Below are 270,701 nucleotides of genomic sequence, written 5' to 3'. Positions count from 1 at the left end.
GTGAATTTTTATTTTTTTTTAAAATATATCTCACTGAGGCTGTATTTATAAAAAAAAATTAATACTTAATGTTGAAAAATATTATTAAAATTTAAAATAAATGTTTTCAATTTGAATATATCTAAAATTGTAATTTATTCCTGTGATGGCAAAGCTGAATTTTCAGCAGCCAATACTCCAGTCTTCCTCTGGTGCTCTAGAAACATTTTTTTTTTTTGTTTTACTCTTAATATTCAAAACAGCTATGCTGCTTAATATTTTTATATCAACCAAGATATTTTATTCATGATTCCCTTGTTAACAGAAAGTGCAAAAGAACAGCATTTATTTGAATATCAATATTTGCCAAGCCCTTAAAAAAAAAAGAAAAAAAAAAAGAAAAAAAAAAGAAAAGAAGAACATAATTTACAGACATTGCCTGTAATAGCAAAAAATAACTGGTAAACGTACGGGTTATAATTCAAGCTCGAACTGGTGTTATTCTGAAATATTATATAATTCTGTATATTTAAATGATTGATTAATAATGTATTTTGATCATATTCCATGATATTACCATGGTAAATGTATAAACAACCAAGGTATTAGCATGAAAAAACTTAGTATAACCATATTACACATTCAGAAATATTTTTTTTGTATGGAAAGTGTCCAGACAACCATATCACTGCAATATTTCTGGTTAGCATAACCGTAGTTCTTGTATGTTTACTTTGCAAATGCAAAATTACTTCTGCACTATATTATTATAAAACTATATCTTGCTAATGGACTCTGTGGCTGTATTTTTGTATGTCTAAATAATGTGTCTGAATGGCCTCAGGCTGTTGGTGTGATCGATATTTCAGAAAGCAGAACGGATCACCACACAGACTCCAGTATTCTGGAGGACTGCCAATAGAGCTGCATTAACAGAGCAGCCCACAAACACACACACACACACACGCACACAACCGTAACCCACTAACCTGCCCTCCCCCCACACACCACAACACACACACATGTCCTACACCCACTTGACAGCACAAACATGCTCACAAACACACTCGTACACACAATCTGAAGCAATTCACACACACACACACACACACATGAATGTAATGCACTCACAGCAACGCCCACACATACACAGTCAAACACTAAACATATATTTGCACTTACAAGCCCTCCTAGTTCTCACTTATTAGTTTAAAGCATTGTTAGTAAGTTGATTGCAACAATCTATGTTAAAAATAGATGTTTACATTTTACAAAGCAAATGTGGGTGGTGCTTGACTGTGCAGACGTTGTAAGCAGTTGCTAAATGGTTTCTTACTATTCTTTAATCAAGAAAAAAAAATTGTCAACTGCTTACACAAAAAATATTTACTTCTCACACAATTTCTGAGACCTGACACTCAAACACCAGAACCAAACAGCAATTCTGCAAAACCATACAATAATTATCGGTCTTTGACTCAATTTTCAATGTCATTAAACATTTTTTCGCACACAGTTCTCTATGTTATGCACAAAAATCTAACAGGAATTACAGTTTTTTTTTTTTATGATCGCTATGAAATTTTTTTTCAGTACTTCTAACAATTTTCCTACACTTCTTAACGGACCAACACACCTACAACATACAACTGACAAAAATCACAAAATCACACATTGCAAACTAAACTCCAACACTAATTTTCAAATTACAATAGTACACTAACACAATACACTACAACTACCAAAACATGTCTCAAAATCAAATGATTATTTCAAACACTAACACATGTTCTCTTCCAACACAAACATTTAATCAGTGATAGCACAATATCATAAAACACTAACATCAAATGGAATTACAGAAACCGCATTATTTTAGGTGTCAGGTCTGACCTTACACAATAGACAGTATATTGCATTGATCAGATTGGGTTTTACACTACAGTTCCTTTTTCTTTTTGGGTTTAGTAAATGCATGTATTTTGTTTACTTTGCTGCAGAAATTCAATGCAAAGATTGAATGACCCATCTCAGAGTAGCTTTATAGAATGAACGATTTATGAAAGAAAACAAAAAAAATATGTACAATATAGCTACAGTATCATATATGTGAAAATACAAAATATACAAACAGAAAAAGCCAAAAGTAATCTAATCTGCCTGGTCTTCTGCATTTGGCCATATTCACGCCAACAATTCATGTCATGTCTGGCTCAAAATGAGCCAAAAACCAGGTTTCATCATCAGAACTCGAAAACGTGGACTGATGGCATGCAAAGTAAGTTACTAATGCAGAATTTAGAAGTGTCTATTGTAAATGAGAATTGTATTTTAGTTAGATATGACTGTAAGTTTTTTGTGAGCTAAATATGATGTAAATAGACCATCTGTTTGAGCTTTTTTATGAATACTTAAATGTTGGCGTCTAGTTGGCGATAGCTACATAATAATTCTAATGAGCTCAAATCCATTTCAGCTGTATCCTAGTACACAAACAGCCAAACAGACGGGGAAAAATAAATTAAATATGTAACTATACATAACTATACTCACATAGGCTAATGCAAATTTATGACATATCTCTCTGTATGTCTTACTGTATTCATTATACTTTACATCTGCAGCTGTGGGAGCCATAAACAGATCAGGTCAGTTGGTTGCTCGTAGCTGTCAATCATTCAGCAGGTATGCAGTCCTTTCTATTCATTATTCCACATAATACAGTCTAGTTATTTTCCCCTCTACACAGAATGCCACATATGTGGTAGGCTAACCCTGTGAATAACAGTAACTGTCCTGCCAGGCAACCAGGTCAGCATGTGTGCGTATAGTATATTTGAAGACAGGAAGTGTGGTTTCTAATGGATAATGGACTGACAGGACGCATCATTAGCCACAGTACTACAGTGTCTGACAGGAGTTACACTTACGTTGTATACCCATTAGTTCTGACTGTCACATCTGTCTCACTGTCTGCCTGTCACCCTCTCTTTCTCTCAGGTTGTCTGTGTGTCTCTCGTCCGTACACTTTCCGACTGCTCTTGAGGATGCGCTGTCTGTCTGTCTCTCTCTCACTCACTCACACAGCTGCTGTTCTTCTCCTGGCTGGATGAGTGTCAGTAATCATTACCGGTGTCAGTCTGTGCCCTCAACCGCTTCCACAGAAACCATAGAAACCAGCTCTGTTCCTAATTACTGTCACAGTGCCAGGAACACACGCAGTCATGATATACCGACAGGATCTCTCAAATAACATTTGCATTCAGAAAAAGGGGTTTCCGGTAAAGTTTACCATCTGCAATGATTATCAGAATAATTGTTCCCATTCATACTGTACTTGCCGCCTCCAAATTTTTAGATGAATACATTTTTAATGCAAATACCCCCACAAATATCTTTCAGTCCTTGACTAAAATTCAAGGCTGCTTGTCTAAAATGCTCTGGCAGAAGTCAAACATATACTTGTATGAATTCCTGTTGTTTTAAATCAGCGAATCTGTCATCTACACCCTTTCAAAAAGGTGTTTTTCAATCTATAATACAAAATGTCAAAGCTGCTCTTCCATACAATGAAAATCCACTGTCCGAACACATAAACAGAAATCTCTCACACACCCTAAATTAGTGGCATGAGATAAAATGTAGAGAAGAAAAATATTGCATGCTACCACATCTTGCAAACACATCCAATATTCATTATTCGGTCATCCAACCTTCATCAGACATTCAAAAAAAGTTGTATTTATACAACAGCATATACAGTTTATCACTGTTTATGCTATCCATATACAAAGACATTTGTCAATGTTCATGCTGTTGAATAAATCCTAACTCTGTTAGCATTTATTTTGAATTAGCTGGATGTGCACATTTTGTTTTGAATGCCCGACAACCTTTAGATGACCAGATGACTGTTTTTTCCATGGTAGGATGAATCCTTTTTCTTCTTTCCTATGTTTATTAAATAGACCTGTATATTACCGTAGCTTTGAATTTGAACTCAACCTAATATGAATGATTCAGAATGGTTCAGTTTAGTAGTTAAAAGGTGTTTTTGTCCTTTGGTCTTGTCTTATCTTGCCATTTCACACTTCAAAAATACTTGCATTAGTCATGACGCCCCTGCCCATTAATACTGCTATAAGAAGAACTTAAGAATGCTTTCTAGTATCAGCCTCATATGGCATGCAAACAGACTGCCAATGCATCATTCGCTGACCATATGATGCATATACTGTAGCAAACAAAGAGGGCAAACACTGGCTGAATAGTCAGTTGTCAGAACTAATCTGATTGGCTGACTGAAATGCAGTTTCTTGGATTCAAATCTGTTTTTATCACTACATCATTTACAAAGTCATGGTTGACTTACAAGGTACAAGGTTGATAAAATTAGCACTTCCAAGCAAGAACTAATCGCTGGATTTGACAAAATTTGTGAAAATAGAATGATATACAAGAGATCTTCAAGCTTGAACATGCCTTTATAATTAGCTTTGTTCTCAGATGTCCAACTGTGGCTGCACAACACTTTATGCCAATAGTCAAAAGTCTGGTTCTGGGAGATTAAATGTTTTCTAACACAGATACTTCTAGCCGGTTCACAAAGAATGCGTTTTTCCATTCCACTGGATTACTTTGCCATTTTCCTTTGTATCTTTTTTCATGTGAACAGACCCAGTTTATAAAAAAAAAAACAATACTGTACAATGACTGCTTTGTGTACAGTATAAGAAACAAAAACATTTGCCTAAGTAATTCTCAAGTATACAGTGACAATCTCATTATAACGAAACCGAGCATCCTCCACTACACCTCCTCTTTACAGAATGTGAAAGGACGTTTGTTTTAAAACTTGGGTCAGTTAGTCAATGAACTCAATGGATTGGGATCATGGTGACTTTATAACAAACTGATAAATTGCCTCTAGAGCCAATGAGAGACAGGTATTGATAACCAATAAGCATTGTCTTTCAATCCCCAGAGTTGTTATCAATAAACATATCTATTAATTTACCCCATCCTATGCATGACTCAAGGATATAAATAATGCAGGCTAAGCCAGTCGGTGCCACAGAGTTGTCAGAGAGACATATCTGATCCATGACTAGGTCATGCAGAATGTTGGGAATTAAGTTCATGAACATGGATAATATACCGGCATCGGTTTCCATAATCAATAGAGATATATGCTCTTTGTGTTGTATGGCTGCTTGTCTTGCATACAACAATTCCAGTAGGATCGAAGTAGGATTCAGTATATTTTGTATCAAAATATGTCATTAAAATTATTAATTTAACAAAATTATTATTTTGATGTAAAGCTTATTGAATCCAACATTAATTCAATAAAATGAATAATTTAATTTAATCATTTTAATGGCATGCTTTGATGTAGAATATATTGACTCCAACATTTAATTTTATGTCATACAATTGTGCTTTGTGTGATGCAAGTAGTTTACATTTTACATGCAATACAATATAAATATTTTATATTTATTCTATGATCTATCAGTTCATAGAGCAAATGTGCTGCGCATCTGATCACATTTTCGGCTTACATTTTGTTAAAAAAATAAGTAGGAGCACAGCTTAATATACATTCAGAGGTCCCAAAATACCTAACTTCAGCCCTGCGTGTGGGAACAAGAGCTGTGACATCATCATCACACTCCCCTCTTGCAGTGCAAGGTCTTTAAAGACATGACTGTCCATCCCACACACACCCAGAGAACCATGGAGGAGGGCAGGGGCGAGTCACAACCTCTTTGCATTTAAAATTTACACCAAAATTCAACTACACCCACCATATGAGTGGATATAAGTGCCTGTGGGACTTCATGTGCATAAGACTGCGAGGCAGAGGGAGAGAGACAGACAGATAGACATCAAAAAGAGTGAGAGAGGGAGAGTGGGTTCTCAAACTGAGTCCCGGCCCTCCCTGCTTTACTGAGAGCAAAAAAAGACAGACAAGTCATCCCTCCATTGTGAGCGAGTGGTGCTCTGCTCCCTTCAATGAACACTTGATATTTGAATATGTGAAGTTAAGCACATAGATAACAATGTCATACTCCTACATGAACATGTGGGCATCTATTCAAAAGGTAGACTGCTTCTCTGTGTTTGAGAGAGAGATGGTCATATAAGTGAATAAATGGCTTCTCAAACAAGAGAATGTAACCACATATTTAAGATTGGGGGCGGCACATTTAAATCTGAAGAAATGCAAAGTGACTCATGTGTGTTCTTCCCATTCATTTTCTTCATAGGGATTTTAAAATACACTCTTTACTTTTTTATTTGATTACACATTTTCAATGCTGTTATTCATTTATTATGCTGTATATATTGCCATGCCATTTTTATTAGTTTTTATTTTTTTGATTTTTATGTAACTTTGTTTTTATTTCAGTTTAAGCAGTTGTAGTACTTAAGTTTAAATGTATATTAACTTAAGTTAAATTACGTTTTTAAGATTTATTTGATTTAGCTTTACTTTTAATGAAAATTGCTATGGAAACCAAACAAAATTAGCATTTTTTAGTAACAAATAATGTATTACTTTGCACAACGAGTAAATCATTTGCATTTGTAGAATGCCATTAGTAAAAATAGTAGTAATCTCATTGAAATATCTCAGCATAAACACAACCATCTACTGTACGCTTCTTTTCTTTGGATACCCTTCAGCATCACAACTCTGCAACTCGAGTATCATTGAGAATTGCCATCGGTAAATCATGGTCATTGATGCAAGTAAATTGTAATTATGATATTTCTGACTCCACTTGAAGGGAAACTAGGGGGAACACATGCCTTCAGTGTCTATGGTGGTATGGTCCTTGCTCTCACACACACTGTGCTAGTTGGTCCGGGTGTCGAGTGGATTTGAATGTAGCTGGGTTGAGAGTGATTATACTGTCAGATAAAACCTTGAGGTGAGCATTGAGTGATTAATATCTCTATTCTGAGATGATGTGGTAGGTGAGGAAGAAAACAGAGTGTATGCTTGTGTGTGTTTGTACAGCTGAAGGGAAAATATTAGCACACCTCATTAACGTCAGTCTTTTTCATTCCCTGATTGCTAACCATAAAAACATCTAATCATATCCCTAAACACCTGATCTTATTAAATGAATAAAATATGCATACAGTACATCATACAGTTGCGTGTACTGATCTGACTTTATTTCTCAAAATGCAAGTTATAAAGTTTATATCTCACAATTTTGACTTTGTAACTTGCAACTTGCAATTGCATGTTATAAAGTCAGAATCGCAAAATATGAGCTCGCAATTCTGAGATAAAAAGTGGCAGTTACCTTGTTTTATTTTTAATTCAGCGGCGGAAACAGGCTTCCGTACTTACAAATATATTTATCAACTTATTGGTATAGGCCAGAATTGTTTTTACAGTTTAGATATTAAGAAAATGTTATTCCAAATAGTAAAAAAAAAAAAGTTTATTAAACCATCTTAATGTGAAGGAAATTTATTTGTGGATTTTTCAGAAGTACTGGATTTTACCTGTATTTCTGGTTTAAGGTTAATATTAATATATGTAAACTTAATGGAGAATGAATGGAGTCTTTTTTTATGCCAGGACATCTGTTTTCTACGGATTTTGGTCTTTTGGCCTTTTCAGCCATGACATGAAAATAATGATCAGTTTATAGATATTGGGCATCCCTAATATGCTGAAAAATGTTTGTCAGTCTCATGTATGCACCTGTAAACCTTTATGTAGATGACACAACTCCCTGTAGAGATGCTATTTATCAAACGCATAGAAATACTGTGTGAGAACTGCTACGTCTCATTTTTGTCCTAAGCATTTATGTTCCTCAGACACAATCAGAGGATATACAATCACCCAGTTCTTTTCTTTTTTCTGAACTGTGAGATATACACTGATCTCAGGTCTTTCAAGAGGGTTCATTAATAATGCTCTTTTTTGTGTGCATTCAATAGCTTTCTACATACATTACTCAGAAAAAAGGTAAACGGACTAGGCCATTGTGAGAATGTGGGTCAGATATTTGATCATCGGCGGTGTCTGGCACTCAATTCTTCTCACGGTTCTTCAGGGTGTCATCATCAGATAGAGTTGTACCTGTCTGTTGTCCTCACCAGATCATATGAAAAAGCAGCTTCATTCAGATGTGACTCTTAAATCAAATGATGACAGTTGTTTGCTTTAACAGATCTGGATATTTTGTCATTTAAAAAGGTGTATTTTTTCCTCGGAATAGTAGTCAAATGTTTCTATCCAAAGCATATTACATTACACTTATTACAGAAACAGACGTGTTGGAGGAACTTGGGGTTTAGTGTCTTACTCAAGGTCACAATATAGTTCAATACAACTATAGTCTCTCTGGTATGACGGATGGGAATATTTCTCATTCATCACGTCAGTTCTAAAAATGTCAGCTGTGAATAATGACCAGACTCCAGACATTTCTAAAATCCTGACCCCACCTGCAAGTCACCCTCAGCCTTAGGGCAGAGCACGCACGCACACACACACACACACACACACACACACACACACACACACACACACACACACACACACACACACACACACACACACCATACATCCAAAAACCCTACATCTGCCTTTTCCTGCCCTCCTTCTTCCTGAGAGTGTAAGAGTCAGTCTAATAACCCTCAATCATAAATCAGTTTCCACTTGGCCACGAATGCCTCATCTATGGTGACTGACAGCTGCAGCAGAGGTGCAGATTTGAATCATTCTTTCAGATGGCAGCATGGCCACCATCTGTAAGCGATGACGTCTAAATGATCAGCTGCCTTTAAGTGATAAGCAGAGGCTAGCAGGATCAGTATGACTGGCTGGGATACTTGGCACAATGACTAGTCCCACAATCATCTACAGCAGCTATGCTATTTATTTATTTTTAATCGTCAATATTTTCTGACAGATATTACTGAAATTTGTCTTGAAAAATCACTTCCCTCTGTGAAAACGCTAGTTTCTGTACCTACTGTAGATAAAGCTATTCGCTGTAGATATCCATTAGAATTCCCATTCATGTCGATGGAAGTTGCAGTCTTAGATGCTACCCTGGTTTTCTTTATGGGCACCCAGTTTCCTTTTACTTTTTTTTTTTAAAGGTCCTGTTCTTCGTGATCCCATGTTTTAAACTTTAGGTAATGTTTTATGTAATGTTGTTGTTAGAGTATAAATAATATCTAAAATTCTAAAGCTCAAAGTTCAATGCCAAGCGATATATTTTATTTAACAGAATTCACCTACAAAAACTGTTTCTGTAACTTATTACACAAAGGGCAATGCTGTTTAGCTTTGTTAACTAGATGTTAGGGATGTGCAAAAAAATCGAATGCGATTTTCATGCGCATCTCGTCAGTAAAAAACGCTCCTGTGATTATAAGTACATCTCCAGCACATGTTCCTGCCCACTTGCTTCTCAAAACTAGTCCAATACTAGCCCAATCGCGTTTCCAGCAGGGAAAGCTGGTGTCGAATAACAACACAGGAACCGCTGGCCCAATCAGAACTCGTTACGTATTTTTGAAGGAGGGACTTTATAGAACAAGGAAGTCATCAGCCCGTTTTTATGACAGTGAAAACAGAGGTATACAGATAGGTGAATTGTGTGAAAAAAACAGTTTTTTTTAACACTTTTTACTGTTTTTTTTTTTTCCACATGAAACATGAACACGTTATATTGCACACTGTAAACACAATCAAAGCTTCAAAAAAGCACGAAAAACGGGACCTTTAAACCAATAACCTTGTGGGCAGATTGACAAAAGTCAATTGGAAAAATAAAAACAAATACTCTTTTGGGTAAATGACCCAGTTTATTGTATGCATATGATTAAAGGGGTCATCGGAGGCTACATGCACTTTTACAAGTTGTTCGCACTGAAATGTGTCTTGGCAGTCTGTGTGCACAACCACCCTATAATGATAAAAATCCACCCAGTGTTTTCTTTTAATCTACTAACATCTTTACCCCTTTCTCGAATCGAGCCGATCTCAGATGACTGTCTTTGTGAAGTCAGACAGAAAGGCCACTCCCACAATAGTTTCATTGATATTTTTTTTTCAGCAAAGACTTGATTGTTGTCTTTTAATGAGTGGTGTAATTTGTTAAATGGCAGCCAGTAAAATAAGAGTGTCCAGAAAAAAGACATTTCTTTGCGTAATTATTCACATACATACCTAATGTTCTCTTCTTACCTCTCAGTATTGCGAGGTAAAATCAACAGATGTTGTTGTTTATCTGTCTTTAAATAAGTTGTTAAATGGCAGCCAGTAAAATAAGAGTGTCTAGAAAAAAGAAATTTATTCATTTGCGTAATCATACCTGATGTTGTCGTCTTGATTCTCGGAATTGCACGGAAAAAGCAGCAGATGCAGTTGTTGATTGCCATTCTATTAATTGGTCAAAGTACTACACAACCCACCCACTCCTGTTATTTAGGACTACTCATGACGCAGCGGCTGGTTTCTCATGAGAGAAAAAGCATGAATCACAGTGACATTGATTCATTGCAATCAACCAAAAGCTAAGATTAATTATCAGGAACGGCAACACAGGACTGTTCTAATTGGATCAGAAAGCCTAGTCACCTTTTGCCCATTCACACGCACATATCACTCCATTAGCTGCTAGTGTAACCATCATGTCTGTCACACCTGGAAATAGAGACTCTATCTTGCTGTCTCCATACACATGCAGTATGACAGAAAGTGATTTAATAGCAGTTATGCGCTTCTCTTCAGTTCAGCTGACAGTCTGATGACTGGAGACAGCATAGCTCGGCTTCGTTTACCTTTTCACGCCTCTATCTGTCACACTACACTGTACAATCACATTCAACTCATATTAGAATACTATTGAATTCTTGGATCCCAGCAGTGCACTGTCACAGTCATTGTCTTTCTTCTCCTCGAGGCTAATGGCTTGGACTATGTCCTTCACAAATGAAGGCGTGGTCAGCTGTCAACAATTCAGGCTTCAGATGTGTTTCTATGTGCCTGCCGTTGGGAACTGGCATCTTGCCCGTTTGATTCTTGGGTGAGGCACCGCTGAGGGATTTACTGTTCCCATCACAACATTGTGGGTGTCAGTATTCGTGCCCTTTCACTGAGTTCTGTAATCTTAAGCATTGCAAACAAAAGCAGGTTATAATACCTACGAGAAAGCATCTTTTATGAAATAGGATTAGGAAGACTACACATTTGCTTTATACATGAAAAAATGTGGTACTGTATTCTATGGAGCCCCTAAAGCATCATGTTCATGGTTAAAAAAAAAAAAAAAAAAATTTAATGGGAGGAAAAATTACATTTAGCTATTCTCTCAAAGAAATTTTCTGTTCACTTACAAAACTTTTTGGTGGAAATAGTATGAGGAAAAACAATATTTTGGTGCAACTGCAAATGAATGCAAAGATTCTCAGGGGAATGTGAGAGAAAACTCAGGGGAACACAATTATTTTTAAAATAGAGAACGCACTTGTTTTGCTAACAAACAAAAAAAAGTTTGGGAGTGCAATACATTTGCAAGACAATACAAATGTTTGTATGGGAATGCAATGTTTCTTGGGGAAATTTAATCATTTTGCAAAAGACTGCACATGTTTTGTGAACGAATGTAAGCTTTCTTGGAAAAAAAGATTAAAAAGGTATGTGTTTTTCCTCGCATTTCACACCATTTTCTATTAGGGGCACCGTAGTATTCATGACCACAAGTAATGCATGTACTACCTTTAATAATACATTTAAGAAATTAACTTTAATAGTAAAAGTACTTATTTTTTAAGTATATAACACTTCACTTTTGTATGTATTTAAGTAATTTGATGACAGATACATTGCAAGTATTGTAAATTGCAATTGCTTGATGAATGTTGATGTACTGGAGCATATGTCATAATTATCCATGACAGGGCACAATAAAGTTTTATTTCTCAAGATCTCCATTTTAGAAAATTAAAAATACTGCTGGTGAAGAAAAATCAATCAGTCTCAGTGGAATCCAGTTGAGCTTGTTTTTTGTAGCAGATAAATTAAAGGAATACGGGTTTTGCTACAGAGCAGCGGTGGGTTTGCTCTGCCCTGAAGCTCACAGGTGCGGTCCTCAAAAAAGTAACATTCAGATACGTGATGGATTGCTTCCCTCACTTGTGATTCTTGTGTAAATACAATTATGCCTTATTAAAAAGCCAAGACACGCACCTTTACTTAGTGTAGCTTATATATGTCCTTGCATGTTACTAGTGTATGTTGGGATTCTTGTCTGCATAAAAAACTAACTTTAAAACGCCAAATTTGCTTGCAATTAAGCATTTACACACACAAACACACACAGACATTGATATACACATACATGTGAATAAATAAATAAACCATTTTAAATTATTGTATGTTTGGATGTTAGCTTTTAGTAGTTTCACAGGTCAGCCAGTTCTAACACTCCTCTAAATCCAGCTAAGTTTAAGGTTTAAAGTCTTGCAGCTCTTTAAAATACATGCAAAAATGCATTGATTTGGAGTGTTTGGGTCAGAGGGACACATACACTCCCCTCCAACACATACACTCATATACAAACACAAGCTGAGTGGGATCTTGTAGTCACAAGGTTGTCATATTCAGAATTCCAGCTCTCTAAACACAAATGCGCTCTCATCTCCACTGTTGCCACCTCATTGCCTGGAAACCAAGTTATTAAAGTAAACAGTTACTCCAGGTTTGGGCATTATTACATCATTCAACTTCTTCATACTTGAATATCAAAGAGACAACACTTACGTCAACACATAAAGTGTCACATTTCTGCAACTTCATTCAGAGATCTTGGATGAAATTATGGAATTTATGCCATTTTCTATCTCTGTCTCTGGTTCTTTCTCATTTTTCAGATCAGATAAGTGTTGAGACGGGTTTTTATGACTGCCGTTAAAAACTTCAGTCCACATGATTAAGGTTAAGTGCGTAATTTCCACAGCAACATAAATACAGGTCCACACTCTTCCCATCTGCCATTGGTTGTTCAGACAGATAGTCCCGCCCTCAAACTCACGGCATTGGTTGAGCTGTTCAAACAAACAAGCAATGTTTTGACAGAGATACAACATTTATACTTTTATTTGCTCAATCAGCTTAAAATAAAATAGAAGATATTATTTTTAAAAGTGTAGTTTCAACAATAAATTTCAAAGCCTAATGTGTTTTTTTTTTTGTTTGTTTTTTAATAGTGCTGTCTGCACATTGTGTCATGCCTAAGATCATGAAATTATATAGAAAAAGCATTATACACAACACCTATAAGCATATTTCTATCTCTTATTTTCACTTTATACTCTGCTCAGTTTCTCAGTAGACTATTCAACAAACAAACAATGATACCAGCATTCTGTAATCTATAGTTTCCCTGGAAACAAACTCTAGTAGTGAGATTCCCTTCAGGCAGGTGCTTTGCACTTCATTAGAGTGTTCCAAACTGGCGGCTGTTCTGTGATCTGTTTTATTACCCCGCGTTATAAGAATTGACAGGTTAACAGCGCAGTACAAGATCATTTGCATGTTCTGAAAAGAAAATTGTTCTAAGCAGTAACATATTTCTCAATAAAGCATGAAGAAGACTTACCTTACCAAATGCCTGTTTGTTTACAGAAACAATAAGCTTACTTTTTGGAGTAAGTAGTCCACATAAATTTTTGCGTCTGAAAATATGATTGTTTATTTAATGCACAATCTATTACACAGTATATGTACTATAATAATTTATATAATTTATGAAAGTATTTTCTTTTTTCCCACATGGATTCAGTGTTTGAATCCAGGTGCATAAAGCTTTTCGGAAGTGATCTGAGGTTGCAAACACTGCTAAAGTTGCTACAGGTAATTAATGAGTTAAGGGTCTGAATACTTAGATCAATCAGATTTGAATTCTTATTTCTCATTTTAATAAATTTGCAATGTTATGCACAAGTTTCAACAGATGTTTTTCGTCAAGTTCTGTATGAATTTGAATTGCTTGCGTCACTTACATCAGCAAAAGTCTATTATTCTTACAGTTAAATTTAGACTATGTACTGTGCTATGTTTCTTTGCCTTTAAAAGTCCCATATTGTACACTTTTTTGGAACTTTATATTAGGGGTGCTAAGAACAGGTCGATTTTGGCCTGTCTAATTAATATTCAATTGCCTCTCTTCTTATTGGCCTGTTGTTTTCTGAGTGATGCATGGCCAGGCCAACCACAGGTAACTAGGTTCATCTGACGTCATCTGGAGGCAGCAAAACAAAGGGGAAACTGGAGGTGGCCCACTCAAACCAGAATCGCCGTAATACAGCCTCAAATTAGAATCTGATCGCATATGTGCTGCCACTGCCAGACAACCAATGACAGCTGTGGTTAAACGCGATAAAACCAGCGGACTGGACAGAAACAATCGTCAAAAATGCTTGTGTTTGCAGTGCACACTTATTGAAAAGTTTCAATAAAGTATAGTCTTTTGTTGTTATGGATGAGTCTAAAGATTTTTTAACCATAGTGTAAAGCCTGACATATGAAAAAAGTTCAATATTGAATCTTTAGACAAGTATGCATTTTTGTTGAATGTCAGTCTTGATACATCAGCCTTGTATGGTTCATATAGTATAATATTGGAGAATATGAAGCTTATACTTATACACAAAAAATATTACATTTGGTGCAGTTGCTGAGATTTATATGAAAAATGTATGTGAAATTCGGATATCATGTAATAATGTAAATCAATGAGATCTATAAAACCAAACAGCAGACTGTTTTTCAAAAATGCATATACAGTAAATCAGTTGTAATCCTATATCTCCCAATAAAATGACTTAGTAAAATCATATTTAAATGCTTAGTTTTATGACCAAAGCTCTGTTGTTGTAGTAAAATTTTGTATGGATAATCCAGTGGTGTAAAAAGTATTGGCATTCAATACTCAAGTAGAAGTATAGATATTAGGGTTTAAAAAGACTTTTGTAGAAGTTGAAGTATCAACTCAAGCTTTTTACTCAAGTAAAAGTGTAAAAGTACTGGTTTAAAAAACTACTTAAAGTATAAAAGTAAAAGTAATGTAAGGGAAAAAAATGCCAATAAAAACAAAAGCTTGGGCCGTGCAACAGGGGCCTATTGTGCACTACCCCACCTCCTCAAAAAAACATTTTTCTAAAGGCCATAATGAATATAATGTTATATTAAAATGTTCATGTTGAAATATTTGGGATGCACTAGGCTACCTGTTTCAGCCGCATATATGCCCATTGAAAATGAACGCATTTTAGTACAATGCAAATACATTAAAGAACTAGAGATATGATGACTAGTTGCCAATAAGTATTGTTATGGTGCAAAAAGTCAAATTTCAGAGGCATGTCATCAATAACCTTTAATGGAATGTAAATGTACATCCAAGCTTAGCTGCAGGAATCAGCGAGGACAATGGACAAGAACATTGGTGCAGGCTAAGAAACAATTACTCTTGTGTGGTTGTCTATATACAATAAACATTATAGTGCTGTCAAAATTAATGATTAATCCAAGTGTTTAATCAAAAACTAAAAATTAAAAATAACTCATAATCCTGATACCTTCTTGATTGATAGCTTCCTGTATTCAGTACATACGTCTGCTATGTCCAGTGTTCGGGGGTAACTAGTTACAAAGTTGGTAAAGCCTAGTTATAACAACATTGTCAATCGCGTCATCAATCACAAACGATAATTTCTAAAAAACATCTCGCTACCGAACTACCTACAGCAGCTTAATTTGTGGATTAAGAGGATGAAGAGAAAGCACCCATTTGGCAAATGAGCCAGTGAGAAATAATAACTTTTAAGTAGGGTCCAGTGCCTTTCAATACTTTTAAAACGGTACCGGGGCCTAAACGGTGCCTGAACCGACACTTTAAAAAAAGAACCCCCCAAAAAACTATGGATAACTTTAAAGAACATTTCAAAATTTGAAATAAATCCATAGCTTTCACCTTGGATGCTCTCATTTCCCAAGTTGTGCTTCCCTTAATTTAAGGCTAATAAATGTATTTCACAATCTGGGTCATTATTTAATACAAAACCACACATAATATTTCTACTGTATCTCTGTCACTCACTCTGATATTTAGTTAAGATGAGTGCTGTCTGTCACTGTCTTTAATCAGTTCTGTGAATTAGCTACTGTATGCTCATTCTTTATAAAGTAGCAACAATGTCGTTGTGCAAAAGTCTTATGGAAAAGAAAAAATAGTATTTTCATTCCAAAAAAAGGGTTTCAGTTATGTATATCTTTTGCTGTAGTGTGTCCGTAGGAAATATCAGTTTGCCATTAATTTTAATAATAATCTAGTGCAATTTTGAATGCACAAGCAGTTTGACAACGGCAAAATGAATGTTTGGAAATGTAAACTGATATTTTCTACTGACACACTATAGCAAAATATATAAATAGCCGAACACCATTCTTTTAAGTGAAAATACTAACGTGCCTAAGACTTTTTCACAGTAGCTAGTGTATGTATAAAGTATGTATGATTAAATTAAGTATATTTAAATAAGTGTAATTAAAGTATGTGTTCGTTCATATGTGTTAAGGGCTAGATTTTCGCTGGAGGAAACGGCTGTTTACAACGAAAACTTTACAGTGGATGAGAAAGCGACTGCTCCCTCGTGAACTTTTGTAAACTGTATTTATGACAAAAAACTGCACAGATACAGATATTCTAACAATCTATCGATAAACACACACCTTATGTCCTCTGTCTCTGTTTGAGCTCTCGCTGCTCCGCCGCGATCTGCGGATTGAAGAGCGCGCTGAAAGACGGGAGGAGACCGGTCTGAAGCCGGTTTCATATGAAATGTAAGCGGACTGACTCTGAGGCGATCGGATACCGGTTCCATACCCAACCCTACTTTTAAAAAACATATTTTTTGATAAACGAACCCAAAACTGGCTATGTCCTTGCTGGAGTGTGATGTGATATGTGTCACGTGCAGGTGTGATCGATCGCGTACAGACCAATAGGGTGTTGGAATGGTATTTGTTTATACTTCTCATCCAACCACAATCAAATTCACTCCATCCGGGTGGCGCGATTTATCTGGGTAAGTTTTTTTTTTTTTTTTTTTTTTATGATGACAAACTGGAATGAAAACAAGCCGAAATGAAATAACAGTAACGAATCTATTTTTAAAATGTAAGGAGTAGAAAGTACAGATACTTGCCTGAAAATGTAAGGAGTAGAAGTAAAAAGTCGGCTGAAAAATAATTAATCAAGTAAAGTATAGATACCCAAAATTTCTACTTAAGTACAGTAACGAAGTATTTGTACTTCGTTACTTGACACCTCTGGGATAATCAAATAAGCCCAAGTTGCTTCAGTCCAGGAAATGCTTTGAAATATTACCAACAATGAACAGTGTTCTTAAGCAGTGGCGGCTCCTGCCAATTCTCTCAGGGGGGAAAATGTTTTCATGATTAATGAGGATATGTCACCCATTCAACTGACGAATTAACAGCTAGTTGAAGATGTAAAGGTAACTGAACTATTATAGTATTCATTAAAAATAAACTGACTCTAACAATCAATCTTTTGCTCTCCTTATGTTTCTATATGCGTAATAACACAATTCAGCATCAAATGAAGCCTGAAGCCAGGATATGAATTTCCAAAAACATTATACTTCAAAATCAGTTTAATAAAAAATAAATATTCAAAAAAGTTTTTAAATATTATTGGATGTCACTGCTCCTACCAATCCTTGCACAAGTTAAGGTTACGCATGATGATGAAAGCACGTTAGTGCGAGCCCTCCCTGAACTCATAGAGATTGCATTGCAGTGCCTGCAGTTAGAAAAAAATGATCTTTGAATGGAAGTCAATGAGACAGCAGTCAGGACGATTCTCAGTTGGACAGAAATCCCCAAAAAAGGGGCAGCTACACAAAACATGACTCGACACTGATTGGACTATTTAGAGGCAGCACAAACAGTCTAGAATAGTGAAAGCCAGCGTAACACTGGTTGAATGTGAAAGAAAAAAAATCCCATCGCCCAGTCGCCCTAATGGAGAAACCGCCTCTGTTCTTAAGTTTACTTTGTTCAAATCAGTAAGATTTCACAGCAGAAAGACGTGTACTATGACCTAAAGGTGGACAGTTTTTCAATTAAAGTATAAAAGGTATTTACCCTCTAAAAACCGTATTAACTATCAATCAGATAACAGAAACTAGTAGATTGTACAGTAAATATTTAATTACGCTGATGATTTAAAAGCCTTGCAGTTGAAATTTTGTGTATCAAATATACAATAATATTTTTAGCAACTGACTTAAAAGAAAAAAAGAAAAGAAAAGTAAAGAAACTGTGTTAATGGAGGTGTCGAGGCAGACAGCTCCTCCTGTGGTGAGTAGTAACAGCTTGCTCTCCACTCGGCTGCGTTAAACAGCTAATTAAAGACTGAGGCATAATGAATGTGAATCCATGCAAGTCCCAGAGGAGCTCGCCAGCCACAGCACCGATGAAAGAGGGCAAAGGTCAAACTACACCCACAGGCACAACAGGGATATGCAACGCTGATCTACATTTGCCTGCCGTGAAGCAGCATGTAAAACTACGACTAAACAATTACACAGATATCAATGCAGTGGTATACAATCTGATTCATTTATATATATATATATATATATATATATATATATATATATATATATATATATATATATATATATATATATATATATATATATATATATATATTTAATTTATATATATATTATATGAATATACACAGTACCGTCGCTCCCTATACACAGAGTGCGTAGGGCACCAATTCCCGGGGAGTCGGGGGCACCATCCCAATTACTTAAAAAATTAACCATGGTTTTACCATAGTAAAACTGCTTAATTTAATTTTTTGTTTTTTAATTTCTGAATGCTTGAGACTATAAAATCAATCAGCCAACTGTATTAATACAATTATAGCCATAGGTAACTCTAATTTATAAATAATACAACTTAATTAAAATTTATATTTTTTTTTAATTTAAATTTAAATTTAAAAATACTATTCTGCTTAGGGCACCCATTTGGCCAGCAGAAGAGGCCTAATGATCTGTTTCGCTGTGTTAGCAAGACGACTGCATCCTGTTAATTTTTCTAAGAACACCTGATGTTTTAGTCCAAATACTCTCTAACTCTCATTCATAGAGTATGTACACAAGTGTAAAGGAAAATAAAGAAAAGCAGATGGCATTAGTAGTAAACAAGGATTCTCTCAACACAGACTTGCAGTATTTTAGAATGACTGGATCATGTGACAATGAAAACTTGATTAATGGCTGTTATTTAAGATTGCAATACTGTTTTACAATATGACTGTTTTAACTATATTTTGGATTAAATAAATGCCTCCTTGGTGAAAGACTTTCATTAGGCCTGTTAGGTAACTGGTCATCCAGGAAACCAAGTAAGTTGGAAATATGTATTTTGAATTGAGATAAGTTGTGGGTTAACACTTACTGAGAATGACAATTCATATAACCAATATGAATTATATACATAACTACACCAAAGGTATGAGCATAATACAAATCAGCACACATCATCAACAGACACATGCTTCTTCCATAGTCTACTCTGCAATCTACATATTTACATTTTACTTCATTCACATACAGTAGGGACTCTGAAAAATACTCCACCAGACATTTCAGTTGGAAACAGGTTCTATGGCCTGAGTTTGTTTTTCTCCTTCCTCTTCTCTAGTTGGCCAAGATGTTGTGACAAAGATAGTTAATCATCTGTTCTTTTGGAAACTGTCAAAGCCACATCATTTTAAAAACACTCAAATGTTCCCACAGTAATTATGGAAATATTCCTTCAAAGCTACCTTAAAACTGAGGTCATTTTTGACAGCGACATCAAAAAAAAATGTGGTGCTACACACTCTTTCCTCAGGCTGGAAAATGAACATGTTTTTTCCTCTTTTAGCTTTGCATTCCAAGCTGCGACATGATCTGTCCTGCCTACCTGGATGGAGATGAAAAGTTTATGTGTGTGTTGTCTGTACACTTGTGAATAGCGTATATTGTGCCAACATGGGTATAAACTTCACTTCAGTCAGTGGGCAAAAATCAATCTGATTCATAGATTAATGATTTGGTTCATGAACTAGAAGTATTAAAAAGTAGCAAAATAAATCAAAATAAACCATACACTGCTACTAGATATTGTCCCAAAATATTGCTCCACAGAAGAACAGAACTCATGATTTTGGAATTACTTGTATGAAATTTCTTTGACTTTTAAATACATTTTCACTCCCAACTTTGATGCTTGGTCAGGACCCCTTAGCATCACTTTCTGACACTGGGTACTCCTTTTCTTTTCATTGCTTTAAATAATAAACTTTTGGCTTCAATGTGTAGACTAGAAAGGTGTGATTTTTCAGTTTAAACAGTTACATTACATTATTTACACATTTGTAAGCAAGTAACCCAACCCCTGCCACTAAACCTACCATTTTCCACCAAAACATATGATGTTTTATTAACAAGGTTTTGGAAGGAGCGCATCAGATGCTTAGCCTAATTAACACCGGTCGAGCGCACTCAAGTTAATCAACACCATGGAATAAATACAACTGACTTATCTCTATCCAATAATGGTTTATCAGCATTCCTACCCCATCTCATTACTTCGAGTTCATTTTACACTTATACTGGGAGAGGGGGGGGATGGGGGTACTCTAGGTTTGGGCCATTCCCGAGCTCAGAGACCTCAGGACTTCAGAAGACTTTGCTTTTTTTTTTTTTTTTTTTTTTTTTTTTTTTTTTTTAGTTTTTGCTATAAATACCTGTGACTGTACTTTTATTGGCCTGTACGTGTTTTATATTGTTCAGAAGTGGGTAGGTTTAGGGTAGGGGTGGCATTATGTGCTCCATTGAAAGTATACAATTATATATAATTATTTCTACTTTTACAGCTGCATGCAAACCATTAAATTAAGGCAAACAGCTGCAAGCAATGGAGTACCCTACATGTAAAAAACTGACAATAAAGAGGTACCCTTTGCTTTAAAAAAGACACTTTAGGGGTACCTTGAGTGTCAAAAAGCGTTGCCAAGGGATCCTGACTAATAATAAATAAAATAATAAAATAAACAAGTTCAACACGTTTTCATTGCTTTTCATTTTTATCTTATTTGCTTTTTAACAAAGATTTGTTTAGCACTATCAATAGCAAACAAATCCTCAATGCTCTGTAAACTTGTTAGCAGATTCCGGTGAACAAGTAGCATAGGGCATCGCCCTCGGTCATGGTCTGTCTGTCAGGCCTGGTGCTAAACTGGCATTCTGCCATGTAAGATAGAGAGATGGAATCAGATGGGTCTCAGAATAGGCGTGTTAGTTAAACTTCATTCTCTGCTCTGAAAACAGGGCTTGAATCTCTGGGACAGATGGAGCAGCTTGGTGCCCCATCAAAATGCCTATGGTCATGCCAGGGGGATTGTGGTTGCAGTCTATGCCCCCTCCATGAACAAGCTGGCATCTGTGAGGATCTCTTATGATTCGATCCTCACCGGCCCTTCCTGGGCCCCAGGGATGCCTCCTATCCCTTCCAGTGCCAGTTAGAGCCTTCTGACCCGCCTGTAGCCCCAGGCGAACCTCCTGTGAGCAAGCCAGACGTGGCAAGGGACCTGGGCCAGCTCCAGAGAGAATAATGGTGATCTGCCAAGCTGATCTGTCCTTTAAAGAACTGCTAGGCTGGACAGACTGCATTTGTACCATAGACTGTATAAAAACATGTATGTAGTGTCCGTGACGTCACCCGTAGACTCCTGAAGAGTGTTTTTGAAGCCTAAAGTTTTCAGAGTGGGCCGTTGCCAATTTGGGTGGCGCATCACCGCTTGACACTCCTGGGCAATCGAAAATGGGCAAAAAGGCGGGAGCTGGTTGCTGAAGCCACGCCTACCTAGCGCGACAGCGGTGACATCAGCGGCAATCCACTTGTCACTCAAGTGGCCACGCCCTTAATTATGCAGAACTTTAAGGCTTAATATAATTTAAACAGATGAGTTATAAAAAAAATCCACACTCCTCACAGTTGTCATTAAGGGCAAAATTAGCTATATAGACCAAAAAAAATTTTGCATCAGGCTGTAAACATGTTTTTTACTGCTGTGAAGTTGGGTATTTTAACATGGGGAGTCTATGGGACTGACTCCCTTTTGCAGCCAGCCTTAAGTGGCCGGTCGATGAATTACAGTTTTAGTCACTTACTTGTTGGCTTCTCGAGGAGAGCGGGAGGTTGGGGCTCGGTTTGTCCTGACTGCAGGCTGTATCTTGTGACACTTTTTGGTTGGACTTTGAAAAGAACAAATCATCTAAGAACATTCTTTTTATTTGCAAAAAAGGAAAATTCATTTATATAATAAATAAAAATTAATTTATATAATAAATAAAAATTCCTTTATATAATCATAATAATAATAATAGATAACAATATAGATTATATATAAAGGAATTTCACTAGTTAGAAGGATCACATCTCTGTAATCCTGGCAAACAACTATAACCCCAACTAATAACTAAAATCTTATTTATAGTCCTCATAAGAGCTTATTTAAGCCTGATCCTACTTAAATATTCAATATTCAATTTTTGTTGATTCAGTGTCTGAACTCAGAAGTGTGACTTAGGGACGAGTGACACCAGCTTGTTTTCTTTTTAAAAATGCTGTTTGTTAATTCGGCCCTGTAAGGAGGGAGGCATGACAACAAAGTGAGGATCCAAATGCAAGGCTTTAATAAAAACATAGTAGAACAGGTGTGGTCAACAACAGCAAACAAAAATTGCTGTGGCAAGGAAAAAGAGTAATCCAGATAATCAGACAATGGTCAGGGCAGGCAGCAAAACAATCATAAGCGAGAAAACAGTCCAGGGATCAAAACATGAAGGCAAGGAAACAGAGAAACTAGAAACCTCAGAGGAGCTACACAACATTTAATCACCAGCAAAATCAGAGCATGTGTGCGCTACTTTTAAAGCCTTTCTAATGTGAGACAGCTGTGAACTGATGATGAGATCTGATGAAAGACAGGTGATTGCAATTGATGATGTGTCTAGGCAGAGGATTATGGGAAATGGAGTCCAGAGGGAGTGGTAAACGGTACAGGATGGGGTGCCCTATAGCAGAGCTCATGAGCACTCTAGCTAGAGATCATGACAATGCCACCCACTGTTCTTAAGGAAAACCGAAATCAAGCAAAAATTATTCTAGCTGACTTCCATAGCCATGACCCATGAAAAGGTATCATTTTATACGAATGACAGGAGATGGCTTTCAAACAACTTTGACTGAAAGAACAAGAAACCTTGAGATGGCACCCCAGCCATCTGTCCTCCGTGCCTCTGCTCTAAACCTTATTTTCCCATTGTTCTTTTACAAAAGACATAAATGAACATGGTGACAAGTCATAGACACATCATTCTCATTTTTGCTATCTGTCCATCTCAGATGAAGGCAACCACCTACCCAGAGCTAAATGGATGAGGGGAAAAAATGAGAGCCATCTGTGGTGCCACATAGTGCAGAGATGATTGCTGTGAACGAGTCTCTCTCCAGCACCAGAGGTTCCATCTTGGCAGAAAGAAAATACCACTAGTTTCAGCTCTTAGACAAGACAAAAGATAGTTTGCATTCATATCTTGCTTTGTAGAAAGTCGGTTTTAGTGCACAAAATTCACAAATAAGAAACACCTATGTTATCATACAAAATGTAATGGATTAGAAAAAAATGTCCTAGAGTACTCTACAGTCATTGGACGGCACTTAGGAAGTCTGTCTGCATGATATATCTGTCTGACAGTTGGTGCAAAAGGACCTGAAAGCGAACTGCAACATTTATCGCCTGTTAGAACAGACAGCATGTATTTAGCATTCATTTCATTACAGTTACGAGATACAGCCGCCCATTCTTCTTTGAATCGATTAGTTATTGTGCTCTCATGAATTATGACAGTGTAGAAGGACTGAACGCATAATCAATTGACATGCTAATTACGGTAATTGTGCGTTTTTCACAAGACTGACAGGTTCCTCCCTGAGGAGTTTCTTTTTTAAAGGGATAGTCCACCCAAAAATGAAAACCGTGGAATGTAAAAGAAGGTATTTTGAAGAGTATTGGTAATATACTCTTATTGAATTTTTGCTGATATCTGATATGACGGTCATTTTCAACTCATTTTGGCCTATAGCTGAGGCCTTGTTTTTAACAAGAACTTAATTGTTTGAATTAAATAAACAATAATACAGTTATATAATTACAGTACGATGAAGATTTGAAAATAACTATAAATAAACTATATATAAATCACGGCATAAATTTTTTTTCAGAAAGATGCAGTGGTAACCTTAACATTGTATTTTATGGTTTAACATTTGTAAATGGTCTAAAGCAAAAGAGTTGTAAATATTCTGAAAATCTTTTAGAGCTCATAATTTGTTTAAAAAATATATCATATTACATATTAAGGAATAAATCAGTATATATACAATTATTTAATTTGAGTGTCACGTTTGCTATTTTCTTTTTCTTTTTTTATGTAGCTCCTGAGCTTTAAACATACTTGTGATTTTATGGCATCAATTACTACTCTATTTAATCAGAAACATTCGGCTTTGTATTTTGCTTTTTTTTTTCTTCTAAGAAGTAGGCCAGCAGTGCCCCCTATCATGCAATTAAAACTCCTTACAGAGTGGGCTTTAGGACCCCGGGGAGGCTACCGCTGATGCCAAAGCATGTGCTGTTTACTCTATACATACTCTATCATACACCAAGCATCATGCAGAATGTGCATTCTCAGTTTAAATGCAGCGATCCAAAACAGTGAATCCAATCACCATTCAAGCAAAGCTTTGCTTCAAGAATGAGCAACAATGCTGAGTGGTCGAATTGCTAGCACACCCTGAGCATATGTGAGTTAATGTATTCCTCTTATCGCAAGACATATCGGCATAATTTTTCATATGGGGCCAATGCCGATATTTATATTTAAAGCCATTATAGCCCGATTCCGATATTTGTCCGATAATATTGTGCATCCCTATTTGAATCCAAACAATTTCGGCTCCCGTTGACTTGAAAAATACAATGGAATACAATTTGAGTAAAACTGCTTAGTTTTACAAAATTCTTCAAAATTCCTTCAAATTAAAAAGTGATTTGTTGTCGTGAAGGAGCTTATTAAACAACAGAACAAAAACCAAAAAGTGTTTTTTTTTTCACAAGACTGAAAGTTACCTTTCCAAAAAGTTAAGATACATTTTTTTGTTACCAACATTATTCAAAATATGTTTTGTGTTCAGCAGAAGAAATAAGTGGGGGTGGTTAAGTGATGACAGAACTTTAATTTTTGTGTGAACTATCCCTTTAAAAATGAGTTGTCGTGGTGAAGGAGCTTCTTAAACCACAGACCAAAAACCAAGAGAGTTGGAGAGGGATTTCAACCTTGTTACTGATACGCTGAGAGTCGCGATGATGAAGAAAAGTGTGTATATGTGTGAATCTGTGTCTTGAGGGTCCACTTTGGCTTTTTATAAAGCTAGTGCCTCTAAGCCCAGTCTCCAAATACACAGTGCAGTGTTTGAACCCGTCACACATCAAACGGTGGCCAGATCTTCTGATCTGCTTCTAGTTAGTGACTCCTGAAGTGTACTCAGCCCTGAGAAATGGCAGCCATTCAGAATGGTCCTTGTCTTATCAAGGGGAATTATCATGAAGAGGGAGAAGAAAAGAGCTGAAAATGGATCCATCTCTCTGTCTTTCTTTTTCTTTCCATCTGCTTAGTAGTAGAAGGAGAGTCCCTCATGAGAAACAGACAGAGCGAGAGAAACAGAGCGAGAGAGGGAGAACAGGCCATTATTATTGACTAGAATTGTAGCAGTGGTAAACAACATGCACATGTCAGAACGTAATTGCCAGAAGCTGCAGATACATCAGAGAAAAGGAAGCAAACCCACTAAAGAAGGGAATCGGTGGCTGCAATTAAAGAGGGATGAGAATTACTGTGAGATACAGAGCCTTTTACTTTACCTCCAACAGACTAGGGACATCAATTTAATGTGTTGATTTAGTGTTACATCAACAGTTAATCGTGATATATATCTTGCATATTCTGTTAAAATACAAAGTGAATTGTGAATAGCCATCAATGGAGACAGATGCTTTGCAGAACAAGATGGCGTAGTTACAACATCTACCAGCAGGGGCTAAAGGGGTCATGTTAACCCCATTGTTACCTAAACTTTGACCCCTTGGTGCCCCTAAAGAACACATTCGACAGCATTTGCCTCACTGCTGCTCCCATCAGCTTCGGAGCTTCCATGGCATTTACCATTTCTGAAACAAGTCTCTTATGCTCACCAAAATGGCATTTATTTGACATCAATCATATCATATTCTATTCAAAAATATTCTATTCAAAATTCAAAGCTGAATTTTCTTCAATATCACATGTTCCTTCAGAAATCATTCTAATATGCTGATTTAGTGTTCAATACATATTTCTTAATATGATCAATGTTGAAAACAGTAGTGCTGCTAAACATTTTTGTGGAAATTGTGATACTTTCTGAAATTTTTGATAGAAAGTAACTTCAAAAGAACTGAATTTATTTGAAATCTATTTGAAATCTATTAAAATATCTTTTTCACTTTTCATCAGTTTAATGTGTCTTTTAACTCCAAACTATTGAACTGTAGTGTATGTGACCTGTGTGAAACATAACATGTTGTTTACATTTTAAACATATTTTTAGAGATACTTTGATTTCCTTGAAGTTTAAAACTTTTTAAAGTAAAATCTTTTTTTTTTTTTTTTTATAAATTAACTTTGCAGTGCAGTTTTAATCACTAACAAAACACCTGTACAGACACCAGACACCTGCATACAACCACATAAACACACACACAGTGTGGTGCCACAGCAGGAGGCTGTATAGTGATGATTTGAAGAGCGTGTGCGTGTGAGAATCAGAAAATTAACTCTCATCAAAGCACACTCTGAGGAAACCAACCACAACAAGAAGAGTGACAAGCCTTCGGGCATGCATGTATTAAAACGGTGCGCCAAGGACTACTGTGGCAGTTGAATAAAATTTATTTGTGTGCGTGTGTAAACATGTATTTATTTGTACTATGTGCCAAGGACTGACTTTCCTTTTGTAACTCTCTAAAATAGGAAAGATGAAAGGCCTTTATTTCACTTTCTTAAGCTGCCACGAAATGCATGAACAGAAATTAATCTAATAAACCGAGAGCCAATTCAATTTATTTTGTATTCACAAAACACATTTTAACCCTATATTTAACTATATTTGACTAGGGACAGAAAAAGTTTTTGGAAATTTACCAGAAATTGTCCACATCTTTGCAACCCTATTTTTTTGGGTAAAGCAAATATGGTAAAGCAAAGACTACACTAACCCAACTAATATGTAAAAAATTAAGATATTTTAAAAAGGAATAAATCTTCACAGTTCTTGGATTCTTAAAAAAAGTGCAAAATTTAAAAAACAAATCCATAGTAAGAAAAAATAAGCATATGATTACATCACTTTAAGAGTTCCCTTGCATTCTGGCTTCCAAAGTTGTTTCACTTAAGTTTTTCTTTTTTTTACTTTAACATAGTATAATGTAATAATTTAGAAGATTTAAAAACAAAACTTAAAGATGTGCCACAGAGGGTTAAACATAGCCATTAAAACATGTCTGAATAAATTATGCTCACTCTCATTTTATTAGATTCTGTCCGTTCAGAAATTCCTTGGGAAATATTCTAATATTCCTGCTGAATATTACCTAAAATTACCATTTTATAATAACTTTCTTTATATATATGATAAACCTTTCTATCACAGCCCATTTAACAGATCATAAATGTAGCATATTTAAAAAAATACCACTGTATGTGTGTGTGTGTGTGATTTAAAATTTAAATGAAAACATGTTTTATATCCACTATTAGAAAATCCTGCCAGTAGAGGGTTAACTACTGACAATATTCTAAAGCATAAAGGGCGTCATGAGAAAAGGTTAAACAGGAAGCGAGCTGTGCTACATCTGGCATCTGCATCATTTACAGAGCTCCATTTTGCTCCAGACCCCCACGGCCACTGGTTTGCTAGGAGCCCTGGGCTCCAACTGTTAACTGCATCCCTTCACAGGGACCTGTGTATTATTTACACACACTTCTCTCACACATACACACACTCATCTTGGGAGATGACTTGCATTTAGGCTCCATATTCCCACAAGCTCACTTGTAATTAATTAGCTGGCGCCCCCTTCCCAACTTCCTGTCACTTCTCCCATCCTGGTTTCCTGGCTGAGGACAGAGGAGTCTCCTGGGTTACAGCTAGAGTAATCAGCCTCAGTGGGACCACAACGCGTCTCAATCTACTGCACTGTGGAGTGGCACAAAAGAGAAGGTGTGTTTCTGTTTGTGTGTGTGTGCAATGAGAGAATGAGAGAAGCCACCCAATTGGGAATCGTATCCACTGGGACTAATTCACTTTGTTATTCATTAACCTCATCCTGTTACCGTGTGGAGGAAGTCTGGGGACAACAGCAACTTTCAAAGGCGATGTCAAAGGAGTGCTGACTACAAATCCCAGGGTGCCCTGGGAGATGATCCAAGTCTTCCATTAAAGTAAGAGGCAGGTCTTGATCAGGTTATCAGATTAAAGCGAGCCAGCCAGAGGGTTGAAAGACATACAAAAGACAAAAGCGTCTTACTTTGCTTTGATTTATAGGCAAGCAGCCCCAGTCTGGTCTCTTTTGCATGCAAAGCGCAGCAGCTTTGGGTGAACATGGACTGATTTCTGCTGATTAAGCAAATGTGCCTCCATTCTCATTTAGTATTCGGGACAAGGGCGGAGACTAGGACTCACGCAGTCATGTCAAGGATAGGACAACTCTTTCTACTCTCAGAACAGCTAATGTTTTAAAGGTAAAAGTAAGAAATGTGCCACTTATTCTAAAAGTTTTAGAAAGAGGGGTTTCCTTGCTCTTTTGAAACGGAAATGAACATTGCAGACATATTCAGTGGTTATATATATATATGGACATATTCAGTGGTTCTCAAATATGGGTTACATGTCTGTCTGCAATAACAGATATTAAACAATACCCAAAACACATAATACTGTAAAAAAAACGGACAGAAAATGAATAGACTTTTTAAATGGAGATGTTGTTGAGATTACAGGCTGTGCATCCAATCAAACTCTACATTAACTTTTGAGTTAAAGGAATTGTCATTTATTTTTAGTGGAATAAACTATTTTGGTCCAATGTAAATGTAGCACTGTAAAATGTAGGCCCTCAAGCAAAACCATTTGACAACCACCAATTTGACATTCACAAGGCAAAAATCTCCAGGCTACCAGTTGAAAGAATACTGTAGTTCACACACACACACACACTATATATATATATATATATATATATATATATATATATATATATATATATATATATATATATATATATATATATATATATATATATGTGTATGTATGTATGTATGTATGTATATATATATATATATATATATATATATATATATATATATATATATATATATATATATAATTTGCAAGTGATGGGTGTAAGAAAGCCATAAAGAAGTAGAAGTAGAATTAGCAAAAAATGTGTTAAATGTCCTGGTAATATATAGACTCAATTACTGAAAATCAGTGCAATACAGTAATTCCTGCATTGTTCTTATTTATTTCTTAACCATAAAATGTATCTAAAAATATATCAGGGGTGTAAATATTGGTAAGCATTATCTCAAAGAGCTTATATTACACCTGAATGAGTAGCTATCCAGACTTAACAGCTCCAGCTTCACATAATGAAGTTATGTAAATGAGTTTCACAATACTAGACACAGTATGCAGATTCATAAGAAACATCGTGTTGATGTTTCATGTTTTCCACATGACGGAAAGCTCCTTGAGAATGAGATGCTTTGTGGAATCTCGGTCTCCATGACAACAGCAGCAGACAAACAGGAGGCTGAACGTGACATTCTAATTCATAAAGACTTGACAGCTGTCACTGTGAAAGAACTGCTTTGAGAATCCAAAGATGTTGACATTTAGAGACAGTGAACATGGAAATAGTGCTTGACTTAATGATAGGCCTCTCGCATGTAGCTGTCATGTGGAAATTGTATAGGCCGGTGTTATACAAGACTGTGGGAAAATGTCTCCTTCTCTTCATGTGGTACAGCACAGAGCCAAAAAATCAGCGCAATTAATCTGCTATGTGAGACCATGTTTGGGAAATCATTAAACAATCGACGTCTGCCTCAGATTAAAGCTAACATGTCGGTCTGATATTTCTCAGAAACCGTCCAAAAACATGTTCCGCCGTGCCTTTTAAAACATCCACAGACAAAACATGGTGGAGCGTTTAGCCACAGAGCAGTCATTTCTGCTTCTTATAATTCAATTTCCTGTTGAACTTTGCTTTACCTACACGGGTTGTGGCACATCGGCGGCCATTTGTAAGGAAACGGAGGCCTCGCTCTCTCTTTCAGACCCTCGTTTTCTCCCTGTATGGCCTAGTTTGATTTTGTCCAGATGCTGCTTAAACACAGGGAGTCTCTGTTCTCAGAGGAAACAGGGATAGCACACCTCCATCCCACCCCACCCGTCTCCAAAAAGCTTTCTGCTGTGACACAAGGCTGGTTAAACTCCACCTTAGAATCCAGAGCACTGCCAGACATGGCACAAAAACGCTCATTAAAATCCAGCATTCTCAAACACTCAGTCCTGTTTAAATACTGTATTCGGGTTTCCACAGACCTACACTGCAACTGAGCTGTTGTAAAGATCCTTCAACAAGAACATATTGCGTAACCCAGCTTAACCAAGGATATTATATATTAATATTATATTATATTGTGTATGTAACATTATATTTTAATCTTATAATTTCAATATGTGTGTGTTATAATGAACAATGTTTTAAATAATAATAATTTTGTAATTAAATATTTATGAAAATATATTATAGTATAGTATAAATGTTATAATCATAAAATAAATACAATTCTGATATATATGTCAGTGTAATTAAAACTATTTATATTTTTAAATCAATTTATCAGAAATTATAATGACGATACATTAATTATCATTTTAAAATGATAATCATATTTGAATAATTTGCAATAATTAACAAATTATATATAACATATATATATATATATATATATATATATATATATATATATATATATATATATATATATATATATATATATATATATATATATATATATTCAAACATTGTTTGAACACTATTTTCATACTTTATATGGTACCAAAGGTCTTTTCTTATTTCCCTGAACATAATTTTTTCTCTGTCAGTGTGACACATCTGACAGTGCGTAGTGATGGAAATCTACAGTAGTGTGAATCTGAATCATTTGACGGCCATGTGCGTTAGTCATCCTTCTGATCAAAACTGAGCAAACCTCTGAGGATTTTCATTTGTTTGTTGGCCTTGACTGCTCAACACTACATGTGAATGTTGTTTTGTGTGCAAAACCTCCTGTGTGGGCCAAGAAATATCTACTAGTGGAGATGTGGAGGGTCGACGGAGAGGGGTGGTGATAATTTGTATGTTTGTGTCTCTCTGTCTCTGATTTCCAAGCTTCTCCTCACTCGGAGAGACAGGCCCAGCAGGGAAGCAAAGAGCACAATTTCCCCCCATGCTGTAATTCCAGCTTTGGGTCCACTATGTATCATTACTGAGAGCTGCATGTAGTTATTTGTGTCCTGTGGCCGGATGTGTTTTGAGGGGGGCAGGAGGAGGAGAGACTGGAGCCCGATGAAGAGCTCTAGAGCTCAAGTGCAGCTCTCAGGCATCTGGGGCTCCTGCTGAACACGGACGTCACCGTGGATTAATGTAACTGGAGCTATGGGATGACACTGGATGATGGAACGGAAAGCATGGGACAGGCAGAGAGAGGGAGGAGGGAAAAATGAAGCGATGGAGAAAAGTGTGGAGAGAGCACTGGGGATTGACACGAGAAAAAGGCAATAGAGAAATGAATGAAAAGCTAGAGTATACTACAAAATGTACAAGGATATCTGAGACATATATGTTAGAATAAACAGAGCAGAGAGAAAGGTCGAGATCCATGCATACAAAGCAAGACAGTTAACCTCTTAGTTTGACTTTCAAGGTTCTTTGATCAACTGTTACTCTGGGAATAAATGATTCTATAAAATGCGTTAAAATGCTAAAATGACTGAATGGAGTTTTCAGCTTTCTGTGCAGCTGATGGATTGGTGAAACTTTTCCAAATATTTCCATAACATTTACAGTGATAGAACCTCTATATATTACGTGTATTAGTTATTTTAAACATGCATATGTTGTACTTATGTTAAATAGCTGAACAGATAATACTGAAATAAAATCTTGACTTACTGTTAGTCATGCACTGTAAAAAGTTGTAAATTAAACAAGAAAATATATCAATTTAATGTAGTGTGATTTCTTTGTAAATTTACTTGCAATTTCTGAGCAAAAAAATTGTTTCTACATAATCTTTTTTTCGGTGTGGGAGAGAGAAAGATGGAGAGAGAGGACAGCAATGCATCCTGTTTCTGGAATGAGAATGTAAACAGTTTCATCCATCCAGACCATGTTATGTCTGCTCTACATCTGGCCAGTGCTGCTTTCATACCTTACCTAAAAGCTAACAATGTTCATCCCACAACACCAAAAGAGAAGAGCAACAATCAGTCAAACCACTCCACATCTTATTTCAATCGTATGTCATTTACACAGGCTTCTCTTTTAACCTAAATATTCCATCCCATACTTTTGGCTATTTTATATAGTATGTGCTCCTACTATGCATCTGTTTGCATATCAGCTTGGCAGACCGCTACCAGCCTTCACCTAACAATGAAAATTCTTAATTATTTATTCATAATAGTATGATTTATTTACTACTTTATTTACTGAAATTGAGATTTATACATCAGATGAAAGTTGAATAAATAAGCTGTCCATTGATGTTCGGGTTGTTAAGATCAGACAAAATTTGGCCGAGATACAACTATTTGAAAATCTGAGGGTACAAAAAAAAAAATAATAATAAATAAAAAAATGAGAAAATCACCTTTAGGTTGTTAAGATCAGACAAAATTTGGCCGAGATACAACTATTTGAAAATCTGAGGGTACAAAAAAAATAATAATAATAAATAAAAAAATGAGAAAATCACCTTTCAATGCATATTACTAAAGAAAAAAATATATTTTGATATATTAACATTAGGAAATGTACAAAATATCTTCATGGAACACATGTTGTTAAAATCCTAATGATTTTTGGCATGAAAGAAAAATCAATAATTTTGACTGTGGATTTCTCCAAATATACCTGTGCTACTAATGACTGGTTTTGTGTTCCAGGGTCACATATGTGTTTTTCAACACTGATGAGAAAAAGAGCAAATCAATAATTAAGCACCAATAATAACTGCTAATAATCAAGCATCAAAGTAATATCAGCTTTGCCATTACAGGAATACATTACATTTCAATAATTCAATTACAATTCTTTAATTATGAATTACTATTTAATTAAAATCAAACAATTTAACAAGAATTGAATTGTAGTGTGTTATATACACTTTTAGTAAGAAATATCTGGCACATCAATTATTTCATAAAAACATAGATGTCTGTTCACCTTACTTTGGTGCGACACAAGACAGTGAGTGCGTAATTCAATCTACTAGTTCATCCAAGAGCACATGAACTCATCCTTGGACGGATCTACAGCCAGAGAAAGAATTTGGAACACTTAATATATCACTTTATGAGCCAGAGGGGTGGGATTCAGCAGAAATCCCAAAATCCAAAGGAACAGCTGATGGTCTTCCAAAAATGACGCCTTTCTTTGGTATTTCAGCATGGAAGTGCAGATGCATCATAACCAGTGTATACTGGATGTTTTACCCATGAGTCAGCAGTTTTTACACACAGACCCTGCAGGTGCACCTCCACATTGAGTTACATTGGGTTCAGGAGTGACACTCCTCCATTCCATTCTTTCTGTCCTACGTGAGACTGACTTAATGTTACAGCATGAAGGAGTATCAAAACAAACAGAGCAGACAGATGGCCAGTCCTCCAACATTTTAAGCATGCCTTACAGAGGATTTAGGCCGCCAACTTATTCCTACATTACTCTTACAACCAAACAGATAAACTTTAGAGAAAGACGGCCATAGTGTGAGTATTTTCACTAAAAGACCTAAATAGTTTGGTTAGTTGGAGGAGCTGAAGTTGTGTAATGGCACTGAATAGTGTTCGAAATAGGGCCTGGAATTATTATTATTATTATTATTATTTTTTATCTGCTTACTGCTTTTAATAACAATAAACAATTAAATAAATTTCAACATTTAATAAATGAAATTTCGACATAAAAATAAACATACAGTAGAATGGCTTCTGCATCTTAGAACTTTGTTTTATTAGGCTATATATTATATATATATCTACAATTGCAATCGTATAAAATATACACTTTTATAATTTAATTATAAAATTTAATTCAGTAATAACAATTGTGATTTATGATTTATTGTGATATTAAAATGATTATAATTGAATTATATTTTTTGATGAGGTTTTGTGTGTGTGTGTGTGTGTGTGTGTGTATGTATATATATATATATATATATATATATATATATATATATGAAATCCTAATAATTTCTTTCACTTAACATTTATGAAAAGTATGTATATTTTGTCACTACCTCTGTTGAATATGATCTCTTGAAACTACATTTTAGACTTACAGTAGTTAACTTTACAATGTTCCACACACACAGTTCCAGTAATACTTTACAGAGGAATGTGAATATTATGTTTCTACTGTTAAAACTCATAACATGAAACTGTCAACTTTACAGCTCTCAACCTCATAAACTCAACTGTACTCAACAGTGTCAGCACTATATCCTTTACCATAAAAACTTAACAATGATTCACAATACAGTATAACTTCACACTGCTTTTCAGAAGAAATGATCAGAAATCTGTTCAGGAAACGAATCCTCTGCCAAAATCCACTAATAGGCTTGCAAGACCTTTAGTGTTATGTTGACGGTGGACAGATATTCCAAAACGGTGCATTATAGGTATAAGAATATGGCAGAATTGATCAAAAACAGTGTACAGATGGAGCTGTGAACAGCACGGTGGCCTCCATCACACACGCTCACACACACGTCCAGCATAGTGATTCACCTCTTGTCCTCCTACTGACAGTGTGTGGGCCTGTCTGAGTCAGACACCAGCCGCATGGCAACCGCACCATGGCAACCGTCTGCCTCCAAACAGATCCACCAGCTGCGAGAGAAAGAGAGAGAGAGAGAGAGAGAGGCTATGCTCGGGAATAGCCATGCTGCTTCTACCATTTATACACTATATATTATTTATACTGTGCACTGTATGCAAATTACAACCTATAGTGCATTTGCCAACATTTGTATACAAAATAGCACACTGTACAGGGTATCCCACAATGCAACGTGTTCAACTTGACCTCTCATTTCTAGCATGTTAAAAGTACCACGAGAAATATCTACCATTTTTAACGCTTTCTTGATTTGATTGTTTGATCAGACTACCAAACGTTAATATATTTTCAGAACAAAAATAAAATACAAATAATAATCATTATAAACATAACATAAAGCAGTTATGCAATATAGTAAGCTACTGTAGTAAATTACTATGGTCTGGTTACATTACGCAGGCAATATACAGTATGTCCTATACAGTAAACAGGACCATGTAGGGACAAAGAAAAATGAACACATATTCGACACATATTTCAAATTTCCTATTGGGTTTCATTATTCCATTGATGCATGATGAAAATGGAATGATTCACATTATCAGACAAAATAACAAACCTCCCTCAAGAAGGAGTGGGTGAATGATAAGGTATTGGCTTTGGCCGTTCTTCTTTTAAATTCAATGCTTTGTTTCTGAATCACTGACATGGAACAGTTGTTTATGTTGCGCAAAACTGTATGGTCTAAAGAGTTTTGGAAACGGCAAAAAGGAAAAAATGTGTTTCACTCAGCGTAATGGAAATCGTAAGTCCCATTCTTCAGAATTGCAAAACTGTAACTGGAGAGAATGAAAGAGAACTGTGTGTGTAAGTGTTCATTCACTGTGAGTGAATCATGCTTTAAATACTGTTGTGGTTTAGGTCTGATCATTAATGATCGCAAATACTCAGGAACTGAGGAATTACAGATCAGTATCTACTCTGAAGAACATTGCAACACCCATAAAATTTACTGTTGCAACCAGAGTTTCTGCCAAAATCGTAAATCAATAGAGCATCTCCTTCAATAACTTGAAGAGCTCTCGCAATTTTTCTGTCTATATTTTATGATGTTAATAGCTAAAATCAAGTTACCACAGTCTAGTGTTTAAAAAAAAATTAGACAAACTGCCCAGAATAGAACTGTCCAAATGGTTTAAATAACAAAAAAGTTTTGTAAATTATAAACACATTTAGATAAACATACACTACATTTCAAAAGTTTGTGTTTTTTTTTTTTTTTTTTTTGATAGAATTCTTACATTTAAAGTAATATAACTGATCACATCTGATTACTTTCAGATTACTTTTCTAAATGTCTAATGTTTTCAACTGTTAACCTTACAATGGTAATCAAAACAGATTAATATCAGACTTTCAAAATCTTTCAGCATTTGAATTAAGTTTATAATAATTACATTTTAAAACACAGCCAGATTACAGTTACATTTATTTTGTAATTAAATGACATGATGTTACATGCAACTATTTACTCCCCAACACTGTTGATCTAAGTATTTATATATGGTATGGCTAATGACATAGCTGTTCTTCATTTTCTTCTCTTAGCTGCATGTGTGGGTCTTGAGGTACTGTTTTCAAGAGGCCATGCGGTCTAGATTTCATTAAAGCTTATCAGATGGCTCTTTTATGGCTCTGTCTCAACCCCAGCCTGCTTTGTGACTCAGGGTTAATTCAGTAGGTACACAGAATGCACTGTGATAAACCTCCTCAAGATGCCAGCCGCTCTGTCTGCTGCTCAAACACACAAACTTTGAGTCAGCATGAATCATCTTACACACACACACATACAGTAACCCTTGACAAACGCCACCTGTTCAATGGCATATCTGGTCTAGCAGAGTAACCTACAATCCAGCAATCAGGATGTTTGTGTCTGTGTGACTCACAGGTTCAAGGTCCGCGAAACACTGCAGTGATTTCATCGTACCAATGGTCAATCCCTCCAAGAGGAGCTGTGGAAACATCAGTATCATATTCCTTGTTTGATTTATTGGGTTTAATATGGTCACGGTCTCCCTCAGTTTAGTGTAAATCTAAATTCATATCCTCCAAGAATGTGTTGCTAAAACCAGCCCCTGCCAGACACCAGGCCACAGAGCGGGAGGTTAATCAGACTGTCTCTGGAAGGAGAATATAAGCCTCCCCGCTGGAGAAAGAAGGTCATAGCAACCCTAAAGTAGTCAGGTGGCTCAACTATCCCCACCAGCTTAGTCAATGCATTCTTCCACTGTTTACCAGGTTGACTTTATCTCCACCATCTAAACGATGACCTAAATGAGCTTGAATGCGCTTAAACTATTAGCCCCGACCAGCTAGAATGTATTTAAACCCAGCTACCATTCAAGAATGGATTTTTACAGAAGGTAATTAATTACCAAGTGCTTACTAGACGATTTTTTTTTATTTTTAGTGATTATTCAATTGACAAAAACATGGCAGCTGTTGCTGAGGCCTATAAAGAATACTTACTGTATAATGGAAATACACGTTGTAAGATTACACTTCAGCGCAGTGTTTCAAATGACATGAAAATGTATTATAGTTTAAATGTTATTAAATGCAGTTAGTACCTTTTGACCCCTTTTTCTATCTTTATGTCTATTCATAATTATTTCTATTATCTTAGAAATATGTTTCAAATGTATTGTCAAATTTACTGACAAGCATTTATGGTAACCTAAAATATTCTTTAATCGAATTTTAATGGAAACATGTTTGTCATATATTGGTATGTCATAGAAACATATTTGTAATGGCATATTTCTAATGATAATGATTACAATTCAGTACATTTAAATATATAAATATATAAATACTTTAACTGTAATATCAAGTAACATGCTACAGTGTAAACTATAATCAAAAATCGTATGTGCTGTAGTATGCTACTACACTTCTTTAAAGCATAACAAAGTTGTTAAAATATAATGATCTAAAATTTTTAATTTGACATTATAAAAGTGCAATTTTTTAAAAGTGTGTTTAAATCTTAGTGTTAAAATGAAAGTTTACTCTCTTTAAGTACACTTAATATTTTATCTGCAAGTACAGTTTTTTAAGCGTACTTGTAAGAATTCGAGTACAATTTAAGTGCACATTCACACTTTTTCACAAGGAAACACTTCTAATGCTAAAGCTATAAAACAAGAAGTGTGTTATTTCTGTTCAAGTTTAAGTGTACTTTTTAGTAGCTTTGCATGTCGCTAACTACTTGAAAAAAAGGGCAGCTGCACTAGTTTGTAACAGTTTCAAACGAAAAATAATTTAATCAACAATTAAAGGCATAGTACACCTTTAGCTGCTTTTCCCATTGACTTCCACTGTATAGAAAAAAAACACTATGCAAGATGCGCTGAGGACCAACTGAAGGTGAACTATCTCTTTACACAACACACTTTAATTTATAATACCAACCCACTGAATAGACTAGTTGATGACAAGTACAAATAAGGCCAGATCAAATCATTAATTTGATTATTAAACTATTAACCAACCACAGATCAGACTTCTCAGTGATCTTGTTTTTCACAGAGCAGATTTGTTTGTTTGCTGCAGTGAGGTTAAGTTTATTGCACGTTGGGAGTTAATGGATATGACTACACTATCTGCCTTGAGTTCAAGAGAGTGAGGCCATGAAGACGTGCAGCGATTGTTTGTGTGAGTGTGCTGTACGTACGAGTCAGTTAACATTGTGCTGGCTGTAGGCAGTTTTTGAGTGAGGTCAGCGCTGGTCTTATGTGGGTAATTAACTTCAGTTCGGCCAGCCATTGTTTCGGCTTGGCTCTTTTTCATGTGGTTGCGAAATACACTTTGTGTGCATTTGCGGTGTGTGTATGTGTGACGCTGAGGTCTAAATAAACACTGAGATTTGCTCTCCACTGCCACAGGGTGAGACTCCCTGCCCTGTCTTAATGCACTTTTACCGTCTCTCACAATGTCAGTCTGGTTCAGACATTAACACACATAATGCACTGTACTGACAGCACACATAAACCATACTGTAGTGTACACTCACTGTGAATATGAATTACCATATAATTTATGGTGACAGTTTATACTATATTAAAGAAAATACATTCTTTCAGAGTAAAGCAGAAAATGTTTTAAAATACCACCTTCAATTAATGTAAAAAATAATTTTAATTTAATAATTTCAGGGACATCAGGTTTTTATTCATCTATTTATTAAGACTGACTGTGATCATTTATAAAATCTATTTAAACATCTGTAATATTTTTAAATTAACAAATTAGTTAAATAAAATTAAAATATAAATCAATTGAAAACCATTGAAAACCACTCAATTGTAAATTCAACAGTTACCTGAAAGAAAAATCTTGTTCCTTAAAAAAAAGTTACATTTAAATAGTAAATAACATGTGTTAACTACAATATTTTTCATCTCAGTGGATGATTTTTAAAATTTCTGCACATCCTTTTTATTTGATTGGCTAAGTCTGTCTATGTTGCATGGCAACAATGAGGCTTTGGCTTCTTTTACATTTATTCATTTAGCTGACACTTTTATCCAGAGCAACTTACAATTGCTATACAGTATATGTCAGAGGTCACACACCTCTGGAGCAGCTAGGGGTTAAGTGTCTTGCTCAGGAAAACATTGGTGACTCACAGTGGATTCAAAACTGGGTCTCTCACACCAAAGGCATGTGTCTTATCCACTGCGCCAGCACCACCCACTTTTGCACCACTTATTTTGGAACTATTTTCGTAGTTACAAACTAAATCAGCCAAATTTAGTATTGAAATTTAGTCACATTGAACATCTTTAGAATATAGTGTTATAAAAAGAATTTGATTGCATTCTCTTGACTATTCCATCGTGTACTTTTGCTCATTAATTGCTTTATTAAAGTAATAAGAATGTGATTGTTTACTATTACAACCATGTAAATGTAGTGATAAATGTGCTTAAATTGCCATGAAAAATTAAAAAGCTTTTAAACCTAAAACAGGCATTATTTTCCTAATGCAAAATATAATGTATGACTTGTTCCTATTAATTCTGCAACAAAATGAAATATGACATTACTCTGCAAGATTTGTCATAATAGCAATTTGGGAATACAGTAAAACAGGAGAGAGGTGAGATACCAGTAGTGCAGTTGAGCCAGGCTTCAGAGGATCAGCCCATCTACCCAAAGCTGCACTGCAACTCTGACACTGAAGCTGTTTGCATATGCAGCGGCTCCCCAGCCTCTGTCGCCCACTTCAAAGTGCTATTTATGCAGGGAAAAAAACGCTTGAATCTTTCTGTCCTACCCTCTTCCCTGGGGGTAATGTTTTTTTGAAACACATGCCTTTTTTGTTGAAGAAAAAAACAGTGCATTTCACCCTCCCACGTCTCTCTCTCTCTCTCTCTCTCTCTCTCATCCGCAGCTGGGTTCTCTGAGTTTTCGGCCCCTCCTCCTCCCTTGAGTGGTGGAACGCAGTCCAACAGTGTAAGCACAGCTCTGAAACAATTGAACATCTGTTTGGAGTCGGGCCCAAGAACAGCCTTCCTGTTGTGCTGCACCAGTCGAACGCTTAACCCTTCCTTACCCACCTTTGCTCTGCACCCCTCTGGTCCGATTACATCTTCTTTCACCTTCTCATCTCCTCCCTTTACCCACCACAAGACACTGTACACTATTTTCTGAACTCCTTTCCTCGCCACGTTCATCCATCTCTTCATTTTATTCTGTTACTTTCACCTTTCCAAGACCTCCTGCTCTCTCTTCTTGACTTTTCTTGATTTGACTTCCTCTCTCCTCCCTACTCTTCCTGCCTTCATCTTTTGCATCCTCTGCTCTCTCTAGTATCTGTAGAGTCAAGTTCAGAGCCAAGCACAGCTGAAGCCTGCTGTGTGCAGACCAGTATGTGTAAGCTGACACCACCTAACTACAATGCTCTTACCCAACACACACACATATGCACACGCACGGGTCATCAGATTATTTAATGTAAAATAATTTGGAGCAGAACCAATATCAGATATGTTCCAAGAAGAACGTCACTTCACACACACACAAACACACTTACTGCACACATGTTTGCTTAGCTATCTAAATTATGACATATCATAGACTTGCACGTTTTTACAGGAAATTCTTTATAAGTACTAACTTTTATGCAAACTCTAACCTTGTAAAGGGAGGTTTTGTCATATTTAGCTAACTTCTTGAGACACATTTGACCCCACAGTATAAATATAAACCATAACACACATACAAATATGCATTTAAAGGGAGATAGATTTTTAAAAAAGTGCTGCATATTAACCATAAAGCAATGAAAACATCATAATATGATTGTAAGTTATTTTTTTTTAATTGCACATACTTAATGCAGTAATGTATGTGAAGTCTTTTACACTCCAGATCTCCACTGCTGTGTGAGTCTTTGTGTGTTTGTGTGTGTGTGTGTGTGTGTGGCTAAAGTGTAATTCAACACACGTAGGTAAATTAGTTCAAGTTCACAGTTGTTGAAGAGAGAGAGAGAATGAAGGAGAGACGATAGGGTGCAGGATTATTTGCCTAAAGCACTGACCCTATTAACCAGGACAACAAACACCTACACAAGCACATACAAACAAGGGATTAAGGTAGAAAGTTTGAAGTGTTGTAAAGGTTGATCTTTGACCCTGACTGGAGCTTTTTCCTTCACAAAATTTACTTTTAAGAGTTTTTAGATGAGAAAGTAGTTGTTAAGACTTCAAATATGTGGTTTATTAATAAAGATAATGGGCCCTATTTTAACTATCTAAACGCAAAATGTAAAGCGCACGGCGCATGTGCACTCAGGGCGTGTCCAAATCCACTTTTGCTATTTTAACAAAGGAAAAACGGTTGGTGCGCCCAGGCGCATGGTCTAAACGGGTTGTCCCTATTCTCTTAATGAGTAGCTAATGGGTGTTTTTTTGGGCGTAACATACAATAAACCAATCAGAGTCTCATCTTCCATTCCCTTTAAGGCCAGTTGCGCTCGTGCCATGATGGATTTGCTATTTACACGGCAGAAAATTTGAACATTCGAAAATTTGCTTCAGTGTTTTTGGAAATGGGAGCTCAAGGGCTTCAGCAGACGTTAGGGCTCATGAACCTGCCGAAAGCAACCTTACTGGGCCAGATCTTTTGGAATTTGCCACTGGCTCTGATGTCTCTATTTGGTTGTTAAGTGATGACGTAAGAAGCGCTGTTTCCGGGTCCAAGCCTCAACTCGCTTCACTTGAGAATACGACCTCAGCAGCCGTTTATGAACACTGTTTATTCATATTAATCATTTAAGCTAAACGCTTTCAAACTTACGGTAGGCTATACACTACAGTTTCCGTGCTCACAGCGTCCCAAACACAAATAATTTTTATATATATTTTTTATATTTATATTTTGATTGTCTGGCTATCTGGGACTTCAGTATGGAGTTAAAGGTTAAGATTATAACTTTTTCGCTAGTATTCTATCACATTGTGACTTTATATTAGCACCTTTTGTTGTTTTCTCGTGGTAACTGATAGAGCGCTTGGACATGGAAGCTTCTACGTGACGTCAGACTTAACAAGCGAATATTAAACATTCAATCATTCAGCTGACATACAAACTAATGTTTTCTTGTGAATATGAGAGTGAGCTGAAGAATTAACAATTAGCTTAACATCACTATCTATATATCAATATCTTTTTCCTTTGGTTGTAAGCTCTTGAGATTTAAATAAGCTATGATGCAATAGTCATGTGACTACTCATAACCTAAACAGTAGCCCTGCGCTACAATTATGCTAGCATAAATGCCTTTCATATCTTCATTCTTAGCAAGGCAGAGAAGGATGGATAAGAAGAAGGAATGTGGCATGTTTAGGAAGGAGTGTCATGGGAGAACCCACTCAGACAGTGTAGGGAGAGGCCATCCTGCTCACACACATACACACGCGTGCAAACACATACACATGCGTGCACACACACACCTTTGTTGTAAGCTGTAAGAGCACAGCTCGACTATACTGAGTTAAGGTTGCTGTGTCTGTGAGTTTGGAATGTTAACTCAATCCAGATGAGAGGAGAACACACTACAGCCGGTCTCAATCTCTCTATCTGTCCTTCCCTCCTGCTCTTTCTGCCACACACCTCATTCTTTTTGGGTTTGGAGGCCAGCCCTGATCTGCTCAGCGAATAGCAGCACCTGGTGGAGAGGTTGTGAGACTCATACATACATGTGACCTACATAAACACACACACAATGACACACAACTTTAGTTAATAATGTAATAATAGCTGAAGTGCAGAGTTCTTATTCCAGGACTACTCAGAGCTGGGTTTCTCTCACCAGAGAGTCAAGCATGTGAAGAGCAGAAAATGGAAAGCCTGAGTGGAGCTACAGCCATTACAGTAATTACAGTAATGTCATTACAGATCACTATGACAGAGGAAAACATTTAAAACATATATTATTCAAAAACCAGTGTTGTTTTGGTGAATGAAATATATCTAAAAATATGTAAAAATCGTGATTTTAAATGTTGCCTTGGCAACTAAATAAAACAAAGTGAAGTACTAATATTACTAAAACTAAAACTTAAGTAAAAAATCAATGAAAGCTATAAATAAAAATAGAAAAAAAATGAATGGAATATTCATTGCACATATCAAAATTTATTTTAAAATTGTAATAAAAATTATGACTAAAGCAAAAAAAAAAAAATTTAAACATTAAGTGAACATTTAATTTGATCAATGTCCCCCATTTATTCTGACTAAAATGGTGTACAGGTTTAGCTGATAAAACAAACAAATAAAAACTGATTAATCTGGTTTTAATTGAAAAGATGATTTTTTTTAATAATTTCTTAAATTTTTACAAATTCATTTAAACACAAACGTTTTAAACACCTGAAATCTTAAAGTAGCATTAGTTTATTTTATTACTGTAATATAATCGTATGAATTTGTGCTTAGGTTTTTCATTATGTTGTGAATAAATCTGGGTAATACACACAAAGCATGGTACTAGCAATGTCAAGATTATGTGTTTTGTCTGCATTGGCAAAAAAAAAAAAGCAATGTAAAAAGATTTGCATAAAAGCGTCTGCCAGATGCATTAATTTATGTTTATGTATAGGATGCGTTTGGGTGATTAGCTTACTAGCAAAGCAATTCAGTTTACTGTTGTTTATTCATTGCTTAAAATGAGCACCAATGACATATAACACAAACACTGTGCAACACTGTGCATTTTCTAAACTAAGATATGTATAATACTTTATTTGATGATTTGGCATTCCCAGCCCATTAAATCAGTTATATGGCGTGTTTCAGAGCAAAACAGAAAATGCAGTGGGGAATATAATGTACAGTAGGGCGGCGCTTGATTATATCCACGTGGAATTGATTGGATTGTTAAAGTTATATGGATTGTTTTGATGGAAGACTTTGGAATAACACGCACTGATGAATCATGCACATTAAGATCAGGAACCTGTGTTGGGAAAGCAAACAGGGTCAATTGTGATTTCATGTTGACTGAAAGTGTCACCCGGAGCACTGGCCGTTCTTAGCAGCACGCTGGAAAACAACACACTTGCTCCAGTTTTGTTTTTATTCTTCAGGCGTGAACATGAGGCTATGTTTCTGAAGACTAACAGCATCTTCATTCTGAGAACAGAGTCCATAGTCCTCTGCAGTACAAGGCGATCTACCTCTAACCCACATCTCCTCAACTGTAGTGGGTTTGTTTTGCATGGCAAATTCTTGCAGGGGTTTTCTAGGAAATATTTCTCTATCCCCCCCTCCGTCTCTAAGGTTGAACAGAGGGAGCGTCTTAATGCAGGGGGGTGTCAGCGGCCTGTGTGCGCGCCAGCATTGGCCCAAAGTTGGCTCTGCAGTGGACCCACAGGGTTTGGGAAGCAGTGTTCCACATTAACATATCCCAACAGAACACAGCCCTGATTAAAAACACATTTCTGACAGAACACCTCCCAGAAGGAGTGTAGGAAAGAAAGAGAGACAGAGAGCAAAAGAAAGAGAGGCAGTTTATTAAAACTAGAACAGTATATCACAGTAAAAAAGACCCTCCAGAACAGGTGAAAAAACCCCAGAAATTTTCTTTTAAGGTGTTGACACAATTATGAGATTATAGTCACTGACATACACCCCCCCCCCCCTAAAAGATTTAAATAAAACACACATTCACCGATAGATCCTGTTAAGTTAAAGTGTGTAACTTCTCCACCACTTATCTGCCAAAATTAATTGTAAATTGTTCCCAAACAGTTTTATGTTGTTCAAACTTATAGCCCCGCCCCAAATCACATCATTGGTTGATATGCCACGCCTCTAAAAAAAAACATAGAAATGTTTTGAAGCCTGTGAATGAGTTTGCTCTTTCAGCAGACTAAAGAGCTTTAATTTATGTTTTAAGTAATGACAAGCTTTTGCCTATGGCTAAAATGAGAGGATAATGACACGACAAAAAGGTCAATAAAAGATAATATGTGACTATATCAACATCCAATATCATTGACCATTAAAGACGAGATTAAAATGTGTTTAGACTAAGAATAAATTATTAATGGCTGTAAAATTAACATTAAAATTAAGTTACATTTGAATTCACCCCCTAGAGTATATGTTGATTAGGTAAGATTTTTTATGAGGTTTCATGCACTTAACCAGTCTATTTGATCAGAAGTAAAAAATATGAAATAATATTATTAAAGATTAAAAGAACTGTTTTCTCTTTTAATATCTTTTAAAATATAAATAATTCCTGTGATGGCAAAGCTGAATATCAGCCATTATTCTAGTCTTTAGTGTCACATGAATCTTCAGAAATCATTATAATCTAGGTATTTGTTGCTCAAGAAACATTTCTTATTATTATCAATGTTGATAACAGTTGTGCTGCTTAATTTATTTCAGGTAACCAATGAACAATTATTTACTTAGTTTTTCAGAAATCTTTGAAAAATAACATTGAGAGCAACAGAGAAACAGAGAGAATGCGAGTATAAAATTAATTTGTATAGAAGTCTGTATAATTTAGTCTCACAAAAAAAGTTCTTAGACTTTCTGACTTTGCTATTTTAGAAAATATTACACACTTGTACATACTTGGAATTGTGTTGAAGGGTACAGCAAAGTGGTAGTTCATTTGAGCTGCGTTCCAGCGACCTCAGTAAAAACTGTGCTGCTGTGTCGAAACATCTGTGGTGAAACGGTTGTTAGAAGGATTGAAACTATGGTGAAATGCACTGGGCCACAGCAGCAATAAAGACCTGAACCCAGTGACCACAGGCAAGGTTCATTAGTTCCAATCTGTTCGATTAGACACACACACACACATACACACACACACACACACACACACGTTTGTTTTTGTGAAAAGTGGGGACATCCTATAGGCGTAATGGTTACTGTACAAACCGTATATTCTATGGCCCTACACCAACCCTACACCTAACCCTCACAGGAAACTTTGTGCATTTTTACTTTCTCAAAAAAACTCATTCTGTATGATTTATAAGCATTTTGAAAAATGGGCGCATGGAATATGTCCTCACAAGTCACCCTCTCCTTGTAATACCTGTGTCATTATACATAGTTGTGTCCTGATAGGTCACAAAAAAATGCCCACACACACACACACACTACTGGACCTGAATTAGGTAGAGTGAAGAGCAGCACTACCATAAAGCTATAACATATGTGGCTTGCAGAACAATGCAGTGTTTTGTTTGTTTATCTGTTCCGTATAACGTTGTATTGTGTTAGACTTATTTGTGTTAGTATTGGGAAATCCCTCTCAGAGGAGGCCTACAGGCTTGTAGCTCTCCTCATGGAGCTAAACATGCTGCATGGAACTGATTTGAGCCATATTACTCTCAGTATTAACCCTGACACAGAAATGAAACATAAAACCTAAGGGGGTCTGTTTAAAGCACGCCATCTGTCATTCGCATGGAGAGTTGTTCTTCTGCCTGTACATATATACATACAGACACTCCCACCTCCAGGTTTACTATCACATGCTGTAAATCACATCGACTTGACCTGCATTTGCATTCACACAACAGTAAAGATTTGCGTGTCTCCTGAAACACAAGTAAACTGCACAAGATATTCACTAAACATTGAGTAAGATAAAACTAGTGTGATTGAAGGCAAGAATAGTGCAACGTGTTTCACATTATGCTCTGCATCACAGTATTGGGTGGTTTTTGCAGAAGGTGTAAAGGCAGAAGTCTGTAAGAAAGACACTAAAAGTCAAAATTGTTTCCTAAATGCTCCAGGTCATGGTCAGGAAATGATCCAATTCGGCATTATGGAGGAGCATAAAACCGTTGTTTGGCAGAAAGACGTCCACTGCACTCAACGACAAATGGCCATAAGTTAATCCTGCTCTTATTGGTAATCAGATACTGGGCCTGTGCACCAAAACCATAAATTTGCTTCTAAATGTAATTTAAAAGTGTGTTATGAGAAATGAAGTCATCACGCTGTAGTGTTCGGACCCAGTGTGGGTGTTGTTCTAGAAATACAACACGAATTATATCCTCTGGCGTCCCTCGGAGGGAAGTGCCCTGACCTGTATGAGCCCAGGACGAAATAGGTGTAGATTCATGCTGGAAAACTCTACAAACTGGACATTTCTGTATTTGGGTGTTTGATAGGCATTTTGGGATGAGAGGACATCAAACACATTTCACACTCACTAGATTATTGAATTTGTCTGCCAACAATGTCCAGCAGATATATTTCTCTAAACGAACAACTGTCATTTCTGTTAAAAATTAAATTACAAGCATTTATGAAAAGGGCTCCTTAATTTGTCTTTCTAGTATCATAACTAGTATTTTATATACACAATGAAATATATTCACTTTTTTGTCTAATTTGACAATGATTTTTCATATCACGTCTCATATTTTCTTCATATCAGGTATCATTTAGTTTCGGTTCAATATTAAACACTTTGGGGAAAACATAATCAATATTGAAATTGTTTTATGACAGTTTATTTAGATTCTAAAAGCTTAACAATATGACAGTTTTTACTGTATCTTTACTGTATTTTTGATCAAATAATTGCACCCTTAGTGAGCATAAGAGACTTTCAAAAACATTTACAAAATCTCACAACCCTAAACTTTTGTATGGTAGTGTATATCTTGTGATGAATTTACTTTTTTTTTTTAAATAAAGATTTTGAGACAAGGGTAAAACAATTTATACATAAAAGGCATTTGAAATGTGGAGAAATAATTGTTAAAGGCACTGTAAAACGTTTCCAAAACCATTTTTAATGTGCCCTTCATATAACTAAAGAAAAAAAGTTGAAATCCGTTAACTTTAATAGAAATCAACCCTTGGGACATAAAAGCACTTTTAGAAGAAGAAACACCCATTTAAGTATAATTAAATACATGACCCAACCAAACGTATGCCCTGGCAGAACATCCTATCCCAACTGTTCATAGCATTTGTGAAAAGCAGCAGGATTGTAGAACAAGGTCATGAACATCATATCACTGTAATATTTTCACCTCGTGAGAAACCCTGTCAAGTGAGATTGTGAGAGGAACACATGCTGAACGTCTGCTTGAATCAGTGTTTGCTCAGTCTTTCGCTCTGTCCGTTAAGCTTCGGTAATGACTACACCTTGAGTGCAGAACAGATCTATTATAGATGGTCCTCACTGGCTCCTTCCAGAGATCCAGGCAAACTGCCTCCATATGCGCTTTTTCCATACGCCGCTGCTGCTCTGGAATTCTGTTTATGTACACTGTCAAACTTCTCACTGTGTGAGAACAAAAGAAGCAAAAGCAATTATGTGTTGGGCGAAAGGCCGGAGCGAGCAAAAACGAGTGAAGAAACCAGAAAAGCAGGAGAGGAACGATGTGAAGATTAACCCCACGGATTGTCTCAGGAGCAGCGGTTTGCATCCCCCAGCCAATGTCCCCCATATTCCCTATGATTTCCCATCAGCGCAGCCATTCACACGGGAAGCCAACATCCTGTGCCTCCGTGCTGGAAAACTTGACAGTTAACTAATGTTCTGCGGCCGCCTTCCTCCCCAAACCCACAAGCAACAGTCCTGCCCCAGGCGACTCCGGGGTCCTGAGAAGGCAGGAAACTGGTTTAATCCCATTCTGTGTGAACCAACGAGAACTGAATCGTGCCCTGCGGCTACAGAGACTTGTCTGTTTGGGTAAGAGATGGAAAAACAATCAGAATCGCAGTGAAGTCTGAGAGCGCAGCTAAGACCGTGCTTGCAGTGTCAACACTCCTACTTGTGTTAGCGTGCATTAGCATAGCACTATTGACACGTGTATACGGAAGGCTGGTTTGTGTCAAAATAATGCAATCAGTGCCTATTTGTTGAGTTTTAACACTTTGGCAAAGCAAAGCACACAAAAGACACAAGAATCAATGAACTGTGAGGCTGAGAACAAGATCAAGATGGAGGCCAAAGGTGTGATGGAGCCAGACATACTGTACGGCCTTTGTGAGACTATACAGGATATTGACTCTTGCTAAAGCTGATGGGACGGACAGTTTGAGTGTGTGTCTAACGGATGGTGTCCCTGCTAAATAAACTCTTGTATGCACTATATATATACCACCCTCAAAGCTGCCAGGAGCCCACACACTTTACGCTAGGCTGACTGTGTCCTCTAATTACACTGCTATTCTCACTAAGAAAATATTTACATCTAGGAAACAAACACTTCACAGAGCAGAACCCAATCACAACTCTTCCTTCACGCTGACAGACTAAATATCGCCAAGATGCATTTGCACAACATAAACACATGTACGGTATATGCCTATGAAAACAGTCATATGCAGAGTTAGGAGAAAAAAAGCCAAGGGGTAAATACAGGGTTGCCAGACTCTTTATTGTGTGGATCAACTTATTATGATCAAGAAACACCTACTTAGACAGTAAGAGCCAACGTGAGCAACCATAGTAAATGTGGCAGGTAATTTTGAAATCAGATGTTACACTGAGAAAGAAAGTTTAATATACAGCTGTGCTCAAGTATATAATCTGATTAACCTGCTGTCAAGAGTCTCAAACAACACTCTTGAATATCTTTCATTTCTTGCCAAAATTGCAACTTGCAACTTTGGCAAAATTTCTTTTGTAGTTGCCAAGAAGCTGTATTGTGTACTTTGCTATCAAGCAGTCTGACGCTTTGCAAAAATGACGTGAAATTTGAATGAAACTGATTAATTTTTTTATTTTATATAACCATTCAAACCCTACCATTCCAAAAAAAGGAATCATTTTTATAAATTACTTTTTAAAATATAATAACATCAAAAACAAATTCCACAATATTACTGAATAAATATATGTAAAAGAAGCCTTATTTATCCATGGTTCCTGCAGGTTTTATGAAGGCAAATGTAATTTTATTTTTTAATTTAATTATTTTTTATTTTCTTAATTTGCAAGAAATGCAAGCTTTCATGCTTGTATCTCGTATATTCCACTTTATGTCTGTGAAATATTCAGTTATCTGTATGGAGCACAATTACAGCTGAAAAGTCAACAAATCTTCTAGTTCCTTCTCAGTTTTCCATAGAACGGATAGCTTCTCAATAATTTATATCAGCTTTGTTGCAGAAAAACTACAATTTGTGGTCCAATTCATGCATGACATTGCATCTGATTTTGAGTGAAGATTACAGCACTGGGGGATTTTAATTCGATTTGAACCTGAAATGAAACTAAGTGAACAAGGCAAGATAATAAAAAACATTTGTTGCTATACCAAAACATGCCCAATTGTCACCATGTTGTCACTTTATTTTCTAAAACAAAGCTGTGCATAACTGTACATAAACATTTTCACATACATATTTAAAATATATTCAAATGTATGCAAAAAATATAGATAATATAGGCCTAGATAATATTTACATACATATATCTTCAATAAGTTTTACTTACTTAAACAAAATACATTTATATTTGCATTTATCCAAAATGCATTTTAAGATTAAAAATGTGTTTTCTTGCTTCTTGAAGTTCGTCTTGTAATATATTTTGGCATTTGAATGCATAAATGAAATATATTTCCAATTGGAGGAATAGTACTGTTTACAACATGTTTTTATTTAGCATATGTCTGAAACATATTTGCGAATGAAATATACACTTATAAACCATAAGCAATCATAAATGGCTGCTCATTTGACCTCGTTCCTGTCACCCTGTCATGTCCACTGACACCAAACTGACATGACAAGACTATGCGGCCAAACACAACTTCCTGTAACTCACTAACTGTACTGTAATAACCTGGTCTGGCAGATCTGGAACAAGAGGCTTTGAAAGTAGAGTGGAACGGCAGATGGAGGACTAAACAATACCAGCCCAATCTTTTAATAAATCTGCAACAGGTGGCTGCACATGGTTTACATCACTGCAGCACTCAACGGTGATGCGACAGACCTTACACTGGCCGGCAGTGGAGGATTATGGGTTTAAAACAAGAGGGAAAAAATGTCTTCTTTCAGGTGAACGAATGATGAAGTTTCTATGACCAAAAAAGTACATCTGTTTCCCAGCAGAGCTGTCCACAACTTTATCAATGTAAAAAATAGCCTGTATTACTTTAAGGAAAGTGTTCAAAGCGAGAACGCACACACATGGACGCTGTTATGGCAACACTACCTTCACTGTGTTTAGACTACAACGCCAAGGCAATGAGGTCATGACTATGATGTAATCTAAAGGAAAAAGTGTGTGTGTGGAGAGAGAGAGAGAGAGAGAGAGAGAGAGAGAGAGAGCCGAGAGCCACAATGAAATAATGCCGGCCAGATGCTATAGCTAAGAAACATGATATGACAGAAAAGACAGAAACTGTAGAGCAGAATTGACTATTGTGTGTGTGTCTCTAGAGCCCAAATCAACACACCAATCTATCAACAAGACTGAGGTTAAAACAGGCCCGAGATGTTTTCGAAACTAGGCTATGAAGACGTTGTCATTTAAATTTAAATGCTGCCAATCTCATTTACAGTTGAGGCACATGCATAAAAAATACAACAGCATTTTATAAGGAAGTTCCTTCAGAGATTAAGAAAGCACAAATGGCAATTTCTTATAATTGCAGCACTATATGTTCATGCAACACATTTTGGGTAAACCTGAAACTACTGGTTTAAAGTGGTTTCCTGATTTGAATAAAATAAAATTTGTCAATTGTATCTACATTTTAAATTACACATGTGACATGAATCTCCCTGCAGCAACATGGGGTTAAAGGAGTAGTTTAAACAAAATCAAATATTCGTTTTTGCTGTTATCATTGTTCCAAACCTGTGGGGTCTGATGGTGTTTTTTATCTCACAATTCTGAGACAAACTATGAGATATAAACTTAGCAAGACATAAAGTTAACATCTTACAATTCTGAAATGTTTGTCCACAATGGATATCAAGTAATTCTGCCTTTATATCTCTCAAATCTAATTTAATCTCTTGAAATTTTGACTTAGAAATTAAGACATTTAAGTAAGAAATTGATTGTATTTTTCTTAACCTGTGGAAGAAACAGGCTTCCATATATCATGTTATGTCTGAATTACTTTCTTCTGTAGAAAATGTTTCTTGTTTTTGTCTTTACACTGAAAGTCAATAACTAATTTTGTACTTAAAGCACTTTAACTGTGTGGAAGTAGTGCTGATGTCCAACTAAAGATATACTGAAGTATATTTCACTGTGCAAAATAACTACTGCAAGTATACCTCAGGCACACTTTAAATATCTTGTATTATTCAAAGATCATATAATCCTCATCAATAGTGGATATATTTAGCTTAATATTAAGAAATGTGCATTGTGCACAAGTAGCACTCCAAATAAAGTTCAATTATAATTTTTAAATGAGTAAGTCTCAAGCGATATGTCAGTAAATATAGAGATTCAAACTACTCAGTACGAAATAAATGCATTTGTAGTATATTAGTTTTAAAGGTGCACTCAGTATTTTTTCCCTCGTTAAAATGTTTTAAGTGTAAATAAATAAATAGAACTTTTGAAAAAAATGTGTTTAAACTGGTGTTCACTCTCATAAGATGGAGACTCCAGTCAAAGCTGTTTTATTTGACATGGAACAGATCGCCTCATGGGGGCACTTTACTCAGTTTATCTCGATAACTACCCTGTTACTGGACACTTTTGCTTGTAGAATAAATTAATCATGGCTGACTGCGAACTGTACATTTCTACTATGGCACGATAACTGAAAACCTTTCTGCTTCGCATCCAATCAGCAAGGTGCCAGCATACATTGAAGACAAATGCCAGATAGGCTAACAAAACAGAAAAAAAATACTTTAACCAGAAATATTATTATTTAAAGGACTAGTTTACTCTAAAATAAAAATTCTGTCATCATTTATGCACCCTCATGTCATTTCAAACATATGCATTTCTTTTTTATGCATACTTTGAGAGTGAACGGTCCCTTTAAGAAGATATTTACAGACACTGTTATCCAAAGCGACTTATATTGCACTCAGTTTATTTATTTATTTATATACTTTAACTTCCAAAACTGTTCAGGCATCAGCTTGACTATATGACTGATACTAAATAACTTGGTCTGTTTTTATTTGAAGAGCTTTGAGCTAAAATAGTAGAAAAAAGTAGGAAAGTTACTTTTTGGAGATGCAGGAATGAGGAAAATGGGAAGAGAAAAATTGAAACACTTAGGAGGTAAAAAAGCAAATAAGGTTTTAACAAGCTTTCTTCAACTGTAAATCATCTGCAGGTTGGAGACTTGTGTCTTCCCATTGCATCTTTAAACTAATATTGAACAATAGAAAGAAAGGAGACAAGCAAAAGAGGAATGGGATGAACAAAATTAGCAGTAGATGGTATTCAAGCACGTGTATGGAAGAACATTTAATGAAAAGCTTTAACACGTAAAAAAGAATTGGCATGAAAAACATTAGTTAATCAACACATGAAATTCCCAGTATATTCCTCTATTTTGAAAACTCATTATTGGCTCTGTTCAAACCACATTTGCAAACACAGCGGATAAAATAAGAGGCTTTTTAAAACAATATCGAGACCACATCCTTCCACAAGCACTTTCCCACTGCAGCTCTGAAAACTGTGTCAAATTGGCATATCACTCCTGTCATGTACTGGTCCACTTCGGCCCACTTAAGCAGAGTCGGAACTCAATTACCCCAGTGAATGAGAAGAACACAGGAGGGTTGATCATTCTTAACCAAATTAAAGTGATTGAATTTAAATGCAGCGGAGTGCTGCACGTACACGAGGACTGTTTGTCTCTCATGGTTAGATTCCCATAATCTACCTCACATCTGGCCAATATTAGTCATCAAATCATATCTTTCATCACTCTAAGATCTGCCCATACTGGCTGTGGTGCTCATGTTCTCAGCTATACTGTTCATTAACAGATGTTCAATACTGTATGAAAGGAAACATCACTGGAAACACACAGTTACTGTATTTATTGGTTGATTGACTTGATTATTTTTGTTTTTATTTTTCCTTTGTTCGATATGGTGAGAAGATGCACAGGAAGACTAGATGACTAAGGCAAAATTCAGAATAGCATACTGGCATACTAATCTTACTATTAATGCCACATTAAATAGCATATTTGCATACTCATTTTTACTATTTCTGCACTATTTGAAAAAGCATATGCTACTCTTACTCTTTATGCTTTATGAAAATGCCATACTACCATGCTTCTCTTAGTATTTTTTCTTCTATATAAGAATAGCATACTAGCATACTAACCTGACTATTTCCAACACATTGTAATATAGCATACTTGAATACTAATCTACTATTTCTGCCATGTTGGAATAGCGTACTAAGTATGCTGATCTTACTACTATTTCTGTCATATCTGAATAGCATACTGTTCTTAATATTTCGGTCATCAAAAAATAGCATACTACTCTTCTGCCGTTTCTGTATAGTATTCTGCTCTCACTATTTCTGCCAAATCAGAAAGCTTACTACTCATACTATTTGTGCGATATTAAAAATATATAGCATACTACTCATAATATTTCTACCATACAACAAGATCACACCATGCTTCTCTTGCAAATTTTTCTATGTAGTAATAGCATAATAGCAGGCTAGTCTTATTGTATCTACTATAGAATAGCATCCTTATCTTACTATTTATGCCAAGTCGAAATAGCATACTAATCACAACATTTCTGCAATTTAGGAATAGCATGCTAGCATACTACACATATATTTTTGTCATATGGAATAATCAGAAAGAGTAGATGGTGAGGTTAGATTAATTTAGACACCCAGGAAAACTAAAATAAATAAATGTAAAAAAAGCAAGGGAAAAAAGAAACAGGAAAAGAAAGAGGAAGGTTAGAATGGCATGTAACTGGGCTCTCTCTGAAACTCTGAGCTGGATCCCATTGTGGCGTGTGGGGTAATGTGACCCAGTTGACCCTGCAGAGCTACACCAATGATCAATAATAAATGAATGTAATTTTATCAAACAATGACAGCACATACAGAGCTTCCTTTGCTCTATTGTGAGCCTGAATGTCCATTTACACAGCTCCTTATAGACCACATCAGTGCCAAGCAGGTGTATTCTTTGTGCGCACACACAGACAAACCGACTTTCCCCTCTTTCATCTCTCTTGCTGCCCTTGAATGCAGAGGTAAGGCCTATTAATCCTGTTATGCAAATGAAAGCGATAAATTCCTCAGTTTTCCATGCATACAATTCCAAGCCTCCCCTGATCTCCCCCTTCTATTCAATTAACACAAGTCTGGGTGGGGGTCCGTGGGGGTAGTGCCAATGTTTCAGTTCGGTTTTAGTGGCAAAGCACCGGCCATGACAGATTGGTACATTCCCCCCAGTGCACACAAACTCACACAGTACCAACCATTTTTCTTCTTGCCGAGGATTTTGGACCACACACCAGAAAAATGTATAGACACCTATGCAAATACAAATACATTCACCCCATGAACTCTCACTAAGAAATCAAAATAATGGAAGAACTACCTCATCTGCATACCACAACCATCATTGTAAATGTACATGTGAACTTTTGCAGTGTACTGTAACTCAAGAGTTAAAAGCGCTTGTGCTGACACAAGATTTTCAAAAAAATGATTTATTTCAAAAAATGATTTTCATACATTTTTTTTATATATATATTTTTCAATCAAGATACAATTACATAAGAAGCAAAGTAAAAAAAAAATTCTGAAAAATGTAAAGCTTTTAACTGAATAAATTTTACACTAGGGTAAAAAAAAATCAAATGTGCTCTTCTTTTTTAATTTGAACAATAAAAGGAAATAATAAAATAAAAAATAAAGTAAACAATTACAAAGATTTTTCTTCAGACAAGACAGGTGATGAATGAACAAATGCATATGTGGAAGGGTGGCTGTGGGTCCTCTCACAGCCTCATTCTGCAGTACTGAACGAGGGTGTGTGCTGGATACCTAAGGTTTATATTCATATCTCTCATTTAATGTTCTAAAGCAAAGCCAAAACTTTATTGTACTAAAGCAAAGCCATGCACTCATCAGTCTGCCTAAAGCACTTCTGCTTTCATGTGGTTTGTGACTTCAGTGAGCCCCAGATAGCGATAGACAAAAAGAGAGAGGGTGAACGAAAGAATAAGTCTTCTTACTGAAGGAATGTAGTGTCTCTCTTCCCTCCGTGCTCTCTCTCTCTCTCTGCCTTGGCAAGACTCTAGCAGTGGCCCAGATGGTCGTCACAGTGATTCACACTGTCATGCTGTCTGTTGCTGGGCAGCAGAGTAGAGCCTAAGCCCATAGTGATGTTGGTGTGTTGGTGTATGTGTGTACACATTTCACATTCATTTTGTATTTGAAATACCAGTGTACAGGTGAAGTATTCCTTTAATAAGAAATATTTTAAAGGGCTGAATGTTGTATGTTCAGCAAACGTAAAAGCTTTCATTTTAATTTAGCTTCAGCTCTAACAAATACAACAATTTGAATAAAGACTAAATAGTTCTATAAATAAATAGTTCTCCCAAAAATGAAAATTCTGTTATTATTTACACATGCCCATCTCCAAAATGCACATGTCTTTTCTTCATGGTCTTTTGTGGAACACATATTTTCTATGTAATGAGAATGAACGTGGTCAGGGCTGCTGAGCTACAATATAACAAATAATTATCATAAAATCAACCACTGTTATTCACTGATGGACTGGCTGTTGTGAACGGACCAATGAGCTGAATTCAGTGAACCAATCATTCAGACAGGAACTGGATCAACTGATTCATTACAAAGATCTAATTCAAAACAACTATCGATTCTCCAATCAAACAATTACACTTCTTTCATAAACAAAACAAATTAAGGATAAATAATTTACACTCCAATTCAGTTTCAAGCTATTTTTACATTTTATTTACCATTTTGGCACTTAGCAGCCACAGAAATTATCCAGAAAGCCTATAGCAGCCTTGTGTTAACTCCAAAAACTGAAGAAGAAGAAAAAAAAATGTTGGCTATGTGTTGGATTTTGAGGGTTGATGAATGCCGTATGCGAGTGCTTTTGTGTTGTATAAAGTTGGCTGTGTGGGGGGTATTTTGAGATGTTGTTTTATTTGGGTTTTCTATGGGGCTTGTATTTTGGGTAGGCAGAGGCTATGTCCGGATTTTATAGTGATTTTCAATGGATTAGGCCTTTAGGGACCGATGTGATGGGCAGACTGCAATAAGGGTTTTAGGCCATTGTGTGTTGCGTAAATGGGTGCAGTGTGTGGGGTATGATGGGATTGCGTGTGGTACTGTGAGGCCTATGGCCCGGTGTCAGGCCTGCACTATCAAGCCGGGGGGCTGGAACCATGCCAAGTCATGACATCATCTCCTGCTCCACAGTGCTCAGGGCCGCAGACTCTGGAGCAATAAATCCTCCCCAGGCACTGGGCCGCGCACAGGCATGCAGGAGAATACGCCATTGTCTCACTCACACTCTCGCAACCACAGCTGCTGCAGTCAAATGTCTCGACTGCCTCCTTCAATGCAAAGTCCCATTTCTAAATGCTTATGGCATGTATAATTTTCCTCAATAAGCTGCATGATTGGAGCTATGAAGCTATGTCCATAGCCCAAATGGCATAGTTTTATATTTTGAGAAGTTTTATATTTCATTCAAATCCATCACTCAAAAAGTACACATTTTATGAAAATGTACTCATCCTTAGGCCATCCAAGATGCAGATGAGTTGGTTTGTTCATCTGAACAGATTTGGAGAAATTCAGCATTGCTTCACTTGCTCACCAACAGATCCTCTGCAGTAAATGGGTGCCATCAGTATGAGAGTCCAAACATCTGATAAAAACATCATAATAATCCACAAGTAATCCACACAATTCCAGTTCATCAACCGGTTCATCAACATCTTTTGATGCAAAAATCTGCACATTTATAAAAAACCTTTGGCAAAAATACCAATCCATAATATATAAAACGCTTCCTCTTTTGAAAAAGTCCACCCCCTGTTATGGTCTGTTTTCACTTGTAAACAGTATTTGATCTGTGCATATTTCTCTCCTTTATCAGACAAGACAGCTTTTTTTTTTCTGGAGGAAGCAATATTATGGATACAGGACTTTTAGTCAGAAGCAAATGTTTGAAGTTAAAAACTGATGGATTTGTTTACTACAAACACACAGCTTTTCATTTGATAAGACTTTAATTGATGGACTGGGAGTGGATTACTTCAATGTTTTTATCAATTTATCAACTTATCACATATTAGATGGCCTGAGGGTGAGTAAATATTTCCACAAATTTTCCTTTTTAGGGAGAATTATTCATTTAACTATGAGCCATGGTAAAAGTGATTGTAAATCCACAAATTGCAGTTTGACAGTAATATTCTGAGTCCCTTTTAACAAGGCCATACTTTAACAGTAGTACATAATGACTGAGGTCGTCAGGACTTCCTTTTCATCTTAAGGCATTTTCACCACAGTGCTAATAGGAGTTTTGATGACTTTAGCAGTTGAATTTTATAAACGCAATACCTCTTTGGTCCAATGTGTGTATGTGTATGCTTTTTACATTAACACATCATCAGTTTCCATGGTGATTGCACAAACAGTTTCCCTTGACCTGGACATTCCGAAGCAGTAATGTTAGCATGGAGAAGAGGCAGAGGTTCAGACCTTTCTTTACAAAACATCCCTTTCAATCCAACTTGTTGGAAAGCTCACTGCCTGTCCCTCGGGGCAGCCTACAAATTGTGTTACTTCTAAGTATATAGTTACAGTATACTGTAAATATGAACTTGTTGTGAAATTGTTCCAAAGAAACTGATGATACGGGCCAAGGAAATGGATTCAATTAAAAATGACATGTATCTTGTCCATGTTTGTTTGAACTGTAAAATACGCTAGTACATGATAAATTATGTCTTAGCAAGAATGATTGTAAATCTTCCACAGGACTTAAGCCAATAACCTGAGCTGTAAATGCAATGTGACAAATCATTCTTCTTTACCATCACAGGAATAAATCATATTCAAAAATAGAAAACAGTGATAGGTCTATCTGTTTTATATCATACTTTTTAGCCTATTAAATCATCCAGCATAATGACATTAATGTAAAATCCACATGAGGCTAAAAAAACAAAAACAAATGCCCACGCTCTATCCTTTTGAATTAATTTAACAAATGTTGTTCCCTTGGCCCGCTTTAAACTTGACATCTCCAGCACAGTTTGTGTAATATATTGAACTCTAATATGTTTAACCACAGCAAGTTCTAAGTAATGTCCTCTCTGTGCTTTGAGACATCTAAGGTGATATATTACTACATTTTTAATTTCAAACATGTGTCAGGTCAAACTGCAGGGTTAAACTCACACAAACATTACGCTGCTCCTACTGGTGTGGATGCATTAACAACACAGTGCTACAGTATGTGAGCAAACCTGACTGTAGCTGATTAGTAGGCCTGTAGATCTCATCCATCACAAATTCAGATGCACTGCTCACCTAAATTCTGTGCTACAGGCTTGTCCCGGTCTTCAGCCACTTCAGCTTGAATCATTTGGGATCACTAAAAAATAACCACTGAAACGTTCCTTGTCTCATAGTCAGCAGAACACTATAGTGCTGTTGTTTGCAAAGCTCACCACTGGGTGTTATTGCATGTGCATTTAAAATATAATACCGAGGCGTTAAGGCGAATAACACCCAGTGGAGAGCTGCCTCAATCAATAATGATCTAAACACAGCTACTGCTTGAGTTTGATAATAAAACATTTCTCAAGTCTCATTTGGAGCCGGAGCTAAAGAACAGTCCTTGTCTGTTCCACAGTGTGAATTTCCTACCCTAAGGGACAGTAATGTAAATAGAGACATTAAGCAAAACGGAAGGCCTAGTAATTCCATAGCATTAATATTACTGCACATTCTAGTTTTATAGTGTTATCCTGATGAATCAAATAACCAGCACATGTGCACTTCCTGAAAAACAAGCAGTGTAATAGTTTCACACATTTATAGCTGATATTATGATACTTCGAGTAATATGACCATATAAAACTGTCCTACTCTTTTGCACAATTCGCTCATTGTAAGTTTTAGCATGTGCGTGCTGTTTCACATCTGGCTCAAGTAGGTAATTTTGGAATTAGTTACACTAAAATATCCTTAAAAAGTAAAAACAACGCTAAAGCTATCTTAATGAGCAATGACTATCCAGTTAAATACTTGATAATTAATCAGAACCATAGTTTTCTGGCATAAAACAATAAGGGATTATGAAGTTTTTAACAAACAATCCCAATTAAAGTGGAATTATATTTGAGCTGTCAAACATAACTATAAATTTAACTTGAAAACTAGAATGCTTACATAATTTGATAAATTTATAATCAAAGACAGTGAATGAATGAACTGATTTATTCTTATAAATCAGCTTGTTCAGTTCTTGTAAACCATCTGAAATTACCAATGCTACATATGAGACAGAGAACCATTTAAAATGAAACATCATTTCAATATTAGATATTTAGGATGAAATTATTTAAAATGAAACGTCATTTCAATATGAGAGATTTAGTATGAAATGATTCTCCAGAAGGAATTGGAATTTCCCATGCTACATATGAGAAAGAATCATTTTAGAAAGAGTCAGTTAGCTAGATTGAATTTAACATTTGCATGCCGCCAACCAAATGGAGAGAGGAACAAATACAAAATTAAACAATACACTAGAATGAATCAGCTTTCCAATGCTAAATATCAGAAATCGATTCACTAGAATGTGAGAACTTAACTAACTTAACATTTTTAATTAACTTAGCAGTTTTTATGTTATCATCCAATAAAAATACGTTTTTGTCTTTTAAAAAAAATTATTTTTATTACAAAAAAATCATAATATTTGTAAAAATAAATACCTGCCCCCAACTTCAGTGTAGTCAGCAATGCTTTTGTTAGTAGCTTGAAGTGTAACTATTAAAGAACATCTTTACTTAAGCTTAACTGCTTTAGATTATGAGCAGCTTGTTCCTTATACACTTATTTGGACGGTTTTCTTAAAAAAAAAAAAAAAAAATCTTAACCCACAAACATTCACAAATCACCATGCATAACATTTGTATCTGTTTATGCTCTCCCAGAAACTGTTTTGTATCAGAAATCGCATGTAGCTCCCTAATTGCATCGCTGAAGGTCCATCTGCAAAGACTTGAAGCCCTGGCGCCACTGTTAGTCCTGTAACAGTTAAGCTAAAACTGCCTCGTACCTCCCCCACGATACCACCAGAGACTTGGTGTGCCCACAAAGCCCATCTGCATGTGAAACCACAGGCCCATGATCTTAACAAGGATACGCAGGGAAACAGGAGTCCATCCAATCCCTAAAGGCACAAGAGTGTCTTTTCTAAGATAAATACAGACGCTACTAGGGGCTTTTAACGTATCGCGAGAGACGCTGGGGGGCTGATGGGTCCAACCTGGGCTCTCAGAAAGCACACAGCCATTTTGAAGAACTACTCAAGCTTCATTCCTGTGAATGCCATCCGGGAGACGTATTGTTCATGTCCTCCGTCTGTCAGATCGCTCCATGTATGCCTTCTACAGCTGGAGAGCATATTTCATACTTCTGAGTGCAAGAGGAGAAATGCAGGAGGGAGAGACGGGGAAAAAATGCACACAAACAAAGAAGAAGAGGAATATACAACAAATCCCCCCACCCACCAGACCGAAGACCCATTCAGTGAATATACAATATGACGGGTAGCTCTGAAAGTCTGCTTCTCTGTCTCGCTAGGGCCCCTCAGGGGAGACTATCCCTCTCTTTTCTTCTTCTCTTCATCTCCACCAGGCTTAGGAAAGGCAGCAAGGAGAGGGGGAGAACGACAGGAGGCAATGGCTCGGAGAGCCTGAAGAAAGGAGAGGCCCACTGTAAACAGAATATGTAGATTCTTTTCAGGGCGACTGAAAGCGTGAATTGCTCCAAAGGCATGCAGAAGAAAGCATGGGGTGCCTGAACTGCAGGTAAAAGGTTCATACATGGTTGCTGCAGTAACGTCTTATGTAAGGCCTCCGTGAGGAACCTAAATCTGATTTACATGTGTGAGACAAGGAGAGAAACATCCTAGTCTTATATTGGTAAAGCCCTACATGTGGAATTGTGTATCTTTCATAGTTTAGTAGACTAAGAGGGATAGTTTGACCAGAAAAAGACTGCTTTACTCAACATCATGTTCCGATGTTCCATCCATGTTCCATGTTTCTCCGATGTAACACCAAATTAGATGTTTAGCAAAAGTTCTAAATCTACTTTCTCCTTCTCAGTGTAAGTGAAGTGACAGTCAGCAAAGTATGGTGACACATACTCAGAATTCATGCTCTGCATTTAACCCATCCAAAGTGCACACACACAGAGCAGTGAACACACACACAGTGAACACACACCCAGAGCAGTGGGCAGCCATTTTTGCTGCAGGCACCCAGGGGTACAATGCCTTGCTCAGGGGCACCGAAGTCATGGTATTGCCAGCTCAAGGTTCGAACCCATAACCCTAGGGTTAGGAGTCAAACTCTCTAACCACTAGGCCAAGACTTCCCCAGTGTAAATGAATGGTGACCTGGGGATGTCAGGGTCCAAAAAGGACACCATAGAAAGTAGTATACACAACTCAGGAGCTATATTCCAAGTTTTCTGGAGCCTTACAATAGCTTTATTGGTGGAAAATACTGGAACTGAGGAAGTTTTCCAATGAAAATCTTGCTTGACGGCTATGATCGCCATTTATTTTCATTGTATTTCAAGTGCAGCCCGGGTATCTCCTTTTGTGTTCAATGAAACAAAAGGTCATCCAGGTTTCAAAGACATGAGGGTGAGAAAATTATGAAAATGTTAATTTTTGGCGAACCATAGCTTTTATTTGAGTTACAAGTTACTACATTGGGACAACTTTCTTGAGGCATTGCTTCATAATTTTCTTTAGGATAAATAAAAACAGACAAGATTATCACACAGTTGTGGGCAAAGCAATTAGAATTAACAAATTAATAATTTGGTGTTGGTGGAATTTGAGTTCATAATGAAATCTGCATAAGACTTTTGATTTCAGACTTTACTGTGTGAGACAATGTTGATAAAATGTTGAGATACAGTGTGAGATATTAATGTTGAGACAAAGATTACCAGAGAATAGCAATCTGAGGAGCAAGCGGATTAAAGATAAAATTCACCCATCGTCATCATTTACTTACCCTTGTATTGCATGCTTGTGACTGACTGTCTTCTGTTGAATGTAACAACATTGAACCCCATAGCTTTGGCTGTATGCAGATAAAAACATGGATTTTTTTTTCCTTTTCTAATTTAAATTTCCTCTTTTGTGTTCCACAGAAAGTATGTCATAGAGTTTTTTTTTAAACAATGTGTGTACATGTAGAAAATATACATTATAGGTGAACCATACCTTTAAAACTTTGCTGAAGTAAGGCTATTTTCCTTTAAGGATCAACATAATATGTTTCCACATAGACATAAATCAGACAGTTGTGGTCATACAGTAACTGTATAGAACTTACAAAATAGCGTGGAAGGCATAGGCAAGATCTTTTGCTATTTGTAGAATGTGAAAAATGCTGAAATCTTTGAGAAAACGTTATAATGTGAGTCACTACTCACATTATTTCTGTAACTATGGGCCTGCCTTAGAATATCTGAAAAGCATGAGGTATAAAGCGAAGATCACTGAATACTTTCAACATTTACTCACCCTCGTTTCACTCTGAAACTGTATGACTTTCTTTCTTTTGTGGAACACAAAAGAAGATATTTTGAAAGACTTTCATTGTATGGACAGAAAAACGCTGAAACGTTTTTCAAAACTTCTTTTGTGTTCTACAGAAGAAAGAAAGTTTTTAACAACATGAGATTTTTGAGTAAGCTACGCTTTAAGAAAAATTCAGTTGCATTGGTGTCTAAGAGATACAACTGGGATTTCAGAATCAATGTGATCTCGTTTATGATTTTTCTGCCATAAGAGTATGGCAAGAAAGCAGACAAAAACTTCTCTGTTCATCTGGGATGTCCCAGCTGAGTGTCTATGACACCTGATGTGATGCCCCAGAATCAGTCACGGTGTCAAAGCCCATCCACCCCAGAGGAGCTCTGCAGAAACCCGATATTTATCATGTTTATGGACTGAGGAAAGAAACTTTTCCTCCACACATCTTTACTGCTCTCCAGACCCTACACCTGCCATCCACACACACACGCACACATCGCATAGTTCCTGCTACTTGTCAGCGGTGCAGAGAATCCCAGGAGATGAATTCATAGCTGTCTCGCTTTATGTCATACACGCACGCACATACACAACCTCTCACACATGGTGTCTCTGGAAAGTGTTAAGCCCTGGTAAAATCTCATATGTTATAATGTTTGACTTTAGATTGTACTTTAACCATTACATCACATTTGAAATATGTGAGTCTCTCTTTCCACCTTCCTGGTCTCCTCATCTCCGTCATTCCTTCCCAGCACACCTGTGTGCAAGTATTCCCCTAGCAGTCGATGGGAGCAAGCTTTTCCTTTCAGACGTTTTGAAGGAGGCCTTTTCTCCTGTGTCATTGTGAAAGTGCTTTCCTCTAGAGACGCCGGCAGGCAGGGGGTTTTGGGGCCAGATTTACACTGAAGCTATTGTGTGTTTACCTATTAAGCCAGTTTATGGGGGGTATATTGTTCTCTCTGATGGATTCCAGAAATGGGCATCGCCAGGAAAAACAAGGCACGACATAAAAACAGATTTATTAATGAGGACCATGCATACTTCCTCCCCTTAAGGAAACAATTTTACATCCCAAGAAAACATTGTGCACCTTTCAAGGTAATTAATGCTGCCTTAACGGTTACAACAGACGGAATATACAAACCTGACTTGTTGAACTTTTTCTTTGTGGAAACTACCCAGAGCATTTCTGGATATTTACAAATCTTGTCATTGACACTGTGGAACATTAGAAACAGTGTAATTGGATAAAGTGAATCATTGTATTGGAAATAAACATAGTCATCGCCATGTGATCTGAATGTAGCTCTGAGATATTTATTCGCGTTCTGGGCTTGGTTTTGTTCATCCCTTGAGCTTATCTAAAAGCTCATGTTGAAAAATAGCACTTATTCGTAGGGTAGATGATTTGAGAGTGCTCATCCAGTTCAATAAAGATCTTAATTGAAATGTTATACAATGAAACCCTTATATTTAAAGTTACTGTAACTGATTTATAAAACTAAATATGGACAGTTTAGGGTGATGTAGGTGGTTGCCAGTGCTTTTCCTTCAATGCTGATTCTTAAACTTGTATTAATTTGAAATACAAATAAATTAATATAATTGAAATATTTAAATCTTTAACTACACTGAAAAAAATGTTGTGAGATTTTATTTGAAACTTTGAAACTTTGAAAATTTGAAAATTGCTTGTACTTTTCACAAATAATTGCAAAAAATTGGCAAGCAAAATTTAATTTAAGATTAAAGAAATTCAAAAAATAATTTACTGTCTAGAAAAGGCTTCAAATTTTATAGGCCTTACAGGCAGATCTGCTTGAATCTATAAACTATTTACTTAATGTATAGTTCATATTTAATAATATTTTTAAAATATTTATAAAAACAACTATATATTTATATATTTTGTATGTGTGTATGAAGCAAATTATTAATTAGTAAATATATACAAGGGTGTAACTTTGGTTTGAGAAGTGGGGGGGACACAAAATGAGGAAAAATGGTTTCGATTTGAATCCCATTTCCTCCATTTAAATACAGATAGGGACTATGGTGATACAAAATCCAGGAAATAATTAAGTTGTTTATAATGATGAATTCTGCCAAAAAGAATAATAGGCTACAATGTATAAGAATAAGATGTCTTTATTTATTGTTGAATAGCCAAGACTTGAGAGAATAATTTTATAACGTCAAAAACTTTCACTAAAAATGTTCCCTGTCTCACCTATGAAATATGAAAATGTGCTAGCCTGTTTCTGACATGACATAATTACCTGACCCTTTACACAGCACCTGCAACTCTGGGCTACTTCTGCCTGTCTCACCCTCCCTGTCTTTAATCAGCTTCACCTCATCTGTTCTCTGATATGAAAGCATGGCATAAAAAAAAATAAACAAAAGTTAATCACAACTGAAACTATATTATAACAGTCAACTGATTCTGTTTCTCTCCCACCACACAAGTGAGCAGGTAAATAATATGAAACCACACCCATGTGATGATGTGACCATGTTAAAAAAAAAAAATTCTAAACAAATAACAACACGCAATTTGGCTCCTACAAGAAGAACATTTAATTTGATAATATTCAAACTGTATTCACTATTTATCATGTACACTTCCCTTTTATCACCAACAAATCAAAATCACCTGGCCTTTCATACAGCACATAACCTACCTGTAACGTTATGCTGCTACTGTTTTTCCTATCTCTCCCTCTCTGTTCTGAAGCAGCTCCGCCTCATCTGTGCTCTGATATGAAAACAACTGAGTTATGATCATATTGAGTCCACATAGCCAGAAAAGAGTCTCTGGATGTACATTTTAAAAACTGGGTGTGCCACATTCATTTTCAGATTAATGTGTAAAAAAAAACCCTGACTGCGTATCAATAACTTTACAGACTAGACTGGGCTGATGTGTAAAACTATACTCAGGCTCACCACATAACCAAAACACTAACTCAGGCTAGCTCGACATTAAGCCTTTTCTTTGAACAAGTAAATCAATTTTTACATATTAACTTCCATTTTAAATGAACAAATATTGTAAGTGAACAACAATAGCTCAAGTTTAGAAAAACATTTAGTAAGACTTATTTTATTTCAGCATCTGAGTATCGTTATAATGAGTTGAGTAGCCTATAACAGCAGCCAGAGTCTGCTTGTCATACATTGCTGACAGAAAACGCTGCTGTTTAAAGTGGACACAGAATGTTCTAGGCAACATTAAATGTTTAGGTTAGCTAGCTAGGTCTGAAGTTACCTAGCAACAGTGTAAGTTAACGTTAGCTCATCAACAGGTGTAGACCATAGACTGTAAAAAAATAAGTAGACCGACATTTTGATTACCCTGACCTGAGCTAATTTACTTAATCAACTAACTCACATCTCCTTTCTTTTTTTTCATCCTGTTGCTGGCGTTTCATGACCGACTGCGATACCGGCTGCTCAGTAGAACTTTCAGTGCGCTTACACTATTTAGAGTGTGCACGAGACGTCCCTTCCTGTACGTGGACATCGACACAGACATGCAGGAGGATGTCTGTTCTGCTCGGTCCTGCTCCTCCGTGACGATGACGGCGCGCGGTTAAAAAAAAAAACAAAAAAAAAAACATAACGAACTAATTTGAAAGTGGGGGGAACACGAACGGGATTTTGAAAAGTGGGGGGGGACATGTCCCCCCTGTCCCCATAGGAAATTACGCCCGTGAATATATAGTAAACGACTACAAATACTAATCAATTCCACTTGCTCCAAATTTTTACTGTGGGGTGTTAATTGTGTGCAAATTTTTATTAACAATTTATGCTGAAAATGATGAATGTTGCTAGCTGAAAAAAAGTTTATTTTTATTTTAAGTACAAATTCAGTTTGCTTACATGTTCAAGTCAAAAAATAAATTTGTCATATGACTCATATCTTTCCTTTATTGTCTATCTATGGTTTGACTCAACAGCTGAAAATATATCACTTCTCTTCTCTCTTCTCCTCAACAAACCACACAATTTGAATTATCATTCATGTCTGTAGCACAGCCTAATGTAAAAAAAAGGGACAGTTGGACATTCTGTTGTATTTGTTACAGTCAACGTCTGCTTTGAAAGCTTGTTGGTTGAACTGCAATGCTTTTACGAAGCTCTGGCTCTTTCTCAAAACTGGCTCTCTAACCAGACACACCACTAAGCTGAATACAATCAATAAAGTTGTCTTATTATCTCAGCAATTTTTAATACGTATAGATTGAGCTCTAGTGGGTTGCTTTCAGTAAATCATTACATAAATATGTTTAGCGATATTTGTTCCATATTGAGCTGCCTCCTGTTTATGGTCTGCTTATAAATCATTAAGTACTTGAGTGCTTTCCGTAATCCATTACATTTCATATCATCACTGACAATTAACGTAGCATGATCTCCTTCAGCTAATGCTCTTTTGGGTTGAATTCCCCAGCCGAGGAGGAGAGACTTCTGGGTACATATCCCAGACTCAGACACATACAGGTGGGCATCCGCTGAAAGGCTATTGAGCAGGTTTGCGGGCGGGTTTAGCGAGGTCGCAAAGCAACACTAATGAGGTATTTAAACCTCAGCTCTCCCACTGCGGCCAATCCTAATGAACACGGCCTCTAAGTCCATAAATTTGAACCCTTCAAAAGAGCTACAGCACGTTTAGCCCAAACGTCAATCACTGTACATACTCAGTATGAAGTCATCGCGATTGTATGAGTCTTTTCTCTCAATGACCCTTTTGTTTAGCAGAGAGGTTCCCTAAATTAATTGGCTCAATGATTAAGAGGTAGGCCTTGCACTCCATTGAGCAGAGACAAAAGTGGCATGGAGACGCCTATGCAAGGATCAGTCACAAGCTGACACTTGAATCAGGCAGACAAGAATGGGGGGCATGGACATAGCGGACTGTGTGCGGTCCGTATTGAGCCCTCCGCTCCGTCCGACACAAGTGTTGAGCGTAAGATTTACAGCTCTTAAAAACAATCTGATATTGATTTGTAAAAGTAACAGTATGTGAGTGCTTTTCACGCACAATGGACTGCTTCTCTTTTCAACCGGGAGAATTCATCAAGAACAGAGCAGAGACTAAAGACTCGACTGGCGTCCACTGTGCCTGTGCGGCGAAAAAGTTCAGCTGCACTTTGTTGTGAAAATGAATTTGAGGACACAATTCGATTTATTGTACAATGTCTGTCTTTTTTGGTCTGTCCGTCTGTCTTTTCACGTTCACCTGATATATTACTTGGAATTCCAATCCTACTTTTTACACTTTCTTTCCTGATGTTTTAAGTTGGCTGTTAGAATCTTTGAGATCAAATAAGCTCCGATTTTACATTATAGAGTCTTCAGGTCAGAATATTAAATTCTGGGTTCTTTAAAGCAGAGGTTTTTGAATGTTTAGATGCCTAAATATAATGATAACCTTGTGAGGGACCCACCATCTAAAATATCCTTGAAAATAAATTGATGTCTTTGTAAAACAAAATATTTATGTATATAGATTTTCTAGATTATATATATATATATATATATATATATATATATATATGGAAAAAATAATAGTAATAATATTTTTATGCAACAGTGTTGGATTAAGTTGATAATATTTCATACGATTTATATTTCAAATAGATGCTGTTCTTTATAACATTCTATTCATCAAAGAATACTGTAAAAAAAAAGTTTAAAAAAGAACAATAAATTATTTTTTGTTAACATTAATTATCAACATATAATAATAATATTAAAATATGTAGAAAAAAAATCTAGATTTTAGAATAATGAAGGATCATGTGGCATTGATGACTGGGGTAATGACTGCTGAAAATCCATTCATCAGAATTCATAGGAATAAACTATTAAAATAGAACATTTTAAATTGTAATATTATTTCATAACTACCATTTATTATTATTATTTGTTTAACATTTTCCTGCAGCCCCCATTTTGAAAACCTCTGCTTTAAAACTCTACTCTTATCTTCTAATTGTCAATTTCACTCCCTCCCTCAAAACTGCACAACTCTGGTCTGGAAAGCTAGAAATATAGAGAGCAAAAAGTCTCGCTAGAAGACTAAATATCCGCTCCCTTGTAACATCTGAAATTTGGGAACTGCAGCTAACTACGTAAACAAGGATAATTTTACTTAGCTAAATACACTTGTTTAGTTGCTTAGTTGGTCTTGGTTAACACAATTCTGCCAGCCCATGCTGTGTGAGTGTTGAGGGAGGAAAGATGTAGGAACACGTTGGTGCCTCTGTGTGCCCTACGGCTGATAAGTCTCTCAGTGATTAATTTGCTCTCCTTTTCCCATGAGCACTCTTAATTATGCACTGCTTTTCCAGTCTGGATGACACGCACTCCACACGCATCCTTTGATGTGAAACTCCAAAGTCTTTCTATGACACAACCCTTCTCAAGAAAATGACAGTTGAAGATAAAGAAAATACAAAACAAAACAACAAAAACATAAGCCAAAGCACTCACTACTGAAAGCAAAAAAAAAAGAAAAAGAAAATGGCAAAACCAGTCTTGTAAGATGGGAACTAAAAACACAGTATAAAAAAGTTCTGTTTTTTTTTTCTTTTTAGCATGGAATGTGATATTTAAAAATGTGTGGTTCACATACATCTTAAAATATTGCTTTTTCATTGGTTAAAGGAATGGTTCACCAAAAAAATTTAAATTTATTCACCCTAAGGCCATCCAAGATGTTTCTTCATCTGAGCAGATTTGGAGAATTTTAGTATTCCATCATTTGTTCACCAATGGATCCTCTGCAGTGAATGGGTGCCGTCAAAATGAGAGTCCAACCAGCCGATAAAAACATCACAATAATCCACAAGTAATCGACATCACCCCAGTCGAACAATTAATGTCTTGTGAAGCAAAAAGCTACATGCTTGTAATGAACTAATCCATAATTAAGATAATATGTATTTAACTCCATACAGTTGCTTTCACTAATTAAAACTCATCTCAGAAGAGAATTATGCACAGATAAACCATTGTTTACAAGCGAGAACAGTCCAAAAACATTCTAAACCGATATGTTGGTGGATTTTGATGTTAGAAGATGGGGTTTTTCACTGGAGGAAGCATTATTATAGATTATGGATTTGTATTTTCTCCAGAAGAGAGTTTAAAGTTTAAATGCCTTAGTAACATATTTGTTTCTCACAAACATGAACTATTTGCTTCATAAGACATTAACTGGAGTCGTGTTGTGGCCTGTGATGCTTTTATTAGCTGTTTTTAACCCTTACTTAAATCTGTTCCAATTAAGAAAAACTCATCTACATATTAGATGACCTGAGGGTGAATACATTTTCAAAACATTTTAATCTTTGGGTGAACTTATCCTTTAACTTCATGAGCTAAAGCAATATAGTATATATATAATATAAAGAATATTATGTAATTACATTACAAGCATTTACTTAGGAATTTCAAAAAAGCATTGGTCATATTAGTTATGATTACTGCATTTTGCTGTCTGCCTGAAGCTTATGTGAGATTATATATATAACAGCATTTTATTTATATAATGTCATTAAATAACGACAAATGGGGAACGATGATGAGCCTTAACTTTCATTTTTCTACCTCCACTTTAACCCATGTTAGAAACAGCAGATATGTTTAGATGCAAGCAAGTTATTTTTAGCCGCTGTGCTGACTCTAGTTTGCACATTATTCAGGGTGCAGATTGGAGGAGATGATAATGGTGCAATTTGTGTCAGCGGCTTTATTTGGAGCCATAAAGGGAACCAGTGGGCAGGGCGACTGCGTAGCGTGTTTATCAGAGAGGTGAGAGTAAAAGCTCAGCAAACTCAATCTCCCCAGCTGCCATTTTCTTCACCTGGGCAAATGACTGAATTGAGCTTGATTGCAGGTGGCTTATTAGAGCGTCAAGCACGCATGCAAGAGAAGATGCAGAGAAAATTACCTTTTACAGATACAATCATATAATATTTCGATCAAATAATATTTCGCCCACTTTGCCAAGAAAAATGCTAATGCAATTTCTCATCATCATATTACAAAACTTGTATGAGCCTCTTTCTTCTGTAAAACAAAAGGAGATTTTGCATGCAATTACAATGAAAGGTTTAAAACTGCAAAAAGAAAAAGATGCAAAAGCATCATAAAAGTATAATAAAGTATTCCACATCACTGAACTCATACAGTAGAGAAAAATAGGGAGTTCAATCATTGATTGACAAATTAATTAGAAAATCAAATGTTTATCACACTACCTTGTGAGTGAGACCACTAAGTGAGAGGAAGTTTGTGGAGTAATTAGAGGGATTACTGGTTGAAGTGTGTTTGAGTAATTGGTTATACTGCTCTCTGTAGACCTGCACACAAACAAGGACAAAGAAAAAAGAGAAAAAGAAGGGGAAAAAGAAAGAGAGGGATGTGTGCACAGTGTGGCCTTCACTTACACTACATGCAGATATTGTAGAGCATATACACCATACAATAAAAACAAAAAAGAAAGAGTATGAAAGAAAAAACAAAAGACAAACAAACAGGTACCCTACTCTACAGCCAAAATAATCTTGTGTTCAATTCAGAATTTAATAAGAAAACCTAAAAATCTCAAATTTTAACCGAGGTAGTGAAAAAGTAAGCAGAATTGTCATTCAGGTTTTAAATTAAGGAAATAGAATTCAAATGTCCAATGGAATTTTCTGATTTATTTTGGGACACTTGTGGTTATGGATCCATGAATATATTAATGAATGTCAGTATTTTTTACTTTTCTTAAATTACCAGTGGGCATTAGGCATTGTGTTGTATTGTACATCAAAATCAAAATATGAGAATCTTCTAAGAGAAATCTAATAAATGTAAATTAGTTTAGATAAATACATATTCTATTATCAGGGAATAAACATGCATATTTATGTTAAACTGATATACAATATTTACATTAGTTACTGTCAGTAAGATTGCACTCACAACTCAAATTCAAAGAAATTCAGATGTGTTTTGTCAATGTCTGTTTTACATTTAGATTTCTTTTGCTGTTGTGCAACCACATGAGCAACAAAAGACAGTCAAAAAGAACAATATGACCAACTAATTACTAATCTTTAGAGCTAGCCAGGAGCCTTAGGGTTTGGTAAGATAAACACAATGAAAGAAAAGTAGACATAAACTGTTAATGATTTTTCTCAGTATAAACACATATAGTATATATATATATATATATATATATATATATATATATATATATATATATATATATATATATATAATAATGGAAATGGAGCCACTGATAAGTGAAAAATAGCTCATTATTATGTCTTGAAAACTACTTTCAGCACATATTAACTGAAGTACAGAGACCTCTGACTACTCTGGATGGCTTTCGTTACTCAAAAGGACGGTGAAAGTAATGAGATTTGTTCAGAAAGCGAGAAAGGTCTTATTTTTTCCATCATGCAGCAGGTATTTTATTCTTGTGGACAATGATTATAAGCTAAAAATAGAATTTTCTTCTTTTTTAGTCAGCGTGCATTTTGTTAGGAAAGATCTGAGATTTGAGATCTTACTCGTGACACAAAAAATAACTTTGGAAACTAAAGAACATTTGGAGTTGAGTAAGAGCTTAGGGTCTCATTCAAAAGGTAAATATAAAGAAAGATGAAAGAAGGAATATGGCTGCTCTTTAGATTTGGTCACATTTAGCTCTGGATCAATTCCTGCTTAAGAACCGTGGTAAAGGCTGAACTTGAGAAGTTTAGCTGTGCCTGGAAGAAAAATGACAGTACGAGTCAGGAAGAAATCTGCTCAATGCTGCATGACATCCCAAAGGTCTGTGGCTTTGGCAGTACTTCTGTTCAAATATACTAAAGTGGGAGTGTCTTATGTATGGTTTATTGTTTCTTTCAATACACAGTGTTGTTAAACTATCCACAATACATCTACAATAAAATAAAATAAAAACATGCAATCTGGTTTTTTAATCTGAATAATATATTATATGTTACTTTATAATTTAAGCACTAAATCTCCAAATTACACATTTTGCTGCCAAAATGAATCTTTCTCCTCTGACGGCATTACAAAATAAATCATGCATGATCTTATATATACATATATACAACTTTTTTTAATTATAATATAATAATATGGTAGATTCAGCACGGCCAAATTTAGTTTTCCTTGACTTTTTAAAAGCAATAAATAAAAAGAAGTTAAATTCAAAGATATTCAACTCATCCTTTGAAAGATGTAAAAAAAAAGTTTTAAAAGACTTTAAAGGTTTGAAGCTTGAAGATTTATCTCTTGACAGATGCAAACAAATTGACAAAATGATAGAAAGAGCAATAAATGGATGGTAAGATCATAATAGATAGATATAAAGAATGCTAGAAAGATAAAACATGTCGATAGAAAGACTTCCTCGTTGGACACATACTTTCAAGCTGTGCATTAAAATCTAGAGGCAGATTAATAACTCATGAAGGGAAGCTGGTAAGCAGAGTTCCGAGGGCGATGACCGCGACCATCTGGCGGATTTATTTTATCAACCTGCGAATGAAACATTTTACAAGCTTTAAATTTACGTTATGCTGATTCATGTCGCGCCTCATTTACAACAAGGCCATTTGAGCGATGAATCAAACCTGAGCGCTGGCTGCTGTACTCATTCAGAAGAGATCCTCCAGCCAGCGCCAGGTAGAGAACAAGCACGGGCAGGTCAGCGTGATGGGCACAGTGTCTTAAATGGCAAGGGGAAAAAACATGGCCCATTAATTTTCATATTACATATCAGCTTTACTGGAAGTGCTTTTGTCCTTAGCGATAAAAGACTTGATATCAAAGATATGGCTTCTGTGTGGTCTCACTTTCTCAAACATGCACTCTTTTTTTTTCACTTTCTGTCTCCCTCTCTCTCCCTACAGATTAAATGCCATTAACACACAGCCAATTATGTTTGGAAAGTTGTGAACGAGTCTTCATGCACAGACCGGTATTTGCCCCAACGTGCCCGCCCATCCCCACCAGTTTATCTGAGCAACATGCAAGGGCTTATGTGTTTGTGCTGTGTCTAAGACACTTAACAACACTTTTTCCATTCACTCAAAAACACAAAAAATTATCTTGACGATGTAAAAAACACCTTGTCTAAATTTAACACAGTTGAGCTCAGAAAATCGTGCAATACTTTAACTCATTTTGACTGTCGAAAATTTTCCTTATAAATAAATAAATAGGTAAATGTTTAGAGAATGATACCAAGGTGTTTTAAATTCAGCATTTGAGGTTGACTGCAGGTGAGCATCGAGGGAAAGGAAAGGTGAAGGAGAAGATGTGAGTAGAAAGAGCTCTACAGATGAGATGGGGTGACCTTGATTTTCTTGGAAGGGGATCCTGTCCACACCCAGCTCATAAATTCAAGGCTGGGGCCCCCAGATAGTTTTGATGATCAATAAAACATAATTGAATTTCTTCATAGATTTGACTAAATGTGTTATAAAACCCAATGGAAACAGTAAATTTCGGGTTTAAATGCAAGTCACTGACACCTATAGTAAATAAATCTTCCAAAGTAGCGAACTTGTCACTCTTGATATTTTTGATTATTAAAAGTTGCTGAACCTAGATATTGATTTTCCTTCACGATACTTAAAGCTGCTATAAGCAATTTCACACAAAATTCTACAGATGATCTGAGAAATCTCTTGTGACGGCCATCACATATGCTCTGTGCCTGTCAATTACTTTGTGAGGACCAGCTTAAACCAGCTCAAACCAGCTCAAACCAGCAGCCATACTTCAAAACATATAACCAGCATATGCTTTTTTTTCAACAGGGGCAGTAGTCCATAAGGTAGAACATAGCACAAGCAAAAAAAAACTGTTCAGATGTATGTATACTTTGAATCCAATGCATATCACTTTGGATAAAAGCATCTGCCAAAAATGTTAATGTAGTGTGTCATAAATGGGAACAACATGACTGAAATTATTAATCAGTATTGTCTCTAATTTGTCCCTCTGTTTCTTCTTTTACCCTTCTCTGTACAGCACTTTGGTTCCACTTGTGTTATTGAAAGTGCTCTGTAAATAAAGTTTAAGTTGAGTTTTTTTCTAATAAATGGAGGACCAGGTAGAGAGGATGCAAGTGGCACTTTTTCATTCTGCTTACACTAATGTTATCAGTTGCAATCCCTTATAAATTAGGCTTTTCTCAGTTTACTGTGATCCGTATTTTCCCAGTTCTGATCTGCAATATCTGCAGTTTTTAATAATGTTACTGCATAAATTATTCAGTGAAAAAGTCAGAGAATGAAAAACTACTATTTCATGAAAAAGACTGATAAACTACTATTTTACTTCATGAACATAGAGTGACCATAAGTCTGGGTTTTAGCATTGGTTTCTGAATGTTGTATACATACTGAAGGAAATGAATTAAAAGTAGTTTTGACCATAGTATTCAGGTACTGTACATATTTAACCAATCATGATATGCGAGAAGGTAGGATCTACAGCCATGCAAAGACGCATACATTTAATGTATGAGGACTGTAGCGAGCATGTCAACAGGAAAACAAAGATTTTAAAGTTTTTAAATCTCAGCCAGGACAACATATGACCACCCATGAAAGCAATTTCCTGAAAAACACACAATTCACATAAATCTCCAGTCCATTACAGCTTGTCTGAATTAGCAACAATAAACAAGATAGGCGGAGCTTAAAAATAAAATGGTCAATTAACGGTCTTGTAAAGAAGAAGAATCTGGCAAAAGAACTGTTGCATAACGATTGCTTTTCCTTTCACTACAATCTTCTGATCCAATACATTAGGCTACATTGTTTTTACAAGAATGGTGCTTGTTGGCAGCAAGAAAGAGGAAAAGCAGCTCTGGAAATCACATCTGACAGAATTTGCTGACGGAACACAGTGATCAGAGACAGTAACAACGTCTGCGTGTGGCGGCATGCTTTGTGTGTGCTTGCATGCTTGAGCGTGGGTTGAGACGCACCTTAATGGAGCACCCCTGTGGGACAGACATCCTTCAGAAGTGGCAGCTGTCTGTGTGTCATTAAAAAAAATGTCAAGAGGAAATTAGCCTGAGGTCAACATCCTCCCCACGCACACACACTCATGGACCAATGACGCACTGTGATGGAGAGTTAACGAGGAAGCTTAGCATGAGTTTGACCTTCACTCTATGAACCTCCGGAGAAGAACTCTGATATGAGGCTTAGCAACCAAACACCTCTGCTTGACGAACGTCTGCATTTGAACACCACAGCAGCCCAGAGTCACCTTGGAGTAACGTATCTGAAGTCTAAAGGGTCAAAGTAGAATAATTTTACATTTTCCATGGTGCTATGTGGGCATACAGTGTATGATACAATAAAAAAAAAAAACTGAAAAAGTGATCTTTCTCTGTCATTTATAAACCCAAAATGTCAACAACAAAAAAACTCTGTATAAAATCACTTGGCAATAACTTTTTCATTTTTATTGAAACAGGAAGAGGTGGTAATTTACAATAAAGTTAAATCAGGTAAAATTAGTTAATGCATTTATTAGTTAACAGCATTTTTTTTTAATCTATAGGTTTAGGTTAGTCCATAAATATACTGTTGTTCATTTGTTAATCCATGTCTGTTCATAATACAGAAAGTAAGGTTTATTTATAAAACTTGAAATGTAAAAAAAAAAAAAGTAAGAAAAGTTGCTCATTGATAGTTCATGATTCCCAAAACTGAACAAATAGTAAAGCATTACCCCGGGGGTTTTGTCCCTTTTCATAGGCAATAGGCATTATATGTATATAAGCATTTCAGGGGGTGGGGGTGGGGGGCAATCTCATTCTAGAGAGCATTTGATTGGACAAAAAACTGTGCAGTGCAGGAGGAGTCATCGATATTTCTGGTCCATTTTCCTGGACAAAAGCAACTGTACATTTTAAATGCATATACTACCATTCTTAAAATGTACAACGTAACAAAAGCTTCCATTCAAAAGAAACTATGTCCTTTTGAATATTCTTCAATATAACGGTTTTCCACACTGCTAATAATTAGAAATGTTTCTTGAGCACCAAATCAGCATATTAGAATGATTTCTGTAAGATCATGAGACACTGAAGACTGGAGTAACGACTGCTGAAAAATCATCAAAAGTAATAATACTCTAAAATATATTAAACTTGCAAACTATTTTTTAAAATGTTTTTACTCATATAAGTGTAGCTTTTTTTCTTTAAATCCTTTCTGTCTGCCAAAGGTTAACGTTTAGGAGTGTGCTAGCATAGAAATGTCTTCAGTGCTAATAAATATTAAATAAAAGCCACAGGGAATAATCTGTTAAATTTCCTTGAACTGGCCTGCTTACGATTTGTGGGACACGAAACCTGTCCGATTACAGTAAGCACACGTGCTGATGGCAGCCTCACACTCAATTAAATGAGCGAGATTCCCTTCCGCTTGCTCTCCTGGAGACATAATTGCTATCTAACAGCCTAGACCTTGGCACTCAGCTCTAACAGAGAGGGTTTAATGGTGTTATTCAAGAAGAGAGCTGACATTCCTTCACACCTGGATTTTAAATTATCAAGACGATGGCAATGCCTCTCAAAGACTAGGAAAAATCACTGCATTTGTGTTTGCTCAAGTACCCTTACATCAAGACAGAATTAACATCATAAGATATATAGGATGTATCTTTTAAGAGTAAGTTCTAGAGTTTTATATGCTGATAATTCGATGTTGCAAATGTACATTACAGTGGTAATATCAGAGAAGATTCACAATGAACAGCAGGAACCTTTCTCAGAAACATTCTGCCAAGGTTCTCTCAAAGTTATAAACAAACGTTATTCCAGTAACATAAACAGGAAATGTGTTCAAAGTTATATGGTCATTATGTACTCAAAACATATTCTTTATACATATACTTTTTTTCTGAAATGTTTTCATTGGATTATAACATTTTTAAATGTTACTATTTGTTTCAGTATTTTTTAGAGAACATTGCCATAATGTTTGCAAAATTAAATGGAATGTTCCCTTAACATTTGCATAAAAAAAACAACTAAAAAAATAGATTCAGAATTAACTATACATTAGCTGAATTTTCTCAAAACACATTTGTGTTAGCTGGGTTAACTGTGAAGGATGTGTTCCAGTTTTGGCTGAGCTGGGCATACTAGGAGCATGAATTTTAAAAATATTAATATGAATATCAAATAATCTCATTTTTTGCCACAGGGAGAGATTATTCCCCTTAGTCTGGCATTAAATGCATCAAAATCTCAATCGAATTCATCCCCTGTGGCATTCTACAGCATTCAAGAAAACTCTAGAAGACCGAGTTCTAGAGCTTGCACCCGGGCGAGTGGGGTTGTTCCGGTTGGCAGAATGAGGGCTGCTCACCCGCTCCCCAGATGCCTGTCTCGCCCCCTTTGGAGGTTCAGAGGCGGCCTGAACTGCACCAGGAATTAACCACAGCCGGGGGGAGCTGGGCGTCTAGAGGACAAGCTTTCAAAGCTTCTCGCCATCAAAGAGGGAGCTAATTCATTCAAAACCACAGTGTGAAGAAGAGAAGAGAGAGAGGAATTGAGTTTGCATGGCAGGTTCAGTTTTACTGGCATTTTCAAATGCTGAATCCTAATGACTGTACGTGAGAATTGCTTGGACCCTTAGCCCAATGAAAAAGTGGTATGTTTAGGTAAAGATATTAGCAATCACTCTTAAAACAACATTTTTGAAACATTTCTAACAAAAAAACTGTAGGTATGATTCAATACAGTTTAAGGATATCTTGAGTCCATTTTAAAAGGCATATGCATGTTTCTCTGTGTGTTTGCTGTATTCAGAATTCCCTAAAAGTCTTGCAGAGTGTGATCTTCAGTCATTTAGCTTATGATGCCCAGTGTTTGAAAATCTATACTGTCAGTCACTGTAAAATAAGTAAATAAATACAACATCCTCTGCCAAGTTGCATTACAGTATTGGTACAGTAATATCCCTATATATTTGTTATACTATAGCAGTTTCTTAGTCCTCTGGCAAAATACTTTTTCTGCCTCTCCTAGACAGGCAACTCTTTTAGTTCTGCACATACACAGTACATGTAAGAAGTACGTGGCTACAGATCAATTCAATAGCTCCAAGTTTGAAGGTGTGTGCTACATTATTTACAGTACAAAGAATAGTTAAAGTTCTCTCATCTGAAGTACTGCTATGTAATAATAATGTGTAAGTATAGTGTAAAAACCCTGTAGCAGGCCAGCTTTCCTTATGGTCATTCCATGCACAAGAACATTTCATAAGGAACAAGTGACCTTTTACCTTGTCCCCTTCATTTTTCTTTTCTCCTCCTATTCCTCTTTGTCTCCCACTACCAGGATTCATTTTCCAAAACACATAATCACCTGTGCTCTTGTTCATATCATCCTGAGATCCTGACTGGTGTGTCATCAGTTCTGCTTAATGTTCTCCCATGGATAAATGTGTGCTATTTGTGTTTATTTTGTGATTCTTGAGGTAGTTTTATTGTGTGTTTGTGTTTTCTAAATGAGAATATGGTCGAAACCTGTGCAAAATGATGCCGTTCTTGAGTAAAGTTTTGCAGAAAACACAAATTGTAGAAGTTTTGAGAAATTTGTCTTTATTTTGAGATCTGTATGAATGGTTTGGAAAATTGTGCCAAATGAATCAGTTACAGTGTATTAGCAATCAATAAAAACTATGATATTATATATATCATATTATAATATTGGCAAAAATGACATATATTCAGCTCACAATATGCAATAAATCAAAAAATATAATTATTATTGCTGTAGTTTTTATTTTAAATAACTCATTTTGTCATGCTGGCCAGGGATACTCACATGAAATAGATAATGCTGGGAATGGAATTTTAATTTTATGTGAAACAATAAAGACTCCACATGGCGGTCACGTGACCTCACAATAATACATGATTTTCTTCCATCCTCCTTAAAATAAAATAGCCAGTTTATGTTTTTAATTCACATTACTGAAACATATCTTACCTTGTGGCAGACTAATCAATTACTCACCGTTTAAAAGGAGATTGCAATTGTACTTAATATAGATACTGGAAAGATGAGGTCAATATGAGCACAGAGCATTGTGGGATACAATGTCATAATGTGTCATACCCTGCACATTGCAAATGCATCTGGGTATTCTATGTGCAAAACAAATGTTGCACATTTTACATATTATATTTATAGTGCAGAAATAGTGGGAGAGGCAAGTTAGTATGCTACTCTGAACAAAGCCAGAATTCCGTCTTGTGCCTAAAGGGCAATGATGTTTAAATTATGAAAATGAAAGTTGCAGAATGCACGAGGCTGCGTACAAAAACACTCTTTTCATGGAGTGTGCGCTAACTGATTGAGTTTCACAGCCTCATAAAATCCATGCCTGTTAGAGTCAGCGGGGCGAGCGCAGGAAATACGGCTCTCCATTCAATCTCTTTCTCTCTTCCTCCCCCTCCAAAAGACCGTCATGCCACAGCCTCATGACATCCCTCAAACCTGCTTGAAAGGGGCTGCCCTGACAGGTTGCTGTGGAGAGGCCTGTCACAGCAAGGCTGGCTCTCAAAAACCCCAGATCATCGTCTCCCATGGGGAAAATCTTTCTCTCACTAACACACACACACACCTGTCAGGATCTCTTAACTGGTGTCTGGCTAACCTTGGGCAGCTGAAAAGGCTGAACAGCATTCTCTCTCTCTCTCTCTCTAGTAAGCCCTCTCTCATCCCTCCCTGCAGACCATCAATAATGCAGTGTGAATCCCTCCCTTATATGATTTATCAGAAGCAGGAGGGGATGAGGCTGCCCTTTCTGTATGTGAACATCTGCAGACATAAATATCCAACAGGGGGGCCCAGGTCAGACCCCAGCCGTGCTCCTGTGCCACGTCCCACTGAGCACGCAGAGAATACCTCAGTGTACAGCCATGGCATGCATTCCAAGCATCCGTTAGTCTGAGAGAGCGGGAGAGGAAATGTATGAAGAGAAGGCAGACAGTCACGGGCCTAATCATCAGTGTGAATGCTCTTCAGAAATGAACTTGTCACTTGGGTATCACTAACTCAAAGGTCTAGTGTGAGATCACATTCAATTAACAAGGGAGTAATGTCAACAGCATTTAATATTAAAAAAGTGAAATGTTTAGAAAGAGAAGAAAATACCTCAGTATTTCAATATACTGCAATAAAGACTTCTTGATGAGTCTTTAATTAGGAGTTTGAATAAAAATTTAATTTAAAAAAATCCTTGTAAAATGTATTTACTTGAGAAGCAATTCTGCAAAGGATACTCGGACTTCTTTTCATTTCTTGTTAATCAGATAATGATTTGGTTATAACTTATAATTAAAAAGTGAGAATTAAAGTCCAGTGCAGGCAAAATACTGTTGTATTTAACATACATTCTCTGAAAATCTTGCTTCAAGGAAACATTTTAAATGAAAACAATTACAAGAATACTTAAGAAGTGTACAATGATTTATCATCATTTTCATGTAAAATAATAACAGTAATTAATAATCTTAATCACCACTTTAAAATGCAAATTACAGAATTTGTATTTCTTGTTTAATCAACTATTTAGATTTATGTTTACACATATATATATATATATATATATATATATATATATATATATATATATATCCCTAAAAAATAATTAGTCAACATAAAAAAAACCTTTGACAAATGCTGGCTAAGTGAATAAACGATGTCAATAGTACCACAAATTTACATAAGCACATTCAAACACATCTAAGATGCAAAATCTATAAAGGATCCCAATGTGATAGAATGAATCATCACAGCCAGATAACAAATTCAATACTGTGATGAGATCCTCATCGTGACATTCTCATTGATGGAGTCTCTTTAAGTTTAGCTTATCATGGCATCAGTGTCTGGAGGTCATTAAGATCTTCCCACATCATTGACTCTGACAGCAGCTAAATGCTACAGTGAGTATTAATGGGACAAATACTGCAGCCAGCCAATCAGAAACAGCCAGTGAAGGCAAGAATAACTTCTACAACTACAATAGAAAGCAATAGTGACTTTGAAATATCAGATTAAGCCATGCAGCGACTGATGCTTGAACCACAGGTCAGATATTTCCCATTGCCTCCAGTTGCTCAGAGTTCTCCTTTATTCTGTATCACAGAGAGTGATTAAGAGAATCTAAGCGTCTGCCCCAAGTGAACAATTTAACTGCGAAAAATAACCAGATACAGTAGAAAGATAGATAAATAAATAAATTTCAAAGTCAAACACGTTTCACAGGATCAATGTGTAGATTGGGTTGGCATGTCCTCCGGGTGCCAGACTCAAAAGCTCGCTTGCTTTACTTCAAAGTAGTAAGTCATTTGAATTTCTAATCTCGATTCTATCAGCAAGCCTGAGGCTCAGCGACTGGCAAGAACCTGCGTATACAGGAAAACTAGGACAGTATCCGGGCAGCATGAGAGGGATTCACACCTAAAGCCCAATTAATAATTTTCATCATGACTTCAGGAGCCAAGCAGAAAATGGAGAGTCTGTGCAAGGATAATTGAGCATTTGTGACTCAGCCGGAAAGTTTGTAATACTGCGGAAAGCATTTTGCTGTAAGGCCACATAGATTTCTCAAATGATTCAGTCACATCCAACCCAAGATAAAGCAATGGGTTGTGAAGCAGTTAGAGAGAAATCGGTTTAAATGAGCAGGTGCGATGCAAAAAAAAGCTCAGTTGCACTGCAGGACGTCCTGCAATAAAAGATACACCTGTTCAGGTGACATTTAGCTCTGAAAATGTCAAACATAAATGTGTGCGCTTCTTAATTTCATGTATTATGCATCGCTTTAAAAAGTGTGATTTGTGAAGGAGAGTCACTATCATAAAACTTCAAATTTATCTCCATCTCTTTCAATGCATCACTGATGCAAAAATAAAATTGTGTAAATTAATTGCCTATTCTTTACTATTTAAATGTTTAGGGTCAGTATTAAGAAATTAATATGTTTGTTACGTTATAATGTTAAAGGATTTCTGTTCCAAATAAGCAATGTAGTTTTGAACTTTCTATTTATCAAAGACTCCTGAAAAAAAAAGGATAATGTTTTCCACAAAAACTTTTAATCAGCACAGCAATTCTCAACACTGGTAATAATAAGAAATGTTTTATGCACACCAAATCAGCATATTAAAATTATTTCTGAAGGATCATGTGACACTGAAGACTATGAAAATAATGGCTGTTGAAATTTCAGCTTTGCCATCACATGAATTAATTACATTTTAAAATAGATAACAGCAATACTATTTCACAATATTACTGTCTCTACTATACTTTAAATATAGTACATGTTTAATCTATTATATTATGAATGCAGCCCATGTGGCATTAAAACTAAAAAGACTAGCTTAAGACTAAAAAGAAACCCATCGACCCCAGGATTTTTAATGGTAAGAATGAAAAAGTAAACAATGAGTAAAAGTGAACAAAGTAAACAGTATGAAAAAGTAAAATTCTACCAAGCTATCTGTATCTGCTCTGCCTGTGCATGAGCTCCATTATGCAGTCAACACAAACTCTTGTATTGATTGACAGTAGAGGCCATTGTCACTCATGTGAGGCTGCACACCTGTGGAGCTTCAGCTCTTAAATCAATTCCTTCCTGTTCCCCATAGAGCAAGACACTTCACCCCAGAATATACGAGTCCCAGCCTGCTATCAATCAATACAGCTGGATCTGTCAATACTACGGTAAGAAACTTCCGCTCAGTGACACGGGAGTGACATTTTGGTGTTGGTAGGATTGAAATGAGCCACGCGGGTGAGGAGGAAAACACGCCCAATTTACCCACTTGACTTTATCAAGCAACAGTCTAAATCCACCTAATTATGAATTATATTTATTTTTAAAGGATGATTCTCGTTAACACTTTTTGCTTTTGAGTCATGTACTTAAAGAAAGTACAGTATGTCGCCATTATCCTTCATGTACATAGTACGCTATATAATACATCTGTGGCGGTACTTGAGAGACATCTAGTGGTCAAATAATATAAGGAGAACAAACAGCTGGATACTCGCACGAAACCGCCAGAAGAATAATCCACTCATTTATTCTAACAACGACTAAAACAAATGTACACTCATTTAATTATACTTTATGTGCATTTTAATGAAAGAACAGAGAATGCACTTTGCTGAAAGAAAGACTGGTTTAACTGGGTTGGAGCAGATCAAATGTGTCCATAATCCTCCTAAAACTCTCCGACAGACCAGCAAGAGAGACCGAGTTTTTATTTACTTTTTATTTAGCGTACTACGCTCAGGAAGTTGTTCATTCGTTTGTATGTTTATATTCAACATGGCACAGAATAAGGTAAAAGTATGGGCAAGCATAACATGACGTAATGTAATCAAAAGCTTTACTCAAGTGTTGCTTACGCAAAAAAAAAAAATAATAATAATAAATATATATATATATATATATATATATATATATATATATATATATATATATATTTTTTTTTTTTTTTTTTTTTTTTTAAATCTATATAACTGTTGCATCAGAGCAACTTTTCTTAAGTTCAGATTTCTAACTTTCACTTTCCTCCTGCATCAAAACAGGAGGAGGATCTGAAACTCGGCTTCTCTGGCAGCACAACAGTTTAAAGCTGTTGAGTGTCTTTGAACAGTTCAAAGTGATTTAGAATAGAAGAAACTCACCACTGACAAGTCTCACACAGTGTGTGAGCAACAAAACAAACGTTTTCTCAAGTTTCTTTTAAAGTCTTAACATTTATATGCAGATCCTGTTCTCGATTTTTAAATACTGAAGTTTTAACAATACTTTTTCAGTGGTTTTACTGACCTTGTGCAGTAAAACCTTCCCAAGAAACATGTCTTAAATGAATCCGAGAATAGCCAGTAACCTTATTACCTTAACAGTAGCTAGAATACTAATAAAAATGTGTAGGTAACACTTGTCAATTAGTTACCATTTTACAAAATTAACAATGAATTGATTTATAAATTAACATTAAGATGTAAAAATGCCATCAATTAGTTCACGACACCTGATAGATACATTAAAATTAATCAACTGAACCTTACTGTGAAGTGTTAGCGCTTTATAATTTCTCAGTTTGACAGTTCAGTATGGAGCAGTACACAGTGGAGGGATATTATGTTGTGTGTGCACTGCAGTGCTGAGACTGATAGGGTGAAGTTTAATATTCTTTATGACAACCTCAGTTATATGAAGAAAAAACTGGTCTACTCACAACTACAGAGTGAGTACATTAAGATAAGTTACAAAACCCCAAAATGTCCTCTTCAAAACCTCTTAACAGTCACTAGATTTAACTCTGAATGAAGTTCACAAATACTTCCTGAATCGGGAAAGGCACACAAAATTTCCAGCTTGAGTGATTAGTTGTCCCATTGCATGTCCATTGAAAAGAAATATCATTCATTTCTTCACATAGCATCAACAAAATAGGAGACACTTCCTGTCAGCCTTGTAGCTGTTCACAGTTTCTTAAGTCTTAGGAGAAGTGTATCCCAGCGGAGTTGAATGCATGAAGAAGCCTACCATGAAATACGGATGCAGAAAAGATACTTAACGAACACTCCTTTAAAAAAAAAAAACAATAAAAAGTATTTTTATGAAACAAAGTGCATCATACTTACACCATGAAATCATCTATATCCATGGAACGTGCCCTCTTGTCGCTAAACTTCGACTCTTGGAGGATGCTTTCTATTTTCTGAGCAATGTTGAAATCCTGTTGTATTTCCTGCAAAGCAATTGGGAAATGTATTTTACTGCAAGGATTTCTGCAGGCTTTAAGAGGGTAAATTTTTTAAACCAATTAAAGAATATTAAAGGAATAAATTAAGGGGAACAACATGTCAGCATGTTCTCTAAATGCAAACAATTTTTTTTTTACAAAACATATAGTGTAATGTACGAATAACAATTAGTCTACCTTTATAGCAGACTGCAAAATTGTTTCTTACTCAGAATTTTTTTATTGTTTTCCTGAGCAAACATCTAAATCTTAAATCAAGAACTAATATAACACATCTTGCTTTCTGAGAAATTGTTCAAAATAAAGGGAGTTAAAGATTAAAATAAGAAAAAATATCTGCAAGTGGGCTGAAAAAAAAAATCTACTTAATTCAAGGGGGGGGGGGGGGCAAAGTATTCATTCCTGATTGACATACTCTTAATTTTGTTCAATTTCTCAGAAAACAGACATCAACAATATACATTTCGCATCTCGATTAAATGAAACTAGTTTAAAGCTGTATTTGTACTTCACAACAAGACTAGATACTAATAATTTTTTGCAATGCATGTAACATCTAATGCCATGACTATGAATGTAGGACTTTCTGCCTAAATTTGTGGAAGGGTAAATTAAACTTCTTAAGCCATGAATATAATGGTGTCTCAAGTCAGGTATATTTAAACTGTAAAAGTCAAGCAGACTCACTATGTTATGCACAGAGCAATGGATTCTGTAGTTCTTCTCCAATAACTGTTCCACCGCAGCAGACCTAAATGTAATAAAACATTTTTTTTTTTTAAGTCATTTCCATATCATGACTGGCCAGCTTCTTAAATTGATTACTATTGATCGCTCAGCAAAACACCATTTAGGGATGTCTTACTTGAAGGCAGCACTGAGTGTTTTGTTCTTTCGGACAAATGCAATTCTGACAAGACCATCCCATTCCTATAAATGTGGAAAAACAAGACTATATTATTTTCAATAACTGCAAAGTCAGTATACACACTTTAAATAAGGACACTCACCTGGAAGTTGATAGGCGGTGGAGGATTTTTGGGCTCTATCCTCACCACGCTGGACTCTACTTTTGGAGGTGGTCTGAAATTATTCTTTCCCACCTTCATAAGCATAACATTTTAGTTTAAGATTTTACATGTGAATTATAATGAGACTGCATTAAATGAATCTGAACAGACACCAACCTTCATGAGGTGGTCCACACGGGCCAGGAGCTGTGTGTTGATGGACAGCCTGCAGTATAGCTTGTCTCCAGGTTTAGCCACCAACCGCATGGCAAATTCCCTCTGAAACATCAGCACAGCACACCTACGGACGAAATAAATACAAAACTCAACTCATCCTGATCTAACTTTCCATTATTATTAATGCAGCTGGTTTTAACTGGTTTAATAAAGTATAAAGGGTGGAAAATTAGCTGCTCTTACAAAGAAGACATCGGAATAAATTATAATGCTCAATATGATGGCACTATCTTTCAATTTAAAGAGTGAAACAGATGCTTGTTTATTCTATTCTACAATTCTTACCTAAAGAATGGCCTGTGAAGTAATAGCTTGAACACGAAAGGTGATGAGATCTAGAAAAAAAAAAAAAAAAACTCAATGTGAATACCGGTGATTTGTTAACACTTAACAATGACTATTTCATTAATAGTTAACTATTATACATTAACATGACAATTACTTGCAAAGTAAATTCAACAATTACAAATATGGTACATTATTAAAAATCATTATTAGTTAATGTATTAACTAACATTAACTATTAAATAGGACCTGGTGAAGTGTTACCAGTAACTCTGAAGACAGATCTACAGCAAAATGAGAAAAAAATCTCTGAACCAATACCTGATATGGCAAATTAGCCACGCAGACATCAAAAAAGGGGAGCTCTGTCTTGAGAACATCTCCTATGAGGATCTGAAGCTTGTTTTGCATTGGACTGCATTGAAAGCAGATGTTTCAGTCAAACGGTTGCGGAGATCTTGACAACAGTGGCAATGAATGTGTATGAAAAACACTCACGTGCACTGGACTCGTTTCTGAAGCTCAGCAACAAGCCTGGTGTCCAACTCGCATGCAACCACCTTTGAATGATAGTAAATGAAGTAATTATGTGAATAATAATAATAAAATATGAATAGCTACTGAAAATCCAGCAATAAACATGTAATGTAACATTTACCTTCTTGGCTTTCTCCAGAAGTTTGACAGTCATGTTACCAGTTCCAGGACCAACTTCCAGAACCACATCTGTGGGTCGTAATGCTGCCTAAGAAGACACTTTTGTGTTAAATCAACACACAGATTATGTTGTGCTGTTATAATGTGGTGACACATACACAAAACTGTTAATCCGCATTACTGACCTTCTCTATGATGCCGTTGACAACCAATGGATTTTTTAAAATATGCTGACCAATACCAGTATTAAACATAATTCCTGAAATAGATCAATGAGCATTTAATGTTTAAACATCATAATTAATGTCACAATAAACATTCTTTATGGTCCGAAAAACAGGCTTCGTTTTCCTAGTTAGCATACACAAAACATGAACGTAACCTACCTTGACTCTTCACCTCCTGGTGTTGTCGAGATTTTTTCTCAGCTTTAACCTTCGGCATTTTGATAAATCAGGTTTGAGATTCCAAATTGTGAAATTTAGTGTACAAATGTGCGAATACGTTACGTTTATCATAAACACGTGCAGCAAGGCAGCAACTGCTGGCTTTAGTTCCTTTGGTTTCTTTCAGCTCAGCTGATCGGATGGAACTCAGTCGACGGCCTCAAGCTCCCTCTAGCGTCGTGGAGGACGGAACCGGAAGTGACCTTGCAGTGCTGTTTTGCGGGTTCTTTTTCGCGGCAATCCGAACCTGATGCAAAGATTGAGAAGGGAAATGACAGCTGATTTCTTTATGTTAATATAGAAGGTAATACTTAATATTACTATATAAACTGTGTTAAAGATAAGTTTCTTATTTCGAGCTTCATCTTCCGCCGAATTTTTATTTATTTAACAATAGAAAGCAAAATAGGTTGCCAAGTTATTGTGTTTAGCGCTAGCTAAGTTCAGTGTTTTATTTCGCTGGACTCTAATATTTATCTTTGATACAATTGCGATTCATGAAAACTGCTGATCGGAACATGTAACGTTATTTATCCTCTTGCTTCTGTTCTTAAGTTACAGATTCTTCATATTTGAGCATCAGAAGACAATAACAATGGCATCGGTCACTGCAGAGGACATAAAGTGTGAACTGGACACTTTCAACATTGCCTTCAACAATGACACTGTGGATAAGAGTACATATCAAGTTTATTTTATGCTTTTTTGTTAATATAATACTATAGATACAAATTTAGTGAATGTATTAAATATAAAAAGAGAAAAATAATATATCAATTTGTGTGTGTAAGAGAAAGACCCTAGCTGTGAAAACCCACCTTTTTTGTGTGTGATTTACTGTTTTCTACATAAGCATCCTTCATTGAGTAAATAACATTCTGTGAAAATGTAATCATGATTTATTATTGACTAAGACCGTGTCAAAGTTTGAAATTCATACTGAAATTAATGGTTGAAATCAAAATTTGATGGTTGTTTTCTTATTCTAAGATATTGAGCCTGGGTTTCACAAAGAGGGTCTAACACACACACAATACAATTTATATATTTGGATTGCACTCTTACAATGGTCATATGCTATAATAATTGTCTCTTGTAGTGTTGGAGCAGTGTCTGTGTCACAGGCTTGATGGGGAAGAGATCGTATGTGAGTGGTTTGCTTTCAGCAACAGTAGAGACCTGCTGCCTCTCACTCTTGATAATCTGGACCAGTTTGAACATGAAGTTAGTATAAGTGTACAGAACGTGATAACTGCAACACAGATACTCTAAAATCTCCAGAGATGTCTTGATGAATAAAAAACCCTATGTTTCCCCGCTTCATTTGTGTACTGGTTTTGTACTCCTTACAGATACTGAACAAGAAGAAAAAGCCTAAAGGCTCATCAAAGGGGATCCAGTTTAACAAGACAAGAGACATTAACTCTATTCAGGATCTGTATCCTTATTGTTGAAACCTTCACTGGGTTAAATTTGATGCAATTTTTAGCATTTTCTTTTCACTATCAATTCTCTAAGTAATTTACTTAGCATAGTCACACAGAATCCGAGCAGAAGAGGAAGAGGAGAACTTGTTAGATTCCTATTCAACGCCTGCCAAAGTAAGAACAATTGGAGACAGATTAATATGGGAAACTTGATGTAGATGGGCAGATAGAAAATCTTGTATAGCTCAGCTCTTAAAAGTAACTTTCTATTTGATCTGCTTAAATGCTGTAATTTTCAGTATATTGAAATTTGCTTCCTTGGAAACTGGATTGATAAGAAAGCAGGAATGTAAGTGTATTCCTATCTCTGTGTGACTGCAGGGCTCTCAGAAGCGAGCGCTGACCACCCCAGAACATCCTCAGTCCAAGAGAGGTGTGGCCCGACTCGCCAGTCCCAGTCTATTGCTGTCACCTTCCAGCTTTTCATCAAGGTAATAAAATCATCAATCATGTATTCAGATTTGAATATATGAGGTCTCTGAGGAAAAATCACCAATGCAACAATAAACTGACCTTCCAGAAATTACATTAAAGACACTGTGTAAAATAATAAGCATGGTAACCTTTTAACTTCCAGATGATATAATCAATTTAATGTATAAATATAAAGTTGTGCTATGTGTTTGTGTAGTGCAACCCCTTCTCAAAAATATGGCATGCGTGGTGGGCGAGGAGAGGTGGTTTCGTCGTTTGGGACGGTGCAGGGTCCTCGCTGGACGGGTAAAGGACAGAGCGCAGTGAGGGTTGAGATGCTGGAAGGAGGAGAGAATTCACTCATCAGCAGCTACAAATACATGTTCCAGAGACTGAGAGACGTGCGGGATGGTGAGGCCATGCATTGTGTTGGATGTGGATTCTTCCAAAATTACTATAACAATTCTACCTGCATGGCGGGATGTAGATTTGTGTTTGTGTTGCATGAAACATAAAGATTGTCTTCTTGATATTTATATATGTTCTCTATGTTGTCTATAGTTTCGACCGAAAAGATTGAAGAACTCGGAGAGGAATTGCGAAGTCATTTTAACATAGAGGAATTCTCTCCAGTTTCGTTACCTGTTCAGGTACAGCACATACAATATCATGGACATTATAAAGAAAAGAGGCTAAATAACTATATTTTGAAGCGATCAAAATGAAAATATCTGTCTGTAAAAGTTGATTCTGCAGTCTGTGGGTATCTATTTTAACTAGATGTGATTAAATTTTTTCCCCCTCTCTCTCTCTTGTAGGATAGCATCACAGTGCTGGGGCAAGTGTGTTGTGACAGTAACGGGAAGCTCAATGCCCAGTCTGTGCTGCTGGAGGCTGGACAGGAGCAGGGGGGCAGACTGGTGCCTGTGAATCTGTCTGAGCTCAAAGAGTTCTCACTTTTTCCTGGACAGGTGAGATACACACCTACTATTTGATGCATATTTTTTCTTCTTTTTGTATTTATCTTATTACTAAGTAATATTTTTATATTACATATAATTTTCAGGAACCAGAATGATTAATAATTCGCTTTATTTTTAATTTGACAAACATTATGTATCAGGGGATGTATTTTCCCCCCATCTTTAATTATTCTCTATATTAGCAGCATTGTATATATCTCTTCTTGTAGGTTGTTGTGATGGAAGGCATGAATCCCTCTGGGGAGAAGTTTGTTGCTACCAAGCTATACGAGGTATCGCTCGCAATTGGCACTTTTTAAATGAAACCTGTCTGGGTTAAGTAAGAATTTGTTAAATTGTGAGTCATGATATTCATTCTGTCATTTGTTTCTCCACCAGGGTATTCCCCTGCCTTTTTACTGTCCTTCTGAAGTAAAGCAAGAAATGGATGAGGGTAAGATTAGTGAAAATGTATTAAAAAACTTCCCTGTTGAGATCAATGCTCATATTTAACCCTTCATGACACTAATTTTCAGTGTCTGACCCCGTGATGGTCATGATGGCATGTGGACCGTACACCCCCTCTGAAAGTCTGACCTATGACCCTCTGATTGACCTTATTACTATCATCAATAAAGATCGTCCTGACGTGTGCATTCTGGTAGGTATATCTATGTCTTTATCATAAGAGTATGACTTCTTTTAGGAACATTTTATTACAATTTATTTAAATCTGAAATTTTCCACTAGTAATTAACTATTTACTTGTCTTATAGTTTGGGCCTTTTGTTGATTCCAAACATGAGCAGATTGAGGTAAACCAGATTTTGTGTGTTTTTGAAATTCCTGTATTAACAGTTTTCATCATTGCCACAAATGTAACTATTTGATCTTCAACCATTTCAACAGAAAAACCAGGTAACCGAAACATTTGAAAACATCTTCAAGAGATGTGTTGACAGCATAGTAGAAGGAACCAAAGGGTGTGTATATAATTTACTTCTTTGCATCTTTAGGAAGTGCTAACAATGTACAGCTGTTTTCATTGCATGCATTCTTTTATTAAAGGTCGGGATGCAGGTTAGTGTTTGTGCCGTCTCAGAGGGATGTCCAACATCATTACATTTATCCTCAGCCACCCTTCAACCTGACCAACCTCAGCAAAGATGATTCAGCGGTGAGATGATTAGCTAAATGATTTGAATCTAATTGGCCGTCTTCTTTATCTTTGTGTGATTCAGGGCAAACTTAATTATATAAACATGGCTTTATTTAATGTCTCAATGCTTAAAAGGAATAATTAAACTGTTTCGGTCTACTCTTGTTGTTAAATATACATTTTCCACCCCTAGCGAGTGACCTTGGCTCCTGACCCCTGCACGCTTCTCATTGGTAATGTGACATTTGGCCTGACCTCTACAGACATTCTGTTTCATTTGGGAGCTGAAGAGATCAGCAGGTAATGCTAATGGACCAGCTAGTAATTATTTCACGAAAACAACCTAAAACTGACATGTGAATTTATTACTTCATTAATGTCCAGTGGAATGAGTGAGCACAAGCATCGATTTATGATATAATTGTGTTTTTTGCAGTGGCACGGGCACAGATCGTTTCTCGCGGATCATGAAACACATGTTGACTCAGAGAAGGTTAGTAAAGCATGTTAATTTCTCATCTTTAAAATGAATTGACCTTCGGTGTGATAAGTTGTAAAATGTGGTTTGTCTATGCTCTTCTCTGCTATTCCTGAGATTTCATTTCATTGTTTTTTTTAGTTACTATCCTCTGTATCCTCCTGTGGAGGAAGTCAACATGGATTATGACAAGTTTCAGCAATTCGGCCAAATGAACCTCACACCTGATATTCTTATCGTTCCTTCTGAACTACGGTATTTCATCAAGGTAAATCACACACGTTTTCAGATGCGTTGATACCATGTCAAATTGTTATTCATTATTATTTTAATTCTGACTGGAAAACTAATTTTGCATTATTTCTCAGGATGTGATTGGCTGTGTGTGTGTCAATCCTGGTCGGCTCACTAAAGGACAGGTGGGCGGGACTTACGGAAGGTTGCTCATTCAGCCAAACCCTGTGCTGGTGGAGGGGAAGAGGGTGAGCCCATGTATAGCAGGACAGGTGGTGAAAATATGATACAATTTACCTTTCCCACTGCTAAAACTTTATTAAATCAGTGTGTATTTTTTATATCTGTATTAAAACTTTTCGCATAAAGTGTCTGGAAAATAAAATACTTTTTGTTAAAGGCTGTTTTGTCCATTTGTCTAGTTACCATGTCATCAAAATCCAAAATTTTCTTGCACATTCTTGGTGTTATTGTGAACATTACATCAGTACATGTCTTTTCTGTATCATTGACTTTACTTAGACATCAGGCTAATGGATAATGTTCATCAAAAGCCAACTAACCATTCAGGTATTGGAATTGGCCTTTTTACTTGTTGAATAACCTGTTTTGCTCAAATGCATGGCATTACAGAAGTAAAACTGGTAATGAATGTGGTTATACATAAACATAAACCTTTATTACAGGATCAGTCTGAACTTTATTTTAAAAATTAAATGAATTTGTGAAATCAGTTAATCTATCTCACATTTAGAATGCTACTAAAACATTCTCAAATGAGCTGTTATAAAAAGCTTAAATATACATTACACTGAACATGGTAACAGTGAGCACATTTACAGGTAAAGTCTATACATCAACTGGAGAACTGTGTTCAAACAGGTCTTTAGTTGGGAATGTTTTCTAGTCCCATTGCAATGTCCCTTAATTTAGGATCATCCCTCCAGTTGACTTTACTGGCCAGTATAATTCCCTGAAAGCAAGATTTTTAAGGGGTTCAAAATACAGCGAGGTAAATTAAAATATGAAGATGTACAAAAGCAAACATTGAGAAGCCACATACCCGCAACACATTCTGTAAAATGGTGGTGACCTTCTGGTATTTCTGTAGCACTGCTTCTGCTCTTTCCTTGGCTCTCTGTTGAACTTCTCCTTGGTTCTCCTTCACCTGTTTCAACTCATTTATCTCCTGCATTTTCTTCTTAATTTGTCCTTTCAGGTCTAGGAAATCATGAATGAGTTTATTTTCTATGAAACTGCAAATTTGCAGCAGAAAATGCTTCATTAACCTCTTAACTGCCACTCACATTTTTTAACATAGACTTGAAAGTGTATGATCCAAACCTACTAGAGCTGAAACAACGAATCGATTTAATCGATTAAAATCGATTATTATAATAGTTGTCAACTAATTTAGTAATCGATTCATCGCTAAATAAATTTTATTTGCCATAAGCGGCTTATTTCGTGCATATTTCAAATCTGCGGTGACCAAAGTGTGGCAGTAATGAGCCACCGGAAGTTTTACTCAGCCAGTACAGCAGGTGAAGTAGCGAATAGCCAATAGCTGGCCTCGTTTTATGTCACGTGCTTCCCGAACAGCGTCTCTGCACCATTCAGCGGGAAGTGGGAGTACTTTACTTTGAGCCTTCAAAATGAAGAGTAACCTGTAAACTCTGCACTACTGAACTGTTTAAGGGGCCGTTCACATATCGTGTCTTTTGCGTGCTCAAGTTCGTTATTTCCTATTTAGGCGCGCAGTATGCACTCTCATAATGGAAGCTACTCGGTCGCGACACGCACGCGGTGCGATGCGCGTCCACACCGCATCCATTTATCCTTTGCTGAAATTTCCGGGTCTTCATGGAGAGGGCACGTCATGGAGAGAGCACGTCATGGTTGCTTAGCAAAGGCAGACGCCTCAGGGGCGCTTCTGCCCGAGCGCTTTGGAAAGAAGGAGAAAGCGGCGCGACTAGCGTTTTCCACGCGTTTTTAGGTGCGATATGTGAACGGCCCCTAAGAATTTTATTTGTGCAGATCCTCCAGTACAAGGTTGTTTGCAAATGTTTAGTCGTAAAAGCTGATAACATTGCTTTTTAACAGTTAACATTTAAAGCTTTACAAACATGTTATGTGATCAGTTTGTCGTTTACCAGTTCATAATTCAGACTTGCAGCCTAATTATGACTGAATGAGAGAGGTAAATGTTTGAGTATATTTAAAATGCACTTCTTTTCTAAGTATTCACTGCTCTTTTTCACACAGCAGGTTTTTTGTGTGTGTCCCAATTTTTTTTTTCTGGACAACCTTCTGATGGATTTTACTTTAAATTGTGAGTTCCATTCAGGTTTCATGCCATTGGCACTTTTTTTCGAAGGATTGTTTACAATTTCACAGCATAAGCTATAAAGCTTTTTCCCAGTAAATAATAAAATACAATGCACTGCAATTTTATTCTGTTTTATCCTTATACTTCGTGAAAATATGTTCTCAAAGATTCCTTAAGCTTTGTTTGGGATGTTAAACTACTTTAGGAGCTCTAAGGACTGCCTTGGTGAAAACAATATTTGAAATCTCCTTGTGTATTTTGCTAGAGTATGGGTCAGTGTTTTGATTGCAGAAGAGTTCGACAAAGGATTACTAACATAATAAAACAACTCCAGGTATATTTTTGATGAGGATATGACAATGCAAAATGGTTAAAATCTCTTAAAAATCTATGCTGAATGATAAAGACCCTTTATTAATAATTTACTTGGCGAAAAAATTGAAAAAACTAAAATATAAGTACATAAACCGATTAATCGATTAATCGTAAAAATAATCGACAGATTAATCGATTATCAAAATAATCGTTAGTTGCAGCCCTAAAACCTACATTTTTATAATTCATGACTGAAAACATTTTGTTACAGGATTTTGATGATACATGATTTTGACTTTAATGGTAATGCAATGTTTGATTTAAAAATGTTTCAAAGGATACGTTTTGAGATTAAGTTTTCAAGTGATATATAATTTCTGATGATTTCTAAATTGTGATAGAGATTTAATCTATTACTTTTCCTACATAATTTTTTTAACGATAAAGATTAGTAAAATCTCTATTACTCTAATATTAATCTCTATCTCTATTACTCTATATACCTTTCCAAGGAAAGTTTGTCATGATTAGATTACGATTTAATTGTAATATAGCGAAGTAAACAGAGGGTCCCACCGAGGTGTCGGCTGACAGTTAACAGGTTAAAAATAGTAAGTACCTAGTCTTTCCTTTTGGATATCTGTGATCTGGTCCTGAAGCTCTCGTGTTTCCTTTGAAAAAAAAGAAAAAAAGAACAGAATTAAGTATTATATGGCCATAAAATTGTTTGGAAATTGAATTATTCATAAAATGACTATGCTCTTTCTTAAACATAGCAGAGCAGGGAATGTCCCACCTTTAAAATTTTCATGGTCTTTTCACAGATCTCAGTGTTCTGACGGGTCAGTTCTTTAAGTGCCCTGTACAATGAGAAATATTAAAACAGTAACTGAATATCAGACTACATCAGTTGTATTTATATTAGGATTCACTCACTCAGCATCTGCATCATTCTGAATAATCTTTTCAGTGATGACGTTCCAAATCTGCATTCTAGACAAAAACAAAGAATCAATTTGGACTAGGGATGGGCATTCGATTAAATTTTCTTAGTCGATCGTCGGGAGAATTAACGATCGACTATCGATTAATCATTAATATTTTTATAATATAATTAATTATTTAATTTTTATAATAAAAAAATGCAATGAATACAAAAATACAGCGTGTTTTTCCTCGGTGAGACCTTTATTACAAGATCAACTTGTGGCAGACAGTTAAACTACGTTCAGGCAAACCGAACATATATCCGCGTGCATATGCAGTGCTCTAAAGCAGCGGAACCTGCAGCTGCTAGCAGGCGTTCTTAACCCTTTCGAGTCGATTAACGCATATATGCGTTTTGAGTCTGAATAAAGTGCTTCATTCTTTTTTCTGAGGAAATCCATTTCTCAAATCATCAACCACATCACATCTTTTTGGGGTGAATTATGTCTTAGTCCTCTCATCGCGAAGCAAACAGTAAAATAAAATAAAAACTTGAAGAACAGTCTCGCTGCCTTTTCTTCTGTGTGGGCGTATTCAAGCCGCGCGCTTCAGTTTGAATCTGATTAGCGCGTTCAGCGCGGGGGCGTGGTCACATTAAATATAATGAAGGAAGATATGAAAAACAGACATTGCGTTGTTTTCATATGGATTACTTTATCTCAGAATATTTGTTTAGCACTTGTTTAGTTTAAAAGTAGACATTCCAGGCTTTCTATAGATATCTCTCTCATGTCTCTTCGTTGAGTATTCACGGAGTTACGGTTCATTTTAATGAAATGTTTGTACATGACGATCAGCGGAGACAAAGACTGTAGACAGCGCACCTTGTTTGTTATCTTTATTTTATAAGTGCACAAAGGTTTTTTGTTATTATGTCTGTATCCAAAAAAAACTAGACCCTTTACAGATTCGATTGATGTATTGCTCTTATCTGTACGATTAAAACTGAGAGTGTAATTTATCAGGGGTTATCAGGAGAAAATGACTCAAAACGCATATATGCGTTAATCGACTCGAAAGGGTTAAAGCCTCATGAAAATTTGCCGGGATGCATAGGTACATCATTTGAGTCGTGGCCGTGTTGTACTTAAACACGGCATCGCAATGTTTGCAGTTAACTAGTTCGCTTTTTAAATCAAAATGGTCCCACGCCACACTTCGCCGTGACATCTTCATGATTATTCTTTGAAATCAAAACGGAAGATCACAGATAACCGAGTAGGGTGTCAAATATTGCCCCATGGTGGTAAAATATTTAATTGCTGCCACACAGTGAAATTCATTTAATTGCTTGAAGACTCGCACTACGCAACGCAACCTGCATTAGATTAAAAAAATGCTTTAGATTAATCGATAACAAATTAACAAGATCGAGGAAAATCTTAACGATCAATTATCGATCGTCGATTAATCATGCCCATCCCTAATTTGGACACAGCTGGACACTGGATTGCAAAATAATAATAATAATAAATAAAAAATTGTGATACCACAGCATCTTTACCTGTTCAATACCAGTGTTTTGTTGAAGTATGAGAGTCTTGCCTTCTCTATTTCACTTTCATACTTGGATCTATAGTTTTAAATATATGAACATCAGGTTATTTTGTAACATATTGTATATGTACAAACATACATATTCATAGACCCAAACACACTTACAGGTCTGCATCAGCTTCATATGACTCTTTATGTTTTCCTTAGAAACAAACACTATAATTAGCATTACGTTAATTATTTTGGTCAATATAAATGTAGTTTATTCAAGCATAAATGTAAGCTCACCCATGCTGACTTTAACATTCATTTCAAAACACTGATTTTCCATTATTTCTTTCATTCTTGGGAGAAAAAAAACAAGACATACAAGAAACAGACTGAGTATAGTTATACTTACATATTGTGTATATAGTGCTCCACGTATTGGTGCAAGAAGATAAAAATAATGCAATAATGGAAAATCACTTTAATAAGCGAGTGGGTGTCACCCCCTCAGAAGCTGCTGCTGTATCAGGCACACTGTTGTTTATTTCAGCTGGATCTGTATCTGAAGAGGGTTCATCGCGATTACTGAGACTCATCTTTGTATATCTGTGTAGAAATAAAAACACAACAAATCCTATTCAAATTTCGGTTGAAGGTTTTACAGAGCCTAGATATAAAGCGTATACAGATTTTATTTTAGATTTACGATACAAAATGGATAACTGATAACAACAGAGGGTTAAAGCATCAATAACGGCTGTCAAATTAGCTTTGAATATGTCCAATGTTCTCCCGCGACGTATAAACATTGAAATCATTTGATTTCCCAGTTGTTTACTTAAAAAACTACACCAACCAAGTATTTAAACAACTTTCCGTTTCACTTATCGTCACTTCTCGTTTCTTTCTGTCGCTGCTTTTGGTTACTAATATTACTTTATTAAAATTGTAAGGCAAAGCCTCTAAGCCGCGCGACTTCAAACTGGTCTTCTTCTTCTTCTTTTTGTTCAATGGCCGTTCACTCCTTAGGTGTATTACCGCCACCTACTGTATATCCTAGGCACATGGGTGATGAATCTTGCTAGAAGACCGGAAACGAACAATGAAATGAAAATGAATCTTCTACCTGTGTTTTATTAACGTCTATACATACCCCAACCCTAAACCTACCCCCTACAATAATTAAAAAAATATATATATTGTAGTTCAGTGTGACAAAAAATGACGCTGTATTGGTGTGCGCATGCCCAGTATCCCTCCCTGCTCTACAACTGAAGCTTGGCGTCATCTGACTGTCACGTGAGCACGGTGATCCACGAAACCCCGCCCACCTGCATCTAAGCATGAGCCGTCACAGGGCACCATCAGGAGTCAGAATAGTGTTTACTGTGTTTCGGAGGTCAGCATGGGAAAATAAGGTTATAATACAATACTAGATAGCGTCTTGTTGGTAAGACTGTAAGTTATGTTTGCTGTGCTTATTATGGAGCGTGGCTCTATATTCTAGATTTGAAATGTAACGTTATTTTAAAGACAGAACAGCTTGTGATGAATAGCATAGCTCGTCCTGCTAACACTCAGCGTGTTGCTTCTGTAATGTTTTATTGATGTTTGATATCAAAGCTCATTAATTAGATAAATTCACATGTACGTTACTTGTCCGTGAATTGACAGCCATTTCAAGTTCATTCCATATGATTCAGTAATGTGATCGCTTCTTTGCTGTAGACTCGCACTTTATCAGTAAAGGTAACGATTTTAGTTATTAAATGTTGTAGTTAACATTTAAGCATTAATGGTCCTTTAATTATAGTCCTTACATTACATGCCCTCGTCTGACTTCCCATCGCTGCTTTTTTGCGGCGTTGAGTTATAATACTACCGCGCCCTCTTCAGGTTGCTAATGCATTCACTGTGTGCTGTTGTCTGTGTCGTCTGAACCGGAAGCAGTGATTGGATGTCGTCATGGGAAGCAAAGTGAGTGGCAAGATGGCAGCTGCCAGTCGGGTCGTGCAGGTAAACACTCGCTTCTGCTTGTACACTGATTGTTTTGTGACATCTCGTTCATATGGGTGGGTTGTTGAAACGATGATCACTTATCTGCCAAGGATTTAGTAATTCTGATCTTGAGCGTTTTTACTTCACCAAAACGCATTGATTCCCCTAGTTTGACATATGCCCTTGTGGGCAAACCAAGTATCTCCTCTGTATATTTCTTTCCTGTAAACCCCAATGCCATCTCAAGAGCACATTAAGAATTGAGTACAGCCGAAGCATACATACAGAGTTTCTGGAGGTTAATTAAGACTTAAAGAGTTTGAATTCACTTTGCCAAAAATGTAAAGACTTAAAACATTTTATAAAAAGTCAGTCATGTCATTGAATGTTACATATATTCTGAAAAATATAAAAAGTATAAAGCATTATGTTTTGGTGTCTGAAAGATGCAAAATAGAGATATGAAGTCTTGTTTTCTGAAATGTGAACATAATGACACCGGTTTATGATTAAAACGAGAACAAATATCTATCATTGGGGTGTGAAAACACTTTTTCCTTTTATTTTTATTTTCTGAGCTCACTAGCAGATATTTGTTCTTTAATTTGAACAAATTCACTTCAAACAAGACTTTAGGGGTTGGGGAAAGGTCTCAAAAATCTTAAGGTCTTAAATAAAGGTTGGAAAGTCTGACATTTACCTTTTTAAAACCTTGTAGACAAGTCACTTGTGCACACCTGTTTTGTTTTACTACTCTCATTAGATTTATTCATTTGCAGGTTGTGCGACCTCATGCACCTTTAATTAAATTTCCAGATCGGAAGGGCATCCCTAGGCCAAACGGTCAGTAACAAGCCCATATGATGCTGTCATTGAATTTAGCTAGTCCATTATTTTGAGAGCTACATTAATTTTATTTGTTCAATACATTAGAAATTTTAGTCTCCAGAATGCAAAATAATAGAAAGTGCAGTAAAATTAAGACGACAACCAATAATTTTTTTTTTGTGTCATGATAGCAAACATTAAAGCTTGCTCACCACTTCTTTGTTGGTAACACATTTTCCGTGTGCTGTATTTCCAGTACAAGAGGCACTGAAGGTGCTTGCAGCCAGTCTCCCACCGATCTCCCCATCCGCACCTCCACCTACAGCATCAGTATCACCTCCACCCAGACCACCGGGACCTGTCAGCCGTCTGCCCGGCACCCCTGACAGCATAGATGTAGTTCGAGATCTCCCTCACAAATACCGCAGAAGAACCCTTGCGTTAGATGAAATGGAGTACATCCAGGTTATTGTTCACTTTAATTTGAAATGACAGTAAATAACATTTTGGGTTTTTGATTAAATATTCTGTTAAACTGTTCTGAAGCTAAACAGACAAAATTATGACAAGAGTAGTAAACTAAAATGGACATGAAACTGATCAAATCACTGATAATAGTTTTTTTTCTTTCTTTCAGCGTGGAGGGCCAGAGTGACTGTTGACTGGTCCGGTTCATTCAATCAGATTCTTTTGTCAAAATCAGTTGCCTGATATTTTTTTCAGTATAAGAGTTCATGATATGTTATACAGCAAACCAAACTGATTAAATTACAGATTTATTGTACATACATATTATTTGACAGCTGTAAAGCCTGTGCTTGGTTGTTCCATTATTTAGGTGCTCTGTATTTACATTAAAACGCGCACCTCTAATGACCATCATAAATGGAGTTTATGAATTTCCTCTTCCATTGCATTATTTGTTCTGGATTCAGAAAAAGGCACTAATCTGAGTGCCAGGATATTCTACCAGTCTAAACAAAATGGATCACTAGAAGTATTGTGAAACTGAACAATTAAAATATTTATACAATTTTGGAAAGCTTGTTCCAAGTTTTTTTTTGGCTTTATTTAGCCATAACCATCCGTTTTATATATATATATATATATATATATATATATATACTTGGCTGGGATGTCATGTTATTGTCAGTCAAATTACCACACATTTGTTTCCAGGGCTTTTATTTCTGGAGCTTTTTACACCAAGTAATAAAGTACAACAAAAATACAAAATAATGAGAAACCAAACAAAAAGCAATACAATTATATGTACATGTTTTATAAACATTAGAGAAATCTGAATAATTCTGTAATTACTTATGATTGTCTGTGTATATGGATATACATTTATAGGATTTGTTGGTTTTATTCACAAATTTGACCAGTCACCCCCTCTCACCCGCTGTGAAAACCTCTATTTAATAATTCCTTTAAAATTCTAAATTAAATATATAAAGCACAATCACACACCCAAATCCTCTGAGGACAATTCACTAAACTTCTCTCAATATTTTGAAACTGTAAAACGTTTAACTCTAAAGGTCAAAACAACCAGTACATTCTGTTATTTTAGTTTGTCTTTAAATCGAAACAATCTGCAAATATTTGGGGATAAATGTACTTCAGCAAAGCTGAAATTTACTGTATCATTTATAAAAAAGTACTAATACATAATAGTAGGAGCAGACACTTAAAAGTATGAAAATTAAAACTTTGTATATGAGCACCATGTACTACATTTGTTTGTTGAGCATGATAAAGTTCTCTGCTAGATGTAGATACTGAAAATATTTTGAACAAAAAAAAAAAAAACCTGACAGAGTAAAACACTTTGTAATGCTTTCTAACCCCCGTCAAGGAATAATGGCACCCATTTTGATCATCGTCTGTATTCGCAGCTCCAAACATGCTACTAACAAGTACTTCTCGATCTATTAACAATGTAGATGCACAAGACTTTCAACTCAACTTATAATTGCAACTGCAGTGCTTTCAATAGAAAATAGACTCTTCACATTACTAATAGCAGCCATTAAGTATCAGGAGTAAGAATCACGGTGAACAAATGAAACTCCTCAGTCTACTGAGCAAAGAGATGAACAAATGGGTTTAAATGGGAGTGTCCATAAATTATTTCCATTTCTACAATTTTTCATCTCTCTTTCAAACAAAATAAAAATCAGCATGCATCTTTTTGACGTCTCTTACTGCAGTAAACAAAACAAAGACCAAAATAAGCTATGAATATTGTAAGACTTAAAGAAGTACAACAACCTATACATATCTACATATTATTGCCATAAGACCATTTTTTCATCATTCTGCATTGCCCTAGTTAAAGTCAGGGCTTTTAGTATACAAATTAATTCCATGGTAAATTTCAAAATGCAAATAGCAGGAAGGACTCAAACTCTGAGGCAAGTATCGGTTTTGATACAGCGCGGCAAGCTGACTGCTTTTTGGCAATTATATGTCAAAAGGATCAACAAGAGTCCAATCTGCTTCATGCATACAATATACAACAATGGTAAAGAACTTAAGACAGTGAGCTTAACATAAAGAGTGATTAACAATTAGCTCAATTAATATTCAGGTGTTTTAAGTACCCATGGCAGCTACAAGATATACATAATGCATAGCTGAAAATAAAAATAACACTGGTTTAATCTGTACTAAAGCGCCTGCAGTTTAGAGCACTAGCAGAATAACCTGTGGTAGTAATGAGTAGCATTTAAATAGCTTCAGTAGCTCAAAGGGGAATCATAAACATCACTTTCCACAGTCTAATATTTACACACAACTAATGATAATACTGTCAAGTGCAGATGACTGCCTTATAGAGCCAATTTATAATATAATGATATTGAAGCTTACATTATTATTTGAGGGCCAAATATTGGGCAAAAAGAAAACTTGGGGACTAGAAAAACATTTTTTTTACAGTGCGCAGTTCAAGAAATATTCAATCGGTGTTCATTTCAGTCATGCTACTTAAGAATTAAGCAAAATATAAAAGGGGGGAAAATAGGAGAAAAAGCATCAGTCATCACTAATTTCAATTACAAAAGCCAGTTTCCTGATATATAAAATGCTACATTTCCCAAGGCTTAGTCTATCTCGGGTGGTGTAAACACTGAAAAAAAGTACCAGGTTTTTAAACAAACACACATACATGAAAAATCCTAAAACATCAACAACAAAAGATGCTGTTTCGGTGACAGCGACAACACTGTGAGACAGTAAAAGTTAAAGATGCAGGGGTTGGGATGAGTACAGTAAGAGACCACGGCTCTCTGCTCCAGCATTTAGGTTTAACTGTGTATCACCAAAGACAAAAAGGATATTAAATATCTGAAGACCAGAAAAATAAATGGCTATTTAAACTCTTGAGAAATCAAGATTTCTTAGCTCTGTACAATAAAGACATCACTGATGTCATATTACAAAAAAAAAAAAAAGACCAAAAAGTATATTCATATATAGGTTTTTTTTTTTTTTAATTGAAAAAAGAACTAATAGTCAGTGAGCGGATGAATGTGTGTCTGGATGGCAGAAGAGAGTCAGTCAGACTGAAGTGCAGTGTGATGGTGGTGTCGTGAATGTGAGCCGAGAAAACCATTGGTTTCGGTGTTAGCTATGCTGCTGAAGTCTGTGACAGACACCGCCATTGTGGCACCTGTAATGCGATGTGCGCGTCTGCCCTCAAAGTCCAGGTTAGTAACAGACACGTCGTTGATGAAGGACTCCGAAAGGCCCATCTTGAGCCTCTTGGAGGGCCGTTCGCAGTCTTTGGTGCTGCACACACTGATCTGGCCCAGGTCTGAGCGGTAGAAGCCAGAATCCAGCATGTTGAGGCAGCCGTCTCCATTTGTAGCATAGTTGAGCTGATCATCATGGTTCAGGGCTCCTCGGTGTAAACTCTCCAGAGGTGGGAAGTACGGGGAGTCTAAACAGCTTATGTCTCCTGGACCATTGCACACGGTTGCTACGCTGTTACTAATGGCTGCAAAAAACAAAAAGGAAGCAAGCAATTTTGAGATATGTTTGAGGAAAAACAGGGATGTATGATAAAGAAAATCTTGCTTATATTCATTAAAAGTGTTTCCTACCTAAATTATTTTTGGTAAATTAATGTTAACATTTTTATTAAAATTATGATGAAATTATGGGAGTTAAATGAAGCGATGCTCCATCAAACATTTGTTGAAAATTTACTTACCCTCAGGCCATGTAGATAAGCATTACATCATTTGCTTACCAATGGATAAATTTATCAATTAAATTTACGAATTTTAATTTTATGCATTAAGCAGACGCTTTTATCCAAAGCGACTTACAAGGCATTCAGTCTAACAATTTTCTCCTATCATGTGTTCCTTGGGATTCAAACCCCCAACCTTGCACTTGTTAACGCAATGCTCTACCACGTGAGCTAAAGGAACAATATGGATGCTGTCAGAACGAGAGTGCAGACGGATAATAAAAACATTACGATAATCCAACACTTCTTCCAGTTTCCTCTAGTCCTCTCATATCAAAATATAGGGATGCACGATCATGATTTTTCATGGCCGATTCTGATTTTTTTTACAAGCAAACTTTCCGATTCCGATTTCCGTTTTTTTTTTTTTATCTTTAAGCAACAAACAAGAAAGGAGGAGAGTGTGCATAAACAAGATTTTTATTTGGTATTTAAAAGGCCAAACTGGCCTTTGGCTGTTGAAAACAATAACCGTAACCATCTGAAATTAACGGCAGTAACTGCACAGTAGCCTACATTCAATACAAACATAGATGGTACAGACATCAGCATTTAGCCTTTTGTTTTTGAATTGGTTTGAAACTACATAGAACTGGCCTTAAATTAAAAGATTAACTGTCAAAATTAAAGGCAATAACTGCATAGTTCTACAGTTCAAACAACACAATCAACACACATTCAATAAGAGGTTTCTTAATCAGCATTCAATATTTTAGTTTTAAATTTGGTTATAAATTTAAAACAAGGTCTTTTCAAGTGAGACTAAATAAAAGTATGCTATATAAATATTATTCCAAAATGTTAAAATCAAATAATGTTGGTGCGAATAAAACAAAGATGCAAAGTGTTTCATTAATCCAATAAAAAAAATACATAAAAAAACATAAAGGTAATGATTCACATCTATATTATTTTACATGAGCCAATGAAAAATAAATAACTATTGTCTCAAGTAAAAAAAAAAAAAAATGTGAATCATTACCCTAAATTTTTTTAATTGAATGAATGAATGACTTTTTTTCAGTGTGATTTTAAAATCAAATTCAGTCGATATAATTTTAAGGTAAAATAAAAATAATCATCCTATACAGAACTGACGTTTACTTCTGGCTTTTCAAACATGCAAGTTCGACTTACAAAAAAAAAATCAGTACGGTTTAGTACGTTTCATTTCTCATCCAACCGCGAGAAGCTGAACATCCTTCATTGTCTTCGCTTGTGGAGGGCGCGAACAGGTACAGATACACTCGCGCAGCTTCAGTGAGCAGGAAAGGGACTCTTATTTTGTGCTGCCCGTGTTCTGCGCACAGATTTCGAAATACTTCCACACAAATTACGTGATAGCGAATGATTACAATGTAGTCTGTGCACGTTGGCCCACTTACGGAAAAATCGGCCGAAAAAAAGACGAAAAACCGGCCGATCGCGTATTTTAAGCAAAAACCGGCCGGTTCCGATTTCTGGCCGGTCAACCGGTGCATCCCTATCAAAATATACATAAATTATTTTATGCATAAATACATATTGTTTTGCATGAACGATTCCTTTAAAGGGATAGTTCCCCCCAAAATGAAAATTCTGTCATTAAATTACTCACCACATTGTCATTTTAAACCCGCAAGACCTCCGTTCATCTTCAGAACACAAATTAAGATATTTTTGATGCATTCTGACAGCTCTCTGACCCTCCCATAGACAGCAAAAGTAATTAAAACGATCAAGGTCCAGAAATGTAGCAAGGAGATCGTTAAAATAATACATGTAACATCTAGAGTTCAACTGTAATTTTACGAAGTTACTAGATTACTTTTTGTATTTGAAGAAAACAAAAATAATCACTTTTTTATTCAACAACTCGTCTCCTCTGCGTCAACCGTGCGTCATTTTGGAGAGTGCCCACTGAACAGCGAATGCGTTGTTTCCGTTCAAATCAAAGCATTAAAAAAAATCTGCGGGGTTTGGAACGACATGAGGCTAATTAATAATTTCATTTTTGGGTGAACTAACCCTTTAACTTTCTAAGAATCCATCTATATTCAAACCAAACATATTTCATGATTTTCAGGAAATTCATCTAAAGAACTGGGCTGTGTTTCCAAAAAGGAAATGCAGCCCTGGTTCATAAAAATCATTTCTTCATGAATCTAAGACTACCGTGGCAGCTGAGCTCACCTGTGAGGTCACTGGCAGTGATGGAGTTGAGCAGGCCGAGCTGTTGCTCTGCCGATGCCTCCATCCGTCCCCCAGCTCCTGCTGAGCACACCGATGACGAGCTGTCCACCGCCAGACCCTCCGCCTCGTCCACCAGCCTGTCCATCAGGTCTCTGCAGAGGAAGCCAGTACAGTTGAGCCCAACACTTTCATTTACATACAAGCACAAGGACTAATAATTACACATCTCAGTACTTACGTCACACCCGGGTAACAACTGTACTTCTTTTTGCCAAATCGGTTTTGTTGAGCAAAGTAATCAAAACGTTCAGACTTTTTCCATATATAATAAAAAGCCACACATTCAGCTACAGTCCGGGTCTGAACCTGCAAAGAAAAGTAAAAGCAATGAGAATAGACATTAAACCTAAAAGATAAAGGTGAAGTGTAAAAACGCAATGTTACTTGCCTTGTGTTTCTGAATAAGATGGAAGTTTTTCTCATAAATCTGCAGCGCATGTTCAAAATTTCTACATTCATCCTCTGACCATGGTGGGGATTCTTCTAATGAAACAAGAAACAAGAAGTGAACATTTATGCCATTACAGGTACAAAAGATTTCAAGCTGGTCATGTACTGAACAGCCTACCTTTCAAAGTCTTCACATTACTGTGGTGTCGCGTCAGTGCCTCACAGATGTCAAAATTACATTTCAAAAGCTCAAACAAGGCCTAGAAAGGGCAAAAAAAAAAGCAATTAAAACCATAGCAGCACCTCTCACATTGGCACAATATTTCCACATTAACTATATTAATTAAAGAAAGTATTTAGAGAGCACAGACCTGTTCGTTATCTCGTATGTGTTCAGGTGTGGGATTTTCTGTACTTTCGCCTGTAGACTGTGACAGCGCTTCTTTGAGGTAGTCTTTCACTTTACTCTCTGACAGCATGTCAGGACACCACAGCAGCTGATCTTCCTCCTCATACGCTTTAAACAACACGCATTAAAATGGTCATTTACAATTATTGCAATCATTTTAAAGTTAATTACAGATCATTTCAGTTAAAAAAACTCACCTTTTTCATCATCATTATAGTGGCTAAGCCCAACTGGAACTTCTGCTTGATACTGAGAGCCGACCATTATTTCCTGTGTTTTAGAGCAAAAACTATTAATAATTCACTTTTAATTAATTAAATGATTTAATTGAGTTAATCCTTTTATTTAGCAAGGATGCATTAAAATCAAAACTGACAAAAAAACATTCATAAGAAGCAAAAGATTTCTATTTCAAATAAATTCTGTGTCATTAAACAATGCTGAAATTTTTTTACCACTGTTTTCGATGCGACTGTATTCATTGGAGCTGGTAAACTATTAAAATGTTTTATAGAATTAATTACATGATGTGGCAATTAATTGATCTAATAAGTTGCACATCAAATGTCTGAAATGTCATGACCCAGACCCACATAGGTCTGGGGCGGGGCAAGTGCATCAAATGCATTCATAAAATTAATTGGGGAAGTCGTGGCCTAATGGTTAGAGGGTTGGACTCCCAATCGAAGGGCCGGACGGATTTGTGGGTGGGGGGGGGAGTGCATGAACAGCTCTCTCTCCACCTTCAATACCACGACTTAGGTGCCCTTGAGCAAGGCATCGAACCCCCAACTGCTCCCCGGGCGCCGCAGCATAAATGGCTGCCCACTGCTCCGGGTGTGTGCCCACAGTGTGTGTGTGTGTGTTCACTGCTCTGTGTGTGTGCATTTCGGATGGGTTAAATGCAGAGCACAAATTCTGAGAATGGGTCACCATACTTGGCTGAATGTCAATTCACACATCACACAAATTTGGCTGAGAAATTACTCCCAAAAGTCATTGTTGTGTAAAGCATCAAACATTACAAAAAGTAGCTTCAGTAAGAAATATTTTGTTTGATCAAATGTATTGAATCATTGGGCTTGTTCAACTTAAAACAGATCATCACCATCAGACCGATGGGTATGTGACATCAAAGTACAAGAGCTTAGAGAGCAGACGGCTACTTATGCTTTTGTTCACTCTTTTAGTACTTTGATGTTATACAACAGATCCGTGCAGCGCCGCTTCAAATCCAACGCACCTATGGCAAATGGTTCAGTGCGCCAAATGGTTCACCCAATTCTTTCAAAATGTGCATTATGTGTTGCTCGGGGAAGAACAGTTCTGCTTTGTCTTTATATTTTCATTGGCACGATTGAGCAAAACAGACAACACTGTGTCTTATAACACAAATATTAACTTCTTACTTTCTGAACTGTTGAATAAGATCACATTTGCATTCGTGTGATAATGTACTTAGACCATTGCGCGCGTGACTAGCGTAACTATCCTTAATAATTTAAATATAAGACAAACTCAAACAGGGGGCATTTTTGCTCCATATCTTGATTTTTTTTGTTGCCCTGCCTCATATTTGTCAACTGTCTGAAATGTCATGACCCAGACCCACATAGGTCTGGGGCGGGGCAAGTGCATCAAATGCATTCATAAAGATTTTTCACCCAAATTAATCTAATTAACATGTTAACTTACCAGCCCTAATTGAAAGAATAATGGGTCTCATTCACATAATATGCGTAGGCACAGATTTTTACGTGAAATGTGCGTACGCACGTTTTCACAAATAAATCATGATTCATCAAAAACTTTCGTACTAAAATTTATTCTAAATGTACGAAAAGATTCAAGAACAACTTATACCACACGTACGCAATAATCATGTACAACCGGGGCCTTATAAGCATGTGTTAAGAACCCTACATATAATTAGATGTTATTGATAAATTATAATTAGAGTTCTAATTTTTTTATATATATATATATATATATTTTTTTTTTTTTTTTAGAGGTCCAAACAACAATCACATGATCTATCCTTATATAAACGGTGATTAATGTGTCTCATCTTGTGTTTACAGGCATGGCACACTTGGTACTGCTTAAAGACATCGCGGCGCGTGCTCTAAGGAAAGGGCGCGTCTTTAGAGAGCGCACAGATATGTTCGCAGAGAGTGACGAATGGCTGTTCAGACGCTTTAGGTTGCCCAGAGAAGTCCTCATTGATTTATGCAATTCACTGGAACCACTCCTGAGCCACATCACCAACCGCTCTCACCCTATACCACCTTATCTCCAAGCTTGTGTTATAACCCATGCTTCTTTTTTTACCTGTGCCCGTTATGCCAGTGGATACACTTTTAAATAAATTTTTCCTGGCTTCCACCTCCGACAGCAAAACCTCACGTTCATTATCGTTAAAGTTATTTTTCTTTGTCTTTTGTTTCGGTGCCATAATTGTCTTTCTATGTACAAGTGCCTTGTTGTGGAAAGCCCTTATATGGAGCTGGTTTGGGCGTGAATTATGCTAATTACTAACCTCGTGCACGCGGGCGCTCATTTAGAAGACTCCAAATTCACTAACAGAAGAACGAGTTTAAGAACAAGCTCATGTGCATACGCACGTGTTGTGAATTAGGCGGAAAGTTCTCTTGAGAAGTTCAAATGTGCGTATGAGTAAGAAAATTGTACGCAATTATTAGTGAATGAGACCCAATGAGACTAACCTTTCTAGAATCTTCACTGCTCACACCATCCTCCTCCCCCTCCGATTCTTTATCACCATCATATATTGCGTTGGCTAGAAAAAGAAATAAAAAAATTCAGTAGTGATAGAGGAAACATTGACAGTTTAGTATTATATAAAGACATGTAAACTGTACTAGTAAAAGAGTGTAATGTTTCTCCTCACATCTGAGTGTTCTAGGGAAGAAGTCGGTGGCCTCGTGGGAGGTGACAGAAGGGGTCAGGTCATCAGCAGAGGACTGGGTCTCCTCCTCATAATCTCCTGACAAGAGATCTTTTGCTATCTCCTCCTGCAACAGAACACCATTAGTGATTTTATCGTATAATTTTTGTTGACAATTTCCCCTGGATCTGAAACAAAATCATGTCAATTACCTTATCCAGAGTCATGTCAGGCAGATCATCAGCTAGTTCAACAGAGGAACTGTCCATGCTAGATCCCGCCCCCATACTGGCTGACGCCTCATAACGATACATAGCTAACAACTCCTCGATTGGCATGTTCCCCTCCTATCCAAAAAAAAAAAAGAAATGTGTCACAACGCACAAATATTGCCCTTATTATCCGGAGGTTGCAACACGATGCATACAGTTTTTAATGAGGAAATAGTGGATTGTTATGAATATACATTACCCTCTCCAGGTCTGACAATTCCGCACTGAAATTCTTCTCTCCCTCCAAAAGCTCTTCCTCCTCCAAAGTTCTCTCATCGTCATACTCATGAATTAACATCTCAGCTGTTGGATCAAAGTCGTGATCCTCTGAGGACAATGAGCCAACTGGGGGAGGAAAATGAATTGACTGATTTTGAACGTTAAATAGAACATTATAGAAAATTTGTAAAAATGCCAAGCAACCAAAAAGATTATAATTACTTAATGGGTTAGACATTTTTTTTAAAGTATTTTTCTGAAAATTTTGGGTAAATATTGTGTACAATAAATGTTCGCTGCACACAAATATTTTGCACATTTTATTGTATCTAATTAAATTTTTTGTATATCCTTACATTATTCACTATTGGCTATTGAAAAAAAATATTGTTTGGTCAACTATTATTTTCAATACTACCAAGATGATGATAATGCGAATAATAATAATAATAACAATAACAATAATACACTTAAAAAAAGGAAAATGTGGCCTACCAGGGCTCGAACTCCCAAAGGAAGCCTGTACAGACAGACAAATAAAAAAAGGGGAGGGGGGGGGGGGGGTTATTACATTATGCAAAATACATTACAGTGCAATGATGAGCATTAGAAAACATAAAACAGAATGAATATTACATTTTATATCGTTTGCGCGCCAACATTAATAGTAAAACAACACGGCAGTAAATGTACATCAATGTAAATAGAAGCCTGTATCGCTTATAAATATTGTCCTCATAAAAATTAAAAACGTTTAACTACTTCTCAATGCATCAAAAAAACATTAATGACACAGACCAAACAGCCATCATCTCGATTCGACTGCTGTCATCCTCTCTATACACTGCAAAAACCCATCGACTCGCGCCATAAACAAACCTTTCCAGCAAATTAATATCCAACATGCATTATATTAAAACAGGATGAAGCCTAAAAAAATCAAATGCGTCATGTAAATGACAATTATATCGAGTAATGTATCAATTACAGGCGAATATATCTTGTTTGTTTGTTTTTTTTTCTTCCTGTGAGCTAACGGGGATGAGATTCAGAGGCCTTTCCGATCCTGATAGACCAATCTTCATTTAAACCCGGTTTACTACCATCGGTTTCACACAATTATTACTATGAACCCCGGCGTATATATACCAGGATCTATTTTTACGCATATATATCAACGAAAACAACAACTATCACAGTAAATCGTTAAAGAGATGGATTTAAAATCGAATACTTTTTCCAGCTATCCAGCTTACCTCCGCCATATTGGTGTCTTTGGCCTCATAGGTTGGCTGTGCTGCAGTACCCGGATATACACAGGGAGCCAATGAAAGACTCAGAACTACTGGAACACTTTTCGAACAGGTTTAAACTTTAAAATAAACCGGGTTTTAGATTTAGGCTGTTCATTGACCTCTTTATGGGTTATACTTGATAATTAGCTTTGAGATTTACATATGTATATTTATATACAAGTTTGTCATACACATTCGCTTTTTGCAAAACCTGTGTATAACGATGGGTATAAGGATTATGAATTATGAATAGGTATTATGATAAAATTAATTATAGCAAATATAATTTTGAACGCTCAAAATGTCCAGGTTTAAATGCTTAAATTTATTTATATATATATATATATATATATATATATATATATATATATATATATATATATATATATATAAACTTTTTTTCGTTTTGGAAACATTATAGGAAGTTAACGTTACTTTTGCATGTTCTCTCAAATTCAAATGTAAATGAAGTTGACATTTTAAAAACATTAAGGTAGACCGACTGAAACTTTTCATTAAAAATAAATAAATAAAAAAGTGCAATAACTTTTTTTTATGCCAAGGTTTTGTGAATATTTTAACACCACTTTGAAACTAACGTCATCGGAAGAATGTTTTGTTTTGCTTACTGGAGCTCTATACAATACAGAGGTTTCAAATAAGCTTTGCAGTAATAAACGGGAAAATAACAGTGTTGCAAAATACGTAAGTTATTTAACATTAAACTTCAGATGTAAAGCTCTACAGAGGACAATAGTCATTTTAGTCCAATAACTGTTTCAATGATGCAGTTCATCAGTTATGTAACAAACATACAATGATTCATTATTCGGCTCCAGTTATTTCAGTTCGATTACAGTGCAAAGTTAATTGATTATGAAACAAGTGCTTAGCAGCAATAAGCATAAGGCAACAGTATATCTTACATATCATATTTGTATGTACATAAGGCCTACTGACAATTATTATTAATAGATCTCTGATGACATCCATCTAAATAACAATTAACATTCCACAGTATATGATTGAACTGCTCATTGCCACATTGAATTATGCTCATGAATATGCTGTCCAGCAATGCCCTAGAAACAACAAGAAATATCCTATCAACCTCCTAGCAATGCCTACATCCCTTTAAAACTTCACTTTACTTTTACTTTACTTCAATTTACTTTCACGTTTATCGTTTATCAAGTTTGACTTAAAAACTATTTTTTGTTTCATTAAAGCTAAGACCATACAGTAACTTGAAAAAAATAAAAAAATAAATAAAAATAATATATATATATATATATATATATATATATATATATATATATATATATATATATATATATATATATATATATATATATTTCAGCTAGTTGCCATTGCATAAACAACACTACAGCAAGTAGGCAGCGAGCCTATATAAACCTTTAAATGTCCTGGTAGCATTATTCCACAGGGTGGCAGTAGTAGCCAACACTCTGCACATCTAGGCACTTATTCCATGTTTCATGTTATATTTGATATGTTCTACCAGAAGAGAATCAGTTCATGTATTTGTTTGTTTGACAGTTCACTCTTTTCCAGTATCTTAATAAAAGTATCTTATAAAAATATATATTTTTATAAAGGTTTGTCATATGTTTAAAAAGGCACAGCTTCTGTTTCTGAAAGGGGTCATATGATGCAATTAAAATTTTTCCTTTCTCTTTGGAATGTTACAAGCTCTTGGTGCATAAAGAAGATCTGTAAAGTTTCAAAGACTAAAGTCTCAAATCAAAAGAGATATTCTTCATAAAAGTTAAGACTCATCCACACACAGTTTATTCTAACATGCCCCCACATCGCTACCTCACTATGTGGGAAGATTTGCATAAAGCTGCCCAGATGTTAACGCAAAGAGAATGCATACCTTTAATTCTTGTTGTAGTATTGTAATGTCATTTATATGCTGTGTGTTTCACTGTGAAAGTGAAACTACTTTGTTTGGCCTTCCAAAAGAGGATGATATCTGCTTCATCATGGCTGGAGCTGATTTGTGCTGGTCGCTGAGGAAATACATCAACTTTGCACTGTGGATCACCCAATCGGCTTTCACTGTGGATGAAGCGGAGTCCAGCCCTATATATTCACATGTGTTTGCAGCAAGCTCCTTCGTAGAATCCGCCAGCTGCACTGTTCTCAAGCCGGCCGTGGCTCACTCTAAGCCTCCGGCCTTCGCTCACTCAAACCAACATGTGTGATGCTGTTTCATTGAGAAAGTGATCTACTTTGTTTGGCCTTAAAAAAGAGGACACCACTAGAAATTATGTTTATATCACTTTATAATGGGGTTTAATGTTTATGTCTCATCGCTCTGGCCAGACAGGGGATCACAATATGTTAAGGGGTGCAACATTTCACACGCTTGAGGTATTCAGCCAATCACAACACACTGGATAGCTGGCCAATCATAGCACACCCCACTTTTCAGAATGTTGAGATTTGTAAATATAGGTGTGTTTCAGAAAGCAGGGCGTAGAGGAGAATCAATAATGTACAGTATGTGGAAAATATTTTTTTTTTTTACCTTAAACCACATAAACACATTTCATTACACCAAATACACCAAATAATGTTCTTTTTAGCAGCATCATATGGCCCCTTTAAACCATTGTAGCACTGTGTTAAAATCACTGCTTTTATAATTCATTTCTGCCAGGTTGTCTGTTGATTACTCTGACCTCGGTTCACAGGAACTGACTTGATATGTTTTTCTGTTCTGCAATGACGTCAGTCCCAGACTGTACTAGTACAAGGTCATGCATATTTAATACAGATTTACTGTTTGGTTGAGCATGATATTGACTACTAAAATCACATTCTTATAATAGTCTGAATGAAACCATTATTGCATGTGAAGTAGTTTTGACCTGGTCTTTAATGAAATGAACCTAGTAAATTTATTCATCTTGAACGATTTCTGTTTCAAACCAGTCATAATTATACTATATGGTTTTTAGCTTTTTTTATTATTATTCAGTCAAATTGAAATGCAATGAGATTTTAAATGTTTTAATTTTTACAGTACATTTATGAACATTATTTAAAACATTCACTAGAGCAATTTATATACAGATTATCCTTATATACAGATTATACAGGTTAACCTTGGAACTTAAAATGACCAAATCATCTGTACCATGTATCTACATAAAACAACTGACAAGGATAGAAAAAAAGATACTCAAACCCCTTGCAGGGTATCTCAGCTTGAAATATAACAATGTGATTTTGCTTCAGACATGCTAAATATAAACCATGCCCTCCCTTATCCGTGAGAAACAGAAGGGCTTTATTTTAGCAACACGTTCTTCTCACCGGGGTTATACACTAATTGCTAGTTTTTGAGCACATTTCCTCTCTCATGATTTGTTTATATTGTGCACTGGCACATAAGCACCACTATAATTTTAAGCAGAAAATATAAACAAACTTTACCCTGTTGAAAAGACCAGCATTCATTTCATGTCAGTCTAGGCCACTTTATGAGGGTTAGTGGTGTTTTGGTCTAGCTGGTGGACCAACATGGCCAAGTTGTCTTCATTTGGTCAACCAATTTGGTTATGTTTTTGACATTCTGTAGCCATTGCTGAAGTCTACAGTAAGGATTCTTTGATGAACAGAAGAAAACATTTATTTGAAATTTTATCTTTCAATTCAATGTGAGTTGATGACTTAAACATGTATAAGCATTCAAAGTACACTGAGCTGGGTGTTGGTAACATTTCACACCATTGTCCTGGACTCTGTTCCTAGCGGAAGCTAGGAAGTCCTGCTGCAACGCTTCAAACTGACCTGATCTTTGACAGCATTGTCTCAGGACACCTTGTCCTGCTTTTGATGACCCCTGGAGCAGGAAAACGCAGAAAGTCCCCTGCCTAACTGAGGTTATCATCACACATGTCAAAGTGTCACATCTGTTTTGTCAGGCTCTTTGGCAAGGCTACACCAGCCCCTTTTTCTGTTAATGATTTATATAATTATTTTTTATATATGTTCCATTTTATATATAGAAATTGTGGTCTGGGGGCACAGACCAAAACGAAGGTGCACTTTAGCATTCACTGGCATGAATCTCAGTCAGATTATTTTTCATATGTTCTATTATTATTCTAAGCAATCAAACTTAGATTTTCAGATGGCAATAGATAAAATAGAGTACGTCATATAAACTGCAAGATCTACATGTAGGCTCAAGATCTTTATGTACAAATACTTAATAAATACTTTTTGCCCAACAAGAATTAGTTAGCATCTACATCATCCAGAGATCATGGTGGCAATGTAATCTAGTTCAATATGTTTTCAGTAATGCATATCCACTCCTGTGGTATAACATTAGCAGCAGGTGAAAGGAAGTGAGGTTTCAGTTGTACAGTTTTACTGCACTTTCTAGTGACAAGATGACGCAATGATGATTTGTAGTCCTAACACTCAGCGGACTGAGCTTAAAATAGGGTCTGCATCACAGCAAGAAAATATCAACAGATTGTCACTTGCTTCCTGTTTGACAGTTTCCCATCCCTTATCTTCCCAAAGCTGTCCAAATTCATTGTGTTGATAAATGCGACAGTGGCCCAGATATAGCTTTTGTGAGACCATTTTGCCCCTAGATAACGCTTACAAACAACATAAGTCCCATGCAACCCCTAAAATATCTCAATAACAACAAAAAAACACATTCCAGGTACAAAACAATATTTAATTTCAGATCAAAAATAGATAGATAGATAGATAGATAGATAGATAGATAGATAGATAGATAGATAGATAGACAGATAGACAGATAGATAGATAGATAGATAGATAGATAGATAGATAGATAGATAGATAGATAGATAGATAGATAGATAGATAGCTTTGTTCATGGTTTTGAGCTTCTTTTTTCCTTTTGCTATTTTGCATTGACGTCCTCCTTTGGACTTGTCACATGGGGGAACTTCCTCCAGGTTTCCGTTCCTCTGTTTCCAGGACCACTGAGGAAGGATGCCACACATATCCTCTGCAGATGCTTCCAGCTTCCTTTACTCCCTAATCCCAACTGAGAGTCGAGTGTGTGCATTTGTGCACAAATACGGAATAAAAGCAACACCCACTTCCTGTTATCAATGCAAAAACAAGACCTACAACACAAAAGCAGCCTTATGCATTTTCAAGATTTCAATTAGGCAAATGTGGTTATTCATTTGTAAAAGACTATTAACTGTATCCCTTCTCCATTTAGCATTACCCACATGTTCTTTTTAAAAGCCATGTGGTAATTCATGTAATTCAGTGATGTAGAGCTATTAAATCTTGATGTCAATTTGTAGCCCACCAAGTAGGATAATTCACCACGGCTTCCCCAGAATTGCTAATGGGTTTTTAGAATAGCATTTGGGTTTATTTATAATATAAGGTGTTCAGTTAATTTAGCATGATGAACATTCTGTTCTCTTTTTCAAAAGTTTTTGAATTATGCTCACCAACACAGCATTTCTTTGGTCAGGATACAGAAATATGATGAAACATTATTTAAAAGTATTACATTTTTTGATTATTTAATGCAACTATTTTCTATTTGAATATATTTTAAAATGTCATTTATTTAATTGATGGCAAAACTGAATTTTCTGCTGTCTTTAGTGTAACATAATCCTTCAGAAATCATTCTAATATGCTGATTGGGTGCTCAAAAATATGTGTTATTATTAGAATTCTAAACAGCTGTGCTGTTATTATATCTTTATGGAAACTATGATCCATTTTCCCCACATTAACCATTCTTTGATTAACAGGAAGTTAAAATGTATATCAATAATTCATGATGAAAATCTCTTAAAAACATTACACATCTCTTAAAACATTATAAACGGCAATTCTGATCAATTTAATGCATCCTTTGTGAATTAAAAAAAATCTACATTACACATTCACATCCTATAAAATTTGTCCTGGACCCTGTGAATTTATAATGAAGTAAAATTAGTTGAGACTTTGTGAAGAAGTTGAGGAAGAGTGAAAGACAGTTGAAGGTTACCGGGTTTCTCGTCTGATTCACGGGAACTTCAGAGAGAATGTGGGATGGTGAATCTCCCTGCTGTATCCACAGAGATCGGATCCCTCATAAAGACCAGGTTTGCAATGCTAGCCTGCGGTCTCCTGTGTCCACACTGCTTCTCTCAGCCAGTCCTTTATGAATCACACCACTGCAAGCTATAGCTGGGAAATTCAGACCTTGGTCAAATGTGATTACATGTGCACTGCCAGTGTAGGTGTAGGAATGCCTATTTGTACATGTTGTGCCAGTTTAAGTTATCTTAATATTGTGAGAGTCAGGATTGTATCCCCAGATATCTCAATCAAGGCAAGGTTAATTCAATGTAAGCCTTTTTAAACTCCAAACTTCTTTTGATATTTTGAAGAATCTGCCACTGAACAGAATTAGGTAGCTGCAGATAGACAGAACAATATAATGATTGATAGAACAATAGAGTGATGGATGGATGGATGGATGTGTAAAATGATAAAACAATGGACGGATAGATAGAGAAATTGATACAAAGAGGGAACAGCTGACAGAACAACAAATAGATTACTACAAAAAAAAAATCTTAGTATTTCTGTCTTGTTTTCTAGTATAAATATCTAAGGATTCTTGAATTAAGATGCATTTACTTGACAAGTAAAATGACTTAAGATATTAAGTCTTGTTTTAAAAAAAGTATAACAATTTTAATTGTTTTTGCTTAAAACAAACAAAAATATCTTCCAATGGGGTAAGACAAATAATCTTAATTTAAAGGCTAAAAACTAGAATTTTTTTGTACCCCATTGGCAGATATTTTAGCTTGTTTTGAGCAAAAAAACGAACAAATGTTGTATAATTTTTCAGAAAACAAGACATATCTTTAGTCATTTTACTTGTAAAATAAATGCATTTTGATATTTTTTGCAGTGATGAATGGATAGACAGACAGACAGACAGATCAACACAAATAGAATAGATTAGATTAGATTAGATTAGATTAGATTAGATTAGATTAGATTAGATTAGATTAGATTAGATTAGATTAGATTCAACTTTATTACTACTGCACATGTAAGGTACAAGGCAACAAAATGCAGTTAGCATCTAACCAGAAGTGCAATTAGCAGTAAGTACAGAATATACAAGGTCTACAATATGTACAATAACTATACAGATAAGTCTTATGGACATAATTTACAGATTATAAATACTATCAGCATGATATACAGATAGGTGTCCTATGAACATACTATACAGATGGATTATGTAAAAGTGTAGAAATAGAATGATAGAACGATGGATGGATGGACAAATCGATACATAGAAGGAACGGCAGACAGAATAGAAAGATAGAAATATAAAATGATAGACAGTCAGACAGAAGGAGAGAGAGAGAGAGAGAGAGAGAGATAAATTTTTGGAAGAATTACCTCTTTTAATTTAGTTTGAGATAAATGCACTTTAAGTTCAAATAAAGATCAATGAACTTGCTTCTTAAGTTGAAAAACATTTCTAAAGATCAGCCATCTGTGTTCCTGGTGTGAGCTCACTTATGTGGGAATGTCCTGAGAAAGCACCATGCAGGAACGTGTGACTGAAATTAAACTGTGCGCACACTGGTTAGTCATCATCACATTCCGAGCGCAAACGGGGAAGCCGTTAATGCGCTGAATGATGTCATCTCCTCATGCGAGCTTGTTGTCTTGCATATATTTACTGGCTTGTGTTGAAATGAAAAGAAAACAAGAAAACATGTCTAGCTGAGATTTTTATGACAAAAGTTTAATAACCGTAGAAGTTTATGGAATGTATTATGACAGTATGGAATGTAACTTAACTTGATTAAGAGTAGTTTGCAATCCATCAGATGAGTTTACTGTAACCTCAAACAATGCAGTGATACAGCTATGTAGACAGAAACTAGCATGACTGTTTTTCATTCTTAAGATCACTGTGATTCCATTCCTTTTCTATTTGACAGAGGTAGCCGATAAACTCTTTCTGTTTTGTATGCTTCCGTTTCAGCTGAAATACCAAAAAATTAAGTTTGATGTGCTGTGCAACAGGAATGTAAAGCAGATCTTGTTAAATCCCATTAGTGCATTTTATAATGCTAAAAGTATATTGAGTGCAGAGCATTGTATTTTGTAGACTTCTGCATTACATGTCTGATTTTGTATATTGCATGTTAAAAAACATTAAAACCTAAATTCCTGCAGCTTTCATTCAGCTGTTGTGCAATCCCTTACGAAAGGAAAATATATTTACAAATATATTTCTTAAAATATATTGTGATATATTGTAATATATTATTTTCCCTTTTTATTTCTAATATTTTATATATTTGAATACATTTCATAATATATTGATGACACATATATTATATAATATATTGCAAAATATACAAATGATTGCCGCTTTCAATATATTGCAATATATTGGAAAAAATAAATATATGTAAGAATATATGCCTAATATATTACATGATATTTTCCAATATACTGCAATATATTTTTGTTTCATAAGGGATGTACGGAGGCAAACTAGGATGTAACCTTTGTCTCAAGCGTTCAATGCATTTCAGTGTGAGGTCGAACAATAGGTGAGGTCACTCCTTCGAGGCAATGTTCTGAGTGTGGTGGGAAAATAAGGGCAGGCCGTGGTGAGACCTCCTGACCATCCAGCATGACCGGCTGCTACAGCAAACAATGATGTGAAATGGAGAAGGGGAAAACAGGATCCAGAGTTTGGGAACTCCCTTTGCCTGCAATTACAACATGGTTATCTGGGTTAGAGACCTTTGGTGGGAAAAGAAAAGACACCAGATCACAGCAGGTCATATTCAGTGTTCATCACAGGTTTATCATGGGTTTATCCCAGCATAATCCCAGCACAATATATATATATATATATATACACACACACACACACACACACACACACATGCACAGTTCTGCTCACAAGTTTACATACCCCTTGCATAAGACAAGTCCACAAAACAGCGTGACTGAATTTACACAAATCAACCAGTTCAATATGCTGTTACCTGCATGATTAACAACTGTTTCCTGTTCTGAACAGTTAAACTGCTCCTATTCTTCAGAAATATCCTCCAGGCACATTCTTTGGTTTTCTAGCATTTTCTGCATATTTGTATGCTTTATAAAAATACCGATATATTACAAAAGGTAAAAAAACATTAACTTTTCATCACTTTTGAACAAGATGATGATAATGATATGTAAATGTTTCTTTTTTTTTTTCATTTAGGACTTCCCTTTAGAAGCTACCAGTATATAAGATATACAGTTGTGCTCATAAGTTTACAAACCCCATGCAGAATGTGCAAAAGATTCATAATTGAAACAAGGTGAGAAGGATCATGACAATTGCGTTTTTATTTATTTAGTACTGTCTTGAATAAGTTATTTCACATAACAGATGTTTACATATACTCCAAAAGACAAAATAATAACTGAATTCATAAAAATGACCCCACTCAAAAGTTTACATACCCTTTCATCTTAATGCTATGTGTAATTTCATGGATGATCCACAACTGCTTTTATCTATTTATTTTTACCAACAAGGGACTTGACATGAACAATTATCAAAAAATATAAAACAGTTGTGGATCATCCAGGAAATGACACATAGTATGTGAATGGGGTCATTTTTATACATTTTATAAATTCAGTTATTATTGTCTAGTGGAGTGCATGTAAACATCTGTTATGTGATATAGCTTATTCAGGACAGTACTAAATAAAAAATAACATCAATTTTCATGATCCCTCTTATTTTGTTTCAATTATTTTGATTTTGCACATTCTGCAGGGGGGTGTGTAAACTTATGAGCACGACTGTATACACGATTCCCTGAAGACAAAGGACATAAAATTTACCCCAATCTTTCAACTGAAAAGTTTACATCATGCACTTTGTAAAGAATGTTAATAAAGAATCTTTTTTAGACTTATGGTCTGAGATACAAAGATTTGTAGATCAGAAAACTGAGATTTCAACAAGATATGAAAACAATCAAACTCTCAAGTCTCCACTACATTAATCTTCAAGATAAGAGTGCTGAATGATGCATGACGATGTGTAGTTCACACATCTTCCTCACTGGCACCTCCTTCTCACACTGGCACTTCTCTCTCACACACAAAGATCCATGTGCAATTCAGCTCTGAGTCAACAGCACTGAGCTAAACTTTTCTCGCTCTGTCTGTCTTGGCCTGTGCACTATGGTAAACACCAACCAAGCAAGTGATAGCTAAGGTTAATCTAACAAAAAAGTATTTTGGTGGTAGTTTGATAAAGTGATGGTGACAGAAAGTACCATATATATATATCATGATACAAAATGATTACCATATTCCTATAACCATGCTACTTGCAATACTCAAAATTAATTCAATGAATGCCTTAGTTCTACCATATTGCATGTAAAAAAAAAATCATGCTGAAAATGTAAAAAAAATAAAAAAAATAGCTTTTGTAATTCAGTTGCAAAATGCAATTAGTGCCTAGAATGTATTGCATTTTCCCATAGAAAACCATTACAGAGAAAAAACTTCATGTTCTGTAATACATTGTGGTTTTATAACAAATTTAGTATTCAGATTATTAAGGATACATACTATGTACAGCAACATGAACCCAGAATATGAATGCAACATGAACAATTTACATGCTAAGCATTTTCCCATAGAAAACCCTTAAAGAAGGGAATACTTAACATGCATTTTTAAAGCTTTTTATCATATTCTGGGTTTGCATCATCAACAAGGTGTATATTGAATTTGATCTTTTAATAGCACTCTCTTACTTTCCTACATTAAGCCCCATTGAGCACTTTAGAATGTACCTATTTTCAGTGATTTATAAATTGTGGTGGACAATGTATACAATACAATGTATATGTTCTCATATCTTTTTTCTTCTTGTTAGAGGTGATCGAATTATTCATGGATTACAACCGATGGAAAATTGTCAGGCCTGTGCTGTAGTTCTACAGTCAATATTTTGCCCTCCATCACTCTGCGCCAGTCACATGGCTTAAAGCTGTTTAAATAGCAGTTGGAAAAAACATGAACCAGCTGCAGTAATGCATAAGGGAGGAAGACAATGTCATTGTTGAAAAAATCTGTCTGCCATCTCTCAACAAGACAAGAAACATAAAACAGGCTCTTATTTAATATTTCAGCAAGGCTTTGTAAAAGCTTGTATCTATGAAGCCAGTAATTATAAACAAACTAAGAACAAATCACCAGCATCAGCTGTCCTCTTACATTCTGAAAATGCATGGCCTTTTAAAAACAAAGTGTGCCATCACAGTCCTACAAAGAGCATACTGTTAACCAGAAACTAAAGCATCAAACCATGCTGCTTTAACATCAATTACAAACCTCTGAACATTCTGTTCCCTGGACACGTTGCTGGTACAAGTACTTGAGACACAGATCAGATGGCTGGTTCATAGGTACATTAAGGATACAGATACTCTTGGTCTTGTCTCTCTGGGCTCAGCTTTGCATTTTCTCCTTCTTGTGAAAACATCACATTTGTATTCATGTGAAGCATTTTTTGCAAGAACACAATATAAAGGAGTAATTTCATTGCAGGTCAGTAATTAATGGATCTGGATGAAAAGTCCAGCTCATGGTATAATTAAAGAAGCCGAAAGAGCAAATGGGTCACATCAGATTATTATGCAAATAGTATTGTAATTCAAATGTGCATATGTGTGTGTGTGTGTGTGTGTATATATATATATATATATATATATATATATATATATATATATATATATATATATATATATATATATATATATATATATATATATATATATATATATATATATATATATATATACATACATACACACACACACACACACACACACATATATAAACATATACTGAATATATTATAACATGGTCTGTCAGAACACGTGATTCTGATTGGCTAGCATGCATAAAAACCATTTAATGCACAGATAATCGCATATAGTGGTTCTTGGCCTCCACATTGTGTATTAAAATAGTTTATTTCACAGCTAGCCATGCATTATCCCTTATATCTAATTTTGAGAATGAGCATTCAGTCTGAAAGAAAGTCACATTCCCATGTTGTTCATTAGCCTGGTACCAAATAAACACTTCTGTAATCTTCACTTTCCTCACCTGGTCCTTGATATGTAAATATTTTACTGATAGCTTTACTGATTATACATATAATGGATTGCATGTGAATAATTAAAGCCTAATCTGTGCTGTTAAAGCCTAATCTGTGCTGTTCAAAGGAGTCCTCATTAATATGGAACATACTTGGAAAAGTTGAAGTGCAGGGGCCCTAATGTCTGCTCTAACTCAAATTGACAAGACACGCAAACAAACCTCTCCATATTTAACATGATTCCTCATGCCTCTTATATAACAGATTGCAGACAGGTTACAGACATTGTGTCGTTACGTAATAGTTGAAGACTGCAAGATCAGCCCTGCACCCTTTCTTTTGAAGTTTGATTATTAATTTATAAAGGGCAAAGAAAAAGACAAGAGGCATAATTGAGTGCAGGACAAAAAAATGTGTTCAATTTGGAGTAACTCTTGGAGACTCTTTTATTCTAGATCTGTTTGTATGAAGTATCATTAGTTTTGTACTTGTTCTTCATGAACGTACATATGGCTCTTATTTTGACCAAGAAAATTGATATTAATCCAATTTGATATGTTACTATTAAAGGCATGATGATACAGTTCACTCAGGAAAGAAAGAGAAAGAATGTTGTTACAAAACTGTTTGACTTTCTGTCCTTCCTGGAACACAAAATAGATATTTAGAAAAATGTCAACTTTCCAGCTTCTTTCATTTCAAGAGTTTCAATTCGATTGCCTTAAATGTTACAAGTTAAAAGTAATGACTGAAAAGCATTTTGATCAATAGCATGCATGCATTGTTCAGAATTTACCAATTGTGGAATGCGAGAAGGTGGAATCTACAGAGAACAGTCAAAAAATGCAAATTTGCATATATATATATGAGGAGTGTAGAGAGCATGTAAATATGAAAACAAAGCCAAAAACTGTACATTTTAGGGAACAGAAATCCCTGCCAAGACATGTCCAGGATAAAGAGGATGTATAATCAACACATTTAATTAACTGAAAATAAAAACAATAAATGTGTTCTGGGAAATTTTGGTCCACAAATTGTTTATGAAATATATAAATCAATTTCTACACTGTACAAAAAATTGCTTGGTTAAAAGCAACCCAGAGCTGGGTGTAACATGGGTTGTCTTGACCCAGCCGTTGGGTTAAATGTTTAAACCAACATTATGTCTAGTTTTACTTAACTCAACTATTGTTTACAAATTGCTATATGGCTGGCTTAAAATGAACCCAAAGTAGGTCAATTAAAAATTATTAATATAGACAGCAATAGCATCAGCAAACAGCATCAGCAATAATCAGCAATAATTAAAAGGTGAACATTTATTAATGTTTTTTTATTTAATTATTATTTATTTAACTTATTAATAAACGTTCATCTACTGAACATATTAATAAATCTTATTTTACAACATATTTTTACAATATATATATATATATATATATATATATAGCACATTTAACCCAACTACTGGGTCAAAACAACCCAACTTTTGAGTTTGTAATATATTTCATCTAGCACTGGGTTATTTTTAACCCAGCATTTTTCATAGTGTAGGTAACATTTTCAAAAATTCCTTCACCCTCCCTGCCTTCATCTTTTCACATTTGTCTCTGAGCCTCATAACTATCACTAGTGGCAGCTGTTCATCGTTGTCTCTTGGTAACATCTCAGCATGAGACGATTCCATACTGTTTTATCTATGTTTTTGTCACTTCAGGTTTGCAAAGCAAATTTTCTTTCTGCTAATGATGTACTGCAGAGGAATGGGTTAGAGGAATAATACATTAACAGTATATGGTGCTATATACTTCACAATGCTGTACACAATATATGAAAATAAAATTATTATGGCATGATATATTAAAAAACCTTAATTTCACATGTTGTAAAAAAAAAATATTGTCTGCAGCCAGGTCATTTTTTTTTTATGTTTTAAATGTCCCATGTTAACTTTGCTTACATTCTGAAGACAAGCTGCAATGACAAATGTATTGTACTACAATTTAGCATTATTTGCAGCATGGAAATGATATTGTATGTCAACAACTGCGGATCACTTTCAGATAGCATTTAAACTGCGACCTATACCTAGATTTTAAGGAGACCTGATGTAGTATAAAACACTTTCACATCAACCAAGCATGAACTCTGATGACAAATGGACTAGGGTCAACATGAATGCATCATAATTTACATCGATTTGCATACTGAGCTGTGATTGGTCTCATCTTGTGCAATTTCAACCATTTATAGATGCCTTTACACTGCACTGTGATCATGTATAGATTCCTACGTGCAGTAGACAGCATAGACGTGCATTGAGTGTCATGACAACACTCTGACGCACTCATTTACGCAGAAACACAGCCTAAAACCTAAACTTCTATTAAACTCTTATGATATTCTGTTGCTGCCTTGAACAACTTCCTTCAGAAAATGCAAATCCCCTAGCCCTCTCTTTCAGTTTCAAGCCTGAGTGAGGCAGACCAACAAATGGAGTGGAGAGATTTCAGTAACAGTTACAGAATCAAATGTCTATAGGGAACAAACAGTCCAGTCCTCATTCTCTCCACTTCCTGTATGACAGTTTACTTCCTTTCATGTCTTGTTTAGAGTGAGAGTACTAAGAGCATAACACCTGCGAGCGTTACATCAATACAACCTATTTTCTGACACTAGAGTAAGACTGAAGTGGCTGAAAATTTATTCTAATTATGTTTCTATGTTCCCTCTGTGACTTTTCTCAGTCGCTTAAAATTGCTGGTTGCCGTGGAGCCTGCCGTCATTGTGATGTGGTGGATGACTGCAGGAAGAGGACACTGAACCAGTATTAGCGAGGATGACGAACAAAAAATAGCATCTGTGTAAAAAAAAAATTGCTCAGAGAGATCTGCTCTCCTCACGCGATCGCATTAGTATTCTGCTCGTTCAGTCACCGTCTGATCCTCAGACCTCTACGTAAATCTCCTCTTCTCTCATTCCTCCTCCTCATCTCGCTTTCCTGCGTGGACCAGAGCTGTGCATCCGGTTTTATGAAGCTATAGAAATGAAAAATTGATTTGTAGAACTTACAGTGAAAAAGGGTTGAATTCATCTTCAACCCTTTAATTTGTAATTTATAATAAAAATATATATTTTGGTTATTGTAAAAGCATTATCTATCTATCTATATATCTATATATATATATATATATATATATATATATATATATATATATATATATATATATATATATATATATATATAAATGCATTTTGACAAATGACATATTTATAAATATATATAAATTCATATTTACAAAATTCTAAACTCTTTGTTATTTTCTAGCTCCATAATGTTTGGGACAGGTGGTTTTATTCAAGTCTGAATAATTAACAAGCTCTTTAGGGATTCTGGGTGAGACATGAATCAAGAAACAGGCTTCATTATGATGAAAATGCTTCCCTGCTTTCGTCTAGCCGCTGGGCCGACAGGTCTACCTGAGTCCAAACGATGCCAAGTCCAGCAGGACTGCTAGTTCTGACAACACACAGACACACAATGGCAGGGCAATAAATTGAACGTGTTTATTCTTGTCAAACCAGTATGCACAAACACAATCTCCCTATGCTCTCCTAGCAACACAATTATCCATCTTTCCAGAATCCTCTGCTGAACTGTGCCATTTAGTTTTATGTTTCAAACCCCATGCACTCAAAGGGGTTGCGTCATGTTGTGAACTTCAAAAGCAGCCCGACTTTGCATAATTCTTATACACATTATTCCATGTACTATGTTCTGGCATTAGGAGCCATTTTTTGCTTATCCGTCTCATAAAAAAAGAACGATTAGGCAATGTGTACGTCTTTGTGAAAGACACAGGGAGGGATAAAGGCCAGAGCGAGAGAAAAAGCGAGTGTCCTTTTGTAGCCCAGGAAATCAGAACAGCACAGTGTGCTTTGGAGTGGATGCGGGTTGCTCTGATGAGTCATGAGAAGAGGGAGAGAGAAAGCACCACCCCCAGTCGACTCTCTTCCTGTTAGACGCACAGAAGGAAAATATCCTGGCCAGCCCACACAAACAGGAAAATCGGAAGTCGACTGATAATGACAGCGTGAGTGGAGAAGCATATATATCTGAACAGTTGTTAGCAAAATGTTAGCAAATTTTGTAAAAAAAAAAAATGAAAATAAAACAAAAACAAAGTAGCACTCTCTCTCTCTCTCTCTCTCTCTCTCTGCGTCATTTCTGACACCTGTTTCCTGCCCCTGCCACACTTCTGTATGACCCTTATCCACCCACTGCAAACCATAACAATCCCAGCTCTCCTGCTGCCCTGCACTGCTGTGCTTCATGCTGAGGCTCACTGACTCACGGTCTGCCGTGGGAGACACATCCCATTCTGCTGCATACTGCGCTTCTGAGCTCACAGAAATGAGGACACAAATGTGTAGTTTAGCAGAATGAAAATGAGCTGTGATTATGGAGAAATTTACGAAGTCAATCACGGCCTAATTAGAATCACACATAAATGGAAATGTGCTCCTGAGAGGATGATGCTGGCAGCTATTCTTTTCACACATGACTGGCACATTGCTACACTGACATCAATGTACACAATTTTTGTTTTCTTTTTTTGTTGTAATTTAATTCAAACTGTTACAAAAATGTACTGTGGAAGAACATTTCAGGGGAAAAAATGCAACATTAGTAGTGTGAATCCATACCTAGACTTTTTTTTTTCACAAAAAGATATGAGTGCCTTGCAAATTAATTAATGCTAAGAAGTTGGCAGTGTTTGTCACTGTGTTGCTATGGTATTCAGTGGTTACTAGGGTAACTGTGACTCAATAGTAAAGGTTTTCTGAGTGGTTTTTAATATGTCACCATTCAGGGTGATTTTTTTGCATTCCATGCGGTTGCCAGTGTTGGGGAAAGTTACTTTTAAAAGCAATGCATTACTATATTATGTTACTCTATAAAGTAACTAATTGTGTTGGTTACTTTTTATAAAAACTTTTGCATTACTTTTTGTACCTTGTTTACTTTTGGTCAATTTATGCGTTTTTGAGGCGTTTTCATGCTTTTTCAGATTTAAAGGCACAATGTGTAATTTTTCGCTTCTAGAGGGCGCTTATTCAAAATAAACAAAGACCAGGTAGTTTGATGAAGCCGTGACTGAGTGTGTATTATGGGAGTTGTCGTCTTCATCCCCACAGCCGATGCAATCTGACGAGACTCGAGCAGAAATCATGTTCATGGATGAGTTAATGATTTATTACCACATAGCAGTGTTGACTGGACAGGGCTAACATGGTCATACTTCCTGGTTTTAGTAAGAACTCTAGCTACTGCATTTTGTTTATTAAGCATGCAGAACAACCACCCAATAAAGCATTACAATAATATAACCTTGAGTCATTAACGGATGGATTAACATTTCTGCATTTGACATTGAGAGCATAGGCGGTAATTTAGATTGAAAATGTTTTACAAATGTTAGAAACAAATAGCATACATAGACAGAGCAGCCATCAAGTCTTAGACAACGTTCTCGGTTATTACATGCAGAGTTTTTAGGTCCTATAATTAATACCTATGTTTTTTTCCGAATTTATTCAAGTGATTTAACATTATTAGTTTTTCACTAACCATACATAAACATTGTTATCTCAAAAACTCAATCATGTACATACATGCTGTTCTCATATTATCATAGCCCAATTTGTGCTGATTACAGTGATATTAGACTTTAGCCATTTAGATGTTTATAAGCCACTGAAAAAAAGCACAAATGTCAGGGCATGGCAAAACATCTCCAGGCCCCCAAAATACCCTTAGACCTCAGAGGGTTAATAAAGTCTGTATGGTGCCCTGGTGAGCAGTGCCGGCCCGAGCCTCTTGGGGGCCCTAAGCAGAATTTGATTTGGGGGCCCCCCTCCCACCACGCGGAGTCACCTGTGCTTCAAGATTATTGACACAAATGTCACGCTATAATGTTACATTATAAATGAATACAGTGAGGTTATGTATTAATACAAAATAAATAAATAAAAATCAATACTTAAATAACATACTTTACTCTTAAATTTCTGAATACAAACTGTCACAAAACATGAAATAAATAATTTGCAAATGTGCATTAAATGTGCAATCGTTTAGATGAAACCAAAATAGACAAACATTAATATAATAAAAATATAATGTTACAAAAAAAATTTAAAAACTTAAATAATGAAAGAAAACATGAGAACAGCTAGGATTCAACAATGACAATTGTACAACAATGACCTCAAAATTGTTCCTTGCTAGCTTTTCTGAAGGCAAAGTCACTGATGACATTGGGACAGCAGGATTGTATTGTTGTGCCCCTCTTCCTCAAATATGATGATGGAAAAAAAAAAACGACTATGGGGTGAAAATAGAACTTTAATCAAATAAAAAAAGTAAAAGAATAAATTTTATTATTTACTAATTACAATGTTAGCTCTCGACATTTACCTATGGCTATAACTTTATTGCGACTAATTTATTTCATAGTCTTAAGCATTCAGAAAGGAAAAGGAAAAATTGCAAAAGGAAATTATAAACAATAATAAAAGATAAACGGGCCTCGTTTTTACCTAAATGATTTATAATTTATTTAAATATATATATAAAATGTATAAGGTGTGCATTGTAGCTGACATCTAAATGAACATATTACAATTGTTTCATGACTGCAAGTCTTTCTCCTCAAATGCTATTGAGCTTCAAATTTGCCTTTGAGCCTATGTGAAAAAGTAGCATAATTTACATATGTCTTACAGTTTGTTAAAAAAAATATTAAACATTATATTCAATTGTGCATTATACCTGACACCTAGATGAACAATTACAGTTGTTTTTATGACTATAAGTCATTCTCCTCAAATGCTACTGACGTTAGAAAAGTGTATACCAATATCGCATGTAACTTTAGAGACTCTCGAACGTCCAACGAGTCGACAAGCCAACTTTATGTCCTTTTCTTCTTTCTCTTTTCGGCACCAGAGGGATACATCCTTTTTGTAACATGGCTTATCATTTATTACAGTGATGCGCACTTGCGGGCCGGCACGAATTGTCAATGCACGCGAGGTGTCTATACGCAAGACTCAAACGCTAGCAGACACAGCAGCAGTTGTCGGTAAATACGAATTTTCTTGTCTTTAATTATTCATTTATTCGTTCTTTATTCATTCATTCATTCATTTATATCACTTGTTTAAGTTATTTAATTGTAAAAATAAATAAATAAAGTAAAAAAAATTATTGGGGGGCCCCCTGGTGGTTAGGGGCCCTCCGAGAAATACTGAAAACATTGTTATAAATTGAAGCAGCACCTCCCCCTTTACCTTTTGAACCTGGCTCATGTTTATATATTTAATCTTGGGGGAGTAGACTTTATGGTTTGTTTAGCAATGGTTTTATGGTTTGTTTAGCTGTATTGCATCTTTTTTTTATTTGTTGAACCTCAATTAAATTGTTACTCTTAAATTGGTTGGGACATTTTTGTGACATTAGGCGGCTAGCATATGGTCGGTTTACTGTGACTAGCATTGTGCACTAGGAGGCATTCACAGTACAGGAAATACTACACTGAGTGATCGATCTCAGCCACAACTTCAGCATCTATCTATAGTGCAAGGGGCGGGTGCTTCGGATTCTAGAGACTATTTGATTGGTCAGAAGATCTGATGAGAAGATGAAGTACTGTGTGACATCAAAAAAATTTGAGCTGTTTTGGCGGATGTGATGAACTGAAAGCTTTAAATGCTTATATCTTCTAAATATGGGTTTTGTCACTGTTTTGGAGCACACTGCCTTATAGATAACCTTAAGACTAACATATTGATACGAACACCCAAAAAACTGTGATTTATGAGTTATGTTGTTGCATGGGAAACACACCCTTGGGTGGTTTTTTGAGCATTGTTATGTGGTTGCTAAACCACATAATTTGAGAAATGCAAAGCAGTTTCCAAAAGTTTGCAACAGTAACTATTTTGTTGAAAACTGTGGTTGTAAAGGTAATGACATAAACAATATAATCTCATATACAAACACAATTGAAGGGTATTGTCACTGAATACCATTTTGTGATAGAAAGTGCTCTTTACTGTTACAAGTTAACATCCTTTGGCTTCCTGAACTAGATTCAGAATTTGCTTTGTTCAGGTTTGTTAGCCAAGCCAAACGAACCATATAAGCCTATGCTAAGAGTGTAGCCACTGCTTGAACTCTCCAAACACAGAGAAGATAAATGTTTCACAAATGTGCTTACACAAGTGTCTCACTATTTACATAAAGTTTATGAAGTTTATAAAGCTGCTGAACCTGCTCCTGGTGCTGTATGTTTGTTTTTTTCACAGTTTCCAAGCACCTGGGCTGGCATGCCATAGTGCCAGCCATAGCGTATTTCATAAGCACGGCTGTTAGAACATCAGTTTATTGAAAAATAAAGCCTCTGGCCTCAGTCTCTGAGCTCGCAAACCAGATGTGACACACTGACACGGCACAACAGCTCCCGGTGATTTTTCAGCATTTCAGCTGCTGTTTGGGTTGTGTGTCATTTGAGGGGGGGCTTGAACATGTCTGTTCTTGACACATCCTTCTCAGACCTTAATGAGGAAGATCCAAGGTTCTGTCTGCCTCCGTTAAAGCTCAAGCAGACATGATCAATCTCTGCCCACAGACAGAGCTCTGCATGAATCACACACCAAACACACACCCACCCCTCTGCGTCAAGGTAAAAGCGATGTGCTATAAGCAATGATGCATAATAAGCATTTCATTTTTCAAAGTCCAGTTTTCTAATAATACTAGCCCGATTTGGGGTCATTCATGGGCACTAAAAGGTCACAGCTTCAAAAGCTTCGCAAACCTGCCAAGGGCACCATGTTGTCCACAAATCACCGAGTGGGCTGAGCATCATCTGTGCTCAATTACAGAGCATTAGCCCTACAGATCACCTGCAGGAGATCTTATTCTTCTACTTGTAAAGTTGGAGCAGTCATTGTGACCTCAACCCATCTTTTAGTAATGAGAAACTTCCCCCTCAGGACAAAATGTGAAACCTAATGAGAAACCAAAGCTAAATTTCAGTAAAATTGGGAAATTTGAATAACATTTGCTTAATGCATGTTGATAACAAATCCATACAAAATTGCTGTGAAACTAAGTGCACTAATGGTAACGTCCTTGCCACACACACACACCTACACCCACAGTATTGTTCTTTCATCCGACTGACAAACATGGGATATCCACTAGGATGCATGTCCAGGATTTCACAGAATAAATGCACACCAACATTGTTAGTTCTGCCACTGTTGACAGAAACTTTCCAACTAGCATGTTTGTCTTGGGTGTATCCAGGCCTAAGAAGAGAGCAGCTGAGCACGAATTCTTCACACTAGGCATGTTTTCCGGTATTTCAGTGAGAATTTTATCTAAGATGGCATGTGTCGTTAGGAATTTTCTTCTGTAAGCTAACACACAGTTTGACAACAAGAGCAAAATTGTTCCTCGGAACTAAGATCAGTCGTGTGTAACCATTCCTAACTCTTAATAGAATAACCCATTTCAGAAGCATAAATATTATGAAAGGGTTTACAATTAAATTATGCATCATTGTGCAAACAAATTGCATTTCTCTGTTATCAGCACATATGCCCATATGCAGCATGATGTCATCCCATTTTTGTGGTGTGTGATAGTCATTTTGTGGCAGCCTTTCTCCTGTAAGCACTGAACCTTCTCTGGTAAAGATGCATTCAGACCACTTGTGGCCTAAGGGGGATCACTTTTCCCCAAAGCCCTGACAAAAACAGACACACATTAAACTCTGTTCACTGATAACATTTGAAATGGCCTTTCTCGGAAATCATATGGTTCAGAAAGTCAGCATGCCCCAGGGATTTGGAAATCTCAGGTATTTTTAAGGCTGAGAAAACTAGAATAGAATAAAAATAATTGGAAGATTGTTAAGTGCCAGTTTCACTAGCAAAAAACATGTGTTTTTTAGACATGATGTCATGGTAATACTTCAATTTTTGTACATGTAGCACGGCATTATGATATTCTTTGAAGAAAAAAATAAATAATATGGTAGTCACTTAATACCATGGTATGCATTAATGTACCATGATGTCACCCCCCCCCCCCCCACACACACACACATACAATACATTTTCAATACCATATTATTTTTGTACACTACTATTCAAATGTTTGGGTTCAGTAATTTTTTTTTATTTTTTTTTTATTGAAAACGCCATATCAGAAGGATCATGTGACACTGAAGGCTGGAATACTGGATGCTGAAAATTCAGCACAAGTTGCATCACAGCACATAAAAATATGTAAAAGTACCAGTTATTTTAAATTGTAATAATATTTCAAAATATGAATATTTTACAGTATTATCCAATACATGTATCCTTGGTGAACAGAGGCAGCTTTCAAAAATGTTTTTAAAAATCTTACCAACTCCAAAATTGCTAATCAATCATTGACACTGTATATGGACCATTACCATCTGATACCATTACTGTACCGCAGTACTTTTTGGCAAGGCTCAACTGAGCCTTTTAACAATGAGCCCATCAGTTTATTAGGCTAAAGTGAGACATGACATCATGTTTTACATTGTCAAAAACTGTTCAGACAGGCCTTACGCTGAACATCTCTGACAAAGTGTTGAAAAAGGAGTGATATGAAAACAGCGCTCCATTTTATAAATAAGTAACTTTGTTCTGTTCAAGATATGATTTCTGACGTCAGCAACTAGATTGGGCTTGTAAAGCAAATGGGAAGCCACTGTGCGTGTGTATGTGGGAAGCTTTGGCATTTTCAGAAACAAGAAAGTTATTCATAGTAAGACAATGTTGCCAATTGGGTTGGTTCCACGTGGAATACATGTGATTTGGGGCCCAAAGGAGTTCTTCTCCCAAGACTGAAGGCAAGGAAACAATGTGAAACATCCCTTTTTGAGTTTCACAGCACTGTTGGTACAAACCTCTTTGACTGATATCTGAGAGCATATTTTTTTTTTGATCGAAATGTCAAGTACGCTGTGGATTTGATTACTCGAGTGATTGCAATATGCCTTGTCCAAATTATTTGAAAATGTTTCATCTTCCTACGTCAGATCGCTTCAGTGTACCCTCCATACACCGTTAACTCTTTCTTTAACTTCCAACCACATTGTATTTCTCCCTAAGCAAACTCACAGTGTGGTAGAGAGTGGGCTTATGAAAATTATTTTCGGTTGAAGTTCAAACGCCTGAACTCTTCTGATTATTGATTTATTTCCCCTTCTGCTTTCCTTTCAAGATGAATTCCACCCTTACAGGGTCAAATGTGAAATCCGAGGGATGGATCAGTTTGGGAAATGATATAGCGCTTGAACTAAACAACATTTCATCTGGTTCTCAAGCCTGTGATGAATCTGTGAAGCCCACACATCAGCGCAACACGTGCGTAACCAGCACAGCTTTGTGACATTACTTCAGAAGGTACGTCGCACACATGCACACACGCATAAACAAATGCCAGAACAAACACTGGAGCACATATGCATAAACACGCTCACATCAACACATGCATACACCTCCATGGAGACGTTTGCCTGGCTGCAGAGTTGGCAGATCATTTTCTAAAGGAGTATTTGAGTCATCCTTGCTGAAGATTTGGCTTGTTAAAAGCCAGATTTATTTTTTTCAAAGGTCAGGAAGTAACGCAATGTCTTTTAAAACAGCATGGTGACAAACCAAGTATTACTTCCCTAAATAACTTTATAAAAGATTTGTAGAATTCTGATTATGTCCGTGTGCTAATATTGAGAAATGCAGTGAACAATAATTCCACTATTCTTGTACTGTATTTAATTTTGTGCCCACTGGGAGTATGGTGAGGACAAACACTTAGAAAGCACTTATATTTAGTCTATTTTTAAATTTAAATTTAGCTTTAATAGCTAATTCATTCTCTTTCAAGATAACCTGTCAAATGGTTTTACAAAAATTCAAGGAACACTGGCATCAAAACATAGTGAGCTTTTGTGTTGTCTTTCAGACAATTGCTTGATTGTGGGGGTTTTGATCCCAAGATAAAAGGGGCTAAATATATTCCACTTAGAATACGATGTTCCAGTAATATTCATAATTCTCTGTTTGAGGTGTGTCTAGGTAATATTCTTATATGTTTCCTGGGAGTTTGCCTAAAAAGTTTCCTTTAATTGTAAGATGGAAGTAGTTTATTTGAGATGAAATTCTACACGAATGTGTCATTCATTTGACTTCCCAAATAATATTGTAATGTTTCCTCCTCCTATTATCCATCTGATGACTATTCTAGAAAGTTGACATCATAGTTGTATATTGTATGCTTAAGTAACTTTACATAGGCTTTTTGATGATGGGCCTTGCCCTCTTTGTCACTCTGTAAACTGTCTGATTGTGTTACTTAAAGGAATTGAACAAGCTATCTGCAATGTGAAATACTGCTGCAAAGTGAACATTTTAAATACATAATAAATTCAAACAATGGAATGTAGCCTTCAAGTACTTTTCAGTTAGCTACATAAATATTCAGAATAAAAGTAGATAGCCAGCAATTAATTGAATTTACTTCCTTTAAGTGGGTGTGTGTGTGTGTGTGTGTGTGTGTGTGTTACCTTTTCAACAGTCGGCTGCATCTCAATTGCAAGAACTGCAGAAATCTATTTTACATTAGAATTGTGTCCCGTCTTTTTACATTCACTAATTAATATCACGCTGTAAGCATTCTGAACAAAAGCACTTAAAATTCCACTCATAGTATGTTCCTAACAGCAAGACGCTGCTTTCAGGACCATAAGCGCAAAAACTATTTATTACAGAGCATGCGGTTGTGTGCAAAGATGAACTGCCTGTGTGTCATTCAAACTACAGGTGCATCTCAATAAATTAGAATGTCGTGGAAAGGTTCATTTATTTCAGTAATTCAACTCAAATTGTGAAACTCTGTGTACTAAATTGTATTGTACTCAATACTTGGTAGGGGCTCCTTTTGCTTTAATTACTGCCTCAATTCGGCGTGGTATGGAGGTGATCAGTTTGTGGCACTGCTGAGGTAATAATATATTTTAATCTCATCTGCATTGTTTGGTCTGTTGTTTCTCATTTTCCTCTTGATAATACTCCATAGATTCTCTCTGGGGTTCAGGTCTGGTGAGTTTGCTGGCCAGTCAAGCATACCAACACCATGGTCATTTAACCAACTTTTGGCAGTGTTGGCAGGTGCCAAATCCTGCTGGAAAATGAAATCATCTGGTCAGCAGAAGGAAGCATGAAGTGCTCCAAAATTACTTGGTATGTAACAGGTGCAGTGACTTTGGTTTTCAAAAAAGACAATGGACCAACACCAGCAGATGACATTGCACCCCAAATCATCACAGACTGTGGAAACTTAACACTGGACTTCGAACAACTTGAGCTATGAGCTTCTCCATCCTTCCTCCAAATTAAATACAGAACATGCTCTCATCTGAAAAGACGACTTTGGACCAATGGCAACAGTCCAGTTCTTCTTCTCCTTAGCCCAGGTAAGACGCCTCTGATGTTGTCTGTGGTTCAGGAGTGCCTTAACAAAAGGAATACGACAACTGTAGCCAAATTCTTTGACACGTCTGTATGCCTTGACCCCAGCCCCAAATTCTTGAATTGATTTTGCTTGACAATCCTCATAAGGCTGCAGTTCTCTTGCTTGGTTGTGCATCTTTTTCTTCCACACTTTTTCCTTCCACTCAACTTTCTGTTAATATGCTTGGATACAGCACTCTGTGAACAGCCAGCTTCTTTGGCAATGAATGTTTGTGGTTTACCCTCCTTGTGAAGGGTGTCAATGATTGTCTTGTGGACAACTGTCAGATCAGCAGTCTTCCCCATGATTGTGTAGTCTAGTGAACCAAACTGAGAGACCATTTTGAAGGCTCAGGAAACCTTTGCAGGCGTTTTGAGTTGATAAGCTGACTGGCATGTCAACATATTCTAATTTGTTGAGATAGTGAATTGGTGGGTTTTTGTTAAATGTAAGCCAAAATCATCACAATTAAAATAACCAAAGTCTGTGTGCATTAAATTTATTTAATACACGATTTTCACAATTTGAGTTGAATTACTAAAATAAATAACTTTTCCACGACATTCTAATTGATTGAGATCCACCTGTAAATTCATAATAGCATACAATTCTTACTATTTCTGCTTTATATATGCCATATCTCATGTAGTGAATTGAGTCGGTACACGCTACTAAAGACAGACTGCTATTGTTTCAGTTTTGCAAATTCGATATTGCTTTGTTATCTAAATAACTTCCACAACATCTTGATGTGGCTTTGTACACCTTGACACTGTGTGTATGTTGGCATTGTTACTTATGAGCCATGAGTTCTTTTTCATTTTGCACTTGTTTTATTAAAAAAGTCAGAACCCACGCTGATTTTAGTGGCGTAGAATAGTATATTTGTTCAAGTATTGGATAACTACATGTGCCACTCAACTAAACCACACCCTCCTGAGTACCAACCCTCCCCTCCTAAATCTAATATGATAATCACATATGGTAATGCACATAAACTGATCTGTGTGTGTGTGTATACACAAAAAAAACAACAACAAAAAAACAATAATAGTATATAGTATGAAAGAAATATTAACTGGACAAATGTTGTTAGAATTTTTGGATTTTATTCATTAAATAAATAAATTAGGAATTATGTACACAATAAATATTTGGTAAGGACAGAGGGGGAAAAACAATAATTAAAAAGAAACAATAATTATGTTTGCAGATTAGGACATGCATGTGTGATCCATCAACATTTTACCACACATACACACAAGAAGTCTGTTTCTTGTCAAACAAGGCCTGGTCCCAGCCCAGATTTTCTTTTCTCTCTATAATGTTTTTGATCACATCATTCCTCTTCACTCCAGTCTCTGAATTTCAGCATTTGTAAATCAACAGAGTCTATCTTGGTTATAAACCTTTCCATAGCTCCATCAGGTTCACATCCAGTGGACATCAGGTTCAACAAGCCCTCCTCTGTGCCCTTGCGCCGAAAGAAATCATCAGATCTTGCTGAGTCAGTGGCCAACTGTTCTCCTCATCTGTCAGTCTCAGTTGCATCTCTGCAGCAGCATGTTCAATGCATACTCCAGACGACTCCGCAGGTCCGCAGTGCAGCCCGTGCTGAGCAACGTGCTCAGATGGAAGGTGGTGGAGGTTCGCTCTTCGTTGATGTACGTCAGCAGATATTCGTCCTGCTGTGTGCACAGGATGAGCTTGGTGTGGTCGTGGTAGAAGTTCACCTGTTGGAAGATGAAGAAAAAGGTTTTGTTATTCTGGAACAGACGTGAAACACTCTCAGAGGATGCAGGATGTTATTACAGCAGGGTTTGTGACCTTCTTCTTCCCACAGTGCTATAGTAAACACAGCTTTTTATCTGAACAAAGACAGACCTGACTGATAACTACCCAGGGGTCTGATGGGCGTAGAGCACTAGACAGTAGCTTTTTACATGAGGAATAAAGTTCTACCAACTGCTGCATTAAAGGAACAGTTCTCACAAAATGAATATTCTGTCATTTCCGTCTTTCAGAGAACAAAAAACAGATGTCTTTTCCATACAATGAAAATCTCAATCTATGACAATGACAATCTCAATTAATACTTCAGAAATGACAGTAAATTATACATGTTCTGCGATGACATCATATACAGGTTTAAGAGCTGCTTTGTAATGAATAAAGATTTTACCTGGAATGTGCCATCGTTGAAAAGCATCAATAAAGCTCTGTCTGATTTCAGCCACTGCAGAAGATATATTCTGGTCTTCTGGGTGTCTTGTTCACTTATCATATCACCTCCCTGCATGAAAAACAAGGATAAACAATATATTAACACAACAATGTCTTGTACAACCTGAAGTCTAGACCAGAATATTAAGTCTTTGAATTCTAGACTGTAACAATTTGAATACTGAATGCAAACATAAGGGTTGAATCTAAGAGCACACTCACATCCATCAAATTCTCCTCCATGTAGTGTGCAAAGTACTTGAGGATGGTGACCTGGGCCACAGCATTCTCAGGAACCTCAGTAACAGAGAAAACAGACCTCTGGCTGAGGGCAGCATACTGATAAACTGTCCTATAAAAAACAAAGACAACATCGATTTATCAACTACACAGTCAATTCAACCCAATGCTCACAGTTTGTATCTGCAGCCTTACATATATATGAGGTCTATGACTAATGCTTGCTCTTTTATAATATTTCATGTGTAATGCCATTTGTCATTCAACTGACATTTCTAGGATATTGGTGCAGTTTTTCTTTCTTCCTGAAAACTAGGGATAAGAATCATAAGGAATAATATTGGGTATACTGGATATACACTACAATTCAAAAATAGGTCAGATTTTCTAAAAATGTCTCTTATTCTTATCAAGGCTGCGTTTATTTGATCAAAAATTCAGTAAAGTGTTAAAAAACATAATTATATAATAAAATATTATGATATTTTTATATATATAAAAAATTAAATAATAATAATAATTGCAAAGCTGATTTTCACCAGACATTACTCAAGACTTTTAGATTTTTTTTAGTTCAGTTGCTTAATATTTTTTTATATATATATTCAGGATTCTTTAATGAACAGATAAATGTAAGTCTTCAATTTCCACTTTTGATAATTTGAATGCATTAACAAATGTATTGAATTTATAAAAGTTTAGATTTTTTGTAAACAATTACTGACCCCACATGTATGAATCGTGGTGCATATCAGAGAATACTGTATTGTAATAATTTCATAATTAGGAACTGCTTAATAAGTATGTGTTGTGTAATGCTTGCCTACTTAAAAAAATGAATCAGATTGGAATTACATATAAACATTTGTTTGGGGTTAAACTTTTAATGAATATTTTAAAAAGAGCGGACCTGAGTTAGCAAACAGTCAGCTTGAAGCACCTACTTCTTGTCAGAGAGGAGACTCATGTGCGTTCCGTTGTTGAAAAGGACGCCCACTGTATTGTCAGACAGCTGATAGCCAAAGCCGTATTTGTTGGAGTAGTCAACCCACTTAGTCACCCACTTCAAGCTATTACAACCATTTCCTCTGGGAAGGCTGTCCGCTGTGGGAAAAAGGGGCACTGTTAAATGCAAAGATCGTATATTTTCTTTACTCTATAGAATGGATTCGTTATAGAAAACCAAGGTGTGAAGTGTAACGTATAATGTGTCTTATTTACCTTTAGGCATGTGTTCAAGACAGCCTCTCAGAACACTAATAACAGCCTCTGCCACAGTGCCAGTGGTGCTGTCTTCAAGACCTATGGAGAGACAGCGGGATACATTGCATCAGCTTGTGAAACTAATGAGCTGGAGTCAGAGCCAACAGGTGAAACACACGTATAACACACACTTACATTCACTGCTGCTGCTGCAGCTGCCCAAGCTGCCTCTAACAATCAAGTGAATGGTATCTCTTGTCTGCGGCCTTCCAGCAGTTGCCTGGGTAACGGGCTTTCTTGTAGGTGCTGACGGATTTCCTCCTTCCTAAAGAGGAAAAATCGCAGCATATGTGTCATGAATGACCTAACACTTAACTTTCATTAATATCTCAGAGTTGGCGATGAATTCCTTATTATAGCCTACTATAAAGGGAAAAAATGCTCACCTCGGATGAGTGTGTAGTAATCTGATTACTGATGGAAGACTTTCTGAAATCTTGACGGAGCTTGAATATCTCTTCCTCTTCTTTGGCTAAGCGATCTGTCGGACGAAAAACAGTTATTCATGGGGTCATCTGAAATGAGTAGTGCATTAGTTAACTGAAGCAAGAACTTACTTATATTTTCATAGTACTTGGCTTTGTCCTTCTTGCCACCGAAGAGAGCAGCGGCTGCCTTTTTGAAGAAGCTTTTGGCTGGACTGGAAATGTGGAAGTCTGGGGCAGAATGGCAGCAGCTGACAGGCAGAGTTTCTGGCATGAAGCCCTGCGGGGCGAAATCAAGACACAAACATTGGAGGAAAAGTCCAACTGCTTGGCTGGATATACTTAATCTACTGCGGCGCAACAAATAAACTTACCTGGGTGAAAAATTCATGCCGAATGATGTCATCCAGGTGCGGGCGGTCCACAGGGTTCTGTGCGAGCATGCCGGAAATGAGCTGTTTGGCGGGGAGAGAGAGCGAGGCCGGGATGGTGTAGCGGGCCTCTCGGATACAGCGGTATGTCTCCTTCAGGTTAGTGGTCTCGAATGGAGGTTTACCCAGAAGCATGGTGTACCTGAAGAGGAAGAAGTGAAATGTGTCATTAAGAATAGTTGCACCAAATTAAAATAGTAATTAATTTTTTTTGACAAGAGCAACCAGCACATTCTTCAAAAACGAACCACATTTTGTTTGTGTTCATTGGATGAAAGAAGGACATTTAGGCTAGAAATGACACGAGGTTGAGTAAATTATCACAAAATAGGTCATCACTGGTGACAAACTGTAAACCACATGCTGCTAATATGACATTCAAGCATAAAAGCTGAAGCATAATCACTGATTACAATGGCATACACAACTAGAATGGAAAAGTAGACATTTATTGATAGAGCGAGTATGAATCGGCATTCATTGCCTATTCAAACCAAACGATTTATAAATATAGAACGTATAAAGTAAACCATGTAAATCTGAGGGCGATAAACTTACATGACACAGCCCAAAGCCCACACGTCAGACTCCCAGCCGTGGCCCTGTTTGTTCAGCACTTCTGGGGACAGGTAGTTGGGTGTACCGCAGATCGTTTTGCGTCTGTTGCTGACCGGCTCCAGTTTGGCAGCCAGCCCAAAATCTCCCACTTTCAGCTCCATTGAGTCATTCACAAACAGGTTGCCTTTGAATGGTAAAACCGAAGATTTTTAACTAATTATAAACTGATGAAATTTTAATAAACATCATGCACGTACAGTGAGTGTACGCATACATACCTAGTTTCAAATCACGATGCAGGATTTCTAAATCGTGAAGGTATTTCAAAGCGGACACTGTCTGTTTCAAGTAATACCTCACTTCAGGTTCTGTTAGGACTTTACGTGCCTTCAGTATATGGGCCAGTGACTAAAAAAGATTACCAGAAGTCAGTCAGGGGGCACACTGTCATTTGCAATACATATTACACATTAATACACTTAGACTTTTAAACTTACTCTTCTACTGCAGTACTCCAACAGAATATAGATGTTGTCTTTGTCTTCAAAGTGGTGGTAGAAATGCACTATGTGTTTGTGACTGAGAGCTCTGTGCAAGTCAATCTCTCGATTTATCTGGAACAACAGAATACAGAAGTGTGAGGTTTTTGATCGATCGTTTGTGCACTGCAATTTATGTAGCCTATGCCATGTGTCTGTCCTACCTTCTCTCTCTGGTGCGGTTTTGACACACGTGAATGCGGGATGATTTTAGCTGCATAGACTTTACTTGAAGACAGGTCGGTCATTTCATAGCACTTTGCAAAGCCCCCCTATGTCATAGAGAAAGTATAACATAACTTTAATGTTAAACAAGATAAAGAGGTTTTCGAGAAGCAATGTAACCATAATCAATGCATGCACAGACAGACACATTAAAAAGTAAACGCAAAAGTAATGCAACCATGCACACTGAATAGCAGTACTTTTTCAAATAGAATAATACATTTCACATCAAATAATAAAATAATGTTGAATAAATAAAATATTGTAAACAATATCAGCATTAATAATAAGTCCATTACCTTTCCGAGAACTTTTCCACGGCAGTAACATTTCCCAGTGTTGGGGTCTGTAATAATTCTGGAATACTCTGTGCTGGTCCGACTGTTATCCTCTGGCTTTTTCCATCCTTGCTCACTTATTTTATTGAGCTCACACATCTTATCGTTGTGTGTCGTTATAGCTGGGTAAGAGGTATTCCTCAGTGTCTCCATGGCTCTGTGTGTTACTGTGTGTGCTGTCAAAGGGCTGCTGGACCGGCGTGTCTCCTCGCATTTATACCACAGCACCGCGCGCGTCTGCTCTAGACGAACTGCGTCACGAGCGGGGAAGACCCTATATGGAGTGTGAGCTCTGTCATCTATGAACTACCTCACTGTATCCATTATTAAACATCCTAGACACCTCATAGACAACTACTAGGCAAAGATTATGGCTTAAAATCAGGTCTATATGAGCTATGATGTATATCCACACAGCAATCTCTCACATAGTGATAAATACACATCTTGTATGTCGGTCAAAGGCAGGTGAATATATCTACAACTTTTGAGAAATAAGAGAGATATTGGCAGTTTACTGATGTTGCCAATGTATTGTGGTTTAATAAGCTAAATGAACGATGGTAAAGACATTTGTACGATGGTAAAGACATTGAAACCGTCAGATTCACGGAAGAGTGTCAGAGCATCACCATGTGGCCAAAGTGACACACAACACCTTGCATGTTCCCTTTTTAAAGCATTTTGATACGTTTTTGAAATATAATAACTACTAAACATGCTAGATAAACTATTACCTAAAATATAATTCAAATAGCATAGCTTAAAACATTTCAAATATCAGTATCCCCCATTTAAATTGGTATTTTGGCCTGTCCAACATCAGGGCTTGAGCTTCTCGACTCTGTAATAATAAAAATCATACAAGAATGTTATAATTTTGATGTTAATTTTCATTTAGATCAAAGTAGCTTTATGTACTATTATTTATTATTTCATTTTACTTATCAAAACATATTTAGCTGCTTATTTTGTTAATTAAATTAATAAAAAATATACATGTATTTTCTACATTTGTGGGAAGAATAATGCAAGTCTGACACACATGTAATAGACAGCCATGTAATCTTCATAATTTTTTGGGGACTTTGCAATTCTAGGAGATATTAAAATACAGTTTGTTGAAAGCAGAGTAATTTTGGCTCTTTATTTCACAGTTCATTTTACAATTTCACGACAGACAAACAACATGTCATAAAACCTACCTGCAGTAACAGAAAAGGGAAAAAATGCAGTCCCTAAAATAAAAAAAGGAATTATTCTATACTTTATTATGCGTGCATATGTCTTCTAAAAGTGACTGGTACCTTTCAGGCAGCGCTAAAATGCAAAACAGAAAGCTTTTTGACACAAGGGAAGATGCTTTTTCATCTCATGGTAGTTTGTGTATATCTTTTATATCATATGCCCAAGTCTGGTCTAGTCCTTCACCCTCAGTGGCTGTGGGAGTCCAGTCAGGAAATGGGAAGCGACAGGCAATCACACGAGCCTCATCTGGTAACTCCTTCTCCAGTTTCCTACCCAACACCTCCATCTGTAGTCCACAGAGCACATTGTATTGAGCAAGGTAATCATTGGCAAGACAGACAGGTATTTTCTGCATTAGTGTTTTGCATTTACAAGCATGACTTCTTCTACAACACATAGTTTACAATTATGTAAATTCTCCAAAATTAGCCTAGCCTAATATATTCTTCAGAGTAAATCATAGCACTATCAAGAATATATTTAAATGATGTCATTTGTTGCACTGATTTCTAAAGAGACTATTTTAATACTCAGCTCAGTATAAATGGAGAAAGGACATCTGTGCATACTTACCACTCCGGGTGCCAAGAAAACAGTCACATTGTTATATTTGGACAAATCGGTCTGTGGAAGCAAGCAACAAAACTGAATCATCGACACTTGGACATGTGAAATTAAATCAGAAATAAAATACGCACGTGGTGCATGTGGATTTTTTCAATAGGTGTTTTTCCAAACAGTTGTAGAATCAGTGCAGGTGTTGGTCTGAAATTGTTGACCTATAGCAGTGGTTCTCAACCGTTTTGATGCAAAGGACCAAATATTAACAGTGTGTATATATAAATGTATTGTATAAAAATTTTTTTATAATGTTTTAAGGATGAATAAAAAGTTAAATGAGGAATAGAAATAAACGCTGAAGTAAAATAAATACTTAAAGTTTAAAAAACACACGGTTTTGCTGCTAAAAATAATTTTGTAACAGAAAACACATATCATTAAGTGGCCAAGCTGACATGGTTATTGACTGATATGATCATCAACTAAATTATTAACAGAAATTTGGAGTGTTGATATAGGTACAATAAATTGATGAAAGATAAATAAAAATAACAGATATTGAGGCAGCTGTTTGTGTGAAATCCCACCTGGTGCTTGTGCACATTGCTTTAATCCCCCTTTAATGTCTGTTTTAGTATCCCTACATGCCAACATTTACCTAACCAATGGAGTTGGAGGCGGAACTATTTATTTTACTGGCCAATGGAAGAGAAGCTGAAAATCTGTCTGAAAACCATTATTTTTATAATTCCACCTAACCTATAACATCCTTTACCCTACCTTCCAAAAGTCCTGGTTTATAAAAGTCGCAGAGCTGGATGGTATTCCTTTCCACTTTGCTTTGACTCTGGCATATCCAGTTAGGATAGAATTGATTTCAAAGCCAGTGCACTGGAAACCCTCTACAGTGGCAGAAAATACCTACAAAACACATAAAGCCAAACCTACACTTCGAGAACCAGGGTCTGTGATATTTATGTCAGTTATATCTGGACAAAGCAGACTGCCTGTGGCTCATATTGTTTGCTTGCCATGTTTAAAAGTAACCAAGAATAATATTTTTAACTGTAAGACCAATGATTCTTGCTATTAAATACGTGTGCAGGGGGAAAAGTTTTTTCCATCCAAATTTGAGAGTTAATGAGATCTATTTTTTGAACACAAAAGAGGCAGCCCCAGGTAGGCTGCCCAGTGGCCATTATCTTCATGCGAAATGACTGTATAAATAACCCAAAGATTAGTCATTTCATTTTTGAAAGCCAAGCCCCAAGAGCTTAAAAGTGAGCAACATCTAAAAGCAAAGTCATGCAAAATTATAAATAGCATGTTTTCCAATATTTTTCTTTGGTTTTACATTTCGTATACATTATCTCCCACCCAGCTAAGCATCTCACCATGTATTTTGGTGAGAAAGTAGTCATCTGCAGAAAGCCATCAGAAGCATCTGAAACAGAAAGTGCTTAGAAGCACAAAACTTCATGTGTAAATCTGTAATAACGCTTAGAGTTATATATATATACATTATTAGGATTTTTGTTAGATGTCATTGTTAGGTTTAGGATTAAAATATATGCATTGGTATTGTGCAGAAGGATTGGTAGTAAGCACAGTGTTTGGAAATACATGTCATACAATCAGTTCATTATCATTTAACATGGTCAATGTTAAAGACTCACCAGTCTCCCATCACCAGATCCCAGATCTGCCAGACACCCTGCTCTCCCATGCAGGAGTTTCAGTACATTCTGGGTCTGTGTACTACTGGAGGGCAAATACGGCACCTAGGCAATATTAATTTCACTTACATCAGTGATTAATTGATTGATTGATTTTCTCTCTGCAGGACTATAAATCTAAACGTGGTAAAGTGCAAACTGTTGCCATCTAAAGTGATCAACAGGGTATTGAAGGAATAGCTGAGCAAAGTTATAAATAGCTGCCAATACATTGTATATGATTTTTTTTCAGTACCTTGAGACATATGGGTACTTTCCGAAAACCAGGAAGTGCAAATAATGACCAGAGGCCATAAGCTCCCACAAGCAAAGCACCAGATGCTGCTGTGACAAGTGGCTTTTCCTGAGCATGATTGGAGAGCTTGCAACTTTTATGCTGTAGGATGACCTCCACTGAATCCTCCATAATGGAAGACTAGCGGGAAAAACAGACAGCCTAATGTACATGACTCATCTGGAAAAATAAATCTGATAAATTCTGACTTGCACCCCATCAGTCACATTTTATATGAAATGTTTTCCCCTCCACATGCATGCAGGCCATAGCTCAAAAGTACAAAGTAGTTTGTAGAGGTCTTCAGCCACTAGAGAGCGCTACCAATCCACAGTGGAAACAAAGTTTAAAACGTTTGTTTACCAAAAGAGATTATTATATAGTACAGTCATGAACAGAGTATGTAGGCGTAAGTAATATGTTTTACCACCTGAACGCGAATATCAGAGATTCAATTTCCTTTAAAAGCATTGTCCACAAAAGCGTGAATGCGTTTACTTCAAGTTTACAGGACAAACAACCAACCCCTGCACAATTTACCAGCAACACATTAAACGAAAAGATAGTAGACAACTAAAAATCGGTTTACCTTTTGCATGCCACTGCATTTACTGTGTGTTTTTTGTACGAGGAATACGTGACATTCCTGTAAACAACACATGCGCATGCGAAAGTGGGATGGGCAATAGTTCTACTATGACGAAGGCCTAGCTCATTAATATTAACAACATTATACTGGCATCCTTTTGCGAGGTATGATTTTATGAATATTAAATACATGATGATACTTTTTTTTTTTTTTTGTAACCGCCTCTATAACGTTAGCTCAGATCATGGACATTAAAATGTACGTTATAATAGTAGGATTCGTAAACTTTACATTTCATTTAGCCAATTCATATATAACATGCTGTGTAACAATGTTGTTCGAATGAGTGCATTTGTAATATTAGTTAAAGCAACTATATATACTATATATATGACGTCTCAATGGGATTAACCATTGAGAGTTCACAGTCTCTTCTTTCAGGGAGAACTTGTCAAGACGGCAGCGCATAGCGTTGAATCAACTGAAACACTTTCAATTACAATAACAGAAATTATTAAAGTGCATTATTATATTATTAAAATGAAATCTAATATTTTTGAATTTCACAATATGTCCTTCAGACGTTTTCTATATGAGTAATGTTTTTGTTTACTTTTTCCCCATTTTATTCAGTCGTTTTTTGTTCATTCACATTTGTAATATTGTATAACTGTTTTTAATATTTATCATATTATTTATAATATACTGTACACATAATCTTTTTATTATTTTATGCAATCCACAAATGTATGATGTAGTTAATGTTTTTCTATATGATGAGATGCAGTTGTCTCTGATCCGCCCCCTGCTGTCTGCAGACCGCACTCACACTCTGGCCGGATGTGGGATGAGTGTCTGATGACGTCCATTGCGAGCATCACTGCATCCAACATTTATCCCAACAGCCGACTCCACCTCTCCAAAAACGAAAAAAAAAAAACTATATTTTATTAGGATTAAATAAGAATCCGTTCATTGTATTCTCTTTAAAACAATGGAGTTATACGGAAAGGTAAGTGAGAAAACGGCGTTATATATATATATATATATATATATACATATAATGTTGTTTGGTCTTAATGGAGCCACGCAAAAAGAAACATAAATGGCTAATTTATTCATACTGTAAAAACTAAGTTTCGTTTAATAAGATTTGTTATTTGACAGCGTCCATAATAATGTCCGGTCATGAAAGGTTTATAAAATGTATGAAAAGCAACATCAGTGACGACAAAAGCATTCAGTCGTAAAAGCTAATTTCTTCATAAGAGCTGCTTATTCAAACATTCTTGGTTGTTTAGATGTAAGGATATTATGAATACACATGTTGATTACAGCTCTCATTTACAACTCAAATGTCTCATCATCTATGGCCCACTTCATATATAGTTTCCATCTATTATTATAAGCATTAGTTGTTTGAAGACTATTAGCGTTTAATTTCCAGGGCTTGTCTGAAAATAAACGCTCAGCCCGGAAACAGACAGGCTGCGTCTCAAAACCTTCTGAGCTCTTTCTGGTGTATGATAGCCACCTATCGCGTCCCCACGCGCCTGTTAATCAATTTAATCTTCCCAGCTAAATGTGAGCATATAAAGTTTCTAAAACAAGATGTTATGTTTTTTTAGGTCACAATTTTAGAGACAAAAATAGAGTCAAATTTTTTTATTTATTTGTGTGTGTGTGTGTGCGTGTGTGAATATATATATATATATATATATATATATATATATATATAATAAGAAAAATTAATTTATAGTTCAGAACTTAAAAATTCAAATCATTTTGGATACAAATGTTAAAGATGGGATTAATGGGTTATATTCTAAAATGCTGTAGGACACTTACTAGTCTTCAGGGCAGTCATGGACAGCTCCTGGTGCTGACTTACAAAGACTGCCATAAAAAGACTGGTTAAAAACACATAGAGAGAACTGAGTCTTTAATGAAATCCAGAAGGCCTCTCTCTCCCTCTTTCTCTCTCTCACTCTCTATTTATAATATCATGTTACTACATATGAAATACTATAATTACATGTCTACCATATTGAGAGTTTACACAATATTGTCAGGCTGTAAACCTTTGATCTATTCATTACACTGTGTCTTTGTGTTCTCACAGATGGCTGCTACGCAAGACAACAAACAAAAGGAGAACTCTGATCAAAACTTTGATTACATGTTCAAGTTGTTGATCATTGGGAACAGCAGCGTTGGAAAAACATCCTTTCTCTTCCGCTACGCTGATGATACTTTCACATCTGCCTTTGTCAGTACGGTTGGCATCGACTTTAAGGTCAAAACTGTATATAAGAACGACAAAAGGATCAAGCTTCAGATCTGGGTAATTTATGTAAAAAAAACGAGTTTAAATCTTCTTTAACTCATCATTAATAATGTTTTTAATAGTTGGTAAAGCTTTGAAGGGTTGGATAAATCAATTTTAATATCACATGGGCTGATATTAACACTGGCTTATGGAAACAGAACATAGACCATTGACACCTTATCTAAGCCTTTAAATCAGCATCAGCAAAACTGATTTTTCAGATCAGATCGTGGCACACTTTTCTATTTTAGTCTTTCAGTGAAAGCGCTGCTACTTTTAGAGGTGACAAACCACCGTCTCGATCGTTTCTCGGACTCGGGCGCTCATTCATTTCACACATTTGTTGTAATGAATGTCTGTCCCAGACTAAATTAGATGAATAGTTCACCCCAACATGAAAATTGGCTAAAAATATACTCACCATCTGTTTATTTTTATTTTTTGGTGAAGTATTTTTAACTCTGTCTAACATAAATTAATGCTGGTCTTGTTATTTTTTAGGACACAGCTGGGCAGGAAAGGTACAGGACTATCACCACTGCCTACTACAGAGGGGCCATGGGCTTCATCCTAATGTATGACATTACTAACGAAGAGTCTTTTGCTGCTGTGCAGGACTGGTAAGTGGATTTAAAGCTTAAATGGTGCGTTATGACAGCCAGAGCTTCTGCTTTCAAAAGAAGTATTCATGAGCTTTTCATTGTGTGGGTTTGCAGAGGTGATCCTGCAGTTTCTGTCTGCCTGAAAGTGTGAGATATTTATGCCTGAAAGGGATAGTTAATGAAAAAATGAAATTGATGTACAGTAACCATTATGTCACCATCATGTAATTCTAAACTTGTATAAGAACTTAAAGGAAGTTGTTTTGAAGAACATTGGTAAGATGTTCTATATATGGATCCACTTTTCTTAAAATATCTTATTTTGTACTCCACAGAATAAATAAAGAAAATAAACAAATATTAGAATGTAACAACATTTTTGAGTGAACCATACTTTTAAGAGATCATTTTATAAAAGTAACTCCATAAAATATATTTTTGGTTCAGTGCTCAAAATGGTCCACGTAATTTTCAGAAAACAAATATTGTTTAAAAGTATAATTTCAATGATTAATTAAATGCAAAAATTAAATGCAAATTTTGTCATCATTTACTGATCTTCGTGTCTTTCCGGTGACTTTCTAGAAAGGAAATTGTGCACTGTATTTCAAGTCTTCTGAAGCCATACAATAGCAATGCGTGAAAGATATTCTACTGCTCCTGTAAATTACACATGAGCGTGATTTATCTTGTTAGTTGAAAAATACTTTTTGTACTAGAGAAAAAGATTTAAGTCATAATGACCTGCGAAACACAATACCTTAAAGTGGTTTTGAAGGAAATTGTATCACTTGAGTACAAATACCCCCAAAATAGACTGTAGTAATAAAGTGCCATTACATAAGGAACATGCTGCGGTAGAAATGAGAAATAGGAACAGAGAGAGGGACACAATCTGAAGAAGTGTGTTCGACATGCGTTTCCATTGATTCTGTGTGGCATGATGACATATTCATACAATAAAACTGTCAAAAGTTTTGGTATGAGTCTGGCACATCTTGTGCTGGAGGATATATCAGTGGCATTTGTACTGATGACAAGCATGTCTGCTCGCTTTTGTCTCGTCTTGTGTCAGGGCGACCCAGATTAAGACATACTCTTGGGACAATGCCCAGGTAATCCTCGCAGGAAACAAATGCGACATGGAGGAAGAGAGGATAGTTTCTGTGGACAGCGGGAGACTGCTAGCAGAACAGCTGGGTGAGTAAAAAAGTTATATATATATATATATATATATATATATATATATATATATATATATATATATATATATATATATATATAATGTGCACAATATTGGACTCATTTTAGCTGATATCCAATGCCGATACTGATATATATATGTATTTATATGTGCTGTGTATTTTTACATTTGGTTAGTTTTGAGAAAATACATTGTTTGGGTTTAGAACGAGTTTTAAAGAAATCAAGACTTTTATTCTGAAAGGAACACCTTAAATTGATCAAACTTGAAAGAAAATACATTTATAACATTACAAAAGGTTTATATTTCAAATAAATGCTGTTCTTTTGAAGTTTCTATTCATCAGATGCATCACAAACACATTAAGAAAACACAACTGTTTTCAACATTGATAATAATAATGTTGTCTCGAGCATCAAATTGATGATGATTAATAATTCATATTAGAATGATTTCTGAAGAATCACATGACACTGAAAACTGGAGTAATGGCAGCTTAAAAATCTGATTTTCCATCAAATTAATAGATTAGAAATGTAATCATAGAAGTCTTGATGAGCATAAGAGACTTTAAAAACACATTTCTTTTTTAAATCTAATGTGTATTCCCTTTACATATTAAACCTACCAATCTCTCTTTCTGAAAAGGATTTGAGTTTTTTGAGACAAGTGCAAAGGACAACATCAACATCAAGCAGACTTTTGAACGCTTGGTGGACATAATTTGCGACAAGATGTCAGACACACTTGAGGCCGACCCCTCGGTCACCACAGGAACGCCCACAGCCCGTCTGACGGACAACGTGTCGCCCCCGCAGCAGTCTGACTGTAGCTGCTAGTGTTCTCCGTCCAGGCCGTTCACTTCTGTCTTCTGACACAGAATAAGTTACTGAACCTCAAATCTTTGACCTGGCTTTTGGTGTTAATGACATAGCAAATTAGCAAGATTGTGCCAAACACAAGTGTCAAACTTTGTCCTTCCTTTATGCCATTATACCAGTATAAAGGTCTTTTTTCAGGGGTTGTTAGTGTACCTGTATTCCCTGCACTGCAAAATCTCTCCTATTACCGTATTTTTCGGACTATATGTCGCACCTGAGTATAAGTCGCACCGGTCCAAAAATACGTCATGATGAGGAAAAAAACATATATAAGTCACACTGGACTGTAAGTCGCATTTATTTAGAACCAAGGACAGCGAGAGGGCGCTCTATGCTGCCAGAGATGCTGCTCAGTGCTCCTGTAGTCTACCACTGAAAACATAGAGCGCCCTCTCGCGACTGGAGACGGTAATGTTTTTTCTTGGTTCATGTCTCTTAGTTCATTTCTCTTGGTTTATGTAAAATGAATTTTGATAAGTCGCAGGACCAGCCAAACTATGAAAAAAGTGTGACTTATAGTCCGGAAAATACGGTAGTCATTTTGGCAAAAGCAGAAATGAGTTGAACTTGAGATGCTCTGCAATCGTTCCCATGTCTCTCAGGGGAATTATAAATGTCTGCAAATTTATAAATTCTACTATATGTCTAAAATCTGTGTAATAGATTGAGAAGATGTTGTACTCGCATTTTGCTGGTGAGTCAGTTGGATATGTTTGTGTGAGACCGCGTGTTTGGAAAAGCACTGCGAAAGCTAAAAAAAATTGAGAAAAAATAAATGTGGCCTTGTAGTGGTTCTCTTGTCTAGATCCAGTCTTCAACACTGTCCCATACAGACAACTGCTATTAAATCTGTATCTTTGTTAAAATAAAATAAAATAAAATAAAAAAATCTGTCTGAACCAGGCTTATTATAGTAAACTAAATTATAATAAACTATTATAGTGAACTAGCTGCTAAGAAAATAAAATATTTGTCATTTTCATTTAGATTATGTTGACACACTAAACTAACTAAAACTGGAATAGAAATTAATAAACACTGTATTTAAAGATAAATGATATAATTAGAAAAATTATATATTTAATAAACACACAAACAATCAGATCAGGCAAAATTGAACTTGAACAGTCCATCTGAAAAAAATTCTTAAAACTAAACAAATCATAGATTTGGCTATAGAAAAAGTATTTCAGAGGAAACAAGAGACAGCATTATAGAGTCAACACATGCTTTTATTATGGTGCATATAAAAAAAAAAAAGAAAAAAAAAAAGAACATTTTTATTGGATTTTACCAGTTTTCGTATGTAAATTTTTAGTTCTACAGTGCTATCCAATAGACTGCAATAAACAAGGAGTTCAATAAACAACTACACGGTCTTGTGAAACCTCCAGACAAGTTTTGTCATTCAAGTCACATAACAAAAAAATTGTTATCCCTAAATATCATTTGTCAAATTCTGTTTGTGTGTTTTTCTCATGATTTAAAAAGAGACGAGAAGGACGCACTGATTTCATCCATTTAGGGTCAATAAGAATCTACAGTATATGTGTCAAAATGAGTCCCAAATTGAGTTCTTGGGCTTTTTGTGAAGGATCTGGAAATCAAAATGCCCTGTTATTCCCCAAACAGAAAGATGTTTTCTCTCGTATTGCATGAAACGCAAAAGTCTTCGAATGTCTCAGTCAGACGTACACAGCATGGACAGAAACAGGATGGAGGTTCTTACAGCTGGTCGCAAACCCAAACACACGTCACTGGCCTGCTTTTACCCTGTCCGATGAGGTCTGACAACTTTTGTCTGTTTTTTGTTTGTTTTATGCTGGGAGCATTTATGCCATTTAAACAGGAGGAAAACGACAAAACAATTTCCAGCCAGTAGTTTCTTTAGTGCAGCAAGAGGATAAAATCTAAAGAGCTATCTGTAAGGCACAACCCTCAGGCCACGGAACCACTTTCTTTTAAAAAGAAAGAAAGAATGAAAAATAACCACAGTAATGACTATAATTTGGCTTTCCCTTTCTCTACGCAATCTCTCTAGAGACACATATCAATGGGATCATTACATACTAATAATAACGAACATTCTCTCAGTAAGAGTTCCATAATACAACACCATCACCAAAAGGGATGATATAATCATTTACAACCACATGATAAGAGCAACAATATGTACTGTACAGCACAATAAATACATGTTTGTAAACAGAGAGAAATGAAAGACAATGTAGAGAATGGAGACAATTACAAAAATATGAACTATTAATAAAAAAGCAAACTTGGCAACGGAATGAGTTTTAAATAAAGTAAAGAAAGCAACAAGAATGGGGTCATTTCAAAAGGCTTCGATATTATACAGAGTTTTGTACATTTGATTAGGTATATTTACTGCACATGTATAATTCAAATAATATATTAGGAGAACTGACTCATACTGCCGATGCTACAGTTCAATTAAAAAACGCTTTAATATGCTACAAGCACATCAAAGAGCATTAATAAATAATGCTAGCATGAACGTAACCAAACGAAGAGGATGTTTGTACAGTAGGACACTTGACAGAGTGAGTAAAGCAGCAGTTTAATTCATTGTGACTGGTACTGTTTGGCAATGTCGAAAATAACCAAAATAAATACTAATTAGAAAAAGACAAAAACAAAACTAGATTCACACTTACAATGAGGCTTTGCACTGAAGCTGATTGTCACATGATCACGTGACAACAGAAACCACTAAACTGAGCTTGATCATTCATGACAGCTGTTTTCTGTCTAACTGGTCAAGGACGTATGGCACCAAACAGCTGGCAGACATTTCTGAGAAACAAATGAACAGGGCCATAATAATAATAATGAATAATAATAATATTGTTATTATTTAATTCTAATAATAATTCATATGGTTATTTATAAAGTGATAACCAGGATTTATTTTACTCCACTGCTAGCAAGATAGACGACAATGATAGGGGACAAAAACATTTAATGCTTATTCAAGCTATTATCTTATAATAGATTTATAACAGCATTCTTGTTCTTGGGGGTATAAGATATTTATTTACCTATTTACCCCAAATATGGTAATTTAAATGAAAGTGAGTATTTTCAGTGTGAAAATGGTGTCTCACGAGTTCTTTTCACTTTGGTACCATGTTCATTCACTTCAAATAGCGACCGATCCACAAACACAACAGACGGCTAAATCCAGATTAATAACACATTCGAGGCATCAGGAAGACGCGAAGGTCAAAGCATGAAGGATTCACTTCTAAAGTGTTTGTCTGCTAAAATGCTTCGAATTGCCACTTTCCTTCAGATAAACAGGAAAAAAAATAGTGTCTCGTTGGTGAAAAACAGCTGCTTTCGAAGGTAAATGTTTCTGAAATACTGTTTCAGTCAAAAAAAAAAATAAAAAAGTACCTCACAATCAGGAATACAAGTCGAGCTTTTTAACCTTTCTTTTGTTCGGTTTGTCTGTATGAATGACAGGTGGGAGTGGAAAAGACATTCCTGAGCGTAAAAACGGTTAAAAAATAAAATAAAATAAGGAATGAAAAATAAAAAACAGGTTAAAGGCGGACATTTAAAAAGCACTTCTGAACAACGTATGCAAAATAGACAATGAAAAAAACTAATATCTTAACCATAAATAAGTGTTTCTCATCTCTAATATAAAAAAGTTCAGGTGCCGTGTCATACTGTGTTATGTGTTGGCAGTGTCATCTTCCTCCTCCTCCTCCTCCTCCTCTTCCTCCTCTAAAACACAGGTTTCTGACAGTTCCCTTTCCTCCTCCTGCTCGTCCTCCTCGTCCTCGTCCTCCTGCGCGTCCCCCACCTGCTCGTCCAGGGGGATCTCTGTACATTCGGAGTCCTGTGTGCAAAGGGTTTTAGAGTCACTGCAGCTGTTTTCCTCCTCTTCCTCGTCCTCTTCATCAGGAGGGCTGCTGCTGTCCTTCTCCGTGTCAGATTCTCCGTCCTCCTCTAGAGTCAGTTCAAACTGGAACTTCTCCTGGCCGGCGGTGCGTCGGCCCTCGCTGTTGGTGTCCAGCGCTGGAGAGGGGCTCTGGGGGATGGTGCTCTGGTACCACTCCCTGTTGTCCTCCAGCGTGTCCAAGATGTCCTGGGCGTCTGGGTGCACCAAGTCTGCCCACGTCTCCCACAGTGGATGCACAATGTAATCGATGAAGCCCACCTAAAAAAAATAATAATTATTATTTCCTTTGAAAGAAGGTTTGTGTACTGTAGTCAAATATTTATTAGTAGTATACACAATATATTGAGTAAACAGTTTTTACATATTATCTACTGAGGTATTTAAAAGGATTTATTAAATATCTGACATGTACACTACCATTCAAATGTTTGGGGTCAGTAATTGAAGCTAGGACACTGATTAAAAGACATTTATATAATTTTGTTTATTTCAATTAAATTCTGTTCTGTTAAACTTTCTATTTATCAAAGCATCCTGAAACAATTTATTGCAACTGTCAAATATTAAGCAGCACAACTGTCTTTAACATTGATAATAAAAAGAAATGTTTCTTGAGCAGCAAATCAGCATATTAAAATGATTTCTGAATGATCATGTGATACTGTAATGACTGCGGAAAAATTCAGTTTTGACAGCACAGGAATAAATGTTTTAAAATATATTAAAACAGAAAAAAATATCTTTTTCAATTGTAATAATATTTCAAGATATTCTTGTTTTTACCGATCAAATAAATGCAGTCTTGGTAACTTACCAAATTCTTACCAAACCCAAACATGCATTCTCAAAAATGTGAACCATTTGATGCATGAATTAAATCATGAGGAAAAAATTACCTCTTTACTTTTTCTTTAAAATAAAATATAATAATTCATAATCTGTTTATTTTTTTTCAACAATATATTTTATATAACAAGACCAACTCCATGGGATTTATGCTGTAATAAATGATAATACACAAAAATAAACATAATCAATAAACCGGAAATCATCACATGGAAGTTGGGATGTAACATTGGGATGTAACATCCCACCCTGAATGGTTACAATTGCTTTAAACATCTGACTCCATGCACAACGGTTACAAATAAAAATAATTTAGGAACATAATATAGAGTTAAATATATTTGAAATATATAAGCTTGATTATTTTGAGTTCCACTATTTCATTCATCTTTATCCACTCTGAGCAGGCTAACCTGGGACTTCTCGACTGAAGCGTTGTGCTTGTCACACATGGGGCTGATCTCCATGCCGCGCTCCCGCTCTCTGTCCCCCTGACTGAAGAACTCCTCCATGATGCGGTCCGTCCACTGCCTGTACAGCTGCAGCGGCTTGGTGGGGTTACTGAGGTCTGCACAGTGCACCATGTTCTGCAAGACCTGAGACACAGCCAAAAACAGTCACTTAGGCTTTCAAATGAATACTTGTACTCATTTACATATTTAATGGTATATTATCTGAGAAACACTACTTCGACAAGCTCAAATCATCATCTTTATTGCAATATCTACAATACAATATGAGTTTTAATAAAAGGACCGACCTGTATCCTGTCAGAGTAGTTATCCAGCAGCAATACCCCAGAACTGGTCACCTTTTTGGTCTCCACCATGGTTTTCAGATCAGCCAACAAATTCATGTGCTTAGACATGTCTGTGGCCAGAACCTGCAAAAAAAGTTCATCAAGAGAACCCCTTTTTACACATAAAATTAAGTTTAGTTCCATATTACAAGTATCAGTGGAACTAAACTGCAAAAATATAAAATATTCAAAATATTTATAGCTAAACTGTAAACCAGTGACACATTTAACATCGTGACTCACAATGTCAATGACCATCTTGCGGAGTGACTGTCTCTGTTTCTTGGTCAGGTTCTGGAAGATGTCACAGTTCTCTTCCTGCAGCAGTTTAAAACCTACAGCCAGATGATGATTCTCCAACACAGACGAATCATTGTACATGAGGGCCAGCTCAGAGTCTGAGATGGGAGAGAAAAAAAAAGAGGACGCACAATTAATTCTATACTGTACTAACTCGACAGCTCTTGTACTTGTAATTCTTGGTGGATTTTCTATGTACAGCAACCTAAATAATACATTTCAGTTTATTGGAAGGCTACAGTGAGCACACAAGTCGTATGAACCACTTTCATCGTGCTTTTTTTATTTGGAGCTTGACCTTTCAGAGCTGTGTAACGTTTCATCAAAATGTCTCGTTTAGAGTTCCACGGCTAAAAACAGCAGCATATAGGTATGAAACAACATGCATCCTCCTCTTGTGTTCAAGTTCCTGCTGAGCTTGTGACAAGCACTACTGGTCCCTCCATTAGTCACCGAGGGGATTTTACCAGTGTGTGGGTGGGACACGTGAGGTTTCTGATTCACCGACACATGTAGCCCACCTAGCACATGCATCCATAGAATGTGAAAATCACCCGATTGACAACTTGCTGCACGTGATAACAGCTTAAACATATTGATTTCTCTTTGTGCTGGTCTGCTACTTTGAACAACCATGATTAAGCTAAAAGTGGTTTTGACAGCGGTGGAAAAACATTACACACATGTAAATTGTAGGAAGCAACGTGACGTTCCTTTACGGACACAACGGGATATTTGATTTAATATAGTATGTAGTCTTTTCCCAGTCAACCTTGACCATGCATTGCAACTTTGCATTTTAAAGTATAAAAGAGGACTTAAAGGAATAGTTCAACCCCCCCAAAAAATGGAAACTTGCTGAAAATGTATTCAATCTCGAGCCATCCAAGAGATGTCCTTTATCAAAACAGATTTTGAGAATTTTAACATTACATCACTTGATCACCAATGGATATTCTGCAGTGAATGGGTGCCGTCAGAATGAGAGTCCAAAAAGCTGATAAAAACATCACAATAATCTACGTAAGTAATCCACACAACTCCAGTCCATCAATTAACATAACAACATAACAAACTTTTGCTAAAATAAGGGTACTCTATCCATAATATTGCTGTCCTGTATGAAAAAGTCATATCCATCTGAATCAGTAGAGAAATATGAACAGGTCAACACTGTTCACAAGAAATAAAAAACAGCCAGAAGCAACAGTTTAAATGTAAAAATCTTTGTTTCTTACAAACATGCAGATTTTCACTTTATAAAATGTTAATTGACATATGGATTACTTGTGGATTACTGTGATGCTTTTATCAGTTGTTAGGACTCTCATTCTGACGGCACCCATTCACTGCAGATGATCCATTGGTGATCAAGTGATGTCATGTTAAAATTCTCCAAATCTGATCAAACAAACTGATCTTGGATGGCCTGAGGGTAAGTAAAATTTCAGCATTTTTGTGTAAACAATTTCTTTAATGCCACAGCAGCAAAAGAAAGTTTAATAGTAAAGTGTCACGTGCTTAGAGCTAGAGACTTACTAGTGTTGATGAGAAACTGGTTGGAGACGCCAGGATGGTCAACATCATGTATCGCACTGGCGAATATGGCAGCGAGAATTTCAAGGTCTGTAAACACAGCCTGAAAATAATAGACACAGAAAGATTTTTCTTAAATCTCACACCGTAGTCCACTTTTTTAATACCTAACAATCAGAAGAGACAGCATTGCATACTGGGACAGCAGTATCATACCTCAAGGGCAGGGGTTGATAACAGGACGTGAGTGGACTGTGTGACATCAGCAGCGTGGATGTTGTTGTGATAGGCAACGTCAGCATGGTAATGGTCCTCTAAAGTCATCAGATAGGTGATAAACGTGTCCAGGGGAATTTTAAACGTCTTTAACAAGTCCCTCTCCTACAGAAAGACAACCCATATGGTTTGTCCTTGTTAGCAGGTAAAGACATTAAAGGAAACTTGAGCTTGAGCGAAAAAATACTGTAAAAATTTACCTGGAATATTGTGTGCATCATAACCGTTAAAGGTCTGTTCCCAGAAAATTCTGACACTTTGAAGACATTAAGACCCCATTTATTTACATCTTCAAGCTCCTGAAATGACACAATGTGAAACATACAGTTTGATTTCCTATATTTAACTTTTCTGTACATCTCTAATTTATAGCCATTATATCTTGTACACTACCGTTAAAACGTTTGAGGTTGGAAAGATTTTTTAAATGTTTTTGAAAGAAATCTTTTATGCTCACCAAAGCATTTATTATATCAAGAATACAGTAAAACAGTGATATAAAAAATTTAAATAACTGTTTCATATTGTAATATTTTAAAATGCAATGTATTCCTGTAATGGCAAAGCTCCAGTCTTCAGTGCCACATGATCGCTCAGAAATCATAATATTATGTTGATTTAGTGCTCTAAAAACAATATATTTTTTATTATTATCAATGTTGAAAACAGTTGTGCCGCTTAGTATTTTTGTGTAAACAGTGAGATATTTTTTCTGGATTCTCTGATTAATAGAAAGTTCAATATAACTAAAGACTATAGAATACCCAAGATGTGTCACTCGTATAGTTTTCAATGTTGGAAAATGCAACGCTCAATATGGCTCTATCAAACGAAGCCCCGCCTTCTGAGGAAAAGAGCCAATCGCTAATCGGTAAAGTCTTCTGAACGGCAGTGTATTTTTCTTTATATATATTTAAGGCTTTATTATATAAGATAATTTATTCATTATTATTCAATATATACCTTGGCCAGCTCATCTTCTGTTTCAGTTTTGACTCCAAACCGAGGGATGCTAGAGTTGGTAAGGCTGGAACTGTGCGTTAACTTTTTTACACCACTAATCTGGGACATCGGCCTTTTCTTCTTCTCCTTGTCTTTCTGGGACTGGGGTGATGGCATTTCCACCTCGTGTTGCTTGTCTAGAGAAAGAGAAATCGCTCAGAGAAGGTTCTAGAAATTTTGGAAGAAGAATAGTGGGCTCACTTGTGGCTGATTATTTAGCTACAGAGCTGCTGCTGACCTGCTTTTTGCACATAATCAGCAGTTCAGTTGTCCTAGTTCTCTGAGTTTCCCTAAAAATTTCACCCAGCTCAGCGCTCCTCCAGTCAAAATGCTTTAACTCGTTTGTTAATTAAAAAATGCAGTGCATGTTGCCACATAACATTATAGCTGTATTAATGTATGTTAACATCCATGTTTGGTTTTTATTGTGGTTTTCGTGGGACACTCACCTAAGAATGTACTGGAGATGAACTCAGACACCTGGTTACCAGATCGGCTCATCTCTGAGAGGTGAGTCAATTCTCTATTCAGCATCCTCTTGAACTGTTGACAGATAAACAAACAAGGACAATTAGTATTATAATTATTGTTATTATTTTTTAGATTTAAACAGATTTTGTGTAAAAAATATTATGACTGTTTTTTGAGTATCCATAATTATTTATGAAAAAACTGAAGAAAAAATCTAAGTAAAAATATCTAGTGTGGAGGTGTTGTGTAATAACATTCTAGCACCATTGTCCAAACACCCCCTCATTTATTCACTGCTCTAGACACCATTTTACCTTTTTTAATCATTTAATGGATTTTCTGTTGTCAGCTATGTCGCTATCTGTTACAGATACACCATGGTTTCAAGGCTGAGTCCTCCAAACAACCCAAAACATCTGAGTCCTCTCATACTGTTGAGATTGTCAGGTCAAAACGACCTGCTAGGTCACACCATATAAACGCCACAAAACCAAATACCCTTCTCCCACATTTCTAACAAGATTTGCAGACACCAGCTAGAGTTGAAAACCAACGCATGCACAAAAATAAACTTGCTAATGTGCGCAAACAAACAACTAAAACAGCCCAGCGACAGCACATGATGTGCTGGTGCTTTTTATAGTAGTTTGGTTCAAATAGTGATAGGGCTGCAAGTAAAAACTAACAAGGCACAGAATAGAATTTTTTTTTTTTTTTTTTTTTTTTTTTTTTAAGCTGTAATTATGAAGAAATGCAGATTTTAAAAATACATAATCTAAACATAAATACAAAATACAAAAATCCCATTAATTAATATTCATTCATTTAGATACCTGTCGTTAGATATCATGTTTCTTTATGTAACCTTTCTTCTTTATGTAACCAGATACTGAACACCAGTAATAAACAATAGCAGCCAATCAAACCACATTCCAATATAAGAATAGATTATTTTATGATTGATTAGCTTACCTTGATGTATCCCCAAGAAACTGACAGCAAATAATTTGCCTCAGGCATTTTGAATGAGTAAGTCCAGATAGCAGATAAAATTAGAAAACACTGGCTAATAGATAAGACGAACACAAACTGCTCAGCGAGAGGATCTCAAAGCTCCATTTATTTTTTAATCCACCTGAACTAAGGTTATGATTTTACACTAAACCCCATATGAAAAGTCCAGAAATTCCAGGGCATTCCTTGCGATGGCTGACTCCACTGTTAAGAAACCTGGCAAGATTCCATCTAAGACAGAGGAGGGCGTGAAGAAGCCACGGCATTGTCTGATAGCATCTATCCGTGAGCTGCGCACTCAAACCAAACAGATTGAAAAATGTCTGCGCTTTGGAAGGAAAATATGCCCAGTTAACAGCTTCCAAATAAGGCTGCGTTTCACACAATCATTCAGGTGAGAGTCTCTGACTGCAGCCCAGCCAATCAGGTGGCTCCTCCAGATTAGAATGAGCTCATCGCTGCAGCCGATTGGCCGAGCCAAGCTCGCATGTAAATCCTCTGGGAGTGTTTTCCTCCTCAGGGCCCCTCCCACTTCACCCTCTAGATGTCTGCAGCTCAGTTGGAGGATGTGTTCTTTCGTACGAGAGCTCTTTAATACAGCAGATAGCTCCCCAAAAAAGGCACACAGTCATTATGTGTGGTTTGGGTTCATGCGTGTTCACGTCATGTTTGAACGTGCATATGTGTGTGGACAGATGCGAGTGTATGCGTGGAGGGTGAGGTAATCTTCATGACATGATGTGAGGTTTGGAAGTGGACATTGTGTCAGCCAGACTCATACAATATTCAGTGAAGTTCATTCACATAAATCCACAGAGGGGAGTCAATGGAGAACATATGTCATGTGAACAAGAACAAAACAAACTGATGACGCAGTGCTAGATTTGTCCCTGCTAAATTGTTAATGAGCCCCCTTGAATAGAGCAAAAACTATGCCGGGAATTATGCCATTTTATTCTTTTACTGACTGTAAATGGAAAAAAGGGCTAAACAATAAATAAAAAAAATTCACTGGCCCAGTAGTTTAGACTTTTTACTAGCCCTTGCTCTATGGCAAGATAATGTAAATAATGCAATTATATTAAATGTAATTTATTTAATTCGTTTATAGCTGTCATGGAGCAAATAAAAAATTTATATATAAACATTTACAAATGTATATTACACTTATGTACACTTATTTTTGCCCCCAAAAAAACTAAAAACTAAAATTGAAAATGGAAAAAAATATATTTTATTCTTTGTAATTATAATAAAATATGCATTTTAAATATATACATTATGAATATAAAAATACAAAAATGGCAATATTTATAATGGCTATATACATGATAGTACTTCTTCCTATTCTTGCATATTTTGCATATTTATTATTATTAAACTGGTAAAGATTAAAATAAAACTAAAAACTCAAAAATCAACTGTCTTTTATTCACTGTAATTATGATAAAAAAAACTGCAATCAATATGCAATATAACAAATATATAAGCTGGGGCCTAAAGTATTTGGCCAAATGTATGACAGCTGTGTAATAGATGGCCTACTATCCAAAACCACACTGTACCCAGAGAGCAAGTGAGAAAAAAGTACCTGTAGACCTCAGACATTTTTAGAAACATGTCACTGAGGTATTGTACCAAGACCTGTGTCTTTACACTGAGCTGGACAGAGCCAGTGGCAGAAATAGGTGCTGACAGAACATGGACAGGGATTATTTCACACTTCTGGTCCCTGTGTACCACTAGTGGGATGCTGAGTAATTTGCAGCTTTAGTGGAGCAGATGAGCCGACGGTAATAGGCTGTTGCGGGTCCGTGCGGACAGAGGTGACTGTGTTTCTATTGTTGGAACATCTAGAGGGTGTTAAAATGTCTCCCGGCAAAAAATGGAAAGATATCACACAATTTGTAGCTGTGATTCCTTGAAAATGTGTTTTCTGGGACAGAGGCCTAAATAATGATTTGTTCCCTGAATCCATCCCTCTAGTTCAATAATATTCCTTGTAGATCAAAAGCAACGTTCATTCATTATTTCTTCTGAACATGCGAGGGATTTGATAACGTCTATAAATTGTGAGCTCGAAATAACCTAATGTTGACTTCAGTTCAAAATAACATAGTTCTAATTCTAACATAAACTGCACATATACTATTCCAGCAGACTAAACAGCAACAACATAGCCATTGAGCACTTTTTGATGTATTACAATAATGCATACATTTTCAGACCTCTCCAATATCCATAACACGCATACAGCTTTGAAAAAGAGGATTTCTCTGATGCAATTGAACAATACAAAATTAAAAAAAAATCAGTATTACAAAATACCAGATCAGATAGCATACTGATACATTTTCTGTTACAGAACTCTACATTTTCCTAAGGTGACACTGTCCAACAGTTACATGAAAGCAGGTTAAATGAAATCAAAAGTTATTTAAAATTAACTTACAGTAAAATGACTTGAAACACAAAATCACCCAAAAAAAGACTATTAATTATAATAATAACATCAAAAAAAAAAAAAAAAAAAAAAAAAAAAAAAAAGCATGACATTTAAAAATATTAATAGTAAAAAGAAAAACAAAGCATATATAGTTAATATATACTACAGGGGAAGTCGTGGCCTAATGGTTAGAGAGTCAGACTCCCAATTGAAAGGTTGTGAGTTCGAGTCCTGGGCCGGCAGGAATTGTGGGTGGGGGGAGTGCATGTACAGTTCTCTCTCCACCTTCAATACCACGACTTAGGTGCCCTTGAGCAAGGCATCAAACTCTGAACTGCTCCCCGGGCGCCGCAGCATAAATGGCTGCCCACTGCTCCGGGTGTGTGTTCACAGTGTGTGTGTATCACTGCTCTGTGTGTGTGCACTTCTGATGGGTTAAATGCAGAGTGCAAATTCTGAGTATGGGTCACTATACTTGGCTGAAAGTCACTTCAATTCACTTCACTTCAATATAATAGTGTTTAATATCACAGACAAACATATTATTATTAGAAATAATATAATTTACATAGAAATAGGTAGCGCATATAATAATTTTTAATAATATTTCTTAAATAATATTTACATAATAATATAAAGTATATAAAACAATATTGTTTAAACTAATATATTTTAATATAATTAAATATATTATACTAAAATATGTAATTATTTTATTAATTCACAGATAAGGTCATTTTGGAATATCTAATATAAATGATGTACCTGGACTGATTTGTAACCCAGATGTCACTGCTTGATCAAAAAAAGCACAGTTCATCTTCCAGATGAATCCCTATAGCTAAAAAAATACATTTTAGAGTTCTAAAACAGAACTAAATCGAATTCCTATGGTGAAATAGACATGTTTTTCTGTCTCTGAAATGGAAGATGTATTCAAGCACCCGGGTTAATATGAACACCATCAGATCATAAAAACGATGGCAATGGACAATGTTTTTCATAACATTCCAACATGAAAATAGTGTTATTTATTACCAGTAGAATATAACACTTGTGTGGAGAGTGTGAGGCAGTTTTATACGGGATATGCCACTATTGCTATTGAGCTAAAGCAACAAAGCAAACTGACAGGGCCTGTGCGTTTCCATGGATACTGGGTATTGAGGAGGGAAAGGTGAGGGGGGGGGTGATCGGTCGAGAGAGACGTATAAAAATGCGAGTATTTGACGCTTCTGTTACTTATGTCTGCTCACCTCAGTCAGACCTTTAGCCCGGTTCTCTAAGAAATATTAGAAGCATCTCAAATCTTGTTTTTTATAAGGTGTTGTGGCTGAGTGGACTAGACAGGATCCACACTACAGGCTGATTAGCATGCTGTATGTGTACTGGGGCCTTGCTGGAGACTGTGAGCATGCTCAGTGCAGCCTGAATGACGATTCTGCTGCTGTTATTGCAAACAGTGCACTGCTTAAAAGACACCGAAGCATGACCATATAGTGACACTCAGTGATGTAAATCAGCCTTTTTTTATTTTACTTAACAGTTTAGTAGTTTATTATATGAACAGGCTGCTGTTGTAGAATGTACAGAATGTACAATTCTGTAAAAGCTACAATCACAGTATCATCAGGTCTACCAGAATAAAAAAGAAAAAAAATGTACAAGTACACATATATATATATTTTTTTTTATAAAATAAAAATAAAATGAAAAATATTATGAATTTTAACAAAAATGATAAACCCACGATATGTGCCACATTTGTGATTATGACTGGAAACTAAAAAACCAGAGACACGATAATTGCACTTAATCAACTTGCAGAACTATCCTAGGGAATCCCAAAACGCAAAAAATAATTCCAGATGCCTAGATCTTCTTACCTTGTTGGAAGCCATCTCGCCGACTGAATGCCTGGTTTGGAGGGTCTCAAGCTGGTCGAGGCACCAGTCCAGCTCCTCCAGGGTGTCTGTGGCCAGCTTCTGGTAGGCCTCCTCTGGAGGAAGAGAAGGAGGCAAGAAGTCAGATCTCAGATGCTTTAGGGGTCTAACTGAGGCTCCCAGCAGAGGGCCCAAACTGCTGTAGACCGCCATGTTGGGATATCCCGACAGAACGCATGGGTGATTCTTCATGCTGTGCTGAAGCCCTCCACAGTGAATGATGGGGCCCCAAATTGAGCCAAAATACAAGGTTTCCAAAAACACCGTAATCCAAACGAGGTACTGTAACGACCAGGAGTGGGAGTCAGATCTCGTGAGAAGTGGAGAACACTATATCCCTTACGAAAACATACACATGGGCCACATAAACCAACACTCACGCCGCTCACAAATAAAATGACAGTCAATGCAGAATCTATAGTCCTACATGTCGAGGAGCCCGGAGTCAAACCTCTGATCTCGGGACAGGGAGAATGTCATTGCTGTGGGCAGGCCCATCTCTGCGTGACAGATGTCGGTCTACATCCAAGGAGCTGAGGAGTGTGCGGTGGCCCCTAGGAGCATGCGATCCGACCCATCACAAAGCATACAGGTTTAGTCTCATAACAATAACACACAAGCATACTCGCTCATACATGCATACGAGCACAAACGCAATGCATACTGAGGGTTGACACCAACAGATGAGTGATTTGTCCCTGTTTCCAGTCTGCCGCAAAACAGAACAAGGGTGCTCGCATCTGCCTGCCCCCTTTTCTCAGAGCAGTGGATGTCCTGCACGAGCACAGGGCAGCCGTAGAGCGTCGCTAGCCGAACGTGAGCCGAGCTTCCTCTTGAAACAGAAGCCTAAAGCCTGCCAGAGCCGCTGCATGCAGGAGAGAGAGGACTTCAGCTAAAACCTGACATGAACTTTACAGGATTTGGAGCTGAGGAGCTCAGGTCCTTCTTGTTAAACCAATTTTTTTTAATTTGTTCTTGGAGATGGTGTTTTATGATTTAGGTTAAAAAGATCGCAAATAATTTAGTATGGAATTGTGATCAGCATTTAAAGTTTGCTGAGAAGGTATCATTTATAACATGCAAAACATCTGTTGCATGTGCATTTTTGAAAAAGGTTATTATGACCATATGAGGGCATAAAAATAAGTGAAACAAAATAACAAAAGACTTACAAAAAGATGTGTCAGCGCAGCTATGCTAGACATGTTGCTTACTGGAAGCAACTATGAAAACAAAGGCAGGCAGAATGCATGTGCCACATGTACACTCCTTTAACAAAGCATGCATTATATTATTCATTGCCTGTCTGTGTGTGTCTCTCTCTCTTTCGGCATGTGTGGTGAAGTACACAGGGCTGGGGTGCCACTTTCTCTGAAAGAGACTGCACTGACGTCAATGACATTCTTCTCATGCTTAGCGCGACATCATACACCAGCCCATGAGAGGGCACTGGCTCCACAAACAGGAGAGCTGTGGCGAAAAGCTGGACTGGATTCCTCCAATCTGGGTCACAGGCTCTCGCTACCATGTCAACATGGAAATCCTCATCAAAACATTTGAGGATTTGTTCGGATACACTAGAAATCAGAAAAAAACAACCTTAAAAAGGTACAGATAAAAATGTAACATGCAGTGAAAGTCAGTGAACTTGACTAAGGCTTTACTAAAATGCAACTATATGCAAGTAAGAATTTTTGGTTGCACTTTATTTTACAGTACGTGTACTAACATGTACTTACAGTGTACTTACAGTGTATTTATCTAAGAAAGTTCTGGTAATACAAGGTAACTACATGGGGTAGGGTTAGGTTTAGGGGTAGGTTCAGGGTTAGTACCTAGTTATTGCATAGTTATTGTAATTACTATAATAAGTACATAGTATGTACATGGGGAACAGGACTGTAAAATAAAGTGCTACCGAATTTTTTTTAAGTGAACAGTTTTTCTAGTTTCTTTTTTTTTTAATGTTCATATGCATTTTCTGGGGCAGGGTTTTTCAAACGGCCATAATAGTGGGTCTGTAGAAAATTTCAAAGGAAAAATAAATATAAAAAAGATGCTTTAGCTCAATATGTACAGTACAATATGGTTAAAGGTGCTATATAAATACATTTAAATTATTAGAAGTGGTGCCTTGGCAACTAACTATATAATTTTAAGTATTAAAATTACTAAAACTTAAATCAATTAAATCCATATAGAAATATAAAAAAAAATCTATATAGAAATATAAAAAATCTAATCTAAAACTAAAAAAAATGGCAAAAGCACTTCAAAAATAGAAACAAAATCTGAAAATATAAAAATAAAACTTAATTCAAAATGTTATTACTATACTATATCATTAATATATTATACTAGTATATAAATTAGACCAATATGTATGGTTTAAGGTGCTATAAATACATTTAAATTTTTACTAATTCATTGGATAATATTTTAAGAATTTATTTTGCATTCAGCACAATAACAACAAAAATGCCAATTATTTTATCATATTTTTTCTTTTTGTAACAACATATCGTCTTGATAACATTCCTTTTTTTTTTTTTTTACACTTAACATATATGGCTTTATATTTTAGGAAGCAGATTTTTCACAATTTAATTATATTTGTGTCCTTGGCATAAAAAGGTTTGATATCCCATATTTCTATGGTGTTCTGGGTTGCTAGATGATACCTTACTTGCCAAAGTAAAAAAAAAAAAAGCCCAATTCCCTGTGGTATTCTTGTCTGTAAATATGGCACAGGTCCCTGCTTCAATGTAAGTCTATTGATCACTTGTTTTATTGTATAACTTGTATAAGTCTGATCACACCTCCTCTTAACAAGCTGCATGAATTTATTAATCATGCCATAGGAAGCCCCACTAGTTAGTCATTAAGGTGGCACTTTAATCCACAGCGACTTCCAGCACACTTATTAGAGAGAGACGACATGAAGCTAAGTGTCTTGCTTTACGCTAGAATGGTGATCATTTACACATCACCCCTTAGTGATTTTTGCCTTCAGGAGACCAGGACGTATCTTCAGCTTCAGGCATCATTATCTCATTCTACATTAAGGTATATGGATATCTAGACAATCCACACCCACCAGACACTTTTAGTGGTCACATGACATCTACTGTAAACTCAGCACGGGGAGATAAATTGTATAATGTATCCATCTGCTCACCGCCTCAGTACAAATCAATATTATAAATCTATAACACTGGTGCTTTTTATCTCTGCAGCTGGACATTCTGCTCAGGCTAAACATCCAGCAAGCGCTCTGTACTACAGTTCTAGGTCAAACACCTGCATCTCAAAACCAGCTTTTCTTTGCAAACCTTATAAACAGACCCCAAAAAGAAACGAATCGATACAATGAGCAGTGCCTCACGATTATGGCACATCCCAGGATGCTCTATAAAGCATGAACAAACTATTACAGTGAGTGAAAAAGTATCTTTAAAGATTTGATTTGGGCATAGAGGTTATTACGACATATTATTTAACATTTCTTATCCGCTTCAGAGTACATGACATGCACACTGTGATATGTGATGTCTGGAGGTTGCCCTCATGCTGGTTTAGACTAAACTGAAGGTGCCATACAAAGACAACATAATCCCTCACGTCAGACAATATCAAACAGTTCTCCACAAATTAAAACAACCCTTATCCTAACACTAAACAATCCGAAAGGCTCAGAGAAATTGCTCTTTATAATATATCATATATCTGATAAAATGTGAACCCAGTGATAATTGATTTTGATAAATAAAATAAAATTAAAATTAAAATTTAGAATTGGTGCCTCGGCAACTAACCGTTTCATTTAAAGAACTAAAATTAATACAAATAAATTAAAGCTATTATAGAAATATAAAAAGTAATTTAAAACTAAATTAAAATTTAAAGCAAAAACTGAAAATATTAAAATAAAAGTTACAAATACTATATCAGTGTATAAATAATCCTAAAACAACACTGCTGTTAAAATGGCAATATTTAAAATATAAAAGGGAAGATGCGACACCTGTGTAGGAGGTCTTTGTGATGGGAGGTGGGTTACACATGGGGGATCTCCTGGTTGAGAAAAAAAGGAAACAGAAAATGTGTCATTGTGTATGACGCCAACAAAAGAAACACAGATTGACTGCTGTTACCAAACTTACAACATCTACAAATTCTGTCAAGATTCAGTGTTATGATAAAAATGTGTGCATGTGAATGTGTAAAACTGAAAGCACTCACTTGTTATTCGCCCTTTCCTGTTGTACATTTGTTAAAGCAGCAAAATTATTCCGGACAGTCCTTAAACTTGCCAGAACCTGGGAAAAGAGACATAAAATGAGTTAGGTTGTGTTTCATAATTTCTTTTAATTTCCAAATATTGACATATTTAATATTGCAATACCTGTGCAAAAGGGGTAACAATCATGTCATCACCGTGTCTGCAAAAAAAAAAAAAAAAGACAAAATACTAATTACAACATTACAAGTTTTTTCTCTTATATATAGTTTTCCTTATTTTGTCTTTGCTTTTATGAATAAAACATTAACATTAATACAAAATAAATGTATATGCCAATAAACCAGTTCTGCATTTAAAAGGGACATTTGCTCACATGTCACTGGCGATGGAGGAGTTTCTGGACATAGACTTTGGTGAGAGGTCATAGTCGCTGTCTGAGCGGTACAGGAAGGACTCTCTCCTCTGGCTGTGTACAAAGTTGGCTTGGAGGATGAGACCTGACCCCGGGCTGGCCATGGGATCCAGCGGACTACGTCCTGATGAGGTACCATTGTCCACATCAAAGCTGGAGAGGCAAAACAACAGATCAGTTAGCGCTGATGTCAAATGAGTAAATGAGAGGAGATGTTAACGTAGCATATTACTCTGCTTGACTGAGTTAACAATTTTAAGTAATATGGGCATTTTGTTGACAAATTTTACCTTAGCAGCTGTTGCGATTGGCCTTTTTTATTTTGACACAAGTTTGCTATTCTTTACTATATGCCTATAAAGGATATGTCTGTTAGGTTAGTTTTAAACTAAATATTATGGAAAAATAGCATAAAATGTTTTTGGTTAGGTAACTTTTTTCTTGTCCAAATGAAAAATAAATTCCTGCTGTGGACAAAACTGTCAGGACTCATTTTCAAATAAACATGCAATCAAATAATATAGAGATGAAAAATGAAAAAGAAACAGAAATAAACTATATATAACAAAAACATAAAACAAAAAACCAACAAACAAAAAGCAAATATTACACTAATACACATAAATAAAAAATAGAAAAATAAAAAATGTGACAATAAAACAAAACAAACGTACCCAATAATATAGACATGAACAATGAAAAATGACCACAGAAAATAAAAACTAAAACTAAAACAAACAAACAAAAAAATGTTTAACAAATGTTTAACAAATAAAAAAAAAAAGCTAATATTTAACAAATAAACATAAAGCAAAAAATAGAAAATTAAAACAATTAAAACACACACACACACACTCAAAACAAAAAATAATGTAAAACTTAAATTGAATCCCAAGTAATGTGACTAACATTATATTTAAATACATATTTATTAAGGTTGCTGGTATATTGTAGTGCAAAAACAAACAAACATAAAAACCAGCTCTTCCAGAAAAAGTCACATTTTAGAGGGGCTTCCCCAGCAGAGTGGGCGCGTCATCCTTAACTTTCATCTCCCAAGTCCTTAGATCCACCCAACTGTGCTTACAACATTCTGACCCATAATCCCCAGGGAGCATTAATATAATTGCTCTGCCCTGGTATTTCACTGACGCTAACAGTGACGTGGCTGTGCGCATTATTCTCGCTTAGCCACCACCATCACCTCCATGCAGGCTCACATCTGAGACGAGTAACGTGGTGCGGATGGATAAATCCATATCAATGCTTCAGCTGAAGATTGTGTGCTGTACTCTTTCAACCCAACACATCATGGTACTTGACTTTATTTTTGTTTCATTGAGAACTGACTTATTCAGAGCTGGTGGTGAGAGGCCACTGATGTGCTGCCCTCATCTCTCTTGGGTCATATCACAGGAATGCTTACCGTCTCACACTCTCAACTCTAGACATGCATTATGAATGAGGCTGTTCTCCTTTTACTGTAACCCACACAAAAGCACTGATGCTTACTCTACAAAGGGGAATATCAGCACTTATAATAACCTTAAATAAATTAACAAGCATCAAAATGAAAACACCTCACTGATTCTAGAAAAAGATGGGACAAAACATATCCAGTGATTAGTTTTGAAAACAGCATCATTTCTACCTTTTTAGATGAATCTCAGATTATCACTGGATATATAAATATATAAATATTCCAATTCTTTTGACATGCTCTTTATTTTATGAAATTATATTATCACTCACTACCCCTAAAACCACCTGTGCTCAGACAACAAAATATTTTACAGAATTAAATTCATTAAATATAACAAAACCTATATTTCTATAAAAAATAATCATCAATTAATACTATTTATATTGCAATTATAAAAATGTTGCACTAAAAGTTCACATTCCTAACAGGTTAATCCAAAATAATTTATTTTGTGTTTTGTCTCAAAAAGAATAAGACAAAAAAGTGTGTTTTTCACGTACACTACTATTTAAGGTTGGGATGATTTTTTTAAATGATTTTGAAATATACTCTTACATTTACCAAGGCTGCATATTTCATTAAAATACAGTAAAAACAGTAATATTGTGAAATATTACTAAAAATTTAAATAAAATGCAGAGTTGCTGCCAAAGAAACATTTGAAAACAATTGTCCTATTTAAATTTTTTTTGTCTAAATATTAATATTTTAATAATAATAGTAATTTGGTGTTTTTTAGGACACTTTTAGGATTTAAAAGTCTTTACCCTGACTTTTGATCACCCTAATGTGTCCTTGCTGAATAAAATCATTAATTAATTTAAAAAACATCTTACTGACCCCAAACTTTTGACAAAAAGTGTAGGTATGTTCTATTAACAATTGTTATTATTGCATATCTATATATCAATTTTTTGAATACTGCTGTCCAAATTTATGAGTTTTCGATCCCTCACAATAAGGAAAAGCCCATCAGCAAACAGCAGTGTTTTGAGCAGTTTACTTTGTCTAGTGTGTTCAGTTACCCAGCACTCCCATCTTCTCTCCACTTTCCTAGTGTTTTAATTTCCCTCTATCAAATAAACATTAAGTCAAGGTCTCCATCTGTTCCCTGTACAAAGATCACTGCCTGCTTAAACTACACTTCACATACAAACACACACAAGTGTGCACACACCAACACATCTTATACTGTAGGTCCAAAAAGCACAGCGTTGTGTGTACATTTGAGGGTAATTACCTTGAAGTGTTTTTGTCACACGACACAAACACAGGAAACCATGGAACAATGGACACTTAAGAAACTTTGTTATACAGAGCAACACACAACACATTTCTAGCTTTAAATCAGTGTCAGATAAAAACATCTACCACATTAATCTTATGAGAAACATTTCTGTTGAACTATATCCAACCTGAGGAATAAGGGTCTTATCTAGCTAAACAATCTTGACTTTAAAGTGATGTTAAAACATGTTCGAAATCATTCTGTCAAGATACATACTGTAAAAACCAAAGTGGTTTGCTTTACAAATACCTAAAACAATCACAATAGGGTGTTATTGTTCCACAGACTATAAGAACGACTATGGACGGCGTGCCAACCCATTTAATCGTACTTTAGTGAAAGGATTAAATATGTCTGTCACTTAAAAAATCAAAGAGATAATTACAGTAGCTCTACTATGCTATCCATGGCATCAGATGTCCAACTGGCCAGCTCTACTGTTGTGCACAAACTGCCCAATCCCTTTGGCCACGCAGTTTAAGCTACTTTAATTAAGACTGGCTGTTCCCCAAATAACAGTTTTTGGTACTAAACCAATCTTTTCCAATTAGATCGGCAGTCAACAATAACAATGCTAAGAGTTCACAGAGTTCTCAATGGAGCTTAAATTATACTTTGAGTACTAATGTTTAAAATTAAAGAAAACGACAACAGAATCAACTTGCTCAGTTTTGTGAAATGTAAACCAGACGCAAAACATTTCCATTTACTGATAGAGAGAAAAAGAAAAAGAAAAAACACAAGTGGGAAAAACAGGAACTAAACCTAAATACTGTACATGTGCATGATTCCACAACTGAATGAATTATCCCTAATGTTAAAAGCTGATTACTAATGAACTAGTACGTGACTGCCTGCCTTCCTAAGCTCTATTTAATGGCATGTGTCCATTGGGGCGTAAGAGAAGAACAAAAAAGCACAGGAAATATGGAGTCTGACCCTGGGACATTCAGAAAGTGGAACCCGTTGGTTTGAGACCACATGCAAAGAGAACGTAGAAGACATTGTTTTCTTCTGGTGATCACATGAGGCTGTTCCCCAAACACTGCTGGTTTTCTTGTCAATCATGAGACGGTACAGAAATATGCTCCAAATAGACAAATAAAAGCGATGCGCAGATAAAAATAGCAGGCAGGAATAATTCATGAATCAAATCAAGCTCTGTCAAAAGCATAAAAATAACTGTTGTTAAAATTACCATGCTCTAAAATAAGTAAAGGAAATATGAGGAAGTCAATCGGTCAAAGCAGCAAAGTTTTGAGTTCTCTTCAGTGGGTTTTTTTCCATTATCACAAATATAAAAACTTACTTTGGTATAAAAGTAACTCTTTATAACCTTTTCAGGTTTCACAAGTTAGACAAATTAAGAAAGTTCTACATCATTATTATATCAAGACTTACATTAATCTAAAATACAATGTGATTGATTGATCGCGGATCTATAAGCAAAAAACATTTTTAATTTCAAGTTTATTGAACTGATGAAAGCACAAACAAACTTTAAGTGTTAAGCAGATACGATTTTTCCATAAGCTGAGTAAACTCAAAAAATACTGAATCTGCTGCCTTAAGTTTAAGATTTTTTACAGTGTACCTCAAATATATTTTTTTTAAGTTAATTAGGTCTTAAAAAGTGGTTGTCACCTCTATAAATAACTTCTATAAATAACCTATAAAATCTTTATGTACGGATTGAAATTACAACAGAATACACGCGCTCACCTTAACACTCACTTCCATGAAATGCAAATATTGCACTTTGCCACATAAAAGCCCTTGTAATTTGATTGCTCTTGATGTGTTTATCTAGCAAGGTGATATAATGTGTCAGTGATGTCAAAGCTTAAATGACTGGACAGGAAATGGGCCATCTATTCCCTTAAATTAGGTGTCATACAAAACATAATAAATCTGCAAAGCTCTCTTTTACATAGAGACACAAATACGCACAGATTAAAACACACTACACAAGCTTGAAGATGCAAGAGTCTCTTAAATGCAACCACGAATCGGAAGTTAGAAACGTCTTCTGAGATCACTAATGAAAAGCCCATTTAACTGGTCTGATGTGCAAGCATAATATAACCACACAGTATCAGTATGTAAATTGAAATGACAGTTATATTTGATTAGACTAGCCCAAATTACAATAGTATGAATGACAGGATATGAGATGGCAACTATCACTTAATGATTGGTGTGTGACATGTGTTGAGTCCCTGTCATGCGTTAAAATAAAGAAAGTTTGCTTAGCTGAGAGCCGTTATTCATGGAGACAGGGGGGATTGTAACCTGTCGCTCTTTTTTCCTTTTTTTTTGCTAGCCTACTTCATAAACGTTCAGACACAAACATAACAGAATTATGCACCAAAATAATCCTGTGAATCATCAATATGCAGTATCTCAGAGTTTGCACTGATGGATGACTGCTCAGATTATATTCTTCACAAACGCAATACATTTAAACAGATTCAAAACTGTTGTACCAAAATAATCAGTTCTCCCCAAACATTCACAGCTTGCCTCTTAAATAAGCAAATGCAAATGGAGAACAAGATGGGACACGAGAAACAAGGGTGAGGTATCTGCTCTCTGGCACTGCTTGCAAAAATGCTGCAATCCAGCAGCAGCCTTCTCTGTAGAAATATAATTTTGCCATTTTACAATTTTTTTAAGGTGATTGCACCAACATATTGGATATAGTATCTGTCGACATACTATTTTTTTCAGTAAAATGAGTAAAATGAGCAAATTTCATAACATATCTAATCATGTTCATTGTACAAAACTTAGGTATTTTCATCTTTAACAGGTGGTAACTGCATAAAAATAATTACAGTTCTTACAAATGAAATAATTAATTAGTTGAGATAATCTTATTAATATACTTAATATACTTAATATTATAATATATAATATAATTATAAGTAATTAGAATATTCGGGTGAAAAGTGAATGGGACCCAAAATGCAATGTGCAAAACATTTTATCTGAATGAATTATCTGACTGAAGTTTATTCAAACCATTTAAATTTAACTTGAATAAAATATACATTAAGTGTGTTTTAATATATATTTTAGTTATGGCTTGTTATATTAATTAATTACGGAGCATAACATGTCAAAATTATTAATGAATTTGACGCACTTGCCCTGCCCCAGACCTATGTGGATCATCTGCCATTTCATACAGTCGACTGATGACTAATATGAGGCAGGGCAATGACTTACTGCATGATGGAGCCTAAAGAATATCCCTAAAATTCAAGATATGGATCACCCGTTTGAAATTTTGTCGCATATTTACATTACATAGTTAAGAAATATCACACAAGCTGTAGGCTAAGTGCAACATTAAACGAGTGCAAATGTGATAAGTTACTCATCTTATACAACAGTTCATTAAGAAGTTAATATTGTGTTATTTTAGACTCAGTGTTGCCTGTTTTGCTCAATTTTGCCAACCAGAAGATAAAGACAAAGCAGAAATATTGATCCCCAAGCAACCCATAGCGACATTTCATTTATTAATCAATGTTTTGAACAAATTGGGTGAACCATTTGGTGCATTGAACCATTGGCCATAGGTTCACTGGATTTGAAGTGGCGCTGCACAGACCGATCGGTGTATGACATCAAAGTACCGCAAGAGCGATTCAAAAGCACAAGGAGTCGTCTGCTCTCTAAGCTCTTGTGGTTCTTTGATGTCACACACCGATCGGTCTGATAGTGATGATCCGCTTAAAGTCGAACAATCCTAATGATTCAATGAACCATTCATAAATAACCATTTACCACCACCAACTGGCAGTTTTAGTTTATTATTTAAAGCATCATTTCATTAAAGAAATAATTTCATGTTTTCATAGTAATAATAATACAATTAAGAAAATAAATTATTGAAGTTATAGTTCACCCAACCAAAAATGACAATTCTGTCATAATTTACTCACATGGTCCAAAAGAGTAGGTAAATTTTATCAAACTAAATATGTCTTACTGAACCTACTTTTTGTAATCTCTGTTTGATGCTTTACACAACAATGACTTCAAATGATCTTTTCAGAGCAATTTCTCCAAATTTGATGTGCAAGTAATTAGATTAATTAATCACATCATCGTGTAATTAATTAGATTAAAAACTTAAATAGCTTACCAGCCCTTATTTTAATATTTGATGGTGTAATCATCATTGGATAAAGTATATTTTATATGTATAAAGACTTATTATTTCATTAAAACAAAAGAACACCTTAAATTAATAAAAATACAAATTTGATGACGTAAAACTGACTTGGGGCCAAATCATCTCTACCCTTATTTGACAAGCAGGCAATATAATGCAGCAAAGAATGTTTAAATCTATCCCACAGTTACACTTTAAACTCAATTTGTAGAAGGTTGGTGAAAAAAACAAATGGGTTAATTCTTAAGAGGAAGCAGAGAGTTGCACAAGATGTTAAAAAGAGATATGGAAAGCCAAACGGTTGACGTAAGAGGGGAGAAGGAAACAGCAAGCATGGGGTAATAGGTTTAGGGAGGCTGAAGGAGGCAGAAGGAGATAGTCAGGAGGTTCTCCTTTACCCGTCTGTGTTCTTAAGTGAACTGGTGGAGCGAGACCGCGGCTTCATGATAATGCTCATTCTGAACATGGGTTTCCCTCTGCTAGCAGCTACAGCTAATCCCAGCAGTTTGTTTTCAGTCCTCACGTGTGTCTTCAAGTGTGAGCATGACTCGGTCGAGACGGCCCTGCCTCCGTTTGGTCCACTGACAGGAGCCCCTCGTGTCCCGGGACTCTCAAACTGACCGGACAGGCGTTCCAGTGTTTCTGTAACTCAACAACCGGCTGCTATGATTCAAGACAATCCGTCTCTCCCCGACTCGCTCTCTCTCTCTCCTGAAACTCCCACCCTGTGTACTTTCCTCCCTCCCTTCCTGGCAGGCTGCAGGGCTCACTGCTTGGACTCGTGTAGTAATGACGTGGTCGGGGGTAGGGCGCTCCTCTAGTTTGATATAACTGAATGGAACCGACAACTTAACACCTCAACTTGTGAGATTTCAGTTGACAGGGAAAAATGAAAGGTAATGGGTTCCAATGGATGGGAAGGAGTTCCCCAGTAGTATGAATTCACACTGAGTCAAAATATTTAGTGTGAAAAACTGCACGTCCTGTGAAGACTGGAAATTCAAAACCACTTCATCCACACCAAGTCATTCACAACGTACTGTGCAATGACCAGCATGTAATAATATAAGAGTCATTAAATTGTCAAAACAGACGTCAAAACAGACTTCAAACATCATGAACAAAAAACAAAAACAAAAAACAAGACTAGTACTCAATGTCATGTACCACTTTTTGATTAGAGAACTCTTCAACAAAGAAAATCGAACACATGTGGTTGTCCTTGATAAGTTTGTTGGAGCTAGTCTAACGGTTCACACATTAACTCTTGCCAAGGGCCCTTAGAGGTGTTTCAGTGACACGTGGCATGCATCAACCAATGACGGAGAAGCAGGGAGGAGCCTATCGCTCGCAGCTGTGCTCACTTGATGGTTTCAATAAACATTTAGACAACAGGCTTGATTTTATCTTCAGAGAAAGTTTACAGATCTCATTATGGTAAGTAATTAGTTTAAGAGAACTCTGTCAGTGCTAAATAACAAATTAAAAAAGAAACTGGCCTTTAAAAGACTTTAATGTTGAGTATGTGCTTGTTTCACTACATATAGACAGTGCAGTAACTATCACACAATATCAACAGCTGATATAAATTTGTGCACATCGTCGCCCCCCTGTGTTCACAAGAGATTAAAGCAGATAAGTACTAGATAAAATGGATAACATCTCCTGACAAAGTCAATTATAGATTGTAAAAACAGAATGGAAACACAATTAAGTATTTATTGTAAGTGTTGTTGAAAATTACCCACTGATTCATAAATTGACACACTTCTTACACCACTGAATATTTCTTATTCTTTTTTTTGTAAATTACTATATAAATACATACTATGAAGTTTGAACTATAGCTAATTTATACATATTTCTAAATTTTTTTATTATTATTATTTTATGTATAGTTTTAAAGTGTTGTTAGACACCAAGAAAAAATAACGCAAGCAGTTAAAAATAGCTCAATTCAAAGAAGAAGAAAAAGAGCTTAACTGGCTTAGTAATGAAGACAGAGCAATTATTGAAAATTTCTACCATTATTAATTAGAAAAAATATATATTTGATTTATTTAATGATTTATTGATGTAGGGGCATGCTGTCACACTATATCAGGTAATGGAAACATGCTACATATCTGGGGAAAGGTAATATACTAAGATTTTGTATTGCCATATCAGCAACAAAGTCTGTGTTAATATGAAAAATGGGGCGGGAATGATTTGGAAAAGGTAATATACAACGAAAAAAAACAACAGCAACTATTGCTTCAGTCAGCAGAAATTGCAATAAACAGACCATTCTAAACATTACATCATATAAAACATAAACTCAATATCAACATGAGCCATTTGACATTTATAAAAATTAAGCCATTTTTCAATTACATAATGTATACCAGTGTGGTTTTATCACGTTTACTTGCTTAAAGAGCAATTACAATAATATGCACTCGAAATATTTTTTAGAAATACAGACGACCACTGCAAAAAAAATAAATAAAAAAAATGTGGAATGCTGTGGAAGTTTGTATGTACCTGTGTGACCTGAACCAGCGTTTCCTTTTCTTGCCTTTCAGTGAGTTTATATCAAGCCGACGGCCATTCCAAGTAAAAGTGCTAAGAAAGAGAGAAAGAGGAAAACCACCAGGAGATTCACTAGCCATGGTGTCCTGAGAAAACCGACAGCTTGACTTATCCCAAATAAGAGAGCTTCAGCTTTGTGTGAGGAAAATGTCCACGTAACTACTCTGTCCTCATCCCATAATCCAATAACACCTGTCTGTTCTCGCATTCAGCTGGTATGTCGGCCACACAAGCTTCTGTGCTGGTAAACTATCCATGAAACTGTCAAAAGTAAAAAAAAAATTGTAAAAAGTAAAAAAAAAAATTCTATGCATCTTAAAAAAAGCCCAAATCTGGCACTTAATCCTCCAAGCATGCAGTAATTGTTCTTACTTTTGAGGCATGGGATTAACTGAATTTCAGTTGAGCAAGATACAAGAAGGTGCTTGTATAACAGGTCGCAACTGTTCATATATTTTCAAACTAAGCATATAAAAATGTAACCAAGTTCAGAGTATATTCAGATCCTTATTATTATTTCAAATTCAGGTTTGTTCTTGCACTGTAATGTATTCAAAAACACATTTAAATGAAATGCTGTTCTGAATGTCATGGTCTTGTCATGATCCTGTCTCTATCTCTCTCTTCTTCTCCCTCTGTCTCCCCCTGCTGGTTTTTCCCCTCCTGTCTCCCTCGCTCTTCGCTTATGTGTCACAGCTGTCTTCACTTCTCATTAAGATAATTCCCCCTCCACCTGGTTCTCATCTTGCCTTGTTATTTGGGCTACTTCTACCCTCTCGTTCCCGTGTCTCATTGTCAGATTGTTACTTCCGTATGAAGCTGTGGCCTTTGGCGTCCGTGTTAGCTGTTGGTCTCGTCCTGTCCTGTCAAGTCGGGGTGAAGTTAGTTGTCTACTATCGTTACCTGTACATCTCTGTGCTCACCCATTATACCCCACAGAACCTTACCTGCTGTTCTTCGCCGCGACCGCTCCGCACTGCGAGCTCCGATCCCCGGCTCTCCCCTGAGCCCAGTCAAAGCCTCCATCTCGCCAGCCTTCTGGTTGTTCCTGCCACGGAGGTTTCCTGTGTTAGTTTAACCCAGCCTTCGGGTCTTCCTTAGTTTTCATCTTTGTACTCCTTAGTTGGATTTTCCTGTGGCTTTCCTTTGTTGGATTAAAGACTGTCATTTTGCCCTCGCATTTGAGTCCTCTCTCTTCAATACCCATCACAGAACAATCTGACCATATGATGGACTCAGCGAGTGGCAGCCCGTTCCAGACCGCCGTCGAGCACCAGGGCGTCCTCCTCGGGAGGCATGAGGAGGACATCTCCGCTACCCGACACGCCGTCGGTTCTTTGGCCGCCCAAATGTCCGAGCTTTCCAGCCAGGTCCACAACCTCCGCCTCCAGCCTTCCGCCTCTTATTCTCCTCCTGGTCAGACGGAGCCTCGGATAAACAATCCTCCGGTCTATTCGGGTGAGCCAACTCAGTGCCGCGCTTTCCTTACCCAGTGTGAGGTGGTATTCTCGCTCCAGCCCGCTACTTATGCTAAGGAGAGGGCCAAGGTGGCTTTCGTTCTTTCACTCCTCCACGGGCGGGCTCGCGAATGGGGAACGGCCAACTGGGAGACGGAGGCAGAGTGCACCTCAACCTTTGAGCGCTTCAAGGAGGAGATGATCCGGGTCTTCGACCGTTCCGCCTACGGAGAGGAGGCGTCCCGTCGGCTTTCCACACTCCGGCAGGGAAGACGATCCGTGCCGGATTTCTCCATTGAGTTCCGGACCCTCGCTACCACCTGTGGGTGGAACCAACCCGCACTGACTGCTCGCTTCCTGGAGGGCTTGTCTCCAGAGGTGCGGGACGAGGTCCTCGTCCGTGAGATCCCCGCCCGGCTCGACGACCTTATCGACCTGGCCATCCGGGTGGAGAGACGGTTTGATCAGCGCCGTCGTGCTCATCGCCTTGAGGAGAGTCTCTTCTCGCCGCCTCGAGTCAGCCCCTTCCATTCAGAACCGGAACCCATGCAGCTGGGTGGCCTGCGTATTTCGCCTAAGGAGCGTCAGAGGAGGATCTCTAACCGCCTCTGCATGTACTGTGCTAGTGCCTCTCACTTTGTGTTTTCGTGTCCTGTAAAAGCCAACGCTCGCCAGTAGGAGGAGGGTTACTGGCGAGCGCTACCACTAAGTCCATCCCTTCCACTTCCTGCACGATACTTCCAGCGCATCTCCAGTGGGCGGGGTCGTCAGCCTCCTGTGCGGCCTTGATCGACTCTGGGGCCGAGGGAAACTTTTTGGATGAGAAGTGGGCGCTCCAACAAGGTATTCCGCTCACACCGCTAAGAGACTCCACCTCTTTATTTGCCCTTGATGGCAGCGCCCTACCTAGGGTACAGAAACAGACTATCCCATTAACTCTAACCATTTCTGGCAACCATAAAGAGACAGTTTCCTTTTTAATTTTTCAGTCTCCTTTTACCCCTTTAGTACTGGGGCACCCTTGGTTAGAACTTCACAATCCACACATTGACTGGGCTAGGGGGTCTGTTTTGTCTTGGAAGTTGTCGTGTCATGTTAAGTGTTTAGCCTCGGCTGTTCCCCCCGTGTCTTCTGTTTCTGTGTTGCAGGAGGAGACGGGAGATCTGACTGGGGTTCCGGAGGAGTATCACGATTTGCGAGGGGTTTTCAGCCGTTCTCGAGCCATGTCTCTTCCGCCCCACCGTCCGTATGACTGCGCTATTGATCTCCGCCCGGGGACCACGCCCCCTCGGGGTAGGCTCTATTCTCTTTCTGCTCCCGAACGGGAGGCTTTAGAGAATTATTTATCTGAGTCTCTCAGCGCCGGCACAATCGTTCCGTCCTCGTCGCCTGCCGGCGCCGGATTCTTTTTTGTTAAGAAGAAAGACGGTTCTTTACGCCCATGCATTGATTATCGGGGGCTGAACGACATCACGATTAAGAACCGTTACCCCTTGCCACTGATGTCCTCAGCCTTCGATATCCTGCAGGGGGCAAGAGTCTTTACCAAGCTCGACCTACGTAACGCCTACCATCTCGTACGCATTCGGGAGGGGGACGAGTGGAAGACCGCCTTTAACACGCCCCTCGGCCACTTCGAGTATAGGGTCCTCCCCTTCGGATTGGTTAACGCCCCCGCTGTCTTTCAGGCTCTGATCAATGACGTCCTTCGGGATATGCTCAATTTATTCGTTTTTGTCTATCTCGATGACATTTTGATTTTTTCGCCCTCTCTCCAGGTTCATGTGCAGCACGTTCGCCGCGTTCTCCAACGTTTGCTTGAGAATCGACTCTTTGTTAAGGCCGAGAAGTGCTCCTTTCATGCTTCGTCTATAACGTTTTTAGGCTCCGTTATCTCGGCAGAGGGGATCAAAATGGACCCTACCAAGGTCCAGGCCGTGCTCGATTGGCCCGTCCCTGAGTCTCGTGTCTCGCTACAGCGCTTTCTCGGTTTTGCTAATTTTTATCGCCGCTTTATACGCAACTTCAGTCAGGTGGCCGCGCCACTCACTGCCCTCACTTCGGTTAAGTCTCGTTTCAGTTGGTCCGGTTCTGCGCAGGAGGCGTTTGACCGGCTAAAGACCCTTTTTACGTCCGCACCCATCCTCCGCACCCCAGATAGCTCAAGACAGTTTATCGTTGAGGTCGATGCCTCCGAGGTGGGGGTGGGAGCCGTTCTTTCCCAGCGGTCAGCGTCGGATAATAAGATACACCCTTGCGCGTACTTCTCCCACCGCCTTTCCCCCGCTGAACGTAATTATGATGTCGGGAATCGAGAGCTCCTCGCCATCCGCCTGGCGTTGGGTGAGTGGCGGCAGTGGTTAGAGGGATCCTCTGTCCCTTTTATTGTTTTAACGGATCATCGCAATTTAGAATACATTCGCTCCGCCAAGAGATTGAACTCGCGTCAGGCTCGCTGGGCCCTTTTCTTTACGCGTTTTGATTTTGTCATTTCATACCGTCCGGGCTCTAAGAACGGTAAACCAGATGCGTTGTCTCGACTCTTCGATCCCTCGATCGGCCGCACCCCCCGAGAGGAAATTATCCCTTCCGGTCGGGTGGTGGGGGCTACGGTCTGGGGGATCGAGAGATAGGTTAAACGCGCTCTCTCTCACGTCGCTACTCCCCGTAACTGCCCTAGGGGCAGCCTTTTTGTCCCCATTCCCACACGATTAGCGGTTCTTCAATGGGCCCATTCTTCTAGACTAGCGGTTCATCCCGGTGCTCGAGGCACTGTCGCATTTATCCGCCAGCGTTTCTGGTGGCCCTCTTTAGAACGTGATGCGCGCCGCTTTATCGCTGCCTGCTCTGTCTGTGCCCAAACCAAGGCAGGCAACTCTCCGCCTGCTGGTCTTCTCCGACCGCTACCTGTTCCCTCTCGCCCGTGGTCCCATATAGCTCTCGACTTTATCACTGGTCTTCCGCCCTCAGCCGGCAAGACTGTCATCCTGACGGTAGTCGACCGCTTCTCAAAATCGGCGCACTTCATTCCTCTTATCAAACTGCCCTCTGCGAAGGAAACGGCCCAGATTATGATTGATAATGTGTTTAAGTATCACGGGTTGCCCACCGATGTCGTGTCCGATAGGGGTCCGCAATTCGCCTCGCAGTTCTGGAAAGAATTTTGCCGTCTCATAGGGGCCACTGCTAGCCTTTCCTCGGGTTTTCACCCACAGACTAACGGCCAGGCCGAGCGAGCCAATCAGATTGTTGCCCGCATGCTCCGCAGTCTAGCCTTTCGCAATCCCTCATCTTGGGTCGAACAGCTTTCCTGGGCTGAGTATGCTCATAATTCCCTCCCCTCCTCGGCCTCTGGTATCTCTCCCTTTCAATGTTGCCTCGGCTATCAACCGCCCTTATTTTCGTCCCAAGAGACCGATTCTCACTGCCCGTCCGTTCAGACCTTTATCAGTCGCTGTAAACGAACCTGGAAGAGGGTGAGATCCGCACTTTGTCGTTCTAAGAGACGCATGTGCGTGGCTGCCAATAAATCGCGTGTCAAGAGTCCTCGCTATGCCGCGGGTCAGAGGGTTTGGCTTTCTACATCTAATTTACCCCTCCAGTCTGACTCCCGTAAACTGGCTCCCCGCTTCATCGGGCCGTTCCGCATTATCAAGATCGTTAACCCTGTCGCCGTCAAACTCCGGTTACCGCATAATCTTCGTCGTGTTCACCCGGTGTTTCACGTCTCCTGCATTAAACCGACCTCTCGCTCCCCCCCTCCCACGTCCTTCTCTGCCGTTCGTATCGAAGACTCCCCGGTCTACACCGTCCGCAGGATCATAGATAGGCGGCGTCGGGGTCGTGGTTACCAATACTTAGTCGATTGGCAGGGGTATGGTCCTGAGGAGAGGAGTTGGGTCTCCCCTAAGGATATCCTGGACCCCTCGCTCATTGATGATTTCCTCCGGTCTCGCCAGCATTTCCCCGCTGGAGCGCCTGGAGGCGCTCTTTGAGGAGAGGGTACTGTCATGGTCTTGTCATGATCCTGTCTCTATCTCTCTCTTCTTCTCCCTCTGTCTCCCCCTGCTGGTTTTTCCCCTCCTGTCTCCCTCGCTCTTCGCTTATGTGTCACAGCTGTCTTCACTTCTCATTAAGATAATTCCCCCTCCACCTGGTTCTCATCTTGCCTTGTTATTTGGGCTACTTCTACCCTCTCGTTCCCGTGTCTCATTGTCAGATTGTTACTTCCGTATGAAGCTGTGGCCTTTGGCGTCCGTGTTAGCTGTTGGTCTCGTCCTGTCCTGTCAAGTCGGGGTGAAGTTAGTTGTCTACTATCGTTACCTGTACATCTCTGTGCTCACCCATTATACCCCACAGAACCTTACCTGCTGTTCTTCGCCGCGACCGCTCCGCACTGCGAGCTCCGTCCCCCGGCTCTCCCCTGAGCCCAGTCAAAGCCTCCATCTCGCCAGCCTTCTGGTTGTTCCTGCCACGGAGGTTTCCTGTGTTAGTTTAACCCAGCCTTCGGGTCTTCCTTAGTTTTCATCTTTGTACTCCTTAGTTGGATTTTCCTGTGGCTTTCCTTTGTTGGATTAAAGACTGTCATTTTGCCCTCGCATTTGAGTCCTCTCTCTTCAATACCCATCACACTGAAATTTACCATAAAACCTTCTCACAGGAACATAATAACAAAACAAAAAAACATTTAATATAAAAAATATATTAAAATAATAATAATAAACTATCAAATCTCACAAACTCTAAAGAAACATTTCACATTGCACAACATGATAAACAGCTGTTTGAAAAGTTCTGTGGTGACATTTGTTTTCATTTAGTGCTTTGAAAGGAAATAAAAACTCTTTAGGCCGTAAAGTTTTGACCCTACCCTACACTCTTAAAAATAAAGGCTCTTTATTGCCATGTATTGTTCCATGGAACCTTTCAATTGCACAAAAGGTTCTTTATAGTAAAGAGTTTTTTAGATGGTTACAATTTTCTTTGCACCAAGGCAAAGTGATTCTTTTCAGGACTGTTTACTGAAAGGTTCTTTAAGGAAGCAAAAAATGACACTGCAAAAAAAAAAAAAACCTTTAGGAATCTTTAATTTCAAAAGTGTAGAGAGCTTTTGTGTCATCAGCAAAGTAAGTGGAGAAAAAAAAAGTAAAATGTCTATATGCGGGGCCATCAGCTACTCTGAATAATACAAAAGCATCTCATCCTCTCGGTCTGCAGCAGATTTGTGAGTTCTTGCTGTGAGATGTTACTTCACTCTTCCACCAGAGCATCTGCAAATTCTCAAACACTTCAAACACACATGGTTTTCCATTGCAAGGACCAGCAGTTGTCCTTCCTGTCTCCCTGTAACACTGTCTTAAGCGTCTTACATTATGGACATTGCAGTTTATAGCTCCGCCACATCGGCATCTTCCTTCTGGCCCTTTCTTAGAGTCAGCAGAAAGGTCCCTTTAATGTCCTAAGCCAAGGTACTGTAACTGTGACCTTCATTGCCTGCCACTTGTAAACAACTGGGATCTTAAGGATGGTTCCATAGGTATGCACAAACAAGCATGAAAATACAGTTCACTCTTTAACAGTTTTTTCCAATAAAGAACTGTAAAGCTTATTTTATTGTCTTTAAAATACAGTATCGTGTTTAAGTGATGTTTCTTATTTTTTTGCTATACAGACATCAAGCCAAAATAACTTTTCTGTCTGTCTTAAAGTACTGCATTGGATAGTAGATGAAATGTACTGCTGCATCTCCACATGCATTCATCCCCATATCACACTCCCACTCACCTACAACCAATTATTAGTAAAAATAAATCATCAGGAGTTGAACTAAGAAAAACTACCCTATTTTAAAGAGTGTTAAATATATTCTAAATCTGATAAACGTGCTAAACCTCCTACTCATAATTACTTGGATGAAATAAAACCATGCAGAGAGGGAGACTAAACATTAGCGACTGACGCCAGCTGAATGTACAACAGAAGGCAGACGATTTGAATGTGTCTGTGCCACTTTACTGAAAAAAATCCTGTTATATAAAATGACTTTGATTTTCCTTTTTTCTTCATCTGAAAACTGTGAATTTATACTTTGCATGTTATCTGATCTGTCCTTTAACTGTCCATTTGTGTGTGTGTGCTTTATTGGCATTAGCATAAGGCACATATCTGATAGCGATTTTCTGTTGCCAAGCATTTGTCTTTGGCCCAATACACAGACTTACTCCCTCTCACTTACAAACACACACACACACACATTTACATTTCTCTCAATGTGTACTGTAGTTATTGACACACACCTGCTCCTGAACCTTTATGAATAAAAATTAACACACATTTCTTATGTAAGTTTCCACAGTATCCGATATTTGCCCAGAACAGGTCACAAGTGCCCCTCAATTCTGCCTATTTATTGCCATTTATGTAACCGAGGTGTAGATAAAACAGGTTTATCGGTGACAAGAAGCATTAAAGGATCTTTAAGGAAATCAATAGGCTCATAACCAACTGGTTATCACATCCAATTATTAACCACATAGTAACATGCATTTTTCTTTTAAATTCAGCATCATATGAATAAAAGCTCAAGTATAACCACTGACCTTCAGCATTCACATAGTAAGTGATCCACTATGAAATACGAAACATCTGGAATTCTATTAATGTTACATTTAATGAGGACAATGTGCTAACATCTCCTGAATTATAATTTAGTCCTAAATCGAATTATAAACATAGCAGCGGACTGCTCTGATGCACGCCGCACACATAAAACATTACCATTTTCTCCGGGGTTTGATGTCAATAGGTTTGTTGATGGCATAGGGCGAACCGTTGATGCAAGCGCTGCGGTAACGGGCAATCCTCTCCAGAGAACAAAGTTCTGAGTTTGCTGGCAAACTCATCGTAGACTTACAATCAAGGCTGAACAGGTCCTACTACAGCTGAGCAAGCCTTCCTGGGTCAATCTGACCAGTTTTCAGTTTTCTGTGAGTAAAAATGAGAATGGAGAGTGGAGGGATTGAGTGAGGACTGGAGGATGAGCAGAAAGGAAGAGGAGGGTGAAAGAGAGCGAGAGAGAGCAGGAGGTGGGTGAACAAGAAGCAGGCAGGTGCTGAAATCACTGGCCAGATCATTAAGGTCAATCAGCCATTAGTGAACTTTAATAAAGACCATCCAGAGTCAGCGTGTGAGTGTCTAAACGTATAAAATCTCACACACACGTTTCGTGGAATTGTCCTGACCTGCTCCAATCATACTTATATTGACTCGGTGGCATTTCTAAAAAGCTTTTATGTACCGACTCTCTGCCCTTAATCAGACAGACGGGGCTGACGCACATCAAGAACACAGTCTCGCAAATGACAAGATGCCACGGACATTATATTTCTACTTTCAGCTAATTTAAGCCAGTGCAACAGCTTTAGATTGTTAATACAGTCTTTCATGTGTACTGGAGCTAATGTATTGTTATACACTGTATGTGTGTAACCAATTAAACGTTGGCATTCAAATGCATGCCACATTGTTTGTGCTACAGACGTGAATAATTCTCCAATTTGTTGTCTGCTATTACTTATCTAAGCAATCAGACTACTGGTCAAAACTCACATGGTGGTCCTCTAAAGCCATTAAAATAATCAAATTTTGAAATGCAGTTAAAAACAATCAGAAAACCTTAGCAACTGCACAGCAATGCCCTGTTAACCACTACCCCTTAACATTGTGACCAAGCACTGCTGAAGGTTTGTACAGAAAACATAGTTTATAATATAAAAATTGAGAACATTTAGCACAAATGACTGAACAGAATAACCCCTGATTTTAGAAGCTAAACGATGAGAAATACTAAAAAACACAACTGACAGAGCAGTGAGTTTTAGTTTTAGAACCGAGATTCCTCTCCCAGTTCATTATCACTAAAAATTCTGCTTTGTTCACTAGATGGCAGCAGACCCACAGATTATAACAAGCTCAGAACTGGTTAGCCCCTGTTGGGAGATGCCGTAACTACACCATAATGGAGGCAAAGCATCTATCTCTAGACAGCCATTCACTACAGAATGTTTTATAGAAAACATATAAATGCAAACATTTATTATAAGTGAGCCTGACAGAACTTCTGTAGAACTAACTGTATTTTGTGAATTCTGTCAACCATTTATTTTGCAGTTTCTCCTTTTGTGTTCCTTAGATGAAATTGTTTTGAGATATAAATTTGTCATTCTGACTTTATAACTTGCAATTGTGAGGAAAAAAAAGTCAGAATTGCAAGAAATAAACTCTCAGTTGTGAGAAAAAAAACTTAATTGTGACTATATATCTCGCAATTCTGAGAATTGCTAGACATAAAGTTGCAATTACCTTGTTTTATTTTTTATTCAGTTGCGGAAACGGGCTTCCATAATTAAAAGTATATGCCTATATTAACATTGTTATAAAAAAACATTTTATACTATAATAATAACCTCATGTAAGATCCTCAGACCTTAACAATCAAATCATTATCTAATTCCAAATAGCCAATCAAAATACCCAGATAATTCCACAAAGAATTGTTTTTAATGATTTAGTTTTTTGCCTCACAGTGCAGACCTGGAAAGTAATAAATAAATAACATAATAAAAATAGCAATAATTAATATTGAAATTAATTCAAATAAAAATGATAGTTCCATCCAGATTAAAAAAGAATATAATCAAATATAGTTGTACATATATTAAATAATAATTATAAATGCATACAAATATATTAAAACATTACATTAACAATATTATCAAATGCTGTCTGCAATTCAGCATTTTCACAAAAGACGTGAAAAAAAGAAAATATTTTTTCCAGAAGGTATTTTCATTTATGACCACTAGGGAGCACTCTATCACCTGCTGTGACACAGTTACTTTAACAAGGGTCTCTTCTCACTCTGAGACTGAACATCTCATTACAACAGGAGGGTGGGGGTGGGGGGGTGCAGTCAGAGCATTAGAGAAATGTGTCCAAGGCCAGAAACCCATTACCACATGACACTTATGTAATGATCATAGTGTTTCAAAGCAAAAATCGAATTTGCCACAAAGTACATGAATATATTATATACACATAAATTGAATGAGTTGCTCCGAAATGAGCTTCAGGCATCCAAGTGTGGCGAAACCTCCACATTAACATGCGTTTTTATCGTTCATTACCATCAAACGACAATCAAAGCTGCTAGTGATGAATATCCCCATAAGCCCTGCCAAGTATAGCCTATAATAAACTCAGCTTATCCAGGCTAACCTGCCATGTAATGCCACTGCAACTGCCCTTCCTGAAGACAAAGTGTACGGCTTTGTTTGTAGGCTGGGAGATAGCTCCCATCATCCATCACTGTTCTTCAGTAGAAGGCGAGAAAAAGCCACGCCATCTCTCACTGTCAGTGAGCACCACTGACGTCTCGTCTGCCTCACAGAAACACTGTTCTCTAGTCTCCTGGAAGCAATGCCGTTATCTTGAAGCTATTTTCTTGAAAGATGACAAAGATCTGGTCATGATTCTTGTACCTGTATGAATCATTCCTCAATGGTCAGGAACTGGAACTCCCCCTGGAGTATCTTAAAGCTAAATAACACGCTCAAGGGCACGGAGGTAGCAGAACAGTATTCTAACCTTATACTACACCATTGCTGAGAAACGCGCACTTTTCATATATATATATATATATATATATATATATATATATATATATATATATATATATATATATATATATATATATATCATTATCATTGTAGTATGTAGTATGGACTTATACATTTTTTATTATTATTAGTTACCATTACAGTTATTGTCCTTGTCCTTTGAACTGAATAAATTTAACTTATCTGCCAAATGTTGTTAATTTAACTTCAAAATGTTGCATGATACATACAATTATTTTATTAAATTAAATTTAAATTAAAAAATCTGCATTGAGGTTTAAAATTGTAATTGAGAAATTGTAATTGGTTGTGAAAAGCAAACCAATAATCAGGTAATTCTCTGCACATTTTTCCAGCATGATTTACTTTATCTAATAATATTATTTTATATTGTAGCAGCATTAAATGGAATTGCAAAACTAATGAATTTTCCCAAGCAGATGTCCCAATCACATGTTAGTATGCAAATGTAGCCCCGCCTCAAAATCGCACCATTGGTCAAGCTACAAGTTATCATGCTGGACTTCTAAAACAAACAAGAGCATGTTAAAAACACCACAGAACCACAACTGACACAACTACAGTCCTCAACGTACGAATGGCTTACGAATTAGACTCAGCTCTTCACATTAGGCTGGGACAGGAAAACATTATTTGCATTTTATAAAATGACTTTTCAGCAATAGGCTTTTAGTATTAAGTCTTAAGCTTGTTCGCAAAGAAAAAGGCACTAGCCCTCATCCTATGAATTAATTTAACACACGTAGCTAACACCTAGGTGTGAATGCCTAAAGCTAATTTTCCAGCTGGTGCAACTCAATCTAATTTGTCTTCTCTGCTGCCTCAATCAGCTTTGTCTCAAAATACACAACTCTATAAAAAAAACACAAACTGCACATGCCCTCTGGGGATGCAAGTAATGCAATGGCTTGTAGACCGTGCAGTACTCCTGAAGCATGATGGATTTCATGGCCTGCCGAGTGGAGCAGAGGGGTTAAACAGCTTTCTCCCCAGTCACCAGGTGTTCACACAGGCCGGTCTGGCTGCACACACACAGCCAGACTGTCGAGGAAGAGTGATCGGCTAATTAGCCTGTCTGCATGTGGCCAATTGTCACATACCTAACTGGCTTATGACGTACCTCACAGTGCTGTGTTGGAATCGGTTTACTCTGTAACCTGTGTGTGGTGTGGTGTAATTTGCTGTAGGTATATGTATGTGTATGTCGACCAACAACATTTCTCTTGGTTTGGGTTAGATTCAAATTCCTATAATGTATATTGCCAATATTTAAATGAACAGCTCATAGTTTATTTTCCTTCTGAGCAACACAAAAGAAGAAATGGAGAAAATATTACACTTAGTGTATATTATACTTATATACATAATATATATAATTTTAATTTAGCAGTAAACAGTAAACCTTTCTTTCATGTCTATGGAAAAAAAGTCACATGGGTTTGGAACACAATGAATATGAGTACTATGAATTATTTTTTACATTTTAAGAAACTGTATTACAATGCACACAAAAAAAACAATCCTCAGTTTCACCTTGTGCACCCAATGAGCTAAAATGCTCCACAGAATTAGAATAATTTTTCACAACTGCTGGTAGTAGGTTTAAATGAACAAGACAGCTTGAATGCCATATGCGTCTGACCATGAACTCAACAAACAGATGAATTAATTTTGGCAGGCACAGTGTGAACTGAACCGTTAATGACAAAACAGACAGATGAAACAGTCCCTAACTTCTGTCACCGCTTGATGAACATTGCTCCATGGGAATTTTTGTGCGAAATAACAAGGATTTGTGGGACCCTCTTTGTCACATCAGTTTCAGAACGTGGTATAATGATGCCTGAAGAAAACTATTCATTAGCATTCACATTCATCTCTATGGCAGCTGTTCAATTGTCGCAGAACCCCTTTAAAGGGATAGTTCACACAAAAATGACAATTTGCTGGATTTTGGATCGCCTAATTTTGCCTTAGGCGATCCAAGATGTAGATAAGTGACTTCAATCACAATAATGATGAATGATGGATTTTTTTCTTAAAAACATGCAGCTTTTCACCTCACAAGATGTTCATTGATGGACTGGAATGGTGTGGATTACTAGTGGATTATTGTGATGCTTTAATCAGCTGTTTGGACTCTTATTCTGACGGCACCCATTCACCACAGAGGATCCATTTATGATCAAGTTGAAATGCTACATTTCTCCAAATTTGTTCAGATGAAGAAACAAACACATCTACATCTTGGATGGCTTGAAAGTGAGTAAATTTTCTCAAAATGTAAATTTTTGGATGAACTATTCAAGTTTGCCATTTAATCTTCCATCTTTGCGCAAAGGCACAACTGACATTTTTGAGCCTATCACCTCAGTCGTTAAAGCCATGTGACTAATCATGACAGCACAAGAACAAGCACCAAGCCCTAACTAGCTACTATCCTGAGCTGTAACGTGTGAAACTGTGAAGTCTCACACTTTTAAGAGGCTCCAGAAAGACCTGGACAATGAAAAAAACACCAACTGCAAAAAAAAAAAAAAAAAAAAAAAAAAAATCATATTTGTTCCTTGCAAAAAAACATTTAAAAATAACTTTTTGAGTTGATTTTGAATGACCATCAGTGGATGGTCAAGATTATTTTTAGACCCTGACAGTTTAGTTTGATCTGGAGCTAAAGTTTAAGTAAAATTGCTTTATTTTTCATTCTTTGATGAAAGTGTGTGCCCTAAAAGATTTGATTCACAAGATCAAAGTATATTAGCCGGCTGCCTTGCATGTGTAATTATATGACTCATTTAAACATTAAATAATCGGGAAATGTTGCAGGCTTGTTATCTCATTGGGTGGAGTCAAGAGCTCTCGGCCTCTGTGATAAATCTCATACATGCTCGAGGAGCTCCGAGTCTGGGGCTTCAGGGCTCTATCACAGATAAAAGTCAGCTTTAATAAAAAATATTTCAATCATGAGGCACAAAGAAAATGAAAAAGCCCAAATGTTGTTTTATCACTGAATATGCATGTAAAATGACATTTTTTACGACCATCAAGGCCTTTAAAAAACCAAGGCAAATGTTATTACATCTGTATTAAGCTCATTTCATAATCTTTTAAAGAATCAGCAGAGCGAGAGCAGCAAAATAGTCAAACTCTATTCAATGTTACCAAGGTTACTGGAGATGCGTTCAAGGAAAACCCAGATGACAAGTCTCTGAAAAGACAAAAACAAAGTCTTACAGACAGTCACTAACAAAGACAGACAAGAGAGCGCAATACCCAGCATTGTAGTGCTGTGGGTACAAATGGGTATGTTGCCCATAGATTTGAATATTTAACTAACACAGCCAAACATAGCCCACATTTCTGTATATTATTTGATTTCAAGCTAGTATGCAAAAGAGAAGACCTAGATATTGACAGCACAAGAGTAGACAACACAAGTGTCACAAAGCACAAAATCCCGCAGCCTCAAATAAGCATTCTAGCTATTCATGTGGCAGTTTGTTTTGTAGCTGGTGTTCTCATGTGAAGATACTAGCAGCATGTGGCTGTTGTAATAGAGTTACACAAAGCTGAATGATCTCATATCAGTGACAGTATGAGAGCATGATGACATCATTAGCATACTGTAGGTTCTAGAACAAAACTCTGCAGTTGAAAGACATTTAGTAGAGGCTTACTGTTTATATCTATATATTAATAATTCATCATATATATATAAAAACGGATATCAAATTGCCTCTGCATTCACATTTAATACCTTGAGTTTTTCCCTTTAAAGCAAAAAAAAAAACTATGCATAACATATTTTTTATATTTCTTTATTAAATCAATAATTGTATCTCTAAATTCTGATTGGTTGAGCCTGTGAGTGTACATTCTATACTCAAGACCATATGAAATCAACACGTTGAGTGTGCAAATACAGATTGCTCTGACTGACAAACATCTTTTAGTTATACATCTGATGCATTTGTTTTGAATGTAATAAACCCATAAATAAACGTGTTGTCTGTCATTTATATATCTGTCATGTTGCCAACAATTCAAACCATTGGCAAGAGCAGCTTGTTTTTGTTTTTTTTCAACAGGAAAGGCATGGTTTTATTTGAGTTCAGCACAACTTTCTTTTGAAACAAGAATGACGCACAACATGAAAATGGGTTGACTGAAAAGTTAACAATGGCATAATGCATCTACAACAAGGATGAGTTGTTTTCTTTAAGAATTTCTAAATACAATCAAACTACAAACCGGACTTTCAATTTCACTCTTTTGTTAAATTTCTAGCCAGCAAAATTAAACACTGGGGATGTAAAAGCACATTCAAATCTACAGCAAGGATAAACTTTGAAACTGTCTTCAAGAACTTGAAAATAAATTCAAACTATGAACTAGACTTTTGCTCTTTTTTAGATTTTTGGTCAGCTACTTAAAGCTGATTACTGGCTATTAAGATTTTAGTATAGAAAAGCACAAACAAGTCATTAGCACAGACAGCATGCTATCTTTGTCTACAAGCTATGCGTAACAGAAGGTTTGGCTCCACTAGGTGAGAATGTAAGATGTACTGTGGATTGTACTAAATTATAAACATCTGAATGTGAGACTTCCCTCACAGTCTTTTTGCCAGAACTGCTAATAATGAAAAGACTGAATGTTACATTTATGCCAAATGTTCTGACTGCAGGATCAGAAAACTGGATTAATTTGCACTGTAAACTAGGATTTTTCATTGAAAAGCCTATGTAATTTGTCTGTGTATGGGAATCTGGTCCTAAGACAATGTAAAAAATAAAATCAGAATATACAGACAACACTGTATCTTAACTGTTGTAGGTGTTGTAAATCTCAGAGGCTGGCGTTTCAGAAGAACCTGGAGGCTAAATGGCAGCATCAGTGAGGAAGGACCAGAGAAGATGAGAAGAAACACATCCACAGAATTATGTCATTGAATGTAAATCTCAAAACAAAGGCTTAGAACTGCTCCTTGCCTCTCTGGTGGCTCCCTGTTGAAATGCTTCATGGACGTTCTTTCTATGTAACGTCACACTTACGCTTTTTATGCTTTGTTATGCCATAAGCATTTCCACAATAATCACACTGCAGTACTGACCTTTCTCTCTCTAAAGATTAAATGGACTGAGGGAGGATGTTGTGGGGAAATTAGAACACAATGCAAATTGAAAAAGTCAAGGGCAAATTGCAGTTTCCTCTTAAAAGCTGCGTAATAAAAGTTCCTGGGCTTAGACTTGAGACTAGAAAATGATATACTGTTGAAAACTATATCTGGTTGATATATACTGTGTATACTTTGTATGTATGTTATGATTTTGCTGGCATTTTAAATTTGAAAAAAATTGCCTAAATTGAACAAGGACAAACAAATTATATAAGACTTTTAAATATAGTATATCACATTTTTTTGTAGCAATAAGATATTGCAATGTACTGTATATCAGATTTCATCAACAGTGTAACGTGTTCAATTGCTCCTGTCATATACACTAGCACTATGAGTCCAGACGATATATATATGTTTGGGCTGGTAAGCAATTACAGTTTTTAATCTAATTAATGACATGATGTGGTGATTAATTAATATAATTAATTGCATATTAAATTTGGAGAAATTACTCCCAAAAGATAATTCATTGATAAGTCATTTTTGGGTAAAGCATCAAACAGAGATTACAAAAATTAGGTTCAGCAAGAAATATTTTGTTGATCAAATTTATTACATACAGCCTACTCTTTTGGATCATGTGAGTAAATTATGACAGAATTGTCATTTTTGGTTGGGTGAACTATAACTTTAATAATTTATCTTCTTAATTGTATTATTATTACTATGAAAACATGAAATTATTTCTTTAATGAAATGATACTTTAAATAATAAACTAAAACTGCCAGTTGGTGGTGGTAAAAGTCTTAATGATTAAGTCATCGAGTCATTTATTCATTCGTTTGATTCGTTCAAATGGCTGATTCATTCAGGAGTGAAGTAAATGGTTCTTTATGAATGGTTCATTGAATCATTAGGATTGTTCGACTTTAAGCGGATCATCACCATCAGACAGATCGGTGTGTGACATCAAAGAACCACAAGAGCTCAGAGAGCAGATGACTCACGTTACTTTGACGTCATACAACGACCGGTCTGTGCAGCGCCACTTCAAATCCAGTGAACCTATGGACAGTGGTTCAACGCGCCAAATGTGTCTAAAATAACACAATATTAACTTCTTAATGAACTGTTGTATAAGAGTATCACATTTACACTAGTGATATTGCACTTAGCCTACTCCATGTGTGATATTTCTTAACTATGTGATGGAAATATGAGACACGATCTCAAACGGGCGTTTTGCCCCATATCTTGAATTTTAGGGATATTCTTTAGGCTCCATCATGCAGTAAATCATTGCCCTGCCTCATATTAGTCATCAATCGTTTGTATGAAATGGCAGATGATCCACATAGGTCTGGGCCGGGTTATTAATTATTATATAATTTGTACAAAAGCAAGCCATGTATCAGGCCAATGTAGGAAAAAGATTGGCTTGCAGCTGAATTTGAAAAGGAATATGAAGATAAAACTTCTCAGTTTGAATTGTACTGTTTAGTGAGGCATACTCAATATTAAAAAAGGAAACTTACAGATCAATACAGACTTATGAAATATCTGATGGAGAGTTCAAAACTCATTTTCTGTACTTGACTGCTAGTACTAGTTTTGATACAAATATTTTTCTTCTACTTTCTACTATACATACACATATATAGTAGTAAATATTACAAACAAATATAAAATAAATACTTTAATAATTAAGTATTAAATCTGCATGTTCACAGTTCTCTGATGTTGGTTATGGTCTCATGAAATGCAAGTCAAATAAAATATCTTTTTTTTTTCAGTGAGTGTTTTATTTTAATTCATTTTTAAATTATTTGGTTGAGTTAAAAAAATGATTTAATTAATTATTATCTTTTCATTAAACTCACAAACCCCTGAAAGTTCTTTCACAAACCCAGTTTAGAAAGCATTGATGTAATACAATGTACTTCATGATGTTGATAACAACAAATGGAATATATTTTTAACTCTTTGTATTTTGATATCAATATGGTACACGACTATCCTATTTAAATCAATGTGAAAAATTAGATCAAGAGTGCAACTAAATCAAAAGTAACTAAGTATCTAAAATGTCATTAATTTCATTATTCACACTGCAAGCGACCCTTCTCCTCCACAGATTAACAGTAGCCAAATAAGCATGAATAAAGTTAACTGTCTTCATATTTCTCGCCACTTAAGGTGTCAAAATAAAATCTCAGAATGGGATTCACACATGTGAGCCACCAATCCCACCCCTGCAGTTGTAAGACAGCTTTTACACAAGAGCACTAATGGCGATGAAACGTAAGGGTGTGCGTCACACGCTTTCAAGAACGGATGCCACCTTGGATCAACAACAGTATTTTACAGCACCATGAACCCTGAGTGTGTGCTTGGGAAGGGGGTCTCTGAGAGATCTCCATTCCTCATAAACCCAAGAGAACATTGGAAATGTTCCCTCTCATTATTTTAAGTCCTTTTCAACACCTCCACACTGTCTGAGACGTCTTTCAGTACATGGGGCACTGCAAATGAATTGGGGTCGCAGCTTATTTGTTCCTGAGCAAGCTGTTCTCTGGATTACTTCTAGTGCTATGTGATATGCCATGCAAAAGTGCATGCTGTGAGCTCACAATCAGCTATTGAGTGCACAACTCGGAGGCATTATTACAATTATCCTGCTACAATGTTGTTTTTGACTTTGAAATAATGCTTTGTGTGCCTTAGGCCATGTCCACATGTACACATGCATTTTAATAAACAGTTTTTCTTTTTTCTGTTTTTAAAATCTCCGTCCACATGAAAATGCAAATGCATGCTATGATGCACTGTCAAGAGCAGGCCAAACCAACAGGTAGCGATGTAATCTCAACTGTAAGGCAATGTTGGCCAATCAGAAGCCTGAAAAAGCCTTTCCAGTAAGCAAAGGTAACGATGTAGGCTCTGACGTCACAAGCCAAAACTTCAGTTTCGCTGTCTACACGATACACTGCAGCTGAAGTTTTAGAAAATCTTCACCCTGGCAGGCATATTCAAAACTGTTAATTTTCAATGACCTGGTGCTGCGTTTGTGTGTGGATTAATGGCCAAATCGCGTAGAAAAGCTGCGTTTTAAAATTAGCCACATTGCTGTGGATTGGGCTCTAAAAGACAAGCATCCATATATAACAGAAAATTATTATAGCAACTTCTGTCATCCCATACAAATAAACAACACTGAAAAGGTGCTGTTGAGTAGGGGTAAAAGTTGCATGTAAAGTAACAATGCTGTTTTTTTTGTTAGTCACATAACCCACTGTCCCTTAAAGGAAGCTACAGTGCTAATCCTTAGCGTACTTTCTGTTGCATCCGTTAAGCGATAAGCTATCATCAACTGCACAAACAGATTGTGTAAGACTGACTATCCATGTATGAAATGCGGCAGCCCACACACTGACATGAGAGATGTTTTGAAACACACAGGAAATATGATGGCAACGACGAATCGGGTTAGCGATGGTGGGCCGCTAACGATGCTAGCCGCTTCAGGCACTATTCTTCCTGCATCAACAGGGTTGGAAACACGGACGAGGCTGACTGCCGCCCGCTGACTGTGCTGACACTGTGTTCTTATTGTGAACTAATAGCGAGACACCCACTCGTTCCTCACTGTTGTCAAGGAGCCCAGCGGCAGATTCAATAAAGCATCTATCAGCCAAGCCTCTCCGCTGAGCTAAAGGGATGAGAAGTGCTACACAAGCGCCTGTATTTCCAGGGAAAATCAGCGCCTTGGCAAGTCAACGGTCAGGGATTACGTGATGGGCCTGCAGTAAATCAGGGAAAAAAATGTCCCTGTATTTGATAGAAGAGAGGGCTGCTGTAAAGCATTCATATTTTCATGATAGAAAAGAAACCAGTGCCATTTTCTAAATATTTGTTTTTCATGTTCGTCATGAGAAAGCTTTGAAAAAACAAAATCCATTTTATTAACATCACAACAGATAGCATAATGCAGACTATTTCAATTTTTTTTTTTAGCAAAATTCCAAATTGTTAAAGTTTTTGTCTTAAATAAGACCAAAAAAGAAATATTCAAGTATCATACAGATTTGTTCATTTTGGGCCAGATTTACTAAACGGCAAATTAGTGTTAGAGCACAATTCCATAAAAGTGGCGATGGGAGGGGAAAATTCTCCATGTGATTTACTGACAATGCGCACATTAAAGAACACAGACGCAGTCAGATCACTTCCATAATGACCAGCGCAATCTACCAAGAGGAGCACAAATTTAAGACATACTTTTTGGGGATTTAAAAAAATGGCACAAATACCAGTATCATCATTTGATGAATGAATCTCTTCAAACGGTAGTGAATCTGCGTGATTCAATTTAATAATCTCCTCTCATAAATATAGCAAAGGGAAATTCAACAAATACATATTCAATAAGGTCAGGCGCAAAAATAACTGTCCACACCTTTTTCAGCGCTAATTCTTCTCTGCGCGTCTTTAGTAAATACTGACAGTACTATTTTAAAATCTGTATGCTAATTTGCATGTAGAAATACAGACTGTGTAATAATACAGATTAATCAGAAAAACAGAATTAATAAGTTATACATAAGCACTAAGGCCCTGTCCACACGAACATGGTTATTTGTAATACCGCATCTTTTTCTATGTGGTTTACCGTTCGTCCATACGCAAACACAGCACCAGGTCAAGTTTTTCAAAAACTCCAGTTGCAGTGTTGTCATGTAGACAGCGAAAAGTTTTTGGCTTGTGACATCGTTATCTCTGCCTACTGGAAACTTTTTCAGGCTTCTGATTGGCCACCATGACTTTACATTTGAGATTATATCGCCACCTGTTGGCTTGCCATGCCCTTGACAGTACATCACAGCATGTATTTGCATTTTCATGTAGAGAGAGATTTTTTTCAAGTGGAAAAACGAAACAAAATATCAGAATGATTTCTGAAAAATCAAGTGACACTGAAGAATAGATTGCATTTTAAAATATGAAACAATATTTCACAATACTACTGTTTTACTGCATTTGAAACAGTCAGATAGATCTATTTTTTCTATTTGTATGTATGAAAATACATTAAGTACTACATGAATTATATTATAAAATAATTGGATTATTCAAATATAAACAGTGCATCTCATCCTTAAGAGTATGAGCTAGAAATGAACTAAGTAAAATCATACTTTTATTTTACAAAGCTTTTATAGAAGTTCTGCTCTGATAGGCTTACAAACACAAACTGCTCTGATGAAATTATAACAGCCTCCCTTGCTAATCTGCTTTTGATATATACCCTCATCTGTGAACCTGCTCAGGCGTTTAATGCTGGATGAAGCCGCAGGAAATGAGACCACCATTAAACATTAAATTTACCCTGAATGGCAAGCTGGCAGATGAGAGCCCGGCAACCTGTGACTGAGCATCAATTCACACAAATGACACACATACACACCCAAACAGAGCATGTGCTCCCAATCACATATAGTACAACACAACCAAAACAATGAGCACGTAAAAAGTGCTGGATGTTCTTTGACGCACTGTTGTGTTGTGGACGCTGCCTAACCAAAACCACAAACACACTACATGCTAAAGGAAAGCCTCACCATATCCAGGAATGCCTTCGGAGAGGAAGGCTGCTCAAGCATATCATTCTCTCCTCTCGAACCCTGTGATTGCGGACGGACTTCATTGAACGACAGATTTTCAAGAGTTTCTCAACAAGCTCTTCATGAATCCTTCTCATTGAGAGAAAAGACTATGTGACTACTGTGGGTTTAAGTGGTGTCCGTGTCCATAATGTCTTCTTCCTGCCATCATGCCATGTGGAGTCTGGTTTGGTTTAATCCACTGTTACTTTGCCATAGTTTAATGATGATGAAGAAAAAAAACCATAGCATCTTACAAAATCAATAATCAAGCTACCCTATTAAGCCTTTAAGAGAATACAATTGAAACCTCTCTAAAATTTACAGTGGATTGTGTAACGTCTAAATAGAGCAGCCGTCCCAACTGATGTTCGTTGTGTTTATATGGAAAACGCTTGACCACATTCCTCCTTCCTATCCACATGACGATATCAAATCTTTGTTTTTTCCTGTTGCCAGTGATATATTTCCTCTCGGATCACAAAGAGCAGGGCGCTAGAGTTCAGCAAGTATATACCGCCCAAAATCCTTCAGTGTTTCAATCACATCAGCTTTATCCACCTTTTTCCTGAACATTAAAGTCTGTTTTTGTTTTCCTGGTGTTTTATGTCAGTGATTCATGTACCTCAGGGGTACATCCAACTCCTTAAAAGAAAGGGCAATTTCTACACTTAGTAGGTCTCTAAAAGACGCTTTTTACAGTGATGCCATAGAAGAACCTTTCAACAAACAGTTCCAAAAGAACAATATTTATAAGAATCTAAAGAACCTTTTGTGCTTTTCCACAAATGTTTAAAGGTTCTTCATGGAACCATAGATGCCAATAAGAAACCTTTATTTTGAGAATGAAAATTCTGTCATCATTGTAATCAAACTCACCCTTGATTCATTCCAAATCCGTACTACTCGCTTTTAGAATTATATTTCAAAAGGCGTCTGTGCTTTTTGGTCCATAAAATTAAAGTCAGTGGGGTACTATGTTGTTTTAGGCCCCACTGACATTCAATATATCTTTCGACAGAAGAAAATCAGGTTTTGCAATGGCATTAGTGCAAGTAAATGGTTTTTGTGTGAATCATCTCTTAAAATTTTTTACAAAAAATAGTCAGGGCAGTCGACAAAAAAAGTATTTCATAGAAACCCCTCACTTTCACACATATGCTCCTGCTCATATATTTAAAATATTTTTGTTTTGTTAATCCGTTATAAATCATTTTCTTATCTGGTGTTCATTGTAGAGGCAATGTCTCTCTTGAACAAAACATCCCTGGTGTGTGAGTGTGTGTTTGTGTGGGAGGAAAACACATTGCAGGCCTGGGTGAAACTACTGTTCATGTGCAGATCTACTTCCCTGTCGGCATGTGGTCATCCTCTTCGACCCCATAACGAGAGCTCCTGCTGCCCTCTTCATTTCAGCAGCTAAAGCGTATCAATTCGGTCAGTGAAAGCTGCACTCTTTAGCTGTTTAACACAACAAATGACACCTCAAACTGAGAGAGAGAGAGAAGACCTTGGGATGCTGCACTGGGGTATGGTGACAATACAATTTCTCTCTTTTTATCATATGTGATATGTTTTTAGCAAAAGCAAATATGGGTCGAAATGTTTATTTTTATTTTAAGGCAAAAATCATTAGGTTATTAAAGGGATAGTTCACCCAAAAATTGGGTTGGAACCACCAACTGTTTGATTACCAGCAATCTTCAAAATATCTTTTTATGTTCAGCATAAGAAAGCAACTCATACAGGAATAAATGATGACAGAATTCCATGTTCCATCATGTTGCATGAAGATATTTTCAATATATCAAAAGCCCTATTCGGACGGGACTAGTTTTACAGGGGGTCGTTAGAGAAATCTGCGTTTCACAGACGTACTTGGTGATTTTAATCCCGTCCGAATCTGCCACGTCTGTGTTTTTCTCACACAACCTCTGTGATAATTCCAGAGCAAATTACCTACTGTTTCTCAGCAAACTCAGTGATCCTCTGAGAAAACTAATCCCGTCCGAATGTGAATGTCTGTGATTGCCGGTGATATTTTATTTCACAACGCGTTTCCTTGTATGTTTTGGCCAACGTGAGTTACCGTAGATGCTCTTACCGCGCGGATGTTTGATATTTGCTTAGCGGCAATCATTCTGAATGAATTAAATGCACGCATACAGAGCGCGTGATCTCTGTGACGCCCAGATGCACAAATCAGACCGTCCCACCTCTGTGATAAACACGGAGATCTTAGTCCCGTCCGAATTGGTACATGAAAATCACAGACGTCAGGTGGTAAGAATCGAAACTCAAACGTAGTTTAGAAAACTAGTCCCGTCCGAATAGTGCTAAAGCTTAATTTTTGATTTGTAATCTTTCTTGCTAAGAACTTCATTAAGGCTTAAAGATTTTCAAACAGTTGTATCTCGGCCAAATATTGTCCTATCATAACAAACCATACCAATGGAAAGCTTATTTATTCAGCTTGTATAAATTTTAATTTAAACAATAAAATTACTCTTCTGACTGGTTTTGTGGTTCAGGGTCACATATAGACACACTAGCAGCCATCTCATCATACCTATTTTATTCTATTTTCCTATCCTCTAAATATCACAAAAAACTGTCACCTGCCAACAAATGATTCTAGAAATTTTGGAGTCTTTAAGAATTCTCATATGCACACCCGGGTTTGGATTATTAAAGAGTAGGTCATGTGGGTTTTTTAATAATATCTTTTTTGCAGTTTATAACATAGCTATCCTTAAAGCTGCTGTAGGTAACTTTTGTAAAAATATATTTTTTTACATATTTGTGAAACCTGTCATTATGTCCTGACAGTACAATTTGAGACAGATAATCTGTGAAAAAATCAAGCTCCTCTGGCTCCTCCCAGTGGTCCTATTGCCATTTGCAGAAAGTCATCCGCTCCCGGTAAAAAACAACCAGAGCTGCGGTCCGTAACTTTGTTTGTGTTCAAAATGTAGAAAAATGTATATAATAAGCGAGTACACCAATAATCCATTTTCCTAACCGTGTTTTTGGCTTGTCCTGAATCACTAGGGTGCACCTATAATAAGTGTTTATATTCGGACTACTTTAGATTGCTTCGGGGGTACCGCGGCGGAGTAACCCAGTACCTTTGTGATTCTTCATAGACATAAACAGAGAGAAGTATTTCCGGCTATGATGTTCTTCCGCAAGACGCAAGCAGTTCTGTTTATTAACCGCTAGAGCGTCAAAAGTTACCTACCGCAGCTTTAAATGAAAACAATCTACAAAGTTGTTAATCAAAAAAGTGCATGATAAATAAAGATACTGTCTCTCAAAAGAGAAAGTCAGTTCTGAATGGCCTTTAACAGGTCATCATATTGTCGAACCTTTTGCTTGTTACCGATATACGTCACTGGGTAACACATTTGCATAATCCCGCCTGTCCGTGAAATACAAACACAGTCTTACCCGCCCACAAAGACTTCCACTAGTTTTGTTTGAATCATGTTGAGAAGACACTCTGTTCAAGGATACCACAGAAATACAATCCGAACCTTTTGTTGTGTGCATGTCATTTTACCAAGGACTGCTTCTCTAATCTTTGTTGGGTTCTAATCTTCTTTATTTGGACTTGATGTTTGTATTTTATGTCATTATTATTTGAATGGATTGGAGCACTATATAGTTTTATGTAAAGGTAATTTGTCAGTGGTAGCACTCGCTAGCTGGCTCAACGACTCCTCTCTGGGCCAATCACAACAGGCATGGCCAGCTGACCAATCAGAGCAGAGTAGGTTTATGGAAGGGAGGGGTTTGCTCCAAACTTGCTTGGAACAAATCGTTTCAAAATCATTGGCAAATGACTTTAATTTTAAATGTATATTCTGAGAAAATTACAATGTTTTTTGACCTTGCATTTAACCTGTTGTAAGGGACTCCAACATAATATTAGGACACTTCAAAATATCATATGATCTGCTCTATAAATAAAAGAAGCCCTACAAACAGTAATATTGTGAAATATAACTGCAGTTTAAAATACGTTTTCTATTTTAATATATTTTAAAATGTAATTTACTCCTGTGAAGGCCAATCTGAATTTTCAGCAGTATTACATGATCATAGAATTCATTCTAATATGCTGATTTAGTCCTCAAGTAATATATCTTATTATCATCAATGTTAAAAACTATTGTTGTGCTGCTTTCTTTGTGTGTGTGGAAACTGATAATTTTTTTATTGATCCTTTGATTAAGAAAAATATCAAAAGCCAGCATTTATTTAAGATAGAATTATTTTGTAAAAGTCTTTACTGTCAATTTTGATCAACTTAATCTATTTTGAATATTAAAGTATTGATTTGTCAAAAAAAAAAAAAAAAAACTTTTTAAATGTTCCATATCATGCAGTTGGATTTCACATGAACGAACAAAATAATCTGTCAACATTAGCTAAAACTGACAGGAAACAGGAATAGAAGAGAATTTTAAAAAGTCTCCTGGAAGTAAATTAGAATACAGAATTGAAGAGAGAGTTTCTTTCTTTGTTAAAGTAAGTTTAAATTATATTCAGCAGTGGAACTCTTTGATTCTTGTCACAAAACAGCTTATTTGCTGTTGTACAATAAAGGCATTGTAGGATTTATGCACTAAAAACCTACACACTTGTTTTAACACAGTAGTTCTCAACTGATTTAACAAAGTGGCTATTGTTCAATGTACAAAAGCAAACAAAAACCCTTAAAATATTACCATGAATAGCATAGACCCAACAATAAGCAACTCCTGAACCGTAACAATAAACATCTGAATTGGAAATCTGACAATTTTGCAAATGCATAAACAATAGCCAAAGTGTGCCCAATTTTACAGCCTATCATGTGAAACAAACTTAATGCTCCTGAATATACTAAATGCACAGCTTATCGCATAAATACTGTACATCAATGATGTGTTTATGGATGATTTGCTCTTTGCATAATTCATCACAAAGCACAAGTTGGTAGACACAATCATTTATATCTTTATTATCTTATTTATTGTTTTCTCCTAATTATGCATGATAAAATTGTTAGTTTCATCTCTTTCTTTCTCCAGCAGTTCATGACCCTTTCATTAAAGCCCTACACCCATTATCAGATCACAATCCACCACTGCTTTAGCTACCGTCTGCTATAATATATCTATCAAATGGTGATTTATAAAACTGCTTAAAATAAACTCCCTGTTCTTTCCTTCAAATGCATTTGCATCAGGTATGCCACATATCACATAAGTCACATTTTTTACTCTTTGTTGCATAACATCCGTTAGGATAAAAGCTTTTAGTGTTAAAAATCCACAGAGCATAAATTTATAGATGCACCACTGAACTGCAACCTGGTTATAGTGCATTATGCAATAGCTTCTTTCCTTTTTTTTTTACTCATGATCTGTGACCATTATCAATCTCCACCATTTCCACTTCATTCACTTGTTAATTCAGTGCACTTACTGACAGCGAGAGCTAAATGAAATGCATTCTGGTATTTGCATTGGGCGTGATCACTGAAGAGTGAGAGATGGAGATGTTATGACTGGGGCTGCTCACACTACTCCTTCTCCCAGCCCCCAAAATAGACTTTCTGCAATGCGCCAGCGGTCCTTATCTTGCTGTCTGAAGTTTATTTTATCTCGCTACAGTGGGATCTTTCTCCCCCTTTCAGTGCTGCTTTACACATTTCATTTTAACAAAGAGGGCCACCAGGAACGAGTCACATAGCAGCACCTGAGGTCTTAAAACAAAAGCACTTCATAAACTTAGGCCCTTAAAAGCATCATGACCGAAGGGTGATTAATTAGACTATTAGCTCAGGTCTTACAGATTCATAGGAGTCTATAAACAACTGCATGGTTTCAGTAAAGGTCCTAAGAGAAGAACAACCTTTACTTACCAACATATTGCTAAAAACTACACAACAGCTGCAACAGCACTTTTTAATTTACAGTGCAAAACAGACAAAACAATGACTCTAAAGAACTGGTTCCTTTTAGCGAATCAAACAACACGCTGCGCAACCAAGGTAGTCTGATTCACAAACAAATCTTATGAACTGGTCCTTTTTAGTGAATCAAAAACAAACAGTGCAACAAAACAATGAATCTTGTGAACCAGTTCTTTTTGGTGAATCAAACAACATACTACACAACCAGGGTAGTGTGATTCACAAATGACTCTTATGAACTGGTCCTTTTTAGTGAATAAAAAAGAAACAATGACTCAGTCCAGTTCTCAAACATAGAGTACGGGTTCTTCAGTTTTTTAGGTGAATCAAAAACTCAAACAGCTCAAATTACTCTAATGAGTCAGTGCTTTTTAGTGAATCAAACATTTACAGCTTCCAAATAAGCAGGAGCATAGTTACTGACCGGTTGTTTACAAGACAGTGTGTAGTTAAAGTTGCAAAGAAGACATTTTGTCAATATTTCATGAAAATAAATAACTGAAACCACATTTTTTGTTTGTTTAGTACTGTTTTCTAATGCATAGTTAAGGCCAAGTATTGGCTTAGAATTATGCTGCTTCTAAAAAGACTGTGAAAAGTAATTAAAATCAGACTTTGGCAAGGATAGTTTTTAAAAATGATTTATTTTTTAAATAATCTCATTAGTTGTCGATGGAACGGTATTTATTTTTTTCATAATATTTATTACTTAATAGATTCATTGGAATCATAAAGGTACATGAATTGTGAAGATGAATTTGAACTAGAAGCATTTAATTCTTCATGATTCCCATCCATAAATGAGTCTAATTTACATAGAAAGAAGGTTTGCTTGCTCTGAATGACAATTACTTCATTTAAATACTGACAACGTAATACATTTTGTCTTGCATTTCTTAACATTTTGAAATTGCTGTTCAGGAAAATGTTCTCATAATTGATTATAGGTGTTCAACATGACTCATAAAAATAACAACATCGACATATGCACAGGAAACCCGGGTATGTTTCAACCTGTAATGACAGCCACAAGATGTAAAACAAGGCATAATGTACCGTTGTTAATGAAATACATGTAAATGAGCTCTTGAGTAAATCATATGAAACATAACCTGTCTGCAAAAGTTATAACCCAATTTCTGTGCCTGAAAGAAGCCGCAGCCGAATATCTTTGTTATATTGCAGGCGCTAATGAATTACTCACGTCCAGAGACTAATTTGCATAATTCCAATTCTCACCCAAAGGCATTATACTGGCTTTTTTATGATTCCTGAATTCTATTACTGTTGTGAAAACAAAACCCCACTGTGTAAAGAAGGTGAGAGATGGTGAAATAAATTGAGAGAAATCTTCAAAGAGCCAGTGGAATGAAAAGGAAGATAATATCATGGCTATCGATGTCATCATGTCTCGTCTGCTATCTGTCCTCAGGACTGTGTAATTACTGTCACAATGTAATTAACCTTCACCTCGTCTTGATGGATACTTGGGTGCTCACAGCATATTGGCGCCGACAATGGAAGCAAGTGTACAGCCATGTCCGATAACGGTCTGAGAGATGATTTGGTGAGCCGCAGGTGGCATTTAAATGTCATGGGTCAAAATGCTACATGAGTAAAGAAGTAATACATCCTAACATCAAAAGAAAAAAATCTATATATTATATCGAAATATTACAATTTATTTTAAAAAAGTAGATTTTATGAATACACAAGTAAATTTTTTATTATTTTTTATTATTATTAAACATTAGTTTATTATATATATATATATATATTAGGGGTGTAACGGTACGGAAAAATCACGGTTCTTTACGTACCTCGGTTTTAAAGTCACGGTTCGGTTCATTTTCGGTACAGTAAGGGAAAGAAATGCCAGATTAAAGATTAAACTACAGGTTGTTTATTACTATACACTTTTTTATACTTTTTAATAAAATATATAAAATAAAAAAAGAATAAGAAATAAAATACTGCTGCAAAGTTCTCCACTAAATAAAATACTCTCAGTCTTAAACCAATCCCAGCTTGTAGGCCTGCTTCACCAGAACCGTGCCGTGCCTGCTGCTGTAGGTGACAGGGAGACCACCGACAGACCCGGCTCTTGTCTTCATGACAACAATATCTATACTTCATGTTGAGCATAAATATTAAGCCTACTGATAAAGGACACCGTCAACAGTATTGATGGCAAAATAGACTACGTATGTTTGACAGGTGCAATATTTGAAAATCGATAATTATTCATTTATTTTTAAAATTACATTTATATCTGAATTTATGTCAACCTATAGACTTTCAAACATCAAAGTGTCATGAATTAATATGTATCTGTGTACAAAATGACATATAAACGTATTTTCCTAATCTATTTTGCCTGGAAACGCGTGGAAAATAGGCGTCGGTTCTATTTCTAGCATGCACGCCTTTTCCACGTGGCTCAAGCTGCGTCTGAGATGCGCATATCATGCAGGCAGTCTGCAAGCTCTAACCTGTTAACATGGGAGCCACACGCAGCTGAGACGCTTGCGCCACGCATCCAGTGTGTCGCCGGCCTTAGAATCAGCTGCAGGGCGAGATTTGCGATGAACGCGGAGACTTCCGCCACTTAATATGTTCGTTTGGAAACACGAAAATGTACTTATTTTCCGCACACAAAATACTGCCTTCTGTCATTCGGTACACACGTGCAACGAACCGAAAGCCCTGTACCGAAACGGTCCGGTACGAATATATGTACTGTTACATCCCTAATATATATATATCCCTAATATATATATATATATATATATATATATATATATATATATATATATATATATATATATATAATTTATTTTTTTAAGAACAACTTTAAAATAAATATGAAAAAGTTTAAATTATATAAAAATTTTAAAGGGTGGAGGGAAGGTACATACTGTATGACCAATGCCTACTTTAGCGGAAAAAAAATCCAGCAATTGCTTTTGGAAATGACTGTTGTCAATACTGTGGAGGAGGAATATTTCTAATATTTCAAAGGCCCTTACTGAGAAAATGTTTAGCCAGGACTCCATTTATTATGCTGTTTATCACGACTGCAATTATTATTTTTTTTGTGTCCTACAGTGACATGACAGAATTTATCCCACAAGGCGTTTAACAATTAACGGCACGCAGCGCTGATTCGCATTATTCAAATCATCCCTTTGTGCAAATCCAAACCCGTTTCACCGTGACACCACTGTATCCTCCTCCTCACCGGTGACTCTGGTCAGAAACAGATGTGGAAACCCACATGTTCGCTGCTCAACACCCAGTAAACAAGCCCTCTGGTGCTACACAAACAGCCAACCAATAAGTCTTTATCTCACCTCAGTCCATCAGTCCCATTTTTCCAATTCATTAGCTATAATCACATTGAATGACTCTTTATCGAGTTTCCCACCTCCAACGCCTACGGCAGGAGAAACAGGGAGAATTGTGGAAAGCCATGAAAACAGAAGTGATATAAATAGCAGAAGGAGCTGAATTAATGTGAGAGAAAACAGATAAAGAGATAGGGTGCACGATCAGGCAGCGTCTGGGAGAAGGGGCCAAAAACCAACTTGCTCATTGTTATTCGTGCTGATGCGGTTCTCGCTGTCTGCCACCTCATCAGCTTATGGTACCAAGCTGCTTCAAAGGCAAAGCTAGCATTTGAATTATGTTTTCCATTAATTATTAATTTATTTGTACATTTATAAGGGTCGTAACATGCTATAATTTCTACTCATCATCTAAATGCACAGGGGAATTGAGTCGTGATGCAGGGCTTGGTAAATGTAAAATCTGCTTCGACAGGACACATTAAAAAAGCGTATAATATAATGCAAGCTCATGCTGGAGCACTAGCTGTGAGGAAGACCCTGGTAGTCGAGGAGATTGATGAATTATTCAGTGCTTGCCTCATAGATCCTTGTGGCCAGTGTGAATAAGCTGTTTTGTAACTTCGGCTGGGTGGGATGTGGAAAGAGATTTATTATTGATTCCTTCCATGCACACAGGTGCTTTAATTGGCTGGAAAGTATAAAGCTTTCTCTCTTTCTGTCTTAAAAAAAACTTATCCTCCATAATCCCTTGCTGTATTAAACAAAAACATCCTTGATACTAATTAACATGAGTATAAACCTTAATAATCATACGAAAAAACAAAATAAAATATATTAAATAAATTCAATTAAAAATGTAATGCTAATATATATATATATATATCCTGAAAAATCATGATTTTTTTTACTGAAGACTTCAGTTAAAAATCTGCTTTGCCATCACAGAAATAAAATAAATTTTTAAGTATATGAAAATAAAAAAATATATATATTTTACATTTTAATAATATTTCACAACCACTGTTTACTGTAATTTTGATCAAATAAATATAGTTTTGGTGAGCATAAGAAAAATTACAAATAAATAAGATACAAAAATAATAACTTTTGAACTGTAGTGTATTTATGAAATTATTCTGAGGTGTATAAATTCATAATATAGTGAATTTAAAAAGTAAAAAAAAACGATGCAATATATTTAGTATACTACTCATAATATTTTTTGCATGCAGTAGTACAGTATTCAAAAAAGTGTACAAAATATAACTAGAGCACACTACAATTCCCATATTGTATTGTATCCCACAATACAATGCACTAAGCTTTACATTAGTGAAGAAGCAGCATTATTGGATGAAAGTTAATATACCCGAATCATAAAAATAAATAAAAAATGTAATGTTAAAAAGAAAAAATTTATAACAAAACTATGAACTAAACTCCACCCCCAAAATTTTGCAAGTAAAGATGTAAAGTATTCTACAGTTCAAAATGTTTATTGTAACATACCCTACACTGCATTGCAACGTTTGCAGTGTAAGCAATTTGCTAATATTCCATTCCATCTCCTAACACTTCAGCAGTCAGCAATTCAGTGCTCTCTTAAGCACAGCTATTAAACCAAGGAGGTGCGTGGGGCTCGTTTCTGCTCCAAACGATCAGAAATAGCATCAGTCAGGGGATTTCACCAAGTGTACACCGACATTATACAGCGCAACGGGTACAATTAGCACAGTGCTTATGGGCTGCAAAGGTGGTAAGTGGCTTTCTTTCTCTCTCTCTCACACAGATACTATCAGCACCTCTGTCAGACAGCCCTAATCACCGACTCGCTCCACAGATGACTGCTCATTCATCTGCTCTCAAAAATTAGATTAAGAACCAAATTCAAAGGTGAAGTGTGGAATTCCTAGCGCCACCAAAAAGAACAGAGTGCTGTAGTGATTACGTATGTTTGCAGTTATAGCATTTTGGAAATTATAACCATCACCCTGGTTCCCTTGATAAAAAACAAAAATTTGGGTAATTAACATCATGCCACGAAATGCTGTCTTTAACAGTAAAATAAATTACACATAACAAAAATCAAACAGCAAGAGCAGAGCCAGTGTGGAAGCATTACTGAACAAAGAGCGAAAAGGAAGTTCAGGAAAAGAAACAAAGATGCAGTCAAGTGTAAGGAGAAAACAGAGGTGGGAAAGGGGCACTGCATACCCAATATAGCTGCAAAGCCATTAAAACAGTCTACATCCAATGCTTTGACAGACTATGGTGGCCACCCGGTGCATTAACGACAGCACACAAATAGCACAGTCCTGATTAAATAATGCGACTGGCTCTAACTGTGCACTCGTTGCATAGAAGTGAGTGCTGAAGAGGCAGATGAGAGACTCGCTCTTCGCTGAGAAGGTAGCGTTGTCAAAGGGGAACATTCAGCAGCTGTTGACTATCGATCTGTTGATCTTTCATGCACTGAACCCTCGCACCTCAGTTCTCTGCATGCAGATCTACGCTGAATCACGGCCTTTATGGAGATATTTTTACCACAGCATGATTAACAAAGGCATAACATATTCAAACTAAAGATTAAAACTCTGCAAAGCTACTGTACCAGCTATAAAACACCTCAAAACAAAATATCTGCTATGCACTTTGCACAATTTAAGATGTACTTGTATTAAGGCCTGTATCTAAAATGACTTTGATGAATTGTCAAACATCTCTCAATTACTGTTCGCTATTGCAAATGAAATAAAAAATAAATATTAGAACAGAAACAGAAACAGATTTGGAGAATTGTAGCATTACATCACTTGCTCTTCTGCAGTGAATGGGTGCCGTCAGAATGAACGTTAAACTGCTGATTAAAACATCACAATAATCCACTCAAGTCTTTTGAAGTACTGTAAAAGCTGCTTGTTTGTAATGATTTCATCATTAATGGGCTTTTCAAACTCTCATTCTGATGGCACCCATTCACTGCATTGGATCCATCAGTGATCAAGTGATATAATGCTATATTTCTCCAAATCACTTCTGATGAAGAAACAAACTAATCTACATCTTAGATAGACTGAGGGTAAGACATAATACCATAATATTGCCATAATATTTGATTTTAGATTACATCTTTAATTTATTTTAAGCAGAACTGTAAATATTTGTAATACTGGCCCTTTATCAGTTATCAACAACAGCATAAAAATAATTATACATACATTTACCAGCATTTTCACAACTTAGCACAGCAAACCAGTCGGCAGGATTTAATTTGCACTGTGAAAATGGGTTACAAAACACATTATGAGCAAATCTGCACTATTAGCTGATCTGCATAATTCCTTTAGCGAATCTGGTGCTAAACCTACGAAAATGGTTCACTTAAACAATGTCACACCCTCAGCCTACTATTATTTTTAAAAAAAAATATTTTTTCCTAAGCTGTATAAAATCTCAAAAACAAAACAGAGCATGTATTACAGATATGAGGCTTTGCATGATATCAGTGTAATAAGTAATTATGATAACACATGGTGTCATAAATATTGTAACTTACAGGCTTGAAGATTCATACATAATACATTCATCTCTATGGTGGGGTCTAAAAATAAGGCTCTTTCCTGGCGGTAATAATTCATTGTGGATTCTGTCTCTTTATGTTAACAGACAGCTCTTTTCCAGGATGATGGCTCTGGCTTGAAAGGACAATACAGTTGGGGAACTATTCAAATGAGTGACATTTCCAGGAAGAAACGGATGCTGGACGCACCAAGAAATGTCATGCTTTGGTATTTTTGTTAATTGGACAAATTCTTGCCACATGACTGCTCAGTAATTAGTTACTCCTCACCAGCATTTATCCTGACTGCTGGCTAAACTATAGTCTTCTGTTTTCCAGTTTGTGTTTTGGGACCCAGATTTTCCCTATGGATTCCTGCCTCCTACTGTGCTAGATTAACCATAATCCTTCATTAAACTACAATTGAGATTAATAAATAATTCACACACTGAAAAGTTGCAGGTGGTTTTTGTGGAATGAATAAAACTTTATAAATGATTTTACCTTTGTACAAAAAGTTGTTTACATTTGTAATGTCATTTTTGCAACTTATTAGCAGATCAAGTTCTGATGCCAGCTGGTTGACCTGCTAAACTAGCTTGGACAGAATAAAAAAAAAATATTATAATGATTTTATTTTGCAAGAATGCACTAAATTGATCAAGTGTTACAGTACAAACATTTATGATGCAGTTCTTTTACATTCTTTTGAATCATAGAATTAAAAAAAAAATTAAGCAGACAAACTGACATTGATAATAAAAAAGAAATGTTTCTTAAGCACCAAATCAGTATATTAGAATGATATTTGATCAACTTTGCATCACAGGAATAAATCACACATTAAAATATATTAAAATAGAACGCAGGTATATTAAATTATATATAATAAATAATATATCTAATATAAATAATATTTTGCAATATTACTGTTTTTTTTACAGTTTTTTTGGTCAAATAAAACAGAAATCAAAAATATTATATAACTCAAACTTTTGAGTGGTAGTGTATCTTTACCATATTGTTTATAAAATGCTAAAAATTCTTTGTTTGTGTTTTATTTCTATAAATTAAAATGAAAATTAAATTAAATAAATTTGAATTTATGCATTTAGCAGACGCTTTTATCCAAAGCGACTTACAGTGCATTCAGGCTATACATTTTTACATATCATGTGTTCCCAGGGAATCGAACCCCCAACCTTGCGATTGCTTGAGGTCCAAAAGGAGTTGGACTCTGATATAATGATAAATGAACTGTCAGAAGCAGTTCAACAAATGTCTGTTGCTAAAGCCCCTGGTATTGCCGGCTTCCAACTGAATTTCATAAGAATTTTTGGCATGTGATTCAGGAAGATATGTTGGAGGTTTTTAAAGTATCTTTAAAAAAAAAAAAATGAACTACCAACTAGTTGTAAAAGGGCTGTGCTTTCGTTGTTACCTAAGAAAGGTAATCTTGGTCTTTTAAAAAATTGGAGACCAGTGGCATTGTTATGTACGGATTAGGGATGTCAACGATTAATCGATGATCGATTAATTGTCGATAAGAGATGCAATCGATTAAGGCTGTCGATGGTCGGTTAACCGATTCAATGTTGGGCTGCGTGCGGCTCATGCGCACTCAACACGTGCGAGCGGCTGTGAGTGACGGTGACGATATATTAAAGCATCATCATTCATTCACAATGTACAAACTACAAATTAAGCTTTTAATGTGATTTAAACTTTAAAGTACATTAAAATAGAAACAACATAAAAGTTATTCAACATTAAAAGCAATAGAAATGTAGTTACTAATCATTTCATCAGATGACTGTTTTATATCGTGCGCTTTGCAGGGCTGCGGGACACAGTGACAGGACAGGTAGTCTATTCATTCCTACAACTTGTTAATTAATTCCTACGAATTATTAATGTGGCAATTGTCCATGTTTCATTAATTGTGTTCCCTAAATAACCCATGATTTAAGTGAAATAAGGGAACAAATGAATAAATCGAACGAATTCTTAATTCATGAAATCTTTAATTTCCCTTCCCATGTTTACCACAGTAAGAGATGCGAAAACAGTTATTAAAAGCGAAAGATAATAAAATAAACCTGGGAAATTAGAGGGTTAGACTATGAAGATTTAGGAAAAGAAACAATGCCTAAATATACTGAATTTGTGGAAATTCGTGACCAACCGGCAAACCAGAACAAAGCCGCGTAAATGAAGACTATGGGGTCCAAAAGCATGGTCGCGATCTAACATTTTCCAGTTAACCTATCATTCCTCTAATAAACAAAGCTTTTATACCACACTTGTCATAATCAGATCTTATAATTTCTAAATAAATAATTGCTGGATTCAAAACGGCGATTAATAGGCGCTGTGACCGACACATTCCTGGAGCATTCACTGCTGTCACTAAACGGTGACGCCGAGCATCGTTCACAAGTTTCTGCATGGACCTGACTAGGGCACAGGTTCTAAGCCCTGGGACAAAATGGGATGCTTTAAGGAAAATGTATAGCCTACTAAGTAATAGGCCCAACATAAAAATAACAATTTGTTTTCATGTTTTTTTTTTTTTTTTTTTTTTTTAAATAGGCTTTGCGAAATATATCCGACTTAAATAATTAAGATTAACGGATTTAACGGATTTTTCGATTTGTGCCGAATGAGACATGAGCAATAACCTCCAAATAAATCTAGCCAAAGCCGCGCTCGCTCATCCTCGTCTGCACGCATGCACTGTCACGATCTAATGCGCTGTATGCCGGATTTTTAAAAATCTGACATTTTCTAGGACAGAATCCAGCAGGATCAAATTAATGTGAGCAACAGTGTGTTTTAGTGCAGCAGTGCCGATGTAGTTCACTTAATGTGCAGCGCAGTCACACGCGCTTCACATTTCGGATAATTTTATTTTAAATACAATAATGTCAGTTGAAAACATTGCAATTGTGCTTTAAAATACAACAACGAGCACCACAAAACCATTTAAAGAGGCGCGTTCAGCGTTCTCCGTGCGGGATTGGAAACTGTCAACAAAGTAAAATGACCTCAAAAGTATGGCGCGCTCTCTTCATTTTATCAAATGATCATAATCGCATCTATTCATTTTATAATCCTGCTACTAGCATCATTTTATTCAGACTAAAACCTCTTTAATTCAAGTGAGAAAGCGTTTTGTGTGTGTGGCTTTTGCACATCCTGTCATACCGCTGACTGCGTGCCTGCAATAGACGCATTTTGCAGTATTATGGTTAACGATTAATCGATTAATTGATCGTTAATTTAAACGATGATCGATTATGGAAATAATCGAAATTTGACATCCCTAGTACGGATTATAAAATCCTTGCAAAGTGTTTTTCAAAAAGATAAAAAAAAACACCTTGGGTCTTTGATAGAAAGGAATCAGACTTATTGTATACCAAATCGAACTATAATGGATAACCTTTTTCTTTTAAGAGATGTAATTGATTTAGCTTACATGGATAATGTAAATTTACTACCAGTTGAGCTACAGGAACACTATATATTATATTCTTTGGGATGGGTTCTAGGTTTGTATAGTTGCTTTTTTGTACTCTTGCTTTCTTTGAAAAGAAAACTTAATTAAATTTATTCAAATTTAAATGTAATCTCGACATTAATATCTATTTTTATACTCAACATTACAATGTTAAACATTATACATTTACTTATATCATTTAAAATGTATTTTTTAATTCATTATTTAAAATTATTTATTTATTTATTTATTATCACATTGACCAAAAATGTAATATCTGGCACTTCCCATAAAACAGCAAAAACCAGCAAACCAACATGTTTTTTTTTTTTTTTTCATAAAGGTTTTACTCAGCACAATCGGAGCTAAAATGAAAAATGTAAATCTTAAGTATTGCTCTCACTGAACGGTCACTGTGTGTTTTCAACCATCTGCAAACATTCATGCTTCCCCTCTCTCTCTTCATTTCTCTCTCTATATATCTAATTCACTCTCTGCACAGACCTTCTTACAAATGATAAATACCCTCTATAAGCACTAACAGCACTCTTGGGGCTGCAGTCTGTCCCTCTGTTACGCTAAACACAGTAATTCAACGTCTTCTGAATGTCTGCCAGGGCCAATTAAAAATCAGGAATTCAAACCACGTCTGCCACCAACAGCACACAAACAAACAGGCAAACACAAACTCACACAAGCAAAAACATGCACGATATAAGAGTTTACCGACCACCAGGCTTCCCAGTAAACTCATAAAACATGGCGTTATGGATTATTAAGCTCAAGATATCTTATAATGCTTTGAACTTTTTTTTTTTTTTATTGCATAGAAAATGTACATTTCCAAATTGCCTCTAGCACCAACAAAAATTAACTGGAAAAGGAAATTTGCTTTATTGCTCATTTCTTTCCTCCCTTGCTTCTGGTCTTTCTCTCGTGTCTTCTGTTAATTTCTAGGCTCAGCAAAATTAGTTTAGAGTTCATTGCAAACAATTCAAACCATCTCTCACTAAAGTAAAAATTGATTTTCTTCAAAACTTTCAACTATTTACTCAACTGATAGCAGCTCAATTAGATCACAGAGCATACAGGAAAAGATAACTATCCTAATCCAGCATGCTTAAAGGAGATCTTGCTATTTCTGCGGGGTAGCCATGAAAGATATTTCACTACAGCTAAAAATAGCCCAACAGTGCATTTTAGCCGTTATTTCCGTGCATCATTACTTTGTTTTGATTCGATCTGCAATTAAATCAAGCACTCTGGGATTATGTGCACTGTTGCTGCTCACCATGGAAACCGGAGTTAATTCAATATGTGAAGGTTGCTTAAGTCAGTGCAACACTTCTACAAAGCACATAGCAACACCAGACTGATGGCGGGGTGATGCAGGTCTGTTATCTGTAACCAGTAATCTGTGGAGAGGGGAGAAAAAAACGAAAACCAAGCCAGGTGATATCCATTCTCTATCGTGATGGCAAGCCCACTGCAAACAGATCCAAATGAATTTCTATAAATAGACTTTCTGAGAAAAGAGGGATCTTGGACCTCTCCTGTAATGATATACTGGTGCTAGGAGAGGGGCAACAATTATTTCTGAGCAAATGTTGACTCTACCATGCATTGGAGCATATTAACGTCTGGCATAGTTTTGAAATGTAATTTAAAACACTGTTTGAGACTAGACTATTGGGCTACAATTAGGTCTTTTTAAGACTATATTTCAACTTAGCATTCCATTAAAACAATAGTTGACCCAAAAATGAACATTTACCAAAATTACTTATAATGTATTCACTGTAGTTTGTTTCAGACCAGATTTGAAGATATTTAGCATTACATCACCAATGGATCCTCTGCAGTGAATGGGTGCCGTCAGAATGAGAGTCTAAGCAGCTGATAAAAACATCATAATAATAGACTCTAGTCTATCAGTTAATGTCTTGTGAAGAGATGAACAAATCCATCAAGACATTTTTAACTTCAAACCATTGCTTCTGGTCAAATAGTTATTAGACCATAATATTCATAATATTGCTTTTCCAATGAACAAATCATCTCGCCTGAATCAGGAAAACAAAATAACCAAAACAGTTCTAAGCAAATATGCTGGTGGATTTAGATGAAAGAGGACTACAGGGGGATGAATGTTTCCACTGGAAGAAGTGTTATTTTAGATTATGAGCTATCAGAAAGACGGTTTGAAGTTAAATTGCCTTTTCACTTCATAAGATGTTAACTAATGGATTATTGTGTTTTTTATATATATAAACTGTTTGGACTTCTGGCGGTACCCATTCACTGCAGAAGTTATGTAATGCTACATTCAAATAACGAAGAAACAAACTCATCTACAATAATGGACGGCCTGAGGATTAGTAAACATTCATAAAACATTTTTGTGAACTACTCCTAGCATCCCTAAGTGAAGTACTTTGAGATCTGGATCCCTTTTACAAGAGTTATTCTTATCCATTTCCCAAATCTGCTTTACAACTAATCACCAGATTACAAAACCACAAGTGTAGACCACATATACCTCAAGGCAGCGGAGCCATTGCTCAGTTTTGACAGAGGTCTAATGCGGTGAGCATGCAAGCAGTCGTAAAGAAGCTGTGATTTGTCAGCGCAAAGGTTATTCTGTCACCCCTCCCTCCCCCTAAAACACATAAGGGAACAGACAGGTTGACGTTAATGTTGTCTCTATTCTCCTTGGATTAAAGTGTCAGTCCGGCAGGAGCAGAAATAAATAACCTACAGCAGTAATGCAGGGGGCTCATACTGTGTGTGCAGAGGAGGAGGTTATACAGCACCTGACATTTATCAGCTATTCTGAGACAAGAACCGGAAAAGTCTCTTTAGAGACAATTTCAGCTGATTTCAGCCTTACACCATCTGTTGAGTGGGAAAACAAAAATTACAATATACTGTATGGAATCTTACAGCCTGGGTTTATCTTGAAATGTTTAAAGCGCAAGTGTCGTATCTTCGCATCATGGGCAAAGGGATTTGGTAGATTTCTGCATGCATTATTGTGCAAACTCAGGGATGAACATCTCCATCAGTATGGAGAGCAGTCAATCAGCCCCATGAGCGTCATGCAGCCTTCATATTTTAATCAGGCAATTAGCCAGCCAGCTAAACTCCTCCATGCTCTCAGAGTTGAGGAGGTGCACATCAATTCTTCCCCTGTGAGTGATCCATGCTTTCTGCGTTCATTATCTAATATGGTGAGAACACTCCAGTCACAATCAATTAGACACACACACAAAATAAAGATATACTAGTGAAAGCGCCACTTTTAAGAGGCATTTGTTTGTAAATTGGACTGCATAAACCACGCTGTTTTTTTTAAGGGCTATATTTTTGCTAGACCAGTGGCAGACAGAGAGTGTGTTTCAAGAAACCAGTTTAGAAACAGTCATTATTTTTACATACATTGGTGAAAATTAATGTTTTACAATGCAAATTCTATTATTTTTATTAATAATAATGAAAAATTAATAAGCACTTTTCCAAAGCTCAAGATCATTGTGCAGAGTAGCAAAAACAGAAACGTAGCAACATGCAAAATACAAAGAAATATAAAACTAAATTATCATCAAAAATTCAAAAATTTTGTTACATTTATCATTAGTGTAAGGTATTGTAAAAAAAAAAAAGAAACATGTAAAAGTTCATTCCAAGCTACAATATCTTAGATTAGATTAGTTCCTCCGACTGACGTACATATGGTCAAATATAATTTGTAATATTGTATATTCTCTGTGGTTGCAAATAAAGGAATAACAGAATCAGTCTCTAAACATTTCCAGGAATGAGCCTTTAAATGTTTTCAGAAGAAATCGAACGGTTGAAGTGGAAGATATATTGCATTCAAAATGTCATCCACAACATTGCGAGCACTCAGAGAGCAGAGAGACACAGCACGTACTGAGACGGCGGCCACAGGTCTCATCTGCAGCACAGCTAGGATTTTTCCTCCGCAATCATTACCTGGTGCTCCTAACAATAAACTTCATTGAGCCTTGACTTTAATTTTATGGGATTCTCAAAGCACAGCTGCCCCTTCACTGTTTCTTCTGATGGCCAGCAGGAAGGAGGTCACAGATTAGATTTTGACACGGATTTTTTTTGTTTGAGTCATACAGTTTAAATGTCAGCATTTAAAGGTTTCATATTCATGAAATATTCATTTCACTTGAGTTCACAATGTGAAAAACGTGACAAACGGTAACAAAACTTTCAAAATATTTTTGAAAAAAGAAAAATATTTATTTAAGCATATATCAAACATAAAAAAATAAATAAAATATTGTGGAAACTGTCCTTCACTGTAATATACACTACCAGTCAAAAGTTTTTGGGCAGCAAAATTTTTAATGACTTAAAAAAAAAAATTCTTCTGCTCACCAAGCCTGCATTTATTTGATCCCAAATATAGCAAAAGCAGTAATATTGTGAAATATTTGCACAACTTAAAATAACTGCTTTAAATTTGAATATTTGTTTTTTAAGTAATTTATTCCTGTGATTTTAAAGCTGAATGTTTACCATCATTACTCCAGTCACATGATCCTTCAGAAATCATTCTTATATTATAATTTGCTGCTCAAAATACATTAAGGATTATTATAATGTTGTAAACAGCTAACTGTATATTTTTTAGGTTTCTTTGATGAATAGACAATTCAGAAGAACCGATTTGATCTTAAATAGAAATATTTTGTAACATTTGTAACAATTCTTTATCATCACTTTTGATTAATTTAATGCATCCATGCTAAATAAAAGTATTAATTTATATAATTTCATAATTAAATGATAAATATATAATGATTTAAATATACTGACTCCAAGCTTTCAAATGGTACAGTGTGTAATGTCACAAAAGCTTTTTATATCAGATAAATGCTGATCTCTGGATCTTTCTATTCATCAAAAAATCCTGAAGAAAAAAATTTACTCAACTGTTTTAAATATTGATAATATTAATAAAGCAGCAAATCAGCATATTAGAATGATTTCTTAAGGATCATGTGACACTGAAGACTGAAGAAATGATTCTGAAAATATAGTTTTGATCACAGAAATAAATTAAATTTTAAAATATACTTAAATAGAAAGCAGTTATTTTAAATAGTAACAATACTTCACAATATTACTGTTTTTGCTATATTTTGGATTTTAAAAAAATGCTTGATGAGCAGAAGTGAATTATAAAAAAATATATATAATATATATATATATATATATATATATATATATATATATATATTATATATATATATATATATATATATATATATATATATATATATATATATTACTGTCCAAAAACCTTTGGCTGGTATATGTTATATATTATTCGAATTTTTTAGAGTATGTTAGTTTATGAATTGTTTCTAAGCAATAATTTGTTTACAATTTTCTAAATATTAAACCATATCTAAATATTAAAACACATAATAAAATATACTATTAAATGTCAAAAATGTATAATAAAAATATTTGAGGGATGACTGTGTATGTCTCTTCAAGAAATGTTTTTACTCATAAGCTGAAAATTGTAAATCCAACACCAATTTGTTTCACTGTTATTATGAATACTGCCTACATTTTTATCATCACATTTTACATATGATAATTAAAATCATTTCCCCTGATATTAAAGTACTACAATAAAAAATAAGAAAAATATCAGCAATTGCATTAACTAAATTAACACTATAATTCTGTGTCCTAAACTGGTGCATCTGCTGTCCAAAATTTTCATGAACTGTAAAAATGTAATATAGGCTGAGATTATTAAGCAGTCTGTGTTCTGAACTCAGTACATGTCCTACGGAACAATCTTCCAAAGGTCACAAAATTAATAACTACACTGAAAGACTTCAAGTCTTCTCAAGAATATAGCTGAGTAGGTGTTCTTCTTAGTATCACATCTTAAATGAGTGGAAAGTGGTCGGTAATGAGATGTAGAAAGTGAACTGAGAGCAAAGATAAGGGTACATTTGTTTATTTATACAGTGCAGGAAAAGACTAAAATGTAATGTCTCTGCGAGAGATGACTAACAGGTTTCAAGTGCAGAGAGAAGCATGAAGATTGGACGATTAATCAATACCGCAGGCTAAGGATTTCTCAGAGACTGCACATCCCACATGCACAGGGATGTCAGCAAGGAGCACCAACCAACTACTGAGAAAATGAAAGTGGATGAAAAGGATAACCTTCTCAATCTGTAGTTCTGACATGTGATAGAAAACGCAGGTTTCACCTCAAACATTCGCAGAAGCATTCAAATATTGAACCTGAAAAAGCACACAATGGCGTTGTTAAGATTTTACTTTGAAAAAAGCTTGTTGCTTTGGCTACAGCTGTTCAGTTGCAAACCTGGAAGCAAATTAGCATGTTTCAAAGCACAGGCTCCCAACAGAGTTTCTAGAACAGTGGTTTTGATGTATGAGTGGAGTCTGTAAAGTAAATTACATAAATAAATTCAAAGAAAAACTAAAAGAAAAATAAGTTCTAACAAATGACACACATTCTCATTAGCACAAGTATTCAAGAAATAAAAAGTATAATAAAACAGAAGAGGTACACACACAGCCTTTAAGAAATCTATGAAAAAAAAGCAAATCTCCAGGAGTCATTTGGTTTTCACCTCTCACAAAACTCTTTCGGTCATCTCTGAAGAACTCTAGATGTGACACTTGAAGCTGACACAGCCATGACTACAAAAGATTCACTTTTTGGAGTTGGATAGCAAGTTGGACGCTGGGGGACTGTGTGGGTAAGTTTGTTTTATTTCTTTATTTATTCCTTTCAAATCCTGAATACATGAGCTAGTATGAAAGTATGAAAATAGCACTGCTGCCCACTTTCAGTAAACAGAACAAGGAAGAGTTTACGTTCTTGATAAATGTAGAATTAAATATGTACTGTAATTAGACAATTCTTGTAGACTTTGGCTCTTCAAAACAATTAAGGTGACTGTGGGAGGCATTGTAGGGTGTGAAAAGATAGAGCTGATTCTAAATATATATATACTAAATGATTATTAAAGACATTTATTGTGGATTTTTGTTATGTTTTTATCGGTTTTTTATACTCTCCTTCTGATGGCACCCATTCACTGCATATCAGTTGGTGAGCAAGTGATGTAATGTTAAATTTCTCAAAATCTTTTCAAATGAAAAACAAAATCAAAAGTAAATTTTCAGCAAATTTTTTATTTTGGGTGATCTATTTCATTAATATACGCACAGCTTCTCTAAGTGGCAGTATATTAAAATTAGCACATATAAAATATAAAATGCATATTATAATGTATCACATTAAATATTTAATGATACAACATATTATACATATTCTCAATATTACTATAATTTTTTATATATTAAATTCTAAATTTCAAAAATGTATAATATGAAATATATTATTCAATATTTATAAAAAATATTATTAAACATAAAAGAATACATAAAATATAAAAAAATTAAAAAAAATGATTTTCCTCATAAATCAAAAGCCGCTATCCTTGAACAATGCAGTGGTGAATTATCCTTCTGGGTTGGACTCCTAATCAATGTCATCATGACTGAAAAGCTCCACAGAAAAACCATTTAACAACCAAACGCTGAAACACCTCGCGGGCGCAGGATACCACGATACGACTCTGGAATGACGACCGGAAAGCCCAGGATCACTTATGCATCATTTCCATTTCAAACTAAATTGTACCTTCATTTGAGTAGCCATGATCTGGTCGGTGCGCAGGGATAAATAAGGAGAATCTCTAGCAGTGAGAAGAACAAAGGTTAGGTTGGTTTCAATCAAAGCCTTGCTTTTCATTTCAAAGGACCGAAACAGTGGAGGGACACTGCAGCTCATTAGACCACAGCTTAATCAGTTCTCTAAAAAGCTTTGAAAGCGCAGCAGAGCATCTGGGCTGCCAATGCCCTTCCTTTTTCCTGCCCACATTAATTCATTATTTTCTCTTTTCAGGCAGCCCTCAGTACTCCAATATTGTGCCAAGCCCAATCTCACACACAACACTCACAGTTCCTTCCGGGAGACCTTCAGCTTGCGACAAACCACCCTGAAAATCCACATACAGTTTAAGGATCCTTTAAGCACAAAGATGTAGATGGCGACCTCTCTGTTATGATGTGGCCATGGAAACAGACTCGCTCTCAGACTGTAGTTCATCCACGGCAGCTCTGTTTGTTTGAGAATGGCTTTAATTCTATTTGGGAATAAATGATTGGTCTGTGAGTTAATTTAATTGATTAATAATTTAGAGAAGATTTAATTTAGTGTTTCCTCTGCTCAAATCCGACTTGCCGCTCATTACTGAGCAAATTGCACATGGGTGGAGGAGATAGGGAAAATGAAGGAAAAGTAATTTGCATAATTACTGCTAATAAACACGTTGCACACTGCAGATGTGCGAAATGATTAGCGCATGCATTCACGTCTGCAAATCAAAGAAACACATGCCAATTGCCATATTTCCATCAGATGTGACATTCATCAATACAAGTACCTTCCCTCTTGTCTTGTTAAAATTAGATGCACTAGGGATGAAAAAAACTACCAATTTTAATCTCTTTCATTTACATCTATCTATCAGTTAAAAACTCTATCTATCTATCTATCTATACCTGAAACTATCTACTCCATCCATCTATTTATCTATGCCAAGCAAATATTCATAGTTTCTCTTGATAAACTTTACATTTACAGTTCAAAATAAGTTAATTATACTTCCTTGCATTCAAATTGTAATTCTACATCCTGTTTGCAAATGCGATTCAAATACAGGAATTAAAACTTTAATTCAAAAGATATTCTTTTCATATCCCCCTGCCATTCAACAATTTAACATGGAACATTGTCTTATAAATCTAAAAAATAGAGTGAAACACAATATAGCTAATGGCGGAAGTCTTCTGTGTATGTGTACAAAAATACATTTAAAAAAGCACATAGATTGAATCCAATTAGCAAAATATGTATAATTTTAGCTAAAAGAAATTTAATGGCACAAAACTATTATTGCAGCAAATATTCATATTCCTTACCAAATAAAATAAAAAAACTGTGACTTACGGATTATTCATGACAACAGGTATGTTGGTCACAGCAGAAGATTTAAAATCCGTCACTAATTGTCTTGAAATGTCTTGCTGAAGCCTGTGGATTTGTTACTGATTTGCAGCTCTGCTTTAAAAAGGATTCATTTAGGGACACAACTTTAGAGACACAACACGGTACAAACAAGTGTCTTTTTAACTTTTTGATGTCGCAATTATTATGTATCTTATACACAAAGATCCATTTTTATTTATATGTTAAAGGGCTAGTTCACTCAAAAATGAAAATTCTGTCATTAAATCAGTAGTTAAACCTATTTTTATGAAGCTACAATACTTTTTGTGTCTGCAAAGAAAATAATAATAATGGCTTTATTCAACAATTACTTGAGCCACTGATGTCACATGGACTACTGTACTTTAATGATATCCATACTACCGGTCTGGGCTCTGAACATGGTAGTTCCCTTGCGGACTATGCAGGGTTTTGCGGGATTGTAATGACATGTGGGTGAGTAATTAATGACAGAATTTTCTGTGTGAAATTCTGTGTGAAATATTCCTTTAAATGCATATATATATATATATATATATATATATATATATATATATATATATATATACTATAAATGTGTAAAATTATCGAGGAGAAATTACATTGACAAGCCTTATTTTGATGTAAAGTACGTCAAATTAAATCTGTAAGCCTGAAACATTTATCATTTAACTTTATTAATACTGAATTATATATTTTTTTGTTATTTCTGCAGACTCCTTAGTGCCCCCTTTGCATCCAAGTGCAACTTGCACTAAAACACATAAATCTTTGAAAAGTTCCTCCCCGAAATCCGTTCCCTTGAAAGCACTGCTGCTAAATATATTAAATCAAGTTGACCTCACAAATCAGCTAATCAGTTGGTGGATGACTAGTCCACCCTCCTCCTGACCCATCACTAACAAGCACACGCACATTACTGTGTTTGTATGTGTGTTTGTGTAGAACAATAACGCAGCTGTGGCTTGAAACAAACCGCCAGCTAGAACAAATCTAAAGTGCCTCTTTATGTAGCTATGCATCAGTTCATGGCATCTCTCTTCTGCACAAATGTCTGCTGCTTGTTGTCGCCATGACCTTCTGTTTTCTCTGGCTGATAGTCACCCTGTTGCATCTCTAGTCTAGAGAAAACAATCGCTTTGATCAAGTTATTGCCTTCTGTGAGTACAGCTCAAGCCTCCCACGCATTGCTGTTCTACAGGGTGCTTGGTGGAAAGCACTGCAACCATGTTGCGAGTTTGGCTTCGTTTTTTTGTAATACCTCTGTATTGCATGTACGCCTGCTATCTGCTCGCTGCTGGTTGACTCGGGCACCTCGACTGAAGTCCATCTTTTCCCACCCACGCCTTTTTTTTCTGCCTCTCCAGCACTTTTGAAACTTTTCCTCTAGCATGGCGCGCACACAACTCATCCATATGGAATCAACGCTCTCGGCTCTGCTGCTGTGAAAGCTAACAGTGATTTCAGCAAAGCTTCAGAGTCCTTCAGCTGAAATGAGATAGAGGATGAGAAAAGGGACATACAGTATGACAGGAAAAAAAATCAATGTGCAAGGCATTGTAGTGTAGGTGTGGGAGCTTCAGCTGTGGGGGGTTTAATGGGTGAGCTGCTGGGAGATTTGAACTTCTAGTGACACTGAAGACTGGAGTAATGGCTGCTCAAATGTGCAAGTATAGTTAAAATCTACCGTGAAAATATTAATCAAAAGATTGCATAGTTTTAAATCAGCAATAAAATCTGATAACATTGGTATCATAAATTTCACTAGTTCAAACATTGTACCAAAAAATATATAATTTTAGTATTTAGTATTATTTTATAATAATAAAAAAATTACTATAATAAATAAAAATAATAATTAGTAGTAGTAGTATCAGTATTAGGGATGCACGATATTGGATTTTGGCCGATATTCGATATGCCGATATTTTCAAAATAATTTTGGCCGATGCCGATACCGATATCGATATATATACAAATATATACTGATATATTTAAACTTTAATTTTACTGAAGAGAAATCTATGTATCTCTTCTGTACTGATTCTACCATAAATTTATTATTTTACAAATGTAGACAGACATTCACATCTGAAAAACAGGTCAATTATTTCACTTGGAGAATATCGGTTTGGCTCATCGGCAGAAATATTCATATCGGCCGATACCGATAATGGTCATTTTAAGCTTTTATCGGCCGATACCGATATTGTGCCGATATTATCGTGCATCCCTAATCAGTATTATAGTATTATTAACAACAATAAAGCACTTATAAATAATAACAGCAACAATATTCAGCCCAGATTCAGTCAAACGCAGCAAAGCAAAAACCCAGGAGTTTTTGAAGGTAAAAAAGTGGATGATTCTGGCCAGGTCAGTTTCCTGATTTCAACCCGATTGAGCATGCTTTTCACTTGCTGAAGACAAAACAACAACAACAACTGAATTCAGTTGCAGTAAAGGCCTGGCAATGCATCACAAAGCATCACAAAGGAGGCAAATGGTTGTAATTCCTAGAATTTTATATTTTTGTTCAACCCCTTGAATTAAAGCTTAAAGTGTGCACTTCAGTTTAATATGTATTGTTTTATTTTTAATTCTGTTCTGATGGTACACAGAGACAAAATTATGAAAATTGTGTCAGTGTCCAAAAATATAAGGACCTCACTATACATACATCAGAAGAACAATTCATTACTGATAATAAAATATGCGTTAAAAATCTGTTCTGGATATTGGTTAACAGCCATTTAAACATAAAAACAATCTGCAAGGTCATGAAAAAGCTATAATGAGCATTATAGATTATTTTGTTAATTTTTCTATAGTGGTCCTCATATCGTGTTTGGTTCTCCTCTCCATTCTGCATGCACACTTTTACATCTCTTCAACCCAACCTGCAGTGCCTCTTACATCACTCCTCACATTCTTCAGTTCAAGGCCTCTGTAAATCTCTCAAACCTTTTTTCTTACTTATTACTAAGGTAACTCACAGTGCTGGAGAGCAGGAAAGAAAGGGAGGTGATGGAATCGTGACTGTGTGTACTTCTGTTTGTTTTTTGTGCATTCCTGTGTGAGCGAGAGTATGACTATGCTGGAGAGCGAGGGAGAGAGAGAGAGAGAGAGAGAGAGAGAGAGAGAAAACGAGCGCACAGCGTGCATGCAGTGGTCCTGATGATCTGTATCATACATTTGTTAAAATATCTCTAGTTTGTCTCAGTGATAGTGCGAGGAAATATAACAAGAGGACTTGATTTGAGGACTGTTGTAAACGTTGCTTCCTCTCATCTTTTCAAAAACGTACCATGACTGTGAAGTGCTTCATTTTGTCACAGTGGGCATCCAGCCTCATACAATGTAAACCACATCCAGTCCAAATGGTTCTGAATAAAAGATTCAAAAGCCCTATCTGGTTTGGTAAAATCTAGAAAAAGACCAACATTCAAGACACACTACCTTCTAAGCCACGATTCATAAGAAACATTAATTGACATCTAAGTCCATTAGGATTACAAGCGATTCCTAATAAGCGTTAAATTATTATTTCATTCTGTCATCTGACCATCTGTTCTTGCAAACAAGACACATGTAGGTCATTATCGTTATGCACTACCTTCTGAACTTGTGCATGTGTTGTAATTTAGGAATGTATTTCAGGGTACGCCTGATTTACACATTCAGAAAATAGCAAAAATAAGAAAGACAGTGGGAAAAAATGCATGAGTTTTTCATTGCTAAGTTATTAATGTTTTGCCGGAAACCAGAGCTGTGCGCCAACTGAAGTGATAATTTAAATGTATGGAAGTAGAAATTAACTGAAAAACTAGAAAGGCAAGGTTGGTCGAGACAAACTTTAAATATTGTCTTGATAAAGCTTTGTTTAAAACTTAAAAAAAGATGGATGGATTGATCTAGATGGTGTCACGATCATTAGATGGAGTGCCCGTGAACTTCAGTAGAGGGCACTCCACTCAGGACCCTTCCACCCATAAACCACCAGATGTCACTTGGACACTAGCACCTCTCTTCTGTTGCACCACACCCAAACTACATTCTCCATGAGTCACTGCATCACAATCACCCTGCCACACCTGCACCTCATTCATCAGCCAATTTCCTTGCCACACCTGCACCTCATTTACACACACATAAAAGCAGCACACTCACTCTCATTCACTGCGAAGTCTTGTTTAGCCTGTCTAGCATTTCCGAGCTTTTTCCATTGTGTTTGTTTTTCCTGTGTCTGATCTTGGATTGTGTTACCAACTCTGATTCTCTGCTGCCTGCCCCGACATCCGTTTTTTTACCGTTAATGATTCTGGATATCCCTAACACACCTCACGCTGTTCCTGATTTCTGCTTGTATGACCATTCTCTTAATAAAATTCTGCACATGGATCCGAATGCCTCTGACTCCTTGTTACAGATGGATGGATCAGGCTAATTCAAATCCAAATTTACACTTCTTACATTTTGTCCTAACCTCCTGCAAACTTTTTGAATAAAGAACCAAAAAAACAAAAGAAGAAACACCTGGGATATTTCCTAATAAATTTCATTTCAAGTAATTTATACACCCAGTAAAAAAAAGACAAAAAACAAAATGAATTATTTACCATTCACTCCATGTTCACTTCACTGGAATATTGTGACAAAAGAAACTAAGTAGTTATTTCAATCTAAAAAAAAACATGTTTAATATTTTATTCAATGTATTAAGACAATGTGGACATGAAAATGTACTGGAAAATGTAAATACCCGAAATAACAGCGATTTTTTTTATCTGAGGCCATCCTAGAAATCACCCCCCAAATGGCAAAACCTCAGGCTCCATTTAACCTGATTGATGGAACCATTTCCCTGTGCAGGGGCGTTAAAAAAGGCGTTTGAATCCAAAAGCTGTTGAGCAAAGTGATCTCCTTTTTTACCGTTTACATAAAACAGCTCCCACACCTCTGAAATGTGGGCCAATTAATCGTATCTGAAACACAGCAGGGATTTTTTCCTCTTTTAGATGGGTAACATTTACAAAGGGATCTCCTGAGAGCAAAAACACAGATACGTCAATAATGCCTAGCTGTCCTAGTCAATTGACAAACAACAAGCACTTTCTGCACACCAGCAATAGCTAATTGCACATAGCAAGGGTGTATTTCTCATTATCGACAAAACCATGTCTCTTTGACTTGGAATTCTGAGTATGCTTGTTACCACTGCAAATTATGTCTGCAGATATATGGCATGCTGGAAAAAATAGGGCAAATGCACAAGGCCATCTACATTTAAAACAGATTTAATGAGCATAGACACTGACACCTTGATTACACCCCTACGGTTCTGAATGATGATATTCTCTGGAAAGCCATCTGTAACCAAACAAGCTGATAGACCTTGGATGAGCACATCAATTCAAAGGCTTTCAAGAATGGCCAGAGCGTTTCTCTGAAGAGAAACCATCTTAAAGGATAGGGATCAATACAAATAATTGCAAAATCAGTAGGAATGTGTGATTTCATTTGCATTAAGGTCGCATAAGAAATGCAGAAGAGCCCTATTTACTGGATGCATCTGATACTGTAAACATTTCATTAGTGCATGTGTTTTATTTTATTTTTTTAAATGCTTTGACCTTGTAATGTTTACTCAAAACTGAACGTTCTTCTGGAAAAATCAGACTTCTCTCTGGTGACGTGCAATACTACTCCAATCATTTAACCTACTTAAAAGTATATGCATATTGAAAATTGTTTGAAGGTTTGAGAACATTGCCCACATTTCAAAAACCAATCAACAATGAATGCACAGAACTAAGTCCCGCTCTGCAGTTTTTTTGTTTCTCATAATCCATTACACTTGGATGTACATCACAAAACAGAAAAAAAGATATATCACTACTTCAGTTTCATCAGGGTAGAGACTTAAATGCCACCTTTTACATATGAGAATTGCAACGAGAAGTGTTTCTGCTCAGTACATCTCTCTGGTGTTGGATCAGAAACAGAAAAAAGGCCAGAGAACATCACAAAATTTCTGTTAAATGTATTTCTAAAGTGGTTTGTGACAGTAATCCGGATGGCAAGGGGGCGGCAGGAAAGGAAGTGTGAAATTACGATAGTGAACACAATAGAATGCAATGTAAAAATCCTTCCTGGAGCCCAATAATCTGTCACCTTCAACAACAACGACAAAAAACAATTAGTTCCATCTCATTTCTGCTGGCAAGGAATTGGAAGATTACGATACTGGAGGATGAAGTGCGATATGTAGTTATTAATCCGTTCAATGTTCGCCTTAAGGGGGAAAGCCTGAAAGAGCGTTTATGCAGGTATGATTTATTCAACAGTGGCGCGAGAGCATCTGCCAGGTGTTATGGAAAGACCGGTAATATCAAAGGAGAACATGCACATTATTATTTGTTTGCCTGCACACCAAAAAGCACGCCAGCGGGCTGAAAACGGCAGTCGCCACTCAAAGTGACGCAGAACCCAGCAGGTGACAAGTAGGAAGCATATGGAAACGATTCCAAAAGACACAACAAACAGAACAAAACTTCTCACAAATCGAAACTGTTTGACAAGACGCACATACAAACGCTCCTTTTTCCAACTCTGATAAAAAGCCATAAATAAATAAAAATAAAACAAAAACATGGCAGGCAGGGTCCTACCAAGTATGTGCCACGGTGAAGCGCCTCTGCTTGTGGTTGTTGTTGTTAAGAAGCATCCGTCGGAGGAGACGGGGGGAGTTCCGTGGCGACAGCCGGGGCGAAATGGAAGAGGGCGAGCGGCGGTGCCCTCGGGGTCGCTCCTGCTGCAGGAGGTTCTCCCTCAGGATCTTCACCAGGTCCTCGTTCAACCCGACATGCTTGGGCATAGGCGGCACTGCCAGCGTGTCCTGGTGGCCCACGGCCGCTTGCTGGGCCATCCTCACGCTTCGTCCGTCCTTCTCCCGCAGCTGGGGGCAAAAACAAAAAAACGTCCACTAATCCAGAGGTAAACTCCCCAGGATGGGGGAGGGCAGGGGTGAGTGAACGAACTCGGAGCGTCTCTGCAAGCCCCGTGCGGGCTGCTCAGCGCATGAATGAGTGACTGGAATTAATCGCAGTGAGAGCGGGAGAGCAGAAGAGTGCGTGCTCCTGTCAGGACGACTGCCGAGCTGTGATGGTGTGCTTGTGAGAGAGAAGAGGAGAGGGAGAGAGGAAGGGAGGGAGGGAGGAGAGACAGAGCGAGCTGTCGATCGGCAGCGCATCACTAACTGCTGACTGCAAGCCACCACTTTGCTAAAGAGCCATTCAAATTGTGTGTGTGTGTGTGTGTGTGTGTGTGTGTGTACAGTATGGAGTAAGCGGGCACTGATGCCAAAAGCAACTTTTCTCTTTTTTCCTCTCTGTATATTTAAATCTAACTAATTAATGACAAGGATGTGTGCATGCGGTCCAAAGAAAACAGTGTGCGTATTTGCTTATCCTTTGATCACTGAGCAGCTGTTCTAAATATGATTTTATGATGTAGACTTTATGCTGCCAAACATGTCACAAAAAGAAAAGCCTCGTGAGTTAAGGAGACACGAAGATTAATGAATCCTGACAGGAGCCTGCTATAAATATTGCTTATGATGATCACAGCATGCTTATTTTAATAGCTGCAGGAAATAAATAAAAATCTCTTTAATCTCTCTATCATTTCTCTTAGAAAATCAAACGAAATGGAGGCTTTAACTGAAAGCATTAGTTCACCCAAAAATACAAATTCTGTCATCATTTACTCAACCTTGTGTCATTCCAAACCTCTATGACTTTCTTTCTTCTGTGGAACATAAAAGAATATATTTTGAGAAATGGCCTCGGATCTTTCGTTTCCAATGTTCTTCGAGATATTTTCTTTAGCGTCCCCCAGAAGAAATTCACACAAGCTTGACAGAATTCACATTTTTGGGTGAACTATCCATTTAAATTTCCTAAGATTTTTCTTAAAAGCATCAAATCCAGTAATATTACAGATCAGATTTCAACAATGTCTCAAACTGTGCTCAGACTCTTCTGAGACCAAATAACTACTTTTTTTTAGCATTTCTGTAGCTTAAACAGTAGAGAATGGCACTGGCAGCTTCAAGGTCATGGGTTTGAATCCCAGGCATGAACTCACAGAACACACTTTGGGTATAATGGCAAATGCATAAATGTAAATTAAGTGTAAAGTTCTCATATGGGATAACAATCCTCAATTGTCTTGGCATCTCTGTATGGTCTCTGTACTTTGTTTTAGTGTGTAAATTTTTTAGTCTGTACATCTATTTTTACAAAAATTACACTTTTAATATTAAGAAATATGTATTGAGCAGCAAATCCGCATATAAGAATGATTTATCTGTAGGATCATGTGACTGGAGTAATGGCTGCTAAAAATTCTGCTTTATAATAACAGAAATAATTTTTTTAATACATTAAAATAAGAAAACAGTTTTTTTAAATACAGACTCCAAAGTTTTGATAATAGTAAAAGATTGCAAAAATGTTTAAAAAATACAAATCACATACTCTACATACACTCACTGGCCACTTTATTAGGTGCACCTTGCTAGTACAGGGTTGGCCCCTCTTTTGCCTTTAGAACTGCCGTAAATCTTTGTGGCATAGATTCAACAAGGTGTTGGAAACATTCCTCAGAGATTTTTGTCCATACTGACATGATAGCATCACGCAGTTGCTGCAGATTTGTTGGCTGCACATCCATGACGCGAATCTCTCATTCCACCACATCCAAAAGCTGCTCTATTGGATTGAGATTTGGTGACTGTGGAGGCCCCCCACACCATTACACCACCTACACCAGCCGAACCGTTGAGACAAGGCAGGATGGATCCATGCTTTCATGTTCTTTAAGCCACATTCTGACCCTACATAAAATGTTGATTCATAAAGTCCAACAGGAAATACATTCAATGCATTGCATCCAACCTCTATAAAACGAGTAAGCACGCATAAGAAAATTCTCCATGATCATTCCGTGTTCTGTAAGCATAACTTCAAACAGTCCCCTGAGCTGAAAATTGCACTTCACCTCCCTAAGAGTGACTGACCACATCTGCACCGCAGGAGGAACGACTTAGCTGGAAGATCAGGGGAGAATTAACACATGATCCAGGAATAAAGACAAAAATAGCTAAATGGACAGGAAGATTGGTGGTTGCGCAGGAAACCTGCAAAGTTCATTGTGAGCAGAACCAAAGAAATCTGATGTACAAATGTGTCATGGTTGATGATACAGTCTCATCCTTCTGGTTACGACAGTCCACCATAAATGACGCATAATCAATGTAAAAGCATGTACAATACAGGCATTTTATACTGCAAAATATTTCAAGAAATATATTAACAGAGAGAAAGGCTTAATTAAGACAGTCTTAAAAGATATATCAACATCTGAAGTGGTCCCGCTGTGAAAATACAACACAGTATTGGAAGTAATGTTAATAATTAATCGATTCTTTTTCTCATTAAAAATTATTTGGATCAGCAGATTTTCCAAAAGCTGTATTCCAATTAAATCTCTTGAGATCATGAAACAGCATCTGTCTCAGGTTAAAATGTTCTGACGTGCAGTGTATGATTCTGTCATATCTTTTTTTCTCCCACAGTGGAATACATAAACTTATTTACATAGTTTGCATTATATATGTATGTGTACTGTGTATGTGACTTGTACATACACTATATGGATAAAAGTATTTGGACACCCCTTTCTTTAGAACAGAAAAGGCACTTCCAAAACTGTGGCAACAAATATGGAAAATCATTTATGTATTTAAAAATTGTATTTCCATCTCCGTTGCAACAGTTTGGGAAGTGTCTAAAATGACTATACCCATATACAAGTCACTGGTGTTTGGTGATTTTGGCTCAAGTTCTGCATTCAACACAAACCTTTTGTAATATTATAAATGTCTTTACTGTCACTTTGATCAATTCAATGTATAACTGCTAAATAAAAGTATTAATTTCTTTAAAAAATAAATAAAACTAAAAACGTACTGATCCTAAACGTTTGGAATGTCTGTGTATATTAAATTGGAAAGAATGTTAATATTTAATCTCTCGTTAAGAAATAAGGCTTAATATGACTTCAGATGAGCAGAGAGCACAAGCTAGATTAAAGTGATTATTACATTTTGAATATGGATATTTTTCGTACAAAAACGCATCGATTCACTACAGAAGGTCTTTGTTCACCCCCCGGAGCCGTGTGAATCACATTTTTTTAAATGGATGTGCTTTATATTAAAATTATCATTGACCGATGGAGTGCAATGCACGCTAAGTTGCATCAAACTGCTTGAAAGATCAAAACCAATTTTCTAAATAACTCCAACTAAATTCGTCTCAAGGAAGAAAGTCAAATACATCTAGGATGACTCCAGGGTGAGTAATTTATGGCTTAATTTTCATTTCTGGCTGAACTAACCCTATGGTATATTTTTTGCCAAAAACATTTTATGGGTCAAACTTTTTTATTTTATTTTTTATTTAAAAAATCACTAGGATATTAATAAAGATCATGTTCCATGAAGATACTTTGTAAATTTCATACTGTACTAAATGTATTACAACTTAATTTTTGATTAGTAATGTGCATTGCTAAGAACTACATTTGGACTACTTCAAAGTCGATTTTCTCAATATTTTTATTTTTTTGCACCCTCATATTCCAGATTTTCTAATGGTTGTCCTATCCTAACAAACAAGCTTTCACATGATGTATAAATCTCAATTTCGATAAATTGGGTGTTCTTGTCTATGGATGTGCTCATAAGATGTTGGTCCCTGGCCTCACGTGCCCCGTCTCAAAACTGCCTCTGGATTTCAGCTCATTACTTCAAGGACACAGGACACAGACATCCGCAAGTGCTAGTTCTGGGCTGTCAATCTCTGATCTAGTCCACAAAAAAAGGAGCAAACAGCACACACAAAAAATCAAAAAGGCAATAAAATACACCATATGGTGAGATCTATCATCTCTACTTCCTTTTACAGTGTTCCAAATCTCTCAATACACTCATAACTTGTGATATATCAAGCAATATGGGGATGCTATGATTTTAACTACTGATTTGATACCCCTCACCCTTTTTTGGACCATCAGTATGCACATTTGGCAACAGGCCACCTGAATGTGTGCATGTTCTTTGGGTTGTGTCATAGTGACTGGTAGAACACCGCATTGTGTGTTCGCTTCCCCTCCCCACTTCTCCCTGCATGACGTCTGTGTGTTTCTCCACTGTTACCCTTGGCAACATGGATGGAGAGAGACAAGTGTGTGTGTGTGTGTGTGTGTGTGTGTGTGTGTGTGTGTGTGTGTGTGTGTGTGTGTGTGTGTGTGTGTGGTAAGAATTGACTCAGAGCTAGAGATTTAACAGAGGAATGAAAGGAGACTAATCCGCAGAATGCAGCTCCAAACCCAGCACTGGTGATGTTCACATAAATATTCATGCATGAAGGCCTCATACAAACACTCGGTGTGTCAATCTCTCAGAACTCATCCAGAGATGTGAAATACGTCTAGGTCCATGTCATATCAAAAGTAATATCACCTCTAATATCACCTTAATATTGTTGTGGTGGCATTAATTTCATTGAATTAAGCACACTTGCCCCTTAAATTCTCATTACTGTAAGGCAAAAATCTCATTTGCATCACAGTGATATATAAAGTAAAGGAATAATAAATCATAATCATTATAATTTCATGTAATAATTATAATAATATCAGGGAAGAAATGGCAAGTTTATTTATATAACACATTTCAAAGACAATACTTCAAAGTCATAAAATAATCATAATAGATAATTAAAAGTAAAACATTGTGTTAGCAGCGCAAAAGGTCAAGGGTTCAATCCCCAGGGAACTCACATACTGGTAAAAAAAATACCAGAATGCACTGTAAGTCGCTTTGGATAAAAGTGACTGCTAAATGCATAAATGTAAATGTAAAACAATAAAAAACTGTTTTAAAATAGAATTTAAAAATAAATAAGAAAAATAATAATTTTATTATAATCAGTATTATTATTATTTAATTGTTATTTAGATTTGTATTTATAATAATTTATGAAAATTATTTATTAATATTACTATTCAGAATTATTGTTATATTTATTTTGAATAATAATATTTATTTTATTTTTGTTTAAATTTGTTTATATTTCTTTATATATTTATTCTTTTTATTATTCATATTTTAGATATAATTATGATTTTATGATCAGCTTAAACTACACACGATAGTATTCGTTATTGAGAAAAAAAATTATTTACAAAAATAAAAAAGATTGTGTTACATGAATGCGAATTAAATGAGAATCAAAAATAAACTGATATTTTTAACACCTCTGTTCCTCATCAAACTCGAGTATCTAATTAACCACTATTAGGAATAATTTCAAAATTACATAATCATAAGTAATACCGCCTCAATGACAATTTGGGAGGAAAACATACTTGGTACACGCAAAAAAGCCTTAATTTCTTATTTTCAGGGTGAAATTTAACCTGAACATGCTTTGTGATATTGGTGGTGCCCCAACCATGCAAAGTTGAATCCTTAAAAATGCATAGACAGTCACGAATATATTGAAGATCCATAAATTGCAAAAGTGTCTATCTTTTTGTGTGCAGAGTTGATGAGGCTGCACGACCTCTGTGGCCATTTAGCAGTTCATTCGCACCGACTGACTAACTGCCTTCCAGCTGATAAGGGAGAACTCAGTGCCAGAGCACTTTGTGTGAATCATAGCTGTGGCACCCTTCAAACACAACGGTATAAAAAGACCCTTTTTAAAGTCTGACATGCTGAGAGAACGGTGGTATAAAAGGATGTCTTCAAACAAGTTTAATCAAAAGTGAAGAAGTGACATCTTTTCACACACATTATTGCAGAGGTTGTCATACCCTTGTGTTGTCATCACTTCAAAAATCAAGGTATGAAAAACATGAGCTAAAATTAGACTGCATTGTTGTGTGCTGGTAAAGCTTTCAATGGAGCAAAATTAGATTCTAAAACAAACTATAGCTTGTCCATTTATTTTAGAAACAAAGAAAGAACAAAGTCAATTCAGTCCACATCTCTACATGGACTAAATGAAAATGACAGGAACTGTCTACTTAAAGGAACAGTACCTTGAAAAATTCTGCTTGACACATGTGATCACTTATGAACTGTAACTGTCTCTGTTTAACTGAAAATATTTCATTTTTGGGTTAACTATTCCTTAATTCCTAAACCTGACTTGAAACACTGGACAGCGCATCTTAGTGGTTTACAATGCACACAATTAACAAGCAGCATTTTAGAAAGCTTGAACAGTTATTACAGTAAAACATCTCCCTCTACTGGACGAATGGGTTCCAACCATTATTTCTTTCCTTTCCTCCTTGTAGGAGCAACAATATCTTTCCTTGCTAGGTTCTCTCGTTTTTTATTTTTTTATTTTTAGTAGTAACTCTAAAATATGTACATGCATACCTATACAAGGATTACAGCACCAACATTAAAATCCATTAACTTGAGGTCTGGAAAAAAATACAATTGACTCACTGACATTGAAAAATATTTTAGTCTGTACTATTTAAATATATACACACGTACTTAAAATATTACATATTTTTATATAAATATTTACATTTGTATATTATTAAGAAAAATGTATTCAAGTATTATTCATAAAAATATAAATTAAGACTGATAAATTACAAATTTTATTTTGAAAAATCTAATAAAAATATTATATATTTTATATTATTTCGATTTTAATCTGAAGTGATGTTTTTATAAATATTTTCCAAAGATTTAACACATCATGATAGCACACTACATATTTTTAAACTTGATAATTAATTAATTAAATTAATAATGCATAAAAAAGAGACGCTTAGAGATTTTAGCTTTCTGAAAATTCATATTTATATTATTATTGTTATTATTATTATTATTATTATTATTATTATTATTAATAATAATAATAATAATAATAATAATAATAATAATATTGTTGTTATTATTATTATTATTATTATTGTGTGTTAAAATTATCCTCTATATTATTAAAGAACATATAACTAATAATAATTCTAAATTAACATAACATCATAAAACACACTAGCAATATTTAAACATTTTTATCCATTTTTACTTTGAAACTACAGGTAGCAGTATTTTTTTGACAATAGCTGTAACTTAATGTATATTGCAATTTTACTTATTTTAATAATATTAATAATATTATACAACACACAACACTATTATAAAAATAGAACCATTATGCTCTCTTTTGGACACAAGATGGCATACTAGTATCAGGGAAAAATATTACGTTCACGCACTTGAAGAGCTACAGAATCTCTGAATGTGAAAACGGCTCATTTTTACATTCAATTCAGAAATGATAATTTAAAATAGGACTGGAAAATTTGGACAGCTACTTTCATTGTAAACCATTTTTACCTGACTCTTATCAGAAAGGAGCCATTTTTCACTTTCAGTGTTTTAAGGCCTATTATCTGGTTCCAGGTTGAATCATCGAGATAAATTTTGATGAAGTTCTTAAAAAAAAGACCTTTCTAGACACCTCGATATCCATTTTATCATTCTGCGCCATCACAAACATGTCTGATAGTTATGTGAAAGCTTGGTAGACCAAAACAAAGCATCACATCCCTTATACAGTATATTACAGATAATAGTGTTTGCTTTGCACAATTACTTTTTTCACTCCACCTTTCCCCAGGTTCATCTCCTCCGTCCACAAAAACACAAAACTCCATCAGATCCTCCTTTATATAATCTGTTTTAACGCGATAATGCTTGATTCATTTCTGTTGTCACCTTGAAAATGTTTAGGGAGCTTGTCCTCACTATTGGGATCCATCAGCTGATGTCTTGGTCACACAAGTTGTTTTTCTATCGCTGGCCTCGGCAGGGCTTATTCTCTCCTTAATGATGCATCTCGCAGCTTTGGCACGAATAATATTTTGGCTGCATGTCAGATCTGCTTCTGTTATTCAACTTTCTGGGCCTCACAGTGGCTAGCCTCCTTCACACTGACACGGTTGTTTCATGTAATACTGTCAGACACTTGAGACAGGCTCCAAGGATAAATGCAAAATCAAGACATTGACAGCTCTTACGCACATGCATTAAAAATGCAAAACAGCACACCTGCCGAGGGAGGCAGCCGTAATTGCAAAAAGACGTTGGCTGTCTTAAAATATGGTGCAAAAACAGCTGGAAATATTTTACTGTTTCCACACAAAGGAGATCTTAGGCAAATTGTCTAACCTGCTTTTTACCGTACTGAGAAGCTCAGAAGATGTGGAAGTCATATTGATCATTTTTATGATACTTGTATGTTGGTTTTATTTTTAATTTTTTGTCTGTTTAGCCATCATCCCTGACCACCAAATACAATTTTCTTTATAATAAAACTTAAGCTTTTACTGTTATAATTATTGCAATGTCTTCCATTCCAATTAAATACAGGTACATGTAAATTATGATTTGAAGTGTAAACATACATTTTTATCATATTTACTGTTGCTAGACCAGCTTAATTGAGATCAAGTCAAGAACAAGACCAGAGTGTGTCAAGACCAAGACTTTTGAGGGGTTGAGACCAAGGAAAGACCAAAACCAAAACCAGACCAGCACTCCTCAAATTCTCAAATTCTTTTCATTGATGTGTGGTTTGTTAACATAGGACAATATTTGGCTGAGATACAACTATTTGAAAATCTGGAATCTGAGGCTGAAAAAAATCATAAATACTGAGAAAATTTCCTTTAAAGTTGTCCACATGAAGTTCTTAGCAATGCATATTACTAATAAAAAAATAAACTTTGATATATTTATGGTAGAAAATGTACAAAATAAATTCATGGAACATGATCTTTACTTAATATCATAATTATTTTTGGTATAAAAGAAAAAACGTTAATTTTGACCCATGCAATGTATTTTTGGCAATTGCAACCAAGTTTCACAAGTCTCTGAAAGTTTTTTTCGAGTATGGCTCTGTGTGACGTTAGATGGAGCGGAATTTCCTTATATGGGTCTAAGGGCACGTCTGCCGGAACCCTGCACAGATTACCAAAGAAAACCAGTGGATGGAGTTTATTTTTACAGAGCAACAACGGAGCTGTGCAAGTGTTTGTGTTTGTTCCCTGCATTTCGAAGATGCTTGTTTTACAAACAAGGCCCAGTTTGACGACGGATTTGCACATCGTTTATTTCTTAAGGATGATGCAATCCCAACGAAAAAAGGGTCACGATCGTGTGTTGGAACCGCAGGCGGTGAGTAAAACTGCTTCAAATATCTCTGCCTCCTTGTTAGTGCGTCCCCTCCCATGCCGGAGACCCGGGTTCGAGCGAGTCGTTGCTGCTGCTGCTCTCGTTCAGTTTCAGCCTCGGGATCTGATTCTGTATCATAAATAAACGGCTGAATCTGACTGTTAGCCATGGTTTGTTTTGGATGATGGTTTTTTCCTCAAGGTAATGTCACAGCTTCCAAACGCTCTCAACGCAAAAGCCCCTACTGGCGCTCGTGATTCTTTAGCTCCGCCCACACGTCACGCCTCCAGGCGCTCGTGTTTTTCTGGGAAAAATCGGTACAGACTATCTTTCTCTTATGAATATAATAAAACTAAAGACTTTTTGGAGTTATGAAGGATGCAGTACTCCTCTATAGGTACTCAAGATTAACAGGATATTGAGTGAAAACGAGCATTTCACCCCCCCCCCCCCTTAAATGATAAACATAGAGCTAAAACCGCCAGTAGGTGGCAGCAAATCACTGAATGAGTGAGTGATTCATTCAAGGATTTGCTCAATGTGTTGATTCATTCAGTAACGAAACACATCGGTGTGTTGCTCAAAAATGCACTACAGTTTGAGACAAGACCAGTCTAGACGATACATCACTAAATGTTGCCATTCCAAAGTAGTAAGAATATCAGGCCTGCAAGTCCTTCAGTGATTCAGTCTTCAACATACTCTGTAGTTTATAAAAACAAATTAATTTAAAACATAGACACTGAACACCATAAAGTTAAATCCACACTACATCTCTGTGCCTGACAGCATATTTTGCAAACAGAGTCTGTAGTTCTTTAAAGAAACGTGCTGCATCTAAGACAGACTACCTAAGTATGTGCTGATTTTGGTTGATTAGGAAAAAAAATATTTTTAGTAAATGACCACCAGTATATGCAATTGGATGGGTAAATGCAGTGCACATATTCCAAGTATGGGTTACCAGACTTGGCCACATGTCACGTCCATTCCTCTTTCCTTTTCCAAAATTTAAACAATAACAGTATTTTCATTTTTGGGTGAACTGTTCCTTTTAGAGCTGCTCTGTAATGAATTAGTGTCAAACATAATTCCTAATGTGAAGAAAATACACTTGAGACGGTCTCATATCTGCATGACATTTTTTTCATTACTTTTTCATTTTTAGCAATGAAAGGATTGTAAAAGTTCAAATAGATCTGATATTTTTATGATTTATGACGCATTTACCAGGGGGTTGACTCATCTAGACCAAAATTATCTTGCTTTTGAATGTCGATCTCCATGCAGCGCTCTATACAAAATGCATTATACAAATGACAAGCCTTAGGTCTGCTTTTTTTTTAATCAAAATATTCAGACCAGCAGCATGACGGTGAAAAATGTATATTTCACAGCAAGATATGAGTCTTAATGCAATCAATCAAAGTTACCAATTAAGATGACATTTATGACAAAGGCAGTGTTTATGTTAATTCACATGGTGGCACTTGCTGTCTATCCTGACACATGAACATTCACTTTCAAGCAGCACTACACTACACCCAACAATAACATCAATCAATATTTAGGGTGGAAAATAATATATCACATTCACTGGCAAACTATTTAGAAAAAAGAAGGTTAGTCTCCTTGATGGAATGACCCAGATATGTCAGCAGAGCAGGAACAACAGCCTGGCACCCTGCAGAAACATCTAAACGCTATAGAACAGACAGCAGGGTTCACTGTGACCTTGTGACCTCATCAGGAGGAGACAGCTACAGGAGAAATGTCAAAACACCAAAACCTTTCTCATTAGAAACCAAAAGCACATATAAGGATTTATTTTGAAGGGAAAAAAAGTTTTTATGCAAACATATTTAGAAACAGTTTCAGAAAAAAAATCTAAAGGTAAAAGTGTCTTCATAATATATACATACATACATACATACACACACACACACACACACACACACACACACACGCACATACATACACACACACACAGTGCCCTCCATACGTATTGGAACAGTAAAGACAAAATTGCTCTGTTTGCTGTGGAGTCAAGAAATCTGAAAATAGAATATGAGACAAAACTACAAATTAATTCTTTTATTATTGGATGTTTCAACACATACATGTTTTATCAACTTAAAAGATCAGCACTTTTAGAGTTTCATTCCCCTATCTGATGTGAGCATTAGTATTGGGACAGCCTCACATTTCTTTCTAAGTTATCAGCTGTGTACTTCATATATTAAATCATATAAATTAAAAGCAAAGCAAGGAACGTGTCTTATCAGTTATATCCATTGCTTCTGCATTCTCAGTCTTGCAGTCAATGACGACAGACAAACCAGGATGAGGGGGCTGTCTTTGAGAAAAAAGCAAGCAATTTGGATGCTAAAAGAAAAGAGGAAGTCAATTAAAAACAAAGGGCATTGAGAGATCAAGAGTTCTGATATCAACCTGATTGGCTGAGAAAAACAACAGCAGCTGATAACGGGCAAATCAAAAATGCTGTGAAAAATAACCCAAAATATGTGTCCGTAAAATCACCAACAATCTCCAGAAAGCTGTGGTGATGCTCTGAATATCTACTGTCCGCAGGAGACTTTACACAAGCTTTCACGATGCATTTCAGCATCGGCGCTCCTACACTAATTTGTTGTGCGAGGCGTTTGTCCACCCAAAAATAACAAAGTGGCTTATCTTTGTTGCTGTTCCTCAAAGAGGAAGTGGTGTTTTGGACTTTCAAGGTTTGGCACATGGTCAGTTTGGAGTCTGAAGAGAGCACCGAGGACAGAGCATTTACCAGAAACAGGTCACGTTTTACTGAGGGAAGTGGGTATAACACATGGGGCTAGAATTCCTAAAATAGATGAACGGCCTCCACTGTAATCATCATTCAGAACACATGCAGCAACGGCCTTCATTCTGTCCCACTCACTGACCAAAAACTCAAGAAAAAAGATTGCACAACTTGGACTTACATCTCTCGTTTGCTACTGTATGTATTATTTTGCCCATTTGTTTACAATTCTAAAATAAATACATCTTAAATACAAAAAAAATCTATCATCTACCCATCTGTCTGTCTATCTCAATATATAAAGTATTAATATAAAAAGTATTTATTAATATAATCTAAAATTATTTTATATTATCTATTCTATATATAAATATATACTTATATAATAAAAAATATATATATAATAAAAATATGTAAAAATATATAATAGGATAATAATTTTAATAGATTAAAAATTGTGTCATTTATTAGAATCATTGTATTATTTATTAAGTATATATTTTTTATGATATAAATGTTATATAATAATTGTATTTAAAAGTCAAACACAAACATACAAAAAATTAAGTATGTTTAGTATATGTATAGCATATAAAAATAATATAAAAAATATTTGTATATCTTATATAAGAATCACTGTAAGTAAAAAATTAAACAGAGGTTAATAAATCACACAAAATGTGTTCAACAGCTGCATTAATATCCCCCACAACTGAATGTGAGGATGTGTATGTGTTGTCCATCTTTTTCTATCTGATGTCCTGTGATCTGTTCCCTGCCATTCCCAAAGACATGGATCTGTCTGTGGGACTCAAGAGCTGAAAGATTCCCCTTCAGGGGGTCTGACACTTCAAGGAGATGGGAAAACCAAGGAGGCTAGAAGTGAAGCTGGGCTATCACCTCTCTAGAAGCCATTTCTTCAAAAGGCTTTAGAAGTCATCACAACAAGCAGCGGAAAAAGCCACAGACACAGAAATAAAAAAAAAAAACCTTCACCGAAACGCTTCACCCTGTGGTTCATTTCCTCTTAAACAATGAAGCAATCTATTAGTCACCAACCTGATTTACGATGCCAATATTGACCAAGTGTAAAACTAAATATTTAAGAGTTTTTAAAGCCCGTCTGTTTTGCCTGCCCCCCTAGCATGAAGAAAATATTAAACTTCATGTCCAGCAATTAATCTCATATACACCCACGTTTCATTGAGACAGTGACTTCAGGCTGTGCATTGCCCGAAGCTCCAGTAGGGTCCTCTCTCACAGCAAAGCAAAAAATAATAATAATAATTGTAATTTGTGCTTTAATACAAGTAAAAGACATATCACTGCATTGCTCTCTTTACCACTGTACAATTCTGTGTGCTAAGCCACACCGCCTGACTTAAATTATGTCCTGATGTAAACTACTTAAATACCGCCTGACGTCAACATATAAGGAAACAATATAAAAGAGTCTCTATTTGTGTTTATCAAAGAGTGGTCTGGAATTTTCAAACCATGACATCTCATTAGAGAAGTAAGTCCAGTACGTACCAAAACTGTCAGAAGCCCATTTATTACACACAAAAGACCTTCAGTTCCATTGATTTACATGTAATAACTTTAGATTTAAAATCCTGACATGCTTTAATAGGATATATATTATGCAACATGTATGATAAATGAGAAAGAGAGCAGATACTGTTGCAGATCTCAAGGGGGGCAAGAAGAAGAAAACAAGACAGAAGATTCCTGAACAAGCAGCGCATGAAAGAAAGTTCAGGTTGCACCTTGAAAAGGTAATTGATCATCAGGAAAGCAGAGGGAAGAATTGCAAAAGAAAGATTGCAAATTGGCCATTTTTGTGTGTAAAAGGCAGAGAACATTGGATTCTGATGTTATTCTGCCTCACATTATCCCACTATATTATTTTGGTTTACAAATTACAGGCTGTTCTCATATATAACTTTATCAACAGCACTGATTATAGAAATAATAAAACTAAACACACACAAGCTGAAGACATATAAATGCCAAAAAACTATTTTACATACATCTACCTTTACATTTAAATATATTTACATCTATCTACTATCTATCTATCTATATATGCATACACACACACATATACATATACACACACACGCACACACAAACATACAGTACATGATACCGTTAATGTGGAAAAGGTCAGACAAAACTTGTAAATGTAGAGCAGAAAAAAACAATTTACCATCTCAGAGAGCTGTCAACAATTGAGCTGGCATCTCATAAATAATCATAGGCCTTCTATCAAACCATTGAGCTATATGGATGGTCTTTGCATCTCATTTGCATAATCTACATTCAGCACAAGTACTCCTATGAGGTTAATAAAGAGTGACAGCCCGCTACAGTTTTCAGTTTAAATCCATTGTATTCACCAGAATTTACTACACTTAATCTATACCTTCTGGAATTATTTTACCAATACATTTATAATGAAACAGAGGTAGCATCATGTTTAAATGCTCTTTAACTTGTTTCTAGAGGACCATATGCCCACCTGACAAAATAAATGTAGCATCATCATATTTAAATGCTCTTCAAATTGTTCCTGGAGGACCATATTCCCACCTGGCTTCATTAAGAAGGAAAACAGTTATTATGTTGGCAAATGCCTTGAGGGCTTCAAGTCTATGTATTGGTAAAGATGATTGGTTACTGACACTGTTACTGTATGTATAGCAAAGGCGTACATACAGTGGTGTCAAAATGTCTAAGAGATCTTTCCAATTCAATATTTTGCATTATTGTATTATAAGCTTTAAAATCAAGTAAAAAGGTGACAAGTACAAAATTATCCTTTTGCTTTAACATCTCAACTCATCATGCTAGCCAGGATTTTTAAAGAATGCTCCAAAAAAGTATCATGTGGTTCAATAGAAAAACATCTGACCATCTGTACAAAGCAGCTCACATGATTAAAGTTGCAAATTTAATTATTTGATTAGTGACCTAGAAATATACTTCTATTTACGTCATAATGTCTTAGTATTTTGGAAAATTTGAAACAAAATCTTTCCATTGATTTTCATGGTTAAATTAGATTTTGAATCCTGGTTTTCAGTGCGTTCTCAAACTGTAGTCTTTGTCTACCTCACATCTCCCTGTAACCTTCCATTATGCTTTATGCTTTATGCCAGGGTGACCTCTAAGGAGAACGGCACGTACAGCCAGGCGACCAATCAGAAAGCAGCTTCTCTCGAGGAGTCCCCCAAGTAATCCCGTACAACATTACCTTGATGGAAAGTATAAGATCTCATTCTGTTGTGCTGCAAAGCACAAATGCATGTGTTTGGAGTCAAAAAAAGATCACACATTCATTATTGACACTGAAGTCTCGCCCTCTCCAAGCTTCCTTTGCTTTGTCTCTAAATGAATATTAATCTGCAAATAATAAAACACATCAGGAAGTGATTCAGATTCAGTGATCTCATTTTCCTCCTATATTAGGTGTGTGGGTTTCTTAGATCATTCATTCAAGAGCTTTCCATTGCTTTATAAGCTGCATGAAGCGTATGCAAACAAATAATAAGCATACAGATCTCTAATATATTGCATTTCAGTCACTGCTCCACCCAGTCCTGAGCCCAGATGATGCATGTTCTCTATTGTTGCCAGGGAAAGCGGCATAGTAAGCCAAGCATGAGTCATAAACACAGGTACTGGCTGCAGGTAGTCTAACCCCTGGGATCAGAGCAGCCAGCTTAAGAGACCGGACCTAATCCTCCAGGGGTGTCGTGTAACACCAACTCAAAACCTTGGAGGGAAAAGGGACATGATTGCATGCATTTGGATCAAAACAGAAGAGAACGGAGGTATGATTAAGAAACATTTATTCCGGAGAGTTGTATGGTGGTAGAAATGTGTCATCTGGTAGAGATTCAGCTATACTCCTAAAACTGTAAACTAAAATCAGACTTAACCCTTGTGCTTAACTCATGGTCTACAGTCAAAAATGTCCGACCATAGGAAACGAATGGGAAATACAGAACATTTTTATGTGTACAATCTACAAATCCTCCACAATTCAGAAAAAAATTGCACAGCAATGAAGGGGTGAAACTCTAAAACATCAAGAGTGTAAAATGGATACATCCACTCACACACACTTCCACACACTCACAGACACACACACAGAATTATGCATACTCAAATTAATTGGTATGGCTATAACCATATAGACAAAATGAGTCAGAAGACGGAAATAAGAGGTTAAAATCAGATCAGACCCAGAATGTTTAAGCCCTGAAAAAGATAAAGAATTCAATTCATTTTAAAGTCCTAGTCTCTATTTTAACCTGAAATACTGTATTAACTGAAAAGAAAAATGTTTTTACTATTTTCAATGGGAAAAAATTATCATAATTCTTTAATTATTAAAAATATTATTGAACAAAAACATATTAGATTGATTTTACTGAAGAAAAAAAGTTACAATTGAGTTGTCCGGTCACTTTTGACCGTGAAGACCATGAGTGTGACTCTCAAATGAGGAGCGCACAGGGTTTTAAATGGATATAAACTAAAACTTTTTCAGATTTTTTAAAGAAGTGATTTGATGAAAAATCTAGTTAAAACCGCAGTATTGTGAAACATTTTAACAATTTAAAATAACCATTTTCTATTTTCAGATTTTCAAATGTCATTTTGTACTTAAAGCACTTTAATTCTGTGGAAGTAGTGCTAAAGTCCAACAAAAGATATACTGAAATATACTTGACTGTGCTAAACTGGAACTATTACAAATATACTTCAGGTATACTTTAAATATCTTGCATTTAAAGACCATACAATCCTCCTCAGTAGTGACATATTTTAGGCTTAATATTAAGAAATGTGCATTGTACAAACATAGTACTCCAAATAAAGTTTAATTATAATGTTTTATGTTAGTAAGTCTCGAGCAATTTGCACTACATTATGAAATAAACATATTTTAAATATATTACTTCTTTACTAGGGATATGATCCTTCAGAAATCTTTCCAATATGCTTATTGGCTGTTCAAAAACATTTCTTATTATCAATTCTAAAAAGAGCTGTGCTGCTTAACTTTTTTGTAGAAACTGTGATACACTTTTGTTAAGGATTCTTTGATAAACAGAAAGATAACAGCATCATTTGTTATCAAAAAAAAAATATATATATAGCATTAATAGATGGAAGATTTTGGTCATACCGCCGACTAGACAATCTGGAGAATTCATGTTTGTACTTGCTCCCAAAAGAAGCTCCCATTTGTGAGGAAGGATAAGTCTGAAAAGTTTTCCATAAAAATGAGAAAAGAGGTGGGGGGGGGGGTGACCAGCATACATAAAAACTAGAGCAACATTGGTTCCCCTGAGCGCATCAGTCCTTTTCATTTCTGACATAAATTTCTTTTCAGTGCCACAGACCCCCTGAAGCCTGTTTTTCTATGACTAATAATGTCATGTTTGTTTCTGCCGACCATGGGAGTGAATTCTGTCCCTTGCTTGGGAGAAGTGGGTCAGATTCTTTTATAACAGTGCCAATCTATATAATATATTACTGATTCTTGTGTGGAATCATTTAAAAAGAAATAGGTAAAAGTGACAGCAGCTCTGCATTGAGAAGCCTCAACTGTGAATAGAAACCAATGAAAATGAGGGATCCACCAAAAATTCACTAATAATCCCATAACTGGATCCCTAGAAGGACCTGTCCCTTTTCTTTACTATGAATTTAAATTTTTTTCCTGTTAGCACACAGCACCACAGTTTGATTCTTATCTGAATTCAATGTGAACACGGAGCCACTTGAATTCTTGCCGCACATAAATCAAACCACTCATGGGAGACACTCTATCCCTGTGTTTACGGATAGAATGAATGCTCTACCAGTGACAGCGCTGTTCATCATGGGTGAAAGCCTCGGCGGCAAGGCATCGGTTATCACTGCAATCAAATCCGAAGTGTATCACAGGACTTAGACTTACAGAGAATACAAAAGTAACTGTATTGATTTGTATTGATGGCACCCCACATACTCTAAGGGCTGATGTCGCTATAAATTTGAATTGTCTAGCTATCAAAAAAAGGACCACCCTTTTCACAAACACATTAACAGTACAGCTATTTTCAAATGATTAATAAGAAATGCCTCTTGAGCCCCAAATCACTAGATAATCAGATAATTAGAATGATTTCTGAAGGAATATGTGACACTGAAGGCAGGGGGAATGATGCAGATAATTAAACTTTGACATTACAGGAATAAATTTGATTTTAAAATATTCTAAAATAGAAAACTGTTATTTAAATATTTTTTAACTGTTATATTAATTTCAAAAACAATAATAAAAAAAATCTTGCCAATCCAAAGCTTTTAAACATTGGTTTATACATCATTATATAAATGGCTAAAAAAAGGTGATCAGTCTAACTATCACTTTAACTTTAACAGTTTGATGGAACGAATAAAACTTACTAATTCTGTTTTTGCTACTGAAGTTTAAAAAGTTTGCCATCTGTTTTAACACTCTCATACTCGCTATTCGCAAAAAAAAAGAAATCATTTACACATTTGACAGACTTTCCATTGACATTCACTGGGAATCAAACATGCTGTTGCTAGCACCACGATCACACAAATTAGTCTAATTATAGCCAAATAAACAAGCAATAAAATAATTACAATGTTCAGAATTGCTTAATTTTATATCACCAGCAAATTCATATTCCTATATTAATATCAATATTAAATGTTATTGCAAATCAGTCTGACTGCTCGCTTTCTCCAATGAGTTCTCCATGCACACCAGGAGCGCTCTGGATTTAAATCAACCATGTGCCAAGACAACAAGAAAGCTTCGTCTGCGTCTAGAGGCAGTTCTGCACCATGATGCATATCAGGTCTCTGAGGGATTTGGCTGTCTGTGTGTGCGCGTGTTTAGTACAAAACAGTAGTACAACTGAGACTTCTTTAGAAAGCAAATCCATTCTGCCTGACAAGCCGAATATCTGCACTATAAAGATGTAAATTTTAAAAAAGGATAAAAAAAAAAACACTTTAAAATTAACATGCCAAATAAAAAAAAATGATAATAACACATGAAACACATTGCAGTGCACAACGCAGTGCTTATGGGTTCATCTCACCATGATTCTACCATCTTTACGGTCCCCAATCATTAGCTAATCAGACAAGATCTTAAGCATCACAACTTACTGATCTCTCTTTTAATAAAGCCATCCATCATGATGAACTCTTCGAACCAAGAGGTCTAATGTAACAGCACTGAAATACAGCTTTGCAGCAAACACATTCACATCTCAGGTGTTTTCAGGGAACAGTGCGACAATGAGCTCTTGGGATCAGCCGACACATGTGCATGGTGCACAGATATTGGATCCTTTTAAGCCAGTTCCTCGAGACAATGCACAAAAGCGGCAAAAAACAGAAAGGTTCAGTCATAATTTACAAAAAGATCTTCTCACATAGTCCTTCAAACATGTAAAAACAACCAAAGCACTGTTTTACAATCCATTTAACAGCATACTACATCAATGAGCATAGAAATGGCATTATAAAACAGATCAATGCCATTAAAAAGCATTGCAAAAAGGTAACTGCAATGAAAGTTTTAGTCTAAAATCCTAGTCAAAAGAGCGACTGAAACTAATTCATATCTGCTCTATTAATGCTAGATCATAATAATTTTATAAAATCTGGGGCCCCTTTCCCTAGGTATCTTTTTAAGGGGTTGAATTGATAGCTTCATGGTTTTATTCCTTCACTCCATCTTTAATGTTTTGTTTGATTACACATGTCTTCGTTTAAGGTGTATATTTTTCAATGTATCTGGTGCCTGGGGGTAGGTGCGATCTCTTTTTTTGTTGTTGTTGTTTTTTGTAATTAGTTATACATATATATATATATACACACACACACATATATATATATATATATATATATATATATATATATATACATTTTGTGAGACTTTTTTTGTAAAAACTGTCATATATGAAATTATAAAAAAGCATAAACCCTAGGTGTTGCTATTTTTATCCATGCAGCTGAAAACGTACATAACTACAGAAAACATTAGCTCGAAGCTCCTCGTGTTAAGTCAGTGAACTTCATTCCACAAACACTGAGACCAATTTTCTCAGCAAGGAAAACTCGAACTCGCAATGGCCTTGGATATTAAAATTGTGATAACATTCACAAAAGTGAGTCATACAGTCTGGTCGTGGTCTAAATGTGTGGGGTTGAATTTCACCCCCTCCGCGAGTCTCATAGGAAATCCATCTTCGGTAATGAGAAAATGGATTTAAATGGACTATAGAAGCAATTATCGGCATAATGATAGAAAGCAGGACTCGTTTTTCTTCCGTTTATACTGAACACTGACATCATAAATCAGAGGTGCTTAATTTTAAGACAAAAAATTGATTTGTTTTTGCATACATTATGTTATGAGGTTGAGAGAGGAAGGAGGGGGAATCCTTAAAATTCCTCCTAGAAAACAGTAAAATCTCCAACGTCTGTCAAGGTGAAAGATGTGACATTTACATTTACCACTTAATGCCAATGTGAGGGAAAAATATAGGCGGTAGGGAAACTTTTTATTGCTCTGAATGAAAGGTATCAAATCTGTGACTAATGGTCTGTTATTAGCTTGATTCAAGGTTATATGCATATTTCTGCCTGCTACTTAGGTTCTCTGATAAACACTCACTTTTCTTTAGGGAACATTTGAAACATTGGTCTCTTAAAACCAAGTACTAGACCATCAGGGACTGGATGTGAACGTTTGGTGTTCAGCTTGCAATGAATTAGTCAGTGATGGGTGTAAACAGTCTCATTCCTCATTTGGTGAATGAAGGGGGAGCCGTGAAGGACAGCAGTTCTCCAGAGGGCTCTCCAGAGAGCAATAGACATGAAAAGTACTTGTGCACAAACTCATCAGGAAAAGCTATGCCTCTTGCTCTGAGTCTGGGCTAATTAAAAATATTGATTATGATTACCTTTTTGCCTGGCTATTTGATAACCAGTTTGCACTTTAACTACAGGACACTTAAACCTATTTATATATTATTCTGACCCACATCTGTGTCAGTGTCAGGATTTTGCAATCCATCCGTGTTCCAACATAGAAGATTCCAGCACCAGACACTTTCCTGTCCAGACTGAAAACAAAAATGCTGTAAAAAAAAAAAAAAAAAAAAATCACAGCTAAAAGAGAAGAGTGTGCGGATGAGTTTGCCTATTCTCACAATGCATTGCACAGCGTGAAACACATATCTTGTACTTGTATGACTTCTGTGATGCATCCCCAGATGGCATCCTATTTATGATTTCTCTTGTACTAGTTTGCAAAAACGAACAATTTAAAGTTTAAGATATTCAAACATTTATTTTTATATTCTTTTCTTTAAACATTAATGACCAATTAAATCAAAATGTCATGTACCGATAAAAGCTGGCAAATTGGTATGTAGGCTTGCAATCTTTCTCTGCTACAAAATGAACCAAAATGTTTTATTTTTATTCTTTATCTGAAATATGTACATGCTCCTTTGTATATAAAGCAAATAGCCTAATAAATTCCACATTGAAATGATCTATTAATGCATAAATTCCTAGGCTATAAATATATGCAAACTGATTGAAATTAAAAGTTATAATATACTGCATAAAACACGTACTTGTACTTATATTACCTAGCTAAAAGAAAACCCCCGGCTTGTTGGACATTTATAGCCAAAAACGTACTCTCACCGTTTAAGTCCTTGAAAGGATGATGGCCATGACATTCTGGACTTCTTCAAACCGGGACGCTTTCCGGTGTCCACGGCATAGCTCCGGTCCATGGTCCTGGGATTCAGGTACTTCTCCGTGTCGGAAAAGCCTCTCTGTCTCACCCGGTAGTTCTTGCGCGGGCCGAAAGAGTTCTGGATCTGAAGAGGAACCGGGCTCTGTTGCCTCCACAGATGTTTTGGCGCATTTCCATCGGTACCAGGAGAAACCAAAGTTGACACCTCGCTCCCGGCGTCCATTCTTGCAGTTGTATCGACTCGTTAAAATTTGTCAAACCACTATATTTTTTGTGAGATTATTGCAAATAGCTTTGGCGCGAAATGTCCGAAACTTGGAAAACATCCGTAAGAAAGCGTAGTGTGAAGTTCACCATTAGTGCTATTTACAAGAAAGCGATAATATACCACATAAAATAGCCTATATATATGAATAGAAACCGAAAAGTCAATTTTGATGTTTACTATACTGGATTGACTCATTCTGTCCAATAGTTCATCGTCTATTGACATCATCACTCGCTTCTATCGCAATGTCCATAATAAAACACAAAACTTCGGACAATAAACGCTTGTCAGGTCAAATTGGTTTCCAAATAAACTAGCAAATCTTCGAGGTCCATGCAACAATATCCAGCATCCCTGTCTCACGCCTCGCCTGGACGGATAAAACATCCGTGTGCTCTCCTCTCCACTTCACAAAGAAGGGATGCTGGGAGGCGATCAATGTTTATTCTGCACAGGTTGACTGACAGACCAGGGGGAGGAGCCTAATGCTCTTCGCACAATGCAGGAACAACTTTAAGAAACAAAACTTATTTGTTTGTGCTGAATCAGTAATGTGGCGGAAAAAAATCTACATTTAAATATTTTATAATAAAAAAATATTATGTACATTTATAATGTTATAAGTCTACCTGTATTGATTTCATTTGCATCACATAACTAAAAATGTAGTAAATATTTAACTCTGCTTTGAAAGCGCTACTAATACAGAAGATCTGGAAGTGACAGTAAATTGCACAATGTTCTCTCTTCTGACTGCAGTTATCAATCTCTCTCTATTTTTTCCTCTTTTTGAAAGTCATGAAAATACTACTGTGGCGATTTTCTTTTGCTATTTGAGCAAATGGGAATGCATTAAAAATATATTTGATGTAGTCTCTTGTTCACAGCTAGAAGTCTACCCAGTGATAATTTCCGCTTCTGAGAAACCTGGGAACATGAAGAAAAGGGTCTAAATTTTCATTCATATAGATTACAATTATATTTCAAAATTTTCCTATAGCCTACATAATTATATTTTAGAAATGTTCCCATTTAGTACAGTTTGTGTACAGTGACTTTAAGCATCCTGACAGGTTTCTTCACATGAGCTGAGCAATACTGACAGCATCCTTTAGGTGTCAGTTCAACCTGAGCGAACGATAATCACTAAACAACCACACAGAATCCTGAAGTTATAAGCATGAAATTACTTTTGACAGCAAATCTGTTCTTTACCCCTTCTCTCTTTTATCTAAGATAGATTTTCAATCAAATACAATGTGAATCAACCCTCAGTTTATAGGCACTAAAACCAAAGCGCTGTTCGAATGACTGTCCTGCATCTGACATAGCATTGACAGGAAGGCAATTCAAAGATAAGTGTGTGTAATAGAGAGGTGTCGGATAAAGCGCTCTTTCCATTAGAGCCAACGGGGGAAAGACGAATTGAGACAATTTATCCAGTGAAGTCGGCATATTATAATATTCACTGAATTGTAAAGAGGGGAGCATGACCTTGTGAATTACAGCCTGGCATAAAACAGGGAAATGATGCATACACACAATCAAGACGCAAGGCTTATTCAGAGCAGAAGATGCAACTGAACACTGGGCTGTGTAACACAATTAAAACAATAGTTCATACTAGTGAGTTTCAGCAACAGTTTCTGAAATGTAAGGCAAAATCTTCATTTGTGTATGGATTATTGCAATTTTCCTTATGTTTAATGCAAAGTGCTCTTAACATCAAGTCTCAAGTCCTCACAGTTGGAGACTGAGGCCTCCTGGGGTATTGAAATAATGATTAACCATAATCAGATGGGAAAAACAAGCCTCATGCATATAAATCCTATGTGCTGTAGATGGGAACTGATGTTGCGTATCACTGTGCACTTGATTGACAGATTCCGTCTCTAGCTGACATGACTGTCAATCATCTTTTGCTGTAGATGCTAATTATGAGAAAGTTGCTTGCTATGATTGAGTTGTCTTTGGTTGGACTGTAATCATTCTTTGGACCACTGAACCGGTCCACCATGTTTTATCAAACATCATGAGGCTACAAAGCCATGTAAAATCCAAAGACCTACAATAAAAAGTGTCTATATTTGTCATGTGTAATCTAAAGCAATGGAAATAAATGCAACTAGACATATTTAGCTGAGATAGACTAAATAAAGTGGTGTATTCTGTGCACATTTTTCAAGAAAAATAAGAGCTGCTGACTTAAGATTATCAGGTTGCATCACTTGCTCACCAATAGGCCCTCTCCTGTGAATGGGTGCCATCGGAATAAGAGTTCAAACAGCTGATAAAAACATCGCAAAGTACACACAACAACACAACTCCAGTCCATTGATTAACCTCTTGTCTTCACTGGAGAAAGCAATTTTATGGATAGAGGCAAGAAGCAACGTTTTAGAAAACATACAGCTTTTTGCTTCACAAAATGTTGATTGACTGGAGTAATGTGGATTATTGTGATGCTTTTACCAGCTGTTCGGACTCTCATTCTGACGGCACCCATTCACTTCAGAGGATCCATTGGTAAGCAAATGATGTAGTGCATGAGGTAAATTTCTCCAAATCTGTTTTGATGAACAAACAAACTCATCTACTTTGATGGCCTGAGGGTGAGCAAATTTTCTTTTCTGTGTGAACTATTCATTCAAACTAAAAATGTCAGTTTTTCCATTCAGCCTGTTAATAATTTGACTGTTTGTTTACATTAAAGGTGTTCGCAGAGGCTACCTTCAAGTTTGTGATCCAGTGCTCAGACAATTTACCTTCACTTCGTTTACACTGTTTGTATAGCATTTACCACTATTTGAATTTAGTGTAAACTACATGATGTTTGTCGATATTTACTCTTAGTGCAAACAGTAAAGCTATTTACAATCTGTGCAAACAGTATCCACCAGCAGTTCATGATCATATTGATTTTAAGAATATTTGTTTACCTCGGTTCAGTTGGGTCACCAATTATTCTCTTCAGTAAAAGTAGTGGGGGTTTTCTGATCTTTTACATGCATGCAATAAAATGTGTTTGCTAAAATGATGAAACAATATAAACATTTAGCCTACTGTATAGCCTAGCAATCAGAATCATCCAAGTGTATCACTGCCTTTGACTAGGGACTATGTTTTGGGGTTCTTTGACCCATGATAATTAAATTTGAAAGTAAAAGTCAAAATTGGCTTTTAATTCCGGCTAAAAAGTTGATAATATTGACTCATAGCAAATATATACATTCTTTGTTTCTGTTAAACGAAACAAAAACAATCACTGACAATAATAAGAATATAACATACAGCCCAGCTGTTTACCTGCTTGTATCTGCGGAGGTGATGGCAATGAGTGGAGTTGCTCTCAAGGGGAGGCTGGTGGGTCGAGGCTGGGCCGTCTCAGTCTCTGGTTTCCTCTCACAGTAGTACTGCTCAGCCAGCCTGAAGGCCAAAGGGGGCAGCTGGATGGTTCGGCAGGAAAGCCTGCGGACCGCAAAGGGCTCCATGCAGGACAGTGGACATGAGTCTGGGGAGTCTGGGGAACAATCTGAGACCTGAGAAGGTGACAGTTTCATTAAGAGTCATTTCCCCAAACTCTTTACAAGTTTCAGAGAATATATGAGACTTTTACAAAAATAGTCCACTCATTTAAGTAGAGCTATATGAACTGGTAAGGTGTGAAAATGAACCAGTCCTCAGATGAACCTTCCGACTCTAGAACTTAAGTGCAGATTCTATGTATACTTTAGAACAATGACCTATTTGTTATTTAATATTTTTTAAGTGTGATTTTTAGCCTTATACTAAAATTATTAACATTAAAACAATTGAATTGATTCATAAAAACTAAATGAACCATTTCCTCTGAATTTTATAATGAATGAGTCACCTGTATTCCATTAACCTTGGCTTTTTACATGTTCGAAAATATATTATAATACTGAATTAACATTGAAATCACAGGGACGGCAACATCTTATTTCAAACTAAAATGTATTTAAAAAAGCCAAAATAAATTAAATAAATAAATCTTTTAAAAAATCTTAAATAGAATTTCTCACAAGAAAATTTTCTCCCACAAAAAGCAGCAACAACTACTATTTTAAAATTAAGAAATGTTACTTGAGCACCAAATCAGCATATAAAAATGATTTCTAAAGAATCATTTTTTAAATAAATAAATACATACATATTTTTTAAATCTTATAAGAAACTAATGTCACACAAAATAGCTGCAAAATATTAAGAAATGTTACTTGAGTGCCAAATCAGCATATTAAAGTGATTTCTAAAGAATCATGTGACAAATATCCATCCAACCATTTATCATTCCTGTTTGTTGCGATTATAAGTCCTCTCTTCTTTTGACAATATGCTCTGAAGACACATGAGAGAACCCTCACTCCCTCTGGACACAACAAGGAGATATCGATTTGATACAGAGAGAACAGCTCTCTTCAAACAGCCTCAGGGCAAAGTCGAAAACACAAATCATCATTGATTTACACAAAAAGGCTCCCCACTGATTTTCCCAGGGCACCAACCCCTAAATGCAATCAAAAACAGTTCAATTACCCTGAAAGATACATTATTTCATAATTCGTAGAAAAAAAACATTCAGATATTTGACTGAAGGGAAAATGACTCGGTACCTGTGCTCAAAGACAAGTCTACAGGGTATTTACTTCTTTTCTAACATTGACATTTTCCATGTACAGAAACATCTCTCAGGAGGTTAACATTCAAACTTATCACCTCATACATTATTAATTACTTAATTGTGTTCACTCAGATAGTGCTGCAAGCCAAAACAAGGTATCCCATGTGAACCAAAGTGTTTAAAATAGTTCTCCAGTTCCTCCAGGAACAATTAATTTACCTCTTCACAGGAAGCAAGTTGGTGGTTTAGAGGACGAAAGTGTGACTGCAAAGGGACATTTCATCAGTATAGTCAAGGTTCATGCTTGAAATATTTCAAAATGAATGGAATCGGACTTTGAATACAACTGAGTTTGTAAATTGTGCTTGTATATTTTAAATAAAACATGCATATATATATATATATATATATATATATATATATATATATATATATATATATATAAAACACAAACATTATATATTATATTGCATCTTTTTAACAGACTGTTTTAGCTTTGATAAATCAGATATTAACTAAAAAACTAATCTAAATTATAACTGCCCAAATGTGAAAATAAATTTATTTTGACTCAAAGTGAAAGCAGTAAACAATCTCTCACCTTTCTACTCTAATGGCTGTAGTCACATCCCGTGAAAAACACATTAACTGCAAAGAAACAGGCTCTCTTTCGGGGGAACACCCCAATCTTATTGCCTGAATGAAATATGCAAACCATCAGCGGACTCATAAATAAATAAGTGAGTAAATACGCAAACCTCTGATCCAATTACCAGTGCTTTCACAGAGGCGTTGAATATATAAACATTTTAATTATCGTCACTGATGCTTTGTAGAGCTCCACTGCGTTTGAAATATTGGAAATCTGATTTCAGAAAGGAACGATTAAGGTGTCACATGGGTAAAGACCGGCACCCAGGCGAGGTGCTTTATCAAGTGAGATTTGATGATATTTAACTAGCAGGCTTCAAAGCAGATTTTATTCTTCCTTCTTTTACTGTGGATTGAAATCTACATGTTCAGAACTGCTCAGGGATTCAGTCGTCAGGTATCTGAAAGTGTTCATATGAATTTTAGGGAAGGTAAATCACTTGGATGTTTAATTAGTCATTCCAACACTAAGGGACAATACACTGCTCATTTAATGAAATATATTAATGATGATAAAGACAGAACGAAGGATGATTTAAAAATTAAATCAAGTCAAGCTCAAACATAACGGCTCTTCTGACATTAAAACATCATTAAAACATTTCAGATATCACAGAGTCCTGAAGTGAATCAGAGTGATATGAAGTTCTTGCCCCGGGGCTTTTGTGATGTGAGCAGTAACGCGGGTTACACAGGTGATGACAAGTGATGAGTTTCTTATCATGTCGCCTGGAGCTAAATGACAGCAGGTCAATGACAAAGCTCAATTCATTAATCTTCTTATAAAGGACGACACTTCATCTACCTCCTTGTCTGTAATGATATATTTAAGAGACATATTTCAGTTTAATAACTTACATACAGGCAGTACAAGACTAAAGGCCTCCCAGGGTAGAAATAAAAAACACTTTGTTTTATGTTCTCACGAACTGCTAAATAGCAGCCACTTTAATACTTGCCACTACGCAATACAAAAATGTCTTGGTCTAAAATATTATAGTTTACTTGGTAATACTTTATTTTAAGGAACAATTCAAACTATTAATTCGTTGCTTATTAGCATGCATTTGACCTAGTATACTGGCTGTTTGTTAGATTTTTATTACATACATTTGAAAAAAAATGAATAAGTAAAATATTTTACTTGTTTTGATTAAGTGAAAGATAATGCTACACTAGCACTATAGCAGCTCCCTGGAGACCTTTGTTACCCCACATTATGCCAGTTCTATCAAACCTTTACAATTAATCCAGAATGTGGCGGCAAGATTAATTTTAAATTAGCCAAAAAAGAACACACGTCACATCTCTGTTTATCAATTTGCACTGGCTTCCAATAGCTGCTCGCATAAAATTCAAGGCATTGATGTTTGCCTACAAAACTACCACTGGCTCTGCACCCATTTACCTAAATTCATTACTCCAGACTTATGTGCCCTCTAGAAGCTTGTGTTCTGCAAGTGAACGTCACTTGATTGTGCCATCCCAAAGAAGCACAAGTCACTTTACAGACTTTTATATTAAATGTTCCCTCCTGGTGGAATGACTTGCCCAACTCAATCCGAGCAGCTGAGTCCTTAGCCATATTCAAGAATCGCATATATATATATATATATATAGACCTCTAACACTAGCTTGCTCTATTGTTTTTCTATTCTATCTGTTTTCTTTTTATTTATTATATTATTATTATTTTAATATATTTCAAAATGTAATTTATTCCTGTGATTCAAAGCTGAATTTTCAACATCATTACTCCAGACTTCAGTGTCACACGAACCCTCAGAAATTATTCTATCATGCTGATTTAGTGTTCAAAACACTTTTATTAGTATTTATATTGAAAACGGTTGTGCTGCTTATTTGTGGAAACAGTGATACAGATTTTTTTTTTTTTACATTATAAAACATCAATTTAATACATCCTTTCTAAATAAAAGTATCCATTTATAAATAAATATCTTACTGAGGTCAAACATTTGGACAGCAACACATATGCACATTCCTCATATAGAAGAATATATGCAGAAATTGCACTTTTAAGTGCTGCACAAGGACACTAAGTTGATAGAGGAACTCTGCAATACTCCAGTTCATGGGTCACTGCCTCTGGGGTTTCAGTTTTGGACCAACACTGGTTTACAGCTCAGATCATTAATCACTGCCACAAAACTGTTTGTAAATACTAGTAAATAACACATTTAGGGCAACCGATTTCCAAGGTAATGCTTTTTTGTAACAACAGTCACAAACCCTTCTGTAGGCAAGGTTTCAAGTGACAATATACTTTATATCACAGGTGAAAGCAGCAACCTTTGTTCCCTTCATTTATAAAGTGAAAACATCTTTGTGAAATATCATTTAAACCTGCACCATCTGTTCTGAGTTTTAACCAGAGCCAAATTATGATAAATAAACCTCTTAACCGACTCCAATAACTACTCACTGCTTGTAAAATGTCCAGTGTGATCAATAAAAGTTACACGTATTGATTTTAATTGTGTGTGCATGTGTATGGCATGAATGATTTCAGTGCACTCACGCTCTCCAATTGACTTTCTTCGCTGCAGGCATTCTCTTGCATCGTTTGTCCCCCAGATAAAAGTTGAGGTTTCAGCCTCAGAATGTAGAAAGTCCTAGAACAAATCAAAGGTGGTTTGTCATAACACAAATCATGAGACTACTACCAGCATACAAAAAGATATTGTGCAGTTCTGGCATCAGAAATAGCATTTGAATAAATGCACTTTATTTTTCATTAGTGAGTCTGTGGTCCTTGGTGACAAGCTGATAATCTAGGAACCAACAGAGCTAGCTTTGCATGAAAAATAAATTATATTGTTTTCAATAGTATAGAGTGCAATGTGCCACTATTCTCTTTACATTTAGGACAATCATTCTATGTATTTGACCTTGGAATTATTGTGTAAATTTCTTAAATTAGAGCTCCATAAATTATTCATGAGGCAGAATGAGCTCTGTCCTATTTGAAGTTGACCAGTTCTACAGAGTCACTTGCTTTAAAAAAAAAAAGAAAAAAAGAAAAAGTCACTTTCAATAAAACAAGAAAAATCAAACTGAATCTTTGACAGATGCTTCCTGCTTTGAATAATCGTAAAACTTGAAGTTAGCATTTCAAGAATTTCTTCTAGGCATCCTTGGTTTAAAAATAGGCATACACATACATAATAACCGTAAAATGAGATTCTTAACTGTGAGGTATTTTAAAACATATAATATTTCCTTTATAAGGGTGGGTGATTATTCATGCCAATGCATTATTATTTGGGTAGGCAAGTCTTTTGATACAGGGGCAGTTCTGCTGATCTGAAGAAAACTTATAAACTTATAAATATATATATATTCACATTAGTGCATCAGTGGCACCTTTCCTTTGCACAAAAGTTGGAATATAAATATAATATAGTGAGAAAAGTTTCTTTAGATTCTTTTTAA

General features: G+C 36.2%; 9 protein-coding genes and 1 long non-coding RNA gene across 34 annotated transcripts; 3 read left to right on the top strand and 7 right to left on the bottom strand.

Moving 5' to 3' along the window:
- Positions 1-86,409: 86,409 nt before the first annotated feature.
- LOC113107088 (probable dimethyladenosine transferase) lies at positions 86,410-90,461 on the bottom strand. Its single transcript, XM_026269281.1, has 12 exons — positions 90,252-90,461; positions 90,051-90,124; positions 89,867-89,953; positions 89,707-89,768; positions 89,530-89,623; positions 89,209-89,258; positions 88,864-88,987; positions 88,687-88,779; positions 88,542-88,606; positions 88,364-88,427; positions 87,555-87,661; positions 86,410-87,452 (listed from the first exon to the last, which is right to left on the bottom strand). The coding sequence occupies exons 1-12, from the start codon at positions 90,307-90,309 to the stop codon at positions 87,410-87,412; spliced, it is 921 nt and encodes a 306-aa protein (XP_026125066.1). The 5' UTR covers positions 90,310-90,461; the 3' UTR covers positions 86,410-87,409.
- Positions 90,462-90,482: 21 nt separating this feature from the next.
- pola2 (polymerase (DNA directed), alpha 2) lies at positions 90,483-95,448 on the top strand. Of its 2 annotated transcripts, none has more exons than XM_026269276.1 (19): positions 90,483-90,615; positions 90,867-90,988; positions 91,411-91,535; positions 91,664-91,749; positions 91,855-91,912; positions 92,120-92,229; positions 92,430-92,623; positions 92,774-92,862; positions 93,031-93,183; positions 93,405-93,467; positions 93,574-93,628; positions 93,711-93,835; positions 93,951-93,989; positions 94,084-94,157; positions 94,243-94,351; positions 94,527-94,633; positions 94,770-94,826; positions 94,953-95,079; positions 95,180-95,448. In XM_026269276.1, exons 2-19 carry the CDS (start codon positions 90,907-90,909, stop codon positions 95,330-95,332), a joined length of 1,806 nt encoding a protein of 601 aa, XP_026125061.1. In that variant the 5' UTR covers positions 90,483-90,615; positions 90,867-90,906; the 3' UTR covers positions 95,333-95,448. The 2 variants fall into 2 exon arrangements, with proteins under 2 accessions (XP_026125061.1, XP_026125062.1); XM_026269277.1 differs by having other exon boundaries at positions 90,499-90,615; positions 90,873-90,988.
- Positions 95,312-102,057, bottom strand: cenph (centromere protein H). 3 transcript variants are annotated; one of them, XM_026269284.1, is made up of 10 exons: positions 101,982-102,057; positions 100,642-100,767; positions 100,462-100,517; positions 100,339-100,375; positions 100,181-100,249; positions 98,626-98,682; positions 98,486-98,549; positions 98,309-98,360; positions 96,109-96,266; positions 95,312-96,018 (listed from the first exon to the last, which is right to left on the bottom strand). In XM_026269284.1, exons 2-10 carry the CDS (start codon positions 100,755-100,757, stop codon positions 95,932-95,934), a joined length of 696 nt encoding a protein of 231 aa, XP_026125069.1. In that variant the 5' UTR covers positions 100,758-100,767; positions 101,982-102,057; the 3' UTR covers positions 95,312-95,931. The 3 variants fall into 3 exon arrangements, with proteins under 3 accessions (XP_026125069.1, XP_026125068.1, XP_026125067.1); XM_026269283.1 differs by lacking the exon at positions 101,982-102,057 and adding an exon at positions 101,018-101,206; XM_026269282.1 differs by lacking the exon at positions 101,982-102,057 and adding an exon at positions 101,038-101,205.
- kgd4 (alpha-ketoglutarate dehydrogenase subunit 4) lies at positions 101,452-104,020 on the top strand. 11 transcript variants are annotated; one of them, XM_026269294.1, is made up of 6 exons: positions 101,497-101,611; positions 101,836-101,910; positions 102,112-102,177; positions 102,939-103,002; positions 103,244-103,452; positions 103,625-104,020. In XM_026269294.1, the coding sequence occupies exons 3-6, from the start codon at positions 102,127-102,129 to the stop codon at positions 103,640-103,642; spliced, it is 342 nt and encodes a 113-aa protein (XP_026125079.1). In that variant the 5' UTR covers positions 101,497-101,611; positions 101,836-101,910; positions 102,112-102,126; the 3' UTR covers positions 103,643-104,020. The 11 variants fall into 11 exon arrangements, with proteins under 11 accessions (XP_026125076.1, XP_026125078.1, XP_026125074.1 ...); XM_026269291.1 differs by lacking the exon at positions 101,836-101,910 and having other exon boundaries at positions 101,452-101,560; XM_026269293.1 differs by lacking the exon at positions 101,836-101,910 and having other exon boundaries at positions 101,470-101,579.
- A 135-nt stretch (positions 104,021-104,155) lies between these two features.
- Positions 104,156-115,001, bottom strand: mier3b (mesoderm induction early response 1, family member 3 b). Of its 2 annotated transcripts, none has more exons than XM_026269278.1 (13): positions 114,938-115,001; positions 114,177-114,201; positions 113,662-113,807; positions 113,403-113,537; positions 113,194-113,317; positions 113,009-113,082; positions 110,480-110,552; positions 110,245-110,390; positions 110,052-110,133; positions 109,872-109,966; positions 109,662-109,789; positions 109,424-109,575; positions 104,156-106,993 (listed from the first exon to the last, which is right to left on the bottom strand). In XM_026269278.1, exons 1-13 carry the CDS (start codon positions 114,944-114,946, stop codon positions 106,551-106,553), a joined length of 1,632 nt encoding a protein of 543 aa, XP_026125063.1. In that variant the 5' UTR covers positions 114,947-115,001; the 3' UTR covers positions 104,156-106,550. The 2 variants fall into 2 exon arrangements, with proteins under 2 accessions (XP_026125063.1, XP_026125064.1); XM_026269279.1 differs by having other exon boundaries at positions 106,551-106,993; positions 109,872-109,963.
- Positions 115,002-119,791: 4,790 nt separating this feature from the next.
- LOC113106718 (uncharacterized) lies at positions 119,792-122,595 on the bottom strand. Its single transcript, XR_003292556.1, has 3 exons — positions 122,447-122,595; positions 121,026-121,207; positions 119,792-120,129 (listed from the first exon to the last, which is right to left on the bottom strand). It is a non-coding gene; the product is annotated as an uncharacterized LOC113106718 (long non-coding RNA).
- A 19,324-nt stretch (positions 122,596-141,919) lies between these two features.
- Positions 141,920-147,849, bottom strand: plk2b (polo-like kinase 2b (Drosophila)). Its single transcript, XM_026269273.1, has 15 exons — positions 147,812-147,849; positions 147,036-147,348; positions 146,676-146,783; positions 146,470-146,586; positions 146,251-146,380; positions 145,973-146,156; positions 145,358-145,556; positions 145,116-145,263; positions 144,945-145,039; positions 144,694-144,823; positions 144,517-144,597; positions 144,240-144,399; positions 143,278-143,407; positions 143,015-143,125; positions 141,920-142,565 (listed from the first exon to the last, which is right to left on the bottom strand). The coding sequence occupies exons 1-15, from the start codon at positions 147,832-147,834 to the stop codon at positions 142,374-142,376; spliced, it is 2,121 nt and encodes a 706-aa protein (XP_026125058.1). The 5' UTR covers positions 147,835-147,849; the 3' UTR covers positions 141,920-142,373.
- Positions 147,850-148,206: 357 nt separating this feature from the next.
- On the bottom strand, positions 148,207-151,590 carry LOC113107084 (protein N-lysine methyltransferase FAM173A). 2 transcript variants are annotated; one of them, XM_026269274.1, is made up of 6 exons: positions 151,483-151,590; positions 150,855-151,034; positions 150,560-150,664; positions 149,664-149,804; positions 148,896-148,946; positions 148,207-148,608 (listed from the first exon to the last, which is right to left on the bottom strand). In XM_026269274.1, the coding sequence occupies exons 1-6, from the start codon at positions 151,558-151,560 to the stop codon at positions 148,447-148,449; spliced, it is 717 nt and encodes a 238-aa protein (XP_026125059.1). In that variant the 5' UTR covers positions 151,561-151,590; the 3' UTR covers positions 148,207-148,446. The 2 variants fall into 2 exon arrangements, with proteins under 2 accessions (XP_026125059.1, XP_026125060.1); XM_026269275.1 differs by lacking the exon at positions 149,664-149,804.
- Positions 151,591-152,357: 767 nt separating this feature from the next.
- Positions 152,358-156,795, top strand: rab3c (RAB3C, member RAS oncogene family). The gene is made up of 5 exons (XM_026268757.1): positions 152,358-152,494; positions 153,605-153,826; positions 154,313-154,431; positions 155,489-155,613; positions 156,266-156,795. The coding sequence occupies exons 1-5, from the start codon at positions 152,477-152,479 to the stop codon at positions 156,454-156,456; spliced, it is 675 nt and encodes a 224-aa protein (XP_026124542.1). The 5' UTR covers positions 152,358-152,476; the 3' UTR covers positions 156,457-156,795.
- A 917-nt stretch (positions 156,796-157,712) lies between these two features.
- Positions 157,713-265,478, bottom strand: pde4d (phosphodiesterase 4D, cAMP-specific). 10 transcript variants are annotated; one of them, XM_026269272.1, is made up of 16 exons: positions 261,627-262,324; positions 175,682-175,873; positions 175,471-175,507; positions 175,308-175,384; positions 175,128-175,136; positions 172,416-172,430; positions 171,009-171,153; positions 165,641-165,734; positions 165,153-165,328; positions 164,390-164,488; positions 164,130-164,294; positions 163,917-164,016; positions 162,321-162,475; positions 162,039-162,161; positions 161,692-161,874; positions 157,713-160,690 (listed from the first exon to the last, which is right to left on the bottom strand). In XM_026269272.1, exons 1-16 carry the CDS (start codon positions 261,902-261,904, stop codon positions 160,202-160,204), a joined length of 2,337 nt encoding a protein of 778 aa, XP_026125057.1. In that variant the 5' UTR covers positions 261,905-262,324; the 3' UTR covers positions 157,713-160,201. The 10 variants fall into 10 exon arrangements, with proteins under 10 accessions (XP_026125057.1, XP_026125056.1, XP_026125049.1 ...); XM_026269271.1 differs by lacking the exon at positions 261,627-262,324 and adding an exon at positions 239,391-240,039; XM_026269264.1 differs by lacking the exons at positions 172,416-172,430; positions 261,627-262,324 and adding an exon at positions 265,256-265,478 and having other exon boundaries at positions 171,009-171,121; positions 175,090-175,139.
- Positions 265,479-270,701: the final 5,223 nt, after the last annotated feature.

The sequence above is a fragment of the Carassius auratus genome, chromosome 8 (assembly GCF_003368295.1).
Source record: "Carassius auratus strain Wakin chromosome 8, ASM336829v1, whole genome shotgun sequence".
In the NCBI taxonomy this organism is placed as follows: Eukaryota; Metazoa; Chordata; class Actinopteri; order Cypriniformes; family Cyprinidae; genus Carassius; species Carassius auratus.
The sequence above is the reverse complement of the archived record's forward strand: the minus strand, read 5'-3'. Positions and strand labels throughout refer to the sequence as shown.

What these genes read in the sequence shown, in the direction of transcription:
- cenph (XM_026269284.1), bottom strand. Translation starts at nt 100,757, where the DNA reads ATGAGTCTCAGTAATCGCGATGAACCCTCTTCAGATACAGATCCAGCT. An exon ending in GAATGTTAAAGTCAGCATGG is followed by an intron (nt 100,376 to 100,461) that starts GTGAGCTTACAT and finishes TTTGTTTCTAAG; the next exon opens with GAAAACATAAAGAGTCATAT. An exon ending in AAAACACTGGTATTGAACAG is followed by an intron (nt 98,683 to 100,180) that starts GTAAAGATGCTG and finishes GTTTTTGTCTAG; the next exon opens with AATGCAGATTTGGAACGTCA.
- plk2b (XM_026269273.1), bottom strand. Translation starts at nt 147,834, where the DNA reads ATGCTATTTGAATTATATTTTAG. An exon ending in CTATTTGAATTATATTTTAG is followed by an intron (nt 147,349 to 147,811) that starts GTAATAGTTTAT and finishes CACTCCATATAG; the next exon opens with GGTCTTCCCCGCTCGTGACG. An exon ending in GGCATGAATTTTTCACCCAG is followed by an intron (nt 145,264 to 145,357) that starts GTAAGTTTATTT and finishes TTCGCCCCGCAG; the next exon opens with GGCTTCATGCCAGAAACTCT.
- pde4d (XM_026269272.1), bottom strand. Translation starts at nt 261,904, where the DNA reads ATGGACGCCGGGAGCGAGGTGTCAACTTTGGTTTCTCCTGGTACCGAT. An exon ending in TTGTTACCCCTTTTGCACAG is followed by an intron (nt 175,385 to 175,470) that starts GTATTGCAATAT and finishes CTCTTTTCCCAG; the next exon opens with GTTCTGGCAAGTTTAAGGAC. An exon ending in TATCAACCCCTGCCCTTGAG is followed by an intron (nt 164,017 to 164,129) that starts GTATGATACTGC and finishes TATTATTTTCAG; the next exon opens with GCTGTGTTTACAGACCTTGA.
- pola2 (XM_026269276.1), top strand. Translation starts at nt 90,907, where the DNA reads ATGGCATCGGTCACTGCAGAGGACATAAAGTGTGAACTGGACACTTTC. An exon ending in AAAGCAAGAAATGGATGAGG is followed by an intron (nt 93,629 to 93,710) that starts GTAAGATTAGTG and finishes ACTAATTTTCAG; the next exon opens with TGTCTGACCCCGTGATGGTC. An exon ending in GGAGCTGAAGAGATCAGCAG is followed by an intron (nt 94,634 to 94,769) that starts GTAATGCTAATG and finishes TGTTTTTTGCAG; the next exon opens with TGGCACGGGCACAGATCGTT.
- rab3c (XM_026268757.1), top strand. An exon ending in GGATCAAGCTTCAGATCTGG is followed by an intron (nt 153,827 to 154,312) that starts GTAATTTATGTA and finishes GTTATTTTTTAG; the next exon opens with GACACAGCTGGGCAGGAAAG. An exon ending in TTTGCTGCTGTGCAGGACTG is followed by an intron (nt 154,432 to 155,488) that starts GTAAGTGGATTT and finishes GTCTTGTGTCAG; the next exon opens with GGCGACCCAGATTAAGACAT.
- kgd4 (XM_026269291.1), top strand. Translation starts at nt 102,127, where the DNA reads ATGGGAAGCAAAGTGAGTGGCAAGATGGCAGCTGCCAGTCGGGTCGTG. An exon ending in CTGCCAGTCGGGTCGTGCAG is followed by an intron (nt 102,178 to 102,938) that starts GTAAACACTCGC and finishes ATTCATTTGCAG; the next exon opens with GTTGTGCGACCTCATGCACC. An exon ending in GGGCATCCCTAGGCCAAACG is followed by an intron (nt 103,003 to 103,243) that starts GTCAGTAACAAG and finishes CTGTATTTCCAG; the next exon opens with TACAAGAGGCACTGAAGGTG.
- LOC113107084 (XM_026269274.1), bottom strand. Translation starts at nt 151,560, where the DNA reads ATGCGCATGTGTTGTTTACAGGAATGTCACGTATTCCTCGTACAAAAA. An exon ending in AATGCAGTGGCATGCAAAAG is followed by an intron (nt 151,035 to 151,482) that starts GTAAACCGATTT and finishes TTTTCCCGCTAG; the next exon opens with TCTTCCATTATGGAGGATTC. An exon ending in TTTTCTTGGCACCCGGAGTG is followed by an intron (nt 148,609 to 148,895) that starts GTAAGTATGCAC and finishes TGTGGACTACAG; the next exon opens with ATGGAGGTGTTGGGTAGGAA.
- mier3b (XM_026269278.1), bottom strand. An exon ending in CTTTGGGAGTTCGAGCCCTG is followed by an intron (nt 113,808 to 114,176) that starts GTAGGCCACATT and finishes TTCCTCCCCCAG; the next exon opens with TTGGCTCATTGTCCTCAGAG. An exon ending in CTATAATGATGATGAAAAAG is followed by an intron (nt 110,391 to 110,479) that starts GTGAGTTTTTTT and finishes TGTTGTTTAAAG; the next exon opens with CGTATGAGGAGGAAGATCAG.
- LOC113107088 (XM_026269281.1), bottom strand. Translation starts at nt 90,309, where the DNA reads ATGCCGAAGGTTAAAGCTGAGAAAAAATCTCGACAACACCAGGAGGTG. An exon ending in TTCTGGAGAAAGCCAAGAAG is followed by an intron (nt 89,769 to 89,866) that starts GTAAATGTTACA and finishes TATCATTCAAAG; the next exon opens with GTGGTTGCATGCGAGTTGGA. An exon ending in ATTGCTCTGTGCATAACATA is followed by an intron (nt 87,662 to 88,363) that starts GTGAGTCTGCTT and finishes ATTGCTTTGCAG; the next exon opens with GAAATACAACAGGATTTCAA.